Raw genomic sequence first — 217,144 nt, forward strand, 5'->3', positions numbered from 1 at the left:
ACGGGGAGGGGGAGGGTGGGGGAGAATTAGCAGAAAATGAAACAGGAATATTAAGCATTTCAGCCGGCGACCGTCGGGTCAGAGATCGCTCGGCGCTTACAGGGATATTAGCTACTTGGTTATGAGGGACGTACCAAGAGAAAAGCAAAGGGAGCTTTAACTGTGGAAGCAAGTCAGGGATTGTGGACATGGAGACTAACATGTTTCGTAAATCCAACTGGAAAACATTTTTTAAAAATATCAGTTCGGCAGAAATGGACGAGAAGCAGCAGGAACCGCGTCCTGCATGAGGCTTCTGCCTTTTACAAACAACGGTCCCGACGTCAGACGAGCAAGTGTTGATAAAAACGATTCAAACTGAGCTTGGTTTCCATCTAGCTGACAAAAAAATTTATTTATTTTTTTAAATCTGAAAAATGACAAGATTTAAAAGATGTACTGAAAACTAATAAAATACACAGTTGGTAAAGGAACTGAAAGAACTGTTCTGGGATCTTTCAGTGAAATCAGATCCCCGGGATAAAATGGCAACGTTACCAAAACAGTAGCTTAAAAATATTCAAAGTGCGAATAACCTATGCGGCCATTTGTAGAAAATTAATGACAGCCTTTCGCAACCGTGCTTAGTTTTCAACATGGTGAAAGAATTTAAAGGGATAAAATAACAATGATAAAACCATGCATGAGCAAGTGGGCCGTCTAATATCTTATGACCATACTTAAAAAGAAAAAAAAAAGAGAGAAGGAAACTACGAAATATTAGGAAAAAAATATGAAAACAAGAGACACAACATATAACAAAGCAATAATGTTTTCAAAATTGAAGTAACAAATCATATTTATTTTTTGCCACAACAAAATAAGCTGATTTAAAGCATGAGTTTGTGCCTGGATTTTCTCTGTCTGTCTGCCACATTACAATGATTTCCCACTTACTTGACAATTAGACTCTGGCAGCTGGATGCTGATTTTTCTCTCTCTCTCTCTCTCTCTCTCTCTCTCTCTCTCTCTCTCTCTCTCTCTCTCTTTCTCCCTCTCTCTCTCTCCCTCTCTCTCTCGCTCTCTCTCTTTTTTTTGGGGAAAGGCGGTGAACGCTTGTCGCTGCAGTCATGTCACGTCCCTCGTGAGCTCATTAAGCGTGTGTGGAGCGCCTGGCTGATTGGCTCAACATACCAGAGATGGACAGACAGGCCTGTGCAGGGCTGGAGGGGAGGAGGGAAAGTGCGAGACAGAGACGGGCTGGAAAAGAACGGAGAAAGGAAATTAGCTAAAGTGACAGTAAAGATATCCTTAAGTCACTGTGTGTGTGTGCGTGTGCTTCTGTGTAAGTCTTCATCCTCATCCAGCCAGGCATGTGTATTTGTGTAAATATATCTACTCACATAAACACACATGTCACATGATTAACTGATTGAGCTCTAACTTCATTACCACGGGCAAGTCTTCTGCACACTAATCAATTTCCAGCATCCAGAAATGGCTTAGTACACTGCGCTGGCTGTCAGGGGCAGAATTAACTCCGGTCCTTTGGGGGGGAACCGAACACGTGGCCTGCAGTGGAAAAGGAAAAAAAAAAAAAAAAAATGGAGGGAGTTAAGAGTCTGATTAGAACGGCTGATACTTCGGCCCGCATTTGCATGCAGGCCGCGTCTCCGACGTCCGCGACCGCGGGTGCGTGTGTGCTGTTTAGCATTTCATTACCTAGCTGCTCTCCGTTAATAGCAGATCAAGCTGCTGCCTGTTAAGGCTGGCATTTTTACAGCCTTGTTTGGCTCTGACACTATCCAGCACAGGCAGGACCACAAACATCCAGCCATTTCCTCTGTCTGTCAACCTCCCATATCCCGTTTGGAGTTGGCGCTTTTCAGCCATTTGCTTTACAGCCTTTTACGTGGCCTGGGAAGTTTGACGGAGTCTCGAACAAAGAGGAAGAAGGATTTGGCTGTTTGTGATATTTCCTGTGATTATAATCTACGTAATAAGGCGATTATTTCTCACATATTTCACACATAAATGCTTCTTATCTTGTGACAGCAGTTGTAAAATGCACATGGTGGCGATTACAGAAGTGCTGGAGCAACTCGATGCCAATATTACGGCTCAATTTTTGCCAATATGAAATGTTCAGATGTGTTTGGAGATTGTTTCTGACAATTAAAAGGTGGATGGATAAATCAAATGCACACAAGAGAGCACAATGATTATGCAGGGGGGTGGGGGGGTTATATGTATATATGTACTATATATAATAACAAGCAATGGTATATTGCTAGAAAATTTGTTACCGAGATTTGGACAAAACAAAAACAAAGAACCATTTGTCTGAGGGTCAGAGTGAGGCTGGAAAAATGTTATTTGAATTTAAAAATGGCATGATTGTTGGTTGCAGACAGGCTGGACTGAGCACACACACACGGGCGCGCACACACACACACACGCAAACATCTCTGGTTTACAGAGAATGGTATGAAAAAGAGAAAACGTTGAGTGTGCAGAAGCTGTGTGAACGAAAATACATTGGAGTCAAGAGAAAAATGGGCAGACTGGTTGGAGATGAAAGACATCTGAAGCTTCGATACAAGCAAGGTGCGCAGAATTACAATTCTGAACCTAGAATATGCAGAATATTGAAGCAGCTGGGCTACAGCAGCAGATGACCGCACCGGATGCCCGATAGCTGAAAGCAATTTAAAGATTAAATTCCAAAAGATTCTGTAAAATTGGACAATTGCGGATCGAGTCAAAAGTTTTGTCTCAAAAGTAACAAAAGATCAAGCAAAACAGAAAGACAAGAGTGGAGCTGTGCTGTTTCTCAAGTGTTGTTTTTACATGTGAAGAAAGTGAGAGCAGCAGGAAGTCTTCTTTTTTAGCCTCCTTTGGCAAAGTACGGCCAGCGGTCTACAACAACAACACCACCACCACCACCACCACCTCCGTGCTTTCACGCCCCCGCTTTCCCCCTGATGAGCTGCTCCGCTACGGGACAAAAGCTGCTGCAAGTCAAGCATGAAAAGAGAGGAGAGGGAGGCACAAAGAAATTAAGGCTGCGCTCGAAAGAAAATAACAGGGAGGAGGGGATAACTGCCAGCTGTTGTGTTCGGCTCTGCGCGCACCGAGTCTCCCGGAGTAAAGAGTGCTGCAGGTGATATCAGTGGTGATGCATCGTTCATGAACCACTTACCGTGTTTTTGTTTCGCCATGTCTTTATATTAAACTTTATTTGGGGGCACGGCTTTCTTAAGGTTCCTGTGACAAGTCGAGTGAGCCGAGCAGCAGGCCCAGAGCTCGGACGGGAGTTGTTAATCTCTCTCTGACGGAAACTTTGCCTTCAGACTGAAGTAGATTGTTTCTCGAAAGCGGCCCGGAAAATAGGTTCAAAGTCAGCTGCATTAAGTTGGCAACTATTCTGTTTTCCTGACAGAATGTTTTATGAAGCCGCCACAAAGTTTTTGGCTTCATAAAAATGTTATTTACCACAGCGCTCCGGAAAGAAAAAAAAAAGGAGGAGGAGGAGGAGGAGGAGGTGTGTGAGCCAAAAACTCATCTACTCTGTTGTTGGGGTCTGCCCTCTTTCTCACACTTGGGGGGACTTTTTTTTTTTTTGATCTATATTGTTTGCCTTCCCTGCATGAAAATGACTCTTGGTGCATCAGTCAACTTCAGCTCTCACGAAAGTCTTTCCAAAAGATGCTTCAACAAGTTTGGTAAAAAAAATTAAATAAAATCTTTCAAGCTCCATTTAAATCAAACAAGTTACACCTCCACTTACCGTGACTGTTTATTGTGGGGTTGTTTTTTTTTTACACTTAGAGCATTTCTGATTACATCATGAAGAGGGAGGGGAAAAGCAGCGAGCCCAAATCACCCCCCTGGAGTGATACGTATTGGCTGGGGAGAGGTGTTTTCTTCTGCTGTAATCAAACGGAGTGATGCTCGCGCTGGCTGTGACTTCCATCACCAGAGGCTAATGGCTAATCAAAAAGGAAGGCTGCCAGCTCTCCGTTTCTCTCTCGCTCTAATTTTCTCCTCTATATTCACCCAGATAATCGAACAGACTCAATTCTCAACCATCGCTCACATTCAACTAGTGGGATTTGTTTTATTATACTGTTATAATACTGTTGATTTGATGCAATGCCTGGCAAAAGTATGCTTGTGCCTTGATTTTTTTTCCCCCCCACATACTATCTGGGAATTCCTCAGGACAGAAAAGCACAAAGTTTAGAGAAAAGGGCCAAAAAAATAAAATAAAATCTGAATATTGTGCCATACATCTGAGATAAATTAATGCTCAGGTGGGATAATCTGCTGAAAGGAGGACTGTTACGAGATTTACTCCACATCTCTGGTTTTTATGAAAGAGGATGCAAGAAGAAAGCAATTGTTGAAAGAAGCCAATGAAGACCTATTTGCGATTTGCCACACACCAGTGCAGAAGGTACTCTGCTCAAAAGAAAAGAAAGATACTGACGTTCTGCCGAAAAGGGAAGAAGAATTAGCAGGAAAACACATGAAAATATACGCACTTGGCAGTGCCAGAAGAAAACCCGTTACAGCTGAAGTGTCTCTCTGTTTCAACACACCGATTCCAGCACTCAGCTCGTTAGGACTCCGGAGAACTTGGCTGCCAAGTGAGGAGACGAGTCTGTGGAATCAAGGATGCATCTAAAAGTTGCAGGATGCCGCCTCTCGAGGAATGCAGCTGAAAACCCCTGATCTAAAAGGTTGTGAAAAACACAAGAGCCTCAACAACTGGAGCTTGAGATCTTTCTGTAGGACAATGAGCCTTGTAGGATTTGAAAATCGATGCACTTGTTCCAATCTGACTGAGCTTGAGCTGTTTTTTTTCAACGAAGGACAAACTGCCATTCTGTAAATGTGGAAAGCTAGTGGAAACATCCCACAAAAAAAAAAAAAAAACCTACATCTGGAAATGCAGAAGAAAGTTTTAACTCCAGGGGGCTGATTTCTAAACCAAAAAAAAAAAAAACATGTCTGGAGGTCTTTTCACTACACTATGCTGTCGGTGTGACACGTGAAATTCACATAAAATATGTTCAATCGTTTTGGTTGTAATACGTTTGAATACTTTTCTAAACCACCGCAGCAGAAATCATGACGTTTCTAAGAAGTTGCTGTCCGGGACGATCGCGCCCCGCGGCTGTGGAGGCGCAACGTTTGCACGCTCCTTTTGTCTCCCGTCTTTGTGATGTGCCTTGGTTCAAGGGTCAAAGTTCAAAGGCTCCGTGACCCCCACAGCTTTTGAAACGTCGCATCCCATCAGTTCTGTGGAGCGTTTGGAGGAGGATTTGTATTATTAATCAAAAGCTCCCCCCCCCCCATCATCCTCCGCCCTCTCCTCCCAGTGACTCTGAGGCCATTCACGAAGCCCAGAGTCAGGTCAGCCTCGCAAATTAACTTCACGCGGCAACAACTTTAGCTTCATTTCGGGTACTTCGTTTAATTAGTTTTTATTTATTATTTTAAGCCGAGCAAAGGCAGCGAGATGGGCAATTAAAGCAGGACGGGTTCACCTCACGATGGGCATACGTGCGCAAAATTAAGTGTTTCGCGTTGTTCATGTGCGAATATGACGAATCGAAGAGCTAAAGTTTCTGTCGCATCAATTTGAACAACTTTGTTGAAGTGCTTGACGGACGACCAGTTGGGCTGACAAAGTGAGGAAAAACAAGAGAAATTAAAAGTCACGTCACACTTGAAACAGCCGAGTTAAAATGTTCCTGCTAATTTGAAAACAACTTCTTAGGCTGGTTGTTGGAAAAAAAATAAAAATTGGGGAGCGGTCGCGCTCCACCCGACCACCTGGATTTGAGGTAAATTGGTTCTTTTACTGTCAGATTGTTTGTGTTTAATGTCTTCCACCTAATGAAGTCTTCCGTGGCAATATATTTTAACGGTCCAGCCTCGCTTCGGGCTACGGAGCCGAGGTGAAACTGGAGACACGCGAAGACTGGGGTTACATTCGCAGAGAGGAAACAGCCATCAGCTCCGCTTTAAAAAACACACATGCCAACTATCATCTTACACGACGAGGAGCCTTTTTACTTTCTTTAATTGGAAGAGTAAACGAGTCATTTTCTTTATCTCCTTTTCTCAGATTCAAAAAACCAGTAAAAAGAAAAAAACAGGCAGTAAACAATCATGGCTGCGGACGAGGTCTCAGTCAAATTTGCAGTCTGACGTGCTTGACTGCCTGTCGGTCGTCCCCTGACCACCATCTGCATTCTGTTAAGAGTTGCAAGAGGGCTTGGAAGCATAATGCATAAAGAAAAAAACAAAAAACCATCTCCCTTCACAGTCACTCTGCGTTATTTAATTAAATTCTGCGCTCCATAAACCTGATATTAACAGAGATAGGGGGGAAAAATGGTAATAGATCCAGCCTGGCATTATGTTTAAGGAATACGTTGTTGAGCTGGAATACATAATAGATATTAATTTATGCCACAAGGCGCAGATACACTCTTTTTGCCTTTTTTTTGTTTTTTTGTTACATTAATCTCAAATAAATGTGATTTATTTATGGCCAAAATAAATCACACAGAAAATCTTTATTTAATGAAGACTAACATTTAAATCACTTGGGATTTCACCAAGGGTGTTTTTTTTTTTTTTGTTCTTCTCCGTCTTTAAAGCCTTTTCTTTTTTTGCATGGAAACTCTACGCCAGCAGCCAGATGACTGCAGAGGGGATTATAGGTCACAGGTTTTGAGGCCCGCTCCGCATGACCTCAATCAACGCTGAAGGGAACGTTCACAAATAGCTAAAACTATCCAGATGATGACCTTTGACCTTGACTCTGCACCCACCAAAAAACCCCGCCGAATGAGGTGGACTCTGGTGCCTCTGGCTTCGGGAGACCAAACGCCAGAATAAAACAGGAAAGGGCAAAAACACCCAATTTGAATAAATTGTGTCTTTTCGTCTTTCCTCCATTTCCGTTTCTCTCACCCACTCTCGGAGCAGAGTTTTGCAGGCCTTTTAGTTTTACTTGTTTTACAAGAAAACTGTTAAAACACTTCCTGTCGCCCACTTCTGTGCTGAAAAACGCTGTCCAAACAAGGTTTACCCGAGAAAGAACTAGTAGAGAATAATACCGCGTTGTAATTTTGTTGCCGTTTGTGTTGTAAAACGAATCCAACTTGGAGCAATAGAAATATCTTTCACATTTTTTCATTATATCCAAAAATGTTGTTTGTTTTTTTTAAAATATGGATTTCAGATGAAAGCTCAAGTAGTGCGTGATTACGAAGTGGAAAGGAATAGCTAATTAAAATTAAAAAAAACAACTTAAAGTTTTGGAGGCGAGAATTCAGCCTATTTTACTCTGATTCCCTTAATTAAAATCTAATGTAATTAATTACTTTCAGAAGTCACAATACAGGATGTTTATTTAATTTAACATGCATAACAGCAGAGACATCTCCATAGTGAAGCATGGTGTTGGCAGCATGATGCTTATGGTACTGGCCAAATGCGAAATAAAACTTGGACTTTCACTTTCTAGCAAGTCAAAGACTTGTCAGTCTTTAAAAATTTCCATAAATTACAAAATATGTTTGGGTTTAATTACTACGACTATTTTTGCTAGGCATTATGTCTCAGCTGTAAATCATGTCATATTGTGCAGCAAAAACACAACGCTCTGACCCGAATAAAACTGGAATCCGACCTAAACAATGGAAATCAGGCTGACGGATTTCCCAGATAAGAGCCGTCTTTATTACAGCTGCCGAATGACACATTAAGAAATATGAGGTTTCTAGCATTTTAACACGACGCGGCTAATCCGACACTGCTTGGCAGCCTGAAATCTCCTCGAGCAGACATGCAGAAGGCCCTAAATATGTAATGCCATTAAATAAAATTAGAATAGCATTGTCTGACCGTAACAGAGACAGAAACGCACTCTCTTACAAGATGATAACAAGCGCACCGAGAGGAAAGCAGATTAATTTGCACCACATTTGTCCAGCAGAGATTCTTCCCAAAAGCGTTTCTATTTCTCCTGTCAAATGCCCTCGTACCATGAAGCAATGCAGAACGTTTCACGCAGTATTTGTCAAACCAAACTCGTTTTTGCCATTTGGTTTTGGCAGAGCAAGCCCTGTGCATGACACCTCGACCTCAAAGCGAACTCAGACAGCGACACACAAGGCAGCGGATTCTCAACAGCTGAGACGATTTCTTTCCTTTGAATCTGTTTTACTAAAAAAGAGTTTGATTAGATTAGCTTAATATCAAGTTTTACTTTCAATTCAATTTACTTTTACAGCTCCAATTGAGACTAAATGCTATCTCAAGAGACTTTACAAGACGAACACAGAGCCAATAAATATCAACTTACAGAGAATCCAATTTGGCTGAGAGTCAATTGGAACGGTCAGTAATAGCTTATCAATAGTTTTGTTCTTTTTCTGGCAAAAGACGCGGCAAAGCACACAAGCGCTGTGCAGGGAGTATTTTCCATGTCATGAAAACATAAAAAAGTGTAAAGTGGTTAATAGAAGCGACGTGCTAGCAACGAGACACTATTAAATACGGAATAACTGAAGCAGGAGTTTATGTGTGTGGTTTCTATGCGATGAAAACAGATTACATGTGAGTAATGGCAGCAACCGCTCCGTCACTGACGCCGTCAAGGAAGAAGGTTAAACCAAGCGTAAATGACTGGTCAGGGGTGCTTTCAACAGAAAAGTGAGTTTGCATGAGTGACGCTGGGAATAGTTCCATCATCGGTTGATGGAGCTATTCCATCAACCGATGGAATAGCTCATTCTGGATTCTGGATACAACCATTTCTCTGGTTGTATGAAGAAAACAGGCAAAGCTAAACTCAAAGCACTGGACCAGTAGTACTTTCTACAGTACAAAAACACAATATGCAGCGTTTAATGGCAGCAACAGGTAGAGAAGACTCAATCTGTGAATAATAAACAGAAGCATAGAGAGCAATGTACATCAACATTCTCCTGGTCACTACGGGAGATGACAGAGAATATCGTCCTTCCTCTGATCGGTTCTGTAAACATTGGAGAATCATTCAGAACACTTTGAGGCTAAACCCCAAACCCACCGCACTATTAGCGCTCCGTCAGAGCGGGTGATGTTTTCTTCTCCCTCCACGAACAAGTGCACAATTCCTTAGCACCCATGCAGACTTTTCAGTCAGCTTCAGATCTGTGAGTAAACAGGGTTGCATTCGCAAGTAGTCTCTCACAGCTGCATGTCTTGTGTATCGTTTGTGTGTGTGTGTGTGTGTGTGTGCGTGCGTGCGTGCGTGTGTGTAGCAGATGGGTGTTAACTGTGTTGCCAAGTTGAACATCTTTCATAGAAGGCTGTCAGATTAAAATAAAACTTCAAAGCCATTTCTAAAACTCTTCAGCTATGACAAGCGCCTTCCTACTTTCAGCACAAGAGTCAGATGTAACGCTGAGATAGATGTGAACTATTAAAAGTTATCAATGCGTTTCGATGACGATATAGTTCTTCACGGCATTCTGAAGGATTTCTTTTTTATTTTGGAGGTCAACAGTAAGAGCTTAGTGAATAAATCATATGAATGAATTATCTTGGAAAATAAAGTGCAACACCACGAAATGAGTAAAGTCTTAAATTAAATAAATTTAATATAGTAGCAAAGTTTCACATCAAATAATTTTCTCTAGTTCTCCAACAGTGAGTTTAGAGGATTTTTTTCCCCTTCCCCTTGCACACTACTCTCTCATCACAGCCCGAGTTGTGAACATTGTTATTATTGCTGCGAACATAGAAATTGATGAAGTAAGATTTTATTCAAATGTAACCGTTTTCTAACTTTCTGAAGACAATATATACCTGCCTCACTTGGATGGCAAATGGTTTTGTCTCATTTTGAAATGTGACAAAGAGAAACAGGCCTGTTTAAAAAGATTATGCCGTGGGATTATTAATATAAAACGCCTTCAAAATACTTTAACAATTTCAAAAATACATTTTAAAAATAAACTACACATGTGAAATTCACATGTGATATTCTCATAACTGTGATGCCTGTGGAACAATTATTCCTTGAATTTTTTTTTGTTGTTTTTTTTCTTTACTTACCAAATGAACTTGAATTTAAAGGTTTTGGCTCTTTTTCCCCATTTTTCTTCTGCATTGTTTAATTACATAATTCCTATTATAATAAAAGAATATGCTTTTTAAATAGCTCTGCACCAATCTTAATCTATATTTTAAATTATTTCAAGTTCTGATTACTCAAAACAAACTTGGCAGCTTTGAGTAAAGAGGGAACAGAACCTCAACATTTCTATAAATCACCTGAAACCAACCTTTTAAATTAGGGTGTTTATGAATTGGATTAAATGGGGAGAATCACTTTGGAATCGTTCCATATTGTTGCTGAGATTATTGGTAACATTAAAATGTGTGTTGGTAATCTGAAACCTTCAAATGTGACAAAAACAGGAAGTAAATATATTTTCCTCCTTTATTTATTTATTTTTTAAGAAAAAACAAAGAGGATTAAGATTTATTTCTGAGATTACCTTAAATTTCAAGTTTCACCATAGCAAACACCTGAATAAAAGTCCTAAAACTGTGTCAAGGCTTCTGGTTTTTGCGTGCCAGCCCAGGATTACTGGTGGGACCCATCTAGCCACTGATCCTTACGAAACTTTTGGTAGGCGCCCTGAAAACAAATGGGTTGAAAATCCTGATTTTGGTTACTGTTACGACTTTTTATTTTTATTTTTTCCTGGAGTTCTTCATGGTCCTTCACTCCACATCTGTTGGCCTTTTATGATTACAGTGTAGTTACACAGCTGGCAGTCAGCTGCAGTGTTACCACAGTGTCCTGGTGTGTGCCATGTTGTATTGGTACAGTGTGTGAGAGAAACCCTCTGAAGCCCGAGGAAACGCTGCTCATCGAACGAGGAGACAAATCCCACGGAAGCTGACGTAATTGCATTGCGGAAATAATCACACAAACCTAAACAACAAAAAAAATGAAAATAAACATTTAAGTTGAACAGAAAGTGCGTTTATTGAAAATCGAGTTAATAAAGCCACATTTAATCACCTCAAACAGAGCGAATGTTAGTGTCACAGTGTGGTCATGTGAACATGTGTTTCTGCATGTAAGGCATGCCCGCCTGCCCGCCCGCCCGCACGCGCATCCAAGTTCTCCTTACAGATCTAGCTCTGCATTTCGAAGCCTGGCCCCAAAAGCTGCTCCGCTTCTTTTCTCACTGGGGGCATTTTGCTAATATTTTCATTACATTCAGAGCGGGGCGGGGAGGGGAACAGAGAGAGGAAGGGGGGCGCTTTCCGGGGTTGTGGTCAGCACTTGTTTTCAAAGCATAGCGTTAAACCACAGGAATGCTAAGGCAGATACTTTGGTACACTGACAGCTGCCACCAGTGGCCTGATTCTTTGAAGAAAGCTGGGCTCTGAATGCTGGGGCTTTCTCGTTGGCTCTGTGCACATGTGTGAATACGGTTCATGAAATCCTGAGTCGAAAGGTAAAAATTCTTTGTTGTGATTTTTTTTGGACTCTCTTCTAGTTTACACACAATCCTCAGCAAGAGTTCACTTCTGATACGTTTGTACTGTTGCTCCAAAAAAGTCAGACTGTTTCGATTCTGTACCAAAGTCCATTAAATAAATATTATATATGATATTAATGTAACTGTGACAACCAAGATGGTACGTTTCTTTAGCAGAAGAAGGCTTAATAGTTTCTTTTCTCTTTTAAGGAAATGAGATCACATTAAACATTTGGGTTTAACATATTTGTGTGATTTGAGAGTATTTTCCCTTGTGAAATTTAAATTAACTAGTTTTTTTAATGTTTATTTGTAATCATTTGGATTATAAATCTACTGGAACTAATGATTTCTGCTTAAGTTGCTCTGAAGGACCTCCTGGTTTCTGTCTTTATTAAACTTTTTTCTTTCTAAAAACAGCCAAATTTGAGCAAATTATATGATTTATCATGTGCAAAAGAATATACAAATAAAATAAAAGCCCTTAAAATAACTGAAACCACTATCCACTCCTGCACACTCATCCTTCTGCATGAAAGGAAATCCGATTCGCCCCTGAATGCCATGTTAATGCATCATTAATACCAACATAAACGTACGTAATTACATGCAAACATGGTTTTATGGGCTCCCACCTGTGTAAATAGACTGCCAGTTTATTTAGCTTTAGCTGAAAGGCTGACTGGTTCCACTGCAGCGCCTTCAGGGTGCGAGGAGACTAAAGATTACATGTGTCATTATATTAAACAGCAGCAGCAGCTCTTGTTCTTTACACAGTAATGTAAGGTGACATACATTTTACATGAGATCTACTGACCGGCTACTGCTCCACTTCATTTAAAGCCAGTGCAGAATTAATTAGCTAAATGTCTCTGAGGTTAATTATTTTCTCGCCTCTCTTAAGAAAGCACTTTTTTCCTCCCCCATTTAAATACTTTGTCCCGACACACTTTCTCATATGACAGCTTGTCTTCGCTGAAGTTTTAATCCTATTATTTAATCTCTTTGTTTGCAGTCTTACATTAACATTGTGTAACATAAAAGTGGAGCCAGGTGAACATGTTTGCGCACCGCAGCAGGAGTACAGATTAAAGCACATCATCATCATCATCTGTCAGGCATACATGAACACACACACACACACACACACACACACACACACACCCGCGCGCGCAGGCTCTTATTAGAGGGTGGTCTGTAAAGCCTGAGGTTAGGTTGATTAATTAACACTGATATAGATTAATTAGCCGAAGCAACACTTTGATCTGAGGAATGACCTCCATATGTGGAGTCGGCTCCGCAGCGCGCTTCACCACGTTCACGTTCATGGGATCTGCGTGCAAAATGACACGGCGTGCAAAGTTCCAGACGCGCATTTCTTCCCATCCTCCATCCTTCTTCATCCCCAGCACTTTTCTCTTCTTTTACCACCTCCAGCAAGCCATCTTCCCAGTCCAATTCTGTTCAACGTTATGATGAAATTTGGTTAAATTGATTGATTTTTTTTTTAAATCAATTTAACTAGAAATGCATCATTTAATTTATGTAGTAATACATAAATTATAATGTATGTAAAAAATAAAAATCATAAACTAGATTGGTGCCCATCTCAAACCAATAACACACGCCATGTTTTGCCTTGCAATGTTTAAGTTTAAAGTTAATTTAAGGAGATTATTTGGCGGCACAGAGATGATTTCATTTTGATCAAATCTCAGAGGCAGATGATGAATGGAGTTTAACAAGCGCTTGTTTATTAAGCTAATTAAGGTCATTAATTCACATTGATGTGTGACTGCAGTTCAAGATACTGTCTGAGTTATCAACAGGTCCCGAGTTCACGCACAAGGCCTGCAATAAGGCTTTTAATGAAGATCTGAAAACATTGAACGAGTTCATTTACACCAAATACTGTACATGTTGTAATTCTTGATGTCTGTGGGGAATTTTAACATTGCTTGGATGTTTTATTTATTTATTTTTTTTATTATTATTGCTATTTTAAATAAATATTCACACGCCTTCGAAAACAAGTTTGGCTTGTTTGAAAGGTATGTCAGAAAGAAACTTACTCCTTCTAAAAACAATATTAGCAGACTGGCCGTAAGGCACATTTGGCAAAAACCCAACGTGCCGCCCGTCTGCAAAAGCATTTCATCCCTAGTGCCAAGCACGGTGGTGGTAGACGTGTTTTGCACCCACATTATCTGGACATGTTGCAGTCACTGAGGTGAACATGAACCTCTACGCTTGTCGAGGCATTTATTTGTTTGCTTTGGACCTCTGATAAATTCTGTAAACAAGTGAGTCAACCACACTGCACAGATGTAGTAGACACAAAGAAGTATCAAAATGTTTCAGTTTCAGTCCCCAATAAGCTAATATATGCTTATGACTTGTCAGGAAAAGTGAGAAAAAACTGGAGTGCGAGTTAGAAAAATAATACTCTCTGCAGTCAGAAAGGCTCTGTCACAGAGAGCGCTAATAACTCCACGCTATGCTGCTGCTATTGATATTACAAATAAAAGTTGTCTGAAATGTATTTATGCAGCAAAAGACATTGAACGCATACACAGAAGCAGACCCAACGGCCCAGACCTGCAGCTGACAAACCAACTGGAACTGCAGCTTCAGATATTCACATATTGGACATATTCGATGAAAGTTATAGCTGCTAAATGCATTTCTTTAATATGTTTTGTCTTTAAATTGTAAATAACATATGCAATATAAACAATATGACATCAGGATCTGGACCACCTCTGACATACAAGGAGGTTTTTAGCCACAGCCGCAGCGTGCAACACTTTTGGAGTTGTTTACTCTTCAACAAAACAAAAGAAAAGTGACCCAGAGGTCACCTTTCTGCCTCAACTTCTCTCTGCCTCCTTCTCTGCTGAAGACAAGGATCTCCACGGGCTGCTATCATTAAAAATCAATGTGGCTGCTTATTTAGAGTTTGTATGAATTGTTGAGGGACGGGGTGGTGGGGGGGCTCTGACAATTCCCCAGTGCTGAGCCCTCCAAGTCACATGTGGTTTGTCAAGCTTTGTCAGAGGACAAAAAGCGAGAGCGAGGCTGTAAGAGAGGAAGAAATTGAAGGTGTGTGTGCCCCCCTCCTAGCTACTGAGACTGTGTGTGTGTGCGTGTGTGTGTGTGTCTACAACATAAGGGGGAAAGCTCTGAGGATGAGTGGGGAGGAATAGCTGCCGGGGTCTCCATGGCAATGATGCTAGTTAGCTAGCTAGCACTCGGGGGCCTTGGAGAAAAGTGACAATACAAGGGACTTAGCAGCAGCCGTGGCTCAGCAGCCGCACTGCATTAATGAGATTTTTCACACCTATTATACACACTCACTCAGTCTCCTACACACACACACACACACACACACACACACACACACACACACACACACACACACACACACACACACACACACACACACACACACACACACACACACACACCCAGATAGTGTCACGGCAGCAGCAGCAGCAGCAGCCGATTGATGTGAGCTCATTGTGCTCTCAAGCAGCCTTCTTTTCTACGAGTCTGTGTTTGACAACAAAATCAGAAGCAGCTTCGGACTGTTTATGAGTAGATGCAAAAAATAAAAAAAAAAAAAATAAGTGTGTACAAACGCATATAAATAATGTTTTCCTCTTTTCATCTTTTTCAAAGTGTGATAACCGACACAAAGACTCGCATAAACAACACGACGGAAGGAAACAAACAACGGCTAAATTATAGAGCGAGACTCAAGGCTGTTATTACAAACCATTACGCTCCTTTATGTTATTGTACTGCTTCATCTGCACCAGCAGCCTGGGAGTGGACTCTCTTTCCATAGGAAGAATGAAATGTGTGCAGTGACAGCTGTTCTCCAGTTCTGTGTTTTCAAAACTGGACTTTTGTGGCAAAGTTGCATGCAAATGTAGATCATTTAATTCAGTAACATGAAAAAACCTGTAGTCGCGGGGGAAGTTACAAAGCCATTTCTAAGGCTTTGAGGTTCCACTGAACCAAAGTGAGAACCATGACCCTCAAACGAAGAAATGTGGTAAATCAGTAACTCGTCCTGGAGGTGGCAACGGGGCCCCAGATCGACATCTGAGGCGCTGCAGGCCCAACTTGCCTTGGGTAAGGTCCGTGTTCATGACTTTTCATCATAGATGAAACCATAAATTCTGCTCCGCCAGAAAATGTCTGACCATGGTTTCTTTACCTTAAGCTTTAGGACTCTTGTTTTATGCAGCACAATAATGACATGAAGCACACAAGCAACTTTACCTTTGCCCCCCCAAAAAAAAAAAAAAAAGAAAAATGTAAAAATGAGGTGGCTTTGAAGTGGTATAATCAAGTTCTGGACTTAAATTTGACTTAGGTGCACAATCTAACAATGTTGTTGAGCTAAAACTATTCTTCAAGTTAATGTGAAAATGTTTGGGGGTTTTTTATGTCAAAGTACCAGGTAAGCTGGAAATGAAAAGCTAATTTGTATCTCCTATAATAAATGTTGGTGGGACATCTCAACGCTTCCATGTTTACCGTCTTAGCAGGATTTCCCAGTTTTTAAATTCGAGGTAAACGCTGACGGTCAAAGTGTAAACTTTGACTATTTAATTACTGAACATGACTAGAGCATAAATTTTACTTGACACTCAGCCACGATGATAGAATAACAAGTTAGAACATCAGAGAAGAGTCGTCACATCTGTGAGCCAGACAATGCGATTGCAGAGCAGGTGTTCTTCCTCATATCACAGCAGCTGTCGGTCAAACATTCCCTTAATTTGATTGCGCATATTTGAATAAAAACACAACATTCAGTTCTGATGTTCTGATGTTTAGCAGAGCCACCTTTCTATTGAAAACACATTTGGCTTGTCACCTACTCAGGTTAAGTTTTCAGATTGACATTACGATCAGATAGCAATTAAGAACTGCAACCTGGAGTATGATTGTACATGCACAGCTCTGCAAGACGTTTATTCAGTTTAAGATTACTGGGATGAACGTCTCCTCCGTTTTTGTTTTTGGAGCTTTTTTTTTAATATTCCTTTTTTTCCTTACTTTTCTGAAAACGTTACGATGCAAACTTGTTCATCCAACAACGGCAAATTAATTCAATATCTACCCAAATTCCATCTATCGCTCTACTTTTTCACTTATTTAAATAATCAAGTTGGTTACACTAGTCACGCCGCCTGAGCCGAGTTTCTCATGCCTCACTCCAGCAGTTTCAGAACAGGAAGGTTAACGCTGAGCTCTGCATTTTCACCACGGCCTCTTTCTGTGTGTGGTTTTTTTTGTGTGTGTCAGTGGAGAGAACATGTTTACAGCCCGTGTAAGTGGTTGTGTGCCTGCGCATGCATGTCTCACCTCCTCCTCACCCTGCTCCGCTGAGAGATGAACAGATGGACACAGTCGGAGGGAGGTGGGTGGAGGGGAGGGAGTCTAGCACCGAGTAACAAAGGAGAGAAGGACGGACTTTTCTATCTTGTCTCCGTTCTGCAGTGACACGAGGCACCACGCTGTGCCGCAGACATGTCAGACTAACAGGTGATTCAGAGGTGGCTTTCAAGGGAGCGTTTGGGCGACAGTAGGACGATGTGGATGGCAACTTGAGCAACAAAGGTGACGCTGTGCGAGAAAAGACTGCACAGGCTGCAGAAATGCGACTTGGATGGCCAACCGTGAGGAATCAAAAGATCCACGAATTAAAAATTGATGCATTCGTGTTGTAATCAACTTTGCTTTGACGTAGCCTTCAACTTAAATTTCTCTGACTGAGCCGTGATTGCTTTCTTCGTTTTAAATTAACTTAAAAAAACAAAACAACAAAAAAAACACAAACTCCATTTATGACATTTATAAATATTCTCCAGAGATAAAACCTGACAGATTAACTTATTGGACCTTTACTCAAGTTGTGGCACAAATGTCTGTTCTTCATGTTCATGGTTTTACGCTAAAAAATGAATCACTGACTCCCCCCCCCACCCCCCCAACAGTTTCCACATAATTATATTTCGCTAGCTGAAAGCAAAAATCATTGTGATCTGTTCTCTTTACTATAATAAATCAATGTAATCCAACAAGCACCTTATTTATGTGTTAATTGGATGTAAAATGCTAACTTAATGTGGACAACCGCCCTGGTTTATATCTTGGAGTGTAAATTGTCCAGGTACATGTGTTAGATGTCAAAGCTTGGTGTGTAGGAGGAATTTAACCTCAAACTCTAATATGGTTTATATCCTATTAGCTGGACAGGATGTGGTCGATTCTTATCTTTTCAGAGCAAGAAACGTGGCATTATCTGAAAATCTGGTTTAGTTAGTAATTCTGTCTTCTTCCAACCTGCATTTTCAAAAAAACACAATAAGATAAAAAAAATAAAAAAACTTCAGAAGGCTTACGGGTCTTTTTTAGACAACTGTTGTATAAAATGGCCTCAACATTGTAGCAAAATGTCCATCTACCGATTCCCATTTGCCGTTGTACAATTTGCTCTCTTTATGTAAAAATCTCCTCCAGTGCACAGCGGTTCAGCTGCTTCTGCTCTTCGCCTTGCAGGAAATGTCCGACGAACCTCCAAAACGTGGCCTCCCGACCCAGATGCCTGAACCGCTCCTTCTGACTCCGTTTGATGCGGAGCAGCAGCGGTTTTTAAAGTGTGAGCAGTTAAAAGACCAAAGGAAGAAAATTAGTTACACTTACAACACCAATAACAGATTTATGTTCAACAATTTTCAGCTATTATTTACGATGGTAAGGTACTACATACGTTTATTCCCTCAAAAGAGAAGGTAAAGTAGATGAAGTTTTAGAGTCGTGTGTGTGTGTGTGTGTGCTGTCCTGGCCGTTAGCACAGCAATCATCTGCAAACTGAACAAATTGGATAAGTACATGGAGCATGAGCCACGAGGGAATTTATCTTTTTTTTTTTTATGTCATTAAAAGCATACGGCTTGTGTGTCTGTTTTGTCCTCGCCTCCACATTTTTCCATTTTTACGTCCAAAAGGATACTGGAGAGAGAAATGGGTATGTAAAATGTTCAGGATCATCATGCAGTTATCTACAAATAAGCAGAATTGTCAGTAATTCGAAATGTTCCCACACATTTGCTTGTTTTTACATTAGGTCTTTATCCGCTATTGTCCATCGCCCTAGAAGCACATCTGATGGGTTTTTTTTTTTCTCTCTTCTCTCTTGTAACTGTGTCAGCTGTGACAGTTCCTTCAATTTAAAGGAAAAATTAGATTTACTTCCCTCTGCCAGCTCCGGTCTTTTATCAACACATACGGGGCAGCGAGATCACATCTGACAAGAGCAGCGGAGGTGATCTACGACCAGATTTATCCCTTTAAAATCTTAATGTCTGACAGCAACAACAAATAAACACGAAGGAAAACAAAAAGGGATCCACGGGACACTGAAATAACAGCAGCTTGGCGCTATTTTTACTGCCTTTTTATGCTGTGTGCGGAGCACAATTTAGCATTGGAAGGGGACAGGCTGCTTTAAGTTTTGCAAATTTCAGCAAATGCCAGTGTAGGAAATCTACATCTGCACATCTCTTTCAAAGATACAAAGTGACTCTGCCTGTCTTCCTAATATAATTAATAAACACCTGCTGCCAGCTGCAAAGCCAGGAAAGCATAGTTTGAATGTTTTTTATTATGCGTTGCAGTTGGAAATTGGTCAAAGTTGGAGATGAGCAGTCAGCTCTAAAATTGCAGCAGAAAATCTGTTCATTCAGAAGCCTCGATACTTTATTTGTATCACTTCCTGTCTCGTACTTGAAATCAGAGGCGTCTTGAGTAAATCTAAGACGGCAATGATATGCTTATTTATGATACAGAAAATATTATGAAACTGAAACCCCCAAAGTAGTCATTCTCACTCTGTAGACATTACGAGCAACACATATGTTTTTAAAGGAAAACAAACTTATCTGTGCTCAACCTTTAAATTATATTTCACCAAAGTTCTTGTTTGTTTGATTTTATACCCAACTCAGTGCCAAAGAAGAGAAGATCTGTGCCCTGATTAAAGACAAATAATTTTATATTCAGAGATAATCAAGACTTGTGTGCTTCTTACATTATACCCCAGGAGTCTTATCTAAGTTTCTTGAAGCCCTAGGAAGAAACATTTCTATATTATATGTATCATTTGTTTTTTCATGGAGCCCGAAGAAGCAGTGATGCTTTTTCAAAGTGTACACTCACGTCTCCTTTGTACTCAAACTTTCTCTCTTTCCTTTCAAACACATGAAAATGAGAGAAAATCTGATACCTGGCTCAAAAACAAGCCAGAGAAACAAGGGATCAAAAAAACAAACTTATTACTGGTGGACAAGTCACTTCCTCACACAAGCCACGGGTATAAGAAGTAGCAATTTCTATACATCTGCCAATATATGATTTCTAGCATGTTTATGATGCTTTTGGCTTTCTTGTTGAATAGCTTTGCAAAGGGGAGAGCCGAGTGGTTTAGCTCAGCCTCTTCAGGTAGCCGTCGTCTCTGACGGTATTTGCCTGCAGCCCAACATGGGAGCCAAGATACAGTAGATGCTCGAGCGCTTTTCTTTTTCTTGACGAGCCAAATAAAACTTTACGCTCGACAGTCTGTCCAAAAATGGATTTCTTTGCTTCCTGCAGGTACGAGACACTTGTAATCTATCTGACGCTGTTCGAGTATGGGACTGCGTGGCAGGTTGGCTCCTGCCAGGGAGTTACTTTAACACCTCCGTCTGTGTGTGAGAAAATTTATGTCTGTACAAAGAAATTTTACTATTAGCATTTTGAAGAATGTTTCTCTTCTAAAAACAATTTTTATAGCATTTTGAAGTGTCTTGGCCGCAGCTGCAGCGCACAATGTGAAACAGGCGAACATGTAGATGCTCTTGTACTTTATTAGACAATAAGATTTCACACATTGACTTAATTAGTACTTGATAGTGTTAACACCCCCTGAATTTTTCACATTTTGTCATGTGCTTTGTTGGGTTGTTGTGTGTTAGATCAGCACCAAGCAGTGCATCATTTTGAAGTTGAAGGAGAATTAATATCTGATTTTCAAATCGTGTCAAGCATTTGTATCAAGTCTCTCTTAATTTAAATTCCCTAAATAAAAAAAACTTGTCCAAGCAATAGTAAGCCACGCTAGTTAGTAAACTAACTCAACCTGTGTGTAATTTAATGTCAGTATAAATCCAAATGTTCTGCAACTTTTAACAATAGAGAACAAACGCCATCATTAGGGTAAAGTTTAATAAAGCAGAGTTAGCTTATAAAACACAGTCTAATGCTTTGAAGAACTCGCACTGTTCAATCTATCTGTATATTGTCTTAACCCAGTTATCCGTGAAAGCTGGACGGGGGCCGGGTGGGTTGGTGTCTATCTCCAGTGATCATTAAATAACCGGGCAGGGTGGGGGACAGGGAACCAATCTCAGGTCAACACTGAGACACACCGGACAAACAACCATGTACACACACACTCGTACCAAAGTGCAATTAGAGAGACCGGTTATCTGAAAATGCAATTCCAACAAGACTTTCCACCTAAACCCACAGGCTGGAAACAGCAGAGACAGGAAGTAGGCGTTAGTTACAGAACATTCTTAAGGAAAAGTCTTGAGATGGCGTTGGAGGTTCACCTCCCAGTATCATACAACCAGTGGTACGATGGAAGGGTTTAATGACCCAGTCAAAGTCGAAACCTTAATTTCATTGATCATTTGTGGCGAGACTTGAAATTGCTCTCCAGATATTTTATCCACCCTGACCGAGCTTGAGCTGTTCTGCAAAGAACAATGGGCAAAAACCTAATATCATAGATGTGCAACTCAGTACTTACTCAGAGTGGCTGCAGCCCATCATGGGAATCTACATCAGTGCAAATCTACATTGCACAATTCTCATTTTTGTCTCCAAAAAAAAACATCTTCAGTACCATATTTATCTTCCTTTACACTTACAGCAAAGACTACTTTGGTTCGTCTGTCACATAAAAATCTCAATTAGATATTTCAAGTTCAAGAGACCTAAAGCCTAATTGCTTAATTAGGTAGGAGAGGTTAGAGTCCAACCATTGCCACTCTGACACTCTAACCAGTGTCTATGTATAGCATGGACTGGTATGCATTCCAGTTGATACGTTTCCAGTACCAGTGCGCAGCGTACAGAGTGCATCTCCCATTTATAGGAACAACAAAGCAGAACCAATGAGTAGATTTTAATGCACCATAAAATATAGGGTCATTACAGTGCACGGTAGTCAAATAAACAGGCTATTTCCTTTCATGTTTACATTCACTTATTCAGCCTCGTTTTCTCCTCTGTACAGTATCTGTGCATAACAATGTGAGCATCAGGAGAATGATAACCAAAGATGGAGTTGTTAATAGATATTGCCTCCAGGCAATCATTGATTGATCACACTTTGCTCGCTGCTTCTTTTGTTTAGCACACACACATGCGCGCACGCACGCACACACATTTTAAGCTACAAATGCTTAGTAGGGAATATAACATTCATGGTGACTGGCTGAAATGTTGAATCGAGCACCGAAACAGACTCAGACTCATATTTCTGATAAATTATTTGCTAATTTTCCTGCAACTTCAAGTCACTGTTTGGTAATGCATATTTTTAGGAGATGGTACCGTTTTCTTTTTTTTCTTTTTTCTTTTTTTGCTTATAAGATCCAGACACCTCAGAGAAGAAACGACACAAACCAGAGCCCGTGTTTTTAGCAAGAAACACAGATTCATGCATCTTCATAGCTGCTTATTTTCTGTCATTTCAAAAGAGTATTTCCACTTTGTTAAACACAGAGGTCTCATTATTGTACTACTGCTGCTGCTGTTGCTGGGGCTTGTTTTGCATGCCGGCGCTTACATGGCTGCGCGATCACTTTATATCCGAGTAAAAACGTGTGTGTTTGTGCAACTGCAGAGAGAGAGACACACACACACACTCGTGTCGAAGGTGTGGTTGAGACGCAGCAGCGGTTTGACATATATTCTCTTGTGTGATCACACACAGACACAGGATGTAAGGTGCAGTCTGCATAAGAAGAACGCGTCTACACGCATTTTACAAGTTGTCTAGAAAACACGACTGAAACAGATGAGGTGACAGAAGCTCTCCCATGGCATTAAGATAAGCGCATATCAAAAATCGCTCGCTTGCAATGAGGTATATATACTCTGCCAACAAAAAGGAACTGTGTATGCAAGCCTAATGCACACATCAGAACACCAAGTGGATGTTCAAGCGCTCCAGAGACAGTTATCGACTCCCCTGATAAAAAGGAGCAAAAGGCTGAAAAATAAATTCATGTTTATTACACTGGCACAATTTGACACGAAACAATTTCCTGACGTTTTCTAACCATGAGTTTTGAGAGCTGTTTAAATATCCTTTACCTTCCTCCTGTCTGTGCACGGTGCTATGGTTAGTCTGGTTGGCCAATTGTTGTAGGGTTTCTTCCCCCCTTTGTTTTAAATATTTTTTTTAACAATTAATCTCACTGAAGATATGAGCAAGTTTAAGTGAGAAGCTGTTTTCTTGTAGCTTTTTCCGTGCCTGTGAAGATTGACACATATAAGCTTTTCTTCAGTGATGTTTTCTTTTCCTTTAGTCTTTCCTGTCTAATGTAACGGCCGAGAGAAATTTGTTTCTCATACAGTTAATATTTAGACCCCAGATAAACTTTATAAATTTAAATATTACAATTACAAACTTATAAAAGGCTCACTCAAATAAAATGTATGTATTGGAGTGCAATATATATATAAATATGTATATAAAATATTTTTTTAATTAAAAAATGCACTTACATTTCTTATCATTTCATTGTATTTTTAACAACTGAATACCTCTACTTAAATTAAAACTTGGATTTCAAAAAATGTTACCATGAGATCATGATCCTGCAATAAAAACATTGATTTTTGGCTCCTTGCAAAGCTTTGTCAGGGCTGCCAATAAATATGTAGGATGCTATATACATGCAGTTGCTATAAAAAGTGTAGGTTTTTCATAGTTTTCTGAAGAATTATGAAAAAGAAATTGTAAAAAATGTTTTAAAAGTTCAGGGTTTTTGTAGGCTGGTTCACTTATGCAGTTCTCTGAGAAAAATCACTCTTTTTTTAATCTGATACTCAAATTGCCAATGTTCTTAAAGATCTATTTTTCCAGAGATAAGAGTACAAAACAAAAGCAAAACAGATAAAAAAAATGGCAGGATGTCACAAAAACATATTTTTGAACAGAGAACATGTGCAGCAAAATTGTGTTTAATAACTAACACTAAAATCCCAGCTGGGCAAAATTGTAATTCAAAGATAGACTATTTATTTATTTATTTATTTAATTAATTGTGGTTGTCACTGTGTGACTGTTCATCGGCAGATTCGATGTCTGTCAATGTTTGTAAAACAAGCTCAGGGGTTTGATGTCTCTGGTTTTTGACACGCTGTCAGCTGGGATGTCTGAGCAAAAACAAGGAACGAAAACAGAGAAAGTGACAGTCGCTGACAATATTTATAGAATGTAAAAGGCTACATATCTGGATGACATTTGAGGGGGGGGGTTATTATTATTAATTCAATTAATAAGTTGAACCAAAAATCATTAAAGAGTAAAAAACAAACAAAAAAAAAAACACAGAGAAAAATTAACCCAAAAACACAGCTATATGACATTAAACAGTGGTGGGCCATTTGTGTTCCTCAGAACAATTTTGTGTGACCACAAAGTGTTTGGCACGACACAAAACATTTTTCTTTTATTAGTCAACTTCTTTTATTTTTGTTATCATTATTTCAATCCTAGCAATTTGATTTCATTTAAATTCCAGTAATATTCTTGTAATTAAACTCCACACACACATCTATTATTTTTTTCCTCAAAACCAGCCTGCAGTACACCTATTTATTAAAATAAAATAAAAAAGTAAAATAGTAGCTGAAGGAGGAGGTGGAGGAGCTCCATCTTTTTACAGATAATCTGTCTCATATCATACTGTCGCGACACGGTGACAACTTTAACGAATACATAACAAACATGTGTTTGTAAAAGCTACAAACTGCACTATTTAAAGGAGTGAACCACACCTAAACATGAGAAGTGGAACAGGCCAGCTGTGTTTTCACATTTTATAAAATTAAAATAAAGTAACAATCTACCACAAACTGACATTGCAGATGGCTCACTTAACAGCAGGGGAATTTACTATGAAGTAGGATTGGCTGCAAAACGATTTTAAACAACAAGATCAGCTAAAGCCAATGCTGTGTGGACAAAAAAGGACACTCTTTTGTCCCTCTTAAGGAACGATTAAAAGGACACTCGCCCTTTAATAGTTCAAGGAGCTGTAAAAAAAAAAATTGCCTCATGCATTAATATCAACAGAAGTAATATTTACTTTCCAACTTTTAAATTTGGAGTGGATATCTTTTTGATACCGACATGCTTTACATGCAAAACATTTTAATGGGCTGAAATGTTTTAGCCTCCCTGCTGAGCAGCAGCAGTTTGTGCGAGTTGCTCGCGTTCATCAGCACCTAATCTATAAAAGATGTGACATTTAAAAAAAGCTTAAACCCTCACCAGGAGCTCCACTCTAACACATTTAGCCTAGCCACATTAACCATCTGCCATATAGATTTACTGAGGATAACCCATAAAATTTGTTTTTATCACTTTTCAAACTGTTATCATTCAGCAGTTGAAATGGCAGAGTTTTAATGGGACGTATTAAACACCTAATTGAAGTGTAATGTGCTAAGATTTTATTTCCTTTGTAAGTGATAGTGACACGTGACGACATAAACCCACAGACCATTAAACAGGGGTCAGTGAATTAATTTCAATGCCAAGAAGTGTGCGTGTGTGTGGGTGTGTGTGCGTGTGTGTGTGCGACTGTATGAGGATGTGTGCAGTCGCTCTGAGGCCAACGCTGTGGAGGACGCATGTTTCTTCTGCATATGCAGTTGTTGAACATACAAATGTATTCATGACCCTTGAACTTCTTCATTTTGCTACATTACAATGGGATTTTATGAGGCGGTCCACAGAAAGTAGGGGGGGTAATCATTAATAAATAAAAAAAACTGAAAATGATGGTGTGTGTTTCAGTAAAGATTTAGCTAATTTTACAGAGGAAAAAGGACCTGTACACCATGATGCTGTAACAATGTTTGACAGAGGGCATGGTGTGTTTAGTGGGGTATACAGCGTTAGTCTCTAACAATATAATGTGCTTGCCATGTATTCAAAAAGTTCAATATTGGAGTCAAATGACAAAAGCGCCCTTTAGCCACATGTTTGGAGTGTCCCCTAGATGTCATGTGGAAAACTGCAAAGGAGACTTTCTTCTTCTTGCCTGTTTTCTATGAAAGCCAGATTTATGAAATATCATGGACAATCATCTGCATTTCTACATATCTAGTTATCAGAGCAAAAGGAGCTAAAAACAAATGCGTGGCAGGTTTGATTGCATTTTTATTTCTTTAAAAAAAGAAAAATCACAATCTTGTTGTAGATTGTGTGGGTCTATTGCATAAAATACCAAGAGAGTTCGGTTTGTGGTTGCAACATGCAAAAACAGAAACTCGGGGCCTTTCTTCTACTTTTGCAAGGCGCCGTATGTGCAAAACAAGAAGCATGTTTTTCTGTAAAAGTTCCGTCTGTGTGCTTCTTTGTCAGCCTGTTCTTGTTTGAAGGCTGAACCAGCTCTGTGACAGCATCTGCCTTCCCCTCATCAACCCTCTAATCACCGTGATTAGTGAGTCATTTTGTCATTACAGGTTTCATATCCCACACGGCCTTTCCTGGAGAGATCTTCAACCGCACAAACACACACACAGACACACAGAAACATCACTTGCGCCATGTGTCCCTTCGTATCCGACTAACGCGGCCGATCGACTAAACTTAACTAGGCCACCATAAATCCCTTACACTGGTTCTAAACCATCACAAAAAATAAACAAATGAAAATAAGAAATTGGTCCCTGCGTTTCTTTTAGAAAGGCTCCACGTCTTTGAGTCCTGTCATTGTTCTCATCTTTAAGTGAAAAGTAAACACACAAAGTGAAAGAAACACACAATAGCCTGGCTGTTGATCACAAACCCCCTCCACCTTCACCCCTGCAGGCTGCCATCCATCACGGTGCCACTAAGGAGGGGAAAAAAGGCACAGAGGACGGAGGGGAAAAAAGACTGGAAAGCGAAGAAAGAACCGAAAAGTGAGACAAAAAATGGAGGGGGGAGCAACCTCATCTGTCTTTCTACCTTGAGCTGGGCCTCTCCTAATCCTACACACACACACACACACACACACACACACACACGCACGCAAGCATGCATACAGACAGACACACTCTTACAAACGGAAGAAGATATGTGAAACCAGAAAGCCTAAAAGGTAACCACTTCCTCCAAAGGGCAGCTCTGGTGCATGTGTATGCGGCGAGGTGCAACAGAAGCGACACCAAGTCGTGTCAATGTGTGAAGCTGCAGGACTCTTAAATACTCATGCAAACATGTAGATATTCACACACTAGCAACCTTTAAAACACTGCATGAAAAAAAACCCCAACTAAACTAAAGACAGATTTGGAATCTCATCGTCAACAAAAATTAGAAATATCTCATTCTCAGTTTAACTTGTCTCTCTGAGGTAACCCATAAATTAACTTGAGCATTGAGTAAAAGATGTTAAATCGCTGGAAATGTTTATTAATAAATGCACATAATCTTTACGCTGGATTTTAAGCTTTTAACCCTGTTTTTTTATTTTTGTCAAGATATAAACTTTCAAGGAAATTTAATGTCTGAATAGTAATAACCCATGTCAGTCAAAACTGGGCTTACAGAGACTTCAACTTTTTCACATTTGTTCTCATTAAAACCAAAAACTTCAACCTGCACATTATTATATACAGTTACGTGAATGTAGGTTTTTAAAATGTATTACACATTTAAAAAAAATCACAAAAGTGTAAAACAAAATCCCTTTGCTATGATGTCCCTAAATAAAATCAGTGACTTAATTTGTAAATACACTCCATCTGAGTCTAATTTAATATCCACATAAATAAACACACATCAGGCCTTCATAAATGGTTGGTAACAAATAACAAATTTGCAAACATGTGGAAGAGGTTCCTCTGTTCAGATGAGGTTAATTCATTTTGGCCTCTATGCAAAAAGCTGCATGGTGAAAAGTAAAACTAAGCACCACTAAAACCTGGAGTTTCAAACTGGCCCAGTCTAGATAATGACCCATTATTATTAAAAGCATGTAATTATAACCTTACATATCAAGTCTACGATGGTGACACTGTTCTGTAAAAACTGGCAATTCAGAGAATTTCCTAAAATATTTCTAATTTGGTGCAAGTAAAAAATTTCTTCGCAATGTAGATTTCTTTCAACGTGAGTGCACACGTCCAACAATCATTTTTACAACACATTCTTTTCAACAATATCTGAGAATATATATTGTAAGTATTCAGAGATATCCAAATAAAAATATCTGATACTAAAGGCAATGTCACACTTTCTTATCACACTATCATCTCTTTTTCCTCTGCAAGGAAACGGTTCCATAACAACTTTGATTTCACATATTTAAGAACATTAGTTAAAGCGCAAATCTCCAGCAAAAGCTTCCTCTTCTGTAGTATTAAATGCCAAGCAAATTAGTGTTCGCACATAATCCTGATGATTAAAGATTAAAAAATTATATTGCTCAGTTCTCTGCGAGTTTGTCACTAACGGTGTAACATAAACTTCCTAATGACACTATTATCTTCTGCATAAGAGCAGTGTTAAAGAAACGTGACCAACTCTAAAACATTAATACGTGTTTTAGAGATTGGACGGATCTCTGCGTCTTTGAAATTAACACACACATACAAAAAAAGAAAAGAAAAAAAAAACACAAGAGTTGCCAGTAAAGGCGGACGTGGTGCAGGGGCAGCAGTTACTGCATGTTGTTTCAAGATAACGTCGGCTTCACCACATCTACATTGCACAGATATCGATTACAGATAATCAGACAAAACTGATTTTCTTATAATGGTCTGACAAAAGGAGCTTATGTAATCAACCCACCAATGATATGACAATACACTGGCCCGAAGAAAGAAAAAGGAGAAACTGGTCCTTGTGGTCAAAACGTCCGACTGGCCCATCGGGAAATGGCCCGCTCCTTCCGATTAGCCACGAATTCTTTTGCTTTCACTTTTCAACCATGCACGCTTTTATCTCATAAAATCCAAAGAGCTTAAATTGCTATTTGTGTTGGGAACGCATCAAAGATGTTCTATCTGTATACTTAAATAGAACTGTATGCAGTTTAGAAAGGCAAAAACAAAACAAAACATTGAGCTGAAAGTGGATTTAAAACTGCGAAACTCAAAAGATCCTTCGGCTTTCATACGTTGTTTTAAACTGTTGCTAAAGAAATTGACATAAACGGCACGCTTTTTTAACGGTTGGTGCAACCCTGAGTGCTCTAAATTTGGGTCAAACTTCCACTGAGACAAACATCAAATGTCAAACGTTACAGATCTTTGTGCACAGATGAGTCAGTGAGCCGGCTCTGATGTTCAGAAAGCGCCTCTGGCAAATACCCTTCCGTAGCAAAAATAGAAGCAAGTCACAAAAGACTTCAGAGAGCTTTGCCTGCGTGATTATGAGGATGTACGCATTCAGTACATGCTGTACAAGCAGCATTAGATCTGGCTTTGCAAATATTTTCTTTGCCTTGTTTCCCCACTGATTCCACAGCTCGTGTTTTGCGTGTCACACAGGACGAGCCGAAGCTCTTTGTTGGCCTTTTATTTGATAGCTCTTCCTATATCTGTGTTTCGGTGAGGCCTCGTCCGACCTGCTCCCAGTGATCCACCCGAGCGGACGCGACCAACTCCTTCTCTCCGTGCCAGGAGACCGTCGAAATAATAATCCCACTCTGGGTCAGAGTACATTAACGGCCTCTTTTATGAGATAGAGTATCCCCAGAGCTTTTCGAGGGGCAAACCTGCAGAACAATGGAGACTGATTCTAGACGGATCTGAGGCAATAAACCCAGTCTGCTGGGACATTTTCAGCCCACACGGCTGAGCTCCTCTCACTTCTCAGCGGCCGATACGTTTGAAAATGTTGCGGCTCTGAAACCCTGCTGTGGATCTGCCGCCACACAATGCCCACATATGAGAAAACATTAAGGTTTTCGAGGGTAATGTAATAGCTACGTACCCTTAAAAAAGGGAATGGGGAGGGGTGGGGGCTACTTTTACAAATCAGACTGAAACAGGTGTGGGAGAAAGATACAGAGACGAAAGAAAGTCAAGGCCAGACAGTTTGGTGAAAGCTATAGGGCCGCAAGGATCTAATCCCACCCAGACCCGCTTCGTCTGTCTTCAAGCAGCGGCACCTCATAACACTCAAGTGTGTCTTACACTGTGTGTGCATGTCAGAGGAGGCCTGCATCATGTTCCAGCTTAGAAAGATGGAAGAAAAAAAAAAAGCTTGAGAGACTTTCTGCAGAGTCTGCAAGCTCTCCCCTTTACTACCACGGTGCAGCGAGCGCGCACCGTGGCACAAGTGTTAAGAGTGTGTGCAGGCGCTGGTGTGCGGTTTGTCTAAACCTCCTACCATATGGGCTGTTTTTTTTTGTTGTTTTTTTTACCAGGTGACCCCAGCGGACAGCATTACAGGGTGACTGAGAAGCATGACGAGAGCTCATCGATTTCCACGTCTCGGGCGACGACGGGGAGTGCAACTTTTCCACATGTTGTAGTTCGCTAGTGAGCTCTGCAAAACGTCAAGTCTATTCATAACCTTCTTGACTTTGTGCATTTTGAATCCAGCTCCACTTCTCGGTAACGTCTCGGGCTTAAAACAATGCACCCTGCCGCACGCAAAACAGCGGGTCACCCTGAACTGTCTTTCTCTCAACCTTCACTCCCACACAGTCTCCTCTCCTACAGCCTGCGACAAAGCAGCAAACATGTCAGCTGACATTTTTATCAACAGAAAACGTTGAAAAACAACTGCAACAGCATGTCAGCTACTGTTTCAAAAAGATAAACAAAAAAACAAAAACTGTGACACCGTGAACAGGTAGCTATCAAATCTTCAGCGGATGTACAATTATTGTCTGATGGCTGTCAAAACAGCCGTCTCGCACGGTGCCTCCGAGGTGAAACGCGACTAAAGGCACGGTGAGATCTCAAAACGGATGAATGGAGAATAAAAACTAAAAATATTTAGCAAAGCAGCGTTTATGACAACAGAAGGGCTTCAAGAGTAGGTAGAAAGAAAATGAAAGAGTATGTCGAATTCAAATGGCAACGTTTCTGGGAGAATGTGCTTTGTGTTTTATGAGTTAAACTGAGTGAGGGCGTAAACTTTTGTTTTGCTTTTGTTGCTCACAGAAAGTGTCCCCCGTCACAGTGCCTCAGTGTTCAGCTCTGCTTTGTGAGAGATTTTTTTTGCAATGTCAATGCGTTCTTTAATATATTGTATGTAAGTAGGACTGAGTTGGAGTGAAGGTGATCTGAATGAATCTGACCGGAAAAGTTGGAAAGAATTGGCCCAAATTTTTACCTGAATTTGGGCCTATTTTGAAATCGTCTTGAGAAGAAGTCAGTTTTGTCCGTACCGTTTAAATAAATGGAACTGAGTGAAACTGAAAATAAATAAAAAAATAAAAGGAAGTACAAACCCCCCCCCCACACTTTTTCTGTTGGTTAATTCTCTATGAAAAGTAATCGATGTTTGTAGTTCTATTTTCTACAAGATGCGAAGTGACTCTGTTGTAATGCTTTCATGTCTCTGTCATGTTGAAAACCTCAATCCTATTAATCTCCAGCATAAAAATCATTGGATTATCAGGAGCTCTTGTGTGTTTTCCACATACATCACAGACCTACCCCCAAATGGTTTCTACTTATAAATACCCAGAACACAAGTGCAGCTGTAAACCTAACCTTACAAATTGATTTGTATCATTGCCTCCTCTTATTCTTGTTTTTTTTCCCCTTATGTCTTCAAAGCGTGCTCTGAACTAAGGGCCAAACAACGAGTCCAGAAAGCAGCCCGTCGGCAAACAAACTGAGAGAGAGGACGACTGAGTTTGGGGAGCACTGGGAATGAGCGGGGGGAAAAAAACGAAAGAAAGAAAGAAAAGGGGGCATGTTTACCTCTGTTCTCTTGGGGCACTGCTTCGGGGTTGAGAGGGGGGCTTCACCAGAGGAGGAGGAGGGGTAAATCTGTCTGAGAGGGAAGGGGGAGTTTCGGTGAACACTTTGGGAGAGGTGAAATAAAAGACAAACATGCAGGGGGGGGGGGAGTGAAGGTTGTCCAGTCCTCATCAACAAGTCGTAGGTTGGGCCTGAGGAAAATCTGGACGTTTCACTCCATTTTTAAGAAAATTTCATCTGATTTCTGTTTTTCTGTGCAGCACTTTGGTCAGCAATTTGTTTCTTTTTAAAGCGATTCATAAATACAGTAGCGTGGGAAGCGTTTATGCATGCGTTTCCTGACATTCTTGTCTGCGAGGAAAGAAGTAAGGATGAAACGAAAGATTTCAACAAAAATATTGGGGGGAAGAAACTTTGTTTCTGATATCACCCAAAAATGTGGAATAACGCAAAAGGCTAGGATAAATCGCACCACAAAATATTGATCATTTAAAGAAGACCGGGAAATTAAAGAGGTGATTTCTATTTCTTGTTGAGACTGAAAATGTATTTTGTTTGCATATCATTTTGTTATTCTTTTATTACAATATGCTCAATAAAGTCAAACCAAACTTGTCAGATGGTGATAAATGTCGACCATCTGCATCTAAGTATAAAAGTTAATGTTTCAAACCTGCTAAAATCCTCCATCACACTGTTTCTGCAGCTTCTTAAGAAAAAAATATTAAATAAATAATAATAATTTAAAAAAATAATATTACATGAGATAACAAACCTTGTCTCTTTTTGAACATAGAGTAACAAGGTGTTACCTCTCCATGGCCTGTTGCTCACACACAGTCAGCTGGCTGAAAAGCTTTTAACAAGTGTTCAGTCTATATATTTATCTCATTCTATGCAATGACACCAAAATAACTACAAATGTTATTAATTAGAGGTAATAATCAATGTGTTATATTATTATTTTGGCCTGGTTTTCCATTTTAAACAGATGTAGTTATGTATCTTTATACGTCAACAGGTGAAGGCTTTTTGGTTAAATAAGAGAAAAAGTGTTTTGTTTTGTTTACTAAAGATTATCAAACCGACACATAACTATTCCCCTCATAATGTTTTCACATGACCCTCTTTCTGTTAAATTAATACTTCTCACTTTACTTTTTCTATAAAAAGACTCATGAACTTAATGGAGCAAAAGAAATATCCAAGAAAACCCCTAAACTAAACCTCTCTAAACTATGCTCATTTTTACACACACACACACACACACACACACACACACACACACACACATATCGAGAGAGACCAAAGGGCAATACCAACAAAGAGAGGGGGCAGCAGAGGAGCCAGAGGGGCAAAGAAAAGGAGAAGAAGGAAAATGCACGCTTGACTAATTCTTGTATTCATACGGAGCTCCTTTCACCTCCCTATCCTCTAACTGTGTGTGTATGTGTGCGTGCATGTGTGTGTGTGAGTGAGAGAGAAAAAAAAACAGAAAGAGAGAGAGAAAGAAATCTGGCACACTCTAACCTTGACATTTTACCATCATGGGGGAGATGAATGAAAATGACCACAGAGCACTTAGAGGGGGCAAGACTATCTATCTATCTATCTATCTATCTATCTATCTATCTATCTATCTATCTATCTATCTATCTATCTATCTATCTATCTATCTATCTATCTATCTATCTATCTATCTATCTATCTATCTATCTATCTATCTATCTATCTATCTATCTATCTATCTATCTATCTATCTATCTATCTATCTATCTATCTATCTATCTATCTATCTATCTATCTATCTATCTATCTATCTATCTATCTATCTATCTATCTATCTATCTATCTATCTATCTATCTATCCATCCATCCATCCATCCATCCATCCATCCATCCATCCATCCATCCATCCATCCATCCATCCATCCATCCATCCATCCATCCATCCATCCATCCATCCATCCATCCATCCATCCATCCATCCATCCATCCATCTATCTATCTAAGCTATAGGAGCCTCGCCTGCTAACACTGTCATGGTTATTTTAAAAGGCCCTGAGCCCTTTGCTAGATTGATGCTGTTTTCTTTCAATCATGGAGTCGTGTGGGATGCGCTCGCTCTCTGCTGACTGCGTGCATAAACACTCTGTTCTTGGAGTGAGGGAGGGAAGCATGGCCGAGTCACCGTGTCTCCACCTGCCTCATTTCCCTTCTGCTGCCCGCCGACGCCGAGTTATTAGTGGAAACTTCTCATAAACTCGTCGTAGACTTCTGCAAACAAACACTTTGTTTTTTTGTTCTTCCCCCCCCCCCCATCTTTCAAAATGTTGACACTAAATGGAGCTGATCCAAGCTCATGAACAAACGCAGGGTCCAATTCGAACCCCCAGGCTGTGGAGCAGAGGAAGTTCCTCTGGAGTCTGTTTCACTCATATTAGTATTGAATATTAGAAACTGTTTGTCATCCTGTTGAATGACTACGACCTATTTACACACCGTTTGGTGGTTAGCATCAAATCAAACAATTCCTCCAACGCTCCACCTCTTCCTTGAGCAGAAGCTGAGAGTAATTTTTTTTAAATCTGAAATAATAGACTAAGTCAATTATTTGCTAAAGTCAAATGTTCTTATCCACATTTAACGTCAAATGTCCTGTGAAAAACCAATTGTCACCTCACAGGTTTATCCTGTTTTTGCTTTTTTTTTTTTGGTCACATCTAGAAATTTCAGATCATCAAAAGTAATTTAACAATATTAGTGAGTACAATTCTTAAATGACGATTAGTTTTATTCGTCATTTAGTAAGAAATCAGACAGCTCCAGACAGATTTGTTTTTTGTTGGGTTTTTTTTTTGGTCCAAAATAGCTCTTTCAACATTTTGGGTTGCCGACCCCTGGTTCAGAGTATCCTGCAGAGGTCCTCACACCTACAGCCTCTGCACCAGAACTGGAGCAGATAGACGTCAGCAGATATCCCAGTAAGAGAAACATTACTCTTGCATAACATCAGTATCCACCAGATGTACTTGATGAATTCTAGACGGTAATAGAGCTGAACATTAATGTCTCATCTCACCAACTTTTACTGATGTTTGACCTTCTTGTGAGTTTACTCGATGCGAGTTTCACTTCAGGTGGTTGCCATTTTGACACAATAGTAAAAGATTATTAAGGCACCTAATGAGGTGCACCTAATGAAGTAGCATAAAGTAGCATGGATGTGCACTCTGAAAGTTTCACTGAAATATACTTGGACACTATTTATAATGTACTTACAAATATTATTGAAATTTATTTATTTTGTAATTTAGTAAGGCTTACTAAACTATACACAGAACCTTAAAAGTATTACAAAAACTAAAGTGTTGTTTGAATATATTTGTAATTTTTAAATTGTACATTCAAAATATACGTTTTTACAAATGAATGTAAAGAGTATTTTTTTAAAAGATTATCCAAAGTATAATTTTGGACATTATACTTAATATCCAAAATTTTGGATATTATACTTAATATCTAAAATTATATTAAGAACAATAATACTATACTTGGCACTTAATAATATATCAACCTCTTGGGTCTCCTGGTTCTGGACTGCTCTACATGCAGAACCAGAAGCAAACATGGAGAGGTTTAGAGATGAGATCTGTGACTCTGAACCAAACTCCTATCCTTGGTTTGACTTTTATGGGTCTCAACAGGTTGTTTACTGAGAAAAACACTTTTGTTATTCATTGCTACTTACTAGTCATTTTTGATGGCGCAGCTTGAACACACACACACAAAATTTAAACCACATTTTACTATAATTTTGCCAACCCAAAATTGCAACAAAATTGCTCTTAATAAAAATTCCCTGTTTATGGCCCCACCTCCCACCTTGATAAGTAAGGTAACGTCAGAAATAGCTATCGTCTCATGAGAGCTACTCTGGATTATGGGAGTATAGCATATATGGCAGCTGCTGACAGTCATGTGAGAAAACCTGATAGTGAGCAAACACAAGGATTGAGGATTTGTTGTGGAGCTTTCAGAACATCATCTTTAGCTGCTCCACAAGTAGAAACTGGTGAACTTTCGTAAAGATTAAGAAGGTTGAAACTAATGTATATGTACTGGGTGAACCTACAAGGACATAAGGATGATCGTCCAGCTAAGATGGTGCTGAAGGACTGTTGGGAACATCATAAATTAAATTGTAATAGTTTTGGATGGATGGGGGACATAAAGGCAAAACATCTTCAAGTATAGTGTTACAGTTCCTCATTCTGAAATTCCACCATGGTTATTTATATCTCCAGAAGTTGATCTTCAATTAAGGGAAATTCTTAAAAAGGGAAAGACTCCAGAATGGGTTGTAGTTAACAGATATTTTGAAAGATATAAAGACAACATAGTTATATGTACAGATGGATCTAAAGATCCAAATAGTGGTAGAACTGGGGCAGCAGTGAATATCCCACACCATAAAGTCTTGATTAAGAGGAGAACTGCTGATCATTTAGCTGTTTTTACAGTTGAATTATCAGCCATTATATTAGCCTAAGAATGGTTGCTTGATAATGATATTAGGGAAGTAAGTACATTTATTATAGCATCAGATAGTCAAGCAGCATTATTAAGTATTAAATCTGGCAAATCTTGCAGATTATATTTGATATTAAGAATATACCAATTATTAGTTCATCTACATAGCAAGAAATGCTTGGTTCGATTTGTCTGGATTCCTGCTCATGCAGGTATAGAAGGAAATGAGGAAGTAGATATTCTAGCTAAGCAGGTCTTGAAATCAGAAATTGTTCATTTGAATATTCCTTTGAGTAAAAGTGAGGGTAAATCAATTATTCAAAAAGAAATGATTAAGATTTGGCAGGAGCAATGGGATAACCATGATAATGGGAGACAACTATATGCAATGCAAAAGAGTGTGGGAGGTAGTAATTGTCTGAGTGGAAGGCGGAAAGAGGAAGTAGTTATGACTCGACTTAGAATTGGGCATTCTGGACTTAACAGGTCGCTCTTTAAAATAGGAAAGCATGAGACTGGGGCTTGTAATTATTGCAATCAGGTAGAAACAGTGGAGCATGTCTTGTTAGAATGTGATAAATACTCAGAGGAGTGTCAGCTTTTAAAGTCATTACTAAGCAGAAAGAACATAGGGCTGTCTATGATCTATCTATTAGGTAATAAATCAAATTATGTTAGAAATCTCTTATTTAGGTTCTTAAATAACACTGGGTTAATGAGTCGTATTTAGAATATGTGTAAGTATGTGTGTGTGTGCCAGTGCGTGCTCATGCATTCATACATGTATTTAATGAGTGTTGAGATGTGAATTTGCACATCGTACACATCATTGAGGTGTGTTAAATTCTCTCTCAGATCTCTGATGACCACACTCCAGTCTGGTAGGTGGCGGTAAATGCACCTTAAGTTGGATGCCAGCCGCCAATAAAAATCAAAAGAAGAAGAAGAAATAGCTATCGTTAGCTAGTGCTAAAGCTATCGTTCAGCGTTAGCTTATGCTACATGACAAGTCAGGTTCGTGCTGAACAATACAACACACACAAAACATCATTATGTACTTACATAATGATGTAAATCTGCCATCATCTGCAGATTTGTGACGAACAGTAGGAACAGAATCTTCCTTCAGCCGAAGTATTTTGTTAAATCCTCTTCCTAGTTTTCAAAGGACTCCTTCCTTAGCTGATTTGCGCAAACTACAGCTTTATTTGGCGATATTTCAGGGACATTGCAAGCAAAACTGAAATGAAGCTGTTTTAAGTAACTGGGAGAAAATTTATGGACATATGTTCTGTAGTGCAGATGACAACAAAACATTTTTCCTTCTTTTTTTAGCGGCCATTGCAGCGGTAACTTGTAAAGTAGCGGGTGGAGGTCCACTTAGGTTGCCAGGTGACGGGCAATACTTGGCTTGAGGTTGCCAGGTAACAAATTGTGACGCAACAATTTAGAGTTTTTTGCAAAAGGTTGTTTTGTAGACACCAGCAAAAGCAAAGTGTTTGTTTGTTTGCTATTGGACTGTTTCTAGAAGCAGGAGGTGCCCAAATGGAATTACATGGGTGAATTTTGCGTGATAGTGGGCCTTTAAAGTACTTGAGGCCAACACCAAAACCACTACTGAAAAAAAGAGAACAGAAAAATATTAAGTGGAGTGATCAGACAAAAGGGGAACTTTTTGGAAGGTTCCCCTTCACTTTCAATTCAGCATAAATCTAACGCAGCATTTCAGGAAAAGGACATCCTACTTACCGTCAAACACTAGACAGAGGCCACATCACATTTGTACCCCTAGCAAACAAAAGGCCATTAAAAGTTCAAAGTCTGATAACATTATAAAGCTAAACAGAAATATAAAATTGCTTCCATTCCATGTATTTTACAGGAATTGTTAAGGAGCATCAATTTGTAAGATGTAGGATGTGTATGTATTTTTTTTTCAGTACTCAATAAATAAACTTTAATTAAAACATGCAATTTTTTTATTTTTTTGTGCGTGTGTGTGTGTGTGTTTGTGTGTGAAATTACATTTCCCTTCAAGGTTTTTCAATTAATTTATCAGAGGAGCCAATAAATATGGAGGGTGTTGTTTATTACATCCTCGTCTTTATTATTATTAGTAGTAGTATTAGTATTATTATTATTAATTCCAGACAAGGTTTTTATGACAGAGCCTTTCTCATGAGTGTAGATCCTGGTTAAAAGTACAAGGTCTGCCTGCCCTCTTTTTTTCTTACTAGTGTATAATATAATTGCTCTTAGGATGTTTCTAAAGAAATGGGAGATATAAAAGCAACAGAAACATGTAATACCTCTTCTACGTGAAATATGTTGCTCATATCCTTTTCTGCAAACATAAAACAGTCATATTTTATCCTTTCCCATTGAGAAATAATTATTTTTCATTTATGATAATTATCCTCATTAAGCCGGAGACCATTTCTTCTTCTTCACCAGCCTTGCACACGTAATACACTCAACAATCAAATTCACCTTATATGTAGGGGAACTCAATGCAGTGGAAATATTATGATTAAACTGATCCGCAGTCGGAGAGCGTGACTAAAACATGCTCTCAGAGGTTACTGGTAAAACAGGAGAGGTGGTGGTTTACTGCTGAGTGTTCCATTATTCCCACCATTGCTTGCATTTCCATGGCAACTGCACTAACACAGGAGCACACACTTGCAACTGCATTGAAGAATCTGCAAAGAGAATAGAAAGGAAGTGAACGTAAACGAGTTTGCTTGTGAGATCTATGCTTTTTTTTAATTTTTTTTATTTACCTCCACTCTGTGATTTTCAGTCTGTTGGGTTGCTGCAGCGCCGAGGCCAAGCGAGACCTGCTGCTGTTATCTAACGGCTTATCTTCAAATACAGCTAACTCCAGCAGAAGTGGACAGGACATTTAGTCAAGGTGGAAAACAACTGGAACAAATTATGTGATATGATATTAAAAAAAAAAGGAAAAACATATACACACATGCAAATTTGTATTTCTACCCATTTTAGGACTTTGTTCATTCATTTTAATAACTCCATTTACGCCTAACTGCGACATTTTCCTTAACCGTAACAAAAACTAGTCTATTCCTAACCTTAACATTAACCAAAACTTAATTCACAACATGCGTCTAATCCTAACCTCTAACCCTGAACAAGGAGATCCACCATATCAGGACAACCTTTTACTGGTCCATTGGTCTTGAGAAGTTTAGTAAATATGCCAGAAATTGTCCTAAAAAGAATAACTGGACAAGCACACACACATATGATGTCTTTATAGATTACAATGATTTTGCTTCGTCTTCTATTAATTTTTCATTCATCTCAATAGTCTCACTTTTACACTTGCCGTAAACCTAACTTTTACTAGTACATGTTTAACCCCAAACCTAACCCAAATTCAATTCACTCCTTAGTCTTGACCTAAACCATAACCCCAAAACACCACTTCTTCTTATGAACCCCTGGCTTTTGGTCCCATACGGAGCAATTGGTCCCCACAGCATAGCATGTGTTAGGAAAATTGTCCTTACAGTGTATCAAATGTAAGGCCACACACACACAAACACCTCTGTCACAACAGCAGCCTCTGTGCCTTTTCTTTCTCATCGACCCGAGCTATTGATGTACAGAATCCTAGAAGGGTGAGTCGATAAACAAGAGGAAAAAAGCTTTTTGAGGAGAGAGTGACTGAAAGGTACGGCGTAGCCACACGCAGTCCGCTTTTCGGTGCACTTCATGCAACCGTGCAAACGCCCTGGCATCTTTCTTAATTTGTCCGCAGCGACTTTGTCCGCGCACCGTCTCCTTCCGGGCACTCAGATCTCCCGTCCTCCCACTAGACGTGCAGAGCTCACTCGTTAATGTTTAATGCTCACTCAGGAAGCAGACACGCTGAACCAACCACACACACACACACACACAGACACAAATGCAACATCCCCCAAGCGACGCCATCCTCATTACCAGCCTGAGGTTTGACCTCTCACCCCTCGACCAGATGGCTGATGTTTTCATTCTGCAGGGAGGAGAAGAAGTGAATAAGGACAGACTCCGCTTTGCACCGCATCACAGGAAAGGAAGGCGGACAAGTGATGGGGGTGTTCGTGATCAACAGGGGGAACCACTTTTAGCTCCACTGAACCAGGCAGGAACCTCAACACGTGAAGTGAAATTTTTCACTTTTATAACTCTTTAACAGAACTGGTTCTAAGCCTCCTAATGGCTTCAGAAACTGTGACAAAGTCCAGAGCAGGGAGCAGGCCTTTTTTACCACTTTACACATCAAAAGGACGCCACAAATCACAGAGTCCGCAAAAGAGGCAACGCTCGCACAGGTCCGAGAGAAGGCGAGGATGTGCGAGAGTTGGCATTGTCTGAATAGATAGACGTGTGTGTGTGTGTGTGTGTGTGTGTGTGTGTGTGTGTGTGTGTGTGTGAGTGAGAAAGATGAGGACAATGAGAGAAAGCAGGCCCACGTACGTGCCTGAGAGCATGCACGAATTTGGCTTTTGCTATGATGATGGCACCCCCAAGTGGAGGCAGTATCATGCTGGGGATCTCTGGTGTGAAAATCCGTTCAGGGTTATTTAACTCTGCATCACATGAAACCTCTCCAAGACCATCGACGCACAACTCGTTGGCATCCCAAGCATGAGAGCGTGAGAAAATAGAAAAAGGAAAGTGGTCAGAGATTTACTTAGTTACTACCCACAATCAGGGCTAGTACTCAGCTTAAGCTTATATATTTATCAAAAAAGTAAAATAACATTAAAAAGGAAATGTTGGGACTTTAAATTCACACACTACATAGATTCATTTGACAACATAACATAGAAGAGAATAAACTGCAATGCAATAAGGAAAGCATTGAGTTCAGCAGCTCATATGATTGATTTGAGGTTCATAAGGTGTTACTGTTTTTTGTTTTGTTTTTAAGCGGGATTCTGTGGAATAGCAATCAGCAGTCACTATCTTACTATCAGATCATGGTTCTCTAATCTATTACTGTTCACTAAATGCTTCTTATATAAAGTGCATTTGGATAAAACTTTTTTTCTACACAGAAACGTTTGATTCTCCACTCTGCAATTAACATTCTCTCCAAAACACTCACTAAACATTTGACCTGTTAAATATAGCCTGGCAAAGAAAATATCTTATCCTATATTGCAAACATCTACAAACACATTTTACATAAACTACAACACAATTTCTTAATCCTGCAGTTGGTTGAAATTCACCCTGGAGTTTGAGCCACTGCAAATAGTTAATAGTTTGACTAAACCAGGTAACATATTCATGAATCACAAAAAAATACACAATACCCCTTTAAGAGCAGGCCAGGTTTTACCAGTAACATATTTAAGAAATGTAAACATGCGTTCTAGCTAATCTAGTCCATCTTTGACAATCCAGAAAGAACAGAATTGGTCCAACAGGCTGCAAAATGTAAAGGTGTAATTTTCATCCTGTTTATGGGTTACTGAATGAATCATTTCGATTCCTTTTAAATGCGGAGTAGGCGGTTAAGTTTCTAACTAAAGCAAGGGGATGTGAGACATTAACCGAAAAGTGCTCTCAGGTTTCAAAGGCATAACCCTGAGCTTTTTCCAACAGAGAGCTGCTGCTAAAGTGAAGCCTTGTCTTCCTGTTGGAGATCTTAAGATTTTTTTGTGCTTTGATCATGTCTAGTCTCTACCGTTGTAATGCTTCATGCATTAAGTCTAGATCAGGCATCCTAGCAACACATAAAAACCAGTCAGGTTGCACATCTTTAAACGAGTACTTGCTCCACGATTTTAAAATGTAATGCCTTACATTTAAAGTTTTAAACCCGACCCCATCTTTTTTTTTTTCCTCTAATCATTATTCCTTCACCTTCAGGAACATTCCAGTCAGTCAGCAATTTTTCTCGATATTCTGAGTTCATTTGTGTGGAAATAATTTGAAGCAATAGTCATCATAAGGAAGATGAAAATGTTCAGTTCATACTCTAATCTAATTTAGTGTATGGACAGTTCAATCCCACATAGTCCAATACAGTTGGATCCCATTTTAATTACACTTTTCAACTGCGCTTATTATTGTTAAGAGAAAAAAATCTTATTAAAAAAAATAAAAATCAGTTTATGTGGCTGCTATCCTGACCTGGAATCTCTTATACTAAAAGCTATTTTGGTTTTCAGCGGGACCAAATAAAGATAAACTGTAGATGAAAAATAAATGAAAACATTTATTATCTATTCCCAATTGATACAAAGTTATCAACTTAGGAAGCCCAGCCAATTGCATCCAAGACGTATTTATGTCTGTCCCTCATCTTGAACCAGCATACACACAAATATGATTGTATGGAGATCAGGCTTTGCTGTTCCTGATGTAATGAAACAATTGCTCTCTGCACATCTGCAGTGGCCAGATTTACTGAGTCGTCCTTAAATGAACTTCTCCTTACTTCAGCATGAGGCCTCCAATGGATTTTATGAGTGTTGCTTCATCCCTCTATTTCAGGTTTAGATCATCCCTTCTTCAGCTCATGCCGACAGTCGAAGCAAAATCCGGGTTGGTGTGATGAAAATTAAAATATTTCTAAGGACAGAGTGTGTTTGGTGTTACTTCATTTGTGAACATGCAGCTCTTAAAGTGGCCTTGAAGACGGTGCCAGACTATGCCTCTGCTTGCATTTCTTTCTCAGAAAGTGCCTCCCCAGGAGAAAATAGACTGCAGGGAAAACAGATTACCTTTTACATTTCCCAGCTCGCACTGTGTCTGCATTTAATTTAGACCGCCAGTCAGACGGCTTGTCTGCAGAGTCTGCCGGTGTGTCATGACTCAGTGTGACGCAGAAGAAAAAGCTTCAGGTCTGATGATGTTATAGTAGAATTGTAGCATGTATTCAATTTGATCTGAATGCTGAGACATTTTCTATGTGTGTGTGCGTGCGTGCGTGTGTGTGTGTCCTTTTTTTTTTTTTTTAGGATACTTTAATCAGAGAGTAAGTGAAGCAGAACAGAATCAGAAACCTTTTTACCGGTCTGACTGGCTTAAGGCTGGTACTCCTGCCACCTAAAAAAAACAACTCCAGATGTTTTTCTACCCCCAAAACACACACACACACACACACACACACACACACACATACTCACACAGGACGGATTATTTCGAGTATCTCTTCATCTCACTGCAATCATCTCCTCTCACATTACCACCACTGGACCACCTAAACTCAGGCTGATTCAGGCGTCAGCTCTGAGGATCAAGCTAACAGCCTCCCGTGTCTGACGAGACACGAAGCGCCTTTGGGTGGGAAAAAAAAAGGAATACATTTTTCCATCTTTTTGTTCTCCATCTTCATTCTCATGCTGAAACTCCTATTTAAGTCTTTACTCTTTCCATGAGAAATTACACAACTTTGGCTCATTCCCTTTTTTCATCACTGCCTTCTAAGAAAAAAAATATATATATTTGTTATTACAAAGAAAAAACTTCAATGCAGCCTCAATAACTGATCAAGATATGTTGAAAGATTATAAGACTGCCGGCGTCACTGAAAGAAAAGTATAAAGACCCTATGAGGAGTTTAAAACTTTTGCACAGTACCAGAGATATGAAGGATTTGAAAAGTAAGCCGATACATTTAAAACACGTTTTATCTAGGCTTATTTTAATTTTGGTTAAAACGCAGGGGTTTTTTTCTTTTTCTTTAACTTTGAGGTTTTGCTGCGCTCTGCTGGACATACGTAGAATTACAGAAATTCTCAGAGTTGACATACATTTTCTTTTACGTCAGTGAACTGAACAGTTTTAGTTTATTCACAGCTCCCTTCGTATCTACAGTCACCCCTGGTAACGTTTTACATATAATACTAAAGTAATTTTTTTCTTTTATTGCATCTTGATAGTCTCACAGTAAAAACTTTTAAATAATTACTCGAACAACATGTTCTCTTGTCTCTCCCATTTTGAACAGCGGCTACGCTACTTAAAGTACAAATAAGTGGTGTAAAATGTGGAGTTGCCTTATTTTCCGCTCTTATGTATTTGTTTATTCATTGCTGCAAAGGAAGCTGACACAGAGACGCAGTACCACATTCTGATCAGCAGTAGGCAACATTTTCCTGTAAATAAACAACATCCTAAGTCAACAGCTGCAAGTTGTCCTAAAATGTATCTTCTCGTGAACTGTTAAGTTAAATCAGCTCGAATGCTGATTAAAAGAAAGAAAGAAAATAAATCTCCCTACTGAAATTTATCTAGGAGAAATTTTTTCTAACTGTTTCACGACCTGCTCCAACCCTGAACACATTTCTACAAATAATATGTTTGGAAAATTTGGATGGATATTAATTAGGTTATTTGGATATTAATTAGGTCTGTAAAACATGATTAATTAAGAACAAGTCACAAATTTGTCTTTTGGGGGGGGGGGGATAAACAACCGATTGGCTTTAATTGAGCTGGGCCTATTTTAGCTGTAACACAAATGGTAAATTAAACCAACATAAAATATTTGCTTTCATTTGTTTTTTTGATCATGTGCACCATCTGCACTGTCAGTCTGGGTAAATAAGAGCAGGCCCGCAGGAATGCGTCCTCTGGCGCTCTGGAGGTCTGGACCAAATGGTGATGTGTTCACGTCTATCGGAAATAGTAGACCTCTGTAAAAAAAAAAAAAAATTTAAAAATCACTTTTGTAACTAAAGGTAACAGAATCTATTAAAAAATACTTTGCGATAATGACACTTATGTTTAGTTTTTTGCAGTAATTTAACGTTGCGCTTGAATATTGTGTAAAGTCCTTTGCCGAAACCTGTTTTGCAATTTTATTTTCCTAATGAGTTCTTCAGTAGTTTAGTTGTTTTAATCGGTGGAGTTGTTTTCATTATTGAAGTGTTTTATATTTCGTTCTGAATTTTGTTCCTTCCACAGGTGAATAATCATCTATAAACACTGTAACTGTGTCATTTTGTTTAGACATGTCCATATAATCCTTTACATTTATGTGTCTACTATTTTAACTTTATTTTTTTGTACGTTCTTAACATTTTTTGGCTAGTAAATCATAGATTTGCTTGGCTTTGCAGCTGCTGTGAATTTTTTTTTTCTTTTTTTTTTTTTTTTTTTACTTTCGTTTATATTTTTTATGTCTCTCCACAGATGTTTGAGGTCTTTATAAAAGCCATTTCTTTTATAAAGACCTCAAACGTTTTATTTGCTTTCTGTCTAATTAATCATTTATTTTCTGTCACCTCTGTTAGTTTGTGTTTTGGTTATCTACTTTTCATCATCCACCTACTTAGGTTTCCCTAAGTAGGTGGATTGCAGGGTTTTTGTTTGTGTGCTTGTTTTATTGTTAGTTCTAGTTTTGTTTATTCTTCAAATTACTGTCTCGAGTATGACTTGAATGTCTATACATTGCGTGTTGTGTTAAAAAATCATATAGTTTTTAAAAGCATGTTTTTCATCTTTCTTCCTCTTTCTTGATTCTTTCCTTCCTTCTTTTCCCCCTTCTTTCTCTGTTTATTCGCAAACATGTATTCATCTACTGTGTCTTTATTTCTATAATTACATTTACTTTTCTTCTTCGTGTTTCTTCACTGACGCTTGTCTCTTCATTTTTCCCATCTCCTATTCGTTCTTTTACTGAGCGTTCTGAACGTCAGATTAACGAGCAGCACTCGAACGCATCCCTGAATCCCATTTTTTTTTTTTTTTAAAGCAGCGCTGATGTCATTTCAAAACTTACCCCACTCTCCCCAAGTCAACGCGCTTAGTTTCTCGCTGGCTTTTGTAGCGTGAAGTCATCTGCCGCTTCTGACGGAGCACCTTGGAAACATACAAGAAGAGCGGAAACCACAAAAACTTTCAACTTTTCTGCAGGAAGCGAAGCGGACGGACTTCTAGAGAAAAAGCTGAGGATCGGAGGATCCCCTCTTTCTGCGGAAAAAGGGAGGCTTAACTTTTTTTTTTCCCCCTTCTTTTTTCCTCCCTCTTTTCTTCGTTCACCAAAATGAATCGGAGCTTTAACAAGTCGCAACCTTTGCGACACGCTGATTGTGACGCCGTGGAAGTGAAGAGCAAGGTGGGTGGTTTTGTGTGAAATAAATTAAAAGACTCAACGAGAGTTTGGTGTGAGGGGAAAAAAAGAAGAAGAAGAAGGGGGGAGAGAGAAAAAAAAGAGAAAAAAAATCGCACACATGGTCGTCCCGTAGCGAAGCAGGAGCTGGAGGGAGAATCTGTCTGCAGCCAACAACACATTTCCTTCTCTTTGCAAGGCTTTGATCCGAACCGGACCAGGTTCTGGGTGTTTCTGTGTGAACTGCAGCGATTGTTTTTATTTCCGACAATACAGATTGTGTGCTGACTGGTCGTTATTGGCTTTCACAACGCTTTAAAACGCAAGACAGTTTGTTTGTTTGTTTGTTCAGCGACAATCTTGGGGAGAATATGGAAGAAAAAAAAATCTATCAAATGTAACATTGTGGCTGCAGTAGTTACAATTTATTCTATATATATATATATATTGGGGTTGTTTTGTTGGAGGCCTAGAGTCTGGTGGCTAATTTGAATCAATTGACATATCCATAAACTCATTAATTATAGAGTAATGTTATCTTTACTTTATGTAAAGATTTTTGTTTCATCAAAGGAGAACCAGGTTTCCTGTGGAAAGTCCTACCATTGTTGCAAGGATTTAGAAAAATAGATACATTTTGTTTGCACTGCTAAATATTGAATTATGCTAATTTTTTTAATATTTTTAAAGACTGTGGATTAAAAACCAAAAATGAGTTTCTCAGACATTTTAAATGATACAAAGGACTGATTGTTTTGTTTGTTTTTTTGGCACACAATGATGTATGCAATTATAGTAATTGAAAGTTTAGTGGAAGGAAAAAGTCCAGTCGGTAGTTTGTGGGAGATTCACAAGGCTACTGTGTCTCAGGGGCCACCACACACACACACACACTGTTGTAGAGCTGATCAACTCTCATCAGAATCTGTCAAGAGTTGCTTCCCCGTCTTGCTTACCAAAGCCAGTGGATTACATTAAAACTCTCTCCTTTTTATCAATCAGTGAATAACTAATCATCTTCCCAGAGTGCTGCATCCAAGCTCAATTATAGAAAGTTGGGTGTAAAACCAAAGTTGATCAGAAAAGGCGCTGAAACCGACCGTGATCACCACAGCCTGAGAAGATTGATAAGGAGCCCCTCCCCCATCGATCCGCCTGACAGGTCCGTGAGACGGTTGACAGATGCTGCGGCTGGGGAGCTGACAGCAGGTGGGCAAACGTCCAGCCCAGGGGGTCAGCCATGAACACACACGGTGACCTCGGAGAGTCGCTCTCTTCTGTATTGTTTGGCTGTGACGCCACCAGGGGGACGGGGGGGTGGGGGGGTTGTTTGTGGGTGTAGCTGCCACAGAGCAGCTTCATCAGCATCATCATCACATCGAGAGCTGACTCACCGTCGCGTTGCGTCACGCGTTTCCTCTCCCCCCTCCCCACCGTCCTGTTTGATCAGATGTAGCTCGTCGCGCACAGAATTGCGTGACTCTCTTGTCACTTTGTTTCCCTTCCAGCCTGTTTCCCGTGTGCTGAGGAGTCCGAGCTGCTCGGTTCAGCCCGTCACCTCAACTATGACTGAGACGAGAGATAAATGGCGACAGCTATATTTGGTTCATACTGACCTATGCAAGATGGGATTTAGTGATGTTCTGATTTTTATTTATTTATTTTTCTGCCAATTTGGATTTCAAGGGGCTAAAAATGTCTGTCTTGATTCATGAATACTGGATTTAAATGTTATTTTAAAACAACTCAGTTTTGGGGCAATCGAGTTGAATTAAAGGGAGAACATTTCAGGCCATTATTGGTTAGTTTTCACATTTTCTTAAGATTCGACAATCGGCCCCTTTTCCACAGAGGAACCCATCTGTAGTGCATCTGTCGCCAAAACCGGACCTCCTTCCAATTTTAGAACATGGCCAAAATGTCTGTGGCACTATAAGAAGAAAATAACTCCTCATCTCCAGTTTGGTTTCATTCCGAAGCAAATTTAGTAGAGTTTAACAAAGTCCGACTTATTTCCTGACATGCAAATTTAATGCAGTTATAATGAAATATAACTGTCTAGTTTTGGTCTAAACCAGTGGTTTTCCAACTGGGGGCATTTACAACTGGCTCCGTTCAGAAGAAATTTCGACATCAACGAAAAAAATATATATCAGAAGTCGAGTTCTAATTGGTTGAAAAAGAGGATCACCGTGGAAACAAGATGTTGTAAACGATTCCTAAACCCCTATCTTTTTTTAAAATTCTTTTAAAGCTTGAGGGGTTTGTTTTAGTTTTTCTTAGTTAACAAACGTCATCTTATTTGAACCATTCGCGTATTTCTAAGGACAATTTCAAAAGATCACTCCCAAGTTTGCTTTGCCACTGGACTGAAACTTTGCTGGTGTAACTTTGTCTTCTAACAAGAAATTAGTTTAGTTAGAAATGAACTCCAGCCAGAACCGCTGTGTTCTGTCCTCCGTTCCTCTCTGGCCTGTTGGAAATGCAATCCAGAGCCGATCCACACGCAGTTTAACCTGAAGAAAAGATGACATTGCTGTTACTCATCATTAACTGCAGGCAATATTAACTACAAAACAAAAAACAAAAGCCATTAAATCTCAAAACCAAACCATTAAAGCCAGCTGATGCTTAAAAATGTTTGTCCAAAAGAAAACGCAAACCTTGTGAACATTAGATAAGCTTCCTCCACATTTCCAGAAGTGACGCTCGTCACTTGCTCTGATACTTTTGTGTGCTTCTGATTGATTTTTGTGTGTGTGTGTGTGCCTGGTGCTTGGCAGTTCATGTTTGGTTTTCTCAAGGGAAAGTGTTCCAGCGATAAGCTTATCAGGAATAACATTGGAGGTGTCTGGCTGTCTGTCAGGGAGCCTCAGCAAGGAGCTGGTTTCAGTCACCTAAAGCTCTTATCACCACATGTGTTGGGGGGTGGAGGGGATAAACTGTAGGTAGGTGGGAGTAGTGGTGAAGCTCTTTTTCCACACTACCTAAAAACTTTGTTTTGCATACCTTTTAATTATAAAGAACTTATTTGTTTATCGTCTGCTCACTTCATAGCCGGTTATTTATTTACAGAGAATCGGTAAGTCGGCCTCGACTTGCAGAGCGTTGCACGACGAGGACGAAGACGTGAGTGTTGACCAAAGTAAGAAGCGACTCGTCTTCCTTTTTCTCCTGTGTGTCAGTTAGGAGGCTTCCAGACATGTTTGAGCTTGTTCGGCGTCACTTCGTCCCGATAGGCCAGAAGGACAGGTGATGTCATGTTTGAGGTGATGTATTCTTAGTGCCGGGTTTGAGTGCTTAAGCCTGTGAATAATCATGCCATGTTCGGGCTTGCTCCAGGCCTTGGGCTGGTTCTGCACTGAGCACAATGAACGTGACATACCGTACCAAGAAGACTTCTTCCCCTAACCACAAGGTTGACGGAGATCAACAATTTGGTAACTCAAGTTTAACATGTTTGAGTATTGCAGACGAGGTTTCCCTTTCCACAAAGTTAACAGCTCCGGCCTGAACGCCGACGGAACCTGCTGGTCGGCTTCTTGTGTCATCCTCCGGAGTAGCTAGGCTTATATTAGCTTAAACCCAAATGGGGCGTCACATTTTCATAAAGATGCTGACTCGCAAGTTGTGCCTGAAGTAAACCTGGCAGGAAGTTTCTCTGGCATCCCCACTAGGCTTTCTCTGAAATTTAATATGCCATCTTCTAATTACAGTGGTGGTGTAGCATATCTTCTGCCCGTCTGCAACCATGTCAGCACTTTTCCTCTCCTTCCTGTTCGTCCCTGACCCTCTCTCTCTCTCTCTCTGCTTTCTGCCTTTGATATCAGTTCACTAGTGATGTAAGCTGATGATTACAGTAACAAAACGGCTACAAATTACCCATGTGAATCACGCAGCAGAACTGCTGCTGTTGTCTTTTGCAGTGGATTATTGAGGTGCGCTTTTATGTTTCGGTTGTGCATCTGTGTGAGTCACAATTAAAAATTTTTGTTGTTGTTTTGTTTTGTTTTTTTTGCCTACTATAAATTTCAGCCTTGAGGTTATGATGTTTTACTTGCCTATCCAAGAAAGACATTGCAAGAATCTGTTCTTATTGGTGCACGTGCATCAAATGGTGAACCAACGTCCGTGAGTGCAACCAGGTCAAAGTAGGAACACTTTTTAGTGTGGAAGTTGGCGTTCGGGTCAGTTACGCAAGTAGAAGCACAGAAAGGTGCAGAGCTATTTAAAAGGATAGTCTAGACTATTTGCGTCTATTTGCCTTATTTTCTCTTTTTTTATTATTAGTAGACAATCTAATAAACAAAATGTATTATTTTATTATTTTAAGCAGAATCACTCAAAAAGGGTCTAAAGAGCTTTGATGAGCTGAATCTTAAACCTCAAGATGAATGAATTAAAAGAAAATCTGAATTGGAAGATGTTTTAAGAGCTAAATGGATCTGCCAGAAGCGTGAATCATTTTGGGTGGGACTTTATTCCGTGTTTATTTTACTGCTTTTTGTGTCTGTTGTGAAACCTCAGGGAGGGTTTCAGTTTCACAGGGGATTTCATTTGTTTTACCCTCAGCGACTGGTTGCACCAGTGCGACCTGAGATTTTTTTTTTTTTTTTCCAGGTGCGCTACTGAGAAATCCAGTCGCATCTGAAACCAAATTTGCTCCACTTCAGAGCCCTAATAGAATATCAAAGTTTGTTTCTTATCTTGAGAGATATTTGTAGTGAAGTGCATTCAGGCTGCGTGATGGTGAGAGAGAGCAGGACTATAAGAAGATCTAGAGAACAGTAAAGTTGCTCTGTTTTAAGAGATGAAGTTTGGCATTCCTGAGGAAGTTTTTGTTCAAACATTGGACTTTTGACCTGCAGTCGATGGTAGAAAAAAAAAAAAGTTTAATGGCTTCTTTTTCCTCTCATTTAAAATGAATACAATCCAAAGTTTTCACACTCATTCATTTCCTCTCCTGGTTTATCTAACGTCACACAGAGTATTTGGTTGGCTGCTAACACATTCAATGAGGCGGAAACTGAGCTTCACAGGTTGTTTACAAACCATTAATGAAGCAGAATACATATTGCTGGTAGTTAATTAATCTTAAGTCCTAGCTCAGTGATGTGAAAGGCCCTTTGCAGAATACTTCTGTTTGCTTTTTTTTTTTTTTCTTGTCGCACTTAAACATTAGACCATGCAATACGTTTAAATATCAGACCAGAGTAATACTGGAGGCCATGCTGAAAGGATTATTTCATTTAAACAAGCTGTACAAACAACTGAGCCTTACGTGGAAAAGTAATTGCCTCTTAAACATAATAAATGGTTCCACCACCCCTGGGGGCAACTACTGTCATCAAGTTAAAGCGGTAACTGTCACCGAGTCATTTACAGTGCTCCAGAAGAAACCTGGATGATTTGATACTCAAATGGATTTATGTCTAGACATTGACTAGGCCACTTAAACCGTTTTTATTCCTTTTAGTTTTACTTTCTTTAAGAGTTTAGATATCATGAAGTTCTTCAGATTATATTTGTTTTTCCAGATTTCACAAGTCGAACACTGATGACGCCTATTTGTGCTTTAAGAAACGGAACCAAAAAAATGTGGTTATACCATCATAAATAATTTTTACAATTTGTATCAGCATTTATCAGGCTGAATAAATGCTGAATAAATATGTTACTGTGCATGTACCTTCTGGTTTCGAGTCTGTGCTAATCAAAGTTGAGAAGTAGCTTAGCATAAAAGCAGTGGATGTGCAAAAGGAAAGGAATTTCTCTTACTAAGGCAGAATTATTTCTCTCACTTTGCATTTGATGTGTTGAAAAGGAAAGTCGATCTGTTTCTTCCCCGAAGGTCAAATGTTTTTTTGCTGCTGTGTGTAAAGTAAATGTTTGAAAATATGCACCAGCTGTGTCAAAACTGGTTTTTCAAAGCGTCATTTTTATTTATACATTGTTCAGAAGCTTGCTTTTGCCGTGCCTTATCCACCAACTTCTTGTACTGTTTTATTTATCCAAGTGGCATCCTAGTTTTCTACTTTAGGATTAACATCTTTCTTCTTCTTCTTCTTTTTCTTCTTCTTCTTCTTCCTTTTTCTTTAGTACGGAGCGGAGTTCCGTCGGTTCTCCGTAAACCGGGTCAAGCCTGGTAAATTCGAGGAGTTCTACAAGCTCATCCTGCACATTCACCGCCTCGCGAATATAGAGGTGATGATTGGCTACGCCGACACTCACGGGGACTTCCTGCCGATTAACAACGACGAGAACTTCTCCAAGGCAGTGGACTCGGCTCATCCCCTGCTCAGGGTATTCGTACAAAGACGAGGTGAGTGTGCAGAAACAATTTGTCTTTAACGTTGTTGGGTAGAATCAAACATTTCTGTTTTAAATATCCTGAAACTATTTCGAATGTAAAGTAAGCGTCTATTTTTATTAGCCGCTTCCTCCATTGCAATCACTCTGGCAACTTGAGGGGGGGGAAAAATATATATACATTTCCTCATTCAATTAAGTTTGACCTGAGGCCCGTTCTGTTTACTTCATGCAAGACTTTCTGTTTGTGTTTTTTGTGTCCCCTGCGCTCTTGAACACCGGATCAGACTTGGTCTGTGTCTGTCTGCCCAGCTAAGCCCTGTGGTTTATACAGAGGAAGGCCTTGCAGGCAGATGAACACAGACACAAGCGCAGGGAGAGGGAGAGAAAGAGATCGGTGCCTCGGCAGCCCCATAGAAATCAGGTCATTGAGCAGAGCTGGCATACCAGACATTACTGAGAGACAAAAGATCTGCATGAAAAGGGAGGCTCGTGAAGGAGCTCCCTGCGTTCGTGAGCTTCTGTGTGTGCCTGCATGCGAGCGCGTATTTCTTCAATACCCAAACCCGCGGCGTGCTGAATGGGAACCAACTCCTCTCTCCGTCTCCGTTCTGTCATTGATCCCCGAGTTTGGAGAGGGTTTTGACCGCTTGCCAGAGAGCTGGCTAGCATGCAAATGAATCCATCAACATTCGCATCTATTCATGCACTCGATCCTTCTAGGAACGTTCCTCGCCGTGTTGGGTAATGTGTGGACACGCTAGAGTATAGTTTTAATTGCATTTGGCTAAAATTCAAAAGCTGTGCAGACGTTTTGTGAACAGTAATGATGTGGATTTCCATCTGAGAATAGGTTTCAGAAACCAAAGAGGCCCAAATCGGCCTGAAAACTAAGATGGCTAAACTCACTTTTGTTGGCCTTAAATGCTGTAAAGGATGTTTAATCCACTGATGGTTTTTATTGTGAATAATTTGTGGAAATGCTTGATGAAATTTTGGCTCTGAATGGCGACTGCCAAGTCAGAAACTCAAATGTACAATCTGTCTCATGTGATCAGTGAACGCAACATACCCAAGAGTTAGCGCATCATACTGATCACCACTCCTCTTCAAAATGGAAGTTGTTGATAAATCAAAGAGGTGTGAAAGGCTTAAGTAGGTGCTGGTCATTTGGCTGCAATAACCATTTCTTATTTTGTAGTTGTGGTTGTTTCAGTTCCGGTTATATATTGGGTATGAAAGCGACAATTTTCCTCCCCTGGTGGACGTTTCTTCTAGCCGCCGAAGTGGCAGATTGACTCGGAGTAGACTTGAGCAAATGGAAGAGTGAAAATATTACAAGTTTCTCTTGTTGTATATTTTTGTATTGTATTTTAAAAAATTGCTTGCAGATTGTTGGGAAGCCTTGGATGTATGATAAGGAGCTACATTCTGTAGGGAATGCACACAGAAACAAATGGGTTATTAATGCTTTGGCACCAATTGGTCAAATTGTTATAAGGTTTAAAAGTTAACATACAGGATCATTTGAATCTGAGGTGCAGTCAGAGGTTGGAATCATGGTTTTCGCTTTGATCGGGTCAGAGAGCGGTAGGCGGGTCGCACATGCCTCCCTCTATTTTCCTGTGCTCATTAAATGTGTCAAGACTAACAATTACCACCGTTTGGGTCCACAAACATGTCTCCGTTAAGATGGTTTCATCTTGAGTTTCATAAAATCAAATAAAGATTGGAAATATATTCTTTAATTGAGATAGTCTTGCAATTTTCTGTTGGACCGTCTCTCCAGCTCAAACTTTTGGCTATGTTATATCAGACATTGGAATAAGTAGCCGGAATGGGTCAAAATCAGAATCAACAAGTCAGATGTCAAACGCAGGAATATGCCGTTCAGATCTTAATCGTTTATCTCTAATCTTTTTACAGCAATTCCTCCTTCACTCACATTCTGCTTCCTCTCAATGTGAATAACCGCTCATGTCAGAAAGTTTAAAATAATATTTGAAATGCTGCAAATCCCAGTTCTTACAGAGAAATTGGAATTGGCAAAAATCGGTCAGAGTTTTATTGGCTACAAATCTCAGCTTGGTGCATCTCGGTTAACACAAATCATTATGGTTGTACTTTTATAGACGTATTTTAAACATGCATTTAGATGTATTTTTTCCATACACACTTATGGTTTTTATTTTTACTCTCGATATAATCTGATAATCAAAGGTAAGGTTTTTTTAATATGGCACATTTTCTGCAACAAGGCAGTTCAAACATAAATTAGAAGAAAATGCAAACAAAACTAAAAGAAAAAACAAAAAGGTAAAAGTATAAAACTACGTATTGGTTCCCCGTGTTTAATAGTCCATAATCTATAAACTAGTAGGGGTTTCTCTGGACTCTTGTTCTGATAAAACTAAATGTTGGTTCCAGTGAGTTCTAGATGTGTACATCTTTACTGGAAAGGAGTAACAGTCCCTTTTAAGAAAAACAAAAGGTGACCTGGGAGTGGAGCCGAAAACGGCAAGAAGTTCTGGTCGAAAATGACACGCTGGCCATGGTGATGCGGTTCATCAGAATGTGCCGCTGAGGCAGTCTGACCGTCCTGCGTATCTGCAGCCTTTTGTTAAGCAGCCGGACAAAGAGGTGAATGTGTGGCTGTGCGAGTACCTCATTCCTCAGAGCAGATAGCCTGCACCCATTGTGATGCTGGCATGAGAAAGTGAGCATGATAATGACTGTATCAGACAGTACCACCCTGTGAGTGCAGGTCATCAGTGGTGTCACCGTGTGTCATGTGACCGGGGTCACCAGACCACCCCGTGTGAAAACGCACATCACCACTGAGACTTGGAAGGTAAAAAAAAAAAAATATTTATTGGGAATCCCTAGTGTTTAAAAAGAAAACACCCCTTAAAGGTGTTCAACCCATGTTTTACTTGATTTATTATGCTGGGAAACTAGATTATCCTCTCGGATTAGGCTATAAATTGAGTTTCAAAGACTTTACTGATTAGACATGAAAAGAAAACTAATAGCTCATTACTAAAAGCTATTCGATGTGAATTGACCTGTAACTCGGTGAGATGGCCTCCTCCACCCTCAGATCAGATAGCTTTGTGCATCCTTTTCCACTCCTCCTGCATTAACAATGGCTATGACAGCATGCGCTGGTCTCTTTCATCTACCTGACACTCCCTGGCAGGCCCAGATTTCCTTTTGTTTGGGAAGCATCTGCAGCACGTGCCGTGGTTTTGTTAGGATGTAGCGATAATCCTGCTCCCGATGCATGTTGCTCTCCCTGTGGGGTCCGATTCTTAACTGATGACCTTTACGCAGACAAAGCAGGTTAGAAATGTGTGGCGTATTCCTGGGAGCCTCGTAGACTCTGTGGATAATCGGCACTTATCTCCTGTGAGGGTGAAGAGATGGAAGGAAGATTGATTGGGTGTCTTCAGGTGAGATCTCTCTGGTTGTGGAAGCCTAAGAGTTTTCTTTTCTTTTCTTTTCTTTTTCTTTTCTTTTCCGTGGTTACTACTGCTAATAAGAACTAAAAACCAACGATTATCATGGATGGATCATCTATCAAATAGAACTAAGAACTCGCTTCTTTTGTTTTGATTAATGGAGGCATGAGCTAGTTTTAAGAAAAAAAGATAATAGTTTTCCGAAGAACACACTTCTGCCCCACCCCCACCTGTTGCTGCATGTCGTCTCTCAGAAAATTTTTTTTTTTTTTTTTTAAAGGAACATTTTGTATATTGAATACTGAACACGAATGATCCCCTAATAGCTTAAAGTTCACTTATTTTATCAAAGTAGATGTTAGGTCATTTTGTTCTGTTGTATATTTTGTATTTATAATTTTATTACCAGTAGGAGTGACTGTACAATAAGTAGGGGTGGGCAATGTTGCAACTTTCCAAACTTAATTCGATGATGATTTGGTAAAAACCCTCGTTCAAATACTTGCACCAGTCACAAAACGGCTAGGCTGTGTTTCGTGAGGGGAAAGTTCAGCTGTTTTTCCAGACACTATAAGCAGACTGCATGTAGACTAAACTTTTTTTATCAAAGAGCAGAGACCCCCGTTTGCGGAAAAGGCTAGGAGTTTAAATAAACAGAGTTATTCAGCTGATCCAAGGTCGTCTCTATTTGGCTTCGTATGCAGCGTGCCAACATTTACGACGCTAACAACCCACGGATGCCGACATCAGCCAAGCTAAAGAGAGACGTGGAAATGTAGCACAAGTTTAAAAAAAAAAAACCTGAGAGCTGCAGACAGATGTCGTTTTGCATGTTGGATCTCCTGGTTTCCTGAAGATCAAAGAAACTGTTACTTCTCTGACCCGTCGCTGACCTCCTTTGCTGTTTCCCCTTTTGCATTAGAAACGTGTTAACAGAGACCCAGGCTGCTGCGGTGTCATTTCCACTTGTACTGGATTCAGTTTAAAGGAAGCAACGCAGGAAAACTACGACAGCCTGATGAAATGGCTTGAAAGAAAACTTCACAGATTGTTGTTTTTGGTGCTGCATGACGTTAGTCATCGCTTTAAGGAGTTGCCTCTGTGCGTTGTGCAATGTTGACAACCCGTCCTGACTTCATTTTTTTTACCCAACTGACTTGGGTACTTTGGAAATGCTATCGTGTAATTAACCAATTGTCGCTTTGCCAAACGTGTTCCCTTTCCTCATACCAGCACATCCATTTTGTTCCTACGAAGCTATTGTCTTGTTGCTTAGCCTCGGTAATCTTTTGTTGTGCCCGTGCTTCATGTACACAGGTGCTTCTGGTGACCTCCAGCTGTGCAGGGAAGCTCCCGCTACAATAAGATGCCAATAAAAACAAAACGGGGGGGAGAATGCTTCTTAGGAAGCACATTTATTTACCTTGTCATTACTTGGTTTTTAATTTCTTTTCCTGGACAAAGCCTTGGAAGTGCAATTCTCTCCAAGAAGCCCATCTGGGTGATCATCTTGGTATGCGTTCTGGGGTTTTCTCTTTGTACGTAGCTGCTCAGACTGGTCGTCATCCTTCTCGTAAGAGACCTCAGGCCTGACTCAACGATTAAGGACAAGTAGAGGAGGGTGGGGGAACCGAGGCAGACAGTGGGGAGTCTGCCTGACTGTGAAATGCAGACAGAAAGTGGGGAGAAGAGGAAGCAAGGATATACTGAACATATTATTACTGCTCTTTTTTCTTTTTTTTTTTTTTCTTCCTCTTGGGAACAGAAAGGGGGGGGAAAATAATAGAGTGAAATTTGGGAATATGTTTATAAAGCTTAAACAGGTTATTAAGTATCGGCCACTAATAAAAATTTGCCCCTTCCGATTCCAAATGACAGCCGTCACGCAACGTTAATCCTTTCAGATTACATAATTGTCTGTGTGGTCGGGCCTCTCAATAAAATCCTGTGTGGCCTTTTCTCCGGGTGTCTTTCTGTATTAAGCGTCGTAGTTCAAGTGTGATGGAAATGCACGATCCCTGCCATGAGCCGGACGCAGCAGCAGCAGCAGCAGTCATGTCTGGTGTGGAGAGGCCTCTCTTTGTGCCCCTGACTGCAGCAGCACAGAAAAGCAGATTGAGCGACGTCGTAAATCACAGCAGCCGACACAAAAAAGCCATGAAGGCACAAACCCCGGTCAAGTGCCGAGCATGCAGCTTTGTCTGAGACGTCTTCATTGGGTTTCTGGAGCTTTTTTTCAGACACGCATGTCGATATTCAGCCGACACACGGAGTAGCAATGCTCGTCTTTGTTCTTTTGGCCTCTGTTGCAGGGTGTGGGGGTTTTGGGGGAGAATTGTCAGTTTAATTAAACTCTTGTTGCGTTGTCAGAAGTATATTGGAGTTTATGTTTCCTAAGTCCCGGCTTTCATTTTGGTTTACGACCCCTCTTTGAACCGCTCCTCCACCCGCCCCTCCTGCTCTCCCACAGTGAACTTTCCAGACATCATGGGAAAGGAGTGTTTGTCAGGAACCCCTCCTACAGTTTTAATGAGTCTTTTATAGAATTATCTCCCTTTTCAGCTTTGAGCTTAGCATTATTCACTGTTTTTTTGTGTTGGAATGGTCAAGTAAAATCTTGTGTTTAAGGATAAAGGAACTGGTCAGAGTTCAAGGGTCAAATTCTCATCCGTGGTTTCTGTACAGCTTCTAACTGATTTTGATCTCTTTAAGATCTGTTATATGAGATGTACATAAGTTTATCTGCAAACATTTTAAAGCATAGACAAAATGATTATGGATACCTTATATTTGGGATTACCCAGGTTAGGATATCTATAATTACTAGCTAAATTATTAAATATACTTTGTGTGTATTCTCCAAAATATCTGCCAGCATTTCCAAAACCAGAATCCTCATGACCGAGATTAAAACCTCAAAAGCATAAGACACTTTGTTCAGCCTTTCCGTTTCCTGCTGAAAGCATCGCTCTCTCTTGCGGCCCTAGTGAACTGCAGACGTGTCTCTTTATGTAAAAAGTAAAAATAATTTTACCTTCTTGCATATCAGTGCTTCCTCTTATTTTATTCTTTAAAAACGTCACTGAACCAGGAAATGGTTCATTTTGAGTCATTTTTTTCACCGAAGAGTGTTGCTGTTTGTGCAACCTGGTAGCATGAGAGTCTATTCTGACAAAAACAAAATTCTGATTTGGTATGGATATTTCTTGAAACCCTGAAGCTTTTCATTCATGTTAAGTAAGATCTCTATAAAGTCCTGTCTCTGACTTGCAGATGTGATTGTGTCTTTGTTTTTTTGTGTGTCGAGTGTCAGATCTCAGTGGTCAAGTTAAAATTGACCCGGTCTTTCCGGGAGCAAACAACATCCTAAACCACCACTGCAGCCACTCCTTGAGCCTTTTTACAGAGGGAAAAAAAACAGATTTAAATGTTTGTCTTCCTCTCTTGCTTTTATGGCTTGAAAGAAAATTAGGAATATGTGACATGTTTATCTGATTTATAGACTGACTGAAGCACATGTTTCTTTTGACAACGCTCTGACAGCTGTGGAAGTCATTAATAGGAAGGATTTCTTTTTTTCCAGAAAATTAAATTTTTATTCTCTATTGTTTCTTGCTTATGGGTATCTGGCTTCCTTGCTGGATTTTCTTTTTTTCACCTTTTAATACCATAAAAAGAAGTCCAAAAACATCATATTAAGAAGCTGATCTCTTTATTTTTTTATTATAGTGAAAATCTAGAACCCTGACTGGTGTGTAAAAACAAAACAAAATAATTAAATTTAAAAAATCCTATTATTCCCAAAGTTCCCAGATGTTACCATTGTAATACACTCAAAGTGTATTACAGCATTAATACTGTTTTAAATGAAGCATGTCCTCATGTTTTTTTGTCACGATTAATGAGCCGTTTGTGAATACCTTGTATTTGAGGTTTCAGCAAGCAACTTTTTTTTTTTTTTATGAATAAATTGTTACTCATAAATGACAAACGGTAATTTCCAGGACAGAGACACTGAGATGGACTGGATATGGGAAAACCGAGAAAAAATTCCCCGACTACATTTTCTTTTCTTTTTTTGGCAGAGGCATGAGAAAAGCGAGGAAAAGGGGCAAACATTTAGGGTTAGGGAGAGTGGGGAGTTAGCATGCCGGGTGGGCGTTTAGTGGGTTTTCGAGGGCGGAGTCGTTGGTTTGTGCAGAGACGGCTCGCTGTGAGACTGCTCACTGCAGTTCCTCCTTAATTACAGCCCTGCTGGATGACAAGACAAGGCCAGGCATGCTCTGTATGTGTGCGCAACAGTAGAAAACTCGCACTAATCCCCGTTTAAAAAAAAAGTTGCCAACACAAGTGTACGCTTGAGCGAAAGATTAGTTTCCTCTGATGAAATCCCAGCTCACCTAATTCTAATCAAAACGTGCAAATTGGCTTTAAACGTGTGCAAGTGGGGGATTGCTGCGGTTATCTGGCGATCCGGCGTAGTTTCCTGTTCGTTTTCGACGGCGTCCCTCGAGGGTTGTCTTGCTCCAGAAGAAGTAAACTTCCAAGCATTTCTCATTTATTTTACATACTTCAAATGGACAACTTTCCTTTTGAGGTAGAAAAATCTCTTTAATCCCCCGAGGAATTTGTCTACATCCACTTAGTCTGGCTTAGGAGAGACATCACGCAGCTTTTGTGCGTCGGAGTTCAGCGAGCACAACATGAACCTTGGGCCTTTTGTAAAGAGTTATTTTCAGAGTCCATAATTACAAAGGAGGGACCGACTCCGCTCCTCGACGCTCACCGCAGGCGAGTTCGGCTTCAGAGCCGCCCGGCTCATGACGAGAGGCGCACAGCTGGTAGCAAAGGAAACATCTAGGCTGTAAACAAGACAACTTCTTCATATTATCGCCTAGGTATTTGGGAAAAATTGTGAGTCTTAATAAGGGGACACTTTCCTCTTTGTATCCTTACAGCAGGAATGTGGCATAAATATGACCCAGCTTTGTGCAAACCAGTATGTCTGCATCAAGGTTGCGTGTATGCCTATCAGTTTCTTTATCCCTCTTTTATATTTACTTAATGATATTTGCCTTGTCAAGCCTTGTTTAACCAGTCAGAAGTGTCTTAGAAAAAGATTCATTTTTTGCGACAGTACAGTTAATTTAATGTTGTTTTTTACTAGAAATGGTGAGCGAGTCTGTCTTGCGAAGAGGGAGTTGACCGTTTCTTCAGGGTTGTTTACCTTTCCGGCATCCCTGGTGAAATGGGAACTAATTTGCTGTTATGAAAAAAATGGTGGAAAAAGTAGATTTAAAAAAACGTCGTCAGGGTGTAGCTGAACTTAAAACAGCACTTGGGCACAAAATCTAAATATAAATTCAATAGGTACATTTCTTAAACACAAAAATAAGGTTTACTCACTTTCCTCTTGTATTTATGACCATTTAGTTTAAGTCATTTTACTGTTTAATGATAAACTCACTTCCTTGTCTACGATGTTGGACATGTATCGACACGCTTCTTAGATGTCCTAAACTTTTATCTTGTTTTTGTTTTTTGTTGTTTTTTTAAGATTACCGGCTTCAGACTGCAATCTTATCTGCAGAAACGGTACAGTGGATGATTCTCGAGTCTTTCCTTATTGCTTTAGAGTTTCCTGACCCGTCCGACTTTCTTCTGATATCAAGTTGATCTGCGGGCACTTTGTTTAGTAATCGCAACTTTTTTTGTTGTTGTTTTGAAGGAAATCTGATCAAGAATTTTACTGCCGTAAAGAAGATGTGACCCGGGGCACTCATCTCTGTAAAAATGGCTACGTCATTCATACGTATGAAGCTGCTGCTTCTAAACATAAGGCGCTCAGGGGACCCGCTGAGTCACGGAATATCCAGAGGGGGTGTTCAAGTGATCTTCAGAAAGCAAATTACATTTCAAAATGTTTAATACATAAAGCAATTAAAGTAGTACCATCTGTTTAACCTGAGTAGATGAGAGCAGGTTCCAGGTGTTGAGGTCGATCAAAGTTTTTATCCGTTACTGTAAGAAAAGGGCTAAAACTTTCCTTCATACCGTTGCTGCAAGTTGATCATCTTTAAATAAAATGAAATGTACTTGTATGCCTACCCGACGTACAATTCTCTTTAACGCTTCATACTTTAAATTTAATGGACCATTCAGACACTTATTGCTGTTAGGTTATCTGCTTCTGAAGTGACTCAGATGCCTGACAAAAGCAGACAGCAACACCGTGAGAAGAAGCTGCCCCCCTGTCACACACACACACACACACACACACACACACACACCCTTTTCCAAACAGCCAGGCCACGAGTTGGCGGTTGAATCAGGCCAACTCAGCAGTTCAGGATGGGAGAGGAAGGAAAAGAATGGAGGAGGGGAGGAATGAGCCCTGACTCTTGTCCTGATATGAATTGCAGCCTGAAACAATGGACACTGACAGCTCTTGTGGAAACACTCCCACAGACACTTTTTGTTGACATGGTGTGTGTGTGTGTTTGCGAAAGAGTGAGAGGGAGACAAAGTATTCTCCAAAGACCAGCAGAAATCGTCCACAAATGGAGTACGTAGAGCAAAGAAGGAGCAAGGAAGAAACCAGGATGTGTGTCATCGTGCACAGGAAGCATTGGGTTATGCTGTGTTGGTATCTAACAGAGGGGGGTGGTTGGATGTTTCAGGTGCTGGGCGAAAAGAGCGAGCGATCTGTCCAAGCTTGCAAAAGATTTTGCCCAAGTAAACACTAGGACAGCTGTGGTGCGCTCATTCCGGAGTGTCTGGAAAGACTTTTCATTGTTTGTCGATTTGAGACTGCAGCTCCACGGATCTTTACATAGATTCCTACAAGAAACATTTAATGGTACTGAACTGCAAAGTGTATTCCTTTTATTTTTTTATAACTTGACATTTCTTCATCGTTTTTAACCAATTCTATATTTTGACTCCAGATACAACTAATTCACTTCTATGCAGACAACACCGTATTCTATTGTACATATTCTTTCTAGCATATTGGTAAAATTAAATGCAAAAAATGGCAAGTTGTAGTGAAAACTGTACAAACTATCATTTTCCTTGTCCGCATATACCATACAAAGCAAAATTAAATGTCTAGAAAGCTGCTGTAATATGTCAGGTTTGCTCAAATCCAGTCTTTTTGTCTGTTTATTATCACTTTAATCGATATTTGGAAACTTTGTCCAAGTCGAGTGTGATTTCCATTTGCGATACAACTGAACAGTATCTTTTACAAAGTATGAAAAAGGAACTATAGGTGTGGACAGTTCCTAGAGATGGACTAAATGTAAAGTTTCATAGCTGAGGATTTTGGGGAGCATGAATACATGTGTAGCCTTGGATTTGATTGAAATCAGGATGAAAATTATCCAAATTTGTTTCTGACATTTTCTTTGGCTGCTTTCGGGTCGAGTTGTAATGCGACTGGTTGTTTTTGTTTTGTTTTGTTTTTTTCTGCCCCTGATGTGAGTGAGAAATCCAACAAGGGATTGCTTTTCTTAGGAATACGATGTTTAGACCCTCTCGGCAAGATGTCCTCAGTGACCGCTTTCTCGCTCTTTCTCAAAAACCCCTAAGTTCAACACAAACAAAATTTGATCCACGCATAAGTCGGCTTGATGTTTTGGCTGAAAACATTTTCTTTTTCCTATCTCTTCTAAGCCACATCGGTGTTTATTACACGTCTGTCTCGTTTCCTTGCTTGTCTCTCTATATGTTGCATCCTCCAGCATGTCGTGGCCTGGACTATGTAGGAGGGTGTGTGAGGCAGACAGGCGACATAATCCAGCTAGTCTGCTTGTTGTCTGTTACCTGCAGCTGATAAGATTAGAAAGTGATTTGAGTTGAGCAATGTCAAAGGGTTAGGAAGCAGAAGGTTGTAAAGAGCTTTAGAGGTCTGCAGGAGTTCAGTGCAAGAGAACCACTAAGACTAGACAAAGCTATATTTTTGAAAGCCTTGCTTTAATTTGACCCATGCTTGGACTTTGTGGTGCAGAGCTGACTAAATTTAATGTGTAAAGCAAGAGTTCACATGCACATATGAGGGGGAGAGTTAAAAAAATGGTGGTAGCAAACATAATGACCTAATTGAAAGATTTAATTGTGACCCATGAGTGTGACTTTTGACAGTAACGACTAATAAATATCAACCCGTTATGTAAAATCGGTAGTTTTGTTGCAAAAAAAAGGGGGAAAATAAGACGGGAATAGAAAACGAACCTGTAGAAAGTAGTTGTTTTTTTTTATGTCAAAACAATAGTCGTCAACTCCCAGCAACATTCCTCCTGTTGATTTTTTTTTTTTTTTTTCTGTTTCTTTATTGGTTTTCTCATTTAGCCAGATTTTAGATAACACCACTTCATTAACTGGCAATTACTGAATCAGCTGGTAAAGATGTGAACAAAAAGCTTCAATTATTTACCCCAAGATGCTTTTTTTTTGCCTTCTTTATGATTCTTCTCTTACTATTTATAGTTTATAGACTTTGGTCAACCTTGATTGTGGTTAGAGTTACAGCTGTTTTTAACATCTTGGGTATATCTAACCGTAGTCCTGGACAAGCTTAGGTGACCAGCTGTTTTTCTTGTAGCCACTTCCTGACTTGTAGCGATCAACATGCTGCATGTTGTGGAAAGGGGATGATCAAGAAAATGTGGGTTTACCAGAATTGGTGTTATGTCAGATATGTTATTCAGTGTTTCCTTAAAATCTTGCAGCCCCCAATTGTCAATATGAGTTCAGATAATTTATAGAGCAAACATAATGAGCTATCTGAATACATTTCCAATCTGCTAAATGATATTCAAATACCCAGCAAGATGACGTTTGGAAAATCAATAAAATGAAATGCATTTTTCCGCAACCATAAGTAATAAAGTAAAATCAATGTTTAAAAAAAAAGTACTTGTTTTTGCTCAACTTTGAAGTTCAGGATGTTTTCAATCTTTAATTTAAAACCAGTTATTTGCTTTTGTTGAACAATATGTTTATATTATTGGAGGACGAGCTTCTGCGTAATCAGGCTAAACCTTTGCTCACCAAAACAAACTCATGGAGTTGGTTTGAAATTTGAGCCAACTTGAATCCAAACTGGACATACTTTGGTGCTCATTGAAGTCATAATGTTTGGTTCCACGTTTAAGATTTGCTCCAGTAAAGTTAATTGTACTCATTGCTCAATTGTTCACATAAGAAAATATGTCATAGAAATATCTTTCAAACTACAGTAGGGCTATTGTTTTTGCTTATGGCATGTAACGGTGTCCATAATGCTGCTCTAAATATTATAATTGTCTCTCTGCTTGACTTGGATTTCATTATATCACCGTTCTAAATCCTGTGCTTTTTCGTTAATCCGGGTTCAGACGGTAAAAGCGGAGTCAAATGCGCGGCCTCCACATTTTAGGATGTTCCCATGTTCGTGTGCCAGATTCAGAGTCAAAACTATGTTGCTTCGAGTCTCGGCGGTTGAGCAAAATTTATAGTGGAGAATAATGCAGAACGTCCAGCCCTCCGCTGCAACCACTGCATTCTTTTCTCTGTTTATTAAAGTTGTTTCCATCTATTTAAATGTCATAAATAAGTCCAGGCTTTTTTTTACGTTATTCTAAAAGAAGCTTTTGTGAATGAATGCTTGTCCGTTGTCTTCCTCATTGCCGATGTCGAAGCAAATGAACTGTTCCCAGACGGGACTGTGAGGACGATGTTTTTCTTGTTTATCCGTTCTGAAGAACGTCCAGTTGAGAGCAAATCCTCCCAACCCGCGATTCATTAAACATCTGAGGAGGTGAATCAGTGGTTGAATGTTGGGAGTTTGATCTGAGGGATTGTTTCTACTCTGGATATCTAAACCTTCACGTCTTATTAATGTCAACAAAAAGCTTCCCTGGTGTCTGTTTAAAGTTCAGGGAGTGTTAGTAATCGTGCTGTTATCCAAACTGTGTTTGTATCTCCGGCATGTACTCCCTTTTTAGTCACTAGCATAGAAGCAAAGCAACTTATTCCATATGCTTTCTTTTAAAATCCATCTACTCGGATCCTTCTTTTACCTGTAAAAAAAAAAAAGAATTACAAAAGTATTGACACTTTTAACTTCTCCACATTCTGATGTCACAACCACAAACTTCATAATGTTTGGGATTTCACTTTTAAGTGTGAAGTGGAAACGTTAAGGCGTAGAATAAAATTCAGTGCAATCGATTGACCTTAGAAATGACCAAATTGGTAAACAACATTTACTGTAATTTTAAGTGTCGCTTCAGGCAACGCGTTTCCAGAATCTGGATTCAGTTTAGCGTCTGGTGGCAGCAGCCATTTTTCGGTCGCTTGAGCAGCTAGCAGCGCCGTCGGCCTCGGTACCTGTTGACCAGATGGAAGTGAATGTGGAGAGCTTAAATTAACAGCATGTGTTTTGGGGGATTTTTTTGTTGTTGTTGTTTTTTGTATTTATTTATTTTTTGTTAGTTTTCTTTTGGAGGGGGCTGGAAAGGTGCAGATTACCACGAGCGGGCCGGCTGCAACTAAACGTCTGCTAAGAAACCTCCTCGTCAGTTTATGAGCGATAACTCGACGGAGAGCGGCGGATTGCTGCCTCTCTTAGGAATGCAAGACCTGCACGTACCTCGCCGCTTTGATCTTTTCTTCCCATCCCCATCTCTGCTGGATATCGGCCTCTACTCTCGCCAGCACACAAATAAAATTAATCTCCTTGTGAGCACACACGCACGCACACGTTTTCCCTTAAGCGCGCTCCTCTTCCCTGTAGATGAGTCCTAAACCTGCGACGCGCTCCGCTCCGCTCCCCCACAGCACCGCACGGGCTGTTCTGGCAGGCATCGCGCAGCCTCGGCAGCTCTTTGTAACTTGTCCCAGATGTGCGGCTGCGGCCTCTGTGTGCTGCAGCAACTGCTCGTTAAATGAGCGACTGCAGTGAGAGAGTGCATGCAAATCCCTATTCGGCTTATACTGTAAATGCACGCAAAGGTTTTACAGCCTTGTTGGGTCTTCAAATGACTGCTGTAGTTTTATTGTTTTTGTTGTTTTTTTTCCCGCTGTTTAGGAAACGGTTTGTGCAAATCACCCTGTTTTCTTTTCTTCTTTTTTTTTTTTTTATATCTTCCCAAAGCGTGCATGCTAAGCAGATTTAGCATAAGCAGGCTATGCTATTGTAGATTTTCCTACTAACTCTGCAGTGAGTACAGATGTACATTGGATTGGAAAATAGTGATGAATCGATAATAATTGTTTTGTGGCTGATTTCATTGACTTTTTCTCTGTTTTTTTTTTTTATTATTATTATTTTTAAGATTTGGCTTGCAGTAGCATTGCTAAGTAAGAAAAGAGGAAAAACGATCTTGAGGCAGAACACTCCTAGGATGGCTTTTTTTTTTTTGCCAAAGATCTCAGTTCGACGAAAGCACATGGCTCCACTTAATGTCCCATTAGAGGTCAGATATGTTCGTATATCTTCATTTGTGTGATGGTGTCAGAAAAGTGACTGTTCGTCACCATGCCCCCATAAAACTATCTTAATTGTTGTCCTTGTTGCCACTTTTTTGCAGCAGTTCTTAGATTGTGAGCCTTAGAGATGTTTTAGTTTTCATTACAACCTCCCCCACTGTACATGGAGTAAGATGAACATGACTGGCAAATTTGTAACTGCGTCAATCGCCTCGTATTTCCACCAATTAAGCTACAGGAAAAACGCATCGGAATGTTTACCTCGAATAAAATATTTCCGAATTGAGATTTGGATTTTTATTTCCCCCCAAAGTGAGATTTCTCTCCTGTTTACGGATGAATTTGTCTGAAGGCTTTTTGCGAATCTGTGTTTACTCTTTTCTGTAGGCCAGAACGTCAAAGCTGTGCAAAAATGAATGAAACTTGTGGCTTCTCTGTTTAAACTCCAACTTTGTGCACCACTGTGTATTATATTCTGGTATGTTTATCGAGCTCCTCCGAATTTCCACCCAGGCCCTGCCTTAACCTCCCCTGCAAGAATGTGAAATATGTTTGCATGTTTAAAAAAAAAAGTTCTTCATTCTGTCTGGACTGCTTTTTTTTTTTTTCTCTGTTGGGGTGAGCTAAGAGTCTTGGTTGATGTCTTAAAAATGAGTGGTGAGAAATGCTTAAAGGAAAAGTCTCTAGTCCTACTAATACTATGCATTTCAGTGTGGTTTAATGAAACCACTTAGGATCATTCATGAAAATTAGCCATTTCTGATCAATGTTATCTACAAAGTGCTGTAAAGAGTGTCCTGCGTCTATTTTTTAACCTTTTCCTTCAGCAAGAAAGACGGGAGGGGAAATGTTCTGCTTCCAGGGCATTTGGTGAACTGCATTGTGTTGCGCTTATCTCCTTTTGTCCAGCAAGGATGCGCCGTGTCATGTGAGGTTTCATCCTTTTGTACTTTATAGGTTTGAGAGTAGGGGGGTGGGGGGATTCCAGCTGCGTGTGTGCATTTCTCACTGTGGGGCCCACGATAAAGCCCACTGTCACAGCATCCAGTGACCTAATGCTAAAGGCAGCAGCGTCCTGCACTGTTCTTCCTGCGCTTCGTCTCAGATCGTGGCCTCTGCTGTCACTGAGCACTCTGTCACGCCTGGACGAAGACGCGGCGTTGAGGCTGGGGGGGGCGGGGAGGGAGGGGGGCTGGTGGAAGGTTGTCGGGGTGCAGGAATGTCACATGCATAGTCGGACTGTAGCCGAGTGTGCTTTCGGACACAGCTGCAGGGTATATATGCTTGTTCTTTTTACTGCTGAGGAAATTACTTCAGCGCTGTCCAATGGGATCATTGTTTTCAAACTATGAAATAAGTTTTATGGCTTGGGAAGCGCCATGATGTTGAACCGCGCTGGTGTCGACATGTTCTATAAAGCCGTTTCTCGGTCCAGAGTCGGTGTCGGAGGTTGTCCTATGCAGTTATTGGCAGAACAGTACATTTCTAAAAACAAAAGCCTTCATACTCGAAGAAACCCGACGATCATGAGCAACAGAAACGAGATACGAATGACACAACCTGATGATATTCCTCCCAGGCAGCACATGTTTTGCTAAAGGTAGCAAGTTTGGGTGTTTTGTGCAAGATGAGGAGTTGAATAAATGTTTTTCTTAATAATAGTTTTAGCTCTTCTCCTGCGTTGAAGCTGGAGCGCTGCGTGAAGTAGTCTGAAAGGAACGGCTGTTTTTCAGAGATTCTCTTTGGGGCTTTCTAATCTCTAGGTCATATCGCAAAGTAAAAATATCACAAATGCCAAGGACGGAATCTTTGTGCAGAGTGCTGACATGGGTCGGTTTCAAGGTAAACGTTCTGAAAGTCAGTTTCATGACGCCTGAATTTTGAATAACTCTGTTTTTGCAGGTTAAAATCTTTATAATAAATTTGGGTCAATATGATTGACATTTAACATTATTTGTGCTTTGGCCATTAACCAATATTTACAGATATTCTATGTATATTTCCTCACATTTTCAAGACAGAAAAATAAAGACCACACATTGCTTCTTCGTTTCATTTAAAACCCCCACAATCTACTTCATTGTCACTATGCCATACCCAAACAAATAAAACTTCATATTTAAAGGGGAAAGAGCTCTGTTTTACTTCTTCGTGTTGGATTGTTGATTAGTTTATTGCAAAAGTACAGCACCCTAAAGCACAATTTCTGTTGTGAACCATTAGCAATAATAATGTTGGGACGAGAGGCGACGTCACACTGTGCGAGAAGAGAGCAGATACTGTTGCACAGCACTGCAGTTGAAACGGATTTCAATAATATTTCAAAACATAAAACATGAGTACAAAGTTAACATTTTAGGCCGCAGATCAGGTTGCAGGCCGATGGTTTAAGTTGATGTTTTGCTAACAGGAGTTGACCTTGAACTAATTTTCTGTGCTTTCTGACTCGTTTGTTAAAATTCAGACCTACAAAAAAAATTTACAAAATAGTAGTCATTTTCATTTTGAACATCTTCAACCATTGTTGTTTTTAGCAAGACCTGTTAGCACTTGCTTTTCCTGACCAAACTATTCTAAACTAAGTGCTAGAGATGCTTTCTTTATTTCCCTTTCTGCTTATTATTCTGACAAATGCGTTGTCGTACTTCAGCATACTGCGTTAATGCTGCTTGCTGCACTGCATGAATCAAACATTGACAAATTGCTCTTGTTCCTGCGGGCAGTTTGGTTCCTCCTGTCTTTGTTAGCACAGGTACAACAAGTATATTGTGTGCAAGTTTTCACAAAGCCCTGTCTGAAATATAACACCCAAATCTGGCCTCAAACGCTGCTTTAAACGTCCACAGTCTGGATTTCTGACTGACAACGATTATGGGGCTTCTGCAGGTCTTTGCTGCGTGCCATAAAAAAAAAAAAAAAAAGTTCCCGTGTTTGTGTCTGATGGTATGTTTATAGCATTAATGCTTCATCTGTCTCCCTTCATTACGCCAGCAACACATAAAACCATACCGACTTTCTAGAAAGGACTTGAAGTACTGACTCAGCTGTAGTTGGTTTCTTGCGCTGTGTTTTCAGCTGCGGTGAAGATTTGCCAGGAACAAGCGTGTTGAGGCATCCTAATGGCTGATCATAAAACTCTTAGATTCTCAGCTTTTATTGGGGGATTCTGGAAAAGTTGCAGAACATTAAAACGGTTTTTGCCACTTTGCTTAACTAGAGGTGGGCCTCGGTGGAACAAAGCCTGACTTTCCTCTCTTCCATGTACCGTTTTACTTTAGAGGGCTAAAAACAGCGTGGGGCTTTTAATAGGATCTGAAAACCCCGACCGAATTCAGTTTACTAGAAGATTCCCACCGAGCGGATTCTGGCCACTATGGGATTCGGGTCATTAAAAACCTCTTTTCCTTAAAGAAACACTTTAAGGATAATTCAGTGATGGGATCATGTTACCCCTCGCAGAGGTCAGAGGACCTCACGCCTGTCTTGGGGTAGTACTGCAGACTTTCAAGCTGTTCAGTGATATCTCCAGCTACATTCCTTTAGTGTCAGCCGCGAGAGGTAGAAGTCGACCAGGAGCCGTCTTTTCACCTCTGACCCTTCCTCCGACCGCGCTGTGGGTTGGTCAAGAGCCCGTCTTCTGGTGTCAGAAGGTCTAAGCTCCAATTTTTCTTCATAAAATTCCCCTTTATGGTTTTTCTGTAGGATCTTGACGGATTTTGCAAAGCATGACAACAGTAATCTCATTCTGTTATGCACGAGTTTGGAGCAGAGCTTTTATAATACTCTGCGCCATTTAAGTAGCTTTGCTTTGATTTGTTTTTTAGTGCAGTTTCCTGATCCTGAACTTGGAACAGAATCATGTTAAACATAAACACAACCAGCTGTTTGCGTTTCTAAACTGGGGTTTCCTCTAAATCTGTGGCTTCAACCTTCAAACGTCCCTACTTGTATCCCAAAAAAATAAGCTGCACGCTCTCCTCCTGCCTCCACCCCTTTGCGCCAGATCGTACACGCTCATATGGACGCAAATGAAGACTATTAAAACTTATAAAGCTCCTTTTTATGAATATCTCCAGTCATAAGGACAAGATAACTGGAATCTGGAATAGCATGCTTTACATTTGATTTACGCCAACTGCAATATTTTAATTTTATCTTAGTATTTAAGTTTTTACATTACTGACTGACTGACTGAATGCACACTCACTCAAAAAGGTTTAACGTAGCTCTGATTAAAATGCCAAAGAACTCGCAAGCCTATTTTGCAGAATTTTTTTTTTAATATAAATACAAACTGTTCTTTAAAAAAAGCTGTTGTCTTCAGGTTAGATAGTTTATGTCTGCTGTGAGAATTTCCAAGCAGTACTGTAAAAAAAAAAGTTACTTTTACGTAGCTAAATGTAAATAACAGCAAGGAATTACCGAACAGGAGCCAATTTAAAGATCTTTTCCATCAGAGAAACTGAGGTTGGGAGGTTCGGTTGGACGTTCGCTGACCTGTCGGTCTTTGATCAGATGCTTCACATGAGCTCGGCTCGATGTTCTCTTGTAGGAGGGAGTTCGTTTTCAGAAGGCATTACAGTGACTGCAGTGTTATCGACTGGACCACCCTCTCGTGTGTCGCCCACTTTAAGCAGACCTTGGACCTTGATGTCAGGGACTCGATGGTTAAAACCTTTCTGGCTCCTTCAACTGTTTTTATGAGATTTACAGATTATTTAGATCTAAAGTCAAAAGAGGTGTTCCTTTAATTTTAAATTAGACTGGAGGAACCACTCATACACTATTAGTATAGTAATGAAGGGCCATTTTTGGTTCACGTTGTTGGTTCCAGCTCAGACTTGTACACTAATTAACTTATTGTTCTGGACATAAAAGGAACCATTTTCAACATCAGGTCAGTTGATGACAATTTTCTTGAAAAGAATCAAATATAAATATATCTACATGTCTCTACATAATTCTAGATGAAAGCCAACTTATCAGTTGGTTTCATCATTTACAAATAAAGCACATCCTCTACTCGTCACTGAATTCAACATTTGACGATGCATTGGTTTGTCCAGGCATCTTTTTTAATTAATTTTTTCATCCATCCTTGGCCATCATCTATTCTTCCCTCCTTCCATATCTGTTTTTTTTTTTTTTTTAGGTTCCATATTCAGAGCATTTTATTTGCTCTAAATGTATGGTGAATTTTTGCATTTGAACTGAAAACGTTGGTCAAACATCTGTGAGAACTCTGTAAATTTGAGCCTAAAGAAGCATAGAATCATTACATAAAACGTGAAGGAATCATGACTTCATAGTAGCTCAGGGGTAGATGGAGGACAGTGTAATTAGGGTTGTTTTCTCTGGCCAGAATAAACTGCAGCGGTTTTCAAATGATTTGTTACGTGCAGAAGTGGGGAGAAAAATCTGCTATTTTGTAAGGAGAATAGAGTTGAAAGAACCTCGTCTGCTAAACTGAGAAGTCGCCTGTGGTCGTGGGTGGTGCTGTTGCAGCTTACTGTTAATAGAGCGCTTGTGAAAGTTTTAGCAACAAAAATGTTACCATAATGCAAAACAGTTGATCTGAACTTGGATGTAGGCTCTTCTTCGGTGCAGCTCAACTGTGAGAGAGATTGATGGAGCCAGTCTGAGGAAAGGGTGAAAAAAGAGATTTACTGCGTTAAAAATATGAAGCAGAGTGTCTTAATTTTCTTTTCTTTTTTTTCTTTTTTTTGTTGCTAAAAGTTGTGGGTAGAATTGGGCAGACCTGCTGTTGCGTTACTGCTAATAACATATCCTGATGAAATGTGGTTATAGACTTTCCTAAAATATAGTTTTCGTAGCGTTTCTTGGGTAAATCCCAAAACACCTGCTCAGATTAACTAGACATTTCCACCAGTAGTTGTTGCCCTGCACTGAGCCACTCCCCTCCCCTTTGAATTTGTAGGTTTTTATAAAACAAATTACTCCAGCATATATGCCTTGTCTTTTTTTTTTTTTTCCATTATTTTATTTTTGCCAAACAGCTGTAAGACGTTACCCGCTGAAAGCAGCGTTTGGATTGCAGACATTGGCTCTATGCCTGCTGGGTCACCTATCCCTCGGCGTAACCCGGGCGATGTGGCGCGCCGTTTGCTGCGGCTCGAGTTTGAGAGCGACGTGAGGGGTGCGGACGCAGGGTGTTGCACTTAAAAACCTGTAATGAGACTCTTGCTGCAACTCCTCCCCAATATGGTTCCCATCAGTGGAAAACTTGCACTTGTGGCAGAAATTCCTGCCCTGTAGCAAGCGCCTTGTCTGGATTCAATCAGATCAACTTCTGCCAGAACATGCACCGAAAACTGAAAATACCACTTGATGATTTTTTTTCTTTTTTGGGGGGGGGAACGTCTGTTGACGTCGGTGCGATTTCTTTCAGACTTGCTTTCTTAAGATTGTGAAAACTGAACAACACTAATTTTGTTGAGCTGGGAGATCTTTTCTCCCTTTCACACCTCTGGAACCCGTTTCACATTTTTGCCACTTCACATCTCCGAACTTCAGTGTGTTTTGTTGAGATTTGTAATTCTAGATCATAAGTACACATTGACCTAAACTAATCCCTTGTAGCTCTGGCTGTGTGTTCAGGGATGATGACCTGCTGGACGGTGAACTTCCTCCCAAGTCTCATGTGTTTTTGCGACCTTTAATACATTTTCCGTCCAGGATTTCCTTGTATTTACTGAGCTCCATCCATCTTCCCATCAGCTCTGGACAGATTCTTGTGCTTCATCCAAAACGATGCATCCACACAGAATGACTCAGCCACCACCTTGTTTCAAAATGTGCTCGGGATGACCTGTTTACATGCTTCTTCTGATCCCTAAATGCCATGTGACAAATACTAGAGTTTATTTTAGATGCATGATCAAAGTTTGGGACATTGTCATCCAATTTCACCCTGCCTCAATTCTTTCTTCTTCTTTTTTTTCTACTTTCCTCCACTTCTTGGTTTCCATGGTAATGTTCTCCAATAAGGCCTTCACATTTTTACAATTTGTGCCCTTAGGCACAATTTTCTGTTTTGCAATCATCTTAAATCCCCCTGCGATACTATAAACTTTGTGTTTGCAACATGAGAAAGCATTTCGGCAAATTGAACAGCGTTCCCTAACAGAGAGCAGCTTCTTGACTCCCAGAAGTTGCTTCTTGCGTCTGACTTGCACCACAAGCACGTAACAAATCTCCCCAGATCCTCCATGCGCGTTTCTTTTTCTCCCTCCCTTTCCCCTCGCGCCCCCATCGCTAGACTTGTTCTTGCTTAGTCGACAAGTTACAGAAGGAAGAGAAGCTGCAGGAGAAGACACTTTACAATGTGAGAAGGGAGCCTGAGGAGCTGGCCTCTGTTTCTGTTTAAAGGGTCTAAATTAATTTCAGGGGTGCAAAGATTAGGGGAGAAAAGTATAGAAAAGGTTTCAACATGCATTACTGGAAAAAAATAAACGAGTAAAGCTCGAAAGGGCAAATGTGACTCATGAAAGTGCAGGAGCTGATGCTCCCACTGGGAGACCTTCGCTTCCTGTCACATCCTGGTTTACTTCGTCCAGATTTCCTGCCGGTCGCAGAGAAAGATGGGAAGATCAGACAGATATCAAGTTGTTTTTTTTTTTTTGTTTTGTTTTTTTTTCACCGCAGCATGTTTATCTTCCCCTCCAGCTTGGGGTGTCTTAATGTACTCGCAACTATAGGAATACACCAGCTTGTGGTTGACCTTCAAAGCAAACTAATCTTTTATTATTTTTCCTATTTACATAAGTACATGAATATATGCTCATCAGTAGTTGTGATATCTTGAGGATATGACTCACCCTTTGAATCAGAGATCCAGTACTCTATGAAGGCCTTCATTGTTCCACTGATTGCTCCAAAACCTCAGACCTGAAGCATCAGGCCTTAACTCAATTACCACAACTATTTTCAATCGGTTGCACCATCCTGTATTCCCTCATTATCCCTGACTGATGGCTGATCCGCTCGCGTGATGGATGGCTGCACGTACGCGCCACTGTGTTTGAGCACAGATATGCAGGGTGCATGCAGCTGCTCGCTGCTTGCGGAGGGGTGGATCGTCACTGTCAGCAGAGGAATGCGCCGCAGCACTCGGCAGTCCTGAAACTAATATGCACACGCAACATGTTTGCTGCTTCTCGCTGACAGCAGCGTGTGGATCACATTTGAGTCTTTGTGTCGTTCCTCGCTGGCTGATCACCAGTTCGGCTTGATCTGCCAGTAAGCTGATGATTTTCAGCTGATTGTGATGGAAAATGATCTGAATCTGTGATCTGAAACCAGGTGATTTCTAGCGAAAAATTGTTTACGATTTGTTTTTGGTGTCCTTAGGGCGTTTTCACACCAGACAGTCTGGCGGACTTGGTTTGATTTGAGAATTGAATTTGCAACACTTGTTACATTTGCAGCTGGTGTGGTTCACTTTCACACTGCACCGTCAAACGAGCCAAACCATTTGAGAAACCTGTTTCACCCCCTTGCCTGTGGTGGCGCTGCAGCACCACCTCATGAAGGAAATTACAGGAAAACATCCCAAGGAAGAAAGGAGCGCAACTTCCTTCTTCCCAAAATATAAACAAACATGGAGTAGAGTCAGAATTTAGCAAGTATAAGATTTCTCTTTTGTCTACTTGGTCAAATCCTTTAGCCATTCTTCCCACTAGTGTTACTACAGCATTTGTTTAGACTGTATTGACCCAGAATGCCCTGTGTTATTGTATGCTTTCTGCTTCTGGAGCGCTCTCCACTCCATTTTGCATTTAATCAAGACCTAGATTTGGAAGCTAGACCAGAGTTTGCTTTTTTGGCCTGCATCAAAGTTTGATGCATTCACATCTCCCCAATTGAAACTGTCTAGACAATCGTACTAGTGTTTGATTAGTGAACTAAACAGGGCTGGTGTGATTGCTCCTTTAACAGAGCAGTCGCCTAACATAAAGATTTATTTGTATTTGTTTCTAATTTTTTCTGTCCTGTTTTTTTTTTTTGCGTTTATTTGCAGAAGAGGTTGACTACACCACTTTTGGCACCAACACCTTGACTCGTAAAAAGAAGGCGGTGGTGACGCTTCGCAACAGCGACATCAACCGTAAGCGTCCCCGCGTCCCAATCGGCATGCCACAGGACTTCCGTCCCGTCTCCTCCATCATCGACGTGGACATCCTGCCCGAGTCCCACCGCCGCGTCCGACTCTACCGCCACGGTTCGGACAAACCCCTGGGCTTCTACATCCGCGACGGGACCAGCGTTCGAGTGACTTCCCACGGCCTGGAGAAAGTTTTCGGCATCTTCATATCCCGGATGGTCCCTGGAGGTTTGGCAGAGAGCACCGGGCTGCTGGCGGTTAACGACGAGGTGCTGGAGGTGAACGGCATCGAAGTGACGGGGAAGTCTTTGGATCAGGTCACGGACATGATGATCGCGAACAGCCACAACCTGATCGTGACCGTCAAGCCGGTGAACCAGCGCAACAACGTCGTCCGCAGCAGCAGAATCTCCGGCAGCTCAGGTCAGTCGTCGGACAGCAGCGGCTCCATCGGCAACCCAAGTTTGTCGGTGGCCTCGGTGCGGGAGGCGACCTCTGTGGCGCATCACAACTACCACGACGACCTGGAAAGCGACGAAGACACGGATATCGTCATCGAGAATAGCCTCAAGCGACCGTCTCTCCGGTCCAACGCCTCACTGGCTTCCAACGCGTCCCGAACACACCAGCAGACTCCGGCGGCTCCACCCAGCCCTCCGACGAGGCCGCCGTCGGTGGTCTCCACCTCTTCCTTCCGGTCCCAGACCAGTCTCAACGGAGGGTCCCACCACCAGCAACCACAACCCAGCATCAGCCTCAGCCACCAGCTGCACAGAGACCTGAACCTTAAACACAGCCAGCACCAGCAGTCCAAACACAGCGAGCTGCACATGCAGCCGCCTCATCACAGCAGCAACCCGGCGCTCCGGCACAGCAACGGCAGCCTGCACAAAATCCTCAGCTCTCTGAAAACGGACCCACGCCACAGTCTTGCTCTGCCCAAGGGAGGGGTGGAGGAGGATGGCACTGTCATTACCCTATAATAATTACAGATAAGGAAGCATAAACATCCCAGCTGCTCAGAGACGATACGGGAACAGCCGGATACACACGAGCACAGACTGTGTTGCCTCTGATGTTTTGTTTTTTATAAGGCAATAGAAAGTTTACAATAATGATACTGTGTATATATCTTGTATTTTTTACGTTTCTTATGTTCAAAATTGTGTATGTTCTTTATAAGCGTCAGAACAAATGGCTTTTTATAGTCCACTGTAGGTTAGAGCTCTGAATGTACCTGCAGCCTGGTGTCTTTTCTTGGTGTCCATTTTTAAGACCCTCTTTCATTCTCAGTAGAGGGACCAATGTGGGGTTACTTACGGATGTGTTTTTTTTTTTACAGAGTAAATCTAACTACTCATATTCCCATAATGCTGTGTAGAGTTTGTTTTTACTAGGTCTTTTATGCATCCATGATTGTGATCAAATCTTTGTATCTGTTTAAATAAATTATTCTCATTCATGAAAAGCAGACGTGACGAGTCAGCTGTTTCAATTTAAGTCTCATTTTCTGCATGACAAACAAAGTTCTGGAAATGAGATGCGCCAAGCAGAGGTTTCCTTACAATATTGTGGGGTTGGGAGTTAGTTTTTGGGTTTGCTTAAAGGACATAAATATTTAACTGGGAACAAGAAGAGGGAACCTGTGATTTCTTCTCTGCAAATTGGTTAACAGTCAAATTGTAAGGGTTGTACCCCGGTCTATTCGTCCGTCCATCCATCCATCCATCCATCTTTCAATCGATCAATATTTCCGTACATATCCTTTTTTTTTTTTTTTTTTTTTTATCCACCTATCCTTTTTTTATCCATCTGTTCATCCACCCATCCGTTCATCTCTACATACATCTGTCATTCATCACTCGCTGTCTGCATCCAGCCTTCATTAATCCCTTCATCTGTTTTGTCTGTCCATCCATCTGAACCTTTCATCTGTTCATCCATATATTCGCACTTTGATCCATCTGCCAATTTCACCATGTGTCCTGTTCATTTGTCTGTCGGTCCATCCATTTTTTTTTTCAATCTGTCCATCTTTCATTCATTTCTGCATCTGTTATTCATCCATTCTTTTCCATCACTCATGCATCCATCCACATCATGATTCATTTGTTTCTGTCCTTTCATCCATCCGTCTATCAATCTTTTGTTTTACTTTGAGCATGGAAGAGAAAATAAACGAAAAGATAACGGAAATAATTCTGTTTACATGCTAGTTACAGTAGCCTGCAGTTCAATAATGTAGGAATAGGAAAATCTTTTAATCCTATCCCAGATCATCTGTCGGTTTTTTCATCCATACATTCATCTCTAGTCTTTTCCTGTTTTTTTTTTGTTTTTTTTTTACGAGTTTCATATTCAAAGTTTGACATGTAGAAATTTCTGCTGTTGTTATTTTAATGATCTGTTCAGTTTCTCCCTCAAAATAGACGGAGAAATCTGAAAATTAAGATTTGGGAAAAGTGCTTTGAAGTAAAACGGTGACTGCTGTTCAGCCACTCAAAACAAATTTCAGTCGAAAACTTGTCATGTCTTATATTGAGATTATTGTTCTTCAAAAGATGCATTTCCACCTGATCACAGCAGTCAGTCGGGTAATTTGGAGAAAACTCTACATATTGCAGAAACTGAACAGCTTGCTTCAGTTTATCATTTGGATTTAATTTGGAAAACCAAAAATAATTTAGTGAAATTAGGGATTTTTTTTAAGCTTACACCACATGACTCATGACGGAAGTGGATGTCTTAAATTTCTTTCAACGGCAGTAATTGTTTTCTAGGAATTTGTGACCAACAGACGATGGCACTAGAGTTATGAACTTGTTTTCTTTCACGCATTAAATGACATCAAGTATTGCAACAACAATACTACGTTTGATTACCTCTAGTATTTTCCACTTTATTTGGGGTAGACCATGATGTTGAGGCTAACTGAATAAATGAGTAGCTTCAAAGTGCATTCTCTGAAGGTTGGATTCCTTTGTTGTGGATCAGCAATCTTTATCATTAAGTTTTTGACTGCAGGCAACCTTCATCAGGAATGCAGCGTCTTTCAGTCTTGGAGGCCCTGCAGCAGCGGCAAACATTGTGTCACCTCTTTGCTAGTGAATGTTTGCCCGCCATGTTTATTCAGGATGCTGCACTAATCAACCGGCTAACTGATCCTTTACATCAGGCTAATCTGCACCGCCACTCTGCAGATTTTAGGGTAAGTGGAGGGAACTTGCCCCCACTTACCCTAAAATAAGTGGGGGTAAAACGGGGTCAATGTGTAAACAGTGAAAGAGCACACCATGTACATTCTGAGACTGCAAACCGTATTCACCACTTTATTGCAAAAGTCAAGGAAAAAAGTTACAAATGTCATTAACATTAAAAGTCCCAAGTATGGTTCTTTCAGGCAAGCATGTGCCCAAATGTATATGTTTTGTATACAACAAGTTTTGAAGCATGTTTATGACAATTTATACTTTTGGAGAAGAGCGCTGCACTGACCCTTACAGGCCATGTTATTATCCTGGCTGCCATCTGCTGGCGGCAAATGCACTGACATGCTAAGAGCTAAACGGTAAATTGAAACATCCCCGCAAATCAATGTTAGTTTCGCTGTAGATGAAATGCTGCTGGACACTGAAACGAATCCCAGTTCATTTTTGCTCAAATCGTTTCAAACTTTAATGTTGAGTCATGGTGTTAAATAAAGAACGTGACAAAATTACGTTTTTATTTATTTGTGTGGAACCCGTCGACAAACTTGAATTTAGTTAACAAGAAAATAATAGAAAAATACTTGAATTAAAAACATATCCGTTGATAGAAATTACATTTTAGTTGTTAAAGTAACATGCTTTGTCAGACTAACACAAAAAAGTCAAGTTCGTTCAACTAACTTCTCTTTTGTCAATTTGAGGTGATTTGAAATACTTAATTTATTAATTTTATTTTAGTTGAACATAAAGTCGTGTCAGATTACTATATCTGTTTTGCTTTCAATTAACACAATACAATTATGTGAAACCTGTTGACATTGTATATATACGTTTGTGTGTGTGTGTGTGTGTGTGTGTGTGTGTGTGTGTGTGTGTGTGTGTGTGTGTGTGTGTGTGTGTGTGTGTGTTAAGTCAATGATTCATTTCTTTTATTCTGAATTGAATCCAAAGAAAGTATATATTCTATCCTATTCTATATTATAGAGAATTTTTGAAGTGCACTTTTTATGTTTGTCCCTCACGAGCTTCCTTTCACAGTGCGTCACACGTGACCCAGTCAGTTGACAGGACAAAACACGGCAGTTGGTCAGGGGAGAAAAAAAGAGTATACAGGGGACATGGACCATCATCATCGGGTGGACAGAGTGGGCCTGCTGTCTCCTCTGGAGGAGTCCAGCGCGGAGATCAGCAGGGACAGCGGCATCGTGTCTCAGAGCGCCAGCAGTCTGTCCATGGTGAGCGACCTGTCCAGCAGCGGCACCGTGTCCCAGAGCCCCAGCTTCGGAGCAGCAGCCGCGGCTAACGTTGTCTCCCGGAGCCCGAGCTTGAACCAGGCGGCAGGGGAGCACGGGACAGCCGACCAGCAGCACGACTCGGAGCAGGACGACGAGGTTCTGAGACAAACCGCGCTCCAGTACTCGTCCTACATCCGAGCCACGGCTGGAGAAGAGGTTTGTTTAGTCGTCAAAGCGCAACATGGAGTCCTCAGCTAAGTTAGCATGGTTGTTTATGACACCTCTGCTAGAGCCATGTTGTGGCTCGATGGGGATTAGTTCATAAGCTTGACGTGTTCGTGGGATCATAAACAGTGCACGAGTCTTTTTGAGAGCTCTCTGTCATTCCTGATGGACATTAATTGAACAGGCATGACTCCAGGATGTTTATATTCAGTCATGGCTAACTGATGGACAAAGGCTCCTGTGTCCTCAGCTTGAATTTAGGTGTGTGTAAGCATGAATTTGAGGCTGTCACATGGTTTCTAGATAATCTTTGGCCGATTTACATTCCCAAAGCATTTTCACTTTGTGTCACGTTAGAACCACAAACTTCAACAAGTGTTATTGGGATGTTATTTGATAGACAAACAGAAAAGACTATTGTATGGTGTTTTCAATTTTTTTTTATTAATAAGAATCTTAAAAGTGTGACATACTTTTATATTCAACCACCCTGAGTTGACAGAGTGAAATTTTTGTCCATTATTTTTTCAAAAATAGCTACAATTAACTCAGATTGTAGCTTTGATTAATATTTATTTCCAAATCTTCCCACATATTCCTAATTCTATTTTGCTCTGGATAATCAATATGCTTTGATATAAGCAGCACACAACTCTGGCTGTATGTTTAGGTTCATCGTCCTGCTAGAAGGTGACCTTTTACCCCAGATCTTTGCAGCCTCTAACAAGTTTTTATCCCATTATTGATGGATGGATGGATGGATGGATTGCCCTCCATCAACTCTGAGCAGCAATCTCACAGCAGGATTTTGACACCACTATGTGTTACTGAGTGAACGATGCGTTTATGGTGCTGTGCAGTTTTAAAGGTGCATTCAGTTTCTACCTCCGAATTGGAATTTACTAGTTCCACCTAGAAAAATGAACCCTCCCGAAGTTTGAATTTCAGAGGTGTCCAGTCATTCCCAAGTTACGATTAAGATGTTGAACATTTTTATTTGTCGACCTGACATTTTCTGTGTCTAACCAAAAACACTGAGAGTGCTGTTGGCTCTTCATGCTTGAGTTTCTTCCTTCCATGTTTAAATAAAGAGAACTACCTTGGCTGACTACCTTTTTTTTATTGTAATTTCCAACTAGAACCTGTTCAGACATCCAAGTGAGCTCAAACAAGCATTCGATGCAGGCCAGAAGGATCCGTTTTGCTGTCGTTTAAAACAATGTCTCCAACATGGCTTCCCCCTGTTTTCTGTGTCCTTCGGTCTTCATGATGCTATTTGTTCATCTTTGGCTATTTCCTGAGGCCTTCACAGAATAACTGCATTTATACTCAAATTAAATTACACACTAATAAACTCCTCTAAAGGCAAATAGTTGACTTGAATTTTATTTGGGGTATCAGAGTGGAAGGGTTGAATAAAAATGTACCCCCTGTCTTTTTAGATCTTAATGAGTAAAAAAGTGACAATAATAATAAAAAAAATACATCCATGCATCATTTCCCGTACGCTTCACAACTGACATAAGATCCCATTAAAATTCATTGAAGTTTGTGGTTGTAGCAGAAGAAAATGACAAAAGTAATGGCCATCTGTCTTGCCGTAGTTTAGTCAGCAGCCACAAAGGCATTTCTGTTATGAGCTGTGTCTGTGCAAATGTGATTTCTTTTAATTGTTACATAAGCTCTGCATATTTATTGAGATGATGAAGTAAAAAATAATGAAGTTTGATTCAGGCAGTTACTTCAACAAAATATCAGATCAGAAAACGGAGAAAGGAGGTTACTGCTCTAGCCAGTCACACACACATTTTTCATTTAACAATATAAATTTTGATCCCAGGTACAGAGGAAGAAAAAAAAAAAGATTGATGGTGGGCGTAGGAGGTATTTGAGTCGCCCATTGACTCCCCCAGATACCTAAATATCAACATAAGCTACAAAAAAAAAAAAAAAAAACCCTCCATGTCATGGCATCTTTAGGTTTTAATGATCAATATTTTTCTTTCTTTTCTCATGCTCAAACTTTACATGATGGCTCCTTTTCTATATTTCCAGATCCAGTGTTTGGAGAAAAACTTGGAGGAAATGCTGACGAGAGTGGATGAGTTTGTGGGGATGCTTGATATGGTGAGCCTGGGCAGTCTCTGAAACGACCGAAGTAACTTTTTTAATTTTTATTATTATTTATGAAAATAGCAGCCATTTGCATTTCTTTCTCTCTTCTTTTTGTATATCATGTCCCGCTAGATTCGTAATGATACATCCCAAGTTGTAAATGAAAATCTACCAAAAATCCAACAGAAGTCTGATGAAATGAGGCAAATATACAGAAGAATTGATAAACTGGAGGTAAGTAAATCTTCCAAGGATGTTGTCATTAAGCATTCTGTTGTGCTGCCAGGCCACTGCGGTTGAGCGCTTTACTGATTTGTTTTCTTAAATAATTGTACCTGCTAACTCTCTTTCTTTCTGAAGCTCTTCAGAAATGCTCTGTGACTCCTGGACAATGTTTCAAATTATTTTCAATTTTTTTGTTTATGGTACAATGATATTTTTTTCCACTATCAATGCTCACTGAAACCTTTCGTAGTTTCGAAATTTCTTCAGCAGTCATCAGCATATGTTGTGTCACTTCCAACTTTAGGAATTCCTTGAATCCATAAAATGCGCTGTAACACATAATTATTAATCAAGGACATTAATTTTCAAATCCAAATTCAAAGCTCAGTCAGATCGCTTGTGATGTTTTGAGATCCAAATGTGTTTGGTAAAAGGAATGTGGCATAAACATTGTGCATTTTGGGCTTCAGGAATCTTAAATTTGTTACTCTTGTGTGTGTTTGCAGGCCTTTGTGAAGATGGTTGGAACCAACGTCAGTGCAATGGAGGAGCAGGTCATGCAGGCAGAGACGGAACTGGGAACACTACCGAGTGCTTTCAAGAAGATCCTCCGCACAATGACTGTCCCAGGATTCTTAAATGTGAGATTTCATGACAAAGTTTTCTTTAACAGTTCATATTTTTTTTATCTGCTATGATGGATTCTTTTGATAACAGACTATTTTTTGTTTTGTTCTGTGCTCCAAGACGAGTCAGTCAGTGGTAGCTGAGTCGAATGTGTTTGCTTCCAAAAACAGGCCAGTCCACGAAGACCAGCCCCAAATCAGCGCCAAGAAGTCCCCAGCGTGTTCCGGACAGACGACTATTTCTCATCACAGCCGGAACAGTGACAGAACTGCAGAGTCGAAGCCTGGTTCTAACCTCAGAGACCCGTCTAGCGAAACTGTACTGACGACTGCCATCCCTCTGAGGAGGATCCATCAGTGCAAGTGGCCTCAAGAAGCAATAGTAGCTTTTTTCCTGAACGATTCACTGGAAGACAAATGACAATTTACCACGGTTTTATTGTCATTTTTTTCTTTTCTTTTTTTTTTTGAGGCGACGACGAGCTCTGAACTGTAGCAACATGTTTTTTAAAAGTGCCTACATGGAGTTTTACGCCTTTCAAGTTTGTGGAGAGAAAACTGTAAGATGGTTAAACTTTTGACAAGTAAGGAAGGAAAAAAAAAAACCCTGCTTGTTTACAAGGCACAGTAAAGACGGTACAGTAGATGTAACGGATGAAAAATGACCCCAGCCTCTTTTTCTACAAAAATATATTCCCGTTACTGGTGTTTGTACAGCTCTGCACGTTGAACTAATCTGTAATTCTATATGACTAATTCCTTGTACCCCAGCAATATTGCTATTACCCAGTTAAGCATTTAATGTCTTCCATTTCAAAAATATTCACTTCTTATCTAGCCTTATCTTTCTGGCTGTGGATGACAGTTGCTTCACTGACATGGGGCTAAATCTTTAATAGCACCATTTTTTTATGGAACAAAGCACAGGTGCAAGGACTGGTAGTTTTAGTTTCTCGTGCCACACTCTTAGCTAAAAGCTTTGCGCCACAAACTGTGAATTATCACAACAGGAAACTTTGATTTGTCTCAGCATGATGTAATGTGGCTCTAACCCCCAAAGCAAGGTGGTAGGTGTCACAGCCATTATTTATATTTTTTCTTTTTTGCCAAAATAGTTGGTACAGATCTCCTTTTTACATGCTAACTTTGGTTGAAGTTTTTAAATTAACCAATAAAATGTATTTAAGTCAAATTATCTCATGTCCTTATATTATTTCAAACTTTTTTTGCACAAATGTTTATGTGCTCTACAAATCTGACTGTGCACTGAAAACCAGTAGGATTTGAGCTTTAGAATTGTCACCCAAGGTGGCAACATGTTTGAAAAGCTCTGTTAGATTAGTTTTTATTTACTCTTTTTGTACACTTTTGTTTAGGTTGGGGCATTGCTTATTGGGACGCTCATATCCCTATTGATATTGGATGTGAGTAGCTGGAAGGATTTTTGCTCTTTTTGTTTTCTGTCGGTTCTGATGCATTTTTTATTATTATTTATTTATTTATTTATTTATTTTTGTTTGTTAATAAACTACGACCCCCACATTTTGCCAATGGAAGCTTCATGGATGCAGAGTATCTAACTATTATGAAAGATGAAAATGAAATTTCCGCTCCGCCCTCGAGTCATCAAACGCCACCCGTCTCATGCGTTGGTGACATAAAAGGAACGGACCCACACAAACCAGGAGGAAAGTTCCTTCCAGAGTCTTGATTGGTTAACGTGCAATGACGTCACTGGTTAGTTACAACTCTCAGGAAGCGGGAACGCACAACGTCGACTTCAGTCAACTTTATCACGTTGGTTTGTCGAACAAAGTAAGTCAAACTAAAAAACACGATACCATGTGCTTTGTACCATATGCTTATTAAAACACGACAGTATCCATACTTTTTGCCTGGAAGAGCTAAGTGAATGATCACTGGGAAAATTTGAGACTTAACTTTTCGAAGAAAAAAAACTGGCCTTTGCTCGTGCTCTGCTAGCAAATGGTGTTTAACTTTGCCTATATATGACCAAACTTATTAAGTGTCAAATGCGTTAATCTTTCAATAATATGACACGCAAATATTTTTGACTGTTCCATATTAATTATTAGTCGTAACGAAGCTTTTACAGGAAGGGCTACAAGTGAGCTGTGGTTTATTGAGCGTCATATGTTAACAAAATCTAAGTGATTTACTGACATTTTTTTAACATCTACGGCAATAACACGCGAAGCATCTTATAAGTAGAAATTTGACATATAATCTTTTGGTTGTGGCGAGTCTAAAATGATCTTTTTAGACGGAGCACTAAATAATTGTAGTAGGATGGAATAGAAATGTATTTTATTTCTATTCCCACAGAGGGAAAATTAAGGTGTACCAGCATCAAAGTGAAAGGCAAGTGGAAGTATGCATATAACATAATAAATATGAAAACTAACCAAAAAAAGGAGAGATTTACAGCATAAAATAATGCTATGTAGTTATTAAAATGGTACTCAGTTTAAAAGAATGCAACTGAGTAGGTTAAATTAACATGACATGCAGTTCTACTTGCATAAATCTAAATACCATTTTAAGGGATGCAATATTCTACAATAATATAAAAGTCAAAGAAAATAATATAGTAAGTAAATCACACTAACCCTTTGTTGTTGTTTTTTAAATGGACTGTGTCGTTTCAAGTTCAAAATTCTAGTTATTCATAATGCCATAAATTTAAATTTCATCACATTTTGTGATGTAACTAGCATAAGCCTCTTTTTATTTTATGTGGTAATTAACGCAAAGTAATTTAAATAAAAAATGAATGTAGACTGATTTGTGGTCCAGTGTGTTTCAATTTATTAAATACCGAAGTGTATCATGAAACTTCATTTATAAGTATAATAATATATTTCCAGTTTATTATCTATTAACACAGAAGTTTCATTATCTCTTTCAATAGCAACAACATCTTAATTATTCTGCACTTAAGATTTATGTATTAGAGTTCTTAAATAACAGGGCTGCACAGTGGCGCATGCTGTGCATGCGTGGGTTTTCTCCGGGTACTCCGGTTTCCTCCCACAGTCCAAAAACATGACTGTCATGTTAATTGGCCTCTCCAATTGTCCCTAGGTGTGAGTGTGTGTGTGCGTGGTTGTTTGTCCTGTGTGTCTCTGTGTTGCCCTGCAACAGACTGGCGACCTGTCCAGGGTGACCCCACGTCTCGCCTGGAACGTTAGCTGGAGAGGCACCAGCAACCCTCCCGGCCCCACTAAGGGACAAGGGTGTAGAGAAAATGGATGGATGGATGGATGTTAAATAACAAGAACTCTAATACATAACTAGTTCTACCTAGTTTTCTTCCTGTCAGTTTTGCATATATTTCATATATTTAAGTTTGAGCCCATTATTGACCCCTGATGTACACCACAGGTAATCTCCATTCATGCATTTATTAACAGAAGTTAATCGCCTGTTGTAATCATAACAGCTATGTTTTTTACTTGCTCAATCTTCACAGATCCAAAGTCTCACACATGGCAGGCGATAAAGAAATATGGCAAAAGATTGGAGAGGGCTTTGTTCAGGAGTATTACAACCAGTTTGACAATACCAACAGGATGGCACTTGCTAATCTCTATGTAAGTTCTGCACTATGGCGTCATTCTCGCTGGTTATAATCTACATATTATCCCATTTTGCTTTAATCCCACTCAGCATAAATAATCCTCCGTTTTCTCCCCCTCAGTCTCCCAGCGCCTGCCTGACATGGGAAGGCTCACCGTTTCAGGGAAGAGAAGCAATAGCTAACAAGCTCGTAGTAAGCACGTTGTGATAACAGTGTTGACACGAATCTGACAAATGTCTGCGTCCAGTCTCGGCTATTAAATGCTCCTACTAAGAACCAGCAACTCTCCCTGTTTACTAGCAAACGATTATTGTTTTTTAGTCTCTGTTGGTAATTTATTTAATAATTTTATGTTTTATTCTCAGAACTTGCCTTTCAAGCAGATCAAGCACATCATTACAGAGCAAGACTCCCAACCAACTATCGACAGTTGCATCCTCATCATGGTCTTTGGACAGTTAAAGGTAAACCAGTCAATAATAGCTTATCGTTTTCAGGTGGTGCCACCAACACTTAAAGTTTTGCCTACAAACATACTCTGACATGTTATGTACACATGCTCCACGTTGCTGCCTACTGACTCTTTTGGATTCAAGTCATATTTAAAATGTAAAGTATGTTTAAATCTCAGACGTCTTGGTGCCATTTTGCTCCTGTTTTACTTTTGAGAAATTTGTATTTGTAAACTGGGTATCATTTTCACTGGCAGTAGCTTTATACCTTGATTATAAGTGGTGCTATCTAAATGTAGGAGACATTGTTGGAACGTCCATTTTTTTTTTACTTACGACAGTATTTATATGAAAATATATGTTGTTTTTATCTTGCAACAGGCGGATGATGATCCACCAATGGCCTTTCATCAGGTGTTCATGCTGAAATCCCAAAATGGCGTATGGGTTTGCACAAATGATGTGTTTCGTCTGGGGGTGCACAACATACCAGTGTAGTGACCTGGATTTTTCATACACATGTTACAACCTGTTCTGAACTGACTTTGTTGTTCTGCGATATGACAGGACTGTATGTAAAGTTCAATCAATTAAACATAAATGCTGTACTTGCTGTGTTGTTGCTATGCAAAATAACATTCCTTTCAAATTAAAGAATTTAGTATTCTAAACTAAAATGTTTTTTTATTATTATTATTATTATTTCATTGCTATAAATATTTTTGTCTGCTGTAAAGTTTTGTAATATGTTCCATTATGTCGATGTGGTTTCGTTACATCACATGTCAAGTGTCCTGCCGCTAGAGGCGCTGTGGTGCTCCGTGTGGCACATTAAAAGCCGCATTAAAAGGGTCATGGCTCCGAGCTCCAGATAGCAATAAAACGTAGTTTATTCGTCGAAAAATGACGCCGACGGTAAAGAAGTCCTCACAGGAAACTGGGCACGTAAAGGTAAGTCGACAGGATGATCGTTGCTACTATATTTGAGCAGTTTGAAACATTATAAAACGTTTGCGTAATCATCGGTATTTTTGGTTGAATGCTGACATTACCTCTAACTGGAGGCCTAATAAGGTACAATTATCGTTGAAACTCGTTGAAGATGTTGGATTTTTGTCAGATACGAATGTAAAAACAGGATTTTTGTCAGCTCGTGGTCGCCATCGGTTGTTGGCAGTTTTTGGTTTGTCAAAAATGACCAAATTCTAGCTACCATCCAGTGAAAATAAATGTGACTAAGTTAGTATTTTATAAACATGTATAGAACGACTTCAACGTCGTGTCCTTTGTTTTGAGTCAGTGCGCAGGCGCATAAGGGGTAGCTTTTGTAATAAGGAAATCAATGGAAGCGTACAGGGAACTCAAATTGGAGCAGAAAAACACCGAAGTCATGGCTTGTACTTTGCAGAACGGTTTCGAGGAAAAATATGAGGGTCATCAAAGTGGTACGGAAGCCGAGGACGAACCTCTCCTCCGGGAGAACCCCAGACGGTTTGTCATCTTTCCCATCCAGTATCCGGATATATGGAAGATGTACAAGCAAGCCCAGGCGTCTTTCTGGACGGTGGAGGAGGTAATTACTAATTAAATAACTAATGTATATGTGAATATATAATAACTTTAATGACTTAAAGAATATACTCTCTGGTACCTAACAACAGCATTAAAATATTTGTCCTTAAATAAGCACTGACTGAAGTTTTTATACCCCTTGACTTTTTTTACTTTGTGATATGTTACAACCACAAACTTACTGGGTTGACTAAACAAAGTAGTGTATAATCATAAAGTCAAACTCTTCTTTGCAAATTGCTCAGTTTGTCAGGTCAGGGTAGGTGGTGAGCAACTGTGGTGATCGATTTTTGAGGTAAATCACAGATTCTTCATTGGATTTTGACCTGGACTTTGACTGGGTCATTCTGACACATCAATATGCTCTCATCACATCATTCCATTGTTACTCTGGCCACAATGGAATGACGAGATCCACTTTGTCTTGCTAGAAGGTTGACCTCTGCTCCATGCTGAGGCATTTTGCAGTCACTAACAGGTTTTCTTTCTGGAATCCTCTCCTTCATTTCATTGGTTTACCTGAAATCTTTACCAAATCTGACTCTGAACTAGATTTTTATGTTTTTCAGGTTGATCTCTCCAAAGACTTGGCTCACTGGGACCGCTTGAAACCTGAAGAAAAACATTTTATCTCACATGTCTTAGCTTTTTTCGCCGCCAGCGATGGGATTGTCAACGAGAACCTGGTGAGAAGCGATGTTTCTTAGCTGTAATCAATGCTATTTATTTTATAGATGTAGCCTAGCATGTATTTAACCTACTCGATTTACTGTATAAGCAAGCCAACAGTGGCAGTTTTCAAAACCGTTTTCTATTTTATAGTAACTGATTGTTTTGTGTGTGTGTGTGAGCAGAACATTGATTGTTTTCCCGGTGGTTTAACGGTTTTTTGTTTTTTTTTTGGTCTCAACAGGTGCAGAGGTTCAGCCAGGAAGTGCAGCTCCCTGAAGCACGCTCCTTCTACAGCTTCCAGATCCTCATAGAGACAGTTCACTCAGAGATGTACAGCATGCTCATCAACACTTACATCCGGGACCTGAAAGAGAGGTCAGCAGCCTATCTGTGATTCTGTCTCACATTCTTTAGCCTTTAGTGTTTTTCTATTTTTGACTTTACATTGTTTGAAATTACTCCTAACTCATTTGTCTTGAACATGCACCTGTTGATCAGATTTCTAATCTTCACTCTCAGCTGCATCCCCAGACGCAGCAGCTTTAATGTATGTACCCTCAGGGATTAAGCTTAACTTCTTTTTATTAAAAAGAGAAAACGATAAGAAACGACAATGAATCTTGCAACCTGTTGCAATGATTTCATTCTACATATTTTGCAATTTGTTCCTTGCATCTTATACATTTTCAAGCATGAAAAAGACAAAATAAGCTTATTCTCTAACACACATTGTTTGAAAAGCAATTTCCTATTAACATTTCATTACTGACTATAAACCAGTTTGTAGAGTGAATACACACTAACTGACAACCATTTGTAGTGATATAAAGAGTGACTTGATGATGGATAACTTAAAAACTTTTTCCAGCTTCATTGTCAGAATTAAACAGTATACTTCAAAATAAAAAACACAAACAAAGCAAGCTTATGTTTTTTAGGCTACAATAAAAAAAGTAATATTTGACACTAAAAACAACAACTGTGTATTGCCAGAATAAGACCATACATGATGGCAGCATCATCCTTTGTGGTTTGTTGTTAGTTTTGACCCAAAATCTTCACATCTGCTTGGAAGCTGATTGGTCTTACTTTTTTTAGCATCAAAGTGAATCCAAGTAGATTCAGATTCAGATTTATTTGTGTCCCAAATGGGGAATTGATGTTACAGCAAGTATAAAAACTAAAAGACAATATGTTAAAGTTAAAAAAATAAAAACAATAAAACATTCTAAAAAAAAAAGAAAGACATCAAATATAAAGCAATATATAATAGGAAGACTACAGCAGCGTCATTGTCGACCGGCAGTTGCTGCAAACACTAACAAGTACACATCCAAATATGCAAAAGAATGACTTTATGAAAATATTACTGAAGAATGGCCTAGCCAAAGGACAGAACTGGATCTGTCGGAGAATCTGTTGGGTTTCTTGAAACGGGACATGGACAAGAGATGTCCTTTCAGTCTAAGAGATTTCCTCAGGTCAGAGTTGGCAAAATGTGACACACTGATCTACTCCTGCCAAAGAAAAAAAATGCTTTAAAGTTTCAGTTCACTCTTTCAGCTTGCTGTTTAGCAGCTAGGTTGTATTTAATTGTTTCAAGTTTATTTTTAACAGATTTGATTGTTTGTTTGTTTGTTTTTTCAGTCGACCTGTATAGACCATAGCATACAATAAAGGGCAGAAAAAGTCACTGTCACTGTTTAATCCAATGCTTTGTGTGTTTTAGGGACCATTTATTTAACGCTATTCAGACCATGCCGTGCGTGCAAAGAAAAGCGGATTGGGCCCTCCAATGGATAAATGACAACAAATCCACCTTTGGTAAACCGTGACACTTGAAATAAAAGATTGCCATTGACTAAACTCTATAAACCCAGACTAGAGGAACTTCTTGTTTACAGTAATTCAATAGGAGTTTTCTTTTCTGTGTCCACAGGGGAGCGTCTTGTGGCTTTCGCAGCAGTGGAGGGGATTTTCTTCTCGGGCTCATTTGCTGCTATCTACTGGCTGAAGAAGAGAGGCCTCATGCCAGGCCTTACCTACTCCAACGAACTCATTAGCAGGGACGAGGTGAGGCGGTCACAAATTTAAGCTTTTAAAATACTTATTTGCGATTTCACTTGGAAAATTGTTACAATGTAGCACAGAAAATGGTATAGTTGTTAGTTTTAAACCAGATGCAGATTTCTGGTAGGTACTGCATTTTCTCAATGTTCTTAAAAAAAATAAATAAGACACATTTTCCACATTATTTGCCTAATTGTTGCCTGAAATGTGGAAAAAGTCTCTCTTCTTTCCTGGTAATCTCTTACTACGCAGGATAATGTAAACCTCACTTTCCAGAATAAGAAAACGGTCGGAGAGTTTGACTTGCATTTGAAAATAAATTCCTCTTTACAATAAGATTTTGTTTGTGGAGGCTTTTTTAGAACGGCTCTGAACGGAGTGAAAACTGCATTGTAAAATTTTAAGCATTTGTAGCATGTCGCATAACTTTTGTTTGAGAAAATTAAATAATTTGCGCAGTAAGAGAAAATTATCTTAGATCCTTAGGCAAAAAAAAGATGTTCAAGAAATTCAGGCCTGCCATAAGCCTTCCACAAACAGAGGGGAAACCTAATGTTTAAACTGGTGTGCGTAGTTGTAACTTGCGCAGTCAGATATGGCAACGCAGCCGTCGCCGGGCGTCCGAATAGTTGGATGAAAGTACTGGAACCGACATATTTGAAATATGTTTTTTTTTTAGTTTGTATTTAATCACTCTTTCCACTGACTTTTTGTTTTGTTTAATAGATTTCTGTTTTAATGTCTTGATTGTGCTTTGTACAAGCACTTTGAGCCTCGCTTGTGTTTAAAGATTTTTTTATTTTTTCCTTTTTCCAGGGTCTGCATTGTAACTTTGCCTGCCTGCTGTACAGCTACCTGCTGAAAAAACCTTCAGAGGACAGAGTCAAAGATATTATCAGCAAAGCTGTGAGCATTGAGCAGGTGGATAATATGACTTCATATTGCAGGATTTCGGTATCTTTTCTTCTTGCGGTATTTTCATAAATGTTTTGCGTTTTTGTTATGTAGGAGTTTTTGACAGAGGCCTTACCAGTCGATCTGATTGGAATAAACTGCTGCCTCATGAAGCAGTATATCGAGTTTGTGGCCGACCGGCTGCTCGTCGATCTTGGATTGACCAAGGTAATTCTTCCAAGTAATCATAAAACACGTTTAAGTCAGCTTAAACAATGTCAGTTTGATCTGTAAGAAGTGTAGTAAAAGTCATAGTCCTTTTCCTGAAATGAAAATATTTGTGCAAAACATCAAATGATATGGGTATTTTATTTGTTAATAAAAAAATGTGTAATAGGTGGGAAAATGAGTTTCTTTTCCTCTTTTTTCTTTAAAAGGTTTACAATGTGGAAAATCCTTTTGACTTCATGGAGTCCATTTCTCTTGAGGGAAAAACAAACTTCTTTGAGAAAAGAGTAGCCGAGTACCAGAGATTCGGAGTGATGTCGAGCGTGACGGACTGTGAATTCACTCTGGACGCAGACTTCTGAACCCAAGGGAACATTACTGTCATTACTGTCCTGATTTTCACAAAGCAACCACTCCCTGAATTACATTTTAAGTTTTCTTTATCCAATCAAAACAAACAATTCTTAATAGGTGCTAAATTGGAAAAAAAAATACAACCTCAGATAAACAGCATATGACAAAATAATATGCAATGTGACATATTGCTTGTGTACTAAAAGGGAAGCCTTTTCTTGTTGTTTATCTGGGATTTTATGTATAATTTTTTTAACACTTGGTAAGGCGAAGACGGTTTACATTTTATGGTGAGATGTAAAACATTAGAAAGAAGGTATTCTTTTTTCTTTTACTATTTGTTATATTTGATCTATTTATTTATTTTTTGGCAAAGTGGACATTAGGTAAAACATGCCAAAGTTTTGTTATGTTTCCTTTAATTAGATTCAATCAGTTTTTAATGTTGGAAAGTTACTGTTTATTACTTATTGACAACTTGTAACAGCAGTATGGAACACAAACCAAGTCCTGAAAGCATTTTTTGTCGGTTTTCATTTGGTTTACTCACTTTAACAGTGTACTTGGCATTTCTATGAAAATAAATCATGCTTGAGTCTCCAAAGACATCAAATCCTCATTTTACATTAAACTGTGGTTTTTAATCAGGACTACGCCTCATGCGGTGTGGTGTTCTGGATCATGGCTTGGGTTTTTTTTTTTTTTTTTAGACTTTTATATTGAGTGAAATATAGTTTGAAAATACAATTCAAGTTTTGTTGGGGAAAAAATGCTGCTTGGGTGCTTATTGCTAGAGCCTACACCAACATTTAGTGAAAGATTGGGGAGAAATATTTCTGTCATAATTGGATTTCTAGACAGCATGTCGAGCTTACATCCAGAATTTTCTGTAAAATCAGGACAAATTATTTATGCAAGTTCTGCTTTTTTAATGAATTGACTTTTCGCTGTTATTGTAATTTGGTGAATTATAACCAGAGTTATAAAGAGTTTGTTAATGGCCGCCGACCAGTTTAGTTATTGAGCCTCTTACAGATAAAGCAGAGTGTTAGCTCAGTTTTTTTTTCCTTGATTTTGCTTTTTATTTTACATTAGTGAAATCTACATGTTTAAATCAGTACTTCACTACTTAACTGTGTTTGTATTATTAGTGGGTGTTTGTTAATGGAGTGAAAATACCCCAGTGGACAGTATCTTTAAGTGCTTTGCATGGAGTTTTGATTTCTTGCAGCGAGATTAGATTAGCCACTCCTCCGATACACGGATGCGGAGTAAAATGAAAGCTAACAGCTAGTGTGGTTTGTTCGCATTTTTTTATTTTATTTTGTCAAACATGGCAGGGGACTTATGGAGTTTCGCGCTGGAAAAAGCCGAGCTGCTCTCTAGCCGTTTACGGGAGCTGGTGTCTTCGGGACAAGGCTTGGTTCGGGCCCAGTTCGGAGTTGATCTGGGTCTGAAGCCCGAGCTTTACCCGAGCTGGCTCATCCTGTCAACGGCAGCGGTCGGTCTGCTGCTGCCGCTGCTGCTCGGGGCGACCTGGGCCGCTTTCTGCGGCGGCGGCGGAAAGCGACTGGTCGGCAAAAAGCGGGCTTCCCAGGTCAACCAAGGCGGCGAGGAGACGGGAAAGGCCAGCTTTAATAATAAAAGTGTCAAACCAGAGGAGCCGAAGAAGAGAAACAGAAAGAAAACCGGCGACAAGGTGAGGAAGTAGGAATGAGATGTCTCATCTCAATGGCTGAATGAAACAAGCCATTTTCCTCAACGTGTTTTACTAAAGATGCTCTCTCTAGTGGAGAAAAATAAATAAAAGTAAATATAGCTGTATTTGTTTACACCAGCTACCATTTTACGCTAAGTTTACCTCAGCTGCCTTCCATATAATAAAATAAGCATTAGCTTGACGCTCACTTTGTGTCCACAAATGAATTACAAACTACAAAAAAACAAAAAATGTACCTACCATGACTTAGTTAATATGTAATATACACGATTTCTGTTGGGGGGGTGGATGGGGGGGAAGGAGAGATATGCTAGCTAGCTACGTGTTGCTAACTGACACGTCATTGATTAGGTTATAGCGGCTAGTAGTGATAGCCTCCATTAATAAAACAGCCTTCGGGTGATACTTCCTATAGCACGTTCCTTCCTGTAATAAAAACGAGACTATGATTAATAATACCTTTCTATTCTTATAAATTGAGACAAATATTTACACACATAAGACTCTTGAAAAAGTCCTCAGTGATTCAATAAAGAGTTGAGGAATCCTTCATTGTTTTTTAAGTCCATGCAAGTAAGTAAAGTCGTCCTGAAATACGACATTTGCACAGATAAATGAAAACTCGCCATCAGTTGCAGTGAATCCTTATTTATCTATCATGCCAATGTTAGGATATTGATCACCATCTGTAACAGGTGTGCATGAAAGACAGTCAAAGTCAATCCAAATCGACAAAATATGTTATTGGCATGCAGGATTTTAATGCAAATTACCTTATATATCATACTTGACCAAAAACTGCAACCAGCAGATATTGCTGATGACCCTAATTGGCCTTCAGTCATGCAGCCCCATAAGTAAGAGTGAGGCACTGTGTACTTCATCCGTTTAATAGGGTCAGATGTGCCAGCCTTTTTTCTCCATGTGCGTCACAATACTATCGCTTGTTTAATAGTATTCCTTCTTTGGATAACTTTTAAAAGCTGATGATTGTTATAGACTGGAAACAACCGACAAGATCTGCAACTTTGGATATAGTCTGACTCAACCATTACATTTGGTGCCTGTTAAACTCTCTGAAATCTGTACTTTTAGCTGTTTTTTGCTGCTGCTTTAGCACAAAGTGTTATTAGCTTGTTGTCTAATATCCTAGTAAGTGCACTGAGGAAGTGACCATCAGTGTTACTTACTTCACTTTGTCAGCTTTTGTTAGTGTTATGTTGCATGATGTAGCTTGATTTGCAAATGTATTTACAAAGCAAACTAACAATAGCTTGTTTTTTTGTTGTTTCATGTCTTTTCGGTACAGAACACTCAGTCCAATGGACAGCCGCCGGTCATTGTTCAAGAGAAAGTTAAAGAGATTGTGGCAGCTCCAAAAACAGCCACACAGATGAAAGCTGTTAAGGTAAGAGCAAAATTAAGGGGAATCCAAACTGTTATTGTTGAACAAGTAAGCTACGAGTTTTATTTGGCGGTCTGTCTTGTAATGGTCTAATTCTGAAGACAGTAATCAAACTATTTTTGTTGTTGATTTTCAAAATCTCAGCAGGTGCACGAGGTGCCGCCCCCGGTGCAGGTGAAAAAAACCAAGAAGAAACCCAAGACAGAACCTAAGACAGATGTGAAACCAGTTCAGGTTTTGGTCACCAGTGACGTGAAAGAACCCGACGATGGTGCGTCTCTACTGGAGGGGTTGTCACTTTCAAGACATTTATACTGTTAGCCTAGGCTATCCCCTTGTAATATGCAGGGATATTCCACTTACACTTGAACTGCAAAGCATATTGTTGAGATTTTGAATGACTGACTAACATTGTAAGCTGTTCAGACGTTTTTACAAAAAAATAAAATAAAATCTTAAAAGTACCTTGGAGTTTTATTAGGGGACATTAGTGGAAAAAACCCCCCAGAAAGAAATACAAGTTAGGAATGTTAGGTTATGAAACACAATTCCAACTTTTAAATATCCAATGTAGCACCTAAACTGACAGACTAGGCAAGAATAACATTATAAAATTACTCAGAGGTTCACCTACCAACAGGACGAATATACAATCAGAAACATACAATCAGAAAGAAAAAATGGAAAGATTTAAATCAAAGTCTGACCCTAAATTCATTTGTGAATTAAAGTTCACAGAGGCTCCCCAATACTTCTACAATGGAAATTAGTTAAAGTTGCTTAATCAAATTAGTGAAAGTTGCTTAATCAAACCTTGTTGCTTCATCTGTATTTCTCCAAGGTGCCTGGGAGACTAAAGTCAGCAACCGAGAGAAGCGGCAACAGCGAAGGAAGGACAAAGGTTCAGAGGATTCTGGGAGCCCGGGAGGCGACAAAGCTTCCAAGGTCCACGTCGAAACACCTGCAGCCGCGGCAACGAGCAAAAAGAAGCGAGGAAACAACGGTAATCGTCCCCTGAAGATCAAACTCATTGTTCTCATTTGTTTCAGTAAGAGAATTTGATGCCACGCCCAAGTTTAAAGTGGCTGTTTAGACTCGCTAGCACAGGCTTTATATATTGAGTATGATGTCGCAAAGTTGATGTTGACACATTATTTGCTCTACATGTGATGCAGAGAACCAGCATTCGAGACCGATCACAAAGGCAGACAGAGCCAGTGGGAAAGGCAAAGCTGAAACGCTGAACTGTAAGTTCTGTACTGTACTTTTTTTTGTAAAATAAGTTTAGACCTGCTACATCTTCATGTCGGGGAGATAAACCTAAGAGGAAACAAATAAACGTTAAACTTGAAATTCTTTTGTGTCATTTTAAGTTTTGCAACAATTACATAAAGATGCTCTGAATGTAACCCAGGATGTCCAGCAGCAGCATCGCAAGTCACGCGTTTCCCTTTTTTTTTTGCTACTTCTTTTTGTAGCTTCCTCTGCGTGGAGAGTGGAGCCTACAGTCAACGGTGGAGGCTGGTCTGATGTTCCGTTGAAGGCCGCTGGTCAAGCTGGTTCTGTGGAAGGAAAGAAGTGGAGCTCCATACCGCCATCTGGACAGTACAGGTCCCAGTCTGACCCCCAACCCTGGGCTCAGGAGTCTCAAGGTACCACTGTTTTCACCGCATGCTTTCACATACCGTATCAAGAGTTTATGAGACGGATCAGCAAAGTGGAGCGTAATTCAGTTCAGTTCAAAAGCACTTTATCAATACAAACGCAGAATAAATAGGAATAGGAAAGGTCACACACATGATTCCAATATTTTTTTACAAACTGAAAGGTGTGGCATGTGGTTTTTCTTAAAACCGCTTAGACAATGCCCATTCTTATGGCTCAGTATCAGTCAGATTAAATGATTGAGTTAATCTCTGAACAAGCGTGTTCAAGTTTTGGTGCGTTTGTCAGTAAGACTTAGGTCTGGATTTTGACTGGATTGAACAGAAAGCCTGTTCATGGCAACCCGAAGCTCAAGTTGCCATGTTTAGAGTCGTCATCCTGCTGAAAGTAAAGCCTCTCCCTTAGTCCGAAGTCATTAAGCCTCTTACAGGTTTTTCTCTTGCTGGACTTGCCTGTTGAAGACATGCATATCCACAGCATGATGCTGCCGCCACCGTTTTACACCGTGGATGGTGTGTCCAAAATGATGTGGTAGTTCTTCCACCGCAGCATGTAGGCAAAAAAATATTCAGTTTGTGTCCTAGCCTCCCAAAGCACAAACTATAAACAGGGTTTCGCTGAAGGCATTTCATTGCACTGGATTTTATTTAGGGGTGTCACACTAAGGGGTGCTGAATAACCATTCGAATTGTGGCTTTTTATGACTTATTAAATCTCTTCTAACTCTACTAGGATGATAAATGACAAAGTAATGCATCTGTAGCAACTGCAGAGGAGTTTTTTTTTTTTTTTAAGAATTTTTTAAGAATTAGTTAAAAGCGCAAGCGATAACTTGGCTGTTGTTCTGTTATTGACATAAATAAATCACAGTAGCATTCCAACCATATCTTTGTCTCCATGTGTTGCCAGCGGCCGCTTGGAGCAGCGTGGACGGGAAGATGAAGACGATGCCGTTTTCTGTGCTGCAGCTGAACTCTGCAGGTTGGTGCTAACTGATCACATCTACTTCCTGGTTGTTCCGTCCAGGAAATTAAAAAAAAAGGAGTTTCATAATGAGCCAAAATAGATTTCATAGCCTTACAAAATGAATAATACCAAACCTCCTTCTCGCTTAGATCCGTTATCAAATTCAGCTAAGTTGCAGTGGGCCAACCAAACCATTGTTGACGATCAGTGGTCAGGAGTCAGTGAGTAGCCACTATTTCCTCCTACAGAACACAGCCAGAGAAGTGACTGCAGCTTGTTTGGATGTTCTTCTTTCTGATATCTAACCTGCAGCTCTCTGATACTTGTTTTCCAGAGGGGACGGCAGCAGATTCCTCCTCTGACTGGAATGCCCCAGCGGAGCACTGGGGGAACTACGAAGAGCCTCCTGCGCCCGTGGTGGTGGCGGCAACGGCGGCAGCAGCAGCAGCAACCCTGCAGAAGGATCAGCCCAAGGTTTTATACTTTAACACACTTCAGTTGTTGTTGTTCTTTCTGTGTACGAACAGTCACAAGTTGCAGCTCTGTTGATATCTCGGTTTTTGGGTTCATGGTTAAGCACTAGTTTGGTTAACCAGCAGAAAGGAACTGGTACTGAATGCTTTGTTTGTTTCCTGTTTTTTTAACTAGACAATCTTGCATGAACAAACTTAGAATAATAAAGAAATCATCCATGCAAACGAGGGGCTCTGAGGTTGCAGGCTGCAGTTTGAGATGCTTGTAGATTTACTTCAAAATTAAAAAACTATTTTTCTACTTTTTCAGTTTGTGTTAAACAGCGCCCCTATTGGCCACGTGTGAAACAGCCCGTTTGATTGAGACTAAAAATAAGATGCATCACTTTTGCTTATGAAAATATTTCAGAATTAAATAAGAGTGTGTTTTTTGTCTGCAAAGGATTAAAATAAGGGGAAAATAGGGTGAAAAACTAAACGGATTCCTTTTGGGGCATTTGGTTAAAAAAAATTTTGCCTTGTATATTTAACAGCTGCGTCTTAGAATAGCATTAAAAAGTGAATTTATTTCAGCAATTCAGGTCAACGGATTGTAGACATGGATTTCACATTGGGGTTTATTTAATTATTGCACTTTTTTCCTTCATCAAAACTTACCCTAATATGTCAAAACCCTTGTTTTGATATTTTTTTATGTAGAATTCAAGATTTCTTAATTTTTTAAATTATTTTTATGGAAGGTATCAGAAGACGAGAAGGACACTGACGATCCCTCAGGTGGAGCAGCCAAGTCTAAGAAGAAGAAGAAAAAGAAGAAGAAAGCAGAAGAGGAGCCTGCAGCTGATGCTCAAGTAGGAAATGCAACACAAATACAGTTTTTTTAAATTAAAATATTTAAATCAGATCAATTTGTAAAAGTACTTGTTTTTTCTTTTGCAATTGTAATTTGTAATTGTTTAATTATAGACTCCAAGTGCAGCAACCAAAGTCCCAGAGCATCCTGCGCCGCCGCTAAACTTACAGAACACCAGCATATCGTCCGCTCAGAGTGAGTTCAAGCTCCGTGAATCACAGTGTAGCAACGATTTTCACTCCCTTTCCATAAACGCTAAAATACTTGCTCTAAACTGACCTCTGCTGTTTTGCCTTCTGACAGAGAAGTCCGAGCAAACCGTCGAACCTCAGAAGCCCTCCCAGAAGAAGAAGGTTAGAAGGGAAACTTGAAGGAACAACACGAGTCTCTACAAACGTTATGCAAATGATTAGGAGTGTCTCATGCAATAATTACCAGGTACAGTTTCTGTCTTAGACGTGTAACTTTTTAATGGCGACAAGAGGACAGCAAGCAGCAGATCTAACCTGCTGTACAGCAGTGACATGTGGTCCTATGGACTGTTAATTGTAACTAATTTTGCACTATTTGCTAAACTGCAACCAGAGGCAGAGTTTCAGGTGGGATTTCAGTAATGCTACTTGTTTAATAGTTTTGCAAGTGTATTTTGTTTTTTATCCAACAGGAGTGTCTGTAATTGTCAACCCAAAAACTGCAACGCGGGTTTTACTTAATTTTTTAAATTTTTTTTTTGTCTTGCAAAGTCTGAGTTAGGCTGGTCGCCCTAAACGATGCACTTTGTTTTTTGTTGATCTTCCACTCCCTCTCTGTGATTTAGAATCATCTGTTTAGGTTTTGGTTGAATCTAACAATGCAGAGCCCAGATGTTCACTGATGGACTCAAGAGTTTCGTTATAGGTTATCTGTCCCGCGCAAATTTTTCTTGTTAGCTAAAAAACAAAATATTCTCAGTTCTTAAACAGAAAGTAATAGGATATATTCAACACCATTTTATTGTAATATTACGGTTCCATTCAGAAGTTTACATACATTCATTATCGACATAAATTACCTGTTCTTGCACCTTTAACGATTGATTTGAACTGTTCTTGTCTACACAGTCCAGCTTTAATGATTTCAAAACACGACTTAAGTGTACAGGTTTGAATTTAGGATGATTTTTCCTAAATGATACAAGCAAGCTCAAATATTTATGTTCTCCCCCTTTTTAATATGTTAATTTCAAGCCACTAGCAAAATCCCGAAAACTGCATGTTTTTAGAATCAGTCAACCAGTTTAATAATTCTGACTGGACATGTGACCACTTTCCCTGAGAGAAATGGTAGGTTTCTTTTTATGTTGTTTCCTGATAACTGATCCAACTTTTCATCATAGTCCATCAATTTGTAATGAGATTGAAATCGAGTCCAGTTTCAGAAGTTTGCTGCAGAGAGCTTAATCCATTCATTTTTATTTTTATGCGCGCGCTGGGATGAGTAGTCTAACATCCAGCCAGAAATATGCCAGAAGCTGAGGTTTCTCTGCAGTTTGCTAGGGGATTTTAAACCAACATTAGTGGGGTGGCATATACAAAATATATCTGAGCCAGTATGTATAATTTTGACCCTATGGTAAATTCAACCATAAGCTTCTAAGTCTTGTTTTTAAATAGAATCAAAGCTGCCTGTTGTATGGACACATGGTGCTGCTGTTTCTATCGCGTCTATAAAAATCCCAACATTATTCTAACATTTACGCCCATAATGACCGAATGTAGGCGTCTGACTGGAAATGGAGACTCATTTTTAGGTAATCTTTGAACTAGAGAATACTTGTGGAAAGCGTCTTGATTTGCTTTGCTAGAAAGGGCAGAACATTTCAACGAACTCTTTAATATTTCACGCTCTCATGTTTGATGTAGACTGCTTCACTCTCACTCTAAATCAAGCGTGTCGTTTTTCCTCGCACCGTTTAATTGCAGCTAAATGTTGTAAGTTAAAGCATTCCAACATGGCTGTTTTAGACAGTAAGAGTAATTAGTAAACAAAAAAAAGCACTTACAACATATAATCTTCTATAAATGTAGATTTCATGATTCCTTTATGACATTCCTTGACATTTTTCATGTTCAAACAATCCGACTTGTGTATTTCCAGATGAATATGGTCTTGATATATCAGGAGATTAAAAAGTCTACAGAAAGTTCAGAGTTAATTCCACCTACCTTGTTCAATAACTTTCTTTGGCTTTAACTGCGTTTTCAAAATATAGAAATTTAGATTGAAATTTGCTGCATGTCGACAAATTAAATTTCCTTGAGATTGCAGTGACTGATAGAAACCACCAGGAGGCACTGTAACTGAGACTTGAGGTTAATGGAGTCAAGGCGATGAAACAGTAACATCGGAAAATGCTGTTTTTCTATTTTTTAATCAAAGTTATCATAATGATTAAGTCTGTCCTTTTCTAAGTAGCTTGTATGCTTTTTTAAATGGGTTCTTCTGCTCTCTAAATAACTTTTTACAAGGATTTCTTCCAGTTTTTTCCTAGAAAAAGCCACGCCATATGTATAGATTGTAAGGGCTTTTTTCTAGTTTGTGATTGCACTGTGCAGAAACCTGTATAGTTTCTTTTTATTGCGAATTAATTGTTTTTCAACGGTTTTTGCCGAATGTGAAACTTTTTTTTTCTTCCCAAGAATGAAGGAGAATTTTTTTTTTTAATGAACTAATGGGAAAAAAACAGCAAAAATATAAAAATAAACTAATGATAAAGAGCTTTGCAAAAATGTGACATGGAGCAGTTTGAACTCTTCATTCAAGTTGTTTGAGCGTATACATTTAAAAGAAATTCATTTCTACTGCCTTAATCTGCCGTATAGAAAGTTTGTTGGAGTCCTTTTTTACAGCTTCCATCCTTTTGCAAGTTTTGATGTCAGTTTTTTTTTTCTTTCTATTTTTTTTTGCATGACTTTGGTAAGAGTATTTGTTGGGGGGGGAAAAAGAGACAAAAGACCAGTCTTTTTTTTTTTACTTTAACTATTTTGTTCTAGAGTACCTCTTGTTATAAATACCGTAACAGCTTTATGTTAGAAGAAAACTTGCAAACTTCCTACTTTTTATGGGCATCCATGCTTTTTTCTGACTCTTGAATTACTCTTGAAACATTAAAATGTTAATTGACTGGTGTTGATTAATGTTTGTAGGTCTGAAATGATGTTACACTGTGGATCCAGGTGCCCATTTTGTTCTCTTTTTACCAATGAGTAAAATTATTTCTTGTATTTATACAGTTGTGTCTAGAAAATCTCGGATGATTTTGTTAGGGACATCATAATGATCTTTCTATGTTTGTTCTGGAAAGAATTAAATGAGAAATGCTTCGTATCATTTTGTGGATTTTATTGGGCCTGGTTCTGACATGCGATACAGCAGCCTCCTCATTTCTTGGCAAGGCAAGAAATGATAAATGAAATGACATTGCAAGGTATGGCAAGGCAGGTTCAGTTGTGCAGCACGATTCGCCGAGAAGGCTATTTGAAAGTGGATTAAAATAGAAGAACAAGCATACAAAAAGAACATCAATAGCAAGAAATATATTAGTGTCACGCTTACTTGGGACTGTGTTCATGTGCATAAACGTATGTATCATCAGCATACATGTTAAGGTAGGAAGACATTATGTAAATATTAAATAAGATTGACACAAGAATGGATCTTTGTGGCCTACAAGAGAATCTCACCAACGTTTCCATTCTATCAGTATGTTATGATCAACTGTGTGAAGCTCAATGTGAGTCATTGATGTGTCAGAATAAATTCATTAATTTTCCATTGCTGTGCCATAATCTCACTCCCAAAAAAAAAAAAAAGAAGTGAAAAATCCAACAGGAGGGAAACCTGTGTTTAGAATTTTTTTTTTCTACATTTTTATTTTAAATTACGCCACTTCCATAAACATATTTATTTTAAGGTTTTTCCCACAACATAAATATATTTTACGTAATATAAAATAAGCTAAAACTGACATGATGTTTTGGTGCAAATCTATGTCAGCAGCCATGCTCTCCCCCTCCCGAGGCCGAGCTGCTGCCTCAGTCAATGTGTTGAGGCAGTCGCGTGGCATGTTACTCACACAACCTGACCCCCTTTACTGCATCTCTCTCTCTGTCTCTCTCTCTCTCTCTCTCTCTCTCTCTCTCTCTCTCTCACTCTCTTATCTCTCAGTTCATTTAGGATTTAGCAGCTTTTAATCTCTTTCAATCTCCAGCATCTCTATGTGCATTCAGCTGCACCACAGTGGATCATCACAGCATATTCTAACAGTGAGAGGTCACGCTGCAATGGCTGACTGCTCAGAAACGGACTCCTCCTGTCGCTTTTGTAAAGGTGGAGTTCCACTCCCATGATGCCTGAAACTCAGAGGTCTCACTGATTAAAAGCAACAGACGTTATGAACTGATAGACAGATATTAACTAGATTTAAAGTATCCAGTAACAGCTGTGTTTTTCGCAATTTCTGATAACCGAGAGAAATAATTTCCAGAGTCTGGATCGCAACGTTGGAGCCCCGTCTCTGCTATGTGGCGGTTCAAAACGTGGATTCGGGAAAAAAATGGACCTGAACTTAGACATGTTTGAATTGTGCTTGAGCATTTAATGAGGGAGCTGTGTCATTTCAGAAGAGGAAAATCCCCTATCTGAGTATGACGCAGTTCACCTAACAGAGCTTAGTCCTGTGTTTGTTTACTGGTGACCCAGCTGTCTGGCTTGGTTTAGGCCATCTGCACAGACTGACATGAAATGAAGCCCAATTCCTCAGTTCAGATGTTCTGAAAATTTACATTTCTTTGAGAGACTTAAGGGCAAAATAAATGAAGAAGAGTGATAACTCTGTTTTAGCTGACTGGGAGTTTTATGAATAGTACCATGAAAAAGAACGAGCTGTTACTGTTACTGTTGAAAATATTAATTTAATATATGATTGTAGTTTATTGCACCAAGTACTCTACGGACACAGAAGCTGGTCAAAGTTATTGGAAAGAGAAATTAGATAGATACAGGGACTAAAGGGTGGAAGAAAAATTAATATGCAAAAAAACTTGAGAATAGGGTGAAGGTTCACCTTCCAGCTGATGGAAACCCCTAAACATAAAATATGAACTGCAACAAAGTGGTTTAGATCAAAGAATGTTTTTTTTTTTTTTAATAACCCAAAGTCCAGACATACAATAAATTCAGTTGAAAATTTGTAGCAAGACTTGAAAATAGATGTTCGCAGTTGCTCTCATAGCAAACTGACCGAACTGGAGCTATTTTGCGAAAGTGTTGGTTACCGCAATAACCGCCCTTCCAGAAAAAAAAGCGTTTTAAAAAACGTGCTTGTAAAATGACAAATGTGAAACGTTCGATAAGCACGAAGAACGCTTTTTTTTTACAAGATTCTGTCTCTGCTAAAAGGATAAATTGCAAGAAAACATAACGAGAAAGTTTCAAATTAATATATTGGATTGTTATTTTTATTTCAAAACATTCTCCGTGGTCTTCATCATCATCATCATCATCATCACCATCATCATCATCCTTCTCTCATTTTGACTCTAAAAAAAAAATCATCCCTGGTCACGTGACGGAAGGATAAACCAGATTAACGGTTCCCTCTCCCTCTGCCTCTCCGCTCGCACGACTCCACACTCTGTTAAAAAAAAAAAAACAGTTCAAACGTCCACTGGATGCTGCGCCAGCCGCTTCACCTGCTTCTGACACTGTAGCTTAGAGTATCTTTAATTTTTTTTGTCGGGGAGCAGCATTCATGAATTAACCGCTTAAAAAAAACAACACAGCGTTAGTGAAAGATGATTTCGCCGTGGGACCGGTGGTACTCGACGAGCTGCTGCCTCTGCTGCCATGTACGGACGGGCACCATTATTCTGGGAATATGGTACATGGTAAGGTCCAGTCTTTTCACTATGACTCTGTGGGCACCGAATGTGTAGCAGGGTGGGTCAGTGGAATGTTTTCCAAGTTGGGTAGTAGCTACTAAGCGAACTTGCTGGTGAGTTGTTGTTGTTTTTTTTTCTCTACTTTGAAATTTTTCGGATTCCCCCGGTTTAATGAGCTGAAGCGACCGTTAGACGACGAAGTTAGCATCCGCCTCGCAGGTGTTTCCCTCCGTTGAACCATCCGTGATCCGCACTAGCTCGAAATCTAAAATCAGATTTTACCTGTAATGTTATACAACTCATTACAGATTCTATAAAACGCTGTTTTATATATGCATATATATATATTTTTATCGTTAAATCTTTATTCAGTTTGTGCGGAGCCCTCTAGGGGACATGGGGGGAAAAAATATTTTCTTTTTGCGTTACATCGCAAAACTTTTGCGTTCTCACTATCAACACAAAAAAGACACAATCAAAACCGTCAGATGACTCAGAAATAGTCCAAATAGTTTGGATGTTTTTTTTTTATTATTTCTTTAAAGTTTCCATTTATGTCATAGGTTTGTGGTGCATTTATGTCCTAAAGAAAAAAAAATATAACACTTAAGATATTTCACAACGAGATATTAACATACATGGAACAACCTTACGAAAACTTTATATAATAGCAGAAAGTACGATGGTCACCGTAAGAAGGCTTACAGTAATCAGTTATGTCGAATGAACTGATCAGTACATTATTGCGAGGTAACGCAAAAACAAATAAAAATACAAATGTCCCCTAGAGGGCTCCGTACGTTTGTGATAACTTAAAACAGGTCATTCCAAATAATTTTAAAGCTTCTAAACCAAATTAAAAGGGCTCCATCTCGAAAACTATAATACATAGATTCAGGGCTGGATGTAGAAGGATGTGGGGCCCTGGGCTGGAGCCACTTTTGGTGCCCTATTCATTAGAAAAATTATTTTACTAGGATTTAATATGTCTCCTCGCAGGTACCTTCATGTTGTTTAAAAAAATGTATTATAAATTTCTACATTTCAAATACTACTATCGTTTATATTCAAAACATTCCTATATATAAATAAATAACTTAACCTGATATGGGCCTATGAGTATGTATATATAAGTACAATGTTTGCAAAACATGAATTCATTTAAGAAAAGAAAAGAAAAATCTTTGCCTCTCCACACCCACCCCCCAAAAAAATGATGCCCCTGTACACCCTTTCTAAAGTCGTGCACAATCGAGAAAATTCACACCCGTACAAAATTAAACTATTCCAGTAATAGATTCTATAAAATACGGGTTGTGTAAACTTCATTAGGGTCATGAAAAAATGTTGTTTGTTTTTTTTGTCAAAAAGGCTTCTTTCTTTCTTTCTTTTTTTTTCTTTTTTTTTTTTTTCCCCAACACCTTTTGGTTTCAGCTTGAAATCTAGCAGGGTAAGAGACCAAATAAGCCTATAAAACTGAACCTTTCCAGGACAATTTCTTGGTATTTTAAGTAACTCTGCTTAGTTTTCTCAGAAAGCTTCGCCTGGTTTGGTTCTTTTTACGAATTAGGTAACCAGTCTTTAATTTGTCCTACATTTGTAACAGGTTAAATATAGCTAGTTGCCTCTGTTTTTACTCTTACGTTAACCTGTGGTTTTAAACATAGTTCAGTAAGCTTTGCAAATCCTTGACCTTTGGAAAGCCTTCTTCTTTTATTTTGTTTGACCCCACTACCATTAACAATGCTTTAAAATAAAGCCGTGGCGATAGAAATAAGGATTTACATTCTAAGAGTGCTAAAAGTGGTTGTTTGTGTGCGATATTTTTTTGGACCAACTGCAGACCACCAATCCGTAACAGCCCAATGCTAACATAAAGACTATTACGGTAATCCAAACGTGATGAAAATAGGTATGGTTAATCTTTTCAGAGTTACTGAAAGAAAGGAATGACATTTAAAAAAAAAAATAACACCTAAGAGCCGGACTCAATAAAAACAACTAAGGATCACCAAAAATGCTGCTATAAATGTGTTAAGCAAAGGATGTGTTTATTGCACCAGGTGCTGCCTGAAGACTCACCCGTAGTTTACCTTTGTTATTTCTTTTCTTTCCTCCCTCAGATAATCAACGCGGTGGTCCTACTCATCTTGTTGTCGGCTCTCTATGACCCAGTTCAGTACCGCTACCACCTTACCAGCTCCGAGTTGGGAACTGACATCGATGTCATGGACGATGCAAGTAAGAGTCACGACTTTGTTTTGTGTTTTGAGTTGAACGCTCTTCTGTGATTAGGAGATAACTGCTTTGTGTGTTAATATGGAATCTCAGATCGTGTTCTGAAGTTTTTTATGTTTTTTTTTTTTGTTTTTTGTTTTTTTTGTTTGTTTGTTTTTTTGACTCAAAAGTGGACATGGATGGATCCCCTGATTCTCTGATACTCATTGCGGGCCATCTACATCTGGGTTCTTATGTGTCTCGCTGTTCTGCCCAACTGCCCTCAGCACAGACGTAGCTGTGTTAGCTGTGCAGCATAGAGAACAAATCAGACTGCCTGATGTGTATTTTCAGTTCTCTCCCTGCAGCGACTGTCATCATCACGGTCGCCTCTGGAAGACTTCAGACACTGTCCCGGGCAGCTGATTAAAAATGACTGCTCTAATTCTCAGATTAAAACCGCCATCTTGACTAACTCCCATCCCAACACGTTTGCTCTGCAACGGGCAGAGACCGAGAGCCAATGGGATTGTGTGGACAAAAGCGTCTTGACATTTTTATTTTCTTTGCTTTTGCCATATTTCGCCATCTTTACTGATCATGTACACAGAAATGTTTGTAATACAAAATTTGGGAACTTGCTGGTAAATTGTGAATCAGCAGCAAATAAAAGCACAACAAGAGCAACCGATCCCCTGATAGTGATGAACTTATGTTTGCAAAACCCCATTATTCCACTTTGACCAATAGGAGCTACACGTTTGTATTTTATTATATGACTCGGTATACTTACTGTGGAATTATCAATGTTATAGTCTGGGCAATGGGTATTCGTAAAGCGACACTGTCTAATTTGACAAAATAATCTTTGTGTAATACTATTAAACATAAGGTTTATGTTGGATGACCATAGAGCCTGAACACATTGATATACAGTATGAGAATATTAATGAGTGTAACAGTTTGGAGCCTTGACACAGAGAATACACAGGAGCCCCTATCAGTGGATGCTTTTAGTTCTTCACTGACAGTAGCAAGTGGCTCATCAGTGAGACTTGAGAACGTGTGAGATTTTGGTAAACTTAGCACCTCTTACATAATGTTGGTTATGATCTGTTCATAGCAGACTGAGGACAGAGGCTCCATAAGGTTTTGGTTTTATGAAAATGCACTGTTTTCGTCTTCTGTTTAACAGCTATGTTGCAAGCAGAGATAAAAACAGCATTTTTGATGTTTATTTTTCTAGGCTTCCTGTTTTGATTGGTCATTAATTCTTTATGAAAAACTATTTGTTTTTCATAAAAGAGGAGACTTCAATCTGCCTGCGAGATATATATATATATATATATAACTGGATTTTATTAATATAAATAAAGAAAATGCTATAAGAGTTGACATTTTGAACTTGCTTTAATGCATAAGCAGCAAGTATCGTTTAAAGCTTTCAGAAAGTTTTAAACAACTAAACTCATTAAATTGAGCTAAGATTAAAATTAGCAAAGGCTAAGTCGTCTTCTTTCAGTAATAGTCTCCACGGTGAAGATGAAGAGTGTTGTTAGTGGGACCTTTCAGTGCTGTTGTATGGTGGAATTACAGATTGAAAGAAACATCTGATTTATTTCGTTTCCATTCGGCTGATCACTGATCAGGACCAAACAAACAAAAGGTCATCTGATTTCTGTCACCGTGCATTTTCCTGTTCATCTCTGGTGCATAATTTTACTCAAGTTTGCTATTAGATTAAATCTTTTGCTTATTTTGAATGTTTTTCATTTAAAAAAAAATCCTAACCATTTAAAAGCCTTTTTAGAATAATGCATCAAACTATAAATATATATATAAAAAATAGATGTTTCTTTAACACCAAAACTGGTCTTTTGACCAATATGTGTTGCAGAATGAAATATGCTTACAGTGTTGGTTACACAAATTATTTAAACCATCCACAGATTACTGTAAGAAAAACAATCATCATTTATTGCACCAGTCAGTAGAAATTTTGCTGATCACCAGCATGCAGCATCTTGAGTCACAGTCCTTAAGAAGGCATGAATTTATTACTTTTCGTCTGTAAACTGTCCTTCTAATGTTATTTTGTCTTTTGTTTTTCGCTCTCATTTCCTGCAGATATCTGCATTGCAACTGCAATATCCCTTCTCATGATTCTTATATGCGGCATGGCAACATATGGTGCTTACAAGGTAGAACGCACGATGCCGACGTGAAGCAGACCCCAATCTGGATTTATCAGAAAATGAGTTTCTCTGTTTAATCCTAATCTCTCCCTCGTAGCAACACGCTGCTTGGATCATCCCATTCTTCTGCTACCAGATCTTCGACTTTGCCCTTAACACGCTGGTGGCCATTAGTGTGGTGGTTTATCCCAACACGGTGCAGGACTACCTCCAACAGCTGGTGAGCAGCAGCTCAGTAAATCTCAAAACACCCGCTCTAGAGGCTCTTATGTTTTTTTTTAAAACTGCAGTCAAGACAGCAGTTTTTTTTTTCAACTGTAGAATCATTTAGTGAAATTAACACGTTAAATTGAATATTAGCCATGCAGATTAAGTGATCATTGTTGACCTCCTTGATTTAAAGATGCCTTTTTTTGTTCTTGATTTCTTTTTCTTCCTCTGCTCGTCTTGTCCAGCCGGAGACATTCCCTTACAAGGAGGACATCATGTCCACAAACAATATGTGCCTAGTCTTTGCAGTCCTGCTCTTCATTGGCTGCATCCTCTCCTTCAAGGTAGGCGCTCCTCGAAACTAAAACGTCTAAAAATGTTTGAGAATATCCGTGAACAAACAGAAGACTCGGGAATACATTTTTCTCCCATTACTTTGTGTTGGTCTATCGCATAAACAAAACAAAAAAATTTGAATCTTGTAGTTGTAATGTGAACAAATCTAAAGAGCATGGATCCTTTTGGAAAAGGCCCGCCGTCAGAGAGCAGAGGGTCGTGGACGTCAGGAATCCAACTCTTGTCAAACCGATTCTCCCTTCATGCACCGATGACTCTCCAGGCGCAGCTACACTCCGAGGCTCTCGGACGTGATGGGGCATAAAGTTGCAGTCATCTGTACAATCAAATCAAGTCGTTTCTCCTCTAAGCCGAGATTAGAGCCGTTGTCGGCGGATATCCGAAGCCAGAGCCGGGGTTTTTATGACAGGAAGCAGCCACTGGAAAACAGCCCGCGGTCAAAACAGTTAGAGATGTCGTGCCTTTGACAGTGAACTTGGTTCAGCTTATAGAGTCCATGCTGGAAAACGATGCGCTCGCGACACGGGCCGCCGTATACAAGGACGGCATAATTGCTGCCGTTCTTTGTACAGAGCATCCAGACCCGCAGAAAGCACCAGATGCTAACGCTCAAGGACTCCTTAGTGAGCACCTGCTGACGTTCCTCCTCAAGCCAACATCCTTCACTTGACTGCACTTGGCAGAGATGACACCGACAGATGGGGAGGCGGGGGGAGGAAGGAAGAGCTGGATAAAAAAAAAAAGATGATAGAAAATGAAAGAAAAGACGATTTAGGGAAGAGGAAGATTTAAATGTCTTGAGTGACTGGGTTGAAAAGGAGATGCAGAAACTTGAAGAAAAGAGGTTGTTGTTTTTTTGGGGGGGGGGGGTTTGGAGTGATTCTCGTGAGATCCAATAAGAAATGCATCAAACGCAAACCACAGGAAAGAAATGCACATTCGTACTCCGTGTACAGTTGATTAAAGAATAAAATTGTCGACAGAAAAGCAACGCGAGGAATAACAACGAGTTGACGAGCGAGGCAACGTTTCAAACTCGAGCAAATTGATGCTGACTGCTTGAGTTGACCTAACACGGAGAAGGAGGTCGGCTCAGCAGATGGTAAAGTGATTGGCTTGCACTCTGTTTGGCTTCCTGGTTGATAGCTCCCAGTGCTGGCAGGGGCACCGACTCAGCAGGCTAATCACACACACACACACAGACGCACAATGAATCTGCTCTTCTTCTGCCAAGTCAGAGACCTCCCTTTCATTCAGGTATAGCCTCAGTGAAGCAAGACATGCCTGTTAAGTTGCTTCTGGTAGAATGGCGAAGGCCTCAGTAAGGACGAGGAAACGATCCAGAACGTTCTAATAACGCCGTCGCATGTCACTATCTAACCCACCTTCGTGAATAAATCACAACAAAACATCATCAGCATAACTGAAGGCTCTGTGCGTGTTAATATTTGTATTTGGTTTATCGTTTTACTTCCTGTGTACAGGCCTACCTGATTGGCTGTGTGTGGAACTGCTACAGATACGTGAGCGGCAGAGGCACCACAGAAGTCCTGGTTTACGTCACAACAAACGACACGGCGGTGAGTCGCCGTCTCTCCTCTCCTCTCTCAACACGTTCAGGTGTTATTTACACGGTAAGAGAGGCCACGCTTTCTACCTGAAAGGCTCTTTGTAAGCCGCCGTCGCTTAAGCTGCGATTCACAAAATTCTGATGCAGTTATTGTCTGATTGTGGTTACTATGAAAATCCACATGTAAGACTGAATTCAGATTTAGAATTTAAAGCACCACGTCGAATTCCTGCCCAGGTAAAGATGTGGAAAGAGTTCAGAAATAATTTGGCGTGGCGTAAATCTGACAACAACAACAAAAGTTTTAATATATTACTTTTTTTTTTTTATTAAAAGAAGGTGAAGTTGTCGCTTTGTGTTGCAAAATCAGCTTAGAAATTCTAAGTAGTGGAGTATGAACCGAAATTAGTTTTAGTTTTAATTCAGGCTGGAATTTATAATTAAGATCTAGTGGTGGAAAAAGGTGAAAGCTTGAAATATTTTCTTCCTTTTCTCTTTGTCACCTAAGCAACTTTTACCTGCTGAGTTACAGTTTTCTGGGAAGTTTGCAGCAGCTTCCTTTGGGTCTGAGTCTTTGTTCCTTCATCTGCTTGATGGGAACTTGAACTCGAGGTTTGTTCAAACGTCTTGTGTTGAGTAATTACGCAGAAATAATTGTCGTAAATAGAAGCGCAGCTGCGTAGACTGTGTACCGCGCGGTGAATCCGGCCTGATTCGGTGTTTAGTTGTTGTTCGGTCGGACTCGGCGATCTGATAGTCGACGGGTTTCTGCTGGCTTCTCCTCCGGTGTTGCCCGTTCCGTTTCTCCCCCTCGGCGTGAACGCCGTTTGTTTCTAAGAGGCTTTAGCGCGGTCATGGTTTCCATGTGTCTGTCGTGTTTATAATCCTCCAACCTGATAGATAAGACATTAATCTGCCTCACACCCCCGGTCGACTCCATGCGCAGCACTTTATCTGTCTGTCTCTTTGTCCTTGTGCTCCGGTGGCCACCCTTCACGCTGATGACGCTTTCCCTCTTTAAACACACGACTCCGTTTACAGCTGCTAATCCAGCAGGCTCTGATGTCACGCCGTGCATCATGGGGGCCTTCGGCGAACATTAGACATGTTCCACTTACTGTTTTCACTCCTGGATAATGAAAGGAGAAAACGTTTCGATTGTAGTTTGGAGCTTCTGAACGGCTTTGCCCCAGAGAGACTTCCATTTACTTCCAAGATAGTTTAGAAGTTAAATGGAAATACACAAAACACAAGCAAATAAGGAAAACTTCTCACGAAACCACATTCAAATGATCACAGTCGACAGTGAAGGTAACAACAGAGTTGCCTAGGACACAATAAAACTAATAGACGCAATGCAGACCAGTTGTTATTTTGAAGCTGTACCTTTTCTGTCATTCGTACTATTATATAGGGACAAAGGATAGTAAACAAAAATAAGTGCTACCAAAGGAGAGTAATGATATCATCGCTTAGAAACTGTGTGTGATTCTATTTTATTTTCTGAATTTCACTGGATTTATGTTGACTGTGGTTCTGATTCCAACTGAGGCAAAACTGAGGTCGTTTTTAACATAATGCTGATGCTTTCCTACTTTGCTTGTAATTTTTATTTTGTGAAAGAGTAGTCAAAGTTCCTGAGTAACCAGGTCAGTTGAAGGCCACAGCATCTGCTGCTTGCATTTTAATCACAGTATGAAAGAGCAATGTGTTCCTGAATGCAGCAGAGATGTGTGGCAAACAGCAAGGTTAAACCAATTTTAGATTGGACTAAAAACACACTAAAACATGCTTTTAACTCTGCATTAACTCTGCCCGCTGATAAATAAAGCACTCTGGGGTTGTTTTTTTTTTACCAACGAAAAGCCAAGAGTGTTCAAATAGCTTTTTTCGCAGCCTTCGGACATTAAGCACCCAGCTGCTTCCTCCTATCTGTTGTGCTTTTCTATAAATGCCATTAAAATGCACCAGGGTCATCCCCCTCTCTCTTTCTCTCCTCGCCCCCCCCCTCCTCTCTCCACATATCTCTTTCTGCGCTGCCTTCTTCTGGAAGCGTTACATAACTGTCTGCTTGTCTGCTTCATTTCAAATCCTAGCAGTGATGAGTTCGCAGGGCCTCTCCGGCTGTTTCTCCCAGCGTACTCTCTCGCTCTCTGAATTAGCGGGCAGTGCTGGTTTTATAACTTTGTTCACAGAGAAAGACCTCTGACAGAGAGCGGCTCACAAGCCGGCCTGTGTGCGACGCTTCCTTAGAGCTGGTTCTGCGATCTGTAAAATGACCATCTCCCAGGGCGATGGGAAGAAACCAGGAACTTTAATTTATCACTTACTTCTTTGTCTCCTTCATTCTTAACTTTCCTTTTGGTCTTTTCTCTCTGTTTTGTTTTTTTTTTTATGTTTTTGACGTTTTGTTGTTTTATTATTTAGAAAGAAATCTGCCATCACCTTTGGACACCTTTTTTTTATTTTCTAGGCTAAAATTTTCACTGACATATCAGAATCTTCTTAAAATGGAAAGTGCAGGGTGCAGCAGAAAACAATTATCTCCAAATTAAACTCATTGTTGTCTATTTTAATTTTTTTAAATTTCAATTTACCACTTCACCCCTGCACCACTTCATTCAGTTTGGCTAAAAACAACCGTGTGCTTTGAAGAAAGATTTGATTGTGGCCTATTCTTCTGAGAATAGATTTTCTTTTTTAGATTCTAGATTAGGTAAATGGAGAACAATCTCCTCAAAACATGCAGACTGAAATCACAGTCTGCATTTCACGTGTCTGGATTCCTATGAAGACAAACGTGCTAAAATGTAAGACCATAGAGATGGGTTTTAACATCTAATCAAAGAAAAGAGTTTATTGTTTTACTTACAGTGAACCTCTAGCTAAATTAAAAACGAGAGTTTCTATTAAATTCGGAGTGGCTGAGCTTCAGTTCTTTGTTTCCAACACAGGTCCTGCTGCCGCCGTACGAGGAAGCGGTGGCCATCCCGCCGAAGGACCCCCCTCCTCAGTACATGGAGGCATGAGAGACGACCTTGCTGCTGAATTAGACACCCAAACAAACACCTTCCATATCTACTCCTCAACAGTAGGATCCCAACTCAGGCTGCAGTAACATGTCAAGCCCACGGTTTTTTTTTTTTTTGTTGTTGTTTTTTTTTCTAGATGCCAGTTTCAGCCTGGATTCCTGTCAAGTTTAGATTAGATGAAACTGACCTTGACGTAACTTTGCTACTTACCCACCCCCCCCCCCCCCCTCCTCATCTCCAGTTTGTTGTGACGCATCGTCTCCTCCAAGGACAGCGTGACCGTTCCCACCAGCGCTCCCTGCAGGCAGCTGCTCTTCCCTGGAAGCATCTGAACTCTTGGCACTGCCAGAACGCTCTGACCCAACTTTATTTAAATCCCCCTTTTTTTTTTTCTTCTCCCGCTTAAATTAAAAGCTGCACCCGTTTGGCCACCAACTGTTACACCCCGATACTGTGAATCAAACCCTGGTGTCTTTGAATAGAGACTTACTACGTGACGATGGATGAGAGACAAAGATGGGTGTGAAAGGAAAAACAACAAATGTTATCAGTAAAATAGCACTTTTAAAAAAAAAACAAGTAGTTTGCAAATTTTCTTCAATGAATGTAACGTCGGGGCATTTTTGTATGACTTTTTGTATTACGGTGAAAACCGACAGGGGGGGGACATGAGAAGTGTCGTCTGTTATAACTGGAATATTAACTTGTGTCACTCATCCTGTGGGAAGGTATGAAGAAAAAAAAAAACAAACCAAAAAAAAAAAATGTCTTCTTTGTGTTTACCCATCAACTACCAGTGGAACCCTCATCCAAGCCACTGGTTTCTGTCCCAGTATTCCAGTTTGCCTTCCTGTCTTTTCCTCGACCTAACTAACGCCTGGATGCGAGAGCTGTTTACAGTCCGACCCCGGGCAGATCCACAACCGAACAGGGAGTAAGACAGGAACTAAAGCGAGCACACGAGGTGAAACGCCGTCTTTCCGTCGCAGCAGCATCGACTGTGTCTCTGCGGTCTCACAGAGTTACAATGTGACCTTTAGCTAACCGGGCTTAGCCGGACCGAGGGTATCTTCCTGCAAAGACCGCATGACGTGCTGCTGTAACTCGCATCCTTGTATTTGTTTGCGTGCTGCACATATTATGCACATTCTGCAAAATCATACGAGATGTTGGTGTCAGCTCAATATCAGCGGATGAAGACGAAACTGTGGCGACAGACGGTTAGGAGAAGTCGATGTGCAGTAAACAATCAAGGGTTTTTGTCTGAATCAGTCGTATTGATAAGTGCATCTCAATAAGTTAGAATATGGTCAAAAAGTTTATTTTTGTAATTCGATTGAAAAATGTTGTTTTTTTTTTGTTATGACATACACAGTCATGGAGAAGCCTGCTAGTCTGACAGTTTGTCAGGGTCAAAGCTAAAGAAGTGGGTTGTTCACATAGTGATTAGTCAAACATTTTACCAGAAAGTTTAGTGGAAGAAAAAAAACACAACCACCACTTCTTTAAGAGGGTTATCGAGGAAAGTCCCATTGAAATGTTTGGGGATGGTTCTGAATTAAAAGTCCTTATTTTATCTTATAAAATATCATATTTTTAAAAATGTACATTTTGGAGGTTCATTAGTTACAACCAAAATCATTAAAATAAGCAGAAATAAATATTTGAAATCACCCAGAAGTTTGACCTTTTGAATCAAATTCCTGCGTTAGCTTTTCGGTGATAGTCTGATGCGTTGACATGCACCTGTATCACACAGGCTGCTCACCTGTTCAGTCTCATTCTGCTCCATTTCATACTTGAATCCTGGTCTCATTAATCTCCTCCCGCCATCTTTGGTCGTGTCTCTAATCTTCCCCATGCCTCTGCTAATCCCACAGTACTCGGACTGTAAACGCACTTTAAAAGTCGGCTTCAGGCCGCTGGAAGCTGATGTATGTGTTTTTGGCTCGTCTTTACCTGACTGTGCTGTAGGTAAGCGTCTCCCGATGTGACCCGGTTTTCCAAACTGCACCCGCTGATGGTTAGACGTGTCATAAATCCATGTTTGCATCGTGTGAAAGTAGCAGAACCGACAGACTTTCAGATGTATGTGAACCGCTTTGTTTCAGAGGCTAATGGATGAATGGATGTATCCTGTCAGGACTTCTGCCTCTCCTCCTGTTGGATCTGCATGAGCTCATGTTTTCAATTATAAACAATAAAACTTTAAATCGACTCGCGTTATTATTTATTGACTTATTGCTGTTGATTCTGTGAATTAATGGAGAATAAGAAGCTAGCCATAAACGACCCCCTGTCACGTCACATTAGTGTGTCAGAGTAGGAATGTAGCACTGGTTTTTAACATACCAGTTTGTAAAATTTTCAGTAGGTTTATCCAGATTGGAATTGAATTATCTGCTTTTCTTTTCTTTGTTTTTTTTTTTTTTTTTAAGAATTAAATCTGAAATTGCCCTAAATAGTTACTAATTTTTTGTTAGCTCTTTGTCGTTTGGCCTGTTTTTGTTGTTACTAAGGTAAACTAAAGTTCCATTAGACACATTTCATTAGTTTTAAAGTTGTTTTTTTTTTATATCAAGAAATACATCAAGTCTATGTAAAGCATCAGCATACAAAGAGTTGAGATTTTGTTTTCATAATGGATACATAAATAATAGAGATACATAAATATAGAGTTTAAGTGTTGACACAATTGACAGAGTGGAGCAAGACATTAAAAAATTATTTCAAATGGGCTGTAATGGACTGCATCAATAAATGTTGCAACTCAATAAAACTTTCCATCTAATCACTTAAATTGGTATTGATAAAAAAAAAATATTCACGTATATCCACCCTGGTGGGGACATAACATTTAAAGAGGTGACTAATGCCCCTCCTGACACCAGATGGGTGGTCCAGTCGTCTAATATATTGACCCATTCTTTCTTTACCAGAGCTTCGATGTTGTTAAGTAGATTTTTTTTTTTCAATTTCACTTTTTTAATTTTATTCCCATCTCTTTTAAACGCAGAAATATTGTTCCATAAACTGACACCTTGAATTGAAAATCATCTTTCCATCATTACTTTTATTTTTCAGTCCAGGCAAACATTTGTCTCATGTATGAGGGGATTTTTATTTTATTTTATTTTTTTACAAAATCTAACAGCAATCATTCAGTACAGGAGCAGGATTACTGAGATTACTAAGACATTGTATTGCTCTCATTTAAAACTCTGTTCTCATTTAACCTGAACCAAAAGATATTTCAGAAACCTTGATTTGAGAGTTGGAAAAGCATAGCTGTAAGCAACCTACAGACTTTTTTTTTTTCAGTGCCAGAGCCATGTTTTTGTACGAGGATTGATTCTGGAAACAATGCTTGCACTCTCCTCTAAATTGAGTCAGCTTGTTATTAGAGCTGAATGAAAGTGCTCGAGTTACAGGATCTTTTTACGGTGAGGGTATCCTGGGAAACATCGCTCAGCAGAAAATTAAATGCACCATAAGCCTAATTTGAGCACAAAGGGCTGACTTGGATCCGTGCTGTGCCAAAGACAAGTCTCTGAGTCATGAATGTTCAGGAGTGGACATCGTTCAAACATTGCTTAGGAAAAATCTCTCCTTCTCTTTATGGGTTTTTATGACGTAATTAATTTTCCAGTCAGCTTTTAGAAAACCTTTTGGCCAAAACATCTGTATTTAAAGTGTTGCATAAAGCCTGACAGATGCACTCACCTACTTTCTGCCAGTAGGACGGGGCAGTAAAAAAAATAAAAATCTGGGTCACATTCTGGCTGAAATGGTTGTGAGGAAAGGAAACAATTATTACAGGATAAAATCAGCTTCAAACATTTACATTTTAATGGAGGTCACTGATCTAAACACATTTCTTTATCTACATCCCTCTACAAAAAACGACAAGAGCTCAGGATTTGGTGAAACATTCACATTAAACATGTCTAATGGAGGGATTTTGTTTAACCGTCAAAACTGATTTATTATTATTTTTTTTTATGTGACAACATATTTTCTCTTGTTGAGTTGATGCAAAGCAGCAAAAAAAACAAAACTCTGTTTTTATGGGAGAGACTGCTCACACACTCATTAGTGCCGATGCGTTCACAGAGCCTCGGTAGACGTTGTCCTGGTTTCCCGCGGGGGGATTCTGCGGCACGTGAATCAGATCAGCAGAAATGAATTGAATGTAACTGGAAATCCAGGAAGCAGCTTAGGGATGCAATGGGTGGAAAAACTGGGCCAAACGGCTCGATGCGTGACGGACCTACAGGCTGGCAGCCTGATGGCACAAACCGCTGACGGATTGGATCGTCTTGTGTTCAAAAATCCTCACATTTTTTATCCTTTTTTTCATTAACGACTTACGATTCTGTTCCTCTAAACCTCGAGATCCACAAAGATGTGATTGCTACAGCGACAGTCTTAGATGCATCTGGCTCTTAAAAGCTTCAACTTTGACTCAAACCTTTGAGTGGTTTTGCTTCACGATCCTCTTGAGGCCGCCAAAATGTTTGTTTTCTGCCACATTTTTTCCTTCCACTCAACTTTAAGTAATCATTAAGTAATCATTTATACATTTTTTTAGATTAACACATTAGGTGTGTGTGTGTGTGTGTATATACTTATGTATATATATATTATAACCTTTATCTCTTATTGCTATATTTGTATTCATATTTAATACCTCAGATTGAGTAGCTTGTCAAAAAATAAGCAATTTCTCCTTGGGATCATTTGTACATCAGAGAAGTTAAAATCATCTCTAAAACTGATCTGATTCCTTTTCATATGTGGGTCAAAAACAAACAAAATGGCAGTAGGCTGCTGCTTTTGCTCTGTAATAATCATCTTACACATTAAATGTCCACATATCCTGTTGTGTAATTTGATTTTATACAACATTCACAGGTTTCCCCTAAACCATAGTTTTGTCAGTTATATTTATGATGTAGGTTTATTCACAGACAGCAAATGGCTGTTCATGAAGCAAGAGTTGCAGAAAACGCTAAAATCAGAGCCACCACTTGTAATTCAGAAGGTTTGAGGGACTGAAGGTCATCCACACTGACCCATCTACGCTTTACATGACGGATCATCACCCTGTGTGGCCTCTCATGCCTCTGAGTGTCCTTGCATGCCAGCCAACAACACGTTCTATAGTTTATGTAAGTGTCTGAGGGCGCGGCGCTCTCAGAGATTAATAGTTGCATAATTTTGACATCGGAGCAGTTCCGTCCTGATGGTTTGCACTGAACGCGCTAATCCAGTTGTGATGCTTTGTTACACAAGTATCTAAAAATAATATTGGTTTAAAGTTACATCTGAAGGATTTTAGCTAAACACATCTACTGTTCTTATAGACCAGAGTGAGTCCCTTGCAGCAGCGGTGTCAAACTCGTTTTGTTTTGGGCCAAATCAAGATCACGAACGCTCTTAAAGGGCCGGTTGTGCCAGAATGTGTTGATAAAACCTGTTCAGGAACTGTTAAAATATCAATGAATTCTTAAAATCAAATAATATTGAACATCTTATGAGTCCCTCCAGGATTTTGTGATTTTCTTTTTGGAATAAAAATCAAAGGCACTAATTTGGAAATATTTGCGCTTATGACGGCAAATGTGACTTTTTATTACTTGCTGTAGATCATGGACTATAATTAAGCCTGAGGCAACTGTTTAATACAAGTAAAGGTTTTTGTAAATTTTTGAAAAAAATCTGCAATAAACTCCCAATTATCCAAAAAGGTGCAAGAATTTGTTGATTTTACATGAATTTCCACAATAATTCTCAAGAAGCTGGAGGGACTAATATAATTTGGCAGTAACAGATAAAAACTGTATTGATTTAATTATTAACATTTAAGCACATTTAGTGTTTAGTCTAGAATCTAGAGGGCCGCATAAGAAGCTATGACGTGCCATATTTGGCCCCCGGGCCTCGGGTTTGACCCATGTGCCTTACAGCAACTGAAAATGATCCGACATTATGGGAATAAATAACAGGTACAGGGTTCTCTAGGAGAGGAGATGGCAAAATAAAAATATTATTTTAATGAAAAAAAACCACATGACTATTGTGTTATTTATTATTTTATTTATTTAACAATATTGCTGGCCAATCTACTGGGCCTGCTGCTGCTGATCCGGCATGCTCCTGATGATGTCAGAATCGCCTAAGGACAAAAAGACGAGCCAAGTCAGTAAAATAAATAAACTACTGTCACATTTCATTCAGTTCACATAACTATATAGTAAAACATACATATTTGTTTCATCAGCAGAAATAAACTAGACAGGAGGTGGAGAAATGTTACTAGCAAAGCACTTTGAGCTGCCCAAAAGGATGAGGCAGTTCTTTAAAATGCTCCAAGCTGCTTTGATGTAGCGAACCACTAGTCCTGAACTGGACCACTCTGACTCAGGTCCATCAGGCGCAAAAATTCGCACTAAATAGTTAAAAAACAAACCAAAAAAAGTTCATCTACAGCACTCGTTTACATTCAGATACTTAAACTGAATGCAAAATGATCTAGGGAACATTTTAAGAGACCAATTTGCCAAAAACAAATTTTAAAAGCACAGTGGTGTTCAAACTGCACTTTTAGAACTAAATGATAATAAATGATTTGTTGTTTGCATGTAAAATTCGGTTCAATTTAATCTCTAACCACATAACTATTTTAGTAGATCACCCCTCCCCTCCCTAAATGATAAATATTTTACAAGTAGTTATTATTATAGTAATAGAAAAATTCTGCTAATTTGATGTAACTGGATCATTAATTGAAGATGATGTGTTCAAGATTACAGCAGAACAGAGTTAGTCAGTGAGGTTGATAACTGTATGAAAACGAGCTTCTTTAGGAATGACTGCAGCAAATGTTCCTGCTGGTCTTGCTGTGCTGCTCTGAATACCCGAGTCGTTCAAAGAACAGTGAACTTTGACTGGAGGGGAAAACAAAGTGCAGAACATCAAGCTGTGGCTGATCAGCTAAAATGACCAGAAATGCTTTAAAATGGAATATAAAACCTTAGAGGCATAAAATAGAAAACTACCATTTCTGTGGTTGGAAGAAAGTATGAAATGGAGAAACATCAAGTACCCATGAGCTGCAGGTTGAATGAAGGAGGCCTAAAGTTACCAGTGAAAACTCCATCAACAAGACACTTAAGTCAAGATTTTAGCATGAACTTCTATTGTTGAAAATAAAAGGTGGTGAAAAGATTTGGATTTGATCCAGAACACACCGACTGGTCTAAGGAGAATTGGAGAAACATCTTGTTCAGTGATGAAAGAAAAATTGTTCTTTTTAGACCCCAAGCAGAAAACGAGCTGCATCTGAAGCCCAGACCAGCAAGATCAATATTACAGAGTGAACAACAAGCAAATATTTGGTATCCAAGCATGGTTCAGTTGACACCATGGAATAAAATGGTCTATTCTTCTTAATGCAAATATAGAAATAATTGATACACTAATTTTGAACTCTTGACTTAAAAATCTACTAGATTTCATTTCTAGGTGACGATATGAGCCGTCAACTTCTCAGTGAAACCTCGACAGAACACCTGAGGCGATTTCTGAATTAGCTGCTTCTGTTCAACAGGGCGGATGAGAGGCTGCAGCTCCTTACCGGGGTCAATGATCGCCAGTGTGCACACCCTGTAGTACTTTCCGCAGGCGGTGCCAAGCTCAATGTTGTTTCCACTGTAGTGGTGGACACCAGTCTTGGCCAGCATGGCGTAGTACTCGATCTCTGACTTCCTGAAACCGAAAGAGACGACGGAAATGTGAGGCAAATTAAATGCAAATACTGTAAAATTAGCAGGACAAATTCACAGGCAACAAAACGCAGCGACTTTTTGGCAATATTTAGCAAACATTTCAAATAAAAAAACAAAAAAAAGAACTGAACGTCAGGCTCATTAAAGATTGCAGTTTTCTGTCCGATCACTGATTACCAATCGCTGCACCACTTAATTACAGAAAGAAAAAACACCATCCTATTTTTGGGTAGCTATTTAATCATATAAATAAAACTCCAATATTCCTAAAATTGTTAATCAGGATTTCAAGCAACATATTGAACTCTTAGCAATGTCAGCATTGTGATTTTAAATTTGTACCATTTTTCCAAACAGGGCCATTGTATCTGAAACAATGCATGATATGCATGTGTACATGTAAGTAAGAATTTCATGATAACCCTTTAATGTATAGGGTAACTCCAATTTTTCTACACTCTTGAGCAGATATAGAGTGATTAACCAAAGATTGAGTTTATGAAGACCCTCAATTTGCTTTTCACTGCCTTTAAATCTATTGCATTATGCCAATTTTATCCCAAGATCTTCTTGGTTGAAGTGCGTAACTTTACTTGTTATGCACTCCAACCACACATAAAAGTATTAGTCAACACAAAATCTGAAAACTTTCCTCAGATCGTCCATCACTGGAGATCATACAAAGAATATCTATTTATTTCCCTCCATTTATTAAATGCCATCAACACAAAAATAAGCACACCAACCAAGACATATTTGGAGGCATAAATGGAGATATAATTTTTCCCCCCCCCAATCCAGCTGAATTAAAAACTAAAATCTGCATGTAGTACTATAGCAGTCGATGCTTTGAATGGAGTAGGGGTGTTGCACGATATTCTTACTTTTTATTAATTAAAATCTCATCTATTGCAACAAAATCTCAAATCTGTTGACAGTATGTACCTAAGAGCAGGGCAGTTGTTGGCCAGGATCACCAGCTTAGCTTTCCCCTGACGGATCATCTTCTGGGACTGTTTGTAGCCCAACACGTACTTTCCACTCTTCATCACCAGCTGGAGACGAGAGTTTATGGACTCCATGGACTTTTTCTAAACAAACAAACAAAAAATACAGAAGTCAAATGGGATGTCATAAACAAACTCAAAACTCTCGTATAGGGTGGATTAGCCTAAAACGTTTCCACGTTTCAGCAGCTTTCGCGTGTTAGATTTAGCTAGCTAGCATTAGTACTGTTACCGGTTCAGTCTTACAAACGTAAGTCGCATACATATCGCTCAGTGTAAATAAAAAACTTGATGCGCATTAGCAGATGTATAAATGAAACAGTAACGATTCCACTAAATTCTACAAATGAGAAAAACAAAACGTTCAACATGCTAGCTAGTAGGCCGCGGCGGAAACATGTTTCCACGTGAAGCAGCGGTCCAACCCGCCGCAGCGCGAGACAACGCTACTCACCGTCTTCTTTGCGGCCACCATGTTTGCGGTTTATTCCGAACCGGCCAACCTGCGTGACAAACAAGAAACAGGGAAACACTATAGTTATGGTTTTATCTGCGGAGAACGTCCAGAAAAGTACAATTTTAGTGTAAAAACTCGGAGCTCGACTTACAGTGAAATGACTCCAATATGGCCTCGGAGAAAAAGGAAGTTGCGTAGTTCGTTGCGTTGGTTTCTTCGGTTCGGCTTCCGCCAGCAACTACTGCGAAGATAGCTTTTCTGTTCCCTCGTCGGGGAATAAATAGTAAACACAACATAAAATCTGTTAATATTTGTGATTTTTATTCTTTAAAATATAGCTAGCTGGGTTGATTTTGTATTTGGACTAAATCAGAAACATAAACTTTAAAAGGGTTTTACCTGTTGGTATTTTAGGATGTTTTTCTATTTCACCTTGACAAATTACAAATAAAAAATAAAATTATGTTACTTGTTAATATCGTGAATAGAATTTTTAAGTTCCAAATTAGAAAAATCAACTGCAATACCGTTTGAAGCCAGAATTTCTGACTGGGAAAGAGATATTTCTCTCACCAACCTTTACCATAATTCAATATGGCTGTCAATAGTAAATAGTCATATTGAAATGTTTAGAAATATATTTTTCTTCTATTGGTTTTCTGAATTGCCAACATATCTGTTTCAAGCTGTTCTAAGCACTTGATTTAATTTACTTAAATAAAATGCAATTTACTTAAATAAAATGCAACACATGGTTCATCAACAAACCCAGCCTCAAAAGACGATAAGGCTGCAACACAAAAAATGTAATGTAATATTTAAGAAGCAACTGTCTATGAACACTTTAGATAATGTACAATGTAGACAATGTAATGTAGACATATATATATATATATATAGCCTATATATATATAGGCTATGGATACCAACTCAAGAATGGGGCCACAATCAGTCACCTCCTCTACATGGATGACATCAAGCTGTACGCTAAGAGCGAGCGAGACATTGACTCACTGATCCACACCACCAGGATCTACAGCACTGACATTGGGATGTCATTCGGACTAGACAAGTGTGGTCGGATGGTCACAAAGAGAAGGAAGGTCGTCCACACAGAAGGGATCTCAGTCCCAGGAGAAACAATAGCAGACATTGAGGACAGTTACAAGTACCTGGGAATACCACAAGCAAATGGCAACCTCGATGAGGTCACCAGAAAAGGAGCCACAGCCAAATACCTCCAACGAATAAGGCAAGTCCTGAGAAGCCAGCTCAATGGCAAGAACAAGATCCGTGCAATAAACAGCTATGCCTTACCAGTAATCAGATACCCTGCCGGAATAATTAGCTGGCCAATGGAAGAGATAAAGGCCACGGATGTTAAGACTCGGAAGCTACTAACCATGCATGGAGGGTTCCACCCCAAATCCAGCACCCTGAGACTGTATACAAGCCGTAAGGAAGGAGGCAGAGGACTAGTGAGTGTGAGAGCCACTGTCCACGATGAAACATCCAAGATACATAAATACATCAAGGACAAAGCCTCAAAGGATGATGTGCTCAGCGAATGTCTCAGGCAATGGGGAACAGAGGACGAGGTGCTGGAGATACCGTCATGGGAGGACAAGCCCCTACATGGGATGTACCACCGACAAATAACTGAAGTGGCTGATATCAGGAAATCCTACCAATGGCTGGAAAAAGCTGGACTCAAGGACAACACAGAGGCACTCATCCTGGCCGCACAGGAACAGGCCCTAAACACCAGAGCAATAGAGGCTCAGATCTACCACACCAGACAAGATCCAAGGTGTAGGTTGTGCAAGGAGGCCCCTGAGACAGTTCAGCACATAACAGCAGGGTGCAAGATGCTGGCACGGAAAGCGTACATGGAACGACATAACCAAGTAGCGGGCATAGTGTACAGAAACATCTGTGCAGAATATGGACTGGAAGCCCCGAGATCAAAGTGGGAAACACCCCCAAAGGTGGTGGAAAACGACCGAGTTAAGATCGTGTGGGACTTCCAGATCCAGACAGACAGGATGGTAATAGCGAACCAACCGGACATTGTGGTGGTGGATAAAGAACAGAGGAAAGCCGTTGTGGTGGATGTAGCAATACCAAGTGACTACAACATCAGGAAAAAGGAGCACGAGAAATTGGAGAAGTACCAGGGCCTCAGGGAGGAACTGGAAAAGACCTGGAAGGTGAAGACCACAGTGGTGCCTGTGGTCATCGGGGCCCTCGGGGCAGTCACCCCCAAACTGGAGCAGTGGCTCAAACAGATCCCAGGAACAACATCAGACATCTCAGTCCAGAAATGTGCAGTTCTAGGCACAGCCAAGATACTGCGCAGAACCCTCAAGCTCCCAGGCCTCTGGTAGAGGACCCGAGCTCAGAGGATGTAAGAAACCACACGCGGAGGGTGAGAAGGGAATTTTTTATTTTATATATATATATATATATATAGTTCAATATCTTTTATTGAGCAAGACTACAAAAAACAAAAACTGGTACAGTAGCACTGGGAGTAGGAAGAGGAACTTGATTTTTTAACAGATTATCTGTCTCATACCATACTGCCAGAATATGGTGTCAGTTGTAACAAACATGGAAAAAAATCTATAATTTTGTAAGAATTACATACTACTGTACAAAGGTTTACAAAATAAAAATTAAATTAATTGAACTCAGAGAGTATGGAGAGTTCATGCAAAAGTAAAATAATAATTCATAGAGAAGTCTCCCAAGTTATCATCAGATTAAATATTAGAGGAAGAATTGAAGCACAAAAATAGAATAGAACAGAATAAAGTTAATTACTATATGCACAGATACATTAGCATAAGTACAGTCGAATTATTGTGCTTTTCTCCAAGAACAGTAAAGGGTTTTAGAAAGTTAAGTAAATAGATATATAAGTAAAAGATAAAATGGACACGCAAAAAACAAACAACATGCATTTAAGAAATACATTAAGCTTATAAATGTTCATAAAGTGAAATACGGAAATAGCCCATTTAGTTTCGGTTTTCCTGATTTCCTTTCCATTGATGCGTCTGACTAATAAAAGGCACCTTCCCCAGCAGTCTACTAAAAAAACAACAACAACAACAAATGTAATCTTTTACCTGCATTGTCCAACTACGTCAAAAAAAAAAGGAAAAGAAAAGAAAAACAACAAGAAAACTCTCGAAGAAGAAGCGTCCACAATTACGCGGGCGGGCCACCCGGACAGGAAGTTTTGTTTGTTTATTTTTAACTCAGAGTGACCAACTTATCCGGAACCAGAACACCTGGTCCTCTTTGGCCGCTCCTACCAACCCGTAGGAGACGACAGACACACGTGCGCGACGTCATCGCCGCAGCCTCTTGTCCGCACTCACTGAGCGTGAACTCCTCCAGTCCCCAGTGCGCACAGGGCAGGATGGGATGCTCCACCAGCTCTCACACTTCAGCGGTAGACACGACTCGACCCAACGCCAAACCCGAGGAGAGCAACGGAGCCAGCACCACAGGTGACTGCAAAAAGATAGAACTTTATCCCTGAATTATCAAAGCTTTAATGAAGGCAGGTGTAAATGCACAAAAAGAAGTTGTGTGCAGGGAGTGTTGAGTAGCATTCGTTTTTAGTGAACCTGACGTATCAAATTAATAATTTACTTTAATCAAAGCAGCATGAAAGTAATAAATCTGTCATTTGCTTGTATAAAAGTTAACATTTATGCAAGCCTTCAAACCAGTGGTTTTCCTCAAATCAAATGCACAAATCACTAATCGACTTCAGTTAAAGTAATGCTATAAATAGCCCTGTGAGTGTGTCTGTGGAAATGGTGTCAAGTTGGAAGTTCTCTTGTTCTCTCCATGTAGAGTTGCATTTATCCATTTAACGCTGCAGTGAATATAGTTTAGATATGGGATGCAAATTGGTGCCAGTGGTATTTCTCTGTGTGCAGCCCGGCGCCTTGTGCGTTCTCTTAGGGTGAGCCACATCTCCGCAGGGACAGGATGAGAAAGTTTATTGTCATTAGTTAACAGTGGTTTCTGGCTATGTCCTCCCAGAGCAGATTTGGTGACAGTCTACGGTTTCAGAAGGAAATGGAGAAGCGGAGTCGGGCAGGACTCAGAGAGGGCTCTTGCTTTGGTGCAAGTTAGTTTGTACACTTTTGCAGAATGAGGTGAAGGTATGCTTTCAACAAAACTATGTGTGTGAATGAAGAGACATTTAAAGTGGGAAGTTTGCTGAAGCAGCTGAGACAATAAAAAGGTAAAAGATTCACTAAGTGGGACCTCCTCTGAGGTGAAAGCATGCAGACGTAACGCTTTGAAGAACACCTGAGGAGCTGGGAAAGTGGGTCTGACTTCCCTGTGGAGCTGGCACACAAAATGAGATATGCTCACCAAAGTTTTTCTATTATTACTGGCTTTTGTTTTGAGTTTATCAGCGAAATAACAGTGAACAGTATCCCTGTTTTCTTGTTATCCTCAGCCTCTTGGAGGTCAGATGGAAATTTATCAGGACGTCTCCGTATTTTTGCATGCATCTTATTTTCTTTCTCCGGATGTCTGAGGGAGGAAAAAAAAGTAAACACTTTTTAATCCAAGGCCTCTCTTGAAGACACATTCCCCTAATGCCAAATCTTTCAGTCAGTTCATACTGCATGTTTTGTCTTAGTCAAAAACATTTTTGCTGTTTTCAGCTGTCGATTAGTTTCGTTCCAGCTGACTCTTATAATGTCGAAAGCAGAGACTTGAGACTTCTGCGCTCCATGCAAATTATCCCAATGCAAACCATTCCACCCAAAAACTCTACGAGGAAGTGGTGCAACATATCAGCAAGTTGTTAATGTTCCTGAAAAAGAGTCCTCATAAACATTAACTTGGGTTTATGTCAAACAGAGGTCCCTTTTTAGACATATTTTTGCTTTTAATCTAATAAGCATAGTAGATATTTGGAAGATGAAAAGGTTTTTATTTGTTTTCTTGTTGCCTTTTTTCACATTTCAATGAAAGATGTCCATTGTGTTCCTTTAAAAGTTAATGTTTTTTGTCTTATAGCAACGACAAAGTGATGCATTTTCATGTGAGACTTTAATCAGTAAGTTTCTGATTAGCTGAAATACGTTGCTACTGCGTCATGCCAGTAACCCCTACTGTACATATTTCTACTCTTCCTGTTTTTTTTTATTAAACCTGACTTGCAGCTGCTACCTGGGTCACGTAAGCATAAAGAGCAGTCAGTGGAGGAAGTAGCATTACTGCTGCTTTTTAATGCAGAAACTTTGAGCCTAGCATCTGAGCATTTCTGTTTGTGCAGGTTTGTGGTCACTAAGGAACCGCAGCCACTCAAAGTTCTGCTATTAACTCACCTGTGCTGCTGTGATTCAGGTCATCAGTCTGTTGAAACAGGAAATCTACTTGGGGAAATCAGAACATGAATTTTAAACTCTCAAAACAAAACACTGATCCCTTACCCTTCGTGTGTCACAGTTTATTATTATTATTATTAATAATGTTCAAGGTTGATATTTTGAACATTTACTTTGCGTCTTCATAATATGTTTTCACGGCTTTCTGATGACAGTGCAGGTTTATTTACTTTGTTCAATATCCCACACTTCTATACACTGTTATTTAAAAAAGCTGGTTTAAAGCTGTAAAATATGTTGAAGTTAGCCTGACAAAGTGAAAGTTTAAGATACTCCTGGTTATTCATTGTGATGAATACTTGTTAGCTTACTTTCTAGGAACTATTGCGATGTTCTGTGATTGTTTGCTGAGTCGTTGTACATGTTCCCAACAGGGGCGGCCGGTGAGAATGGAAACATAGCTGAGGACAGTGAGACCATTCCAGACCAAACACCGGCTGAAGGCGGCGATGCTAAACCCGAGAGCGAAGCCGCTGCAGCGGCTACATCTGCAGAGAGCTCTGCTGCAAGCCCCCCAGCAGCGGAGGAGTCGCCTCCTGCAGCGGACAGCAAGCCAGCAGAGGAAGCTGCACCAGCAGGAGGAGGAGCAGCAGGCGATGCATCAGCAGCAGGAGATGCACCAGCAGCAGGAGATGCACCAGCAGCAGGAGATGCTCCAGCAGCAGGAGATGCTGCAGCAGCAGGAGATGCTCCAGCAGCAGGCGATGCTCCAGCAGCAGGCGATGCTCCAGCAGCAGGCGATGCTCCAGCAGCAGGCGATGCTCCAGCAGCAGGCGATGCTCCAGCAGCAGGCGATGCTCCAGCGCCGGCTCCACCTGCAGACGGCTCTGCCGAAGCAGCACCGAGCTCCTCAGAGGCTGCACCTCCGGAGCAAGGTGGGTAACAAGCAGCGATGTGCAGAGTGACTTACTGAGCTTTATTGCGTTGAGCTGGGGGAAAGCTCAGACATCTCTGGATTCAGTTTAAATGCTTCTGAACATCCACGTCCTAACATTGCCCCGCAAGACATTTCCTTTAAAGGATTCACTTATGCTCTTTTATCAACGCAAATTACTCCTGATATGCAAATCTCCTTAGAGTGACTGATGACGGCATCGAGACAAGCTTCAGGCTGACTTCTCAACGTTTTGAAACAGGTCGGGCTGTGGGTAAATCACACATTCAAGTGCTTTTTATTTTACTTTATTTTTTTCAATTTGAGAACTCAGAACAACAAAATCCACTTGCACTTGGATCGCTTGACATCAGACCGCTCAGAGGTTTTGCTTCCCGGTGGGAGGAAGACGAGATGTGCAGATTTTTTCCCCTGGCCGTTGGTAACCAGAGTGGTTTTAATGCCCTGGTGCAGGTACATGACGTCCCCTCGGTCCCCAGACCGTCCTCATTCCCTGTGCATTGGCTGTAACCAGGCAGTATCCAACAACACCAGTTGGCTGCTGGAATGTGTTTGCAGGCCACACCTCTAAATATTTTTTGCTAAATAATCTGCCTCTGTGTCACTTTACTCGATATTCTTACGGTGATTGGTGAACTATTTGATAGCTCAACTCATGGTAATGCCTAACCAGAGTGGGGCTATAACACAATATCCCAATATTTTTTAAACATCTCAGAGAGAATTGTTCAAACCATCATTTGAAAATGAAAAGAACTGTTAAAAAACAGTTTAAAGAGACTGACGCTAAGGTTCACAGTTTAGCAGGATAACAACCCTGAACATACATCCAGAGCTTCTATGGAATGGTCTAGTCAATTTGAGAATTTGGTAAAACTTGGAAAATGATGTACACAGATGTGCAGAGCTGGTAGATATTTCCTCCAAGACTTAAAGTTGCAGCAAAATGTGTTTCTACAAAGTTAATTAAATGCTGAATGTTTTATAAATTAAAAAAAATATCTGTTATGAATCATGTTGTGCAAAAAAAAAGTAAAAATTTCCATTTAGCTATTCACTATTAAATGCTACTTTACATTGGTGTAACATAAAATCTAGATAGAAACAGATTAAGGTTTATGGTTTTAATGTGGCTGCATGTTACTCTTTGTCATCTGACAGCGTAAATGAAAATGCAAAACCTTTTTATCCAGGAACAAGTATGTAATCAGATATCTTTATTCCAGGTATTTTAATTTTAAACAATAGGTCCAAGGTATTGATGAACTGTGGAGATTAAAAAAAAAAAAAAATCTATGAAATCAACAGATTTGGCTAAGGAAGTCCGAACTTTCAACCAAAGCTAAGCGTGTTTCTAGAGAACACCTCGGGTTTGTAGGGTGATGTTTCCACCTCTGTTCCTCAGTGCACATCTGCACATTGATCTGCGTGACTTGGGGCAGTTTTCACGGCTATCAGTTCTCTCGGTGATGCAAATGACCCTTACCGCGGGCGTTTGTTCGGCCGGTCAACGCTTCATTTTCCTCTACGCTCAATGCAAAGCATCCGACTCTGTAACAACACAGACCAGAGAGGTAGGAGCTTTAGAAGTGCAACGCAGAAGGATGATTGCGCAATGGGTTTTCTCAGCTGTGTTTAGCCCACATATTTCTAAGATGTGGTGATGGAGAAATGAATGGAAATGAAAGCAGGACTCATCTGGAGAAGAAAGGGAAGAAAGGAGAGAAAAAATGTTCAAAGACCCTTAGAAAGCCTTGAGAAGTAACTGAAGGGTAAAGAAAAATCTGACCCTTCAGAAAAAGCCCAAAATATTCAAAACCGTTGCTCACTGGATTCAGACAAAATGCTTGTTCTGGCTCTCGCTCGATCTTGACGCCTCCCTCTAGTGTCCGGCTCGACTCGGCCTCAGATCAGACTCTGACCACGGCCCAGCTTGGTTGTTCTGCCTGCAGCCGATGTGTTTTCAGCACTTTGTTTGTCGGTGCCATCCCATTAATTTGCAATCCGAGTCCCCCGGAGAAACCGGAGCACGTCGTCACAGGGCTTCCACCGATGTCGGGCTGCAGGCCGAACCTCCTTTTCACAGCCAACGCAGAGAGATGATAGCGTGTCACACAAGCTCAACCGTTCCTGAGGATTTTAGGCCTCAGTTTAAAAGAGAGGCAATTGAGAAGAAGCGTGCTGATTTCACACCACCAGTGTCACAAGTATTTGGATTTATATTGGAGTTGACCTCATCGTACTGTTTTTCGAAAAAAAAAAAAAATCTTTTCAAAATCAAATCAGGTCAATATTCAGCTCTGGAAAAAAACATAAGAGACCACTTAAAATGATCAGTTTTTCTGATTTTACTTATATATATATATATATATATATATATATATATATATATATATATGTGTGTGTGTGTGTTTGAGTCTTTTATTCTGTGAACTGCTGACTATGTATTATTTATCTTCCACTTCACACTCATGCACTGCTTTGTGTTGGTCTGTTAGATAAAATCCTCCAAGAACAGATTAAAGTTTCTATTTGGAACGTGACAAGATGCTAACAAAAGTGCCATTTACAAATCTGGATCATCGTAAAACAAGAGTGTAAAAGTCCAGTCATGGGCCTTTTGTGGCTAAAATGACAAAAGTGAAAGTCCAGCAAAGCATTTGTCTTTTTTTAAGCATGTGTTGTTGTTTTTTGGTGGGTTCATATCAGAAAACATCGAATCAATTCTGTACAACAAATGCTTTCAGACGAAGAGAGACACTTCCATTGTTCCCGTTCTCAAGAATAATCGTCCCAAAAAAGTAGGAAACTGCTAAATCTTGTTGCATCTACGGTTATTTATAAATCAAAAATGAAACCACTTTGTCTCATTCAAATACTTCATGTTTAGTTTATGCGACTTTACAGTTTGGGCCTACGTTGCAAACGTCTAAACTAACATTCCTGATTTGTTTTTCCATCTTTGATCTGTGCTCACATTGAACTCTTTCTCTCTAGAGGCCACAGCGACTGATTCAGAGCCCAAACCAGAGGAGGCACCTGGTGAGCAAATGCTGCATTTTTTTTTTTTTACGATTTACTATTTTGACATCCCGGTGCCCGAAACAAAACCATACGAGCGCTACTGTTCTCAGATACCGTGTCTCTTGTTTGCATTTCCAGCGCCCGGCGAGTGAAGCGTGACGAACCCGACCACACGGATGAGCTTGCTGGAAGAGGCGCTCCCCGTCCGTATGCATGAGTGGGAGTGGGAGTGTTTGTGTATGGAAGAAAAACATGCCTTGTTGCCAAGATGCTGACCCTGATGATGACCTCTTTCATTCAGGGTTCCTCTGTCACCATTGTGCCTTTTCCCCTCCTCCCCCTTCTCGACGATGCACAACTACAGTTTTTACTGTACATAGACAGATATGTTCATCGGAGAGAAGTTTTAGAGAAATCATGATAATCGATATTTATTGTCTGTATAGAAATTGTTTGACTTGGATTAGAATCTGTCCAGATTTTTTTTCTACAAACTATATTCTGACAAAAACCGTACTTTATTTTACCAATTTAAATACATAAGGTGGCCTTCTTCAATTTGATGTTCTATTGTTGTTATGAAGGTCCTGGAGAAATAAACGCTGCCTTTGCTGAATTAAATAAGAACATTCCTACGTCTCATGACGATGAAAGCCTGAAATTTGTTATAAGCTGTGAACTGTCAGATAAATTAAAAAGGCAGTATATATATATATATATATATATATATATAAAAAAAAAAAAGACACTCGAGACGTTTCTTTGAATCAACACATTTTGACAATTACTTTATTTGTTGCTTCTCCGTTGAGGGCCCCAGTCTGGAAACACAACGCTGCCTCTTTAGGAAAACCTGAAACAATTGGACGCCTTGTTGCTCGGCTACAGCTTGTTTGGGACGCGGTCGGCGAGTCAGGAGTCAGATAAAGGGCCGAGGACGGCGATCGCCTCGATTTCCACCAGCGCACCCTGAGGAGACAAGACAAGATTTCATGCATGCAAACATTTCTATAACAAAAGAGCCATTTAAACTGAATTAAACTAAATTTGATAAAAAATCTGCAGCTCAACTAACATGCAACGTTTGTTGATTTGGTCCAGGAAACGCTCATGTAATTAATATGGAAAAATCCTTTTGGAGCTAAACTTTGCTGAAAATGTTTATTATTGTTTCAATAAAATATCACACTTCTCAAATAGCTAAAAATATATACTTGAATGCATAAGTTTGTAGTTAAGAATTTTTCGTTAAGTTGGTATATCGCATTCGCAGCATAGAACAAGGCAGGATTAGCACTGTATAACAGGAACCTACAATTAAGGAACTGATTTGCATTATTAAAAAACAGGTGGACATTATTTAACCTTTAAAAAGATACTTTCAAGTCCTAATGCCGTTTGTCCACACAAAAGAAAAATGTAATCTTCCTAAAAACTGCTGAAAATTATTTTTTAGATATGCTTCCCCACTCCAAACAAGTTGGTCTTGTAAAACAAAATTATTCACATCAATATAAATATCCTGAGGGACTTTAACCCTGTGAAGTATATTTACATAGACACTGCTTTTACTAATAATAATAATTAAAAAAAAAAACTATAAATACTATCATTTGCATAAAATACTGTTTATGTAGCTTTTTGGTTATTGTTGTTGGTGAATAAATGGGTCAATATTTGCTACAAACATTTTCTTTCCTCATTCATTCGTTTGTTGGCTTGAAACAATGTGACTTTTTGTTGCTGGTTCTTTTTATATTTTGCCAATTTAAGGAGCTGGAATGGTAAGTCTAAAAAAATAAAGAAGTATAAAAGATAAATAGCACAAAATTCTCTTAAAGGCTAATATAACTTGTTCAAGGAACAGATTGTTTCTCCATTCAGAAATCTCAGTTTGATATACAACACTGGCAGAGGAAACAAGTATTTTCTGTGATAATCTAAAATAACTACCATCACTGAAACTCTGAATCTTTACGGCTTCAATTAAAGTCCCTAAAACTGCAGGAAATTGGCTGCAGCACTTTTAACAAACATCATTTCTGTAACAAACCAGCTGAAGAAGTTTAATAGACGGTTAATGTAGAGATTAATTAGCAAGACCATTTGTATCCTTAAATGCAGTCGCATTTAAAAACGAAGCAGAAGAATCTCTGCAGGCTTGGATCGGTACTCACTCTGGGCAGAGCAGCAACCTGGTAGGCAGCTCTGGCAGGGAAATTAGTGCTGAAAACTGGAAGAAAATAAAAGTCAATAGCTGCTAATTAAGGATGTTTTGTGTTTTGCTAAAATAATTTTTTTAATATCTTTTTAATAATAAGTAAACTCGGCCTCAAATAATCCCTACTTTGGCCTTTAGTTGTGTTTGTTTCACTGTGAGGTCAGAGATTATCAGCTTGGCTCATGTGTGACACCAGATTAAGGCAGATAAACACATTTTTATACGTTTCATGGGGCAGAGGGGCTGAAATGTAAAAAGGCTCTTCGAGCTGGAGGAAAATGCTATGAATTCACCTAATATATGCATATTATTACCTTTTGTTTGCTTCCATGTAATTTTTTAAAAAAAAGGATATAAGCTTATTGAAAATTCAATCAATATTTGAGTACAAGTGGAAGCTGAAGAGTGGGGATAATAATCTGATGAACTGCACACAAGCTTTAAACCACCAGTGTGCCAGAATCTGGCTTTGTTCTGAAGTTTCTCGATCTTTTTCAAAGGTCTTCTAAAGCGTTTCTTTGGATTTTGACTGCCTTTTACTTTATTATTTGTTTCCTATCTAGTGCTGCCTCCTGGTCGACATAAAGGAGAGGACAAAAACAGAAAGTGTCACATTTTACATTAAGTTTATAAAATAATTAAAATCTGGCTCACTGGAAGCAAAACGTCAACAAATGAGGGTTTATTCAAGACTTTGGCCCATCACTATAGTTATGTTTGGTCACTTTGACCAAATTAAAGGGGTCGTTTGGATTTGCTTTGGTTCGCTTCCTTTCTGCTTCCTCCCTGCGGAGTCAGGGAAAGTTTCCTGGTTTGCAGGGTTGAATTGGATCTGCAGGGAGGCAGGAGCTCGGCGTGTCGAGTCGCTGTCCTGAGGAGCAGAGCTTGCTGGGAAAGGTTGGGTTACATCGGTGTCCACTTACAACTCTGGACTCGGCCGGTTCCATTACACCGGACTGTTGTCATCCAGGAGGAAAAGCCCAAACACTTCCACTGCACTGATGCAGCAGAGGGAGAGCTAAATGTCAGATTCCGAGTCAGGGGTCAGGGGTCACAGTTGATGTTTGGTAAGAGCAATACCGATGGCTGCAGAGAGGTCCAGGGTTCAATTCCCGGCCTGTTAGCCCTGTGCACGTTTCTTCCTCTTCTTCTACTTCCTCTCAGAGTTCTGCAAACTTTGTCTCATCGCACAGCTGGGATAATACCACTAATAATGCATTAATAATATATTAAGAATAAGAAAGTATTATTTGGAGTATTGCAAGATAAATTCATATTTAAAATAATTACTTTTAAAAGGCTGTTAGAAGTTAAATCCAAGTTTGTAAGGTTGTTGTTATAATTAACAACAACATTATTTGAAAGTAATGGTTAATATTAAATGCTGACTGTTCAGGTTTTACCGGGCAGAGACATATGTCGTCATCAGTTCTCATTATTTTGGTTAAAAGCTGCCCCCTGGTGGTTTTACGTCAGGTACAACATGCTTCTCTCTAACAGCTGCAACGTTAAATAAAAACGGAAAGTTTTTATCTGGTTTCTCAATAATTATGTCTTAAATTTTAAAATAAACAAAGCAATATAGGCTTATGTGAGACTGTTGTGTGAGAGAGTCACTCCAAACTCTTTATATGTAATAATGAATCTGTGAAATCTAATTTAATTACTACTCATGAACTATTTTAACTGTCTTTTTTTGTGCATTTTAACTTGTTTGCATTGAACTGATCAGTTTTTTAAAAATAATTATATGAAGAAATGAAGGGAAAAAAACATCTGTGGTTGATAAAGTGTTATTAAACACATTCAAATGCTTTATTAAAGCTATTACTAAGTAGAGTTTAACATTTTCAATTCATATGGAGTTAGGAACTACACAGGAGTATACGTCATTGATACTTTTGCTTAAAACGAATCTAAATTCCCCATCTATCACATCAAACACTGGCTTACATGTCTTGTAGACGTCGTTGACGGTGTTGAAGTCGTTCATGTCCTTCATCAGCACTGTGGTCTTCACCACTGAAGTGAAACCATTTGGGAATTTGAGTTCAACGTTAAAATCAAGCGGTGAAAGCAAAAAGAAGGCAACAACAGATTGTGCAGAATGTGCAAAGTCTCACCGTTACTGTAGTCACAGCCTGCAGCTTTAAGGATTTCCCCCATGTTGCTCAGAGCCTGAGTAGAAAGGGAAAGGAGACTGAAGACTTTCTAAGAGCAAACTGTCACATCTGAGGCCGCGTGAAGATGTCTGTCTGTCTGTCTGTGGGTCACCTGTTTGGTCTGAGCCTGCACTCCTCCGTCCACCAGCTGACCGGAGGCCACGTCCATCCCAATCTGACCCGAGACGTACATGGTTCTGTCCACCACCACCGCCTGGCTGAGTGGGACACGCAAACACAGACAAACTATGTGAGGATGTGAACGTTTTAGGAGATAAAATGTGACGTCTGGGCTTTTTAAGCATATAATAATTGATTCTTTATTGTGAAAGTAAAATAATTCACAACAAACTGATATGAGTAAATTAAGGTGTATTAGACCCATCTACCAGTAATGTCATTTCAAATAGCACTAATCCGTTTTACATTTTACTAAGAGTTAAGTTGAATAAAGTTGCCACTACCTCCACTCACCACGAGGGGGCGCTACCACCTCCCCAAACTAAGTTAGACAGCTAATGTACTGAAGAATTTCACGAATTAATTCTAGTTTGAACATTTCAATGATACGGTTCTGATTGATATTATATTTAGCGACACTATTACAAAAATACTTCCAGATTTGATCCTGATTGTGAGGACGAAAAAAAAAAAAAAAGCCCCTGATTTAATTGAAACAGCTGATTGGCTAAAGCAGGAACACCCACAGTTTATTCAAACGCACCTTTAAAGCATTTGTTCAGTTTGCAACTTAAAAAAAATAAAAAAATCCGCATTAAATAAAAACAAAACCAAGGTGCATTTTAATCTTATTTTCCAGATAAAGTGGGCATAATCTTACCTATAAATGCCCTGCCTCACCGGGGCTTTCGGTGTGTAAATGATTTTCCGAGGAGTTGCTGCCATTTCATGTCCTGTCTGCTTCACCGCGATTTCTCGCCTCTCTACAAAGTTACACTTTTGCACGAGGAGCAGGTGAGTTCACTGGACAGGAAGTCCCGCCCCCGAGCAAACATGTCTCCCCCCCCCCAAATAGACTCAAACCTTCCAGATTTTGCAGCAAAGACATGAAGCGGTGCAGAGTTCTTGTTTTGAACTTCTCTTACCTGTACGGACCGATGGCATTTGGAGCTGATGTGGTGTAAACGATCTTTCTGTTGAGAGCAGACATGTTTTTCCTCTCTCTCTTTTTTGTTTAGTGCAACTCAAGTGCTGTGGGTTGAATGAAATGGCTGCACAACAGCTTTTGGGAACGCTGTAAAAGGAGAAAAAAAAAAAAAAAAAAAAAACCGTAAAACTCAGACTGTCAGCGCAGTAAGGAACTTTACAGCGATATAAAAGCATGCGTAAAATGGCATTGCGCCATACGGTAAAGATTGCGACTTTTATGCCGGTCACAAACCTCAGGATCAAAGTTCATTTACGATAGTCATAGATAAGAAACCAAGGTCTGATAACTATATGTAACTTTTATTAATTATTACACGTTCTCAAAGTATTACAAACAAAAAAATAAATTAAAAGGGTTTAATGCTTACATTCCACTCTGCATTAGATCAAAAATAAAGAAAAAAAAAAACTTAAATGAACACAAACTTAAATTTATTTAATTTCACACAAGTGATGGGGACAGCTGAGTCAGTTTCCTATTTTAATTCAACTTTTTTTTATGAAAACAGAATAATAAATAATCTTCCATATTAACTCTGCACTTACTAGAAGAGCATCTATCTAAAATGCAAACATGCATAGTCGAAAAGACGGCAAAACATCCGTTTGGCCCCATGGGGCGGAAATTTCAACAGTCGGGATCACGTTTTATAAAACAAACAAAAAAAAAAAAAAGATTCTAACACAGGAGAATCATATTCCTATGCAATTTATTGCAGTGTAGACTCCAGGCCCTAAAAGTAAAAGGTGACAATTTACAAATGACTTAATTCTTATCAATTAGAAGGAAAACAAATCTGAAGAGAATCAGATGCGGTTTACATGATACAGTACTGATGCTGTTTATATTGTCTGCTTATTCCAGATAAGTCAGTGAGACACAGTAACAGATCTGCTTATTCAAAATAAACAGGTGATCCACATTCATATGTAACAGAAACCTGCAAAAAAAGAAAAGATAACTTGTACAAGATATTAAGATGGTTATTTCATTCAGGGTCATTAACATGAAAAATTGAGGAAAAGGCATTTAAAAAAAAAAAAACAGCTTCTTATTTAAGGGATCAAAGGTGTTAACAGCTTTCAAATCACCAGATATGTTTGTATTTTTGATATCGTTTTGAGAGCCCAGCCTGAAAATGTCAATAAAATTCAACTTAAATTTAATCAGATACAAATTACTGCAAGAGATAAAGTTGAGAAAAAAACACTTTATGCATCATAGGAACGTAATGAGGTGAAGAAAATATCACAGTGATATTTTAATAAAGAGGATTGTTTAAAATGTGAAATTTGTTCCAGGTGTATTGAATTCATATTTTGCATCCTGATGGAGTCTCTGTGCAGTAGTTGCTCCCAGCCGACAACCAGTTTATTAAAATGTAACAGACTTGAGAGAACTGGACTGAAACAGAAAACAGAATTGGGAAAAGTTTGTAACCAATTTTAAATGATATTTGCACAATTTCCTGATTTGTTGATTCATTTAGAAACTGAAAATATTCTTTCCGATGCCGTTAATGAACATAATATATATTGATTTATTAAAAATTGGTTGATTCTGAACTCTATTTTTACAATCTATTGAGCTTTTATAGTATTGTTACAACTTATCGTCACTGTGAGATGTTTTACAGATGAACAGTAAATGCGTCGCTGCCCTCTAGCTTAAGAGGGAAACATATTTCCTCTGCCAAGTTTGAGGATTATCTTATCCATGTCTGATTAAGTGCAGCTACTTTATTACAAAAGGAAGCCAAATATCTGTGTGCCAACAGGTTTTATGTTTCAAAAAAATAAAAAATAAAGAGCATTTTACCCTAAAACACTGTATTCTTTCGACAAAACAAAAACGTAGCCATGCACTACTGCTGCAGGGAAAATCTGAAAAATAAAGCAACAAAGAGGAATTAAAATGCAACCGTTGTAAATCTGACAGTTTTGCTTTAGTCGATGCGTCTTCACCCTAATGTCTGAGACGAATCTGAAATCTAATAATCATTGAACAACTTCAGAAGATTTTTCAACAAACAGTTTTACCGCTTAGTCATCCCTCATGTGGACCGATTAGCGGAATAAAGTCTCAGACTTTGAATGCATAACATCACTGTGAGCTAAGAGGAGGATCTGTTTGACCGAAGAGGCACTAAGATACATGAAGTCTGTTAAAGCAGACGGTGCAAAAAAAGAAAAGCCCAAACATGAAAACTAATACAAACCCAAAAAGTTAATCATATAGACTGATAAGTTTGAAGTTCTCTGGTACGTAACCCGACCACGATGTTTCCTTACAGCTTCAAACCAGAGAGCGGTGCAAACGTCCCGTTACGTGGCGTTTTATTACATTGCGTGTTATTTTAAGGCATTCACAAAGTCAGCATAATTCTGATTGTCTTTGGTCATAGTCAAACCTCCTCAGCATCTGATGGTGGTCATTTCCAAACTAGGCTCTGTGTTATATTTACATTGGAAGTAAAAAGTCTGAAGAAAAGAAAGAAGAAAGAAAAACTTCATTAGATCTGCTGCATCTACAGCTGCTCCTGCTGCAGGACTGACTTCCTTATGTGCTGATGCCGACTCCCAAGGCTGACAGTTCACTGAGAAAAGAGGAAATTCCTTTTTAAGATGGCCTCGGGGTCACTTCTCTTTTTTTTTTTTTTTTGCCCACAGTCCTGATCAGCGTTTACCAGAAAGCGGCTTCACAGCAACTGCGGAGAAACGGACGTCATCCAGGGTAGAAAGCATCTAAACTTCATTCAGAGGCCAGTTAGCAGTCAGTAGGGACATTAGAGAGGGTTTAGGTAAGAACAACATGGTGGTCTTTGTTCTCCTGCTGGGACAGAAGTTTGCTGCTGGCTTTGGGAAGGGGAGGAAGGATCGGAAGAGCCCTTAAAAGTTCTGTTGTCTTCGCTTCTTGGCATCCATTGCGTCCAGGATGGGTTGCCGCTTGGCGGTGTAGCGCTGCCGCAGCTCCTCGATCTCCCGCTCCATCATGGGATCCAAGGCGGTGAGGCGCAACTGCAACTCCTCAAAGTCCAGGTTCTTCAACTGAAGACGCACACACACACAAAACAATAATAATAATTGGAAGGAAATCAGATATTTAGAAGGTGATCAGATACAGGCTTTACAAAACATCGACTGAAAGGATGGATGGACAAACGGGCAAATGGGGGAGATTGATTAAAGAATAGTCAAACATTGAGGGAAGGAGAGGCCAACAATAGACAAACAAACTGAAAGAAATTGAAAACCACAGCCAGGACACTCACAAAGTCAAAGTCTCCATCCTGCGGCACCTTCCAGTTGTCAGGAAAGACATTTTTGGACTGGATGTGGTAGCCGGGCTGCTCCAGCGGCTGATTTTGGTTGTAGTTTTCCTGCTGCTGAGCCGCCTTGTTGGAGTCCTGCTTATCAAAGTAGTCCATGAAGGAAGGACGTATGGGCTGCTGGGGGGTGGCATTCCCTGTGAATGAAGAAAAGGCTCTAGTTAATGTCTCAGGGGAAAAAAAATAAAAAAATAAAAAAGTACAAAAGAATCTCAGACGAGCTCAAATGTATAAGATCAAAATGTGGTTGTTTTTTGGCTTCATCGTAAGTTTGTCCTCAGACATTACAGGCCGTCTAAGCAGTTCAGATTTTTTAATTTATAAGAAACTTCTGACAACAGCTAAAGTCAGAATGAGCATCTAGGATCATAGTTTGAACAGTAGATCTATTCAAACTATGAGTTATGATTATACAAAACAAAAATCAAGGCAATCAGTAATTACAAAAAAACAACAAAAACAACTTCCTTGTAAGTTGTGGAAACAGTTTGGCATAACTAGGACATGCAAGGACATGTAAATGAAATATGATCATTGGAAATTTTGACAAAGCCATGTGACTAACAATTAGTGAAGTCATGGCATAATTTAAACGGTTAAACTGGGACCATGAGATGACTGCAGCTGCGCACAAACGCGCAGATATTTATGTCACTGTAATAACCTTCAGCTTCCACTGGGGCCAAAAGCAGATGGAAAAAAAAAAATCCAAATGCAAGCTAAACCCCAGAGCTACTTCACAGTGGAGCTCAGGGGAAAAAACGAGAAAAAAAAAAAAAAGACTGGCGTCAGAGGGGGACATGTTTGATGCATCAACAGACACAAGCAGAGTTTATAGGGCCATGAATGAAGCTTTGACGTCATTATCTTATTGAAGGATGGCTCATAAATAAGTTTAAGAGGTATAGATTTAATATATCCATCTTTCACAAAGTGGTGAATCGTGAAGCTGAAGTAAAATGTTACATGGCTTTCTAAATATTTCAAACATACAAAATGGAGAAACTTTTTCCCATCTGCTTCTTTTTCCTCTACCACCAACAATAAACTCCAGCCCAACCAACCGAATTAAAAAAAATCTAATTGGTAAACAGAGTCCACATGTGTCTAATTTAATCTCAGTCCAGGGTTTCTGAAGGTTTCACCAACTCAAATTTCAGACTTTTAAAGACCATTATAAATGTAACTTAAAGATTTATATCTCCACAGAAACGTACAAATTTTGTCCATCCAACTGGCGATACATTTTTCTTCTAAACATCAAAGCAGATTCAAATGGTAGAATGACACTCAAAGTCCAGACATGAATCCAAAGAAGAATGAAAACTGATGATCACAGACACTCTCCAGCCAACCTGACTGAACTCAAGTCATTTACAAAGAAAAATGGGTGAAGATTCCAGTCCTCTGATGTGCAGAGCTTGAAGAAACAAAACATGCAGCTGTAACTGTAGCACAAGCTGGATTTACAAAGTCTTAACTCAGGATGTGGCTCAATTCAACTGCAAGTCACATTTCTTTAGTTCGCGGTGAGAAAAAGTTCAAGAGGTTCTTTACTTGCTCCTCAGTTTTGCAAAGTGTCACACATGATTCTTTTAATACGCACAATGACAAAAACTAACAACCAACAGAACCCACAACGAACATCGTCTCAATCTGGTTTCTGAAAACGTTCTGGAGAATAAAATGTTTTAAACTGTCTTTTGGTCTTACTTCTCATTGACCCTTGGTCTTCCTCCTCCTCTTCGTCGTCACTATTGATGACCATGGTCCCCAGGTCGGACTCCAGCATGGTGCTGCCGTGTTCGATCATGGTTTGGGCCCCGTCACTCATCGTGCTGGTGGCCCGCATGGTCCCAGCACCCTCAGAACCCGACTTCACCATGGTGTGGGAGTCCACCTCCGTCTCCTCCTCCTACGAGGAAAAAAAAAAAAAAAAAAACATGTAACGCAACAATGAGCCGTCTGCTGGATTATCATTTCCCTGGAAACGTAGTAACATCTCAGCCAGACTCGTACAGAGTTATCATCCTCCTCCTCCAGCTCCCTCTGCTGCTCCTGCTGCCTCTTGGCTTTCATCTCCATGGCCTCAGTTATCAGATCTCTGAGGATCGACACAGGTTTGGCCTGGCTGATGAACTGATGCTGCAAAACAGTAAAAAGTCTCATCATTCTGAATCTATAAATACGTCCAGATCAGTTTGTATGAGAGATACTCGTATCCATGCGTGTGGTATTTTGTTATTCTGCTCCAACCTGTAGCAGCTGTGTTGCTGTTGCTCTCTGATCTGGGGTTTTGACCAAACACTTTTTGACAAAGTCTGTGAAATCATCTGACCAATGCTCCGGCTTCCTGAACGTAGGAGGAGGGTTGGTGGGGATCATGAAGATGGCCTGAAGGAAAGACGCAGGGTCACAGAAGAGAACAAAGAATTACGCCTGAGTACAAGCGCCAGCTTATTAAAAATTAAATAAACCACAGACTTACTCTCATCGGGTGGATGTCAGCATAAGGAGGTTTCCCCTCTGCCATTTCTATAGAAGTGATGCCCAGAGACCAGATGTCTGCTACGCAGTTGTAGCCGATCTCCTGGATCACTTCTGGAGCCATCCAGAACGGAGTACCAATCACAGTGTTTCTTTTCGCCATGGTGTCCTTTAGAAGGAAAACATGTCAGGAGTATTTTTACTTAATTTCCATGAATAAAAACCATAAATAGACTAAAAAACTCAAATCAATGGTATGACACATTTTAAATAAAACTACGTACAATGGCGGTTACTTTTAAAATGCGAATTTAAAACAATGCAAGTCTTTAATCAACACACCTACAGACAGCTAAGTGTTCATAACTCAAAAGGTATCATATTTTAAAAGAAAGAAAATAAAGCAGGTCATAACCGAGAAAGGACTTGAATTTTTGTTTTACAAATAATGTGAGAAGTTTGATGTTCTATATTCAGACGCCCCGAGTCGTCACTTTGTAGCTCCAGTTTTACTTTAACCCTCCCTCCAGCAGTCTTAAGACATTGGGTCAATTTGACCCCACAAGTTTTTTTACTCTGTACGCAGTACACCAGGGTCACACTGACGTCGTACGTGCTTTTACAAGTTTTTTATTTGATGTGGTTTTGGGAATTGACGGTCTGACAGGATAAGCCCCCGTTACCTCCCTTAGATTCTCTAGTGTCTGACCGTGACATCTGCTGTGCTCCTCCTGAGCGTCGCGCCAAGACCGCAGGAGGGAGGTTAAAGTGCCTTGTAACAGTTTTCCTGCAATTAATAAATCTCGTTCAGTTGGTTTATTTTACCGTTAACTGCCCCGCAACTCCAAAGTCAGCCAGTTTGGCGTGACCCTCCGTGTTGAGAAGGATGTTTCCTGCCTTAATGTCACGATGGATCTTTCTCATAAAATGAAGGTACTCCAGACCCTTTAGCGTTGACTTCAGAATGGTGGCGATCTCATCTTCCGTCAGCTGGTGTAAGAGAAAACCAAGACAATAATAGGATGAGAGAACCATTAAAGTGACACATCTATGACATATAATTATGCGCGAGATCACATGTGATGGTGGTGTGTCAGTTAATAAAGTATTTGTTAAAAATGCCTTTAAAGCACAACAGGTCAACTACATAAACTCCAATATGGGTCAACTGTACAGACAAAGTTATAGCACACAGTTTTGTTTCGCAGCCTGATGATGTCTGAAACAGATCCAGCTCCACAGTACTCCATGACGATCCACAGGTCCGTGTTCTTGAAGTAACTTCCATAATATTTTACAACATAAGGGCTGTAAGGAGAAAAGAAATGCGGTCAAAAACAAAAGCTTTAATTTGAACAGAAAGAGCACTAGTTACAGAAATAGCAACCCAAATTAAAAACCCAAAGAGACGATTAGACCGTCAGCAGCTAAGACTTTGTGTACAGTACTGCCGATTTGTTTCAGCTAAAGTTTGGGTAATTTTTAGTAAAGCAGTGGGGTAGCCCTACCTGTCACATTGCTGCATGATGGAGATCTCCTTGATGATTTCCTGCAGATCGGACTCCACAGGAACCTGCTTGATGGCCACCACCTGCCCCGACTCTTTATGGATGGCCTTGAATACGCTGCCATAGGAGCTAAACGCACACAAGTTACAGAAGACGTTTCATAAGAGAAACTACCAGCAGCCAGTCGTTAAAAAGAGTGGAAAGGAGAACACTTCTTACCCTTCGCCAAGTTTCTCCAGAACATCAAACACTTCCTCTGGCTGTTTGGTCAAACTGTCCTCACTCAGCTTTTTCAGCTTACTGCAAAATGAAACAAGTTATCCAATGACCTCAGTGACGCTGATGACATCTACTTCAGTCATGACAAATCCGAAATGTTTGGGTTGATGCAATATGATAACACTTAAAAATGTGCATCGTTATTTATGGATTTTTACCACTTCAATGGGAAAAACTATAACTGACAGAATTGGTCAACAGTCAGGGTAATAATAAAAATGTCCTAAAAGTCTAAACAACAAGACGTAACCTCATGAGCGCGACACATAAAACACTTCCAACAGACTTTGGTTTCTTCTGCGTCAAACACGTACTGTAATATTTAAAATATTTGATTGCGATTCAGTAATTAATTTGCTTTTCTCGGATAAAAAAAGAAAACCAAAATCCTGTAAACTACCTTAACTTCAATTGTTACTCAATTAACATTAAACGGAAAGAATAGTTTTAATGTGGCGTCCGTGATTCATTTCTGATCTTTTTGTCGATATTTTGAGTCGAAACTTTAAAATCAAAGTGAAGCTAACTAACTTAGCTTAGCATAAGCTAGCTGAGCTACCGCGTACATTAGCAGCTTTAAATGACGACTTCGGATATGCCCACGAACCTTTTCGGCGCTGACGGCTCCATAACGCTAACCCTTAAGAACTAAAAAACAACAAAATATGAACTTATGATGCCGGGTAAGTCAGGAGTAGCCAAGATACGGACATCGTCCGTAAACTAGCCTGTTTGTCATAAACTAGTGGAGGGCCAGCTGAGGGGGAGCTCCTCAGATGATGGACACTTTTGCGGTTTCAACGGCACAACACCGCCGCCTTTCGGAAAGGAATGCAATGACAGAATTAGCCAAGGACGTGAATACTTGGAAAACGCTGATAATAACCAAGTTATTACAATTAAAACCCTCAGTGTGTTACCTATGGCAATGATTTATCTAGAAAAAAAATATATACAAGAACGTTTCTTCATGTCAACCGCAAACCTTGAAGAAACGTTTCTTTAAGAAACCTTTCCTTTTACCTCTTTTTAAGAAACATTAAATTATTTTTGGCTCTTAATTCGTTATTAGAAAGCTATAATAAAAAAATGCAAATTTTAGTCAGTCTTCAGTTTTTTTCCCTCCCCAATACACCGAATTTCCACAACGGACTCACATTAAAAAGTACGAGAAATATTTTTTTAAATCTATTTTTTTGTCATTTGTTTGAAAATTATTTTCTTTTTGCATTGAAAAGATTTAATACCTTACATTTAGATACACATTTAACACCGGTAAGATTTATACATTTATTAGTCATTTTTAAATACATCCTAGTCCAGCTGGTGGCGCTAATGAGTGTCTAAAACGGCTTGCCGTAAAAGGCAAAGAAGAAAACCGGAAACTACTTCCACGTCATTTGTGCGCATGGAGAGATAAAAGTAGGGGTAAACAGCTAGCATATAGAAAGGTAAACAGGGACTTTTTATTATTATGCCTTTCTTTTGTCTATTATAGACGTACTTTGTTATAATTGCGTCAGTAAGAGCATGCAAATAACTGTATAGTTTACCTAATAAGCTGATTGATTTATACTGACCCTATAAGTAGCACCATGCTGTTTTTGTTAGCATGCTGTACTAAAATCAGTTAGTATGTGGTGATATTAAGAGGTTTCCTCCCTATTTTAGCAGGATAAAATGGACGCACAGAAAGATCTACAGCCGCCCAAACAACAACCGATGATCTACATCTGTGGAGGTAATCGGCTATCGTTACCGATTATATAGATAAACATGTTTAGAGGTGGCTAGCTAAGCTAATACAAAATATAAACGCTGTTTATTTATATTCAGTTATAATTGTAAGGCACATATACATCTAAAAAGTTAGAAAATCATATCATAAAGTTTACATTTTTTTTAATCACTCGTTTCTCAAAGTGAATTCACGAATTCAAAGTGAATATTTCAAGCGTTTATGTCTTATAGTCTGAGGAGTATTACTTACAGAGTATAAGAGCTCAATGGATACCATCGTTTCATATTTACTCAAATTTCTCCGTTCAGGCCACGCAAGTTCCTCTGCTCCAAACTCATTCATCCAGATTTCCTTATGGTCCTTGATTTTATTCTGGTGTGTCTAATTGGAGCAGAAATGGGCCCACCCCCAATTTGTTTCCACAAAATCGGAAGTATAAAAATATTTAAAAAATATTTTTGGGAATCTTGATTATTAAAAGTTCGTTTCACTTAAGCAAAGGGATAAAGTCAAATGTAAAGAATCATACATCTCTAGTAAAATGCATGATCTCTTTTTTCAAGAATTTGTTAATCAGCCGTACATCCATATTATCTTCAGCTTCAGTGTTTGTGATTTTGATTATTTGAAGTTGTATCACCAGAACTTGAAATGTCTAATTATCATTATTATCTACTTGTACTTTATGAGTTACTGTTGCAGACACATGATTAACTTTTGTTTAATTACAGCAGTGTGTTAAATAAATGTATCTAAAATTGTATCACTGTCTGAATCTGAAATGTTATCTCCTCAAGGTTTAACGAATTTTTTAGTTATTCACATTAGCTTCAATTAGCTTTAAAATAATCAATTGAGTCTTAAGTGTCTATGATCATAATTGATGTTTCTGTTATGGTGTCTTCTGATTATGCTGGAGGAGCCGATCTGACTCTTTCTTCTTTTATTTATTTTTCGCAGAATGTCACACTGAGAATGAAATTAAAGCTCGCGATCCCATCAGATGCAGAGAGTGTGGCTACAGAATCATGTACAAGAAGAGAACAAAGAGACGTATCCTTTTCCCGAGTGTTTGTGTGGGAGACAGATCTGTAAGATGTCTCTAACCTTATATTAAGTGAAAATTCACTGCCACTCTTTCTGCACATTTCCTCAATTCTCTAAACCCAGTGGTTGTATTTGATGCCCGGTGAAGAAGAGAAGAGCGACATATTTGACTTTAGTTGTTTTTGTTTTTTACTGTTTTTGTAGAGTATCACCATGTAAATAAACAGTCTCTCAAGCCTGGCATATGCTATCCCTCTCTTTTTAAAATTATTTTAATTACTTTTACAAAGGAGTAATGCGTGAAAATTTTCTCTCTTTTTTTTTAATTTTAGAAATTGATAAAAATGACTGACTCACAGATGTTCACAGTATAAAATATAAAAGAGCACAACTCCTGTTTTCGCTGTACTTCTTGAGTTGTTGCAGGAAGTACAGTCTTTGCTGCTCTACAGTGTGTCCAGATTGTGCCTGCTGATAATCCAGGGGTATTATACTAAGATTGTCAATTTATTTATTGTCTGCCCCTGTTTATAATAGGGGTGGACTTTCAGAAGAGCAACACAATGAAAAACAAAATCAAATTGTTTTTAATAATGCAGTAAATAAATAGAAAAGAACTTTCGCAACTAGCTAAAGTACATTGTGTAAAACCATAGTCATAAAAATATCTGGCAGTGATTGACTGTTATGATTTGATGGTAAATTAAAGGAAACTTTTGGGGTGTTTTAAATGCTAAAGAATGCGGGTTTCATTTGACCATCTCTAATTAAAATCTTGGATGCTTAAATGATCTACCTTTACTATGTCGTTTTATGCTAAGCAAAGTTTCTTGAAAACACAATTTAACATGTGTAAGGGCTCAATTCTAGCGAAGAAAAACAAAAACTGGATTTTTTTTTGTGCTGTTGTGGCATCATCTAATCAACTTTGTGTCGTATTTCTAATTAGTTTTTACAAAAAGCTTTGCTTGCTAAATTAGTGTTGACAGAGGGGGGCGGGGGGGGCGGACAGTGGTCCCTCTTTCATGCTAGTACCGCCCCTGCCTTCAGCTCCGAGTCTTCCCCATCAGTTTGCTTGCTGCGGCATCTCTGCGCCGCTGCGGCTTCCCCACCCCCCACCCGCTGTGACGTCACTCCTGACACCTCCGACTGGAGGCGTGTCCAGCAGAAATCCCCCTGCTAGTCCACAGATGTAGCTGCAGCTCTGAGAGAGACCGAGCAGCAGGGAGGGGAGGAAGAGTTTGGACGCACTGCGGAGGGGAGTGCAGCCATGGGGAACGCGCAGGAGAAACCCTCCGGCAGCAGCGGCGGAGGAGGCACGCCGAGACGGGACAACCCGCGGACTCGCGGAGCTCCCGGAAAGGAGGTCGCCAACGGCGCTCCGAGAGAAAACAGCCCGGCAGGTGGGGAAGAGGAGCCGCAGCAGCAGCAGCCGGACAGCTCCGGGGTGGATAGGAGTTACCTGGATGCTCCGGCCGGAGCTTTGCCTCCTCACCTGGCCCGGCTGAAGAATGAGGGGAACTACCTCTTTAAAAACGGCCAGTTTGGAGACGCGCTGGAGAAGTACACCCAGGCTATAGACGGATGCTCTGAGGCAGGTGAGAAACAGTTCAAATCAACCCAGAAGACAAAAACAACAACTCTTTAGCACCTTGATAAATTATCATAATCAAGTTTTAATACCCCTCAAGCGTTTAAACTGACCCCATTCGCATTACATTGATTAACAACTCAAATATTTTGGGTATTTCTGGCATTTCTGCTTAAAAATAAATATATTTTTTCCAGCGGTAATAGCTTACGTGGCCTTTTAATACAAGTCTATTTCTCTGTACTGTTTATTGCAACTATAAGCAGCAGCTGGATGGCTCACTAAATTGATGGAAACATCTTTTTACCTCCCAATTGCAATAAGATTAGAGTTGGCTCTGAATGTAATTTGGCTTCATAGTTCACTGCATAAAACAGTAGCTTTGTATTATGACTCTGCTTGTCAAAGCTGTGTCCACCTGGCATTCAAATACCGAGTAAATATGACTCTGAGCTCACCTGTCAGACATTAAGTGTCCCAAGTGACTTAACCAAAAACAGTTAGCATTTTTCAAATTTCTTTTAAATAAACCTCTTTAGAAAATAATGGACTTCATTTACTCCAATACCTCATAATACAATCCAGTTTCTGAATGCCATCCCTATTGTTAAACATGGTGGTGGCTTCATGATGCTGTGTGGGATGCCTTTTTTTCAGCAGACAGGGAAGCTCATCGGATGGATGGAGAAGCTACAGCGTGGAAGAAACCACGTTAGAGAGCATGTCAAATCATGTTCTTTTAAAATGGTCTAGCCAAAGTCCAGACCTACATCCAACTGAGAATCAGTGGCAGAAGAACGTGGACATTGCATGCCTCCATCCAGTCTTGTAGAGTTTGAGTTATTCTGAAAGGAAAATTAGTTGCAACATTGGTAGTAACAAACCTCTAACAACGTTGTAACGGTAAAGCACGGCTCCACAAAGTTTTGTTCTTAAGGGGATTTAGCAAGAATGCATGGTGCACTTTTTGAATTATGCTAAAAAAATGTAGAAACCATTTAAGAGCACAAACCTTACCTTTGTGAATTTGTTTCTACATCATTTCAAGAGAGTGTTAAAAAAATAGAATAAAATTGACATAATGGCCAAGTTAACTGGCACTTAGAGGAAAACACTAACAGTAATAGTTTATTACTAAAAGACAAAATTTCAAATCTCTATCTCATTTGTTTTGCATGCAAAGGTAATATTAAAAAAATCACTCATATTCTGCTTCCTGCCAAGAAACTCAGAGAAAATTAAGAAATCACTCAACACCAGGAGCACATCCAATAATTTGTTCACATTTTTTAACTGATTAAAGTGGGCCAGTGTTATCAGTTTGTGGAGGAATATTTAGAAGAAGTGTTTTTATTCCCAGTTTTAGCTCTGCGTAGGACTTGCTTTTAAGGATAAAGACACGAAGGATGTTTAGGAGTCTGGATTGTCAGATGAATTATTTTTACTCTTCTCCTTGCAGGCATTGACAGTCCAGAAGATCTGAGTATCCTCTACTCCAACAGAGCTGCCTGCCACCTGAAGGACGGGAACAGCGGCGACTGCATTCAAGACTGCAACAAGTGTGTGACCAAATCTATATTGTTTTTGTATCTCTGTTATGATTAGAGGACAGTTTAATTAAATAAAATCTTGCAAATAAGACAAAGGAAATAAGGATGCATTTTCAGTGTTGTGAAACAAATTTCTTCTGTCTTTTTTTTTACTTTTTCATGCACGTCAGTGTTTCTTGTCGTTAAAGACATTGTCAAAATCAGTCAAAGACAACATCAGAAAATTTTTACAGCACGTTTCTAGGCATAAAATCACAAACTACTGTGCAACACACACAACGACGACATGAAAAACAAGCAACAATGTTACCCATAAACCTGGTGAGAACCTTAAAGAAACATATCCTTGACTATAATAGGCATAGATGTGATGAGAAAGGCCAGTAAAAGAGTTCAAAATATACCAAAGATGTTGCCTGTAATACTAAAACAATAGGGGCCCGAATACAGAACTGTGAGCTAAACAAGAGGAGAGTGGGATAGTATATGGAGGTGATGCTAAGCAGCTACAACAATGAAATCGTTTGCCTTAGCAACAGAATGTGATTCACAGTCTAAATCTTTAAAATGACAACACTTAGAGATTATGAAGTCATTACTTTCAAACCGCAGTCAAATTTCAGCCTAAAAAAAAAAAATCCCTATTTTATAATGCAAGATGAGAATCTTGGTTCTTTCTGGATTATTTGGTTTACATGTTTGTTTGTTTGTGGGTCGATGGCTGTTTTTGTATTCAGTTTTTACGTGTTTTTAGTTCATCCTTTTCTCTCCGTTTAGTTTTGGCGCATACATCTTTTACCTAATGTATCTGTAAAATCTGGATTTAATTAGCAAAATTACAACCTGAACTTTGTTTGAATTCATTCATACTCCGTCTCACTCGTATTGCTTCTGCTGCACTCTGGAAGCAAAGTGTAAAATTTCGGGTTGGAATTCCGCCTAATTTATTTTAGGATGAATATATTCGTTTACTCCTGGAGGAAACTCGCTTCAGGTTCCACCTTTGACACACACACACACACACACACACACACACACACACAGTGAAGGACTCGGCTTGATCCGATCTGTGCATTCGTCTGATCCTCTTAGGGCCTTAGAGCTGCAGCCCTTCTCCCTGAAGCCGTTGCTGCGCAGAGCCATGGCCCATGAGTCACTGGAGCGCTACAGGAAGGCCTATGCGGATTACAAGACGGTGCTGCAGATCGACACCGGAGTGCAGGCGGCTCACGACAGCGTCCACAGGTTGGATCGGCACAGACACGGAAGCGTTTCCGAGTCAATCGAGTTTTAGAGTCTTGACTGACTCGGGAATGAATGAATGTGTTTTTCAGTCTTATGTCTTTTCTGAGTTTTGTTCAGTGGACTAAAGTAAGTCTAATCAACCTTTGGTGTAATGTGTGGGCATTGCATCGGAGTGGAGTCTGTTTTCATCTCTGATCTGATCGTGAGGTGGTGACACACCCACGACTTCAGTGACAATCCTGTCTACTGTCACTAACTTCAACTTTGCAGATGTGAGATAATTACTTGTTTTCAGTTTCCTGCAGCCAGCTTTGCATTCTGGGTAGTAAGGCTCTATTTCTACTATATTTCAAAGTTGTTGAGTTCTATATGCAAAACTGATGCGCCTTCTTTAATATGGCATCCAAGCTTACCTTAGAAATTATTTACTGTTTTATTGGGATGTTGCTGTCTTTGGAAAACAAAGTCCTCTCAGTTAGATGCACTATTGACATTATTTCGAAACTAATGTCATAAACAATTTTGAAATTCGTCAATGTTCATAGTAGAGACTGGAGAAATTTGTAACTGTTTAGTTTAAATAAAAGTTAATTTGTGTTTTTACTTGAATTTTTAATGTTAATCTGCTGCTTTTTAAAAGATGTGTTGATTTTGTTGCACTGTCTGAGGACAGTTCACTCCACATTGATTGATTTATAGTAAATCTTTACAAGCCGTTAACCGCTCTGAGCCTCTTAATGAAGTCCAACGTAGCAGTTTTACAGATGAGAAATATCCACCATTTAGACAAGTTTTGCACAGAGAGCTCAAACTTCGTCGTCTCCTCCTTTCACTAAGCTACGCCTTTTATCGCTGCTGAGGTAACAAACCCCGCAGTGGCTCCGGTGTTTGCCTACTAAGGGAAAAACACTTGTGTTGCGTTGCTCTCCTTGTTGTCTGCCAGGATCACAAAGGTGCTGATCGAGCAGGACGGGCCCGAGTGGAGAGAAAAGCTTCCCGAGATTCCCGTCGTCCCGCTGGCCGTCCAGCAGCAGCACAGAGAGAAACCGGTCAGCGTCGAGGTGGCGCAGGCGCGAGCCGCCAGGGCCGCACAGGAGGAAGGTCGGCTACGTCACTTTATCCCTGATGCCTGTAACTTACAGCTGATGTTGTGTTAATATGATCAGCACTTAACTGAACTCTGTTAAATTCATGACTGAGAGAAACGGGAGAAGAAAGTAGATTGAAAATGACATTAAAATGCGACATCAGAAAGCAGAATTCACAGAGAACGAGTGTGTAAATGCAGAGTAGGACTGCAGGTGCTCCAGCTGACAGTGTGTGTGTGTGTGTGTGTGTTTAGAGTCGTATCAATAATGCAGAGACAAGCCGATCCGTGCAGACTGTAGTGCTGCTGTAATGGAACAATCCAGGTCGGGTTTCCTCCGGGTCCAGACTCTTCAAACAACCCAGACGGCTCCACTCAGAGGCTGCATGAAAACGCATCTCAATACATCGCGGGTCTCTCTGGCAGAACTTATACAAACATAGAAATAACTTGTTTGTTTTTTTTTTCCTGTGCTGATTAAGAAAATAAGACTAAATCCCAACTGGAGGAAGACCCTGAGCGACACAGACAGATGATGTCATGATCAGTTAATGAGTTTCCTTCGCAGAGCAGCTGCTGCTCTTCCTGGGGAATCACTTTACTTTTCAGGCTTCAACAAAGTCTTGAATTGTCCTTCAGTACGAGATATATTTGCTCCAAAGGAGCCAGACTTTCTTGTAAAGTTTTAAAAATGTCTAGACTGGCGTTTCTCAAAATTTTTTCCGTGAACGTTTTAAAAATTTTGATGCATCTCTCAGGCTCCATATCTGGTCTTTGCTGGATTTTGTTTTCTTTTGTACTCAACGCATAACTTTCAGATATTATTTATCTACTGTAAATATGATTTTTAGACCACACACTTTCGTTCTACTTTTCTCATTATGAGCAAAAACGTCACAACATGCTGTCATGGTCTGGTACAAGGTTATGAGGCAAATCAGGAAACTTATAGAACATGTTAAAATATTTATGCAATATCTATTTTGAATGCACAAATATAGAAAGCTATAGAAATCAGTAAAGTACAACTTACTATATTGGAGAATCACTTTATTAGCGACTCACAAAACCTACTTCTGTGGCACTGCTTATCATTGCAAGTGTATTTTATGGACATTTGTTTTTAGGATTGTCTCAAATTTCCCTTAAATTTATTTGCAAGACTTGCAGAGGGATATAAATGTTAAAGGTTCCGATTAGTTTGTTTTTTTTTTGTTGTTTTTTTTAAACGCCACATTTTCGCCTTTCAAATGTTCAAAATGGACAGTAAAAACATTCTGTGGAAATTTCTGCAAAAAAAAAAAATCAATGAAAAAAAGTCTAAAGTTTAATTTAAATCGCCTTCCAACTCTTGATGGTTGAATATAATCTTTCACGAAGAGTGACGAGTCGTGTTGTTCTTTACAGAAACTAATTTGGAATCACGTTTGATAAACTTTGCAAATATGTTTTAAATCCCCCCGAGGCTGTGGATGTATTAGTGTCTGCGCTGGTGCGTTTTCATTAGTTAGTCATTAGTTGCAGAGGCTTTCTCAGCAGACACAGCAGACCGCTAGCTCAGGAGGAATCAACTCATCTGCTCCGCTTCGTTTATTGGTAAGCCCTGAAAAAAAATCTCGACAGGCTTCTTAAGCGAAATCCATTAAACGCAGTCATCTCCCAGAGCGTCTTTTAGTTGAAAAACCCGACTCTTCATGAAACGCAGCTCTGTTTGATCAGTAATAGGAGTATTGATTTTTATTTACTTTGTTTACGTTGAGAGGTTTTGATGAATTTCCTGCTTTTCTCTCTGCAGCCAGAAGAAAAGAGGCTCGCTTCACTTTACTCAAACACGAAGGCAACAGTCTGGTGAAGAAGGGCCTCTTCCAGGAGGCTCTGGAGAAGTACACTGAGTGTCTCTCAGTGAAACCCGATGAATGTGCTGTTTACACAAACAGGTTAGTCCAAAACAGCAGAAACAGTCACGTTTCGCATCGTAAAGTGTGTGTGTTAGCGACGCAGGTACGGCTTGATCTGCTGAGGACACAAATTTGGTCACGGACCACAACATGAGCACGAATAGCTCCATCATTTTAGACTTTTATTGACTTATTTGAACAGTTATTTTTTTCCAGGGTGCTTTGGCATAAAACGTAAATTAATCTACTGTAGATTTTCTGTAATTTGTATCGAGTCAAAATGAACATTTTCATCCACAGAGCTGCCTTTTTTTTTGCAGAGTATATATTTTCATTCCAGAAGCCTGATTTATTTTTGTGCTTTAACCATTTAGCTGTTAAATAAAGATGAGGGTTTTAGTTGAAAAGTTTGTAACTGATTTTGGACAAAGCAACACAGCAGCAAGCTTCTGGAATGACCTCGACTGTTTAATACAAAAAGAGCCGTTCAGAAACATGAAAAGTCCAAAGTTAAGCTAATATTCATGCCCAGGATGAGAGTACATAAACATCTGATTGAACTATATCAATATAGCTTTGATTTAATATATGGAAATGCTACAACAAAGGCTTTTTTTTTATTAGGACATTAAATGTTCTGAGATTTTCCTCTTCAGGAACTTTATTCTAAGACAAACAGTAGAGGGCACCATTTTTGTACAAGACAAGATCAGATGTGACGGCACTCGCATCATAAACCTACAGCCCTTTAGAAGAATTTAGCAATAGCTTTACATCTAATCTTAAAAAACAAAAACAAAACCTATGATTATTTCATATCCTCCTCTCTTACTAGAGCCATCTGTTTCCTGAAACTGAGTCGGTACGAAGAGGCCAAGCTGGACTGCGACTCGGCGCTGCAGCTGGACCCGGCCAATAAGAAAGCCTTCTACCGACGGGCGCTGGCCTTCAAGGGACTACAGGTGACCAGCACGCCACGCCACTGCCACTGGTTTACTTCAGTTGTGGTTGTGTTTTCCTGACCCCGTCTGTATGAAAACCCTGCCAGGATTACCTGTCGGCCAGCAGCGACCTGCAGGAGGTCCTCCAGCTGGACCCCAAAGTCCACGAGGCCGAGCAGGAGCTGGAGGAGGTGACGAGTTTGCTGAGGCAAAGCTTGATAAACAGAGCGTGAGGCGGAAGAGCAGAGCGAATTTTAACGGCACCAACACGGCACCACATGCTCGGTGAAGGCTGTGTGTAATGGATAGAAATATTGCACATTATACAACAAGCAAAACAACAACAACAAAAAAAACCCCGTTAAGATTTGATGAATTCTTACAGACGTGGTGATGCTTCGTTGTTCACAGAGGCATGTTACAGTTTGGGTTCTTCGCTCGGATTTCACTGTTTTTAGCTGAGCGAGTAGAGGATGAACTGGTTTTCAACTCCACATTTCATTAAAATAAGCGGTAAATTTATATCTTCTCATTGCTAAAGTAATAAAAGAAAGAATCACTGTTCGATACAGACACACTTTTACCACAGACACTTTTCTTACCATCATTAAGATCATGTTTATTTCCCAAAATTACTTCTATTTGCTGAATGCCAGAATAACCGAAGATAGTTTTTTTTAAAACTTGAGTTTACATAAATTTCCTTGGTATTTGCTAAAATGACCCCGTACTGTATTTGGGTATGTCTTTACAAGCTTCTCTCAATAGTTTTGGGACATTTAGGCCCAGTCCTCCTGCCAGAACCGGTGTAACCAGTCAGGTTTGTAGGCTGTCTTGTTCCTTTCTTACTCAGATTTTTAGCTCTATTCACAAAGTTTGTATGAGTCTGACACCAGAGCTTTGTGGTGGTTCCTTCACAATGTTGACTTTGTTGTCCTTAAGCCAACAAAATCACTGCGTGATTTCGGTCACTGTCCGTTGCAAAGCGACCTAAAGTTTTAACTTTCCAGCAGCATGTTTTGAGATGTCGGTTTAATGTTTCAGCGTAATTTGTGACGTGCAAAGCAGCTCTTAAAATGATACTGCTACCCCAAACTTAACATTTGGGATGGTTTTCTCATGCTCTTTTCCAAAATATAATCTGGTTTCTATATCTTTGTTTTGGAGCATTTGCTTCTTCTTTCATTTCAAATCAGTAAAGTTGTAATTTCACTGCAGATACCAACAACTTACAAGATATTTTGGTTTTATACTGGGGTTCATTTATTCATTTCTGCCACACAGCTCGTCTTCCTGAGCTGCATGATCATTTAATGTTTCTATTGTATTTATACTTGCAATCACTTATAACTTATAACATCTAGAACAAACAGACTCAGAAGGCGCCTTTTGGAAAAGTCTTAGTCTGTCATAGAAACTTATATTTATGTTACTAACATGGTAACTTAAACTTCTTAGTTTTAATGTGATTTGTATCTCGTTACAAAGAATTAATTTCCTAACTGTGGCAATTAAATGCTTCCATTGTAACAGGATGCTTCCTTTGAAAAGGCTAATGTCAAGGTACATGTGAGCTGCTATTAATCCTCCCCATTGTGATGTAATATATTGTAAATAGAGGTACTTTTGACACGGTTCAGCGTTCTGTCGTGTGTGTGTGTGTGTATGAAGTAAGGAAAAGACGGAGGGGGTTATAACGTGTGCCTTATTGAGATTTCTACCAAGCTTAGAATGAAATATGCCAAGATTAAAACTTTTAGGTTGGTTTGTTTTTAGAGATGTTTGCTTCAAAGCTGAGCTGGGAATTTAAAAAACATTGGTGGGAAACTAATATGTGTGTTTATGTTGGAGTTGCGGATTATTTGTGGCACAGCAAAAAAACTGAATATATAAACAACTTTGTTTAATTCAGTGAAGATTTTACAGCGGTAACGAAACAATTCTAACTTTTTTCTTTGTAATATTTGTTTTACAGCTTAACGTCTTTATTGTGTTGAAGTTTCCTTTTACTACATGGACTTGTGGATTATGCTTTGGCTTGAGGGTCAGTAGACAGGACAGCTGTTTCTTTTAATGTGTAACTTTGTTTTACGCCTTGCTCTTGATAAAACACATTTTAGTAAAAAAACGAGACAGGAATTTTTGAAAACATTATAAAACTGTTTAAATGGAGTTTTAGTTTTTTTTTTTTTTTTTTTTAATGGCATGTTGAAAATTATTCATACCTTTCTCAATAATCAATGAGGGGAAAAAATCAACCAGTTTATCTTTCATGTTTGCACTGGTATGTAACTTTATCTGTGATTATAAACTTTGACGCAGGAAGGCCTCGTTGTCATCACCCTAATCTTTACCTCCATCAACAAAGCGCTAATATTATTTCCAGTCAGGAAACAAGGTTGGTAAAAATCGAGCAGTACTTTAAACCAAAATCTGCCAAGAGTACGAAGGCTGTAATTTTGGGATTACTTCTAGGATCAGGGCGGTGAAACTGCACTGGTTTACACATAATTACTCAAAAATAGTCACCAAACCTCATGAGGTTTGGTGACTGTACAGACGCCACGATGTTGTGTTATTAGGAAATCCTGTGGTTCGAAGATGAAGTGTCTTCACAGCCATATTTACTCATAGTGGGATGACGACAGACGTATACAAAAGGCAAACATATCAGTATATAAATATATAAATTAAGTTTAATACCGTTCTGGTTACCTTTTTACCTGGTTAGAGTCACTTTTAGATACTTTTAAAATCATTTAATAAGACCAGTGACATGAAATGTTTCTAAATTTAATGGTCCAAGTTAAAAATGGCCACATTTACTAAAGTTATTTGAACACTGCACTGTGGCCCAAACAAGTCTCCATTGGTCAACTATTCAAACAATACTTCTGGATATACTTTAACAAATCTCACTGCTTTTAAAGGAAATATTATTTTTGTTTATTAAAATACAAATTTCAACACCAATTGAGCCAAACTGGAATTTTCTTGCATTTCAGTACATAATCGCAACAAAAGATACCGTATTTTTCGGACTATAAGCCGCTACTTTTTTCCTACACTTTGAACCATGCGGCTTGTAGCCCAGTGCGGCTTTTCTGTGGACTTTTCTTCAACCGCCAGGGGGGGCTCTTTAGCAGAAAGCGAATTGTTGGAAGTCAAAATTGGAAATCAAAGAAGATGGGGCTAATTTTAGAACAAGCACATGCTAGCGATGAAAAATTTATTCAAACTCGTGATGCAGCTTTTAAGTTGAGGGCCATCGATCTGGCAGTACAGAAGGGAAATAAATCCGCTGCACATAAACTTGGCGTGAACAAAACCACGGTTCGAAGTTGGAGACGGGAGAGCTGTGTCCTAATAAACCCAGCAGGTTTATTAGGACGCAGCTCTCTGCTGGGTCCTTATGGAAAACTGAGAGCAGCCGGTGCGGCTTATATATGTACGTTTCTAGTTTTTTTTATTTTTTATTTATTTATTTGTAGCTGTGGCTTATAGTATGGTGCGCTCTATAGTCCTGCTCTATAGTCCAGGAAAATACGGTAGTTTGAATAATCTACAAAAATCTTTGACTTTTTCTACAGAAAACTTGGCATGTTATTGAAAATGCTATAAAAACAGTTCTGATTAGTATTGAAGCTGTCTAAAAAAATTCAAACTCTGAAAGTAAGATATTTTTAAAATCTCATTTCCTACTTTAAACAGGAGGGATTTCAAATCATGTCACTACAAGAATACATGCAACTATACAACATGATGTGCCACATCTTTTATTTCATTAGATTTTTTTTATTATTAAAAATAATCCCTTCCAATTTAAATGAACAAACTCAGCTCTTCCTGGAATGTTTTTTTTTTTGTTATTATCATGGAATGTGAAAGCATGTACTGTATGTAAATAACTGAATACAAATGTAAATAAACGAGTGTGACTGCTGCTTCTTGTAATTTTGCTTTTACAACTTTTAAGCAACACATGCCTTCCTCAAAAAGTAAAAAGAAAAATTCCACAAAGGGAAACTATACTAAGACTCTTAGTCTAAGAGTAAACAAGAAATGAAAAATGGTTAAATATGGATTGCTGGAAAACCTGTAAAACAAAAACTGAGCTTCCAAAATGAAAAACGTCTCCTCGATAAAATGCTTGATCGAGATTTTTTTTATTTTTATTGAAGGATATGCATCAACATGCACATTCAGATGCAAGGAGTCAAAATACAGAAGTTTCCAAATAGCATAGGCCTCTTTTCAACAAAATTGGACAACAAATAATGACACCAGAACTCAAACAGGAAGAGGAATTAAAAGGAAAATAAACTCAGAGGTTCATCTAAAATAAAGAAATTCCTATTCCAACTATTTAAAGCAGCTCATAAAGCAGCTGGTTGATTTCGCCTAGAAGAGGTCAGGCTGCAAAACTCGAGATGTAGCTTTAGTGTCACTTTGGAGAAAATGCATTTTAGTGCCAACATGGTGGTCATTATATTTTTTTACATAAACTTTGATGGCTTCAGGGGAACCTCAAACCAATCAAATAATTTGGTATAATCGGGGTTAATATGGACAAAACATTTGGTCAGCCAAAACAGCTTGTGTGAGGTTCATCCTTAAGATTTTGTCCATTTTAATAATAGGCAGAAAATCATCCAACAATATTTATATATTTCTCACATGAAGACAGGAAGAAATAAAACAAAAACACTATAGACACAGGAACATTTCCCAAGGCACTGTGGGGTGCTGACAAATATAAAATTACTTGCATCGGTCATTTCTGAAAAAGAAAATTAAAAACATAAGAAAAAAAATGCCTGCTGGTAAAGTACACTCAGTACATATTCAGAAAGTTTCATTTGGATTTAACTTTTTTTTAAAAACAATTTATCACCAATACTGTACAGTCACTGCAGAATATCGAATATTAGGATAAATGTGCTTGGATACAGAAGCAAGTTCTCAATGCACAACATGAGTTCAAATAAAGTTCAGGCGTTTCCACAGAGTAAACTGCAGCTCAGACGGTTTAGTTGTCTAAAAAAAGCTTATTTCATTATTGCAAACATAGTTTGGTTGAATCAAAGTCATTTTATTACAAGCCCTGTAATTTGTAAGAAATGCTACACGTGTGTAAAAAATAGGGCTCTGTTCTGTGTAGAATATATGATTTAAGTAACTGCATTAAATTAACGTGTTTATGCTTCAACTGTACTTTGAACATGTAGTGAAATCTGGTAAATCAGCAGAGACACAGCTGTCCTGTTCACCAGTGCAGATAGGAAACCATGAAGGGGAAAAAAGCATGAAGGCGGCTGGCTTCAATCCAGAATATCTAAACAAAAAAATCTGGATTTGTGACAAAAATCATTCGGTTATACCAACAAATTCGGATCAAAGACCAATTTTTCCCCAAAGCTCAACATAAAAATAAGCAAATATGTAAAACAGAAACATGAGTCGCAACTTAAACAAAAGCAAATACATAATTTTTCTAATGTCTGATGATTCTGGAAAGTATAGGAGGCTACTGTATCATCTGGTCCCACCGTTAAACTCGAGAGTCTCTTTAACAATCCTGAGGGAATCCAAGAGTAAACTGGAGACACCGGATCATTCTTTGATTACCAAAAACAAGCCAACGAAAAGGAAAAATTAGGTTTCAGGATAGCAGCTTTGATTACTTACTCCAACCAGCATCAGGAAAGCTAGGGATGTCCCGATCGAGGCTTTGTCAAATGATTAAAATCAATACCTGATATCCGTCGTTGGTCAGGGATTATGTCCGTTTCCAAGGTCATTTTATTTTTATTCCTACATTCCCATGCACTGGATTTTGATTATCTAACACCAACAATCTAAATGTTTTTTTTTTTTTTTTTTACCCTTTACTCTCCTGTTTGTCATATTTTCCACTCTGTGTTCAATAGGCCAACTTGTGGACAAAAAGTGGCTCAGAAAGCAGCTGAAACATTAAACTAAACTCACTAAATGTTACAGCGATAAAAACAAATGGCTACATTTTTCATGAACCGTTCCAGCAAGTCTGTTTGCAAACGACTGAAGTGGAAACTTATTTAAATGTTATTAGCTAAACAATCTCCAATTAGAAATATCATAGCAAAGTAAATAAACCAAAACATCATCAGCCTGACCAAGGAGATGACAAATGCAACTTTGTGCTAAAATAACAACAGGTTTCGAACTTAAAAAAAAAAAAAAAAAAAAGGATATCCTGGATGTTAAAAAGGGGACAATCTCCTGATCGGGACATCCCTACACACTGGTTCTAGGAAATCATTCTGATATGAAGGAACTGTCCTTTCTGTGCCGATCGTCACAGATCTGCAGAATCTCACGAAGCTCAAAACCTGCTTCAAACATGTTCATGTACATTCAAATCTACTTGCAAACAAGCACACTGCTCTGAAAACTGGCTGAAACTTCTGAAAACCAGAAGTCCAGGCCATCTTCTACACTTCCAGCCTCCTTCCTTTTCACCTTCTGTTACTAAACAGCTTCACTTTGCATCCGTAACCCTGATTTCTCCAAAATTTGGTGATAAAGCTAACAGAGTTTGTGGCGGTTGCCCAGCGTGAGGACGGGGAAGCATCTTCAGATGTCTGTCTGTATGCAGCGCTTCCTGGTGGGGCTCACCGGCTGCACGGCAGAGTTTCTGCTGGTTTCTTTAACGAACTCCTCCGGTTCCGCGTTTTCTCCGGCGCTCTCCTCGCTGATGTACAGGAACGTCGCGCTGCTCCTGTCTTTCGGTGAGGCGGGTGGGGATGAGGCCAGCAGGCGGTGGGCGAGGGCGGCGTGGCTGCTCTGAGGGGGCAGCTGCTCCAGGCGGTCGTACTCCACCTCGGGTAGAGGTGTGATGGTGGGCTGGTGGGGCGGAGGGTCCGTCTGGACAGGTTTAGCGGTTTCGGCGTCCGAGCAGCTGAGCTCGGACGAGAAATGGCTGCAGTGCGAGTCGGCCACCGAGGGGAGGCTGCCGCTCAGAGACGGCGAATCGAGCTCGGAGGAGTTGGCGCTCCGCTGCTCCAGGAGCTGAGCGTCGATGTCGCCCTGCGTCTCGTTCACCCTTCTGTCTCCTCTGCTGCCGCCGCCGCTGCTCGCTCTCCTCCAGAGCTTACTTTTGCACTTTTTGCCTGTGGTAACGGCGGTGGGGTCCTTGGACCAAGAGGCTGAGAGGCCACACTGGTTGCCGGGCTGCCCGCAGCTGCATGCGGAGGGACACGAGCACACGCATCCATCGGCGCCGGCCGCTTTGTTGGCGGCTGAGCTGCTGCTGCAGCTGGCTTCATCCATGCTGCTGCTGGCGCTGCCGTGCCTCACCTTGTCCTGATTGGACTCGGAGTCCGCAGGAGCCTCCAGGCTTCCGTCTCTGCAAAATAAACGCCACGTTTAACGGATCTACGCATTTCACACACAGTAAAATGGAATCACTGCACATGCTACACATGCATGTTGTTGGCTCAATTTGACAATTTCACTTGTGGCTGCAGCTAACGATGATCGTTTTCTGAGCATTTTCTCTTTCTATGCTTGATCTGTTACTTATTTTCTGGATAGCAAAAGGTGCTAAAAAGGAGATTTATTTAAAATTGTGCCATTTGAGTAGCTCCAGATGGAACATATTTACAGACAAAGAAGGTGTTTTTCTTTATCAAAATGTATCTAATCTTTGTCCAGTTTTGTCTTAGTGTCTCCTGTTCTTTCAACAAATGGCCTGTTTTAGAGTCTAGATACTAATGCTAATTGCTTACTAAATTAGTTGACAATTATTTTAATTACAATTAATACAATTCAAGCCCTGATTTAACTTCATTTTCTTATGTTATTGGGCTGTCAAAATCCTGACATGTTTCATGGTAGGAAAAAAAATTATTTTTGGTCATTTCTTCTGATTCATTAAAAGTATGTGTGATGCAACCTGGGGTGTCATTTTGGTAGATTTCCATCCCAGTTAAATTTTTCCTTTGATTTTATTTGAGTTGGACGACTAGAAAATAATCAAAAATACTTAAGAAAACAGTTTGAAAAACAGAACAAGCTCCACACTAGTTCCAGCTCACACACTCACCAGCCACTAATAACGTGTGTGAGCAGCTGCTCCCTGCGGGACGAGTGTGATCTGAATGCTAACCTTTCCAGCGGCATATAGGCGTTGAGGATGGAGCCCGCCATGGCCTTGGTGCTGGCGTTGTCGCTCATCGTCCCCAGACTGACGGTGGCCGACTCGCCGCTCAAGCTGCAGCGCTCCTTCTGGACGTCGGCCTGCACTTCCATCCTGGAGGAAACAAATAATTCATTCAAACAAATTATTACACTACAAAAACAAGTATTTTTGGTCTAGTTCCTAGTGTAAGTATCTTAGTACACTTGAAGTGAGATGAAGCTAATTTACATGTAACTTTTCAGCAAGAAATAGGAGCTTGTTTGAAGTCAATAAATCTGTGGTATTGATGACACTGTCCTCGTTTTGTTGGTAAATTATTTCACTTATAACCAATACTTTTTTCCTCCTGAATATTAAGGAATTTCCTTCTTAATATTCAGGGGAAAAATTCTTGGCATCTCCCTGCTGAAAATAGCAAGAAATAGTTATTTTTATAAGTTAGTACCGTTGAAATAAGACAAAACAAAGGCATTAGTCCTAGATGCTAGATTGCTTAGAACACGACTATGGAAAAGAACCACAATTAGTGTCTAAAAAAAGCCCTGAAACTGGAAAAACAAGACGCATTATTCCCGTGTCATATGCTTCGGCTTCCAAACCATCGCTAACGGCATTAAGGGAGGCACATTTTAACAACGAAGGGAGCGTCCAGCTCCAGCGTTTTACCTGTTGTAGCAGCTGCTGGACAGGCTGCCCGTGATGCTGGTCCCGGCGAGCGCCGTGGTGCTGGCGTTGTCGCTCATGTTGTCCCTCTGAGCGGAGCTCACGCCGCAGCGCTCCATGTGGCTCCCGCTGACGCTGAGGCTCAGGCCGGTCAGGCCGCCGACGCTCGCGCCGTCGCCGAGGCTCGGGTTGTTAAGCCGAGTTTCCGCCACAGACGTCGTGTCTGGGAGGGAGATTTGTTTGGTTATAGAGCAGTTTGAGAAAAAAAGAAGTCACACGTACCGAGTTAGCTGCAGTAAACCCAAATGTTCTATGACTTTGTGGGTAAGACAGAAAGTGCATGAAATCTTGACAAAAATCAGACAGATGCAAACATTTAACTCCCGTTTATCACTTGTCGTTCTAAAAATATTTCTAATAGCTGCCATTGTGATGTTTAATACAACTCTGTCTCCTCTCTCACGCTCAACAGCTCAAAGGGAAATCTAAACCAGCTCAGCCTCACACACCCAAATATTTGTCCTGGGCCTGGTCAGGACAAATATTTGCAGCACCACATGAGCGCTGGTAAAACAACTGCTGATTTAAGTATACCAAACACACACACAAACATTGTGCTTCAAGCTAAATGCATTCCAACAGCTTTCAAATACGTCTTTTTATCACATACGAAAATACCTAGCTTCATCTCTAAATAACATTTTCCAAATTTAGGCTTTTAATCAAACGTTAGATTGCACTTTATTGCAAAACTGTGCAGTTTCACCGACTTTATTCAAGCACTTGAATACATTTAATTGGAATTCAAGCATTTTCAAGGAACCTTACAAACCCATTGTAAATGTTTTTCCCTGTAATTTTTGGCTAGTTGTTGAGAACTTTAGATTTGCTGCTACTTCTTCAGATTTCCATCTTTCTTAGTATTTAGGAGATTCTCACCTATGGCCACTGCCCCAGTGCCGATGTTGTCATTTTCGTCATCGAACTCGATTCGAACCCCTTTCCCGTTACCGGCGGAAACGCCACAGCCTCCGCTCCGACACAGAGAAATCGGGACGACGCCGTAGACGTACGCAAGCATGATGGGAACGCCGATACCTGAGACGCACAGGAAACAGATGCAATAAACATTTCCTTTCTATATCAGACAAAGCAGAGATTCAGAGAAAAAAAAAAAAAAGTATAATTTCACCCAGTTGAACTTTACTGGAAGCTCTTGACATATTATGAATGTCAAGACAACTTGTGTAACAAAACAAAAAAAAGAAAGGTGATCTCTTACCAACAGTGACTGCAGCAACCACAGGAGACACAATGACCGACAGCGTCACGCCTCCAGCGATCACCAAGTTCCTCTTGTGTTTCGAGATGTCCTTTCCTTCGTAGCGATTATGTATCTGATGAGGCAAATTGTTGAGCAGGATAAATGTTTCGTTTTGTACAGCTACAATTGTTTTTAGTAAAGTAATTTCATTCAAATAAAGGAATGTATGCAACATAAATTAATTGCACTCGGTAATATTTAAAGAATTTACTTCTGTTAATTTAGGTGATTCTGATTTGCTGCTATTAAAAGCCCAACATTTATTTTCACAGAAAATTAGAGTATATAGTATCGTATTTCACAATGTAGCACTTTTCTTGTCACTTTTACTGATTTTTCCTCAACTCAACTACACAGATTGCTTCTCCAGCAAGGATTTTAGTTTTTTATTTTATTAAATTAAATGACTAAAATACATACACTTTTTGATGATTTTTATACTTATGGACATAAATAGACATTCCCAGTATAGTGTTTGTATAGTGCAAACCAGACTGGGAGAAGTGACACGATAGTCATTTTCAACCAGGAGATAAAAACACACAACCACCAAACTTTGACCTCTTTATCTGGATTTTGACAACAGAACCTCCAATATGGATCATTTGTCTAGACATAATGTTCCCCTTTAGGAGGAAAATCTATTACTTAAAAAAAAACAAAACTTTTATTTACAATCTGTGTGATCATTAGCATGTCTTGTCACTTTCAGGTAAAAACAAATATATATAATCGGTACCATATCTATTTCTGCCAAAAATCTTTATTTGTAATCTGTGATTCTGCAGTGTCAAGATACATATAAAGAGGTAAACAAACAGGGTAGCTAGGATACACTTAGCCATCTCCAACTTTCACTTTTACTCTTCTCTTTCTCCCTCCTGATTCTGATAAACTCATGGATCAAGCACACTGTTTTTAGGTCAGACTTAAAGCAGCAATTACTACATCAGACATCTCTGAATAAACAAACTAGTGTCAGGGAAGTTCTTACCCTTCTGCCCACATAGACTGGGATCCCAATGATCATGGCTGGGATAGCGATGCCGGCAATCAGAGCGATTCCCACCGGCGCTCCCACCAACGTCCCAAGCTGCCAGAGGATTTTCTTCTTCCTGCTCCACGGCTTCTTCCCCCAGAATGTGCAACCCGACGGACTGAGAAGACAGCGGAGAGGAAACCGTCTGTTAGATCTCCAAGAGGAAAAACTGTACACATTATTGCTGTAGACAAAAAATAAAATAAAATCTATCCTTTTAAGTCCTCGTCCAGGATGGGGATTTAAATCTGGCTCTAAAAATGGCTGTTTCGGAAAATTCCTCCAAGGAGAAACCCCAAACTCTGCACTGTTGACGTACATGCATATAAACTTGAGGACATCTGAAAAGAACAAGGACAGCAAGTTCTGCAGGAGCCTGTTAATGATCCATCGCTTTAAACCATGTGCTTTGAAACAGGAAAACATCTTAAAAACACAGGACAGTTTGCACTGAGGACCAGGGCCGAGAAACACCGACTCGAAGGTCAAAACAGCTGAGTTTCTTCTTCGTATATCCAACACTAAATGCAGGAAAAACACTAAATGTTTTCCACTAAAGCGAAAGAGCAAAGAGCAAAACACCAAATGTGAAACCGACAAATCTTCTGCTCGTCAACATAAATACAGAAATGACAGATGAGGTGACAGGACAGGTTTTGGTGTTGATGACAACAACAAATGGTAAAAAGAGAAATTAAGCTAATAACGCGGAACCTCGATAACAAAACGGTGAATGTTAAAACCGTGGCGTCACTCGGCTCACCTCAAGTAGTGAAGGTCAGAAATCTCCTTCATGCAGAGCCAGCAGAACTCGCAGCCGCAGACGGCGCAGGTCATGTGGTTGCAGCTCCCATCGTTCATCTTGATGATATAAGCAGAGCAGCGAGGGCACGGCTTGATGTCATCACCTGCAACGGATCGTTAAGGAGAAACAAACCAGAATGAGATGGAGGTCATAGACTGTTTCTGTTAGTGCAAATTCGTTTATATATAAACAAAATAAAATGGTGTGAACATCTAGGCAAATAATCTGTGACACTGAATGTATATGTGATATTTAAGAATGTGTGATTCTTTCATCAAAGTAAATAAGGAAACCAAGGCAAAAATAAGGGAGACTGTTGGGCATAATGGCAAAAATTATGTCAGACAAAAACCAGGACTGGCTAAACAGAGACAGAAGCTCATTTCCTTTACGTAGGAGGGTCCAGGAAGCATCTTTTACCCCCCCGCCCAACTAATGAGGTCAAAGTGCATCAAACTAGGAGACGCTGACAAGGTTGGACCCTCTGAACAACACAATTACTGTGAAATCTTCTAAAATTTCCTTTTGATTGAATGTTTTTTTTTTTTTTTTGGGGGGGGGGGGGGGGGGGCTTTTTTTGAAAGCTCCTGATGTGATCAAAAGGGATTTGACCTAGGTGGTCAAATCCACTTTAAAACCACAGTCAGACTCATAAAACATTATTTCATAAGCGAACGGGTCGGTGAAGAAGTAGCAAACCCGGCTAGGGAGAAACTTCGAAACCAAATAAGACTTAGTGACCAATCGTCCTTCATACCAGCTGCTCCGCTCTCCTGGCTGTAGCTGAGGGACGACGACCTGAAGTTCCTGAGCCGCAGGCTCTGGGCCCGCTGCTGCCGCGCCGTGTCGCATGTCTGGTTGGGATGCCACAGCTGTTTGCAGTGGTAGCAGAACTCTGTGCCGCAGCCGTCACGGCCGCAGGTGATCTTTGGACAGCTGGCACAGCCGAAAGCAATGACGGCATACCTAGAGGAGGGGAAAAAATACGAGCGGAATGCTGGTTTAGAGATCTGAACCTGGACTGTGTTAATGAGCATCTGCTGCAGGAGATTTGTGTTCATTTTATTTCAGTTTTTAAGATTTAAAACAAAGAAAAACATTTTAAAAGGCGTTTAGTTTCCAACCTAGTGATGAGAAAAAATAAAAAATAAACGTCACTGATAATTTTTGTCATTTTGTTGTGGAAATTCGATGCAGGGTTTATTCTATGCAACAACAACAACAAAAACTTCTGCCTTTTCAAAAGATTTAAATTAGTTGCTTCTGCTCTATTTTAGCCAAATATCAAGCGGTACTGTGGAAGGTCAAAAGAGTTGCAGGTTGCAGACCAATGAGCTACAACTACAAGATTTATCCACCCATTCTTATAATTCAGAAATTACAAGTAAACAAAACCAAAAATAGATTGCAGTTGGAGCTGCTTTAAATAAACTATTTTCCATCTATGATGACTGAAAAAGCTGGCAGCTGTTTTCCTGAGCTTCCTCATTCTAAAAGTGAGAAAAAAAAACAACACAGACAATAAAGATACTATAAAAATTTAACTATATAAAATTAAATAAGGTCATTGTGGTAATTTACCACTCTATACCAGGTTAGTGTCATGGCAAATGGAGATGAAACATAAAAACAAAAGATGATATTTGCAAATTGCCCAAAAGGCAAAGTCAACATTCAACCAATAAAACAAACTTTTTTTTCCACTAACTTCTCATGACAAACGTTTTGAAATACAATTCAGCTGAATAAGGAACAAGCTATTCTCCTCCTGACTCATCTTTTCAAGTTACACATTTAAATTGAACATTTTCATAATTATGGTTAAATGTGACCTCAAAGATTTCCCCATAATTTTCCAGTTTTAGCTTCCTTTTTCTTCAGAGGAAAGTAACAGATTGACTTAGGAGGAAACAAAACTGAAAACGCAGAAAAAAAAATGGTTAGAAAATTAGAACAATACTTACTATGACGTATGCTGTTTTTTAAACATACAAACCCTCATGCTGTACATATTTAACAGCTGAAGTTGTACGTCAGAAACAACAGAATGGCTAAAACAAAAGGAAAATCTAGACAGTTTCCAAACTAACACTTCAGTGTGCAAACTGATGATATATTGTGTAAAAGCGGATTTCCAAATGGACGTTTTGACGTCTTCACTTCCCCGTGTTTCCCCACGCACTTCTCAGCAAGCAAACCCGACTCTTGGCAAGTTTTAATTCCTACTCTGTTCATCCAACCTCATACTGGGACAGGAAGCTCCAGAGAACCACACTAGAAACATATCGACACTTTCAAAGTGATAAGTTGAGGGAGGTAATGTGCAGTAAAAGTGATTTTCAAAGTTCAAATGTTTGTAGTTGAGTCGTTGCAGGAAATAAAATATTCCGCACAAGTAAAAAGCAGCTGGATAGAGTACAGTGATTGAAATAAAACTTTTTATACCGATCATAAAACCCTTCCTTTTAGACATTTCCACATTTGCAGTTTTGATTCTCTGTGTATTTAAGGCACATTTTTCCACAGATGTCAGGCTATGAATATGAAACTTGGAAAAACTGCAGGCAAGAAGAAAGAAGCTGAATGGATGATGAATCGATGAAGAAATGGATATATAGATGAACGCAATGGCAGATCGAAGAATGAAGAGACTGATGGACGAATAGATGAAAAGAAGCACTGACAAAAAAAAAAGCTGAAGGCCCTTTGCTTTTTTTTAGCCAGATTCTTATCATGCAGTAAGTAAAGCAGGGAGCAAAGCCAGGAAAATATAAATATTTTCCACATCCATCAAGATCTGGAAAACACCTGAACCACATTCGATCCCTTTCCTGACTTGTAAAGCTGCACAGGATCCCTGCCACCAACATCTGCTAACATCTGGCTGTTTACAAGTTGTAGGTGTTCAACCTTGTGCCAAACATCAGCTCTGATAAGTAGTGAAATAAAAGTCTCTAAAACACAAAGAACAAAAAGAAAAATTCACAATAATCTGTGCAATGCACTCAGCTTAGAATATTTTACATTGCTGCTAAAGGAGTTACTGGTGTCATTTGTGACACTGTAGCAAAAAACAATAAATTAATATTAGTATAAAAAAATTATATATATATATATATATTCATTTTATTTATGGTTTCAGTTTTGTGTGGCTTTTCTTTCTTTTTTTTAAATAATTTTTTTCTTCTGGTTCTTGTTTTTTAGTTGAAAATGGTCTCTAAACAAATACATTATCGTTTATCTCAATAATTTCTGGAACCATTTATCGTCCAGCTAAAATTTGTTAATGTGACAAGCCTCATCATTTGCTTAAAAGATAATTATGCCAAATAATAATTCCACTCGAATTGCAAGCTAAAATAAGTTTAAGCTTGAAAACAAATCTGATTATCAACTTAAAAACAGAAAATCGACACCAATGCAACACTGTAACAAAACAAAAGTGGAAGCACATCAGGTTCTAAAACTAGGCAAACTTTAACTTTGCTACAGAGTTGCTTCATATAAAAGAATTTATCACTCGACAAACTAGTTCAGCTAACAAAAACGCTTTAACACCTTTAAACCACAGTTATGCAACAGAAATGGAGCTGATAGTTTGGCAGTGGGTCAAATCAGTTATTTGGGATTGAGAGCATTATTTCAGCTGTTGATGCAACAAATGCAGAATAGAAAGTAAATTCAGGTTAATGGGGAAACCAATACAAAGATGTGACGTTTCCAGACCAAGTCAAACACAGGAGCCATGTGTGGTGCAGTGGTGCAAGTGCATTGTGTGTCGAGTGGCTGCCATGGCCTAACAGTACAGTGTTTTGTGATGAAGTCAAGAGAGCAAGAAAACAGGGTCAGCAGCTCGGTGTCAGTCACTGTGAGCAAACTGTTGAATCCCTCCTGGCTCCAAACTGACCTGAACCCGAACTGACCTGAACCCTGACCTCCACTAGGAGTTAAAGCAGAAAGTACCGAACTTCTTCTTTTATTTGATAAAGTCTGAAATACCTAGTGTAAATGTTTTATGATTTTACATTTAAGTACATCTTTGTTTTTCTTTTCACGTTTAAAGTGATTTATACGTCACAGTGCGACTCAGTGTTCTGTACATTAATGATGATCAGCAACAAAACCATGAATTATTGAATTTACATCTCTGACGTCTATTTTTACCTTTCGTTTTCTCCCACAGTGTATAACAATGGGACAGATTCACGTCAGCAGAACGATAGTAAGCACTTCCTGTTCAAATCTCTCTTGGATGACTCATTTCACTTACAAAAACAAAACAGCTGTAATGAAACTGAAGTTTAAACCAAGCATGAGTGCAGACACTGGGGTTGATTTTTTACGAAGCAAAATCAGTCCTGAAGTCTTGATTTTTAGCTTTCTTCTTGTTTAAATATTAGAAAAACATCATTTTGTACTTATTAAATGAATACAATGTTAGTTTTTAAAAGTATTCACATACAACTTTTTCATATTTTCTCACTCAAGAGCCACAAACAAGAAGGTATAAAATATCGATATTAATGTGACAGATAAACACAATGTAGCGGATTATTTTGGTGCAAAAGGAAAAAGAAAACTATATGTTTTTTAATTTTTAAATAAAGATCTGAGAAATGTGGGAGGCATCCATCTGGATATCCAATCTCAATCTGTACAATATGTACCATACTACGTATTTGGACGCAATATATTTTAAGTATCATGCGTGCAAAATTCTGAATATTAACATATTTGGCCTGTAGTTTTCCTACCTTTGATACCAATACTGATATAAACTTTTAGCGATGGAGATGCTAATGCTCGTAACCGTGGAGACGTTACAATTGAGCTTGCTTTCCTCCGATACCCATAACTTAAATTCTGTGTCATTTATCCTTCATGCAGCTGATTTATGACAAACCTTACAGGATTGTTTAGGGACTTTTTTCTCTATTCCGATCAATTTGCAGCAAAGCATCCCCACAGCATGATGCTGTCAAAAACACACTTAGTGGTGGCTTCCGGGTGATGTGTTATTAATTATTCATCACACACTTTTGCACACAGAGGCAGTTTTCGTTTTTTTTGTAAACATTTTGAAAAACATGAATCATTTCCCTCTCACTTCACAATTCTGTGCTAAATGCTTATTAATCACATCAAATTCCAATGAAATCAAATAAAGTCTGTGTCTATAAAGTGACACACACACACACATATATATATATATATATATATATATATATAAAAATTTAATGGAAAATGTGTGGTAAAGAGACAGTTTGATGCTGATTGGTGTTTTTCTGAGCAGACCATGTGTTCTCACCGCCCTCCATCTTACCCGCAGTCAGGAGCGGGACACCAGCGACAGTCTGGCTCGGCCACCAGCCACCGCCTCAGCATGAACTCCTCGTATTTCTCCATGAGGGCTCGGTCTCCCAGGATCATCTGGATGTCGTGGGGATTGAAGCGCTCCGAGCACTCGGGGCAGGTGATGTTGACGCGGGACTCGGAGATCTCAATGCGCAGGTACTGGCGCAGGCAGTCTGCGCAGGAGCGGTGGTGGCAGGTCATGATGTCTGGGAAGCGATCCCGGGTGTGGCGAAGCAGGCACAGCGGGCATTCCAGCAGGTCCGACGAAGATCCCGTCCCAGCCGACGTGGACGCCACATCCGACGGAGGCTGGGAGGAGACTTTGTCGACGCTGGCCTCAGGCTGCACGCTTTCGATGATGACGAAGCCGTCCGCTCCAGAAGACAGAGTCCTGGACTTCCGCTTGGAGTCGTGTTCGGGTCGGAGTCTGCGTCCGAAGAACGAGTGGAGGGACAGACGGCGCTTTTTGGGATTCTTTCTGACCGAGGGGAGGCTAACGGTGGACGCAGCAGAGTGCAGGTCTCGTTCTGAGCCTGTGCTGCCATGCTGCAGGCTGCTCATGGCGCCAGAAGAGGCGCTACCGGTGCTTCAGTTACAAATCACCACATGAGGTGAGGAGAGGGTGAAAGGAAGGATAAATAAAAAAAAATGCAAAGAGATCCAAGAGACAGGATGGCCAGCGAGGGGAGCAGCACGACTTGAGCTACGACATGATGGCAGGAAGAGGAAAACAAATCAGTGAGGCGCTCCACTGCTTCAGATCACAGCAGCTGCAGATGGGTGTTGAGGTCGAGATGATGAGGCTTTGATTTGCACACAGGCCTGGAAGAAAGAAAAACACAAATTCAGCAGGACGAAAAAACTAACAAATATTAGGATTTTTACTACGAGTTCGAGGCTACGTTCACACAGCAGTCTGATCCGACTGATGCTGCAGTATGATTCTTTTTTTTGTTCATACTACTAATTAAACCGGACCACAATAAGACTTCTGTGTGAACGGTTTACGACCCAAAGCGACCGGCAGAAGAAGAATGTTGGCACAGCAGCAACATCATTTATAAAAGTAATGATGAATGGAGCCATTTATGGATTGACTTTAAAGTTTACTCTGTAATGGGAGCCGATGGTTTCATAACAACACGAAGGAAGCTAATAAAAAGAAAGCACAGCTAATAGCGATGGCATTTTGTAGAGAGCTGACTGGAATTTCTGCAGAGAAGTCTGTTTAGATGTGTAGTCAAAGCAAGGAGTGTTTTGATTGTGACGTAACGCGCTTCAGTGACACACACTTCTTTCATAAGTTCATAATTATGTTTTTCAGACATTGTTTTCGTCCTGATTTACCGCATCTGGTTTTGTTCTGCTGCAGAGTTATGACACAACAATAACATAAAAGAATAATAAAACATAAACATTCAGACTGCAGGCGCAATTGGATAAGTAACTGACTCGGTATGAAATAAAGAAGTGGTAAAATCAGATTTTTACAAATTTTTTTTAATTGGGCCATTCGCACTGTTGTGAAAAAGTCAGATATAGGTCTCATGTGGGCAAAAAAAAAAAAAAAAGTGGATATCGGTCGCTTTTGCCTGCGGTGTGAATACAGCCTTATTTCTGAAGTTAGTCCTCCTTACTTCATTTTAAATAACAGCGAGAGAGAGAGAGAGAGAGAGAGACAAAGAGGGAGAGAGAGAGATAGGTTTACAAACTTAAAAAATGCATTGATTTCAGTTGTGCTTCAGCTCCACAATGTAAACCTGAGGCATCATTTTGGATAAAAATCCCCGGCGAGCTAAGAGGTGACTAAATAACCGCTGCAAATCCGATCTGAGGCAGCAGTTTTACAAGCCTAAAAACCTCATTCTGACTGGCTGTGGCTTTTCAGCACTCACAACAGTTTGTAAGTAGAAGTGAGATGTCTGTTTCAAAGCTGCAAGTCACTTGTAAAAAAAAAACATAAAATAAAATAAATAAATAAAAAAAACAAGCTTTCAGCTGCACAGCCTCAAGACGCATTTTTCTTGGTGCCATGACTCTTTTCATCCGGTGCTGAATCGACTTTCTGAAGCTTGTGAGGGGCATCTGGGTCATTTATCATAATACATTGGACTGCCTCTGTAAAAACACTTAGAAGCAAGCACAGTGACAGTCTACAGGTTTAAGGGGGAAAAGCGTGAATGCATCCAACTCTGACCACATTTTGGAGATCTAGTACTGGAGTCACAGACTGCTTTTAGCTGCAGTATAGTTCTCTCCCTGCTGAGCTGCAAGTAATTTGAAAGGAAAAGTCAAAACCAGGCAAAAATAGTATTACATTTGAGTCTCTTCTCATTGGCAGAATTATAAAAAGGTAACAGTCATTAAGAAAAATGGTAAAAAAAAAAATATTGGGACGTGATATTATCTTCTAGACAATAGTTTTTAGTGTCTGAATGGTGACAAGCGAGTTGAACAATGAAAAATAAAATATTTTTCTTATTAGTGAACATATCATGCTTAAGTCCCAACTAAATTGTCAATGCAGGTAAATATAGTGCTTAAATGGAAATCAGGGCTTCCTAAATTTGGTAAAAGTTGGCTAAAGTTTACGATAATCTAGGAATGAAAAAGTACTTAAAATTATCCACAATGTAATAGCAAGATCTAAAAATTTGCATCACTTTTGGCAAAGGCTGGTTTTCCCCAAACACTCCCCTTGGGATCAAGATGCCACCCAATATTGCAAATTATCACCATTTAGTGTAAGGTAAGATACCAATAGCCTGCTATTTTACATAAAATACAAAGTATTTTGGCTAAAGAAACTTAAAACTTCCTCAAAAGTACCGAAACAGATAAATGTGTTCCTTTCCACCACAGTGAACAACAGCAACACGTTCACTAAAACAAAACATTTTTAAGTGAACTTTAAAACTTCACAGGGAAGTGATGCTATAACTCTATAATTCATCTTTACAACAAACCATTTTGGTTTGTGAGATGAACTGAAAAACCTTTGTGTAAGCAGGAAGAAGCTTTAACAAGGAAGAAAAAGCTATTTCAACCAACCTTAATGTGAAATTACAATGTAGTGGTGTAATTAAACTGGAAAATCCTGCCTATGCGATGTAGAAAGACTGAGTGGGACTTTCCATGTGGCTGAGTGTCTGTGTTTCCAGTTCTGTGGCTCAGGGGGAATCACACACTAACACACTTCGTACATCGGGATGGTGTCCCAGTTCTTCAGACGAGACCCCCTGGGTAAGAAGTTTGCCGTAGCAGAATAAACACTTTCAATCTTCTGCAGGCTCTTAAAAAGAATACATAATTAAATAAATCACACTTTAGCTAGGCAGTGTTATGACTAATGCCGTTTCCAAGCAAAATGTTTCTGCTGGGGAATCAAGTCAGTCTAAGGTCACACTATAATTTGAGAGTCAAAATGGAAGGGAAAAATAGTAATAAAGTAAGTCATGTGGCGAGGCAGTGGTAATGGTTTTAACAAGTATAGCACTTAGCACCACACTGCAATAACACATTGGCACCGGCGAAGCAATAAACATAATATTCACCCCCCACCCCCTCCGTTTTTATTTTTTTGCACCTTCGCTGTGCAACAGACAATTAAGATGCTCAGCCAACCTGCAGTGAGACATTTAACACGACTGCACACTTGGACATCAAACAGCGCCTTGAAGACGCCGGTTATCTGGGATTATTTATAAACCCTAAGAAGAATGTCACCATAGCCAGTCAAACAACCATAACTGAATGTTAACATTCACATTCCTCCACAGTGTTTCTTCCACTTCCCACTGCCAAAGTAAATACAAGTAGGCAACAATAAACCTGTTCTCATTGAGGTTTCAAACTATACGTATGTGTTGAACTGAACGACTTCAGAGTTTGGAACCAATCTAAAAAATAAAATAAAAAAAGTGTCAGGAAGGCCAATTGGACAACTATACATCTTGCCAAGTCACCACCAAAGGGAAAATCGTTTCTGTGCTGCTGAGTTGCACCAGGTGATCGACTGCTAAAAAATATATATAATTTTTTTTTTCTTGATCGACCCTGACCACTGGAAACCCAAAAATCTAATCAGTAGATACACAACACAGAGCGCTACCACGTCGTACTGACAGCAACACTATTCGGTTTGGATGCTGTTACGAAGGGAAGAGGATGAAATGTTAGTTTCTTCCAATACCAATGAGAGTTGGCTTAGAATCAAGTCAGAGGAAGCAGAGACATAAAAAAGCTATTTAAAACAACACCCTATTTTTCATCTGCCCTTTGTAGGTCATTCAAGCTGAAGAGAACAAGAGAGAGAGTAAGACTTTTAGTAGAAAACAGGAAGGCTGAATCTTTTTGAGCTTTCAGCATTTTTCTGTCATAAACATCCTTGATTTGGAAAAGTTAGCCTTAGAAATTTCTGTCTTAAGGTAAGGATCAATATTCTCTAAGGAAGACAGAAACATTGTCAACTTAATCAATTTCTTATAGCGACGTGATGTCACCTCTAATCCCAATATGAACAGATAACCACTAACGAAAGGTAATCTAGAAGAAACTATTCTGAACACTGCTTTTAGATCTTATAATATTCCTGCAGAGAAATTGGAACTGGCAAAAAGTGGGGAAAAAGGGGTCCGTGTTTTATATATATATATATATAAAACCTAAACTGGACACAAAGTTCTCATCTGTGGATTTTACTGTGCTGGTGGATCTGCCTGCCTGCCTGCCTGTTTATCGACACCACAGCTTTCTCCTCACAATCAAAGAGTTTTGGTTGCATCTTTGAAAGCCCCTTTTGTCATAAGCAGAAGGTAGATAAGAGGACATCCGAGGCATTTAAAGGATGTCAGAAAACAAGAGTCAGCTGCGATAGTGATAAGAAGCAGCATGCCGATACGAGCCATCACAATAAATAACACTTAGTATGTGGTTATCAAAGTGAAACTGAACTCCTAAGTTAGAGATGGCAAAGGTATTTACAACATGTTTCTACACGTTAGACAAATGTCACAATAGTTGTGTCATTTTAACAGACAAACTATCATTGATCTGTCATTTCCTGTAGGATTGCTTCAGAGTTCCTCAATTTACTTCTTGTTTTTTCAAGACATTTTCCAGTAGGAGTGTCCTTCAAAACACCATATTAAGGACTATGTGTTCTGCTAGATTAATTGGTGATTTTCTTTATATAACAAAGCATCTAAAAGTTCGGGTCCAGTTTTAAGGAGAAAACGTTGAAAGATTCTCCAGTTGACAAACTTGTTACAATTAAAACTCACCAAGATCAACTATGACTGGAAACGTCCGTCTAAAAATTTTCCTTGGCCGCCTTCGTCACGTACGCTAATTTCCGGTGACATTCCGTGTTGAGGACAGATTTCCTGATTATGACAATGCTTCCAGTTCTTTTGGCTTCGGACCAAGGGACAGCCCAGAAACTTAACTAAAACTCATTTCTTAAATATAACTTTGTTTACTAAGCACACTGAGAAAATGGCAGTCCTTTCCAGTGCAGCGGATATTCACTTAAGAATGCATGAAAAAATAAGAACAGCGTAATCTTGTACGCTCAAGGCCCTCCAGGACTCATCAGTCATATGTTTACCCATGTACCTTGATGTATCTTTAGCTTGAGTATTATCAGGAATAGTGTGGCATTAAACAAAGAGAGGGAACAGCCAATACAGAAGCAAATGTCTCAGACGCTCCTCTGAGTATTGTTTACTAAACAGGAAGATAGCAGAAGGCAGAGTGAGATACTTTTCCACTTCGTCTGGGATACGATGATGAGCCCCAAAGTCTGTGCAAAAATAGGTATCAAAGTCTATTAAAAGAATTTACATCGTAATCAGCAATTTAACCATCTCCATTCAAACAATTCAGACAACAAAGAAATACCTTTTAATTTGAAGGTAAGGACATAAAGAGAAACAGTTCAACTAATGAGCAAACTAGAGTTCACAAAGGATCTCCATCCATTTTAATACTTTTACTTCTCTCTAATAAGTACTGTTTTACGGGTTTGTAATTTAGGACCTTGCGTGACAATTCATTTGATTAACTTTAAGACTTTCTAAAACTGCAACAAAAAAGAAAATCTTTCAAGAAAGCATTCACACTGATGTCATGTTTTAAAGAAAACTGCAAATAAGTCTGTTTACAAGACATGCAATTAAGTCACACACAAAGCAAAAACGGGAGAGAAGGAGCCACACATTTACTTCACACGCAAAATGAGGAAGCCTAACACTCCCAGCTGCTAAAAAGCTTGTCAGCTACTTTTTTTCTTACTAGCTCCTCTAACAAATTATCTGATCAAGTTTACCACTTTTACTCAATTTAAACAAATAAAACCAAGCTAGAGTATGTTTTTAAAACCAGCTACTTCATAGCCATCTACTCTAAACTTTTTTTGACTTTGTTTTTACATCCAGTGCTTTGCTTTCTGCCCTTGTGGTCATTGATCTCTCACCCAGGCTCTGCTCCCAGTTGGCTCGTTCCTGTGCTTTGTTGGGATCACAAACCAGCAAGCTGAATTTCAGGCAGTCAGGATGGTCTTCTCTGATCTCAAAGTTGAAAACCTAAATGGAAACCGACTTTGGATTTTGCCAAGTCTAAGAAAAGTGATTGGGACAACTTCCACGACGCCTGGTGTTGTGCAAAACTCCTGTGAAACCGACGCACCTTGGACGCTTTTGCTCTGTGTTGTTTGTACTCATTAAAATAAAGATATTTTTTCTGCATTTAGCTTCCTCCTCGCTTTCTGAAGGCACCATAACACACAAGACTCAGATGCTGCAACAAAAGTGCTAAGAAGAGTCAATGGTTTGTTGACAAAGGTAGCAGGAAACAAAGCCTTCAAAGAATGCAGCCACTTAGTGGCACTTGAGATCATACAATGTTTCAGGGAACTGGGTGTTGGACACCATTTATGTACAGAACGCACGCAAGTGGGGAAAAAATTGAACAAGGGAAAAGTCAATTTGCAGATCAATGAATGTCATCCTATGGGAGGTTTCTAAACGCAGATACGTGAAAAAGACCAAAAAAACGTCATCATTCATTTGAGATTTAAAAAAATTACTCAAATGTACAATGTACAAGCTTAGATAAAAGTATCGAAATGGGCCAGACATCGTCACCAGCAGATACTTCAGCACTTAAAATGGTTTGAGCCACATTTTTAAAGAAATATGCTGAATATTTTAAAGGTAGGCTAACAGTGCCAGTAGTTTTAGTTTCATAGATACAATGTTGGTTTATTCCATTATTCCATTAGCAGGTGGTGTCTATTGGAGGTCAAAAGTAAGATTTAGAAAACTGAATGTAAACCACCAGAAGAAATCCAGAAATATCTTAAGCCTAGCCAAAATAGGGCTGTGCAATTTGACAAATTTCTGTTTTAAATCTTATTTTGGCATCATCCCATCACAAAGATAATGTAACCCAACAAAAAAATAAAGTGTCAAGGTGTCAAATTGCTATTGTTTAAGTGAAACAACAGCAATGTGCTTCCAATATTGAAGTGCAATATAGTATTCAATAATCGATTTCTCCCGAAAGAGGTCTTAAAAATCGTGAGATTTTCCAGAAGTTCACATGCGGTAGTGATCTAAATAACAAAACAGGAAAAGACACTGCTTAGGCTATAAAGATCTAAGTGTATGAAGAAAGAATGTATTGCTGGCTTTAAAAATGCTGTCATGTAGCATTTTACAATACGTGTAATCACATGTTTAATATTCGCTAGGACAGGCAGTCATCTAGTTGAGAAGTCAGCACTCGCCACAACCAGCAAAGTCATTTGCAGAATTCAAATTAAAGTTTGAAGCGGATTAGCAAGCATTTTGCAAATCAATTCCTTCTCTAGCATCTAATATTAGAGTCCCAATGTCAGATACATCAAGACCTATTCAATGTAAAAAAAAAAATTTTTTTTAACATTCTCATTCTCTAGAGTAAGAAGTTACTCTATCAACAAATATACCCATAGATCTAAAATATCAAGTGTATTTTCAATGTATTTGAATCTACATATGAGTTTTCTTCTCTTTTGTGTTATAAATATTTTTGAGATAACCTTTAAAGTTCAGGAACATGCACACTGTCCGTGAATGTTGATCATAACATGCTCTTCTCGCATGCTCGGAATAACAGAAATACACAGAAACTGACAGAGGTCAGTTTTGGAGACAACAGATCTGGAGAGACTGGTCCCTGGTGACAAGCAAAAATAAAGTCTGTCTGCTTGTAAGAGAGTGAGTTTGGTTTCTTTTCACAGCCCAGGAATCTTGTATTCATCTGCGACAGAACTGTTGTCTCCTTTTCAATTACAGAGAAGATTAAAAGTACTTATATTCACGCTGCAGTATAAATCTGGCTTAAAATTAAATTCTTTACTTACACTGTGCTAAAGAAATATTACAAACAAACAGAAAAAAAAACATACCACATATGTAATTTGATAGGAAACTGCTTTTATACAGCTTGGTAGGCATTGCATGGAATTTAATATATTTTCAGAAAATAAAACCTAACTTAAATAACAAAATCAATTCACAAATTTGATACAGTAAAGTTCCTGCAAGGTTGATCAAATGACATTTGATCTTTAGCTACAAGCAGGAACTGCAGCAGTTTAAAACATAATACAGTTTTATAAAGGCAATGACTTGTTGCTGCTCTTTGAACTTACTTCAGCACTAAATCAAGTTTTTATTTTTCCTGTTTCAAATCAGAAATATGCTTTTCGTCGCTTCGACCACAATCTTATTTTTCTAAACAAAAAGGACAATCTTTCTCCAAAACAAAAGAAAAAAGCAACACTCACAATGTCCCATTTGGGTAGTTAATTCAATCAGTGATAAAAATGCTAGAAAAGCTCTGAACAATCAGCTGTTTCCCCCTTTGATTAGCTCTGATACTGAAATGATGAAAGACTTTGATGATCTTTTTAGTACCTAAAGATTAACCGCATCAAAACAATAATCCCCCATGAGTTTGGTTTTTAAATGCATCAACCATTCAAAGTGGTGCAGATAAAAATTTAATAAAATCAGTTGGTTTAAATTACTAGCTCCATCACGAGACCTTTAGCACATTTTATTATTTCTTCTAAATGTTATAGTATCAAGACAAAAGAAAAAAAAAATCAGTATCCATAAAAATCTGTATTGTAGCTTCAGACTATTAGAGAAAAAGGGACACAAATACTGTAAGGATAGTAAAACAACTATCCTGTCTCTCTTGATTTTAACCAGTGGATATTTTATTAACTACTGGAAATTATTCAACTGATCATGCAAACAGATCAGAGTCAGCTTAAATATATTTGCAATGAATCGATCATGTAATTTTGACAGTGTGTGTAAATGGTTTACAATAACTCTGAATGAAGCGTCACAAAACTGATGTAATGATGCATATATTGGATATAAAGCGGCACTGCACAATGCCTTTTTCAGCGAGATGATGGGTGACAATATGTAATATTTCAGAAATAGTGACTATGTATTTTATTACTATTTTATTACAAAGCAATTACAGCTGGAATGCCGTGCAGTAGTGCCTCTGAAAATCAAAACATTGAGAACTGGAAAGAATCAAAACTACAACAAAATTACTATATAGCGAGATTATGAGTACAACAATATTGAAATAAAAATAAAAAGATCTAAAGTCTTATTGTTAACAATGCAATGGAACTATTGTTTATACTTCCCAGCCTGCTAACAGAATCGACATCAGATTTTTAGCAGGAAGCTAACATTGACTAACTTTGACCGTCCGAAGAGTTGCTGCTGCTAAACAGCTCTATGGCAAAGTAACACCATAAAAGACGGCAAATTATCGAATTAATTTAATCGTGTTACTCACGAACTGTAATAATAATATAATTATTAGGAGGTTATAATTACTACTTGCTGAGACAGAGTTGAATTTGAAGAAAAAACGGACATGCTAACTAAGCTAGCTTCTAAACAGCCATCGGAGAGGAGGAAGTTCTTACGTGGGTGATACTAACTAAATTTGAGCTAACTCAGACGTTAAATCCCATTTTGATTTCACACTTACTGTTTTATTCCGTCCTGTTTCAAATTACTTCCCCGCAGAGGAGTGTCCGGCGGTCGCCATTACACAGTCAGCCGTGGTACGAAATGTGTAACACAAAACTTCAGCCAAGGTACATTCCCCGAGTCCGCTGCCATCAAGCAACGTAACAAGCTGATATAATTCGGTCACTTCCGGTTAGAAACACAGTCTTTTCGAAATAAAGTCAAAACTAGCTTAGCTTTGGAAAATTTAGTTCATGTCATAACATTCAGCTCTGGAAAAAAATGAAAAGAGCACTGCACTGAACCATATTGACACCTTATGGTTATTCCATCAAATATTGATTTCTGAACTCTCTTCCTGAGTTAAAACATTAGTATTGTTATTTCTAAATTAATATGAACTTCTTTTCTTAAGATTATTTGAGGTCTGAAAGCACTGCATCTTTTTTTTGCTATTTTGACAATTTCTAATTTTCTTCAAAGAAATACTAAATGCTTTGCTTGGAATTTCAGTTCATAGAATGTTCTACTCAAACATATGTTTGAGTAGAATGTTCATTTTACTCAAACATACCAATGAAAAGTAAAATCTGAGAAACAGATCATTTTAAGTGGTGTCTTAATTTTTTCCAGAGCTGCATATGATGTTGGGGTCTTCTAATCCAGGCCTCAAGGGCCGGTGTTCTGCAACTTTTAGACGTATCCCTGGTTCAACACATCTCAAATAATAGAATTACCTCCTCAGTGTAGTCAAGTTTTCCAGAGTGCTGATAATGACCTTATTATTTGACTCAGGTGTGGTGAAGGAGAGTAATCTAAAACCTGCAGGTCAAAAAATGGATGAGGAATAAATTAGGAAGTCCACGTGTATTTCAATTTAAGATGACTAAAAGTGCATTACAAGTGTAGTATATAATGCATTATCTGTGCTACTATCCATCCACCACCATTATATAGTGGTGGATGGATAGTATGGTTTAATGGAATATTATCATTGCTAAAATGTTTGATATTTGTGTTATAGAGATTGAAGGTAACTTTTCAAAGGAGACATAATTATTTGTTTCTAAAATAAATGCACTTGGGAACATGGGTGTGTTCATGCAGGATGTACATTGTGTGCTAGTTTTCTTCTTTTTTTCTGTGTGTAAATGTATTAATAACTGATCAATAAAAAGGCATTTTAGACGCATCTGCAAAGAATCCATAAACTAAATCAAATTGTGGGCTTTTATTTGTGAGACAGCTTGCTAAAGCGGATCAGGTTTTCCTGCTAATAGACTTTGGCTTGACTCTTGCTGATGTTTATCGTGTGGTGACAAAGCCTCCTAGTGGCCCATGAAGCATATTTTCCACTTATTTAGGATTCATCCTAATGTGACCCTTAACCTGTTCTAAAAGTATTCACAGCTATAAAAAAAAACAATATAAATCTCCAAGGTGTTTAAAATAGAATATAATGGTTTATCTAATGGAAAGCAGTTATGTTTTGTGTTTGATGTATATATTTAGATCAAGAAACCAAGGAAAATCTTGTTGAATTAAAAAAAATGGCTGAGGAATAAATTAGGACAACCTCATTTCAATTTAAACTGATTAAAGTGCACATAGGCTATTAACTTTTGATACCTACGATTAGAACATTAAGTTACTCATTTGTCGTGTTTTTTTAAAAAAGGTTTTCCCTCTTTAAACCTCAGACATTAGGATTACAGTGCTGACACATGAAATCAGAACAAAAAAACCATAGTGTGAGTAAAAAAGCAATCTGATGCCTTCAGACAGAATATTGTAGCAGCCCATGAGACTGGTGAGGAATTTTAAGAGGTTTCAAAAAGTTTAAAAATACCAATTCCAGTGGAAACGATATAATCCACAAGTGGGCTGTGTTATTCAAATCTAGTACTACTAAAGGCAACAAAACAAAACAAATTTTTTTTAAAAGTATTTTGTAAGTTTAACACGACATATTTCCCTTATTTTGTCTTTTCTTTCAGATTTCAAAGCTATGTATCTGAAACAGAAACTTATTAATCTAGGTTTCTGTTTCATCAGAACTGTTGGGAGTTATTATTAAAATATGTTAATAGCTGACCACAAACTTAAAACTGTCGGTTTTAAGGTTTTAAGGCAGACCTTCAGGCCTCTGTGACAGAAAGCTGAAGAGAAAGAGACATTTTATTTAAGCATAAAAATGACTCTTCGCAAACGTCCAAAACACCATAAGAATGATTTTGTTAGAGACAATAAAACAAACAAACAAACAAAAAATTCCGTTTTAGAATGGGATTTTGAAGAGGACTATTGACTAAACCTGGACTAGATAGTGGGCATGACCAACCATTTCCAACTTAAGATGAGATAGATCTTTTCAAAATTACTTCAATAACTTTTGCAATGATTATTGCACTTTTCTCTTTTTTTAATGTTTGTGTTTTAGTTCAACTCTATAAGATAAATGCCATACTGAAGGTAAAAAACATATATTCAGATATATATATATTTTTTAAACATCACAACACCCTACTACAAGAGAAGTTATTTGTACACTTACACTGAGACAGATATAAAACAAAATCTATAAAATTAACTATTAAAACTGGAGAGTAGAAAGAACTGGCTGTTGTTGGGAACGGTGCCAAATGAGTCGAATCCCGGAAATGAAACGTAATTCCAACTACCTGTTTGACAGCAAGATAGACCCTTTTAGTGGCGCATGCGCATGGGGCTACTCCCGGATGACAACTGCACCACATAACGGACAAACAGTCGGCACAGGAGCCGATGCTAACGCAGAGAGACTTAAGTCTCCGGTTAAAAACTCGTCTTACTCGGAGAACGTTATGAGGTAGAGAGTTAAAATTTGAAATTAAACCAGCTTTGGATGGAACAGACAGGCGCTGCCACCGTGAAAATGGACCAGGAGTTTGAAGACATGGACTCCAAAGGCCGGTGGCAGAAGCTTTACTCAGTAAGTGTGTTAGCATGTGTTAGCTAGCTCGGAGCTAATTCGGTTTGTACGGAGAGCGCGCATTTTATTTGGCTGCATACACCGACTCTGACGTTGTAGTCTATGTTTTCATTTTTTGTTTGGTCTCATTTGTGACTTCATTTTGCTGAAAGCTGATAAAGTAACTCTCACATGACGCGGTAATATCAACTTAATCTTTTGACACGATGACTAAACTCAGCGTAAGGGGTTTAGCTCTTTGTAATTAACTGCATAAAGTTTTCTCCTTAACCTCTAATATACACGGTCAACCTTATGATTTCGTGTGTGTATCTCTATCGTTGGATCTTTATTACGCGATCGTTCTTATGTCCTCCGCTTTATTGTAATCCATCTCCTGTTTTGTTTACAGTCAGCGTTGACTGGCAGATTATTTACATTGATCATGGTTAATAATCGCCGTACTTAAAAAATATAACCTGAAAACGAAAAGATTAAAATTTGTATTTTATTTGTCAGATTGTTCAGGGTTAAAAAAAAAGGCTAACTTTCAGTTTAGTTTACTTATACTGCCTTAATTCACAACAAAGGCAGTCTGCAGGTCAAAAAAGTATGTTTATCCAGTTATCTAGAATCTGAGTTTGTCCAAGTTCGATTTATCTTACTGAAACTCACCACGACACAATCCAAATGTGTAGTCACGTTAAGGTCTAAGTAATTGTTATTGCAGTTTAATCCTGATTATAGCATAGTACAATAATCCTTTATTTATCCCTGAGTGGTGGAATACATGTACAATACTGTAAAAGCATTAGTACGAGGCTAGGGTAGGAGATGTTCTGTCTTGAAGATACACCAGCACACCACTGATCTGTTGGCAGGTCTATCAACTAACATGGAGCAACACATGAGAAGAGTCTGGGGTAGGAAGACAAATCCCTTGATGAACGGAGTGACCAAATCATTTCTATCAGTAACAACGTCCTCACCAATCTTCCTGAGGTTTTAGGTTTTTATCACCAAGTTATTTTTTTTCCAGAAAACCAATTCAAGTGGTAAAATACATTATTTGCAAGCTGCCTAGACAAAATAAGTTGAGAAAACCAGTTGTTGAAAAGTTTGTCTGCATAAGGAAGCCCAGCCGATTGTGTTAAGTCATCTAACTGTGTTTACAAAACAATGTGTGAACTTTGTTGAACCAGTCCATGTGTGACCTATATATAGGAAAATGTAGCAGTGCAGCTTCGGAGGGGAAAAATTGGAACAATTAACCATGACTCATCCCATCAATGACAAAAAAAACCCCCAATTAAAGATCAGTGACTTAAAAATGAAATGTGTAGGGCTTACTATAGCAATAGGTAGCAACACTTAAGATAATATATCCACACAATTTCATTTAAAAAACGTTACTAAGGTTTAATGTTATGATCTTGTCATGGCCATTCAGCAAATGTTCTACCCTTTTCCCAAGTAAAATAACTAATTGATTTATTAATATCTTTCCAGCAATATTAGTGTTTTTTCTCATTTAAACGCAGCACAAAACAAAATTGTTCCATGGAAAAAAGGCAGTTGGCTTACATTCATTTTCATTCTATTGTGAAATCTAAATTAAGATTACAAACCATTTCCAATTCTTTGAGGGACAGCAGACTTTGTTTAGGCTAGAAATTAAATTTTTGGAGTTAAAGTGCTGAACATAAAGAGACTGAATGGTTGGTGGGGTAATAAAAAAAAGATTCAACTTTGACTTTGTGCCCCTGCTATGCTGCTATGACATTTTTAAAAAAGCAAATGCACATCTTTTTTGTTTTATCTCTGTTACAACTTGAAAACTAAAGTTATTTATAATAATAGTGGGACATAACTCCCATTGACAAGGTAAATTATGATCCATTATTTGCATTTCTCGGTTTTAAATATTTGATCTGCTTTCTAGGAAATCAGGAATCAATCCCACGAGTGCTCTTACAAAGTGGCAAAGTATCCAGAAAATCGCAACCGAAACAGATACAGAGATGTCAGTCCATGTGGGTAAACATTTGCGTTTCCTGTTCTAATCTGTTACAAAGCCTGTCAAATTACAAACAGTTGTAAAATATTTCCCTTCCGCTTCTTTTCCTCCCTGCAGTCGATCACAGTCGGGTCAAGCTGGAGAATGCAGAAAACGACTACATCAACGCCAGTCTGGTGGTGATGGAAGACGCCCAGAGAAGTTACATTTTAACACAGGCAAGTAAAAGCAGTGGGAACAATCAAGCAAAAAAAAAAAAGTCAGTGTGGTGTTCAAAGAACCAATTTGTCTGTTTTATTTATAGACCCATTTACAACGACCCTCGCTGTTAATAATTTGTTGACTTTTTAAGTAGTTTTATTCAAAGAATAAAATATAAGAAGACTTTTACCACAGAATCTTTTAGCATGTCTGGGCTCTGGTATTTCCTTGATTTTCTTTGGGTTAAGGTTAAAACCCAAAGATTAGGCTATTTCCTGAAATTACATAAGCATGCATTGCTATAGTTGATTTTTTGCCACTGCTGTAATTATGCAAAAAGAAATTAATGTAATGGCAAACTTTTCATTTGTAATTTTTTAGCAATACGAATAAAAACATTTTTTTCAAATTCAAATACATTATATCACTACTATCAGTACTTAGGTTAAAGATTTAAAAAGCATAATTGTATCAATTCTTGGCATTTTATCAAAAATAATTATATTCTCCCTGATGTTTTTAGATTCACTGATTTATTGCATTAGTAAACAAAGCAGTCAGCCACAGACATGCAGGTTTTCCATTGCTTGGCTCTGATTGGTGATAGGCAAGTCAAACACCTAGAAAATTGTTTTCATTTATTTATCGTCATTTTTCCTAAATGCATTAAAACTAAAATCTACCACAAGTTGTTAAGCACATAAACTATTTTCGATGCATCAAGAAAAGTGATCTTGTAAATCTTCGTTATGTTGTGTTCCAGGCTATAACCTGTAAAGAAGAGCAGGAATCATAATATGCCATGAAAAGACTGAGTGTTGCATCTCACTTATTCATTTAAAATTACTCTGCAGTTGTAACTTGATGACTGTAGTAAAAGGAGACAAAGCTCCTTTTTTAGCTTCAGCTTTGAAAGACCTCATGTTTCTGCCAGCTATTGTGGATTTCTTCCTTTCTAAGTCATCTTTAATTAACGAGTAGACACTCAGGTACCGCATCAATGTGAAATCTATTCGGGGCTTCATGTAACATGTCGGGAAGGTCGACACAGTTTGGAGGCTTTTCTGGTTTTTTTCTCTTTGCTGTTTTCAACATTTGTGCATTCTTCTGAGATGAGTCATCTGTGGTTTGGGGAAAGTGTGTTAGACCTGAGATGAGAAACGCACAGAAATTAAGCACCGTGTATTTGCTGTAAAAGGCAGTTCAATGTATGAATAGAAAAAGGCACAATAGTTATTTTCTAGGTGTTTTTTTGCATCCTTATCTTTTTTCTCTGCTGCTGTGGAAAAAAGATGCCTGCTTTAATACTTTTTCCAGGGGAAAATATTTTGAAAGATAACTATGTATTTTTATAAAGGTGAAAATATTCATTTTAAAACATTAATCTCAATTAGGCTCAACCACTCCACAACATTCAGCTATTATAGTCTTTTAGGTAACCATGTTTTTGCATAGTAAGCAGAAGGCATGCTTCAATTGTGCTACTCTGAACCTTTTTCCAGCAAAGCCTAATTGCCTGGAACCCTTAATCTTCATTAAGTTGTGTGAAATTTGACTGGAGTGCTGTTTATGCAAATTACATGCAGGGGGGCTGTAAAACATTCCCCACGCAGTTTGAAATCCTAAAATGTTACCTTGACTGGAGGGTTTACTACGGTAAATTCGGTCATTTTAAAAAATGAGGAAAAGTCTATTCCAGTTAAATTTACCAAAAGCATAATACTTATATGTCTGAGTTTAAATCGGGATGACTAAATTATAATGCTTATCCAGCCTGAGCCAACTGAAGAATTGGGGTAATTCAAAAAGTGGCTGCATTTTGGTTAAACTTCTACAAAGGTAACCTATTTTTATCCTTGTAAATGCAGTGGAAACAGATGTGGCCCCCCGAAAAGGCTCTTAAAGTTAAAACACTGCTGCTACATGTTAAGCAGCCAACTAGAGTAGTTAATGGCGTTGTTTATTGGAGAAACTTTGCATGCAACTGTGCTGTTTGTTTTGTCCACAGGGCCCCCTCAAGAACACTTGCGGCCATTTTTGGCTCATGATCTGGGAGCAGAAGACGAAGGCGGTCATCATGCTCAACAGGGTCATAGAAAAAGGATCAGTGAGTACTGGATGAGGGGGGGGGAAAAAAAAAGTATTGAGCACCCATACTCGGATATGTGCTGAAATGCTAAACAGACCACAGCACGAGTGGTTGCACCATTACCAGTGAATGATTAGTTTTACACAGTGAGTTACTGACCCACAGCATCCTTTAAAGTGCTTTTCTGCTACTTGACAGTCATCCATCCATCACTTATAGGTCTACTTTAAAGTGGCCCAGAATTTAGTGTAGGGAAGAATGGATTTTTTTAATAATAAAAGCGCAGGAATCTTGTTTTTATGAATACACTTTATCAGCAGATTATTGTTTAAACGACGACAGAAAGACGTAGTGTGTTTGTGATGAAAGCCAACCTCTTAGCCCTGTAACTCCATGATCCCGCGTTGTGCAGATTAAATACTCAAATAAACCTCTCACAGGCTGCACAGCTGTGACCTCGCTTTCTGAGTAAAGCAGCTGGATGGGATCTCGCTTTGTCATGAGATTCACCGTTTCTTGGAAATGGAAGATAAAGAGCACCTAGTGCACAAATAATATGAATGCAAAAAAGCTCTTCTGCCTGTTTTCTGTGGTTTTTCATCAACAACCTCGTTTTTTTTTTGTTTTTTTTTTTGAATAATGTAATCAGTGTAATCAAGCTTCATGTTGTTACGTGTCTGATTAAAGACATGACCTCTGTTTTCGTTTCCTGAGAAAATGGTCAAATGATTGCTCTTGTTCAGACCACTATGTTTATAGCTAGTAATTTTATTGCATTTGGGTAGATGTAATGTCTGTTGTCTTAGCGTTGCTTGACATAGTTTATCCTATTATTCTACGGGTCAAATTATCCTCCTGCTTAGTCAGATGTTTGTATTATTTGGACAATGTCCAACCTACGCCTCTATTATTTTTATCTTTTCTTTCTGCAACAGGAAAAGTGTGCCCAGTACTGGCCGACGGCAGAGGAGAGAGAGATGGCCTTCAGGGACACGCGCTTTTTGGTCACACTGTTGTCAGAAGACACCAAATCTTACTACACCACCAGAGTACTGCAGCTGCAGAATATTAATGTAGGCTGCTGCTTTATTTAGCACATATCTTTAATTTGAACTAATCCAGATAATATAAAGACACACTGTGTCTTCTAAATATTTTCAGAAGTGATGCATTGTTGTGATTGTCTTGCAGATCTTGCAGCATTGCGGTTTCATTATTTTAACTTTAATATCTAAGTGGTTTAAACACAACATGCTTTATAACTTTGGAGCATTTAATATTCAATCTGACATTTTCCAATTTGTTCCGTTACAACTAACTTCAGTGTATTTAGTAGGGATTTTATGTGAAGGTGAACTTCTACCATAGCCTCAACTATTGGTACTCCTTGAATTTTTTTTAACATGGCGTCACATTGAAGCTAATACAAGCTTCAAAGTATTTAATTAAGATTTTACTGAGCAACGCAAAGTGTTGCGAGATAGGATGTAAATGCAGCATGGTTTTCACATTTTTAAGCATAAAAATCTTGAAAGCGATGCAATATTTTGTGAAACCGGGTTTTTCTGCAGTTCCAGCTGCACGTCTTTTGGGGTTTGGCTCTACTAACGTTTTACATCTCGATATGGAAATTTTCCACCATTTTTCTTTTCAGAATAAATCAAACTTGGACAGATTGGTTGGAAGCAGCGATGTTTAAGCATTTCCTCAGATGCTCAGTTGGATTTAGGTGTGGACTTTGACTAGACTATTTCAACACATAAATCTGCATTGACATGTGCACCGACATGTTTTCTCCCTTATTTAACTTCACATATCTTAAAAATAGAAAAAACAAATAGGAAAGGATAACTTTATACGTCCCAACTGGTGACAGATTAAAAGCACATAACGCTTTCTTTTAACTCTCATTCACCCTCTTTGTCCACCAGATGTCAATTTTGTTAATGAACAGAAACTGAAACTCGTTGCACTTTTTTTTCCAGCTATTTAACACTTCACTGAACCTCATATAGCCTCACACATGCTGACAGAAATCAACACCTCAGAATCAGTGGAAACAAACAGCGGGTTGTAATTTCCCTGCTCCTAACTTTAGCTACGTTCGTCTTCCTTTCGCAGACGGGCGAGAAGAGAGAGATCCATCACTTTCACTACACCACGTGGCCTGATTTCGGTGTCCCTGAATCCCCGGCATCCTTCCTGAACTTCCTCTTTAAAGTGCGGGAATCTGGAGCGTTAGGGATGGACCATGGACCGGCAGTGGTGCACTGCAGTGCTGGAATTGGACGCTCGGGGACATTCTCATTAGTAGACACATGCCTTGTTCTTGTAAGTGCATTTGCTTTTTATTTCCCCTTTAGTCTGTACGTCCTCTGAGGGAATAAATGTTTTTTTTTTTATTTGCCCTCCCACATCAACCAGCAGCAGTCCTTCCTATAATGTGTTGCTGTGTCTGCACACTTTGTCTTAAATGCTTGCAAACTGCCAGGAAAATAACATTTTTGCTTTTCTAATATATATTCAGATGGAAATCCATGCATTTACCTTAATGTGGTAAGTTTTAACCCACAGCAGACGCCCAGCTTGCTTAAAACTTTCTGCTAAACTTAGTCATATTTTACATGAAAGTTTCTATAATAAAGCAACATCAATGTTTGGAGTTTTTCCTTTAGGTGTCAATATTTGAGTACATCTTTCACGATTCTTTCAAAACGGGACAAAGAGATTGTTTTGTAATCTGTGTATCCAATCCGAAATTGCAGCTGCCTCTGCTGAACACTTGGTCACACACTTGAAAAAAAATCATGCAATGAAATATGGGAATGGACTGCTGGAAACTCAGTTACACTACTCTTATTCAACCTGCAATATGAACTTGTATTGCAGCTGCCTTAAAACATCTAATCTTCTTCATATCTAGTCAAATAAAATGTGACCGTGTGCTTTGATGAACCATTCATATCTTTTGACCTTTTTCCCATTTAGCTACATTACTTGAGCTTATTTAATTGAGGTTTTATGTGATAGAGTAACACAGAAACATTAGAAGAAAAATAAAAAATTGCTCAGCGCATTCTTCAAATTGTTCTTCACATTTGCACACTAGATACTTGTAAGCCTGGCTTTTGCTTCAAATATTGCTACCTACCTTAGCTTTGCACAGCTACAGATTGAATTTGTCATTCATGATATTTTATAAAATGCCTCCAGGTACCTCTTGATTACTTTTCTCATTAATGCTCTTTGCCCAGCCTGTTAATTCAGGTGGACGGCCCCAACTTGGTTGGTTTGCAGTTTTAGTTTTCTCTTTCCATTTTCAGATGACGGATTGAATCTCGCTCCATGAGGTCTCTAAAAGTTTGCGACATTGTTTTCTAACCTGAACCTGATTTTAACGTCTCTGCAACTTTACCTCTCACCTGTCTGCTCTGCTCCTCGGTCTTCATGAGGTTTTTCTTTCTGAGTGGTTCTTTATCAAATCTCTTGTTGTAAGAAAAGTAAACATGTTTGATTTTAATAGTTAGGCTGCCAGCGTCAGTTTTCCTCCACAGGGAACTGTAAACTTCCTTTGTTGCGAGGTGCTCGCACTATTTTAGTTGCCATCGCCAAGCGAGAAATCCACATTCACATGAGAGTTCCTGTTTGAACAATGCAGAACACAGAAGGTCAGGAAGTCACCAGAGAAAGTTAATCCTTAACAGCTGAGCCGAGCTGTGTTGCTTTTTCTTCTAGATGGACAAACGGAAAGACCCGTTGTCAGTGGACATCAAAAACATCCTGCTGAAGATGAGGAAGTACCGCATGGGTCTGATCCAGACTCCCGAACAGCTGCGCTTCTCCTACATGGCTGTCCTCGAAGGAGCAAAGTTCATCATGGGCGACTCTTCTGTGCAAGTACGACTAATACTCATACACCCCAACTTGTGTTTCGTTTCATTTTCAGGTGTTTGTTTTGATTATCCATTTTAATTATATGTAATATTTGAGATATATTGTTCTGATTTGCAGTTCAGTAAGCAGATACTTTCTTATCAGTGAATTTTTAGTTGGAAGTATAAATGCACTGCCTGGGGCAAAAAAAAAAAAGGAAAAGGTTGCTTCCTGAATTTAGTTAAGCAAATAGGGACTAGCCTTCTTCTAGGCAACACACAAATTATCAACAATAAGTGTCTAATTTTATCACCTGGATTCATCCAGGCCAACTCTTTGACATTTATTGACTTCCTCTCTTCTGTATTTCTTCGCCGGTAGAACCAATGGCGTGTGTTGTCTGAGGAAGCTCAGGAGCCGTCCTCGGAGTCTCCGCCCCCCTCCGAGCCTCAGGCCCGGTGTCCACCGGAGCGACACAATGGGACCCAGAGAGGAGGCCAGCAGGAGGAGGCGGAGGACTACAGGCAGGACAGCAGAGTTCCTACACAATCTTCCTGCAAGGAACAGGAGCTGGATGGCAGCACAACACAGTCAGTATCATACATATGCAGTTTCATTTAGCACTAATAAACTATGTTCAAATATCTCAATGGAAATAAATGTCTCATAATTTATGAAAAAGTCTCATAATTTATGGAAAAGTAGACCAAAAGTTGAACTTTATCTTCCCATTGGACAAGAGTTGAGCTAATGTCAAATCTCTAATATCTATTTATTAAAAACACTAAGATGCTACCATAGAACAGGGGGGAAAAAGAAAGAAAAGATTGCCTCCTTCACGGTCCTGAATCGAGATTTGGACTTTCACTCAGCTCCCACGGTCTCGTTTTTCACCTGGATTAGGTGTAACGGGTTTTGTTCCCTGGAAGCCCTGAGGGACGTTCCTCACTTTAGATTCAGAATGGGGGGGGAAAAATCTGGTGCAACTAAACACTAAGTTTGCAGAATTTTGTGTAAACGCAAAAACATTTATCACAACCAAATTTGGAGAAATTCATTAGGCTTCTCGTCAAAGGCTTTGTCTAGAGAATGAGTCGTCAAGAAGTGCTAATCAACCACTGCACAATGCTGTGATTGAGGTCCAATAACAAAAATGGATTATTGGATTTTGGTGTTTTTTGCTACTGCTTTTTTTTTTTTTAGACAAAAGACACACCGATCAATCCTTCAAGATACAACTGTAACCTCTCTATTGAATAAAGAGACATTTCACATTCTTATTCAACAGATTTATCAATTTTTTTTACTTTACCTAATCATGGATAATTCAAAAGAAAATTCTGGAAGTATAAATGAGCAAAAACGGTATCAATTACATAAAACATACTTGCAAATGTCCAGGGTATTCACACATGACTTTTTCAGGTAATAAAATCAAACAAAACAAAAAAAAGATCCATGTCACTAAACCAATTTTCATCTTTTTTTACATTTACGCAGTAAACGACGCAGAGAAGATAACATCTCCAAATCTGTCAGCACCAAAACACCCCAAGGCAAGTCCAGGTCAACCGACTCGGACAGGAAGAGGAAAAGGTGATTAAATCTTGAGGTTCAAACCACTTTGTGTTTCTCTTGCATTTTTATTCAGAACCTTGTGCCATTTCAAATGAATATATGTGGATAATAAGACAGTGAGATCCAGCCTTCTTTCGATCTTTTGAAAGAAGGCTGATGCATAAAATCTGCATTTCTGCAAAATTTGTTATTGTGTAGATTTTATTTTTGTATTTTTAAATTTTTTTTTTTTTAAGAAGAGTCCTGATGAGATTTCTTCAGTTTACTGGCGTCTCAGTGTTGTTGTCCTAGAAAGACTTACAGTTAGACCTGATGGAGCACTTTACTCTGATGACAGCACAGCGTCGAAGTCACTTCTGAGAAGCCTCCCTTTGTTGTGTGATATGTCAGCGGTGTTCCAGTAAGAGCAGCGTGAAAGTGCAATCGTTTCTGATCAGGTCTCACTCTCCTGTTGTGGTTTTCCTGGACAGTTTGGGGTGTATTTGCTGCACATGACAAGACATTTCCTGTCCGGTGGGGGGCAGCCTGTCTTTACTCCCCTTTGAGACAGAAACAACCACGAGGAGAACATTTAGAGGAGGAACTTTATCCACAGCTTGTGAAAACGATCAGCCACTTTTGTACCTGGAGGTGTGTGTGTGTGTGTGTGTGTGTGTGTGTGTCTGTGGATGTGGCTGTGTGGTTTGGAGTTGTGGCTGCTCTTCAGCATGGTGTGTGTATATTTGTGTTCACTTGTGGTTAATGCTCTGTGAAACTGAAATGTCAGGCTGAACTAAACCAAAGCGAGATGCAAATATGTGTTGAACAGAAGAACATTTTGGCATAGCTTTTTTTTTTTTATTTGTTTTTCAAGCAGAATTAATTTATGGTAATTCATGTGAAAGTACAAATTTCACTGCTATGGCTGACAGAATCCAAAATGTAGTTCTGTAAAAAAAGAAAAAAGGGTAATTTCTGAAATCACTTTTTTTGCTGCTGCTTCTAACATTCAGTTATAGATTCTTGAGTCTCAGCATGTTTCGCTTAAACTGTCAGATGCTTTTCTGAATGTGTAATTTTTATTTTTTTATTTTCAGATTAGTAGGAAAAACTTAAAGATTCTTTGTATACTTTGTTCTGAGTCAAAACAAAGTGCCTATTTATACGTTTGCATTGACACATCACTTTCCATTTCCTTTTTGTATTCATGTCAGTAACCAGCAAATGAGTTTAGTTGTTGTTGTAGTAGTGTGCTTTCATAAATTATAAAGATATAAAAATGCTTAAATTTGAGTTTTATTAAAGATGTATATTTCATTACTACCGTATTTTCCGCACTATAAGGCGCACCATCAATGAATGGCCTATTTTAAAACTTTTTTCATTATAAGGCGCATAGAATAGACGCTACAGTTAGGGTTGCCACCCGTCGCGTATTGAACCTATACCTACAAATGTGGATGTGTAATAATAAAGAAATGGCCCCCGAGTACTTTATATAGTAGGCTGCCCCAGTCATTGTTTCACTCACGGTGTTGGTGTTGTGATATTGTGCCCAACTGCTTTCTGGGTAACACAGACCAAGCCTAAACGATTGTTTGAAGTCATCAACAAGAATGGTGGAGCTACTCATTACTTAGTCCTTTTTTTTTGATACTTTGATTTCCGTTTTGGGGGCTTTTCGGGGTTTTTTGAGCTATGGTCTTAAACTTTTGATCAGCTGAAAAAAATCATGTTTGAGTGTAAATGCAATTTTCAATGAATTCCCCGCTCAAAAGTTGTTGTCTCTTACGCTGATTTCTTTTAACATTGTGAAGCTCTACTTAGAACCTTCTTAAGATCCAATAGTGCAAAACGCAAATTCTTGCATTTTTTAAATGGTCTTAAGATTTTGATCAGGAGTGTTTAAGGCGCACCGGATTATAAGGCACACTGTCGGCTTTTGAGGAAATTGAAGGTTTTTAGGTGCGCCTTATAGTGCGGAAAATACGGTACTTTTATTCTCATGGGTTCTTTTCCAAATTTGGACCAGTTCACTTCTACAAAATAACTCATAAATGACCTGCTACTAGTAAGTATTCTTTATTGGAGTCACATTTTCCTTACAGTTGACTCTGAGCAGGTTGTAGAAAGTATGAGACGACTCATTTATCAGTTGGGTACAATTTGATTAAAATTGGAAAGGTTCAGAGAAGAAAAATGACTAACATTTGTTGCTGAACAAAACCCCTCTGGTTGTCTTCTTATGGCTTCAGATGGCAACCATGGGAATCTTTTGTTTTCGTCTTCTGCTTATCCGGGATCAGTTCACAGGCACAACAAGTCCAGGATCATCCAAGACTCCAAATAATCCAGATTAGAATATGGTATAAATGAGCTTTATGTTCCCTCAACTGGGAAATCCAGATTTTGTAGCAGCAAAGTGATGGGCAACTCAAAACATGCAGGTTCACACAAATGTAGAAGTATCCAAACAGAAAGTAAGAATATGGAGATTACAATGAAGGAAAATTTACAGCATCAGAATAAAAATGTGCGATTATTTTTCACATTTCAAATAAAATGTGAAACTATATAGGACAACTGATTGAAGAAAGTACAATATGTACATTTGTGTTTATAGAAAAATCTACAATAAATGGAAAAGTTATGCAAATAACAGATTGAATGTAAAAATGTTGGTAGATTTGAGGGCAGTGATGGTCATCAAGCCAAGCAGCTGCTGGGATTACGTTCTTTTGTGCGCCAAGGATTCATCAACTTCAATTTTCTAAAATCTTTAAGAATTATTACACCTTTTCATTGTGCCTTTATTCTCTGCAGCACATAGTTTGAACAAAGATCTTTTCACCCACCAAAGGGTTTCTGCACACTATATTCAAAGAAATTCAACAAAACCTGTTAAGTTAAAACAGTTCAAAAGATTCAAAGATTATTATTGGTTAGTTTTCCACAAACAAATTAATTATCTGTTATACATTTCCTGATTTTCTTATTCCTGCAACGTTTGCTGCCCTGCAAGGTTTCGCTCCACATGCACAAGCTAACTAAGCCTGGACAGGGACAGGAGAGAATCGGTTTTTCTCAGGAAAATGTCGCCCATCTGTCTCTGAATATATGCATAACAACCTGAAAGGTGATCACTGTTTAAGCTGCCATCACCTTTTTTTTGTTTTTAAACTCGTTGGGGGGCCTTGGAAAGTCGACACCATTGCTGCCAAAGGCAATACATCCACACTAGGATGAGGATCAGGTCATTATTTAGTATTTGTAATTATTCACAAGTCAGATTTTTTTTTTCTTCCCTAAATACACTTCATATTCACAGCACCTAGTTCAACCCTCAGCTCTGGTCAGTGAACGCACCATGTCTCAATCTCGTTTAATTTCTTGTCTGTATGGACCTAAAGTCCACACAGTTGTCAGTTTTGTCCCCAATAAATTAAATAATGAATATATGAAAGCTTATTGCATCTTATTTACTATTTAATAATGTGGAATAAAAAATATTTCAAGATTTAGAAATATAAATTTAAGTGTGACATGCATTTGTTTTAGCCCCATTGCTAAATGTGGGCATTTATCATTTATTTTGATACATTTCTTACAATAAAAATTTTTTTTTTTTTACTATTTTTCTTCTCCGTTTGAATTTGAAAATATAAAGTGCAATTGTTTGCTGCTTAGTGGCACAAATCACACTTTCATTGGCGTCCTGAAGAATATTACAAATGGGTATGTTTGGGGTTATTATTGCTGTGCCCCTAAAAAAAAAAAGAAAGTATATTGATAAAACTAAGTCCGTACGTTGACGCCTCTAAATAAATTGCGACACAGTTTTCCTTAGAGAAGCCACTTAATTAGTAAATTATCCAGTTGTGTAATTTTCTGTGAAGAAGAAAAACCAGCAGGAAAACAGAAGTTCACAGCAGGTCACCAACAACATCCTGACCCACGAACGTCTCACACTTCACTGAAAATACTAAACCAGGAGTCCATTTCCTCCACAATTTTGCGCTGCTTTGCGCTCGTCAGACCGCGAAGATGAAAATGCTCAGATAACCTGCAGTGCTGAGTGGGTTTGCTTCTGTTTTGAAGTGTGAAGTTCTGCTTTTAATTCATCTAATACGACTCTCTGCACGTCTCACACGATTGAAGTGACTCGAGGCGAGCATCCGAAACGTCTCAGCGGTCTGAGTTTCTTTTCCACTTTGTGTTTCAGGGTGAAAACCAGCGACTGCTAACCAGCTCCACCTGACTTCGGCTCCGGCAGTGAAGCCAGCCTCGGCAGGGAACTCCAGCTCTCCACCCCTCCATCCAAACCTCTGTGCTCTTTTTTTGTTGTTGCTTTTTTACATTCGTCGTGGTTGTAGTCCGGCCAAGTCCCATGTTTTCAGCAACACTCACCTCAGAACTCTTCATGTCTTTAGCTTCTGCGTTTTTTTTACCCCAATCCTCTCTGAACTGTTTACAGCAGACACTTTGACATTCACACAGGAGCTTTAAACCCCCTCCTCAGGCCTCACCTCCGCCGCCGTTTCAGCGTTTTGCTTTTGTTTTCCTCGCATTCTGACTTCTTATAAGACTGAACGTAGGGGGTACGCATTGCCAATTTGTAATGCTGTTCATATGTGTATTTTTAGAAGGAAAAAAAACATTTTTCAGAGGCGAAAACAAGAGGTTCTATTTTTTATAAAAAATCTACTTGAAGTTTTTAAAGGTGACGTGGGGTTTGGTATAAGACAAGTACTGCCTCCACCCCCAAGTAATAGTGGCATGATATTTCAATGATGTACATAGTACGCCGTTTTTTTTTTTTTTTTTTAAGATGTGTATTAAAGATATTTTTGCTTGTAAAGAGAAAAATAAAGAGCTTATGTTACAGATCTTAATGCTGCAGAAAACTCATGACTTGTTCTCCTGTTGAAATTAAATTGTCTTAAGTTTATTTAGAGTGTAAGCTCAAAATAAAACTGGTATTTTGTTTACCTACACATCTGCATTTCTCGTTTTTATTTTAAAGCAAAACGTATGAGTGAGAGAAAAAACAAAACGGTTTTCTCTTTTTAAAACATTCCTTTCCCATAACCAGGCCCGCTCACACAACGTCCAATACAATGATGCAAACAGACGGACAAAAACCGCGGACTTGGCAGCCGGCCCGGCCGTTGAATAAGAGTTGTTCTGTTACGACAGCGGATCAAATTACTCGGAGGTTGGACTGCCAGGAACACACGCTGGCACCGAGCCAAGCACTTTCAGTTAGCGGGGTGGATTTAAAGGGAGTGAAATCAGGTCGTTACCACTTTAAATAAACACGCAGGTATCCAATAAGACTTTATTGGATAAAACACATGGAAGGGACGAAGGAGCGCTCGAGTCGAAATGACGGCGCAGGGAATATCAAGAGATCAATTATGCAAATTTAAAGATTCAAGCTCATTTTTACAACCATCATATCCTCAATTAGAAAAGTGCAGGAGGGATGCCGCTGCCAAACAGCAAACTCCAGGAAGTTGGGATCTTCCACTTGCTGCTTGGTTCTTCGCTCTATAAGAAATGAATAAAACAAAAACTTTGTTTCTGGTTCGATGCCTGCAGACTTGGAAGAAAGTCTAGTTCTAGGCTGACCTGTCCGTCCAGCAGATGGAGCCAGTCATTGAGGTGGTTGACGAGGGCGAATGCATCAGGAATGTTGTCGCCCTCTGAGCAGAAGAGCAGCAGCACCGCCAGCGGGAGATCCTCGGCACAGCTGAGCACATCCACAGCGGCAGCACGTCATTTTGACACCAACGCAGAAAGTAACGTGTGAAAGGACTGCAAGGTTTTACATTTACTGAAATGAGAGGCAGCAGTGCCTTGCTAAAGTATTCACTCCCCCATGACTTTATTTACTTTTACTTTTTTTTTTGTTAACATTTTGTCATGTTTAATTTGGTCGATCAACAGAAAGTAGAGCATGGATTTAAAGTAGAGCAAATCTGATAAGTGTGGCATGCATTTCTCCTGCCCCTCCTTTGGAGAGATCCCCTCAAATAAAATCAACTTCAGTTATAGTTTTAAGCTCAGATTCTAAATTGGACTCAGGACTAGACTTTTACTAGGCCATTCTGAACAATCGGTGTTCTTTGTTCTAAACCACTGTTGCTCTGGCAGGTTTTCGTTCAGCATTGCCCTGTATTTAACTCCATCAGGCTATGAGCCCTGACAGGTTTTGCTGTTTCTGCCACCAGCATGATGCTGCCACCACCATGTTTAACAACAAGGGTGATTATCAAGGTGAAGTGCGGTGTAGGGGTTTGTTTCCTTGGCGTGTAGATCAATAAGATCGATTTTGAGCACTTTCTTCCACATGCATGATTAATGTTGTTTCTTAATAGTTGCGCTGTACCAGAAGTATTTCCAGATCAGAGCTACAAATGCTTGGAATCTTGCTCATTACACACAGGATTGAGAGTGTGAAAATGATCGCGTCTCTCCGTACCCATCTGTGTAAAGGCCTTTGGTGATGCCGCCTCCTGGGATGCAGAGTCTCGGCTCTGCGTCTGCGTCTACTCCAGGAAACGCCGGGATCCTCTCCATCTCCCTCCAGCCCAGCTCCTTCAGAGCGTCCGCGCTCGCAGCCAGGAGGGACGGCGTCATCAGGTACCTCAAAGAAGTGCTTTAACCCCAACAATCATCGAGACATGAGCATTCACAACCCAATCAAAAAGAAAAAAAAAGAAACAATTGAGTTTGGGGAGCATGTTTTTACCCCTGCAGCTGCTGGTCGTCCCTCTGGTAGGCGTGGCTGCTGGACAGAACCACCGTCCTGGAGAAACCGCTGGCTTTGATCCAGGACTTCAGCTGCTGACGAAACTTCTTAGACCTCATCTGCAGTTAAGATTTGGAGCCGTGAACATGATGGCGTTTACAGAGACGACACAAACATGGTCAGAAGTTCAGCTGGACATATCACAGGAATGCGAGGCAAATAAATGTAAGACTTTTGCCAATTTAGATGTTGTAATTATCTGAAGTTAGTGTTCATAACATAGAATATATACATAAAGACCCATTAATATTAGGGTAAAAGCCTCAAAAAATGGGTCTTTTTTTTTACCATTAACAGGATTTTGGCAAAAATACTTGAGCTGGTCAGAATAGTGAATTACCGTAATTTCCAGACTATAAGCCCCTACTTTTTTTTTTTTTTTTTTTTTTACATACTTTGAACACTGCGATCCTGTTAACATATGGCTTCTTACCAAAGGGGTTCAAAAGGCTAGACTGACACGTGATGAAGAGAACAGCACAAATATAAATATATATTTATTTATTTAAATGAATGATTGGAAATGTTTATTTTGATAGAATTTTGATAGAATTTTTAGGAAAGAAAATAAAAGATAAAACACAGTGGTGAGTGTTTACCTGGATGATTGGTGATCTGATCTGAAGAACCGCCAGTTTCAGCTCAGCTGCTGTGTAAACTGGATAAAAGTCAGTTTCAGTACCATGCAGAAAACTACTTATACTGCAGACAAACTCATCTCTGATCATCTCCAGAGCAAGATTAAGATTAAAAGTAACACTTTTTGACACTCTCTTAAGACAAACATATTTTGAGACGATGACAAGTGACCTCTGAATTTGCACTCATGGAATAAAAATGAACTGTAACCGAGATGTGGCGCCACCTTCTGCAGGGGTGTGCAGCTCCTCTGCGTCCTCTTTGCCGCTGGCGTACGGGTTGTTCCCGGCCATCGGGATCAGGCAGTCTGTGTGGAAGTAGCCCACTCTGCTCATGTTGAGGGTGGACACAATGAGGTCAACGGCCAGCTGACCCACATTTCCGACGGCGACCGCAGGCTGTCAAGGCAACAAGGGATAGAGAAATATGGAACAATGAGCGTGATCTGTAATACGTTATCACTATGAATGAATTTTCACACTTGATTCCAACATGAAAAAAAAACCTCATAACTTTGTAGTTCAAGACAATGTTCAGCTCTTCTTCCTAGCAATTATTTTATTTATCGATTAATCGGTCGATTATTTTGACGATGAATCAGATTTTTAAAAAATTGGCACATTCTACATATTTTTTATTTAAACACGTAATCCTTTTTATACAACATTAGAAATAAATAAAAAGTTAGAGATAAACAACGCATTACATATACACGTTTTATTGCCTAAAATGGATATAATTTGGCATTCCTTCAGTCAATTTGATCCGGATGAAAATCATATGAGCAGTTTGGGGTAAAACATCTTAGTAGTCCTAATAATTAAAAAAAAATTATAATAAATACTTGGTTATATTTGTATCAAGTTATTTTATAGGTTAAAACATGAGAGAAAGCTGTCCTTTTGCTAAATTTCACCGCTTAAACACTAACAATGCATTTATAAGAGGCTGATGCAGAAGATTAACTCCGTCAAACTCACCATGACGAGGGTAAAATCTTTGAAGGCAGCCGGGGAGTCTTGCGAAGAAATAAACATGGTGTTCTTTGGTCGAAAAACACACAGAACAGGCAGGTAAGCAGAAAAATAATTTAAATGAAGCTGGATGAGATAAAACTATAATTTCTCAGCAGGTTTCACTTCAAGTTTCATGCCTGCTAGTGTTATGGACCTTTTTGGACGCCTGTCTGTCGATGACTGATGACAGAAACGCTAGTAAGGAGGCTTGTGAATGCCTGAAGGAAATGCAAAAAGAAAATATAATTTCCTCAACACAAAAAATACGCAGTAAAGTTTTTTATATATTTATTTATTTATTTTTCTTTTCTTTTCTCTTGCATTATTTCAATTTTGTGAGTAAGCTTAGTACCAACATATGCCTTTTTTAATTTGAGTTTGTATTATGTCCAGGCAAATTAATAGGCAGCAAAACAAGTGGTGGCTCTGCACTATTTTTCTGCCGGCGAGGTAAACGCCGCATCCCTGAGGAAAGCGGAGATTATGTGAAGATTAATCCCGGATAGACAGGAAGCTCCTGCCGTCCCTCCGTGATCTAGATACTAGGACCAAAAGTGCCACAATCCAATTAAAAAATAACTTATTCAATATGTAGGGCTTTGAATGACATTTAAATAAATTACGAGATTTATTGACGTCTGAAGTAAGTAAATAAATAAATGAGAAATTAATTACATTTGTGATTAACTGCAGTTAAATGATTAAAAGTATAAATTATTTACAATTCTCAAGAATTATTTAAGTATTTTATTATTTGATAATTCACATTACACTCCATCATGAACAAATTCAAACTAAGACTGATCCAATATACAATTTTATTTATTGGGGCCTGCCTATATGCATGGCAGGAAAATATTGTTCTACACCCAATTTTCTTTAATAATAAACGTATTTATTCTTCTTCCGTCACCCTTAATGCGGCTCGTACCGCTGCGTGCAGCCCCACAAAAGTGGTATCAAAACATTCACCTCCCGAGAAGAGAGCTATTACTTTTAGTGGGATTTGGAGTTGAAATGGGCTGCACAGTGGCGCAGTTGGTAGAGCTGTTGCCTTGCAGCAAGAAGGTTCTGGGTTCGATTCCCGGCCTGGGGTCTTTCTGCATGGAGTTTGCATGTTCTCCCTGTGCGTGCGTGGGTTTTCTCCGGGTACTCCGGTTTCCTCCCACAGTCCAAAAACATGACTGTCAGGTTAATTGGCCTCTCCAAATTGCCCCTAGGTGTGAGTGTGTGTGTGCATGGTTGTGTGTCTCTGTGTTGCCCTGCGACAGACTGGCGACCTGTCCAGGGTGTACCCCGCCTCTCGCCCGAAACGTTGGCTGGAGATGGGCACCAGCACCCCTCCCGACCCCACTGAGGGAAAAAGGGTGCAAGAAAATGGATGGATGGATGGAGTTGAAATGTTGACATAAATAGCAAAAAACGATAAACGGGTGTCTCATAAGGATAGGATTTTTTTTTCAAAGGATCTGTCTGAAACACACACACACGCACACACACACACACACACACACACAGAGCACAGTGGATTTCTGACTTTAACTCGCCCTCACGAGCACAAATACCGCTCTGTTGGTCTCAAAGTCGGCCACCCATGACATAGATACACATGCCTTCTCCCGTAAAATGTTTTCGAAATTTTTCTAAACGGTTGCTTAAAACTTCGATGGTTACAAAACTTTCTGAAACATTCTGAGAGCTTTTGGTTTAGTCTCCCTGCTAAAACCTTTATAGACTTTGGTGGGGTAGAATTCCTTTTAAAATGTGACTTTGAAATTAATTAAACTTCCAGTTGAAGTTCACCAAATTTCACCAACAAGTCCTTCAATATTGAAAATTAATCTTTAAGCATAGCCTGTCCCCCCATAACACTCTTATTTGGAATAATAGATGCATCTTAATAAAGACAAAAATCCTTTTATTTTGAAGAATGGATGGCAAAAGGCATTTGGTCTGTTCAACATCTCATGGATGACAGAAGGAAATTACAGCATAAATATAATTTTACCGGCACTAAAAAAGAATTTCGAGCTGTAATTAAAGCTATCTGTCAGGCTTTTATTAACACAATACAAGGTTCGTTATTTTATACAGTCCCAGTACCACGGCTTTACCCATTGTTTATCCAAGACTACATTTTTATAGACAAAAACTGCAACAGTACACTTTAAGAACAGTCATCATCCAAAAGACTTTCCCTTCCCCCTTGAAAAGAAGAAATATACTTAAAGAATTTTCTTTTAGTGTATGCAAAAAAAAATTGATGTAGCTATTTAAAATTCCCTTTACCCCCAAAACAGAAGAAATTAATTTAAAAATATTAGATAATATTTATCCATGTAAAGAATACTTCAGACTAAAATTTAATATTGAGGCAAATGACTGTGTCTTTTGACGTAGAACCTTTGCAACATTTATCCTTTTCTTGCAGTTATTTTTCTAAATTTTGGAAGGATCTTCATAATTGTTTGCTGACTCATAATTTAAATATTCCAACTTTAACTTGCAACAATATTAAATTTGGCATTTATATTTTGGACACAAAATTGGAATATATCATTAGTAACCTGATTATTATGGCCAAATATTATTACCCAAATGTAAATAAAATAAAAATTACCCCCAATCTTTGATCTTACCTAAAAGAAATTTCACTTCTGTTTAACTCTGTGAAAATGGTTGAGACAAAGTATGCAACTCTGCTGTGTAGTAGTTTGTCCTGTTTGATTTTTTCATTTATCCATTTCCTGATTAAGACCCTGTACAATAATTCCAGTTATTCAGTTTATTAGGCTTTCTTTATTTTCTAATAATAATCACCTGTTGTGTCATATAACGTTCATGTCATTCTGTAACCCCTGTGTTTCTTACTCACCAGGAGTAAGAAAAAGTGACTAGGAGTGACTACCGACTCCTCACTCAAGATACTGTATAAAAAGTATATGCGCTTGTAAGATTTGGTTGTTTGGATGTTAAAGTAGAAACAGCCAGGAGACTGGAAAGTGAGCTGGCTTTGCTGTTGCCTAGCAACATAGCATACATTACATTGTTCCACTGATGGAATCTGATGATGACAAAGTGTTGTGATGTCATAAAAAACAGATGCCTTGAATGTTCTGCATCTGAATCAAATTTGCAAGAAGCTCAAGAAGCAGCACGGACGTTGGATTTCCATATAGGATTTAACATTGCATTTTTTTTGTAGCTTTTCTGATACATCGGTTGGATAGTCAAAATGTCACAAATTGACCCTGATTCATTAACAAAGTCCCAAATTAGACAAATGACAAGAGATGAATTGGCTCTCGTGGTTATGGATTTTTTGCACAGGATTAAAGAAAAATCTGCGGTGCTGATTAAGGAGAACGTACTGAAGGAGGATTTGGAAAAAGCTCACATACAAATTGAGCTTCTGAATGAGAAAATCAAATCACTCACCAAAGACCTAAACTGGTCTCTCAGGCAAAACAAATATCTGGAAAGTCAGCAAATCCCAAAATTACAACACGAGGTAGAGAACCGGAGTTCCCACAGGACTCAGCTATTGTCTGAAATTAAAGACTACAAAAACAAAGTTAAAGAGCTTCAAGCCTCTTTAAAAAACCTGGAGAGGGACTCAAAACTACAGGTTGAGAAGGTTGAGGCAGAAAAATGGCAAATAGTGTCTGTAATCACAGCACACCAAGCAAAGCTTGAAATGCAACAAAATGAAGTGAAGAGACTTGAGGTTGAGGTGTTCCGAAAGATTGACGAAATTGGCATGAAGAATAATGAGCTTTCAAAAGAAAAAGACAAGTCCAGAGTTCTTGAGGCCAGGGTAAAAGCTCTGGAAAAGCTTTTGAAGGAGGCAGAGAAGGAAAATAAAATTCTCGAGAAGAAACTTCCCAGAACCCCAATGGAGGAAGCCATAGAGAGAACTAAACAAGAGTTTAGAGCAAGGGTGGATATATCTTCATGCACATTAACTCTGGAAAAAAAGCAAAACAGGACACTAAAAGAACGTCTGATGAAAAAAGAACAGGAGGTGAGCAAACTCATAGAGCAGCAGGCTGAGACCTCCAAGCTCTTAGCTTTACAGCAAAAGAAAGAGGCCCTGGCTGTGAAACCAACTTTAACCCACACAGAATATGATTGGAGAGATCTGAAGAAAGAAAATAAATCCTTAAATTTACAGCTAAACATACTAAGCGAAACCAGGGAGAAAGATCAACAGCACATTAAAGAAGTCACTAACCAACTGCATAAGATGACAGAAATGTACATGAGAGAGAAGAAGCAACATGATAACTTGAAGGAAACCATAAAGAGGAAAGGGGCGAAGGTAGAAGGTGATATTGATCAAAGCAAAGTTGAAACACAACTTTGCTTTGATCAACTCAAACCTCTACCACCAATCAAGGGAAAAAAACTCGAGCTACCCAAAACAAAATCAATTGGCAATCGGAGAATTCTGGTTTTGCGGGAAGGAAAGATAGAGCCAGAAATTATTGATGAAAACATCAAAACACAAGCAAAGCTGAAGCCAACACCTCCCAGCAAAAGGAAGCCTGCAAAGCGGCCTTTTACCTCTCAAGGCAGGAAGGTTTGCCCCACAGAAAGCGACCAGAGACAAAAGAGCAGTAGATAAGGGTATAGTGGTTAAACCTGAGACCTGATTCGCTCTTCACATGGGTTCACCACCTGTGGGAGGGACAAAGGGGTGGGTTGAAGTATCAAAAGGATGGCAGCTGAAGGTGGGGGACCTTGATGATCTGATCTTGAGCTACAGAAGCTCCGGAATCAGAGTCTGGTCCTCATTCCCGGCAGAAACTCGGGCTCGTTTCCAGTGAGAGTTGGACTCCGCCAAGGCTTCTTTGTCACTAATTCTGTTCAATTGTTGACAGAATTTTTAGGCACAGCCAAGGTGTTGAGGGGATCCGATTTGGTGGCCTTAAGATCGCATCCTCTGCTTTTTGCAGAAGATGTGGTCCTACTGCCTTCAACAGGTCATGATCTACAGCTCTCACTGGAGCGATTCGCAGCCGAGTGCGAAGTGGCCGGGATGAGGATCAGTGCCTTCAAATCCAAGGCTATTGTCTTGACCCAGAAAATCTGGTTAGGATGCCTCCTGGACGCCTCCCTGGTGAGTGAGGTGTTTCAGGCACGTCCCACCAGGAGACAGCCAAGGGGAAGACCCAGAACACGATGGAGAGACTATGTTTCTCCGCTGATCTGGGAAATCCTGGACCAAATGGCTGGGGAGAGGGAAATCTGGGCCTCCTTACTTAGGCTGCTACCCCTGCGATACGAAGCGGATGGAGAAGCGGAAGAAAGTGGATGGATGGATGGATGGATGGATGGATGGATGGATGGATGGATGGATGGATGGATGGATGGATGGATGGATGGATGGATGGATGGATGGATGGATGGATGGATGGATGGATGGATGGATGGATGGATGGACGGATGGACGGAAGGACGGATGGACGGACGGACGGACGGACGGACGGACGGACGGAAGGATGGACGGATGGACGGACGGACGGACGGAAGGAACGAGGGAACGAAGGAACGAACGAACGAAGGATGGATGGATGGATGGACAGTTCCAATCATTAAATAATACTCCACCAACCCAGCTCCGGCATCTCCTGCTTCCACCTGAGCTCCGTCCACATCTTCTGCATCTGCATCTGCTCCAGCTCCGACCACGTCTTCTGCGTCTGCCTTGTCTCCGGTCACATCCCTAGCTGGAGCTCCAGCCACGCCTCTGGTCGCCATTTCTACAGCCTTTCCGTCATTTTCGGGACCAGCACCACTTCCAGTCACTGCTGCTGCGGACTTTGCGCCCCTCACCTCAACTAGTACTCTCCCTGAGTCCCCTAGTGCTTCCTCTGAGTCCTCACCTCTTAGTGCTCCCCTGAGTTTTGTAGTGCTCCCTCTGAGTTTCCTAGTGCTCCCCTTAGTCTCCTAGTGCTCCCCCTGAGTCTTCTAGTGACTGAAGCCAACACCTCCCAGCAAAAGGAAGCCTGAAATGCGACCTTTTACATCTCAAGGCAGGAAGGTTTGTCCCACAGAAACCGACCGGAGCGGGGCGGGCGGGCGGGAGGGAGGGAGGGAGGGAAGGAGGGAGCTCATGGCTGGAGCTCCAGCTGGAGCTCCAGCCATGCCTCCGGTCACCATTGCTACAGCCTTTCTGTCATCTTCGGGACCAGCACCACTTCCAGTCACTGCTGCTGCGGAATTTGCGCCCCTCGCCTCAACTAGTGCTCTCCGAGTCCCCTAGTGCTCCCTCTGAGTCTCCTAGTGCTCTACCTGAGTCCCCTAGTGCTTCCTCTGAGTCTCCTAGTACTCACTCTGAGTCTCCCAGGGCTTCCTCTGAGTTTCCTAGCGCTCCCTCTGAGTCTCCTAAAGCTCCCTCTGAGTCTCCACCTCCTAGTGCTCTCTCAGGGAAATCCATCACTCATCTCCTACCTGGGTCTGCTGCGTTCTCTCTCACCACCATCACCCGCATTTCTTGACAGACACACTCTTTAAACTAAATGTATAGGTTTTCTCTGAGTGCTCCGGTTTTTCCTTCGGGAAAAAAAAGTGATTGGGTTAATTGATCTCTTAATCTTACTTCTGTGTCTCACTCACTGACTGTTGACAAAGAATATGAACTTATCAATTTCAGATTCTTAACGTGTTTCTTTTTAGCACACACTCCTTAAATGGCCTCATACAATGTCTTCCAGCCCTAGTGTTTCTTTATTTTCTGTCTTCTTAGTTGTTTTAATTTTTAACTGGTCATAGAATATGACCAGTCTCTCTAAGCTGGAGCGTCTTCTTGTTAAAAAGGAAGTTGTTTAAGTGTTTAGGCTATTTTGTCTCTTAATTTTACCTCTCTCACTCATAACTATTGGACATACAAAAAATCTGAAGTGAATAAAAATTTCTTTCTAGCACATGCTCATTAATGGCCTCATACATTGTCCTCCAGCCCTCCATTTCTATTTGAAATAGGCTTCTTCAGGACGCCATTAACTAAACAAAAAAAGTGTGATTATATCACCAAGCTGAACACAGCAACTGCATTTAATCATATTTTCAGTTTTACTGATATTTATTGGTGTTTTTGTGGAAAATACAGAGGTGAAAATAGAAAAAAATGATGTCCAATAATACTATCAGTTTTGTGTGTGTTTGTGCGTGTTTGTGTGTGTGTGTGTGTTGGGTGGGGGTGGGGTTTACCACCAATTACTGAAAATTATTGAGACAAAAATAATTCAAAATTCTTATCGTGATGCATTTTTCACAATAAATGATAAACGATATGATAAATGTCCACCGCTAGGCTTTACTCGCAGTGGCACATGTCCTGTATAAACATGAGCAGAAAGGCCACTCAGTGAGGAAGAAGCCATTCCTTCCAAAGAATCATAAAAAAGTAAGATTGCAATTTGCAAATGCACACAGACAGTGGCATGTGAGGTATCACTAACATCTTGTCTTACATTGACTTCCTCCATTCAGTGTGCTAAACACATCTAATAAATAAGAAAAATTCCTAAAATATTATTTTAGGGAAAAGGCTACTTCTAATGCACTGCTAATTAAGGCTAATGCTAAGACTAATGAAAAGTCTAATGATAGCACTAATTAGCAACTGCTAATTAGTGCAGTTGCTAATTAGTGCTTAGCTAAGGCTAATTCTAAGGTTAATGCTAATGCACTGCTTTGCTTTCTATGCATTGCTATAGTAAGTAGCACTTCAAAAGGGCAGAGGAAGTCTTATGTTTTTGAACAATAACAATATTTCTTGTTAATCAGTTGCTAAGAGATGAACACGTTTTCTGGTAGCAAAGTGCCACAAAGTAAACATCTGACTTTTACGTTTGCAAAATTTACCAACTATATTTCTTGTGTCTAAACAGATAAACAGTATTTCAAAAGAGCTTATGTTTTATAAACAATAATTAATTTGGTGTTGAGATGAGTGCTTTTTCCTGACGAACTGCTTCATAGTATAAATCAGACTTTTGCTTTTGTATTGAATGTCTGTTTTATAATATATTTCCCACCATAGATGGTAAAAAAAGAGAAAAACTTTCACTTTTAGAAAAACATAACTGCACAATTCTTGTTGAGTAGTACTTATTGTAAGTTAAGTAGTATTTCAAAAGAGCAGAAGAAATCTTATGGTTTTTGAACAATTAGCATTTTGGCTAATTTTAGCTTATACACTAATTTTAAGATATTGAATGGAGTAAGTCCATGTTACTCAACATGCTTGTGACTCTCCACATGCTATTGAGTACATTGTAGCTTACTTTAGCATTGATGCTAATTTTTAGCATCAGAACGCTGGGATCAACCTACGGCCGACTTTATATTAAATTTCTTCAGAAATTTTTTAGTTTCAACTGCACACCAGTGACCAAGGCTGTATTTGTAACAACCTATCAGCAGTATTTATGGCTAATGCTGATATAAACATGATAAAATGCATGATGTCAGTTAAAGAAAGATCAAGATCTCAAATTTTTTAAGATCACACTGGACCTGAAACGATTCCTCGAGTGATTCGAGTAACTCGATTATTAAAATTCCTCGAGGAAAATGTATCTGCCTCGAAGCCTCGTTAAATTCTGTTTTATTATTTAGCGCACAGTGTTCCGGCCGGGTCGTTATTTGCGTTCCGCTGCGCTCTCACTTCCGTCTGTGTTGTTGATGAAAGCCTGTGTTGTTGACTAAAGCTAAGTGTTAGCAGCATAACGTCCAGCTTTCAAGTTCGGCCTGGGAGGATTTTATGGATTTATGATAACGTCCGGGTTTTGTCTTTTTTCGGGGGACCAATACACATCCTTAAAATGACGGGAGCAATGCTTGGAGTACGGCA

General features: G+C 39.4%; 15 protein-coding genes and 1 long non-coding RNA gene across 22 annotated transcripts; 10 read left to right on the plus strand and 6 right to left on the minus strand.

Annotated features, from left to right (window-relative positions):
• Positions 1-968: 968 nt before the first annotated feature.
• LOC103472427 (uncharacterized) lies at positions 969-38,195 on the minus strand. Its single transcript, XR_534858.2, has 3 exons — positions 37,389-38,195; positions 1,432-1,551; positions 969-1,239 (listed from the first exon to the last, which is right to left on the minus strand). It is a non-coding gene; the product is annotated as an uncharacterized LOC103472427 (long non-coding RNA).
• A 7,845-nt stretch (positions 38,196-46,040) lies between these two features.
• Positions 46,041-78,249, plus strand: pard6gb (par-6 family cell polarity regulator gamma b). The gene is made up of 3 exons (XM_008422064.3): positions 46,041-46,413; positions 52,507-52,729; positions 76,693-78,249. Exons 1-3 carry the CDS (start codon positions 46,342-46,344, stop codon positions 77,757-77,759), a joined length of 1,362 nt encoding a protein of 453 aa, XP_008420286.1. The 5' UTR covers positions 46,041-46,341; the 3' UTR covers positions 77,760-78,249.
• Positions 78,250-81,015: 2,766 nt separating this feature from the next.
• Positions 81,016-85,603, plus strand: bloc1s4 (biogenesis of lysosomal organelles complex-1, subunit 4, cappuccino). 2 transcript variants are annotated; one of them, XM_008422065.2, is made up of 5 exons: positions 81,016-81,436; positions 83,501-83,572; positions 83,693-83,794; positions 84,292-84,426; positions 84,577-85,603. In XM_008422065.2, exons 1-5 carry the CDS (start codon positions 81,104-81,106, stop codon positions 84,673-84,675), a joined length of 741 nt encoding a protein of 246 aa, XP_008420287.1. In that variant the 5' UTR covers positions 81,016-81,103; the 3' UTR covers positions 84,676-85,603. The 2 variants fall into 2 exon arrangements, with proteins under 2 accessions (XP_008420287.1, XP_017163069.1); XM_017307580.2 differs by having other exon boundaries at positions 84,583-85,603.
• A 482-nt stretch (positions 85,604-86,085) lies between these two features.
• LOC103472430 (nuclear transport factor 2-like) lies at positions 86,086-89,072 on the plus strand. Of its 2 annotated transcripts, XM_081612370.1 has the most exons (6): positions 86,142-86,226; positions 86,758-86,793; positions 87,905-88,025; positions 88,133-88,204; positions 88,378-88,476; positions 88,846-89,072. In XM_081612370.1, exons 3-6 carry the CDS (start codon positions 87,921-87,923, stop codon positions 88,960-88,962), a joined length of 393 nt encoding a protein of 130 aa, XP_081468496.1. In that variant the 5' UTR covers positions 86,142-86,226; positions 86,758-86,793; positions 87,905-87,920; the 3' UTR covers positions 88,963-89,072. The 2 variants fall into 2 exon arrangements, with proteins under 2 accessions (XP_008420288.1, XP_081468496.1); XM_008422066.2 differs by lacking the exon at positions 86,758-86,793 and having other exon boundaries at positions 86,086-86,226.
• Positions 89,073-89,260: 188 nt separating this feature from the next.
• rrm2b (ribonucleotide reductase M2 b) lies at positions 89,261-94,858 on the plus strand. The gene is made up of 9 exons (XM_008422067.3): positions 89,261-89,415; positions 89,873-90,037; positions 90,606-90,722; positions 90,950-91,083; positions 92,438-92,532; positions 92,648-92,781; positions 93,595-93,699; positions 93,787-93,900; positions 94,110-94,858. Exons 1-9 carry the CDS (start codon positions 89,368-89,370, stop codon positions 94,260-94,262), a joined length of 1,065 nt encoding a protein of 354 aa, XP_008420289.1. The 5' UTR covers positions 89,261-89,367; the 3' UTR covers positions 94,263-94,858.
• Positions 94,859-95,428: 570 nt separating this feature from the next.
• Positions 95,429-104,702, plus strand: mtdha (metadherin a). The gene is made up of 12 exons (XM_008422068.3): positions 95,429-95,953; positions 97,284-97,382; positions 97,524-97,650; positions 98,221-98,382; positions 98,555-98,626; positions 98,858-99,031; positions 99,954-100,025; positions 100,160-100,231; positions 100,345-100,484; positions 101,224-101,334; positions 101,450-101,531; positions 101,640-104,702. Exons 1-12 carry the CDS (start codon positions 95,588-95,590, stop codon positions 101,705-101,707), a joined length of 1,545 nt encoding a protein of 514 aa, XP_008420290.1. The 5' UTR covers positions 95,429-95,587; the 3' UTR covers positions 101,708-104,702.
• Positions 104,703-106,942: 2,240 nt separating this feature from the next.
• On the plus strand, positions 106,943-119,055 carry laptm4b (lysosomal protein transmembrane 4 beta). Its single transcript, XM_008422069.3, has 7 exons — positions 106,943-107,263; positions 109,381-109,498; positions 111,602-111,675; positions 111,767-111,889; positions 112,125-112,223; positions 113,721-113,816; positions 116,761-119,055. Exons 1-7 carry the CDS (start codon positions 107,171-107,173, stop codon positions 116,833-116,835), a joined length of 678 nt encoding a protein of 225 aa, XP_008420291.1. The 5' UTR covers positions 106,943-107,170; the 3' UTR covers positions 116,836-119,055.
• A 3,860-nt stretch (positions 119,056-122,915) lies between these two features.
• On the minus strand, positions 122,916-126,343 carry rpl30 (ribosomal protein L30). Its single transcript, XM_008422070.2, has 5 exons — positions 126,244-126,343; positions 126,090-126,138; positions 125,574-125,719; positions 124,478-124,608; positions 122,916-123,016 (listed from the first exon to the last, which is right to left on the minus strand). The coding sequence occupies exons 2-5, from the start codon at positions 126,108-126,110 to the stop codon at positions 122,964-122,966; spliced, it is 351 nt and encodes a 116-aa protein (XP_008420292.1). The 5' UTR covers positions 126,111-126,138; positions 126,244-126,343; the 3' UTR covers positions 122,916-122,963.
• A 3,023-nt stretch (positions 126,344-129,366) lies between these two features.
• LOC145553630 (uncharacterized) lies at positions 129,367-136,160 on the plus strand. The gene is made up of 4 exons (XM_081612369.1): positions 129,367-129,613; positions 131,899-132,399; positions 135,417-135,461; positions 135,582-136,160. The coding sequence occupies exons 1-4, from the start codon at positions 129,523-129,525 to the stop codon at positions 135,593-135,595; spliced, it is 651 nt and encodes a 216-aa protein (XP_081468495.1). The 5' UTR covers positions 129,367-129,522; the 3' UTR covers positions 135,596-136,160.
• Positions 136,161-136,179: 19 nt separating this feature from the next.
• On the minus strand, positions 136,180-141,093 carry rida (reactive intermediate imine deaminase A). Of its 2 annotated transcripts, none has more exons than XM_008422073.3 (6): positions 140,933-141,093; positions 139,939-140,044; positions 139,788-139,842; positions 139,618-139,686; positions 137,621-137,676; positions 136,180-136,412 (listed from the first exon to the last, which is right to left on the minus strand). In XM_008422073.3, the coding sequence occupies exons 1-6, from the start codon at positions 140,995-140,997 to the stop codon at positions 136,356-136,358; spliced, it is 408 nt and encodes a 135-aa protein (XP_008420295.1). In that variant the 5' UTR covers positions 140,998-141,093; the 3' UTR covers positions 136,180-136,355. The 2 variants fall into 2 exon arrangements, with proteins under 2 accessions (XP_008420295.1, XP_008420294.1); XM_008422072.3 differs by lacking the exon at positions 140,933-141,093 and adding an exon at positions 140,668-140,846.
• Positions 141,094-141,689: 596 nt separating this feature from the next.
• stk3 (serine/threonine kinase 3 (STE20 homolog, yeast)) lies at positions 141,690-150,711 on the minus strand. 3 transcript variants are annotated; one of them, XR_014089688.1, is made up of 12 exons: positions 150,590-150,711; positions 148,540-148,620; positions 148,321-148,449; positions 148,006-148,120; positions 147,638-147,802; positions 146,814-146,981; positions 146,582-146,719; positions 146,345-146,470; positions 146,039-146,240; positions 144,269-144,462; positions 142,962-144,044; positions 141,690-142,686 (listed from the first exon to the last, which is right to left on the minus strand). XR_014089688.1 is itself a non-coding variant. In XM_008422075.3 (11 exons), the coding sequence occupies exons 1-11, from the start codon at positions 150,622-150,624 to the stop codon at positions 143,886-143,888; spliced, it is 1,512 nt and encodes a 503-aa protein (XP_008420297.1). In that variant the 5' UTR covers positions 150,625-150,711; the 3' UTR covers positions 141,690-143,885. The 3 variants fall into 3 exon arrangements, 2 of the variants coding, with proteins under 2 accessions (XP_008420297.1, XP_008420298.1); XM_008422075.3 differs by having other exon boundaries at positions 141,690-144,044; XM_008422076.3 differs by lacking the exon at positions 150,590-150,711 and adding an exon at positions 149,207-149,394 and having other exon boundaries at positions 141,690-144,044.
• Positions 149,925-151,628, plus strand: polr2k (RNA polymerase II, I and III subunit K). The gene is made up of 4 exons (XM_008422074.3): positions 149,925-150,050; positions 150,271-150,340; positions 151,301-151,393; positions 151,511-151,628. The coding sequence occupies exons 2-4, from the start codon at positions 150,280-150,282 to the stop codon at positions 151,531-151,533; spliced, it is 177 nt and encodes a 58-aa protein (XP_008420296.1). The 5' UTR covers positions 149,925-150,050; positions 150,271-150,279; the 3' UTR covers positions 151,534-151,628.
• A 697-nt stretch (positions 151,629-152,325) lies between these two features.
• spag1a (sperm associated antigen 1a) lies at positions 152,326-163,643 on the plus strand. Its single transcript, XM_008422077.3, has 7 exons — positions 152,326-152,985; positions 154,438-154,537; positions 155,621-155,773; positions 156,717-156,874; positions 158,656-158,797; positions 159,594-159,720; positions 159,807-163,643. Exons 1-7 carry the CDS (start codon positions 152,658-152,660, stop codon positions 159,930-159,932), a joined length of 1,134 nt encoding a protein of 377 aa, XP_008420299.1. The 5' UTR covers positions 152,326-152,657; the 3' UTR covers positions 159,933-163,643.
• Positions 163,644-163,848: 205 nt separating this feature from the next.
• Positions 163,849-187,302, minus strand: rnf19a (ring finger protein 19A, RBR E3 ubiquitin protein ligase). The gene is made up of 10 exons (XM_008422078.3): positions 187,145-187,302; positions 177,036-177,889; positions 172,470-172,678; positions 171,671-171,815; positions 170,863-171,025; positions 169,827-169,941; positions 169,484-169,642; positions 168,548-168,767; positions 167,849-167,992; positions 163,849-167,086 (listed from the first exon to the last, which is right to left on the minus strand). The coding sequence occupies exons 2-10, from the start codon at positions 177,626-177,628 to the stop codon at positions 166,315-166,317; spliced, it is 2,520 nt and encodes an 839-aa protein (XP_008420300.2). The 5' UTR covers positions 177,629-177,889; positions 187,145-187,302; the 3' UTR covers positions 163,849-166,314.
• Positions 187,303-189,843: 2,541 nt separating this feature from the next.
• Positions 189,844-204,806, plus strand: ptpn2b (protein tyrosine phosphatase non-receptor type 2b). 2 transcript variants are annotated; one of them, XR_014089740.1, is made up of 11 exons: positions 189,844-190,096; positions 192,018-192,108; positions 192,210-192,310; positions 194,302-194,400; positions 195,318-195,455; positions 196,504-196,713; positions 198,118-198,279; positions 198,637-198,845; positions 199,756-199,851; positions 200,304-200,463; positions 204,035-204,806. XR_014089740.1 is itself a non-coding variant. In XM_008422080.3 (10 exons), exons 1-10 carry the CDS (start codon positions 190,010-190,012, stop codon positions 204,054-204,056), a joined length of 1,215 nt encoding a protein of 404 aa, XP_008420302.2. In that variant the 5' UTR covers positions 189,844-190,009; the 3' UTR covers positions 204,057-204,806. The 2 variants fall into 2 exon arrangements, 1 of the variants encoding a protein (XP_008420302.2); XM_008422080.3 differs by lacking the exon at positions 200,304-200,463.
• Positions 204,807-205,136: 330 nt separating this feature from the next.
• On the minus strand, positions 205,137-208,471 carry psmg2 (proteasome (prosome, macropain) assembly chaperone 2). Its single transcript, XM_008422081.3, has 7 exons — positions 208,246-208,471; positions 207,492-207,663; positions 207,226-207,284; positions 206,567-206,685; positions 206,297-206,473; positions 205,444-205,564; positions 205,137-205,362 (listed from the first exon to the last, which is right to left on the minus strand). The coding sequence occupies exons 1-7, from the start codon at positions 208,300-208,302 to the stop codon at positions 205,279-205,281; spliced, it is 789 nt and encodes a 262-aa protein (XP_008420303.1). The 5' UTR covers positions 208,303-208,471; the 3' UTR covers positions 205,137-205,278.
• Positions 208,472-217,144: the final 8,673 nt, after the last annotated feature.

Source organism: Poecilia reticulata, chromosome 11 (assembly GCF_904066995.2).
Source record: "Poecilia reticulata chromosome 11, P_reticulata-male-v2, whole genome shotgun sequence".
Lineage (NCBI taxonomy): Eukaryota > Metazoa > Chordata > Actinopteri > Cyprinodontiformes > Poeciliidae > Poecilia > Poecilia reticulata.

Excerpts from the sequence above, each read along its gene's own strand:
- pard6gb (XM_008422064.3), top strand. The coding sequence starts at position 46,342 with ATGAATCGGAGCTTTAACAAGTCGCAACCTTTGCGACACGCTGATTGT. Across the intron at positions 46,414-52,506 it reads CCGTGGAAGTGAAGAGCAAG|TACGGAGCGGAGTTCCGTCG; the intron begins GTGGGTGGTTTT and ends CTTTTTCTTTAG. Across the intron at positions 52,730-76,692 it reads GGTATTCGTACAAAGACGAG|AAGAGGTTGACTACACCACT; the intron begins GTGAGTGTGCAG and ends GTTTATTTGCAG.
- bloc1s4 (XM_008422065.2), top strand. The coding sequence starts at position 81,104 with ATGGACCATCATCATCGGGTGGACAGAGTGGGCCTGCTGTCTCCTCTG. Across the intron at positions 81,437-83,500 it reads GAGCCACGGCTGGAGAAGAG|ATCCAGTGTTTGGAGAAAAA; the intron begins GTTTGTTTAGTC and ends CTATATTTCCAG. Across the intron at positions 83,795-84,291 it reads GAAGAATTGATAAACTGGAG|GCCTTTGTGAAGATGGTTGG; the intron begins GTAAGTAAATCT and ends GTGTGTTTGCAG.
- LOC103472430 (XM_008422066.2), top strand. The coding sequence starts at position 87,921 with ATGGCAGGCGATAAAGAAATATGGCAAAAGATTGGAGAGGGCTTTGTT. Across the intron at positions 88,205-88,377 it reads CAATAGCTAACAAGCTCGTA|AACTTGCCTTTCAAGCAGAT; the intron begins GTAAGCACGTTG and ends TTTTATTCTCAG. Across the intron at positions 88,477-88,845 it reads TGGTCTTTGGACAGTTAAAG|GCGGATGATGATCCACCAAT; the intron begins GTAAACCAGTCA and ends ATCTTGCAACAG.
- rrm2b (XM_008422067.3), top strand. The coding sequence starts at position 89,368 with ATGACGCCGACGGTAAAGAAGTCCTCACAGGAAACTGGGCACGTAAAG. Across the intron at positions 89,416-89,872 it reads AGGAAACTGGGCACGTAAAG|AACGGTTTCGAGGAAAAATA; the intron begins GTAAGTCGACAG and ends TGTACTTTGCAG. Across the intron at positions 92,533-92,647 it reads TGACAACAAATCCACCTTTG|GGGAGCGTCTTGTGGCTTTC; the intron begins GTAAACCGTGAC and ends CTGTGTCCACAG.
- mtdha (XM_008422068.3), top strand. The coding sequence starts at position 95,588 with ATGGCAGGGGACTTATGGAGTTTCGCGCTGGAAAAAGCCGAGCTGCTC. Across the intron at positions 100,485-101,223 it reads TGCAGAAGGATCAGCCCAAG|GTATCAGAAGACGAGAAGGA; the intron begins GTTTTATACTTT and ends TTTTTATGGAAG. Across the intron at positions 101,335-101,449 it reads AGCCTGCAGCTGATGCTCAA|ACTCCAAGTGCAGCAACCAA; the intron begins GTAGGAAATGCA and ends GTTTAATTATAG.
- laptm4b (XM_008422069.3), top strand. The coding sequence starts at position 107,171 with ATGATTTCGCCGTGGGACCGGTGGTACTCGACGAGCTGCTGCCTCTGC. Across the intron at positions 107,264-109,380 it reads TTCTGGGAATATGGTACATG|ATAATCAACGCGGTGGTCCT; the intron begins GTAAGGTCCAGT and ends TTCCTCCCTCAG. Across the intron at positions 113,817-116,760 it reads TCACAACAAACGACACGGCG|GTCCTGCTGCCGCCGTACGA; the intron begins GTGAGTCGCCGT and ends TTTCCAACACAG.
- rpl30 (XM_008422070.2), bottom strand. The coding sequence starts at position 126,110 with ATGGTGGCCGCAAAGAAGACG. Across the intron at positions 125,720-126,089 it reads TGGTGGCCGCAAAGAAGACG|AAAAAGTCCATGGAGTCCAT; the intron begins GTGAGTAGCGTT and ends TTGTTTGTTTAG. Across the intron at positions 123,017-124,477 it reads ACTGGCGATCATTGACCCCG|GCGATTCTGACATCATCAGG; the intron begins GTAAGGAGCTGC and ends TTTTGTCCTTAG.
- LOC145553630 (XM_081612369.1), top strand. The coding sequence starts at position 129,523 with ATGGGATGCTCCACCAGCTCTCACACTTCAGCGGTAGACACGACTCGA. Across the intron at positions 129,614-131,898 it reads CAACGGAGCCAGCACCACAG|GGGCGGCCGGTGAGAATGGA; the intron begins GTGACTGCAAAA and ends TGTTCCCAACAG. Across the intron at positions 132,400-135,416 it reads GGCTGCACCTCCGGAGCAAG|AGGCCACAGCGACTGATTCA; the intron begins GTGGGTAACAAG and ends CTTTCTCTCTAG.
- rida (XM_008422073.3), bottom strand. The coding sequence starts at position 140,997 with ATGTCTGCTCTCAACAGAAAGATCGTTTACACCACATCAGCTCCAAAT. Across the intron at positions 139,843-139,938 it reads TGCAGGCTCAGACCAAACAG|GCTCTGAGCAACATGGGGGA; the intron begins GTGACCCACAGA and ends CTTTCTACTCAG. Across the intron at positions 139,687-139,787 it reads AGGCTGTGACTACAGTAACG|TGGTGAAGACCACAGTGCTG; the intron begins GTGAGACTTTGC and ends GTTTCACTTCAG.
- polr2k (XM_008422074.3), top strand. The coding sequence starts at position 150,280 with ATGGACGCACAGAAAGATCTACAGCCGCCCAAACAACAACCGATGATC. Across the intron at positions 150,341-151,300 it reads GATGATCTACATCTGTGGAG|AATGTCACACTGAGAATGAA; the intron begins GTAATCGGCTAT and ends TATTTTTCGCAG. Across the intron at positions 151,394-151,510 it reads CAAGAAGAGAACAAAGAGAC|TGGTTGTATTTGATGCCCGG; the intron begins GTATCCTTTTCC and ends CTCTAAACCCAG.
- stk3 (XM_008422075.3), bottom strand. The coding sequence starts at position 150,624 with ATGAAACGATGGTATCCATTGAGCTCTTATACTCT. Across the intron at positions 148,621-150,589 it reads CCATTGAGCTCTTATACTCT|TAAGCTGAAAAAGCTGAGTG; the intron begins GTAAGTAATACT and ends TTCATTTTGCAG. Across the intron at positions 146,471-146,581 it reads CAGCAACACAGCTGCTACAG|CATCAGTTCATCAGCCAGGC; the intron begins GTTGGAGCAGAA and ends ACTGTTTTGCAG.
- spag1a (XM_008422077.3), top strand. The coding sequence starts at position 152,658 with ATGGGGAACGCGCAGGAGAAACCCTCCGGCAGCAGCGGCGGAGGAGGC. Across the intron at positions 156,875-158,655 it reads CAGGGCCGCACAGGAGGAAG|CCAGAAGAAAAGAGGCTCGC; the intron begins GTCGGCTACGTC and ends TTCTCTCTGCAG. Across the intron at positions 159,721-159,806 it reads TGGCCTTCAAGGGACTACAG|GATTACCTGTCGGCCAGCAG; the intron begins GTGACCAGCACG and ends AAACCCTGCCAG.
- rnf19a (XM_008422078.3), bottom strand. The coding sequence starts at position 177,628 with ATGAGCAGCCTGCAGCATGGCAGCACAGGCTCAGAACGAGACCTGCAC. Across the intron at positions 171,816-172,469 it reads CCAGGAGAGCGGAGCAGCTG|GTGATGACATCAAGCCGTGC; the intron begins GTATGAAGGACG and ends GATCCGTTGCAG. Across the intron at positions 171,026-171,670 it reads TCTGACCTTCACTACTTGAG|TCCGTCGGGTTGCACATTCT; the intron begins GTGAGCCGAGTG and ends CTGTCTTCTCAG.
- ptpn2b (XM_008422080.3), top strand. The coding sequence starts at position 190,010 with ATGGAACAGACAGGCGCTGCCACCGTGAAAATGGACCAGGAGTTTGAA. Across the intron at positions 196,714-198,117 it reads TAGACACATGCCTTGTTCTT|ATGGACAAACGGAAAGACCC; the intron begins GTAAGTGCATTT and ends TTTTTCTTCTAG. Across the intron at positions 198,846-199,755 it reads CTGGATGGCAGCACAACACA|TAAACGACGCAGAGAAGATA; the intron begins GTCAGTATCATA and ends ACATTTACGCAG.
- psmg2 (XM_008422081.3), bottom strand. The coding sequence starts at position 208,302 with ATGTTTATTTCTTCGCAAGACTCCCCGGCTGCCTTCAAAGATTTTACC. Across the intron at positions 207,664-208,245 it reads AAGATTTTACCCTCGTCATG|CCTGCGGTCGCCGTCGGAAA; the intron begins GTGAGTTTGACG and ends TTGCCTTGACAG. Across the intron at positions 206,686-207,225 it reads TCAGATCACCAATCATCCAG|ATGAGGTCTAAGAAGTTTCG; the intron begins GTAAACACTCAC and ends TCTTAACTGCAG.